This window comes from Eschrichtius robustus, chromosome 8, assembly GCF_028021215.1.
Source record: "Eschrichtius robustus isolate mEscRob2 chromosome 8, mEscRob2.pri, whole genome shotgun sequence".
NCBI lineage: Eukaryota > Metazoa > Chordata > Mammalia > Artiodactyla > Eschrichtiidae > Eschrichtius > Eschrichtius robustus.
This window is the reverse complement of record NC_090831.1, coordinates 15,344,848-15,633,205: the sequence shown is the minus strand read 5'-3', so window position 1 is coordinate 15,633,205 and position 288,358 is coordinate 15,344,848. Positions and strand designations below refer to the sequence as shown.

The 288,358-nt window shown below is 39.8% G+C and overlaps 5 protein-coding genes and 1 non-coding gene across 9 annotated transcripts; 4 read left to right on the top strand and 2 right to left on the bottom strand.

Annotated features, from left to right (window-relative positions):
• Window positions 1–91,831: 91,831 nt before the first annotated feature.
• On the bottom strand, window positions 91,832–231,759 carry PNPLA8 (patatin like phospholipase domain containing 8). Of its 4 annotated transcripts, none has more exons than XM_068550362.1 (10): window positions 231,385–231,759; window positions 144,400–145,551; window positions 144,098–144,247; window positions 133,060–133,211; window positions 123,564–123,658; window positions 120,525–120,696; window positions 109,868–109,925; window positions 107,555–107,749; window positions 98,559–98,754; window positions 91,832–92,911 (listed from the first exon to the last, which is right to left on the bottom strand). In XM_068550362.1, exons 2-10 carry the CDS (start codon window positions 145,459–145,461, stop codon window positions 92,637–92,639), a joined length of 2,355 nt encoding a protein of 784 aa, XP_068406463.1. In that variant the 5' UTR covers window positions 145,462–145,551; window positions 231,385–231,759; the 3' UTR covers window positions 91,832–92,636. The 4 variants fall into 4 exon arrangements, with proteins under 4 accessions (XP_068406463.1, XP_068406465.1, XP_068406464.1 ...); XM_068550364.1 differs by having other exon boundaries at window positions 144,400–145,414; window positions 231,385–231,757; XM_068550363.1 differs by lacking the exon at window positions 231,385–231,759 and adding an exon at window positions 153,376–153,524.
• On the top strand, window positions 119,694–119,823 carry LOC137768943 (small nucleolar RNA SNORA11). The gene has a single exon (XR_011074864.1). It is a non-coding gene; the product is annotated as a small nucleolar RNA SNORA11 (small nucleolar RNA).
• On the top strand, window positions 176,008–176,892 carry GPR141 (G protein-coupled receptor 141). The gene has a single exon (XM_068549798.1). The coding sequence runs from the start codon at window positions 176,008–176,010 to the stop codon at window positions 176,890–176,892; it is 885 nt and encodes a 294-aa protein (XP_068405899.1).
• Window positions 189,587–224,032, top strand: NME8 (NME/NM23 family member 8). The gene is made up of 15 exons (XM_068549797.1): window positions 189,587–189,619; window positions 189,699–189,756; window positions 189,955–190,061; window positions 192,668–192,739; window positions 196,322–196,438; window positions 202,575–202,641; window positions 203,744–203,817; window positions 205,297–205,389; window positions 206,479–206,666; window positions 210,191–210,363; window positions 217,942–218,086; window positions 218,768–218,875; window positions 222,199–222,350; window positions 222,898–223,042; window positions 223,795–224,032. The coding sequence occupies exons 1-15, from the start codon at window positions 189,587–189,589 to the stop codon at window positions 224,030–224,032; spliced, it is 1,770 nt and encodes a 589-aa protein (XP_068405898.1).
• A 2,420-nt stretch (window positions 231,760–234,179) lies between the features above and the next one.
• On the bottom strand, window positions 234,180–243,727 carry SFRP4 (secreted frizzled related protein 4). Its single transcript, XM_068550361.1, has 6 exons — window positions 242,926–243,727; window positions 241,535–241,615; window positions 241,372–241,437; window positions 239,166–239,364; window positions 236,677–236,740; window positions 234,180–234,722 (listed from the first exon to the last, which is right to left on the bottom strand). The coding sequence occupies exons 1-6, from the start codon at window positions 243,368–243,370 to the stop codon at window positions 234,537–234,539; spliced, it is 1,041 nt and encodes a 346-aa protein (XP_068406462.1). The 5' UTR covers window positions 243,371–243,727; the 3' UTR covers window positions 234,180–234,536.
• A 3,593-nt stretch (window positions 243,728–247,320) lies between these two features.
• EPDR1 (ependymin related 1) lies at window positions 247,321–279,730 on the top strand. The gene is made up of 3 exons (XM_068550360.1): window positions 247,321–247,908; window positions 276,692–276,900; window positions 278,044–279,730. The coding sequence occupies exons 1-3, from the start codon at window positions 247,610–247,612 to the stop codon at window positions 278,238–278,240; spliced, it is 705 nt and encodes a 234-aa protein (XP_068406461.1). The 5' UTR covers window positions 247,321–247,609; the 3' UTR covers window positions 278,241–279,730.
• Window positions 279,731–288,358: the final 8,628 nt, after the last annotated feature.

Genomic DNA, 288,358 nt, shown 5'->3' with positions numbered 1-288,358 from the left:
TCCACTCTTACCTTCAGAAGATCCAATGGGCCAGGAATCTCCTGAAAGTTTCCCTGATTTTGGAAGCTGTCCTTTTCCCAGGATGCCAATTCCTGACAGCAGCTTTGGTCAAAGTCTTCAGCACACAGGTGTGGAATATCACAAAGATTTCTGAAAAGGAAAAAAACAGAACAGTGTAAACTGTTTTGGGTTAGCTAATTCTATTAAGCTGAGATTTCGTTCAACTATCCTACTAAAACTGACAAGGGGAACTTAATACGTATTAAATTCCATGATGAATTTTAACCAAACCTTACTGTAGTTACAGACATCAATGTCTAAGAAACTTTAGGCAATTTCATTGCAACAGGTAATGAAAAAAGGTAACACAATTCCAGTTACATTTTGGTACAGGATAGTAGTCTGAATGACCCCTAAAGAGCAGGAAACAACTGCACACACAAATAAAAGAGGGAAAAAAGGCACTTGATCTTGTTTTACTCGAATACTTCATGGGAATACACGGTGCTTTACAATCACATCAACAAACAGGCCGCAGCTGGGAAGAATCTAATACAGATTGAAAAGAACAACAATGAAGAACGAAGTATTTGACGAAGGTTGATGATCTCAGTGAGGAACGCAGCTATGCAATTACATTTCAGAGGTGGCTTTGAAGGTGGTGAGAAGAGAAAGCATCTGAGAATGAAGGTTTCAGAACACACCATCGTAAGAAAACAAGCAAAAGGTTAAGGTAGAACAGCACAGAATGAAACTTTAATTAAACGGAAGCCAACTAATACAAGAGTTTGAATAGTGTGTTTATTTAATACCTCACTTTTATGAGAAAGAGTGAAAAAAAAAATCACAGAAAAAAATTGTTCAGAAAACCTCTTTTAAACCAGAACTTGGGGGCGGTATACAGGGAGAAACGAGGAAAGCAGGAAGTCTAGACCTGCATTCCCCATTCATAGTCTGACCTCGGGCTTGCTAAGTGCTTCTCAACCTTGTGGGCACCTTTGCACCACCAGGAGAGCTTCTTAAAAAATATCAGTGACTTGGCCCCATGCAGCTAAAGAAATCCCTGCCCAATTACCTCAGAAGATCAGGTAAGATGGAACCCAAGCACAGGCATTTTTTTCAAAGGAGAGAAAGTCAGAGACATTTTTTGATGACTCATCCAAAGCTAAGAGTTCTGTCTTCTCTACACAATTCGAACCTGATCACTCGATTTGTTTTTAAAACAAATACGGTTTAAATTAATAGTATCCAAAATTTTCAGACCCTATAAAATTAAATAGTTCTCCCTTTCGAATTATAGTTTTCTCCAGATATATGCCCAGGAGTGGGATTGCTGGATCATATGGTAACTCTATCTTTAGTTTTTTAAGGAACCTCCATACTGTTCTCCATAGTGGCTGTACCAATTTACGTTCCCACCAACAGTGTAGGAGGGTTCCCTTTTCTCCATACCCTCTCCAGCATTTATTTGCAGACTTTTTAATGATGGCCATGCTGACCAGTGTGAGGTGATACCTCATTGCAGTTTTGACTTGCATTTCTCTAATAATTCGCAACGTTGAGCATTTTTTCATGTGTCTGTTAATAGCTAAGATATGGAAGCAACCTAAGTGTCCACTGATAGATGAATGGATAAAGAAGATGTGGTACAGATAGATAGATACATAGATAGGTAGGTAGACACACGATGGAATATTGCTCAGCCATAAAAAAATGAAATAATGCTATTTGCAGCAACATGGATGGACCTAGAGATTATGATACTAAGTGAACTAAGCCAAAGACAAATATCATATATCGCTTATATGTGGAATCTAAAAAAGGGTACAAATGAACTTACCTACAAAACAGAAATAGAATTACAGATGTAGAAAACAAACTTATGGTTACCAGGGGGTAAGGGCGGGGAGGATAAATTGGGAGATTGGAATGGACATATACACACTACTATACATAAAATAGATAAGTAATAAAGACCTACTGTATAGCACAGGGAACTCTACTCAATACTCTGTAATGACCTATATGGGAAAAGAATCTAAAAAAGAGTGGATATATGTATATGTATAACTGATTCACTTTGCCGTACACCTGAAACTAACACGACATTGTAAATCAACTATACTCCAATAAAATTTTTTTTTTAAAGATAAATACATAAATAAATGAATAGTTCCCCAATTTTTGAGAGGAGGGAACTAGGGCTCTGAGAGATATACTGACTATGCGAGGTCCAAGTGAAGCAGCAACACCAGGATGGGATCAAGTCTCCCAGGGAGGATAAAGGCAGACCCTGAGCTGGGGCCGGACCCTATTTCGGGCTGGGCTGGGTAGGACAGGACCACGTGGAGCCACACTGTTGATGAGGGCCTGATGCTACTGACTTTCCAGGCACAGGAGAGCATAACCTTGGGGTTCCCACCCCTTACAGAGTGATGAAGATAAAAATAATCCTAGGAGCTAAATTATCGAGCACTTTGTACAAGCCCGACACGGTGCTAAGTGCTTTAATCCTCACAAGAACTCTCTGACCTAAGTACGATTATTATCCGCAATTTATAAATGAGGAAACTGAAGCTGAGAGTGCTTTGTCTTCTCTCCAAAATGGTGGAACTGGAATTGTAACAAAGCTGTTCTCTCCCCCAACCATGTATTGCCTCGAGGGAATGCAGTAAACAGGCAGCTGGAAGCAAGGCTACTGTGCCCTGTATCTGCCCTATCTTCTCTTTGTCACAAGGCATTCTCACACTGGAAAATGGAAACAGAAGGCACCCTGGAGTCTTCCCAGTGCTTTCAGATTTTCTCCGATTAAATAACTAGTTTCTGTTGTTTGGGAAAGGATGAACATTGTATGGAATGATTTTTCTTCTCCCTACACACACACACACACACACACACACTCTGTCTCTCTCTCTCTCTGTCTCTCTCTCTGTTCCAAATTAGTAGAAGCTGAATGGTGAGATTTAATGCCACTATTTTGGAGACTTCGGCTCAGACAACTGTCAGAAGAGTCACCACTGAAATCTGTCCTAAATGATTCAGTCCATCACGACATGTGAATTTAAAAGCTTAACTGAAATCTCTGGAACGTCATTTACAATTCCTTAGGACAAAAATGTATGAAACATTCTTATACTCACCTTCAAAATCTTAGAGAAGTATCTTTGTTGCAGTTTGCTGGCCCAGTACGTTTACATTATGTAAATGATTTCCTTTCTTTAAACAGCGCCGTTATTGGCTATAATAAAATCAAATTTACGAATATTCCACATATGAAGCATGTTTTATTTAAGAGGCTAATGCAAAAGCATTACTGCTTCTGACACCTTAGGCAGATCCTAATTACACTGTGGCAAGACCATCTTCATAGCTCAGTTAAAAAATAACGTGAAAAGTTGGTTTTCACTATACACTTCTGGGAAGAAACAAAAGAGTGACGATAAAAATGAAAACACAATTTTGAGAACTGGAAGGGGCCTGGAAGGTGTATCCAACCATCTATCTGCCTACGGCCTATTCCATTTTCAGGGAACTCGGCATGGAGTCGAACCTCTCTTCCTCTGTAGCTTTCACTCCTCGGTCCCAGTTCTGGCCCTTGGAGACAGACCCAGATTCACGTCCTAGTGTAAACCTCCCCAACCTCAGCCCGCTGTTCAGGAAAGCAGGAATCACCTGCTGTTTTAGCAGAGGTGGCCACTGATAGGACCCGGGGTAAGGACCTGACTCAAGGGCATCCACAGAGGCTGGTGGATGACCGATGAGGTCGCTTCGCACCAAGGTCTCTGCCCTAGAAAGGAGATGATAATCAAATTAACTCTCTCTGGGATCTGGAGTGGATATTGGGAGTCAGAAGAGAACCTATTGAATATGCACAGGTAAGCAGAGAGGCCAGCAGAGAGACGACAAGAGGTAAGACTCATTCCCTGAAGCAGCCTCCAACCCTGATAACTTCCCACTTCCCATATCCAGACAGATATCAGTCCCTCCTCCTAAAGGTGCCCTGTTCTCTGCAGCCCCAGATGCCCAATACTTATGGACTAATACTGGGGCACCTCATTTACCAGCCATACTTATAGCTGCATATCAGGTTGACAGTATCTCCATTATCTTTTTGTAGGTATTTTTGTTAGAACCAACAGAAGCCTTTACTTGCACCCCATTCATATTTCACCTTTTCTTCTTACACTGGAGGTTTTTTTGTTTGTTTGTTTGTTTTTACGTTTTTGGCCATGCCACGCGGGATGTGGGAACTTAGCTCACCAACCAGGGATTGAACCCGCACCCCCTGCATTGGGAGCACAGAGTCTTAACCACTGGATCACCAGGGAAGTCCCCTATGTCACCTTTTTAGAGTGGAGTTCATCATTACAGCTTGCCAAAAACATCTGACATCTCAATTCTGCCCTTCCAAAATATGTTACGGCTTTCACCTCCGTGTCATCCACAGATTGGACCAGCGTGCCATTTAGAATGATGTTCATGCTATGACACAATATGGAATTGGACACTATTTCACAGAGCCCACGGTGGTATAAAAAATAGTGAAAACCAAACTGTTAATAAATTAAAATGAATTTATTTTAGTCTCCAGGTCACTCTTTAAAATTAATAATTACCAATTCTCCAAATTGACTGCAAATCATCCTGAAGATATAAATAGTTACATAAACTGACATGACCAAGCAGTTCATTTTGCTGGATAAAGGTTTTAACATGTACTTGGTAGAGACTGCAAAACCCAGAAGAATTAGGCTTTAGCATCATTGGGGAAAATCAGGCCATAGTTGAGATAATTGGCAACATGAATTTTGTGGTTATAGAGTAATTACCCGTGCAGCAGACCAAGAAGTTATATTTGAGAAACATACTGTGAAAACAGAGCCAAGCTCGCCTCATCCTTCCCTGCGGCAATCATGAAAATCAGCAGAAGCTGTCATTTTAGTTATCTGGTATACCCCTGTCAAAGTGGAATTGTTCTCCAAAGATCTCAACTGCTTTGTCTAACTTTGCTTTCAGTAAGTCACATGGGACTTCTCTTTACAGTAAAAAAAAATCCCACACACATATGGGCACCTAATTTACGACAAAGGAGGCAAGAACATACAATGGAGAAAAGACAGCCTCTTCAATAAGTGGTGCTGGGAAAACTGGACAGCAACATGTAAAAGAATGAAATTAGAACAACTCCCTAACACCATACACAAAAATAAACTCCAAATGGATTAAAGACCTAAATGCAAGACCAGACACTATAAAACTCTTAGAGGAAAACATAGGCAGAACACTCTATGACATAAACCACAGAAAGATCTTTTTTGATCCACCTTCTAGAGTAATGGAAATAAAAACAAAAATAAACAAATGGGACTTAATTAAACTTAAAAGCTTTTGCACAGCAAAGGAAACCTTAAACAAGACACAAAGACAACCCTCAGAATGGGAGAAGATATTTTCAAATGAAACAACAGACAAAGGATTAATCTCTAAAATAAACAAACAGCTCATGGAGCTCAATACCAAAAAAAACAAGCAATCCAGTTAAAGAATGGGTGGAAGACCTAATTAGGCATTTCACCAAAGAAGACATACAGATGGCCAAGAGGCACATGAAAAGATGCTCAACATCACTAATTATTAGAGAAACACAAATCAAAAGTACAATGAAGTATCACCTTACACCAGTCAGAATGGCCATTATCAAAAAATCTAGAAACAATAAGTGCTGGAAAGGGTGTAGTGAAAAGGGAACCCTCCTGCACTGTTGGTGGGAATGTAAATTGATACAGCCATTATGGAGAACAGTAAGGAGGTTCTTTAAAAAACTAAAAATAGAACTACCATATGACCCAGCAATTCCACTACTGGGCATATACCTTGAGAAAACCATAATTCAAAAAGAGACATGTACCACAATGTTCACTGTAGCACTATTTACAATAGCCAGGACATGGAAGCAACCTAAGGGCCCATCGACAGATGAATGGATAAAGAAGATGTGGCACATATATACAATGGAATATTACTCAGCCATAAAAAGGAACGAAACTGAGTTATTTGTAGTGAGGTGGATGGACCTAGAGTCTGTCATACAGAGTGAAGTAAGTCAGAAAGAGAAAAACAAATACCGTATGCTAACACATATATATGGAATCCAAAAAAAGAAAAAAATGGTACTGATGAACCCAGTTGCAGGGCAGGAATAAAGATGCAGACATAGAGAATGGACTTGAGGACACGGGGTGGGAGGGGGAAGCTGGGGCGAAGTGAGAGTAGCATCGACATATATACACTACCGAATGTAAAATAGACAGCTAGTGGGAAGCAGCAGCATAGCACAGGGAGATCAGCTCGGCGCTTTGCAATCACCTAGAAGGGTTGGATAGGGAGGATGGGAGGGAGGCTCAAGAGGGAGGGGATATGGGGACATGTGTATGCATATGGCTGAGTCACTTTGTTGTACAACAGAAACTAACACAGTATTGTGAAGCAATTATACTCCAACAAAGAGATCCATTAAAAAAAAAAAATCTCACACTACAGGGCTTTTAAAGTTCTTGTGTCGGCTTTCCTTAGTTTTTTCTGTCTCCACCATGACTGTCAGGCCGTCAAGCTGTAGTTTCTCATGGTGGTCAGCATGCCTGCCTAGAGCAATCAAACCCATCCTCATGGCTCCAATTGGATACTTCTGGTCCTCCCAGGGCTGACTCTGCATAAAGAAACACTAGAAAGCTTCACGGGGAGGGCCTGATGAACCAGTCTTAAAGAAAGCATGAGTGTATGTGTACATTTCATGTCATTTCCGTTGACCATGCAGAGGCCCTCTTGGTGTGCTTCTTTTTTTCTCAGATGTGTTGAATTGTTAAACTGTTCATTTGACAATCACTGTCAAGGTCCACCAGGGGCAGGTACAGCCCTGGGAGCCACAAGAAACACAAAGGTGACTTCAGACTAGACAGCTTCTGCTCAAGGACAGAGATGAGAGATCATAATACCACCTTGGGTTGTATGGCACTTTGTGGTTTATTTTTCACAGAAGTAATCTCGCTTAATACAGAAAAATAAGTATTCTTCCTGACATTTTACAGATAAAAATAAACTAAGAGCAGGTGACTTCTCAGTGATTCATCCCAGCCAGTAAGTGGCAAAGCCAGGACTCCAGAAGTAAGCTGTGTGATTCTGAGTCACGTTATTTCCACCAACTCACAGGTGCAATCATGGCTTACGCGGATAAAATGACTACATAAGCAACATATATTGCATGCTTATTCCATACTGGGTACGTCTGTAACTGGCTGGCAGATATTTGATCTTCATAATAACTTTACGAGGTGGGCAATCTTATTCTCCCCAGAGGAGAAAACTAAGGCACAGAAAGTGGAGTAATGGCCCAAGTTTGTATGGCCAGTCGGTGGCAGAAAGTGATAAACACCAGAACAGTGCCACCCAGAAGAAGTGTGGAGAAAGTCATTGGATCTGTTGCTAGGAAGAATGCTAAGAAAGTTTTGGAACGTTTTCTACCATTTCCAGAACAGTGAGACTTTTCTTCTCTTGTAAATCCTGTGAGCAGACACTGGCATCAGAGATGAGAAAAAGATGGCAAATCCAAGAAAAGAAGGAAGTGTGATGCTTCCCCCTCCCTCCACCATGGCTATGGATGTGCGAGGGATCTGCCGGCACAGAGAGCTTCTAGCATATGAATACCATCTGCTTCTTGAATACTTGCTATGTATATTTTCTGTTATTTCAGATTCTTTGGACAGATCACACTGCTTGAGCAAAGCAGGAAGAAGAGACCCTCGGCGTTCGTGACCTTATGTTTGAGGTTGGTGATTTTACAGTGACTGCCTGGGAGGCTCGTGATCTGGCAGTTTGCTGGGACACCAGTTTGCATCCCACAAAGTTGCCAGTGGCTCGGCACTCACACCTCTGTGGGGTTTCTGGATTCTGAACCACTGTGCTCAGGTAGAAAAGGAGGGAGCCAGTAAGAAAGAAGTGCTTCAGCCTTCTTTTGACATGTGAGTGACTATCACGGGCCAGATGTGGGCTAAGGGCCTCCCAGACAATACTTCTCTTAATCCTATAAATAATTCTATAAGGTGGACGTTGTCATAGCAACTTTCTACATGGGCATATTGAGGCCCAGAGAAGACCAGTAATGCACCCCAAAGTCAGAGAGTTTGTCCATGTCAGAGATGGGATTGCACCCAGACTGTGTGACTCTGTGCAGTGGCATGCCTCTTCTATTTCTGCTGAAGTTATTAAACAAGCAAACAAATAAACAAAAGCTTTGTGAGGAGGGGAAGACACTAGGTGAGAGAGAAAACTAGTTAATGTTGGAGAGGTAGTTCACTTTAGATGTGAGATTTTTGCAAAAAAGAAACCACAGGGCACTTGGGGGAAATTCTTCCACGGAAAAAGCCAGGAGCCTCTACAAACATTTCTATACTGTTGAATTTATTTATTTTTTAAAATTTATTTATTTTTGGCTGCGTTGGGACTTCGTTGCTGCACACGGGCTTTCTCTAGTTGCGGTGAGCGGGGGCTACTCTTCATTGCGGTGCACGGGCATCTCATTGCGGTGGCTTCTCTTGTTGTGGAGCACAGGCTCCAGGCGCACGGGCTTCAGTAGTTGTGGCACGTGGGCTCAGTAGTTGTGGCTCGCAGGCTCTAAGCGCAGGCTCAGTAGTTCTGGCGCACGGGCTTAGTTGCTCTGCGGCATGTGGGATCTTCCCGGACCAGGGCTCGAACCCGTGTCCCCTACATTGGCAGGCGGATTCTTAACCATTGCACCACCAGGGAAGTCCCTTGAATTTATTTTTTAAAATTTATTTTATTGAAGTATAGTTGATTTACAGTGTTGTGTTAGTTTCTGGTGTACAGCAAAGTAATTCAGTTATACCTATACATATATATTCTTTTGCATTATGGTTTATCACAGGATATTGAATATAGTTCCCTGTGCTATACAGTAGGACCTTTTTGTCTATCCATTCTGTATATAATAGTTTGCATCTGCTAACACCAAACTCCCACTCCGTCCCTCCCCCACCTCCCCTCCCCCTTGGCAACCACAAGTCTGTTCTCTATGTCTGTGAATCTGTTTCTGTTTCATAGACAAGTTCATTTGCATCATATTTTAGATTCCACATATAAATGATATACCATGATATTTGTCTTTCTCCTTCTGACTCACTTCACTTAGTATGATCATCTCTAGGTTCATCCATGTTGCTGCAAATGGCATTATTTCATTCTTTTTTATGGCTGAGTGATAGTCCATTGTATGTATGTACCACATCTTCTTTATCCATTTACCTGTCGATGGACATTTAGGTCACTTCCATGTCTTAGATATTGTAAATACTGCAGCTATGAACACAGGGGTGCATGTATCTTTTTGAATTATAGTTTTGTCCAGTTCTGCCCAGGAGTGGGATTGCTGGATCATATGGCAACTCTGCTTTTACTTTTTTGAGGAACCTCCAAACTGTTTTCCACAGTGGCTGCACCAATTCACATTCCCACCAACAATGTAGGAAGGTTCCCTTTTCTCCACACCCGCTCCAGCATTTACTGTTTGTGAACATTTTAATGATGGCTATTCTGACCGGTGTGAGGTGGTACATCGTTGTAGTTTTGATTTGCATTTCTCTAATAATTAGTAATGTTGAGCATCTTTTCATGTGCCTATTGGCCATCTGTATGTCTTTTTTGGAGAAATGTCTATTTAGGTCTTCTGCCCATTTTTTGATTGAGTTGTTTGGTTTTTTGTTATTGAGTTGTATGAGCTGTTTGTCTATACTCTTTTTAAAAAAAATTTATTGAAGTATACTCTTGAATTTAGAGATGCCCAGACGTCTCAGAAAGCAGTCCCCATAGGGCCTGCTGTGTTCCTAGGAATTCAGAGGTACAGGGAGGACCGTGTCAAAGGCAGGAATATACCTGGTGCAGTGCTGGGGATGTGTGTGGCTGACAGGAATACTGTGAAGGGCAGGTCAAGTGCCTGGGGCGTCCAGAGGAAGGAAAAGGTTCTTCCGGCTGGGATCAGGCAGTAAATACTGACAACCTCATTGAGAAGCTGGCAGTGAAAGAGGGAGAAACAGAATGTACCTCTAGGGAGCAGCAGAGATGAGAAGTGGTTTTTGGCCAGAGGAGATTTGAGGTCATTTATAGGCTGAGGAGAAATGTAATAAGGAGAAACAGAGAGAAAATGAAGCTGCAAGTGGCAAAAGCAGTGGACAGAGCCAAGGCCAAGAGCAGCGGGCAGGGACACGCACTTGGAGGCAGGGACTTGCTATCACACTGCAGCCACTTTACCTCGATCTAAGGGGTGTGTGCACTCATTTCATGTCTCCTCCCTTGTTGGAGAGAACACTCCTCAGGCTGAAGCACCTCGGGAAACGAATTTTCTAGAACCAAGGCAACAAGCCCATATGCAAAAACCTGCTAATTTGCATACTGCCCCGCCCTCTTGCTAAACAATAGTTGGAGTGAGTGGAAACGAAAGGAAATGCCCACATGCCTCAACAGTAATACACATGCTTTGCAACCTTGAACTTGAATTTAACAGAACAAATCAAACAAATCTGCCTGGGTGACTCTGAGACGCAACTGAACTCGTTCCAACTTGACCAGGGCTTTATTTATTTTGCTTACGCCAGTCATTTATGCAAATCGCTTAACAAACATGGAGTGAGTGCCCGCCTACGTGACCACTTCCAAGCTGGAACGCTAATGGTGTTTATTTTTGCCCCTCATTCTGACTAGATTGTTTTAGACAGGGTTTTATTTTATTTGGGGAGAACTTCTGCAGGTGATTTTAATAACATGTTTTTCCTGATTAAAAACATCTTCTCATTTTCCAATATATGAAAAGTAAAGTTTTAAAAAATTAAAACCAAATGTTACCTTCCACCCCAGAAATAAAAAAGTGTCAATGTTTTGGTGTATGTCTTCCAAGTGTTTTATTTTTCCTGAATGCATGTGTGTGTGCATACACATTTTTCAAATTAGAAGTGGAATCATACAGGACGCACTGACTTAGTAACCTGCTGTTCTAACTTAATAATACAAAATGAACATATTCTACAAAATCATTTAATGTCTGCATGATATTCTAGCATATAAAGAAATCATTTTCATTTAACCGATTTCCAAATATTGGCCATTAATGCTCTTCCATTTGGTTGACTTTTTTATATCATTTTCTAAAGAGATACTATTTTACCAGCACTGGCTGAAAAACAATCAGTAAAACTCTTACCGTTGATACGTGGAGCATTATTAAAAGTTCCATTTCCTTCATCAGGATTTGTGATCAACTGAACTGAGAGGGTTTCAGGTTGGGTGCCAGCTCCAAGAAGCAGCAGCCCACGTTCCCACCCGGCTCCCACCGTCCCCATCACAGCCCTGCTCTGGCCAGATTTTCCATACATCTGCAGTTTGGCAGTGGGTGGTCTGCTCAATTACATATGATCAGAGGCACTGGCTGACTCTTAGATTATTGTTAAAAGCTTGACTTTTCCAATGAACATATCAGAGCAGGAAAGGTGGACACATCGGTCCCCAATCCCTGACTATGTGTGGAGACAGTCCTTCGTGGGATGGAAAGAAATTTTAGAGGAAACACTGTTAATCTGACATAAAAATGATAATGTTTCTTCTTGTCTTAACATGGTCAGATTAGGCCTCAAAAAGAGACATATTATGTCTCAAAAGAAACAAAGGGCTAGGTTGTGAACTTATAACTATTTTCATTGGTGTTACTATTATTAAATATCAGATGAGAACAGCTATAACAGCTCACGATTGTGGGTCTCATCTGTACTAGTTCTCCACGCCCCTGGCACTTAGGAATCCACAGATGATGTGTTCGCTACCTTGACTGTGGCTACGGTTTCACAGGTGCACACATATGTTAAAACTGATCAGATTGTTCATTGTAAATATGTGCAGTTTGTTGCATGTGAATTGGACCTCAATAAAGCTGTTAAAAAATTAAGACTCCAGGTGCCCCAAACTCACACCTAAGATGCTGATTTAACTGGTCTTGAGCAGTTCTCCTAATGTGAAGCCAAAAAATCACTGATCTAATATAAAACGAATCTTCCCAGAGCTAATAAGATCCTAAATTGATATAATTGACATGAAACGGTAAGAGAATATTTTTAAAGAAGTGATTCTATCATCTTCAAGTACAAGACTATATATCTGCTTTTTTCAAAGTGCTACCCAGCTAAGAAATTTAGTCTTGCTTTAAGACTTTGTAATAATTAATTAATCAAATTTTAAAGAGCCTACTGCGTACTAGGGACTATTCTAGGCAGATCACAGATCATGTAGAACCGATATTGTTAAGAGGCCAACCTTCTCTTAGGTGGATTTAAACTAGATTAAATCCACAAACTAGTTGAAACATTGATTTATCTAGGAAAAACTAAATACACAAAATGTCAAAATGAACCTGTTATGGCCCCAAAGGTCGATCACGGATTCTCTACGACAGCAGTTCAAATCCAGGAGGTTTTGCTCTATTTGCCAAGCCACTGAGCTGGGCACAGGCTTTTTAGCAAGAATGTGGGAAAAGCTGTCCCAGAAAATTGGAAGCTTCCTGCCAGAGGGCACCACCATCCCCTCCGGACAGCAGAGGCTCCATGCCATGTTCCATCTATAGATCCAAATATAGCTTCACATCCATAATAAAATAGCCAAACCCTCTTATTATAGAAAATTCATATTCAGTATTCAGTCACATATGTCTTTACTCTGTTATTAACGTGAAACTTTGAAGATAATTAGTGTTGGCTTTGAGCGCAGTTTGGAACTGCACCCAGCTGGAAAGGGGCCATGGAGCATAGGGTCTCACTCCTCACCGAGGCTGAGCACGCTCGGAAAGTGATTAGAAGAGAAAGGAATGGAACCAGCCCTCATTCAGAAAGAAACAATCTCCTTGAGCTAACCGGGCTGACTGCGGGTGGTGGTGAAGACAGAGCTGTGGTTGTCACAGGCATGGCCCTTCTCAGTTCCTTGTCACCTCCAGCCTCCATAAGACACAGCAAAATGAAATCAGATAAATGAAGCACCCTGGGTTGGGGAAGGAACGAGAGGCGTGGCACGTCCGGGGAGCTGCTTGTGATGAGGCAGGAACACCTGAGGAGCTGAAAAAGGCGGACGAGGGGCAGCAGACGGTCCCAAGGGAACACGACCCCTTTAGTCAGAGAATGAATGAATGAACGCCAGGCAGGAATTCAAGAACAAGGTTAGGGCTGAGGAGTGTGCAGAGTACTGACAGAAATGTAAACTGGGGAAAGGTATGATTGCCAGGCTGCTGACTACTATCACCACTTCAGCTGAAAAGAAGCAATACTGACGTTTTTTACTCAATAGAAATGGATGAAATATTTTATATCCCTTACAGGAAAAAAAGCAAGAGCAGCTTGTAAATTACCATCAATAACCAGTTCGATGCCTTTCACGGCTCCCTCCCTGCTTAACAGCCTGCTACACTCATACTAAAAACTGGGGTTCCTCTTGACACTTCCTCCCCCAAGGTCCCCATCTGTCTGACACCCCCTGTTGGCCTCTCTGCGGAGTCTCTTTAGATCCATGCCTACATCATTCTTCAATTCCCTTTTCACCCCTGACGTTTCTCAGATCACCCCAAACTCCTCCAGGTACCATGCCAGAGGACCAGGTCACCCCATCTTCATCCCAGTGCCCAGCGCAGGGGTCCAGGAACCCAGTGTTTTTTGGGGGGGGACACGAAGCCTTAGTCACACCCCCTTCCAATGCGCTGGGGGTTTGAACATCACATTATGAGGGACCTGTGATGGACCCTCATTACAGTGAGAAATTCAAATTTAACAAAACTTTGCCAGGCAAAAACAAGTCTCACACCCCATAGAAACTGTGAACACAAGGCCATGTTTACTTCAACTTCCTAGATAAATAATAGGCATCGACTTATGGAGGAAATCTAGATTCTAACACGATGCATATGAAAATTTCTAGTTCTCAGTACCAAACTTGAACCCCCCAAATTTATATTCTGCCTATTATGTCTTTCTTTTTAAAAAGCTATATTTGATTGATTGATTTCCCACTCAATCAAGATAGGTATGTGTCCCACCTTTGGCTTATTTCTGCCGCTATCCTTGGTTGGTTTTTAAATCATTACAAAACAGAGTCACAGATGTAGAAAACAAACTTACGGTTACCGTGGGGAAAGGAAGGAGGGAGGGATAAATTGGGAGATTAGGGCTGACATATACACACTACTGTATATAAAATAGATAACTAATAAGCACCTACTGTATAGCACAGGGAACTCTACTCAATACTCTGTAATGGCCTATATGGGAAAAGAATCTAAAAAAGAGTGGATATATGCATACGTATAACTGATTCACTTTGCTGTACACCTGAAACTAACATGACATTGTAAATGAATTTTACTCCAATAAAAATTTTTTTAAAAATCATTACAAAAAGCAGAACACTAAGCCATGAAAAAACAGGCAGACTGAAGAGAACCTGTTCAGCACACAGATTTCTGACTCACGAAATTCTCAAATCCGGATTCTTATGTTGCATTTTAGTCCCACTGCTGCAACTGAGCAGACCTTGAATTTCAAGTTAGCAAATGTCATTAAAGTATAGATACAAAAACATCAGCCCATGTGTATAAACTAAAGAGCCCAGAATCAAATTTTGGTCTGTTTCCTTGTAGTATGATTTTCATCATCACACATGTATTTCACCAGATTTCTTAAAAAGAGCAAGCCCGTAATAGTGATTTCAGTGTAACTTAATACTCATCATACAGACTCTTTAAAACATTACAAGCCATTTCACATGAAGCCTGGAGGATAATTTTGGAGATGAGACGAAGGTGAAACATGAGAGCGCTCTTTAGAAATATGATGGGTTTCCAGGAGTAGAGAGGTTGGCAATTCTCACTGCCCACGAAACTCCCAGGGGCACTTGCAAAAATGCACTGATGCTTGGCCCCATTCCCAGTGACTTAATTGGTCTAGGGTGGGGACTGGGCTTTGATCAATTTTTGAAGCTCATTCTAATGTATATTACAGTCAACCTTCCCTGGAGGTAGATGTTACTTCAATAGAAAACTAACAACTTTGTAACAAGCAGAGCTGGCCAAGGAAAGAACAGGTCACCTCATGGGGGGCGAGTCCCCCTGTGATAGCAAGTGTGGATGGAGGGATTACACGTCTGAGCCCCTTTCAGGGACAGTGGAGAAAGGGGGCCTAAAGTCTCTGAAACTGATTTTTTTCTTCTATACTAGTTCTTCTATACTACTACTAGTAGTATACTACTAGTTTATATACTAGTAGTATACTACTAGTTTCTTCTATACTAGATGCAATGCCATCTTTGGAACAAAAAACAGTTTGTCTTAAAATCTTTCACATTGTCCACATAAGACTTGTTAATCTGTACAATAATATCAATTGTATTCTGTTTTAGTATTATTTTAAGGAAATTTCCTTCCACACTGAATTATTATATTCTAATTTTTGATACTTTTTTTCCAACTTTCTACTACTTCAGCCTATAAAAGATCTCTTTTTAATAGCTGGCATTTGGTTTTCTTCAATTCATAAAAAAGGATTCCTCATCCTAAATGTTCTGTGAAACATCATCGGTACAGAACTATCTGTGGCTTCTTTACAAATATCTTTCCTTTTTTTTTTCCTTTTTCATTCTTAAGCATTAACATGAAAATTTCCTCTGACCCTTTCTGAGAGATGAACTTTGGTTCTTATTTGTTTATTTTTTAAAATTTTATTTTTGGCTGCATTGGGTCTTCGTTACTGCACGCGGGCTTTCTCTAGTTGCGGTGCACGGGCTTCTCATTGCGGTGGCTTCTCTTGTTGTGGAGCACCGGCTCTAGGTGCGCGGGCTTCAGTAGTCGCAGCTTGCAGGCTCTAGAGCGCAGGCTCAGCAGTTGTGGCACACGGGCTTAGCTGCCCCGCGGCATGTGGGATGTTCCCGAACCAGGATTGAACCCGTGTCCCCTGCGTTGGGAGGTGGATTCTTTTTTTTCTGGCTGCGTTGGGTCTTCATTGCTGCTCATGGGCTTTCTCTAGTTGTGGTGAGTGGGAGCTATTCTTTGTTGCAGTGTGTGGGCTTCTCTTCTCATTGCGGTGGCTTCTCTTGTTGTGGAGCATGCGCTCTAGGTGTGCGGGCTTCAGTTGTTGCAGCACGCGGGCTCAGTAGTTGCAGCACGCGGGCCCTAGGGCACACGGGCTTTAGTAGTTGTGGTGCACAGTCTCAGTAGTTGTGGCTCGAGGGCTCTAGAGCACAGGCTCAGAAGTTGCGGCGTGCGGGCTTAGTTGCTCCGCGGCACATGGGATCTTCCCAGGCCAGGGCTTGAACCCATGTCCCCTGCACTGGCAGGCAGATTCTTAACCACTGCGCCACCAGGGAAGTCCTGGCAGGTGGACTCTTAACCACTGCGCCACCAGGGAAGTCCCGGTTCTTATTTTAAAAGATGATACCTTTGGAGTTTCCCCCCTTAAATTTATTTATATATTTACTTTTTTTTTAGAGTGAAGCAGATTTACGTAGGGAGATACACACTCTACAGACAGTGTGGGCCATCTCAGAAGGCGAGAGGCCCAGAAATATGGGGTGGTTAGTTTTTATAGGCTGGGTAATTTCTTTTTTTAAATTTTTAATTTAATTTTTATTTTATCCTGGAGTATAGTTGATTTACAATGTTGTATCAGTTTCAGGTGTACAGTCCCCCCTTAAATTTAGACAAGGGAACACATGCAGAAGCAAACAGAATACAAAAAGGAAGTCCCTTCATGTCCCAATGCTTAGTTGGATTTTTTTTTTTCAGTTTTGCTCGTTATTGTTTCTTAAATCACTGGGATGACAATTATATATGCTCTTTTACAACTTACATTTTCAATGTCTTGAGATCCTTCCATACCAGTACACAAGGGTCCCATTTTTTAACAGCTACATAATACGATGTGCCTTAGTTTGTTTTCCATTTCACTGTTGATAGATGTTTCATTTGAAGCCATTTTCACTATTAGAAACAAAACTGCAATGAAGAAGCCTGTAAATATATTTATGTCTATATAAATTCCCCTCAAACTGGAATTTCTGGGTCAATAATTTATTTGCATTTCAAATTTTGATTAAAAAGTATCCCACAATGCTGTGATTATAAGAATGTATAAGAAAACTGTTTCGCCACCTCTTTGACAACACTAGATACCATCAACTTTAATTTTTCCAGTCTCAGAGGCAAAACTCCAAAGTTTGTAGTATAAGCCAAAGTATAAATAGCAATTTTCTAGATTGGTGTCATATTTTTCTTTTAATTATGAAGCTAAACTATCACAGCAGAAGTCTAAAATCTACCCCAAAACCTGGAATTGTGCTCAAGATTCTAAGACCCCAAAAGACCTTTGCAGACGTCTTCCTCTTTATCAATCCTTACCATTACAACCTTCAAAAGACAATTCAAAATTCACCTCCTCCAGGAAGCCTCCCTTGATTACTTCCCTGGATCTTACTTTTATTCTTCTTCTACTCTGATCCCTCAACACTTATGTGTTTAGTTTGTGTTGACTCTTAAATCTCCCTTTGTATCTCCCAATAATACCAGTAAAGTAGAAACATAGGAGGCAATTAACCAACAGAAGTGAATGAAGATTTATTAAATATTTAGTTATTCAGCCAATATCTATTTATGGGGTGCTGTATTGGACCCAACATATGTGCTTTTCCAGATTGGCCTGCCCCTCCCCACACTGTCCCTCTGGCTGCTTGCTCCATATACTGTCCATATACTGTCCCTGGCCATCTTGTCTCCCAACACCACCGGCTGTCTCTGTCTCCCTGGGACGGGGGCAGGGAGGGATGGCTCTGGCTCAGCCTCTGTCACGAGCACCGTGGCTGGTGCTACAGAAGCTCTGGCACCCTAGTCCACCCTAACTGGTAATGGACTACCAGCTGCCACCACTTCAGGATCCCCAGGAAGCACCATGCTGTGGGGTACAGGGTCTGTCTTCCCCACAGGCTGATCAGAGGGGCTGGGCCATACAACCTGGAAACAGGGACTTAAAACCCAATGGGGTGACCTTGGTCAGTGAGAGACAGGACACCAGAAGGAGCTGGAAGATCAATTCCTTGCCCTTCCTTCCCGTGACAGACTGTTGTGAGGTACAGTGGTTCCAAAGACCTGTCTGCAAGACAACGTAAGTCACAGAGCAGCCAGCTGTGCTTTCCTGAGAAGCTATGGGCAGCTTGGCAATAGGTTATTGTGTTTGTGTTTTGCTTCCCCTATCCCCTCACTCTTGCTTTTCTGGAATTGCAGCTCCTCACAAAGCCCTCCCACCTAAGTTTTGCCTCAGACTCTGTTTTCTAGAGAACTCAAGCTAAGCCAACCCTACTAGCTCCACAAACACTGCACCATACACTAGACTTGCCTGGGAAGGGGTACGAAAGACAGAAAGAAGAAACCAAACCTGCTTGGGGAAGCAAGACATCTCCAAAGGTAACAATAAGTGAAAAAGACAAAGTGAAGGAAGGGAATAACCAGAATGAATGAGATAAAGGGACAATTTGTGCAGAGGATTAGGAAATGGGAACTACTTGAATGCTACGCAGTATTCTTTGTACAGTAAGTCCCCTAAATATGAACCTTCAAGTTGCGAACTTTCAGAGATGAGAACGCATTATAAACCTATTACAGTACAGTTCTACATAGCTGGTTGTGTTAGCTGGGTACCTAGGCTAACTGTTGGACTTCCGAACACACTCTTGGAACAAAACTCATTCGTATGTAGGGAACTTACTGTAGAGTGCATACAATAAATACAGAAAGTATTCACAGAGAAAAGCAGAAGCATCAGCTCTCACCTACAGCCAACTGCTAGGGAGGAGGGGGAAGGGGAAGGTGGGAGGGTAATCCCTGGAGAAGATCCCTAGTGAGCTAGGATGGTACAGCTGCAGCAGTGGGTATATGCTGGCGAGAAAGAGGAGAGAATGCTAAGAAGTGTCTCCCTGAAGCCAAGAGCTTGGTGGGGAGGAGGAGGACCAGTCCCAGATCCAGAGCAGAGCGCTGTGGAACACGGGGCACCGGGAGGGGTTTTGGGGGTGAAGGGCATTCCGCACTCTGCATATTCCCATAGAAGCAATGAACTATCCACTCCCTTTGTCTGGAAGGTAAAGCATATGTAGAACCTCTCCAGCTCCTCCCTACTCCCTCCTTCACACCTGAGTCATCAGCATGCAGAGTTTGGGAGAAGAAACTGAGTCTTTCTGGCCACTCTTTGGATCTACCACTGTCAACGAGAGTGCCTTTTCTGCTCTACCTCTAGCGGGACCGGGAGGGTGAGAATGTCTAAAGGGGTACAAGTACCAGGAAGCCCTTTGGGGCCGCATGTCTAACCATTTCTCCAATCAGCTTTCAGTGTAATAAAGCTGGCATCACTCTGTCTCCACCTATCTGGTTTCTGTGTTGTGTTTCTCAACGGGTATGAACTTAGGCTGGGAGCAGAGGACAGGAATATCATGACCTCCTAAAACCTCAAAAGGAGACTCAGACCTGAGAAGCATGATGCACTCAGAAACCTGACAAAAGAGGTAATAAATGCTTCTCAAATTAAGTGGTTGTCCTGCATCCTAATTTCTGCCCACAGAAAGGAGATGAGAGAGCTCTGTGCCTTCCACGCAGTTTCTCTTATACGGCTCTGCTTACCCTCGAGGGTTTTTTTGCAGGGGACTGCTTAGGCTATATTTCTGCCATGGAGTTTCTTTTTCCTCTGAGAGACACCACAAACATTTCAGAAACATTTCATTTGTTTTCTCCACCCCAGAAGAATGACTCTTCCAGGACAGAACGGGGCCAGCAGCGCACGAGAGCCCATCCTCTATACCAGTGTGACCCAGATATTCATCCTCGTCTCACAAGGATGACTGCAGGAGATTTGAACACCGTATTTGCCTTAAACAAAACTGCAGATGCAATTCTAGGAGCAAGACAGAGACACAGAAAAGACATCATATTTCTTTGAGAGTACCATCGTGTCTATTTGAATCAGTCTTTTACAGATGTTTTGAGACATTCCAGTAAAACTGACATGGTTGACAACGCTAGATGGAATTGCCTCTGGGAGGAACAAAAGAAAAGATTAAACCTTAGGCATGTGGCAAAGCAACCTGCTTTATCAGATCTATGCCTTGTCGTCCTGTCTCTGATCAGAGAGATATTTCTATGGCAGCAGGTCACACGTTCTGGCCAGAAGGCAATCATGTAGGGATTTTTTTTTCTTTCATTTTATATCTAATTGCCTACCCCTTTGGGAAAAAAGCGAGTAATAACAAAAAAAAAAAAAAAAGAAAGTCTTTCTTTACTGGACAGATTAATAAGATTAATACCCCAAGGAAAAATCTTGGGTTTGTATAATGCGCTTTTCAAGATTTGAATTTCATATCCATGTAGTTGAGGGCCTGAGATCTCCTCCCACAAAGCAGAGGGAAACCAGTTAAAGAGAAAGGAAAATTGAATGATATTTCAGTCACCGCAGAGCAGTTCACACATCCTGTTAATTACTATCGCCATTCATAATTAAGGGAGTTTCCTTGTGGACCTTACTAGCTCTGCTATCAAACAGCACCACCTTTTATGAACTCTGAAAGAGGCTGCGTGTTATGACAGCCCCTCCCATTTCAGTACCATGCTGTTAATTTCTCGGCTCAATTAACTGACAACATCACAAACATACATCCTCCAAAGATGATTCCTAGTTTGGGGCCATCCCTTTTCAGGTGTCATTATTTGTTGTCATCGGCCATTTATTTCCATTTCCCATCTTCCCTTAAAGAGTAACTGACTGCTCAGCCATAGAGAGAATGAAATAACGCCACTTGCAGCAACACGGATGGACCTAGAGACGATCATACTAAGTGAAGCAACTCAGAAAGAGAAAGACAAATACCATATGATATCACTTATATGTGGAATCTAAAATATGACACAAATGAACTTATGTACAAAACAGATTCACAGACATAGAGAACAGATGTGTGGTTGCCAAGGTTGGGGGGAGGGAAGGACTGGGAGTTTGGGATTAGTAGATGCAAACTATTATATACAGAATGGATAAACAAGGTCCTACTGTATAGCACAGGGAACTATATTCAATATCCTGTGACAAACCATAACAGAAAAGAATATGAAAAAGAATATACATGTATAACTGACTTTGCTGTACAGCAGAAATTAACACATTGTAAATCAGCTATACTTCAATAAAATTTAAAAAAAAAAAAAAAGCATAACTGACTGAATGCCTCGTGATTCTCTGCTTTGGCCCACAACATGTTTCCCACAATTTGATCAAATAACACTGGGGGTATTTCTAGGGATACTTTAAGATAACACCCAACTGTAGCCTACTGTAAGTTCTAAGGAGAAAATAAATAATTTTCTGATAACTGGGGTAAATATGCTAGCAATTCAACTGAGAGTTCATAGCACAGTCACTTATAGAATTGTTTTTCTTTTTATTCAGACATCCAGACATCAACCCCCAAACCTGTGGGCACCAGACAGGTGACTTCTCTTCTTCTTTTACAAGTTGCAGAGGTGATACATCTGCATCTTTCTGGTTAAACACCACCAGCTGACAGTCACTCATTGCTCATCTTCCTGATATTATGGCAGCCTTGAGCCAAGAATGTGCACAGGAAGAGGGAAGCAACCATTAACGTCTCACACCGAACTACAACCACAGCCTTTTAGCACCAAAAGCTGCTGTCACTAATGCTGGGCCAGTGGGTTCATGTTGATATCAGGAGAGAAATAAAAGCATGACCCTCTGGAAGCCACATCCACAGAAACTGTGACGCACAGAACAAGAAATAACCTCCAGGTGGCTGGGAGAGGTGCAGTCACCTACTGCCTTGAGAGGGGTGGTACCAAAGATCTGCATTTCCTTGGTCTGCCCCAAAGTTCAAGGCCAGTGCAAGAGGACTTGCTGACATATTTCTGAACTAAAGCTTCTCTCACCAAACAAAAGATTTCTGTGCTTCCATAAAGCACCCACTTCCAAAGCATATTTTGAGAAGAAAGACAGGCCCGCTCAAAGAATAGATGCAGAAAGGCCTCTGCATTGGGGGCACCAATGGCTGGTGTGATCATAGGAATAGAGGTCTACTGAAGAGTATGGTAATAACTAGAACAAGTGATGACAGTCCATCTTGAAGTGTTCCACTCCACAGCCTAAGCGATAAAATTTGCACTGGTCCAATACATTGGCTGGGAGGGGAGATTTTTATCTAGTACATATCCAGTACATACATTCACCCTTGTGAAAACACTCACTAAACACCTAAGTACTTAAAAAGTACACCACCACCTGCATTTTCAAGTTATGGTCAAGGTCAATACTTAATCTGATTGGTTAAAACATTTAATATAGAGACTGGTTCAAGATGGGGGAGTAGAAGGACGTGCACTCATTCCCTCTCGCGAGAGCACCGGAATCACAACTAGCTGCTGAACAATCATTGGCAGGAAGACACTGGAACTCACCAAAAAAGATACCCCACGTCCAAAGACAAAGGAGAAGCCACAATGAGACGGTAGGAGGGGCACTATCACAGTAAAATCAAATCCCATAGCTGCTGGGTGGGTGACTCACAAACTGGAGAACAGTTATACCACAGAAGTCCACCCACTGGAGTGAAGGTTCTGAGCCCCAGGTCAGGCTTCCCAACCTGGGGGTCCGGCAATGGGAGGAAGAATTCCCAGAGAATCAGACTTTGAAGGCTAGTGGGATTTGATTGCAAGACTTCGACAAGACTGGGGGAAACAGAGACTCCACTCTTGGAAGGCACACACAAAGTAGTGTGCTTATCGGGACCCAGGGGAAGGAGCAGTGACCACAGGGGAGACTGAACCAGATCTACCTGCTAGTGTTGGAGGGTCTCATGCAGAGGCGGGGGGTGGCTGTGGCTCACCGTGTGGACAAGGACACAGGCAGCAGAAGTTCTGGGAAGTACTCCTTGGCGAGAGCCCGCCCAGAGTCTGCCATTAGCCCCACAAAAGAGCTCGGGTAGGCTCCAGTGTTGGGTTGCCTCAGGCCAAACAACCAACAGGGAGAGAACCCAGCCCCACCCATCAGCAGAAAAGTGGATTAAGGTTTTACTGAGCTCTGCCCACCAGACCAACAGTCAGCTCTACCCACCACCAGTCCCTCCCATCACGAAACTTGCACAAGCCTCTTAGATAGCCTCATCCAGCAGAGGGCAGACAGCGGAAGCAAGAAGAACTACAATCCTGCAGCCTGTAGAACAAAAACCACATTCACAGAAAGACAGACAAGATGAAAAGGCAGGGGGCTATGTACCAGATGAAGGAACAAGATAAAACCCCAGAAAAACAACTAACTGAAGTCGAGCTAGGAAATCTTCCAGAAAAAGAATTCAGAATAATGATAGTGAAGATGATCCAGGACCTCGGAAAAAGAAAGGAGGCAAAGATCGAGAAGATGCAAATGTTTAACAAAGACCTAGAAGAATTAAAGAACAAACAAACAGAGATGAGCAATGCAATAACTGAAATGAAAAATACACTAGAAGGAATCAATAGCAGAATAACTGAGGCAGAAGAACGGATAAGTGACCTGGAAGACACAATGGTGGAATTCACTGCCACAGAACAGAATAAAGAAAAAAGAATGAAAAGAAATGAAGGCAGCCTAAGAGACCTCTCGGACAACATTAAACACAACAACATGCACATTATAGCGGTCCCAGAAGGAGAAGAGGGAGAGAAAGGACCTGAGAAAATATTTGAAGAGATTACAGTTGCCAACTTCCCTAACATGGGAAAGGAAATAGCCACCCAAGTCCAGGAAGCACAGAGAGTCCCAGGCAGGATAAACCCAAGGAGAAACACGCCGAGACACATAGTAATAAAACTGACAAAAATTAAAGACAAAGAAAAATTATTGAAACCAACAAGGGAAAAATGACAAATAACATAAAAGGGAACTCCCGTAAGGTTAACAGCTGAGTTCTCAGCAGAAACTCTACAAGCCAGAAGGGAGTGGCATGATATATTTCAACTGATGAAAGGGAAGAACCTACAGCCAAGATTACTCTACCCGGCAAGAATCTCATTCACATTCGGCGGAGAAATTAAAACCTTTACAGACAAGCAAAAGCTAAGAGAATTCAGCACCACCAAACCAGCTCTACAACAAATGCTAAAGGAACTTCTCTAAGTGGGAAACACAAGAGAAGAAAAGGACCTCCAAAAACAAACCCATAACAGTTAAGAAAATGGTAACAGGAACATACATATCGATAATTACCTTAAACGAGAATGGATTAAATGCTCCAACCAAAAGACACAGGCTTGCTCAATAGATACAAAAACAAGACCCATCTATATGCTGTCTACAAGAGACCCACTTCAGACCCAGGGACACATACAGACTGAAACTGAGGGGATGGAAAAAGATATTCCACGCAAATGGAAATCAAAAGAAAGCTGGAGTAGCTATACTCATATCAGATAAAATAGACTTTAAAATAAAGAATGTTACAAGAGACAAGGAAGGACACTACATAATGATCAAGGGATCAATCCAAGAAGAAGATATAACAATTATAAATATATATGCACCCAACATAGGAGCACCTCAATACATAAGGCAAATGCTAACACCTATAAAAGAGGAAGTTGACAGTAACACAATAAGAGTGGGGGACTTTAACACCTCACTTACACCAATGGACAGATCATCCAAAAACAGCAGATTACACTTTCTTCTCAAGTGCACAGGGAACATTCTCCAGGACAGATCACATCTTGGGTCACAAATCAAGCCACAGTAAATTTAAGAAAATTGAAATCATATCAAGCATCTTTTCTGACCACAACGCTATGAGATTAGAAATGAATTACAGGGAAAAAAACGTAAAAAAAAAAAAAAAAAACACATGGAGGCTAAACAATATGCTACTAAATAACCAAGAGATCACTGAAGAAATCAAAGAGGAAATCAAAAAATACCTAGAGACAAATGGCAATGAAAACACGATAATCCAAAACCTATGGGATGCAGCAAAATCAGTTCTAAGAGGAAAGTTTATAGCTATACAAGCCTACCTCAAGAAACAAGAAGAATCTCAAATAAACAATCTAACCTTACACCTAAAGGAACTAGAGAAAAAAGAACAAACAAGACCCAAAGTTAGCAGAAGGAAAGAAATCATAAAGATCAGAGCAGAAACAAATGAAATAGAAACAAAGAAAACAATAGCAAGATCAATAAAACTAAAAGCTGGTTCTTTGAGAAGATAAACAAAATTGATAAACCATTAGCCAGACTCCTCAAGAAAAAGAGGGAGAGGACTCAAATCAATAAATTTAGAAATGAAAAAGGAGAAGTTACAACAGACACCACAGAAATACAAAGCATCCTAAGAGACTGCTACAAGCAACTCTATGCCAATACAATGGACAACCTGGAAGAAATGGACAAATTCTTAGAAAGGTATAACCTTCCAAGACTGAACCAGGAAGAAATAGAAAATATGAACAGACCAATCACAAGTAATGAAATTGAAACTGTGATTAAAAATCTTCCAACAAACAAAAGTCCAGGGCCAGATGGCTTCACAGGTGAATTCTATCAAACATTTAGAGAAGAGCTAATACCCATCCTTCTCAAACTCTTCCAAAATACTGCAGAGGAAGGAACACTCCCAAGCTCATTCTATGAAGCCACCATCACCCTGATACCAAAACCAGACAAAGATACTACAAAAAAAGAAAATTACAGACCAATATCACTATGAATATAGATGCAAAAATCCTCGAAAAAATACTAGCAAACAGAATCCAACAACACATTAAAAGGATTATACACCATGATCAAATGGGATTTATCCCAGGGATACAAAGATTCTTCAATATACGCAATTCAATCAATGTGATACACCATATTAACAAATTGAAGAAGGAAAACCATATGATCATCTCAATAGATGCAGAAAAAGCTTTTGACAAAATTCAACACTCATTTATGATAAAAACTCTCCAGAAAGTGGGCAGACAGGGAACCTACCTCAACATAATAAAGGCCATATACGACAAACCCACAGCAAACATCATTCTCAATGGTGAAAAACTGAAAGCATTTCCTCTAAGATCAGGAACGAGACAAGGACGTCCACTCTCACCACTATTATTCAACATAGTTTTGGAAGTCCTAGCCACGGCAATCAGAGAAGAAGAAGAAATAAAAGGAATACAAATTGGAAAAGAAGAAGTAAAACTGTCACTGTTTGCAGATGACATGATACTATACATAGAGAATCCTAAAAATGCCACCAGAAAACTACTAGAGCTAATCAATGAATTTGGTAAAGTTGCAGGATACAAAACTGATGCACAGAAATCTCTTGCATTCCTATACACTAATGATGAAAAATCTGAAAGAGAAATTAAGGAAACACCCCCATTTACCATTGCAACAAAAAGATTAAAACACCTAGGAATAAACCTACCTAGGGAGACAAAAACCTGTATGCAGAAAACTATAAGACACTGATGAAAGAAATTAAAGATGATACCAACAGATGGAGAGACATACCATGTTCTTGGATTGGAAGAAGCAACATTGTTGAGAATGACTATATTACCCAAAGCAATCTACAGATTCAATGCAATGCCTATCAAATTACCAATGGCACTTTTTACAGAACTAGAAGAAAAAATCTTAAAATTTGTATGGAGACACAAAAGACCCTGAATAGCCAAGCAGTCTTGAGGGAAAAAAACGGAGCTGGAGGAATCAGAGTCCCTGACTTCAGACTATACTACAAAGCTACAGTAATCAACACAATATGGTACTGGCACAAAAACAGAAACATAGATCAATGGAACAGGATAGAAAGCCCAGAGATAAACCCACGCACCTATGGTCAACTAATCTATGACAAAGGAGGCAAGGATATACAATGGAGAAAAGGCAGTCTCTTCAATAAGTGGTGCTGGGAAAACTGGACAGCTACATGTAAAAGAAAGAAATTAGAACACTCCCTAACACCATACACAAAAATAAACTCAAAATGGATTAGAGACCTAAATATAAGACCAGACACTACAAAACTCTTAGAGGAAAACATAGGAAGAAAACTCTTTGACATAAATCACAGCAAGATCTTTTTTGAGCCACCTCCTAGAGTAATGGAAATAAAAACAAACAAATGGGACCTAATGAAACTTCAAAGCTTTTGCATAGCAAAAGAAACCATAAACAAGACAAAAAGACAACCCTCAGAATGGGAGAAAATATTTGCAAATGAATCAACGGATAAAGGATTAATCTCCAAAATATATAAACAGCTCATGCAGCTCAATATTAAAAAAACAAACAACCCAATCTAAAAATGGGCAGAAGACCTAAACAGACATTTCTCCACAGAAGACATACAGATGGCCAAGAAACACATGAAAAGCTGCTCAACATCACTAATTATTAGAGAAATGCAAATCAAAGCTACAATGAGGTATCACCTCACACCAGTAAGAATGGGCATCATCAGAAAATCTACAAACAACAAATGCTGGAGAGGGTGTGGAGAAAAGGGAACCCTCTTGCACTGTTGGTGGGAATGTAAATTGATACAGCCACTATAGAGAACAGTATGGAGGTTCCTTAAAAAACTAAAAATAGAATTACCGTATGATCCAGCAATCCCACTACTGGACATATACCCAGAGAAAACCATAATGCAAAAAGACACATGCACCCCAATGTTCATTGCAGCACTATTTACAATAGCCAGGACATGGAAGCAACCTAAATGCCCATCGACAGACGAATGGATAAAGAAGATGTGGTACATATATACAATGGAATATTACTCAGCCATAAAAAGGAACGAAATTGGGTCATTTGTTGAGACGTGGATGGATCTAGAGACTGTCATACAAAGTGAAGCAAGTCAGAAAGAGAAAAACAAATATCGTATATTAACGTATATATGTGGAACCTAGAAAAGTGGTACAGATGAACCGGTTTGCAGGGCAGAAGTTGAGACACAGATGTAGAGAACAAACGTATGGACACCAAGGGGCGAAAGCGGCAGGGGGGTAGGGATGGTGGTGGGATGAATTGGGCGATTGGGATTGACATGTATACACTGATGTGTATAAAATTGATGACTAATAAGAACCTGCTGTATAAAAAAATAAATTAAATACAATTCAAAAATTAAAAAAGAAAATTAAGAAAGAATAAAAGAAAAAAAAGATGTAATTGTGACTGATGACATAATCAGATATCAGAAAGAGTTGAATCTCTCCTCAGAAGACTGGGTTGAGATGACATAGTGCTATAAACACATAAGATAGCAAATATAAAAGATACGATGTGATGGTCAGTGCAGGAAATAGATTGATGGACCTTCCTTTTGGTATATTTGACTTTTGTTTCGTTTAAATGACAGGAAGTGTTGGGTTTTATTATAACTTTGCTGTTTAACTGTGCACTCTATATGTTATAGAATAAAGCTCACTTCTCTGGAAAAATAAAAAAATAGAAAAAAATAAAAATTAAATTAAAAAAACAAATGTAACTAAAACCTATAAACCCCAGATCTTCTGAAGATGAACTGAGAAAGAATGTGGAAGCATTCTGTAAATGGAAAATCATTATCACTATTCTTGTTATTTTAGTTATAAAATCACTTGAAGAATAAAAAAAGCAGGACACAAAATTAACATACATTATGACTCCAATTCTTTTTTTTTTTTTTTTTTTTTAATAAAAGACTTAGGAGTCATTCCCTCCATACTGCAGATTGGGACCTGAAACTAATCAATTCACAACTCAAAGAAAATCAGTGGGGTAGTAACCACTGACAGAGTAAATCACTCTTTTCTGCAATCACCTTGCTTTCTGACCAGTCTGCACAGCTTATTATGAGAACTCCGTGGCTTTAGTTACTGTTAGCATCTTACGAGTTTACAGAGCCTTCTGACCTGCCCTTGGAGATTAATGACATTGAATCAATCACATTCCGTCCAACAGAAGGAAAAAAGACCTGATGAAATGACAGCAGCCCATCCACCGAAAACGGGAGGTATGTTCAAGACCTGCTGTATCACACAGAGTGGACCAGCAGCAAGAACAGGTCTATGAGAAGCGGGGGATCCAACCTCCTCGGCCATAAAGCGACCTTTTGTAGATAACGCCCCCTCCAGGGCCACTTCACGAGCTCATATGCCTGCAGGGTCAGAGACTGCTTCTCGCTTCTCTTTTCTGAGCTGCAACAGTACCAACACAGCCTTCAAACACTTCCTTCCATCCTAAAGTCAGTGCCTCAAATAAACTGTATCTCGACTGAATGTTCTAACGTCAAAGTCCTATGTCACTATAGTTAACATACATTTATTTAGTGCTATATGCCAGCTGCTGCAATGAGCACTTTACATGCACTGTCTCATTTCAAAGACAGCTTTGAGAGGCAGTACCATCATTATCCCCAGTGGTGCAGCCACTATGCAGAACAGAATTAAAGAACTTCCGTTCTTTAAAAAATAAAAACAGAGCTACCATATGATCCGGCAAACCCACTCCTGGGCATCTATCTGGAGAAAACTCTAATTCAAAAAGATACACACACCCCAATGTTCACTGCAGCACTATTTACAATAGCTAAGACATGGAAGCCACGTAAATGTCCATGGACAGAGGAATGGATAAAGAAGATGTGGTACATATATACAATGGAATATTGCTCAGCCATAAAAGGATTGAAATAGTACCATCTGCAGCAACATGGATGGACCTAGAGATTATTATACTAAGTGAAGTAAGCTAGAGAGAGAAAGACAAATATCACATGATATCACTTATATGTGGAATCTAAAAAAGAAAAGAAAAAAGATACAAATGAAGTTATTTACAAAACAGAAATAGACCCACAGACATAGAAAACAAACTTATGGTAACCAAAAGGGAAAGGGGGGAGGGATAAATTAGGAGTTTGGGATTGACATATACACACTACTATACATAAAATAGATAACCAACAAGGACCTACTGTATAGCACAGGAACTATACTCAATATTTTGTAATAACCTATAAGGGAAAAGCATCTGAAAAAGAATAGATATGTATATTTATGTACAACTGAATCACTTGGCTGTACACCTGAAACTCACCTGAAACTAACACAATATTGTAAATCAACTATAATTCAACTAAGAAAAAACCAAGGCTGAGGGAATCTAAGCTGAGCTGGGGTCTAGCCAGGTCTGTATGCCTCTGGCCCAAACTCTTTTGTGTACGTGAAATATTTCAAATGCACTGAGAAGCAGAGCGTATAATACACATTGCCCAGCTTGACACAAATATACTTAAATGATACAGATAATCCTTGACATAAACATACATTTTAAAGTATAATGGAGTTTCTCTATCCAAAAGAAAGGGGCAATAGGGAGATGAGGATGGAAGGGAATCTACAACCCCATAAACAAAAGTCCCGTAAGCACAGTGGCATCACTGAGAAGGCGCTTCCTAAAAGTACACTGGACACATAACAACGTTTTCTTATTCAAATATGACAAAGAGGTCAGGAAAGATCAACTGATTAAAACAGGACTCTCAGAGGGGGCGTTATTCGGCCACGCTCTGTAGTGAAAGAGCTACCATTCAGCCCCTCCCCCCCACCCCAGGGAGGTCCTCTCCGTTCGGCTCCCTTGTGCCCCACCCCCCAGGCTTCGCCTTCAGCATCCAAGAGAGGATGCTGTTGGAGAGACTGAGTACTGGGGACAGCATCCTTCCTCCTGCCCGGCAATCTGAATAGGACGCAAAATAGAATGTAAGACAGTAGTTAGCTACAGGCAGGAGTGTGGAGGATGGAGTTGGGAATAGGAATTCAACTAAATCAGTGATGCTCTGCTTCTTAAACTGGGCAGAGAGGATGGTGAGGCTCACTGTATCATCCCTTATCTTTTTATATGTATGAAATAATTATATACACGTAATACACAGGGCAGAGGTAGCGGAAAGGAGAAAAAAATGTAGGGCGAGTCAGAAAGGGGAGTAAATAATAGCATAAGAAAGATGAAAGTTAAGAAGGAAGAGACTATGAGGGAAAAAAATCGGGGTGGAGTGGGTAGACAGGGAGGCTGAGGCAAGGACACAGCCCTCAGTGGGGATCTTTTCACAGAACTAGGAGAAAATCACCAGAGTGAGACAGGAGAGAAGGACATAAAGACATACAAATGAGAAAATGATGAGCAAATAATGGGATCAAAATAAAAGGGAATTTCAAATGTGACTATATGCTTTGAGCTTGCTTTAAAAGGGAACTTTAGAAGTGCAAACATGAACATTTTGATTGATGAGGCTGCAGAATAAAATCAAAGGGAACCTCAGCCATCGCATGAGTCAATATTCCAGATGACACATTTAGCACTTTAAGCTCTGAACCTTATTTTTGGTGGAAGTCCTGCTAAGACATGCTGAGCTTCGCAGCCTTCTTAACAGAATGTAACCTTTTCTTTCTCACTCAGGGTCATCACCAAAGACATCAGTAATACACTCAGGGGCTACTGCTGTCTACAGCTGGACCCTTCTCTCACCAGGCAGGAGTGGGAAATACCAGAGAATAAATACACTTAGTTACAGGGAAGCCATATAACTGAGACATGTCAACATTGGAGTGTAGAAATCCCCCTTCTGGAAGTCAGTCTTCAAGTTTTCTCCTACTAAACAGAGTGACAAGTCTTACATCTAATTAACTGCTGTCACCACCTCTTCTCCACATGCTTTTCCCTCCTTTCCAAGCCACCACACATATCCCACATGTGCCCCCGGGGCAGTTGTTCTGATTATCAATCACATGCCTCTGAAAGCCCAGCTTGGATCCGTGCACTCATGTAAAAGACAAGAAGCATCACCCTTCACAGTCACAAATCTGAGGACCCCAATTTAGCCCAGTGTTGACTGACAGTGGTTAAGGGCATGTCACGTTTCCTACCAGGAACGGAACATCAAACAGAGTGTGGGAGAAGGGAATGAGCTAGAAATTGCCACTTCAGCCCTGCCTGGGCTTCTCTGCAAAGTAGCCAAGATGGCGGCCATTCTGTCCACTGAGAAAGATGAGGTATTGGGAAAACTGCCTGTTCTGTGGCTTCCTGGAAGCCCCAGAGAGAATGGAGTCAGTCGCATACACAGCTGGCATCTCAGACTGACAATTACAGCGTGTCTACTAATCATCTGAATAAAGGGAAGGGTAGCCTGTCAGGCAAGAAAACAAAGAAGTGTGGAAGCAGAAGGGGGCCCTTTACATAGTATGATGAAACACATCATTTTCAAACTTCTTAGCTTTCGTTGGTGGGGTTTACACCACGATTCCAGATTTTTAAAATTGAATGTAGGATAGTACTATCTATAGCAAGTGTGCAATGGTTCTCAAAGTAAACAGTCATTCCAGTGAAACTGATCATGATTTATTCTAACACGAAAATATCAGGGGAAAGGGACATACCGGAAATCGATTCTCCTTTGAGACATATAATCGTTAAATCTCAAACTCATATAACATTTTTAAGCAGTAGGATGACTACAAATTTAGCGTATGCACTATATTAGAGTTTTTGTTTTGTTTCACCCACAGCCTTCCTCAGTCAGGGTTCCACTTAATTCTGAGAGAATTAAGTTCTATAAAAAATGATTTGCATGATTATTTCCTCAGTCCTCTGGAGGACGGTACTTAGCTAGGGCATAGATAGTAAGATAATCCATTACATTCAAAGAGTGCCTTAAGACCTTAGGGTTTGACAAAGTCCACAAACTCCCCTCCCCCAAATTTCATGGAAATTTTTTGTAAGCATGTGTACAGGAGCAGTTTTCTGGGGTGAGGGGTCATAGCTTTCACTAGGTTCTAAAAATGATCATGACCCAAAAGGTTAAGAACCCCTATGCTAGAATATTAGCAAGATTATAAGAAAAGGTATGGTAGAAAATAACTCACCAATGTGAAACATTCAAAGATAAAGTTTTATTTTCCAAATGTATATTTCATATATCTTTCCAAATTCATTTCTGATTAGTTTTTCCCTATGCATATGGGGCTTGAGACCCCTGCACAACTCGAAAATCCTCTCCTACGACTCGGCAAAATGGGATTCTAACCCAGGAAGAGGTGACATGTGCGTGTTTTTTACATCAGGGGGTTTTACTTGTGGCGGTTCGGGAGGCTTCTGGGTTCAAACTCGTAGCGTGTTTATTATGCTCACAATTTATTAAGTGAGTCTGTCAAGATATGTAAACATATCACAGCCTCAAGTTATTGCCCCAGATTTTATAGTTTTTAGATATATTTAAAGCATACACCCTTCCCCTAATAATCACATCAAAATTCGAGGTTGTAAAATAAAATAGAAAATAGTAGCCACCCAAAGATGCAGAACTGTCACATCAGCCTGCCCGGCTCCACTGACCCTACTGGCAAAGCATGTGTCGTTCTCATTATCAAGACAAGTTAAATAAACTGTTGATACTGTACTTGTCCAGGCCTATCACGGGCAGAAACGGGTGGAGAGCAGACCAGGCCTCAGGGAGCAATGCAATTACCAAGGAATGCCTCAACTTCCCTGCAAAACGGAGCAAAGCAAAGCTCTGAGCTTTCCCAGTGTCACTCCTGCCCCTATTTTTCTTTAGGATCTAGATCAGGTGGTTTAACCTGTGGTCTTCTTTATTTACGATGAAAACTTTTAAGCTGTCTACTGCACAAGGATGGCACGACTGCATTAATTATTTTCAAGAGTGAAGTGAAATCTTCAAGGAGGTATGGTGGATGATTCCAATCACGGTGATGATTCTGTGTCTCTCTAGCAAAAAAGATATGTACATCTCTGTCATCAGGACTAAACATTAAGCAGAATGTGCACATTTCTAGTTGTATGTTCCCTTTATGAGCTGAAGCTACATGACTATTTCCCATTTTATATTCTCTTATATCTATGCACCCGTCTCCCCCGAGACTCAAGATGCCACCTGTGGACAAGGTAACATACTTCAGTCACAGTTACACCCCAGACAGAAGGTTTAAACAGAGTGAGCACTTGACACTTTTTCCTTTTCATTTTAATTGTATGAATATTTAACCAAATGCCCTTACAGTTGATAAAGCTTTCAAGTGCATGGTGCCCATATGGGAAGGCCATTTTACTCTGACCCAATGAAATCTGCACTGTTTTTCTTTCTCTGAGCAGAAGTCTCATTCAGGGTAGGGCTGAAGCCCTCTACCTACAAAACCAGAAAGCCCACGAAGCGGGCACAATACCAGCTACGTGTTGATCAAAGGAGGACCTGACTTTTTCCCCATCAGCAGATTAAGACCACCTGTCATCTCGTCTAAACAAAAGGCACACAAGCTTATCTCATTAAGCAATCAAAGGAGGAAATTACTGCCATAACCCAAAATAAATACTTTTGATTATTTGTTGTTTTAAAAACATCTGTAAAACCAGACTGGACTTCAAAACCCAGAAGTATTGATGGCGGGGGGTGCAAAGAATGTGCTAAACACTGTGGAATGTTCAAATTATACACAGATCCTGCTTACACACGGCAGTTTAATAAACTACACTTTTATCGCCTCAGTTATTTAATCAAAATCTCTTTCCTAGGCATATAATCTGGAGAAAACCATAATTAGAAAGGATACATGCACCCCAATGTTCATTGCAGCACTATTTACAATTGCCAGGACGTGGAAGCAACCTAAATGTCCGTGGACACAGGAATGGATAATGAAGATGTGGCACATATCTACAGTGGAATATTAGCCATAAAAACGAATGAAATTGGGTCATCTGAAGAGACGTGGATGGACCTAGAGACTATCATACAGAGTGAAGTAAGTCAGAAAGAGAAAAATATCGTATAATATTGCTTCTATGTGGAATCTAGAAAAATGGTAGAGATGAACTTATTTGCAAAGCAAAAATAGAGTCACAGATGTAGAGAACAAACTTATGGTTACCAAGTGGGGGAAGGGAGGGTGGGATGAATTGGGAGATTGGGACTGACATATACACACTACTATGTATAAAATAGATAACTAATGAGAACCTACTGTATAGCACAGGGAACTCTACTCAGTGCTCTGTGGTGACCTAAATGGGAAGGAAATCCAAAAAAGAGTGGATATATGTATATGTATAACTGATTCACTTTGCTGTACAGCAAGAAACTGACACAACACTGTAAAGCAACTATACTACAATAAAAATTAATTTTAAGAAATCTCTTACTGCTCCCCATTGCCTACTACTATACCAACTTTGAACCAACGAAGTTTATCACAATTCGGTCCCCCCTCCCCACCCCCCGACCCCCGACCTCCAATCTACTCATCCAATCTACTCTACATTCCCGGCACGCAAGCTCTCGTCTACTCAAGTTAACCTTCCTCACTGCTTCCCAAACTTACCCTTCTCCTGGAATTCCCACTCTCTAGCCTCCTCACTCGAAATCCTAGGGCACTTCGAGGCCCAACTTCATTTCTTTTTCTTCCAGGAAGCCTTCTGTAACCATCGCCACCTCCCGGGATTACTCCCTTCCCTGAAGACCTCCAGCATCTATAGCTCCGCCCCCACGACCTAGCACTTAATTAGTGAACAGTACAGGCACCTGTAATTGGCTCAGGTGAGCTGGTCCTCTCTCCTCAACTAGATGAGTTCCTAGAAGGCAAACAGTCCCTGTGCCTCCCACAAGGCAGCTCTAATGGATAAATCAGAGATTTATCCATTAAATGTGCCTCAGCCATATTTTTACTGACGAAGAAATATATTACTGAGGTCAGTGCTTCTCAAACTTGAGTGTATATCAGAATCACCGGGAGAGATTGTTTGAGCACAGATGGAGGGGCCCCGCCCCCACAGTTTCTGAGTTAGTAAACCTGGGGTGGGACCTGAGAATCTGCATGTCTAACAAGCTCCCAGGTGACGCTGATGGTGCCGTCCTCCAACCACACTTTGAGAACTACTGGTACGGGTCACTCAGTGGAGCAGAAGATTCTAAGTGGCAGGAAAAGAAATGCAGCATCAAATCATGGCAAAGGCCCAGGACCGGAAGCCAGAAACACTGGCTTCTTGGCTTGTTCTGTTACTAGCCACGTTCTGGCCTTGCCAAGTTCACGCTTTATACTCTCTCATCTATAAAGCTGGGATAATACGGTTGTTATGAGGATCAAATGTGATCAAATGAGAATGATGAGGAGCAAATACATGTGAAGCAAATTGTAAAGTAAGTTACTTTACAAATGCACATGGCATATAACAGGAATTCAGTAGATATGTGTTGCCTTTAGTTACTCTTTGGCCCAAGATTTCAATTCTAAATGGAGTTTCTTGAGGTATATTTTGATTTTGTTCTTGAGTACAATTTCACAGGTTGGAGAGAAATTTTTATGAGAATTACTCATTATAAGGACTACAAATTTTACCTTTGAGAGAGAGAAATTTATTTATGATTTTCATGCCCTCTTCACTCAAAATACCGAAACCCCTCTATATTTTCTGTATATACCTATGTGTATATATATATATATATACATACATAAATATATAAATATATATATATATATATATATATATATCCAAAAAAGAGATCAGAACAATGGGATCCTTTACTCAACAGCAAGAGATTGCCACTAGTACAGAAAGTTTGCCAATTCTCTGCCCAGAAAGAAAACATTAGCTAGCAATGAAAATGATTATTTTAAAAATAAACAAGCCTGAAAAATCCTATGAAACGTAGTTAATCTGATCTTGCTCGATTGATTGTTTTTAACCATTTTACTGCCATATCTCATTTTATCTGAGCAATTAATCATCGATCAAATTTTAAGATTCCCCTGTGGTCTCCCAACCTGCAAATTAGGAAAATGATATGCCTCCTTTACCCTTTTAAGATCCATGACCCTCTTAAGTACGTTTAATAAAAAGGGGTCATGGGTCATTAATGACAAATGGGCTTTGTGATGGGCGGCTGTAACCAGAGAAAGGACAAGATAAAGCCAAAAGAACGACATTCTAAAACTTCATAGAAATAAAGTATATAAAATCCATAGGTATCCTGCTAACATTAGTAATTGCTCCATGCTATTACACATATAAAAAAAACCATTCTACTTTTTCTACACAGAGTTGAGAAAAGGAAAAGGAAAATATACATATTTGAATATATTTTGGATAATATCACTAGAATTGCAAAAATTAGTTGATTAAATAGCCTGCATCCGTTCTGCCTAAATATATTAATAAAAGTATATACACACTTGTGCTTTTGATTACTTTATTTTCTCCATGGCACATGCCCTAATGTGTCCTAATAAAGAGGAAAAGCATCTGGACCAACCTGCTGTCCTAACAGGGTAGAGAACCAGGGCTTTGCACCTGTGACCTCTTAGCTCGGGAAAAGGCTACACATTCTTGCCAACAAATCTTAACAAAGGCTGCAAATAGAAAGATGCTGAGGTCTTTGGACCAAAGAAAGACAGAGGAGGAGAGAGGGTAAGAGAAATGAAAAAGGAAACAGAACTAAGTAACAAGATCCTTACGCACTGTGAGAGGCTCACCAGACAGCGGTCCCCACTCTGCTAGCAAACGTGCCGTACACCAGAAATAATCGCTTTTACAGAAATTGTCCTTGATATCAATGTAAATAATTTCATGTAGTCTTCCATAAGCACGTTTTTAAAATATATTTATTTATTTATTTAGGCTGTGCCAGGTCTTAGTTGCTGCACGCAGGATCTTTTTGGCTACGGCATGCATGCGGGATCCAGTTCTCCGACCAGGGATCAAACCCGGGTCCCCTGCACTGGGAGCGCGGAGCCTAACCCACTGGACCACCGGGGAAGTCCCTGTGAGCCTGTTTAAAATAGTATAGAACGCCTTACCTTTCAGACTTCGGAATTTTTCATCCTCTTTATTTCTCACCCATCTCACTTCATTTACACCTGTTGTTCAGTTCCTTTTTGGTTGGCGGAAGAGAAGAGTACAGAAGGGCAGAATACATGCTACCCTTTTTTTCCCTTTTACAATCACTCTTGACAAAGACCAAGAGTAAAAAGGAAAATTAGAATTTCGACATGCCATTCTGACCTAAAATTTTATTTTTCTCTCTCTCTCTTTTCTTTTGGAAAAGGGGTTCTCAGGATTATCAAGCAACTGAGTCCTCCAGACTAAAGAGGAAACTTGGTGGCTCCACGCCAGCTTTATTTTGTTCAGAGGGCCTACTGAAACAGTCACCATGTTACAGGTGCTCAACTAACAACATTTAATTTTTTCAACTTTGAACTGCAAAACAAGACCAGGGAGTCGACGTGAAGGAGGCATCTCTTTCACCCAATATTTATTTTTCTTCTTTTTTTTAATAAATTTATTTTATTTATTTATTTTTGGCTGCGTTGGGTTTCGTTGCTGCATGTGGGCTTTTCTCTAGTTGCGGCGAGCGGGGGCTACTCTTAGTTGGCGGTGCACGGGCTTCTCATTGCGGTGGCTTCTCTTATTGTGGGGCACAGGCTTTAGGCACGTGGGCTTCAGTAGTTGCAGCACCTGGGCTCAGTAGTTGTGGCTCGTGGGCTCTAGAGTGCAGGCTCAGTAGTTGTGGCGCACGGGCTTAGTTGCTCTGCGGCACGTGGGATCTTCCCGGACCAGGGCTCGAACCCATGTCCCTTGCATTGGCAGGAGGATTCTTAACCACTGCGCCACCAGGGAAGTCCTCATTATCTTTATTTTTAGGGGGCATTACTATCATTATTATCATTAAAATATTATTCTATAGCAAGGAGTGGCAAACTACTTCTCACAGGCCCAATCTGGCCCATGGCTTGTTTTTCACAGGCTATTCTGTAAAATGGTGGATTCTTAGCCACTGTGCCACCAGGGAAGCCCTTATTTTTCAAATACACATTGCTCACACAGAAGACCTGAATTCATTTTTACTTCCCCTCATTACAGACCTTTTATGATTCTCTCAACGTTGCAAACAATCCAAGAAGGTGCCCATCATGTTTCCTCACATAGAAACCTTCCTCCATGGCATACCCAGTTACTTTTTCATTTATTGTTTCAACCAATATTTACTAGGAACCTAATGTGTACTGGGTACTACGTGCTTGGGATATGAAATCTCTGGTCTTCTGAAGCTTACATTTCTTTTGGGGGGAATGCAGATTAAATAAGCAAATTATGTAGTATTTAGAAGGTGGTAAGTACTATGGAAAATGAAAAAAAATACAGCAAGTTAAGGGGAATCAGAAGTAGGGGGTGGGAAGTTACAGTTTCAATAGGGTAACTAGGTTAGACTCATTCAAAGAGGACACTTGAGCAAAGATGTTATAGAAATGAGAGGATGGACATGTAAACCCAGGGAAAGATGGTTCTGGACCTAGGACACAGCCACTGCAAAAGCCTAAGGCAGGAACAATACCTGGAGAATCTTGCGTTTACTCTGAGAGGGCTGCGTTTGCTATTAGAGATGACACAATCTGACTTTTATTTTACGACTTTTATTTTAAGAGGATACTATGTTTGCTATGTTGAGAATAAAACGTAGCAGGCAAGGATGGAAATACAGCAGGAGGAGGCGCTTACAGTAATCCAAACAATGGCTTGATCCCAGGTAGAACTGGCGGTGGTGGTGAGAAGTGGTTGGATTCTGGATATACTTAGAAGGTAGAACAGACAGGATTTCCTGACAGATGAGATGGGGCGTATGGAAGAAAGAAAGGACTCAAGTGTAACTTCAAGGATTTGGTTTAAGCAACTAGAAGGATCACCGGAGATGAAGCAAGCCTGGGGTGGGGAGAAGAGCAGGACATCAGCTTGGGATGTAGTGGGTTTGAATCACTTATTTTTTTAATCTATCTAGTACCTAGGACACAAGTGAATACAATTACTCCATCAGCCAAAACACTCATTTGTAAATCTCTGACAGCTCGAAGCTCATCTGCCTTACTCTAGTGCCAAATAGTGGAAAACTAAAAAAATATCTGCTGAATGAGTGTAGTAGGCTGAATAATGGTCCCCCAAAAGATGTTCCCAGCCTAATCCCTGCACCTGTGACTATGTGGCGTGACGTGGCAAAAGAGATTTTCTAGATGTGATTAAATTAATGTGATCTTGTAATACGGAGATTATCCTGGATTAGCCAGGTGGACCCAATGTAATCACCAGGGTCCTTATAAGAAGAAGGCAGAAGGGTCAGAGTCAGAGAGAGAGAGAGATTGGAGATGTTACACCGCTAGCTTTGAAGATGCGGGAAAGGCCATGGGCCAAGGAATGTAGGCAGCCTCTAGACATAGGAAAAGGCAAAACAATGATTCTTTGCCTTTGCAAAAAAATGGTTCTCCCCTAGAACCTCCAGAAGGAACACGGCCCTGCTAACACCTTGATTTTAGAACTTCTGATCTCCAGAACTGCAAGATAGTATATTTGTGCTGTTTTAAGCCATCAAGCTTGTGGTAATTTGTTACAGCAGCGATAGGAAACTAATACAATGAACAAATACCATTTTATTCATTTTTGTTTCCCCAGCTCTTAGCAGTCCTAGAGGAGGGCAGGTACTCAGTGAATACCTGTGGGTTAATTTTAATTTGATGATGCTTTATGTACAGTCACACGTCTATGCCTTCAACATGCCGGTCCTTCAGCCTAGAATGCCCTTTTGCCCCCTTTCAGTTGGGTAAACTGCTCATTTTCCAAGAGGTAGATCAAAACCCACCAGCTCTGGGATGAATTCACCAACCCCCCTTGGCAGAGTTAGCCGGGACCACCTCTGTCCCCTAATAGCATTCCGTAGCTGCTGAAGCTCTAACGCCCAACCACACAGCGTTGTAAGGATGCGCCGTTGGTCCATCTCTCCACTGCCCTGAGGACCCACAGGTCCAGCTCATGGGCCATTTAGGTGTCCTAATGGGGATAACCCGGGCCTGGCACATACAGTGTTTGTTGAATAAATAAAGTACTAATATTTGCCATCGTTTTTCACTTTCCCAAGCCACTCTGACTTATTATCTCATTTTATCTCAATAATAACCCTGAGAAGAGAGGGCAGCATTGTTTCTGTCAATGGAGAAAATGCATGACTCATCCAAAGTCACGTCATCCACGGCAGACTGAACTCCAGGCGAGCCTCCTGACTCTTCGCCCAGTGCTCTTTCCACCGGCTTGTGCTGCTTCCCCTGCCATGGGGTCTGACCGGACTACCAACATAGGCACCCCCCTTTGTGACATCCATATTGTGTTGGCAAAACTCAGACCTTGTGTGGCTTGGTGGCCAAAGGCTGCAGCTACTCCTCAACAATTGGCTACTGTCTTGAGTTTTGATCCTGACTCATAAGCCCTGTCAAAAGAACAGTGTACAAGAGTAACATGAAATTCACAGGATTAAAAAAAAAAAAAAAGAAAAGAAAGCCATCACCAAAATCTGGGCAAGGTAATACTGCCAAATGCTAGCCTTAAAAGCTCTCTTCAGGGCCATCCTAAGCCACGCCAAGAGGTGGAGGTTAAGGTAACTTAGCTTTAGTGAGTCAAGCTGTTTCATATACCTGGCGCTTCTTGGACTAAACTGGCAATTTGGAAGTTGGCTGCTGGCTGCAAGTTTTGGTAGATGGTTAGAAAGGGAGGGAAGGAGACAGGCAAGGGGAGGAGCTGCTAAGAAAGGTATTTAGAATCTTAGTGGATGCCCCTGGTCTCAATTGCTACATCTGTTGGGAACACTGTTTTGTGTGTGCTGTCTTTACAGAATGTTTACTGTCTCAAACATTATTGTTCGGTGGGGGGAGGGATAAATTAGGAGGCTGGGATTAACACATACACACTAGTATATACAAAATATATAACCACCAAGGACCTACTGTATAGCACAGGGAACTCTACCCAATATTTTTTAATAACCTGTAATGGAAAAGAATCTGAAAAAGGATAGATAAGATATGTACATAGATACAGAGATAGATATGTATAACTGAATCACTGTGCTGTACATCTGAAACTAACACATCATTGTAAATCAACTATACTTCAATAAAAATTTTTTTTAATTTAAAAAAATTTTTTAATTAAAAAAACTATTCTTTGTCTCATGTCTACTAAGTCAGCTTTTCTACAAATTTTAGAAAAGAATAAGAAACTTACCATACAATCTGGCAAACACACTCCTTGATATTTACCCAAAGGAGTTGAAAGCTTATGTCCACACAAAAGCCTACAGATAGCTGCTTTATGCTTAATTGCCAACACTTGGAAAGCAACCAAGATGTCCTTCAGTAGGCGAATGGATAAATAAACTGAATGGATACATCCGGACAATGGAATATTATTCAGCGCTGAAAGGAAACGAGCTATCAAGTCATGAAAAGACATGGGGGCACCTTAAATGCCTATTACTAAGTGAAAGAAACCAATCTGAAAAGGCTACATACTCTATGGTTCCACCTATATAACATTCTGAAAAGGCCCAAACTATGGAGACAATAAAAAGATCAGTGGTTGCTGCAGGTGGAAAGGGTGGGATGGAAAGGCAGAGCCCCAGGGGTGTTTAGGGCAGTGAAAATACTCTGTATGGTACCATAATGATGAATACATGTCATTAGACATTTGTCCAAACCCACAGAAAGTACAACACCAAGTGTGAACCCTAACGTAAATAATGGACTTGGGTGATTATGATGTGTCAAGGTAGGTCCATCCTTGGTAAAAAATATACCACTCTGATGAGTGTTGTTGATAAAAGGAGAGGCCATGCATGTATGGGAGCCAGAGGTAAACTGGAAATCTCTGTACCTCCCTCTCAATTTTGCTGTAAACCTAAAACCGCTCTTTAAAAAGTCTTAAAAAAAAAAAAAAAAAAAAAAAGGAGGAGGAATGAAGAAAAGGTCAATGGCATTGATCCTCTAATACGAATTGCCTCCAATGCACCTAATGGCAATCATTGGCTACTTCCACCCAATTTTCAGACAACATAAGAATCCATTAAGTTATGCCAAATGATATGCTGCTTCTTGTTCAAAGAACTGATACAACAAGACCATCAATTTCCACCAAACAGTGAGCATACGATAAGATACATCTTTGCACCGGCACTAAGTAGGCAGCTAGAAAAATAGTGGATTCTCAAAGTTGTCAAAAACACAATGAAAGAACCTGCTGAAAATTTGTTGACACACTTCCAGTATTCAGTGTGCACCACGAAAGGAAAATAAAAGTGTTCCCTCAGACTGCAATAACAACATGAAGAAAAAAAGAAAAGGAAAACGGAATCTGTCCATTTAGGTCCAGAGAGCAAATAATAAAAATTATAATAGTGAAATAGAATCATAATAAAAGGATTTTACCCCAATCTTTCCTGAGGTACCCACAAGCAGGCCTACTCCTAACTTGGAACAAGAGTACCAATGGGGTCTCCCTTTTCCTCCTACCCTATCTCAGTCCTGCAACATGCGGGGCCTTATATTCCTTTGTACAGCATCCCAGCCTGAAGGTGCAAGCTTTGTCTTCCAATCCCGTCCTCCCCGCCCCTCCATGAACATGCACACAGCTACCTCCTAGCTACCCCTTGGGCCCATGGGTGTGCACACCTAACCAGTCTGTTCTCAGCGACCCCTCCGGGTCTTGCATATGGCTTAGCTCTCTGGACAGGGAATCCTACGGTCCATGGTACCAGGAGAGAGGTCTAGGACATTGGTACCCAAAGTGTGGCTGGGGGACCAGCAGGGTTCTCATCATCTGGGAGCTTAGTAGAAATGCAGAATCTCAGGTCCCACCCTAGACCTACTGAATCTGAAGGATTTGAATAAGATCCCCAGGTGATTCAGGTACGCAATCAAGTTTGAGAAGCAAAGCAGACATCCACTTGGCCTTTGGATCTCTCATCCCTCAGGGGACAGCCAGACTCAGAGAACAGAAGAGCAGAGCCCGCTAACCACGGGCCAAGGGTAGGACTCCTGGCTGCCTGAGCCTAATGGCTGTAAAGCCTGCAGAGGATTTCCTTGGGATATGCACTAGTGGTCTATACATGCCATCTCTTAGGCTGAAGAAATAGAACAGACTGCTGAGAAAGTGGGAGGATGGGTAAATTCAATGTTATTTATTATCTGGGGGAGGGGAGACGGGTAGTACTTGATCCTTGACCTGCTGTTCTAATCCACACTCAATTCAATCCACATTCGAATCCCTTTATTGCGCTGGCATCGAAACAACCTCCGTCAGTCACATTTATTGACTGTCTAGTCAGTGTGTCTGAGGCGCTATAATTCTCTCCTAAATTAGACTATCCAGGGAACCAGACAGTCTATTTAGTTTTAATTATCTGAATCCTTTTTGTTCCAACCCAGAGACCCATTCTGGACTGGGAGAAATGCCCAAGGAATGAGAAGGAAGATGCGGGACCGGAGCCGCCTCTCACGGTGGTCAAGTCAGAGCACCGGCCGTGAGCACAGCAGTGGGCAAGGAGGTTCTAAGGAGACAAAGATGTAAAATAGTCCTCGTTACCAGCGTCCCTCCATCCTAGGTGAGCTAAAGACCTAACGGCAGAGATTTGTTACTGGTCTCTTTTCTTTGTGTAGGTTCTCTGTTTTTTTTCTAATCCAATGTTCATCTCATCAGCATTTCTCTACATTTCTTAATTCAGCATCCTTTAATAAGTTTGTCTCTCCCTGCTTTCTGTTCTTCTGGTGACTCAGTTCCAATTCCTTTAACCTTCTTCTGAGAGTCTAATATTCCAGCTGGTAAAAAATAGTTGCCAGACTCTCATTCTTTAAAAGAAAAAAAATCTATTCCATAAAATTCAGTGTTAATCACTTGCCAACTCTGTACAAGGGGAACTGGCTTTTACCTAAGTACTAACCCCTATCCTCAGTATTTTTAATTATCTCAATTAATCCTCACAACCACATTATAAGGTAGGTATTATAATCTCTACTTTACTAAAGGAGAAATTGAGGTTCCTAGGAGTTAAACAAGTTATATAAGTAGTAGAAAGCAGCTGAGATGGGCTTGAACCCATGTCTATCTACCTTTAAAGTCCTTTTCTCACTATTCCACATCTCCCATGCCTATAAAAGTGCATTTAGAAACAAATCTATCCTTTAAATAATGCAACCATATAAGTGTCTCCAAGTTACTCCGGGGTCCATTCATTCTGATGAAGGAGGCTACAAAGAACAAACAGACAAGCAGTAATGATGAGGACACTTAGGAGGTTGACAAATTCTCTCCCCCAAAAGCAACTATAAAACTGGACAAAACTGTCAAACAAACCACAACCATTTCAGTGCTCTGGAAACTGACCCAAGGCAGCCAATAATTGGAGCATTTATTCCCGACAACTTACTGAAGTCAGGGTCAGGAGAGTGAGTCTGTGGCAGTGTGATTGCCTGGATCTGCTTCCATCCCATGCCCCCCACTCTCCACACCAGCTCTGACATTGAGCTAGTTCATTTAACCAGGGCAGAAAAGACTGTGAAAACCAGCAGCTTCACTGAACCTTCCAGAGCGGACTCGAATGGAGCATTCACAGTCAAAGTGGACATTCTTACTGGAAAGTGAAAGGCATACGAACAGTTTGCACAGCCTGAGGTTGAAGTCCTGTTTGGGGCAAAGAACTGGGGGACCAATCATGGATTTAACAGGGACTTCAGTAGGTGAACCAGACATATGGGGGTTAGAAAAAGCCCTTCAGATATACTATGAAGTATATATATATACCTAGTAAATATATATGTGTGTATATATATATATATATATATATATATATATATACACACTAGGTTGGTGAAGGCTGTGCAAATGCAGGGCAGAGACCAGAGGGATCCAAGCCACCCACATACCCACGGCCATTGGAGCTTGCACACCCACGTGGTAGACATAAGGGGATACAGCAGAACGTAAAAGCTAGGGGAAGACTTGAAAGTGGCATGAAGTTTGAATGCATTCCCCAGGCACAGATAAATCCATCAGCAGAGAGTGGAAGCCTTATTGGCTGGAGGTGTTTGAGCACAACTTCCGAGCAATCATTGTTGACTACTAAGCTATACAGACACAAGAGCAAACACTAGGAAGCTGGGCTAAAAAAATGTTTTTAAATAGAGAGAAACTGAGTGGAGACATTAGCAGTTGCACATTGCAGGGGAGACATCCCACAAATTTAATACAAACAAGTTACTGAACAAATAAACAACAGCTACAAATTCCTCAAGGGGAAAAAAGGCAGAATCCCCCATGGCTACTACATATCTAAAATGTGAGTATTCAACACAAACATTATAAGACATGCAAAGAAAAAGAAAGTATGATCCATATACATGGGGGAAAACTATCAACAGAAAAATGTCCCTGCATTGTCCTAAAAGTTGGGCTCAGCAAACAAAGACTTCAAAGCAGCTAGTATAGACACGTTCAAAAACTAAAGAAAACCATGTTTAAAATATAAAGGAAAACATGATGACAATTAATCAACTGATAGAGAACCTCAATAAAATAAAAGAAATTATAAAAAAAGAACCAAAGAGGAATTTTGGAGTTGAAAAGTTCAATATCTGTAATGAAAATTTCACTAGAGGCACTCACAGCAAATTGAGAAGATGGAAGAATCAATGAACATTAAAACTAGTCAATAGAAATCATTCGATCTGAAGAACAGAAATAAAGATGAAGAAAAATAAGTAGAGTCTCAGAGACATGTGGGACATCAAGCATACCAACATAAGTACAGTGGTAAGTCCCAAAAGGAGAGGAAAGGGGAAAAAAAAGAAGAAAAAATATTTGAAGAAACAGTAGCCAAAAAGTTTCCAACTTTGATGAAACATATTAATGTACACAGCTAATAAGTTTAATGAACCGTAAATAGGATAAACACACAGAGATCTATATCTAAGAACATCATGGTCAAACTTTTGAAAATCAAAGGCAAAGAAAAGATCTTGAAAGCAGCAGGAGGGAAAAATGACTCATCGCCTGCAGTGAAACAGCAACTTAAATAATTTATGACTTCTTATCAGAAACAACAGAGGCCTGAAGGCAGCAGAATGACATAATCAAAGTACTGAAGGAAAAAAAATTGTCAACTGAGAATATCTCCCACAAAGTCGTTTTTCAAAAACAAAGCAAAGAAAAAAAGATATTTCTAGATAAACAAAGATTTTATGAAGCAATAATTATATCACTGAATGAAGGCTTTATAACATATATAAATGTAATCTAAATGATGAAAATAGCACAAAGGAAGGAGGAGGAAAAGGAGATATATTGAAGCAAAGTTATATATTTTACTAGAAGTGAGTTATCTTTATTCTGAAATAGGGCATAATATGATGCATGTATCTTATGCATTATGGAAATAATTCAAGAAAAAAGTAAAAGCTTCAATGGAGGAATTAAAATGATACTTTAAAAATTACTTAAAATAAAAAAATCAGTAAAGGAAAATCAGTGAAACAAATAGGAAATAAATAGAAAATAAAAAGAAAATAAATGTCATATATAAACCCCAAACAAATCAATAATATCAAAATTTAAGGAATGCAACTAAAGTGAAAAATGTATGGGCTGCAACTAAAGCAGAAAAAAAGTTGGAGGATTTATACTACCTAATTTCAAAAGTTACTATAAGCTACAAACATTAAAACAGGATGGCATTGGCATAAGGATAGATAGATCAATGGAACACAATTGAGAGTCCAGGAATAACTCCTTACATTTATGGTTAATTCATTTTTAACAAAGTTGCCAAGATACTTCAATGAGAAGAGGATAGTCTTTCAACAAATGATGCTAGGACAATTGGATACCCATATGCAAAATAAAGAACTTAGACCCTCAACTTATATACTATGTACAGAAATTAACACAAAATAGGTCATAAATGTAACGGCTAAAACAATAAAACTCTTAGAAGAAAACATAGGAATAAATCTTTGTGACTCTGGGTTAGGAAATGAATTCTTAGATATGACACCAAGAGTATAACCAACAAAAGAAAAAACAGATACACTGGACTTCATCAAAAATAAAAACTTTTGTGCTTCAAAGGACACCATCAACGAAGTGAAAAGTCAATCCACAAAATGGGAGAAAATATTTGTAAATCACATACTGATAAGGGACTTGTATCCAGAATATATATATTTTAAAACTCTTATAAATCAATAAGATAAATGACTCAGCTGAAAAAATTGGCAAAACACTTAAATAGACATTTCACCAAAGAAGACATATAAATGGCTAACAAACACATGAGAAGATCCTCAATATTATTAGTCATTAGGGAAACGCAAGTAAAACTACAATGAGATACCTCTACATACCCCCTAGAATGGCCATAATAAATATGTATTGACAGGTAAGGATGTCAAGAAACTGAAACCCTCATACTTTGCTGATGGGAAAGTAAAATGATACAGCCATTCTAGAAAAGAGCTTGGCAGTGTCATAAATAGTCAAACATAAATATACCATACAACACAGCAATTCCACTCCTAAGTACCTCAAAGAAATGAAAACATTGCTACAAAGACTTACATGCTAATGTTCACAGAAGCATTATTCATAATTGCCTCCAATTGGAAACAATCCAAATGTCCATCCACTGCTGAATATATAAACACAATGTGGTATCTCAATATAATGGAATTCCACTGATACATGCTACCGTATGAAGGAACCTCAAAACATTTATGCTAAATGAAAGAAGCCAGATGAAAAAGATTCTATATTGTATGATTCCATTAATATGAAAGGTCCAGAAAACGCAAAGCTGTAGAGTGAGAAAGCAGATCAGTGGTTGCCTTGGAGTGAGAGAAGACTTTGCAAATGGCTTCAAGGAAATTTTGGGGGAAGTGATAAAAATATGCAAAGTTGGATGGTGGTGACAGTTGCTGTATTAGTTTCCTATGCTACCTGACAAGTTACCACTAACTTAGAGGCTTAGAACAACACATATTTATTATCTCAGTTTCTCATAGGTCAGAAGTCCAGGCACAGCTTAGCTGAGTCTATCAAGGCGTGTATCAGGCTGCTTTCTCATCTGGAGTTTGGGGTCCCCTTTCAAACTCACTCAGGTTGTTACAGAACCCAGTTCCTTGTGGTTGAAGGACTGCAGTCACTCTTCTCCATAAGTAATTCACAATATGGATAGAAGCTCCTTCACGGACAGTGGGAGAGCTTCCCTTTCAGAGGCTTACACCTGATTACACCAGGCCAGCCAAGATCATCTCTCTTTCCATTAACTCATAACTGACTGACTTGGGACCTTGACTACGTCTGCAGAATCCCTTCACCTTAGCCATATACTGTAACCTAATTATGGGAGTGCCATCCCTCATATTCTCAGGTACCACCCACACTTTCAGGGAGGGTATTTTACAGGGGAAAGAATCTTCGAAGCCAGTTAGAAATCTGCTTACCATAGTTACACAAGTTATAAATTTATTTTAAAATTCACTGAATTGTATACTTACTATGGGTAGATTTTATGATATGTGAATTATACCTCAATACAAGTGTAAAAAAAAAAACCCATGAAAAACAAAAAGTTGTCCATAGTACCATAATTCCAAATTTTATTTGGCTCACTTTTTTTTTCATTAAATAAACTAAACCTTAGGATTATCTTCTCTAGGAAATGATGCAAGAGAAAAAAAATTTGCATTGATTTATCATGCCCTTTATAATTTGTTACACCAGTTAATTCATAGTAACCACTTCACAGGGACACTGCAGTCAACTTTTCCCCTAGTTGGGTTTTATTCCTCTGTCAGCTTTCTTAGTAATGAATGGAGACTCACTCAATTCAAAGACTTTAGATTTCCAAAGAGAATAGGGTTACCTCACCACAAGAGTTTCCACTCTCTGATTTCTCCACCAGGGAGTGGTTCCATTTTGAGCTTCCCTCAGACAAAGCAAAGGCAACAATGTTTGGTCACATGAAGCCTCCATTTTGCCAGCTGCATACTTCCTAAAGTTTCATTCACCCAGAGGTCAGGAACTGTGAGTTCTGGAACGCTTCCTGGTGTCCCAGGAACGTCTTTGAAGTTTGGCCGCTCATGGTATTGTGTGTGTGCTGAACCTGCTGCCTAAAATCAAATGTTTCTTAACTTCAGTCTATTCTGAGAACCTTCAGCGTCTAAATAAGAGCTTGCTCTACAAATCACAGAGCAAGCCGGTGTAATTCTACTTCAGGTGCTATCTAGAGCCCATGGAGCATTACAAACAAATTCCCCAAGGGATGCCCAACAATGTCACCTGGATGGTTATCTTGTAGGTGTGTTGTTCTTAAGTCCAAACTTAACTGTTACCATGGAAATAAAATACAAAAGGAGCTGTCCATCCTGGAAAACAAAAACTCCTGAGAACTCTCATTCAAGGGCTTTCTATTAAATGTGGAAGGAACTCTTCTACATAATTTGTTTTTTATAAAAATAAAAATCTTTCTTGGGAATGTGCCAGAGTTATCTGCCTATATGACACATGGACCACCAATGTTTAAGCAAATTTTTAAAAGCAATAATTTACATATTTTTAAAAACTAGGGCAATTTGCCATCTGCAATCCTATTGATGAAAATGACCACAACATCAGGTCATCTGGAGAATCTTAAAAGCTTTATTCAATTATTCGAATGCACAGTCCCATGACTTGAATATGCTATAGATCAGACTTTCTACATTTACCTAAATAGCATCTTCAGGACATGAACTGATACTCTTCCCTACACAAGGTTTCTAAGGGAAAAGAAGGTTTCTCATGGAAGTTTGGGTCATAATCTATAACTCACAATATGCAGAAACTAAAATTCCATTCCTTGTTGTTTCTCAAAGCAGGATAACATAGTGGTTCTTAGGAGGTAAAACTATGGGACAGGGGTCAGACTCCTTGGGTTAGAATCCCAGTTCCACAACATAACAGCTGTGCTATTTTGATTCATTACTTAAACTCCCTACGCCTCAGTTTCTTCATCTATAAAATGGGTATAATAACATAAAGCAGGGGGTGGCCCAATCTGGCCCACTGTCTATTTTTCTAAAAAAAAGTTTCATGGGAACATGAAAATGCCCACTCATTTACATATCATCTGTGACTGTTTGGGGGGAGACCTCCAAAGTCTAAAATATTTACTGGTAGAGACCTCCAAATTCTAAAATATTTATTATCTGGCCCTCTACAGAGAACATTTGCTGGTGTCTGACATAGAGTGCTACTGTGAAGATTAAATGAGATAATTCACATAAAGTGCTCCATACAGATGAGCAACCAATAAGTGTCAAGGATTACTGTTATTTATAAATGGTAAAAAGTTGTAAAATCATTGTGTTTTCATTTCCTACAATTCAGGGAGGCACCTTTGTACACACCACCTCAGGAGCAGGCTGCCCATGAAGCAATGCTTCGGGATGAGTAGGCTCAGCCCCCTTTACTGACGGAGGTGGCCGAGGTGGTGTGATGGCAGCACGTGAGCTGCAGCTGTCGGGCAGGGCAGGGAGCCTGTGGGCCACAGACAGCAGCTGCTGCGAGTCACCCGTTTCAAGTAACTGATACGCTGCCCTTCCCTGATGGAGGATCGCTTGGTCACAGGTGTGTGACACATGCATATTCATCACTGGCCCCACTCCCAACTGGAGAGGGGATTGGAGGAGTGGGGAGAGCTAAAATTGTGCTTAGATGATGATCAGAGACAGCCCTTTCCATTTTCCCTGGCAGTAACTGCTTTCCCAAGATGCACTGTGCTTGTCCAGAGTTGGAAATAAGGAGTGTAGTCCTGCACATAATATTTTAAAATGTGAGTTTAGTGTAACAAAACAATTCAGAATAATAAAATAGATCTAAGGCTGGTAATTGATCCTAGAACTGGCACTGCTAGCCCTGTATTAATACACTTGCAAATAAACTTTGGTCGACGTCAAACGTTACAATGGTTCCCATAAATCTTTCAAACCACCTTCACTAAATTGTCTTTCAGGGCAAATATTTAAAAGACCTAAGGAGTTTACACCGAGAGAGTGATTTTCAGAAACAAACCACCGCCTGCCCTCTGCTCCTTCTAGAGCCTTGGACATTTCACTCCATCAATTTGTGCCTCACTGCCCTGCATGGAAAAGAGAAGCTGTAAGAAACTGCAAGACTAAAAACAGCCATGATTCCAAATTATTTCCTGCTGGATGCTCATGGGTTTTCATTAGTCTCTCCTAACTCCAGGAGGCGACCACAAATTGGCAAATGGTTTACATATTAAAATGGAATTACTGAATCACACAAACGCAGACATCTTAAAGTTCTTGGTGCTCATCCCAAGAACCTTCCTACCAAATCATCTCATTGATATGATTTAAAACAGCTTGGCCCTTCTATGGATGAGGCAGCTCATTAAATGCCGTACACATGACACTAATAATTAGGGTCACTACCATGCGGGAACTCATCATCCAAGACAGACAAGGCTGGCATTGGTAGAAATGAAGAACTCACACCAAGCGGGCAGACGTCATTAAGGACCAGCTAAAATGGCTTCAGAGTTTCCAATTCATTCCAACTAATATTCAAGTTGATTAGAAGAGCTTGGCCATCCTGCTTCCTCAACTACACAGAAGGGCTGCCTGAGCACAGCTAGCTGCAGAATTCTCCACAGGGCCATCCTTCACCCTGTCCCACTGAAGCAGCATTCCCACTGAAGTAGGCTGGTGGCTCAGCCAAGCCTTCGCCTTCCTCAGCAGGAGGAAATATCAGCCACCATACTGTTTTTTTCAAGTCAAGAGACACCTCCCGATTGGCAAGGAGCAGCCAGGGCACCTGCAGAGACTTCAACAAAATACGCCCACGGAAGTTCCCAGGTGATGACAATTTACACGAGAAAGGCAGCCAAGTTGGAGTCAACTTGATTACAGCCAAAAAGAGTAATCGACTGATTAAACCACCAACTTCATACCTTTGTCCAGTTAATCATATGAACACTCCACCACCACCACTCCCAGTATTTCTGTGCTTTAATTCAAAGTACAGAGCCTTTCTAACTAACTGACTTCTATACACATACTCCTTGGTATACGAAGTAAACATTGACAGATATAGATACAGACATATGAACATAGAGATGTGAACGGGCTATATTTTCACCCTATCTTTTTTGTAAGGGATAGACTTAGAAACAGGTGACCTTACTATTGCATTCTGTATTGGTTTCCTAGGGCTGCCGTCACAAAGACACACACTGCGCGGCTTCAACGACAGACATTTATGGCCTCACAGTTCTGAAGGCTAGAAATTCAAGATCAAGGTGTCAGCAGGGTTGGTTCTTCCTGAGAGCTGTGAGGGAGAGTTTGTTCCACGCTCTCTCCTGGCTTCTGGTGCTTTGCTGGCAATCTCTGGCACTCCTTGGCTTGTAAGGTCTCTGCCTTCATCTCTACAAAGCCTTCTCCGACCATGCCTGCCTCCAAGTTTCCTCTCCTTAGAAAGCCACTACTCAGTGAACTAGGGCCCACTCTAATGACCTCATTTTAACCGTAAAGACCCCATCTCCAAATGAGGTCACATTCTGAGGTACCAAGCGTTAGGACTTCAGCATAAGAATCTGACAGGGGACACCCTTTGACCACCTTCTCATTCCTCAAGCTCTGTGTCTACACCCAGGTCAATGATGACTAGTATTTTTTCAGCTTTACTGAGGTATAATTGACAATAAAATTGTAAGATATTTAAGTGTGTATCGTGGTGATTTGATACATGTATACATTGTGAAAGGATTCCTCCCATCTTGTTAATTAACACACCTATCACCTCACATATTTCCTTTTTTGTGTGTGAGAACATTTAAGTTGTACTCTCTTAGATACAATGCCGTATTGCCAACTACAGTCAGCGTGTTATACATTAGATCCTCAGACATCTCTTAGCTGAAAGGCTGTTGCCTTTCACAACCTCTCCCTATTTCCCACACCCCCAGCCCCTGGCAACCACTGTTCTACTATGAGTTTGACTCCTTTTTTTTAAATTAAAGATTCTACCTGTAAGTCATATCATGCAGTATTTGTCTTTCTCTGTCTGGCTTATTTCACTTAGCATAATGCCCTCCAGGCTCATCCATGTTTTCACAAACGGCAGGATTTCCTTCTTCCTCATGGCTGAATAATATTCCATTGTGTATATATACCACATCTTCTTCATCCATTCATCTGCTGATGGAAAGTTAGATGGTTTCCATTTCTTGGCTATTGTGAATAACTCTGCAATGAACATGGGAGTGCATATATCTCTTCGAGATCCCGTTTTCACTTCCTTTGGAGAAATAGCCAGAAGTGGGATTGCTGGATCATATGGTTGTGCTAATTTTAATTTTTGAGAAACCTCCATATTGTTTTCCATAGTGGCTATGTGGCTATTATTTTTAAAGATCTATTTCTTGTCTGAGGTGCAAAGGCACAGAGTAAACACAATGATATACATACAAACCCGCTTACAAGCCTCACTGTATGTGTCTCTCTTTATATCAAACCTCTAAGCACATGCAGTTTGTGAGCTAGATGAATTTAATATATTAAAATGGTTTCATGCTTTATTGATCTGTGGTATTGCTAGTTAGTCATGGCTGACACAAAAAATTACTGACTGTCCTCTTGAAAAATATGAATAGAATATGGCTTGGGATAAAACACGATTAGATTTCAAAAGACTGTTACTGACATTGAATACAACTGGAAAAAATGTATTTGCTGAATTTACACCTTTTTAATCATATGGACTCAACCTGACTTTCACATATATATATATATTATCATTTGCTGAAAGTTAAGAATATAGTTTGTGTTTTGAAAACAGTCCCACCATGAAGTACCAAAAAGGGTACCCATCTCACAGACTGCAGCATGAGACCACTTCATTTATTCAAAATCAAGTAGACATGGTTGTTGCTAAGGATGTATGAAACATACATATCTCTGAAGCAAATCTGGCAAAGTATCATAGTGAACAAAATGGCTACTGCATTCTACCTAATAAGAACACAGATTGATGTTGTCTTTCAGCACTTTCCTTTTTATCATCATTGGTCCTAGTGACATATTCTCATGAGGTAGGGTTGACGATGAGAAAATTTATATGGTTTATCTTCATTCTCCAGCTAAAGGAAAAGAAGTACTTAAGCAACTTATCCAAAGCCACACAGTAAAGCAAAGCTTCCTAGTCTTTACAGAGTAGCCCAGTACTTCTCAAAATTTAATTAATTACAAATTTCAAGAAAAATTTTCACTCCGGTGTCTCTCAAACATGGACCCACTGCTTCAAACCCAATCACTCACTATAATCCACTAACCAGTTGGGAAGGGCCACGCTATAACTCAACTCACATCTTGCAATATAAAGAAAAGTACAGGTAGGAGTACTCAATAAACAACCAAAAAAGGGAGACAGTTCCATTTTTACAGCTGAAGACTGAGCTCTCCTGATCTGTTTCCCACACCAGCCTTTTTCCACTTTGCATGTCAGTCCTGCATGCCTCACTTCTGATTTCTTCCAATTCAGATGGTGGGAAGCAATCTCAGAAAGTGCTTCAACTCAATCAGTGTGCACCCACCCAGAGACCTCCGGAGGGAAATGAGCATCAGCTTCGGACTTGAAGGCAAGGAAAGCCTTGTGCAAACCTGGAATCATCAGCCGCCAGCAAAGGTAGAAAATTACAGAGGAGCTCTTTGGGGTCACAAGGATGCCGTTTAGGGCTCCACAGTGGCAATTTCAAAAACGGTACCCTTCTGGATGGAGTGATTTCACCTGCCCACTCAAGTGTCTAATTGAGAACCAGGAAGCAAATTATAATCATAGAGAATCCAGGCATGAAATTATGAATGTTGGATTTTCCACGGTCTAGACTTTGTCTGTGTCTTCAAACAGGGCTGGGGACAAAATTCCCCAATGTTATCCAACCAAAGATCCACTTGACATTTTGCAATATTCATGGATTCAGTCATTCATTCTTGCATTCATTCTTTCATCAAACATGGGGACTCGTGCATATACACCACCATGCATGAGAAATGCAGCTGAGGTTTCTAGTGGAACAGAGCAAGGGCTGGGTTTCCACACCTAGAAGCCTGGGGAAAGCTGACGGAAGTCTCTTATGAGCAAAGCCAAAAAATGCCTATCCTGGATGACTATTTTGTTAGTGGCTTTCCTTTATTGGCGTCTCAATGTTGTCTAGAGCCAGTATCAAATATTTTCATACAACTGAGGCACTTCTCCTCACCTACCACGTGTCCACCTCTTTACTGATTTTTATTTAGCCATATTTGCTTGAGTTGCACTTGGTATCTATCATGCTCTTTATTCGTCTACTTAGATATCCTTGAAAAATCATTCCTGAATTGAACTTTGATGCGTTATAGAAGCTCACGCATCACATCATCCTTGTGCAAAGTGAAGAATCCTGTATAACCTGAATAATCACCCCAAACGTGCTTGGCAAGTTCCCGTTTTCATATATCTAATTTTCTCTAGCCAGAGCCATCTGTATATAGAGGAACAAATAGCTGGAGAGAAGAGATGATCTCACTGAGAATTTTACTGTGTTATGCTGAAAGAACTTTACCTTTGACTCCTGGTAAATTCTTGTCAATGCCTTTCTTTTCAACATAAATAATGTACCATCATATTTTGTCTTTGCAGGGTGATTTATGAGTTATTTCTATTCTCTGATGTCAAGTTACTTCAATGACCTAATGTACCACAATAAAATCTTTTAAAAATATTTAGAGGTCGGGGGGGGATAAATTAGGAGTTTGGGGTTAAAATATAAGCACTACTATATATTAAATAGATAACCAACAAGGACCTACTACTGTATAACACTGGGAACCATACTGAGTATCTTGTAATAACCTATAATGGAAAAGAATGTAAAAAAAAGGAAAATATATGTATAACTGCATCACTTTGCTATACACCTTAAACTAACACAACATTGTAAATCAACTATATTTCAAAAAGTTTTTTTGAATATTTAGTATAGGATGATATGGAGACTAGTCTCCATTAGCTAAGCAATTGCCACAAACATTTTTATTCTCCACCCACTCTCTTCTTTCAGATTTTGTTATTACTTTTCCAGCACTCTGTTCTTTACTCTCTCCTCATTACTTAAAATGCCTCTCCCTCCTTCTGCCATGGGACACTTCTCCAGGATGTCACAATTCTCATTACCCACCTGAGCCTTCCTTCCATTTGAATCCTTCACTCTCTCTGATCTCGACTCTCCCAACGCCAGTCCAAGCAAATAAATCTGACTCCCTCCCTCCCTACTGTTTAATGAGTCCCCTCAGAGCCCTAGGACAGCAATAAACCCTTGATGTATTTTACCTTCCACTATGATTTTGCACCACAGTAACTGTAATTAGAAACATATACAGAGCCATGGAGTTTTTAAACCCTATTCCAAGTATGAAAATGCAAGTTACCTGAAAATCCATGAGACACAGAGAGTATCTATCATGATTTATGTAAAATACAACATGCGATGTAAGTTATATAATCAAATCCGAAGTAAAATCACTTCTGTTTTTATTACAGTATTAGTTATCTCTAAATTTTTACTTTATTGTTTTGTTCATATTATCGCCCTGTCAGTGTTACTGCCCTTACAGTAGAACTATTCATTTGACTGTATTAAATGTATATAAATAAGGCTTTTCACTACCATGCCACTAACCATCAGAACAAAAGACTATGTCATCAAGTCATTTTAATGGTCAAAGATATCAAAGCAAGATTTTTCTAATTGTAGTTTTATGAAGCACCAGGAAGTGTTTCAAATTACCCCAAATGAGAGTTTGGGATTGACATGTACACACTGCTATATTTAAAATAGATAACCAACAAGGACCTACCGTATAGCACAGGGAACTCTGCTCAATACCCTGTAATAACCTATATGGGAAAAGAATTTGAAAAAGAATAGATACATGTATATGTATAACTGAATCACTCTGCTGTACACCTGAAACTCACACAATGTGAATCAACTATAATCCAATATAAAATCAAAATTTTTTAAAACTCCCAAATTACCCCAAATTATTGCATTTCAATAACCCTGACTTCCCAGTAGCTATCTTATTATTCTAGCTATACACACAGCCAACTACTCCTTCGGAAATATTTTAAATCAGATGCTCCCAACCAAATTGAATGGGGAAACCATGTGCCGTGTTAAAAACTTCAGTAGGAAATATAACAGTGATGGTCTACCACGAGAAGCAGAAAGCTGAAATCACTCTGCATAAATACACTCATATAGGAAAAAGCACTGATTAGTCCATATTTAGGACAGATTGATCTTGTCATATACCAAAACAACCAATATCAAGACACTGCAATGACACTTTACAAGGGACGTTGATTGGGCATTTCTGTGTTTATTTCACTAGAGACTAGAGTGGGAAGCAGCAGAACAGTCAGAAGAGTATTTGCAATGCAATTAGGGGGGGACCAGCACGTCTGAGTGTATGCCAGACGCAGGGGCCTCCCCTAATTCACACAGTCCAGCGTCTTAATGGGGCGCACAGCATCGAACTGCACTTCCTACAGTTTGAAAACTTTTGTCAGTTAACTAGATGTTTACCGAGGGCCTCGCTTCGGCACTCAACCTCCCGGGTACGCCATCCAGCTCTCTGGACGCACTTCCAACACCATCTGTCACTTAAGCTTCCCCGGCTTCAAAAATTTCAATTCAAACTAATCTACTCGGCACTCAAACTGAAGCTATAATTCAAACTTCGACATGAAGCTTGAATTCCTTTTCAGTGTTCTTCAACTTTGACCCAGCTCCCCCCGCCCCGCCTTCGCTGAAAAGGGCCAAGACAACAGCCCAGCAAGTGGGGCAGGCAAAACAGACCTCCTTTGTTCACTTTTGTCCTTTCAGCTCCCTATTGAGGTGAGGGACTGAAAAGCCGCACAAGGCTTTGGAAGGCAGCAGTGCACCAGCTCCAGCCATCCTTCCTCAAAGACCACAAAACTCCAGGACGAAACTCTTGGACGAAACACAGTCCATTTTTACCTTAAGGCATAATGAATGGAAGATTAGTACATTTCCCTTCCCTTTCCCTTGAGAGAGAATCTGTTAAGGGTGTTTAACAGGAGTTTATAATGCTCGTCCAAAACGTACTGCTGCAAATCACACCATTCAAAATGCCAAGGGCATTGGAAAGTGGCATGAAATTAGCTTTAAAGTTGAAATTTGGAGAAAAGATCACTCCATGCTGAATGCATCTACTGAATTTTTTGAATGCTCTCAGCCCACTTGAGAAAGACAAATCAAATTCACTGCATATTACACAGTAGAAGACCTCCTACAGGATTCCCTCAGACGGCCTTGGGAATATATTTTCCTGGTTACGGAGGGTTTTGAACCAATACACCACGCACATCAGAAAAACTGAAATATACATATGAATATGGATGTATATTCAAAATATTCTCTCCAGCTCTTCCTATCATCATTTAATAAGAAGAATTTTTTGGACTTTTCTGGCGGTCCGGTGGTTGAGGCTCTTCGCTTCCACTGCAGGGGGGCTCGGGTTTGATCCCTAGTGAGGGAACTAGGATCCTGCATGCCGCGCGGCACGGCCAAAAAATTAAAAAAAAAAGAATTTTTGAAAGTATCATTTTCCTCTGACAGTAACTGTCATTTTCATTCTCATGTGAATTAAACAGTGCCTTAGCATGGGACAATATGGAACAAAATCAGGGAACACCTAAGACAAGATAAGGTTTATTTGTCGTTCCTGTTTTTAAACTGAATAAGCCACTTGGACAGTGTGTGCAGCAGATGAGTATTTGTAGATTTGTTCCCTTTATCACTGGCATTTCTTATATTCACTAGTTTTTCAGTCACTTGAGGGAAACCCTGTATCAGACTTTTAAAAATGACCTTTTTCTCGTTTGAAATTCCAAACTTGTAAGCCAGTAAAATAGGTCAATGAAGTTGACACCATATCTTTTTTATTAGCTCAGCTAAGCAATTATAATTGGGTGGTGAGAGTTTATGCTGTCATCTTTGAAGATTCCGTGGTGGGGAGCAATGTCTGATGCAGACCTGTAAATGACAACTCGGGCACATCCCTAAACAGTCAATGTACCATATTCCTATCTGTTTCCAGATATGAGGCAAATGTGCTCTTGGTCTGGGTTAAAATAACAATGTCAAATTTTCCAGTAAAATAAAAGCATACTAATATGTAATCTAATCTCCGAGCAAAATCACGTAGCACAAGAGAACTACAGACATATATACTCTAATTCCACATTTTTTTAAAAATCACATGAATGTGTGTCACCAAGGCTGGCTTCTCCCAGACTTTGCACAAAGTATGGGGTCAATTAACACTTGTTAGAAACCACACATTTCCTTATTAATAAAAATTAAACCAGTAAGTTAGAAAATATTGTGAATGGCTTATTCATAATATACACAGTATATTAATTTATACCTTTAAAACGTAACAGCTTCCCTGGTGGCACAGTGATTAAGAATCCGCCTGCCGATGCAGGGGACACGGGTTCGAGCCCTGGTCCAGGAAGATCCCGCATGCCGCGGAGCAACTAAGTCCGTGCGCCACAACTACTGAGCCTGCGCTCTAGAGGCCGCGAGCCACAACTACTGAAGCCCGCGCGCCTAGAGCCCGTGCTCCCAACAAGAGAAGCCACCGCAATGAGAAGCCCGTGCACCACAATGAAGAGTAGCCCCTGCTCGCGGCAACCAGAGAAACGCCCACGCGCAGCAACGAAGACCCAACGCAGCCAAAAATAAAATAAATAAATTTATTTTAAAAAAAGTAACAGCTATAGTTCTTTACACCCACGAGGATGGCTATTATCGAGAAAAGAGAAAACAAGTGCTGGCGAAGATGTGGAGAAGATACTGAACCCTTGTGCACTGCTACCGCGAATGTAAAACAGTGCAGCTGCCATGGAAAACAGGATGGTGGTTCTTCAAAAAATTAAAATGGAATTACTATACGATCCAGCAATCCTACTTCTGGGTATATACCTAAAAGAGTTGAAAGCAGTGATTCAAAACAGATATTTGTACACCCACATTCATAGCAGCAAAAAGTGGCAGGTGCCCAACTTGACAGATGAATGAATTATAAAAACATGGTGTGTCCATACAATGGAACATTCTGCAGCTTTAAAAAGGAAAAAAATTCTGACACAAGGATGAGCCTTGAAGACCTCACGCTAAGTGACTTAAGCCAGTCACAAGGACAGATACTGCATGATTCCATTCGTATGAGGTACTCAGGGTAGTCAAATTCATAGAGACAGAAAATAGAAAGGTACTCGGCAGGGGTTGAGGGACATGGGGAACAGGGAGTTACTGTTTTAATGGGCACAGAGTTTCAGTTTGGGAAGCTGAGAAAAGTTCTGGAGATGGACAGGGGTGATGGCTGCATAACAATGTGAAGTACTTGATGCCACTAAACTCTACAGCTAAACATGATTACAACAGTAAAGTTTATGTTATATTTCGTCACAGTAAAAACAGTAACAGCAAAAAAAAAAAAAATCACAATTTCTACAGATATATTGCATTTGCTTCCCCATTTAGAGACAACCTGATACTGAAGATGTCAGAGCTGCTATAAACCTGGAAGCAGAGCCATTCCCATGTTTTCCTCATGCAGCCCTCTCCTTCACATTTTAAGAGGGAAAATAAACATTCATCAGTTCCTTCTGGCACATTTTCTTGTTCTTAGAAACTTCAGCCTCTGATGCCAATAAAGACTCTTTCAAACTAAAGGGGCTTTTCATTTGCCTGGGTGGACAAAGGGTTAAATAAAATAAGCCACTGGATTCTTGCCCCTAGCATCCCTGGAGCCTAGGCGTGTCCTACCTGCTCCTCGGTCCTTACCTGGCAGAAAAATTCTGGGTTCCTTCGGGAGAAGCACGAACCATAAAAGGGAAAATACACCTAACTGTATTTAGTAATTTCCAATCATTTGCAAATCACTTCCTTTTCAGCAACCATCTCAGCATTTGAAGGCTGACCTAAAGCAGTCTTTGGATGCAAACAGACAAAACTTCCTACAGAAGAATACTTCAGGAGCTCTGTATTCTAGTTACATTTGTTATGGGTTACCACGCTTCTCAGATGGGAAACGTTCTTTGCAAATGGGGATGAGACTCCAAAGGCTGCTGGCAGAGGCAGCAAATCTGTACTGCTATGGACTGAACTGTTTCCCCCCAAATTCATATGCTGAAGCCCTAACGCTCGATGTGACTGTATTTGGAGATAGGGCTTTTAGGAGGTAATTAAGGTTAAATGAGGTCATAAGGGCAGGGTCCTAATCCAACAGCATCAGCGGCCTTCTAAGAAGAGGAAGAGAGGGAACTCCCCATAGATACAGGCTGAGGAAAGGGTATATGAGCACACAGGGAGAAGACGGCCATCAGCCAGCCAGGAAGAGAGCTCGCACCAGAACCCAGGCTGATACCCTGATCTCAGACTTCCAGACTCCAGAACTGTAAGAACATAAATGTCCCTTCTTTGAGCTACCCAGTCTATGTTATTTTGTTATGGCAGCCTGAGCTAACTAAGACAAAGACCTTCTGATTTCAAAGTGAGAATATCAGGGAAAAGACTGGCGTCTCAGTGGTTACCCTTAGGGGAGAGTAATGACGGGTCGGAGCCACAAGAGGGCTTTCTCGAACGTTCATAATGTTCTCGTTCTGGATTTGAGCACAGTTACATGGTGTATTCAGTCTGTGCAAGTTCATCAAGCTGTACATTTACATGTGGAACAAGAATCTGTGTGTGTCAGTCTGTAGCCATAAATGATAAAATTGGAATTGATCTCCCCGAGGGCAGGAACTCTGCTTTGCTCACCACTGCATCCCCAGTGCTTAGAACAGCAGGCCATGCACTCAGTAAATATTTATGAATAAATGAATAAATGAATAAAAGTATCTCTTTACCAGAAAAGCTTCCTGAGGGGTTCCATTAAATAGGTCCTTTGTACATACACTACATAATATCTGCAGATTCTAATTATATTCAATCAATTAGGCAAGGAAAACTATCCTACATGAAAGAATTATTTGAAATGCTTCTTAAGGAAATTTTCTACAGCCCAAGTGTACACATTCTCAGCACGCGCTCCCCCTTCTGAAGCACTCACAGCCAATGCGTTGTCACATCCGCCTCACCGGAAGTACCATTTCCAAAGATGACTTGCTTTTCATTTACTGTGGCTACTCCAATAACAAAAATGGTGTGTATTAAGGAGACTGGCCTACAGTCCAAGCACCTCATCACTACCCTGCATTAGACGGCTGGGTGACCTCTCTGAGCCCCACTGTATTCATTTTGAAACCCAAAGATTTAGGAACAATGTTTTCTTACAGCTGTAAAATTCCTGGATTATGCGAAATGTTTAGCACCTTTCCTGTAATGAAGTAGAAAACAAATTGAAAGAAGACCATGAGTCAGCAGGATTAAGAAAGCAAAATGAATTCATTTTTCCAACCGGTCAGTCAATTACAATCATTCCAAAAGCTATTCCAGGAAGAGCTGATTTCACTGTCGTTCATATTCTTGTTTCTTTTAGTTAACATCTTTATAAACGCGCCTCAGTCATATACTTAGGATAACTAATGCTTTCCTAAGATTTTATACTAGGGTCTTATTCAAATTCAACATCCAATTTGAGAAGTAAAGCTGCTGCCATCAAAAGAATCTACAAAGGAGATTCAGGGCTGGGAGAACCTGCAATAGAAATGTTTGCCAAATGGAAATATTTGCCTTTTCTTAAAAAATAAAAAAGAAGAAGTTCTCTCAAAAATTGTGATGTGCCAGGAACCTCTCAGCCTCTCTGGAATCGCAGGTGGCTCTAGTCACTAAGAAGAGCCCAGTGGCTGTAACTGGTTGGATTGTGGGTTAACAGCCAAGTACTTAAAAGCTAGCAGGGATAAAGGAACATGTAAAGGAACTGAAGGGCAATACAGGGCAATCAAAAGGCTATTCCACAATACAATTCGCTGAATTACAATACTGCCTGCTACTGTGAGGTCTGCAGGGGCCACAATTAAATGGGCTTACAGTATGTCCCTGATTTCTGAACACTGGGTGGTTTTAGGCTTCCTCTAAACTAATGATAAGCCTCCAAAAGGCCACATTTTCACAGTCTTGGATGGGTAAAAAGCTAATCCTTGCTTCCTCACTTCCTAGCTATATGGCCTTGGGAAAGTTCCTCGACCTAAGTCTCCGTCTCCTAATTTTTAACATGGGGTTGCTGTAGAAACTGATATGATAGATACATGTAACATGCACAGCGGCCCAGCACCTCTGAGGCGCTCAGAAAATGTTGACTGTCATTACCATTAAAGTAGAAAGTATCCAATTGCCTAAATCCACTTCAGTACTTCTGGAAGGTCTCATTTACTTGTGAGCTATTATTACAATATTTTAATAACAAGGCATGGTTAGCATAAAGCAGTGGCAACCAAAGCAGCCTAGCCTCCTTATGTATGTTTGTATTCAGTGGCTACCGTGTTCCTTCCCGGATAGCCCCAGGGGAACTCCTGGTGCAGGAGGGTTGCCTCCTGCCCATTACACTCTCCTCCGTCTCTGCTTGCTAAAGCCTCGGGCAGGGAAGGGCCCTGCCCCTGATACTCGCACCTCTGCGCCTTAACCACGCGGGACGGGGAGGAAGAGAACGCTTCGCTCCTAGGACAGAGTGCTCCGCGCCGGATGTAGCCTCTGGCTGGAACTGCTGGTGCGAAAACGACAGGAGAGAGGCGGGGTGGAAAAGACACGCCACCGCTCGGCGGCCCCCCTCCTCGCCGGCAGCTGCGCAGGGACGGCCCCCGAGCGTGCGGGAAACAGAAGATGCTGCCGCGGGCCGGGAGCCGGGCGGGAGGGAGGCGACCCGGAGAGGAGGGCAGTGGCCTGCTCACCAGCCCCTCCGGACCCACGGAACCCTCCGGCGGTGCTTGCTGCCCAGAGTACACGGCTCTGGGAGAAAGAGCGCTCCCTGGCTCCCAGGACCACGGCACCCCGGTTCCCCCTCTGCGCACGGGCAGATGCGGGCGGGCAACGGCTGGGCTGGCGAACCGCCGGGGACCCGCGCGCTGCGGCGCCCACCCGCACAGCGTGCACGGGGCCGAAGGCAGCGCGCGGCGCAGATGGCGCTCGCCGGGAGATGGATGCGCCAGAGCCGGCAGTGACGGGCGGCTCAACACAACATCCCCGGGCGAAGCTGTTGCCAGATCCCACCGTTGGGAGCCTGGGCAGGGAAGGGGCTCTTCTGAGTCAGCCCCAAGCCGACGCGTGCCAGTCCCAACAAGTCCCAGCCCCGCGAGGCCGGGCGGGGCGCCGGGACCCCGGGGACCCGCACCTGTAGGGCCGACAAAGACCCCGGAAAGCCCCCCACCTACTGCTTTCGGGGTCTCTCCCGTCCCTCATCCCTCGTTCCCCGAGTTCTCTCCAGGCCGGAGAGAGTGGAGGTCGGACCGCCCCTGAACTCCGGCGATCCGCGCAGGTGTGAGCGCATCCGAACAAAGCCCACGCCCAGATATGTCCTCGGGGACCGGAACGTGCACACGCCGGAGCGCGCCGGCCAGGCACCTGCGCTTCTCGCCCCGCCAGCCCTGCGGCTTGACAGCCCGCGCCCTCCGCCTCCCTGCCCGGGAAGCCGCAGTGCCGGGGCCCAGCAGCCTCTCCAGGCCCAGTTGGCCCCAAAGCCACCTCCAGGCAGGGCTTCCCGGAAAGCGGGGGGCACGGATGCACAAGTTGGCCAAGGGCTGGGGAGGTGAAGGGGGCCCGCCGGCGCCGCTGTATCTCAGCCTGGCCCGCACCGGGCTACGGTCCCCTCCTCCCGCCTGGAGCCGGAGGGGAAGAAGGGAGTTGGCTGCCGGGTTGGCCCTGCGGCAGGGAGATGTGGAGGGGCGCTGCGAAGCCAGGGTGTTCCGGTGTCCCGGCGACAACACAGCCGCCTCCCGCGCCCTCCTCCGCTCCAGCCGTCGCCCCCGAGCTGGACCCAGTGTCACCGCCAGCCGCGCGCGCGGAGCTACTCACGTTCTTACGCCGCGCCCACCGCTCGGCCCACGCGCGGCTGCCCGCGACCCCGAGCACCGGTGCAGTCCGTCCCCGACGAAGCTGTGGCCACCAGCAGCCCCGCGCCGTCCCCTGCGCCCGCGCGGCTCACGCTCCGACTGCGGCCCGCGTCAGCCGGCGACCCGAGCGAAGCAGGGCTGGCCCCGCGCCCGCGCGCGCCCCTGCCGCTGCGCCCTCCCCGCGCGCCGCTCTCCCTCCGCCCGCCCCGCCCCGCCCCGCCCCTTCCCCTCCGCGCCGCCCCTGCTGCTGCGCCGGCGGCGGCGAATGGGCTCCGAGCGCCCGCGCCTCCGGTGACTGGGTGGCCCCTCACCTGAGCGGCCGCGCCACCACCAACCCACGTCATCCAGCCGGCGCGTGAGGGACGGAGGGCGGGAGCGCGCAGGGAACGAGGGCGGCTGGGGTCTGGAATTTGGCTACAAGAGATGTTCCAGAAAATGGGTGGTTTTGAAATGTCACTCTCGTGGTGCTGGTTTCTGTGTGAGGTCTGTGGTCTCCCCCCGCTACACCTTCTTTTAAAGCATTTAATTTCTTCGAGACTCACCAGTTGGGATGGTTGAAATTGACGTCTTTTTGTTTTGCTTTTAATTTGCTGGCAACTCTTCTTTCCAGGCAGCCCCCAGAAAGGGAAGCTTCAGCGGTCTATTCGCGGTGGGAGTTGGATCTCTGGTTCCAGAGAACAGGATTAGTTCAGGTTTGCTTATTTTCAGATTTGGGAGCATTATGGAGAATTATCTGCAATGTAAAAAGAGAGTTAAGATTTTCTAAATGTGTAGTATTTTAGCAAACACACTGGGGCCGCAAGGTTCAGGCTCCGGAGTGAGGTCTGCGCTGTATCCTAGCTGATGTCCAAGATCGTTAGCCTGATACTCGAGATCCTCAGTCATCTACTCTGGTCTGCAGCCTGACCTTCCAGGGCTTCTTCCCAATCATCAGGCATCACCTGACATGATCATTTGACCATTTACTGCAGGCTCTAACTCTCCCTCCCCTCTGCTGGAGCCTTGTTTCCTTCCTTTCTCTAGTTTAATTCAGGTAGACTTCTGTGGAGCCCCGCATCCCCTCTCCTCATCCCCAGGCTCCAGGCCCTGTGTTACGGCGGGGTTCAGGAATAAAAAAGGCACAGGGTCATCCTTCAAGGCGCTGACGACTCCTCTGCTCTGACTTCAGTGTGAACTTGCCACTTCAACCCCCATCTGCATGCGTGCCAGTCAGCAGCCTTCTTTTCTGGCTCTTGCAGACGCCATCCTCCTCTCCTCCCAGCAGTTCCTGAAACAGTACTGTGATCTCTGGCTGCTGGGTCTTCGCACAAGTTGTTTCCTCAGTCCCATTACTCTTCTGATCCTGGTCCTTACCCCACCTCCTGGGTACCTCTCACCTCTCAGTTAATTTTCCAAATCCCCCTCTAAATTATTTTTATTAAAAAAAAAAAAAAAGAATGTGATCATGATACCTTTACTTAAAAGTCTGGTCTGGTTCTCTGTTGCCTATAAAATGAACTCCAGATCTTCTGGCACGTTCCCTCACAATCTGCCCCTAACTTACCTCTCCGTCCTCCAGTGAAAAGAATTTTCGTAACTCTGTAAGTCTCTGCATGTGAGATTTCTCCCATCTAGAATGTTCCTCCATCTTCTTTTCATCTGGCAAACTCTTGTTCGTCCCTCGGGGCCTCGCTCAGCTGATATCTCCTCTGTGAAGTCTTTGCCGAGTCCCTGTGTTTTACTGTAAGAGTACTTGCCACATTTGAATGATCTGTTTCCATGCCTGACTCCACAAAATTTCACTTCTTAATGAGGATCATCTTAGTTTTGGGTGACCTCATTTCCCACCAAAAGAAATGGAGCCACGGATAATCATAACAACTGAGTTCTCACTGCCTCATCATTCCCACCTGTATAAAGGGCTTCAGACCCTTCCAAGCCCTCCTTACCTCAGTAACAGCTAAGAGTCCTGGGCTGTCCTGCATGTCCTTCTGGCCGGTAATCGGGGGGATGGGGGTGGGTGTGGGGGGCAGTGCTCAAGGAATGCAGACATGAAGGAATCTCGGGCAAGGGACAACTTCCCCAGGGACAGTTTTCCTTATCTCTACAAGTGTAATAGCAGTACTTAATACTCAGGGTTATTGTTAGGGTCAGTTTAAAGCATTGCACAGTGTCTAGGACGTAATAGGTACTCAGCAAATTCTAGTTTGAAAAGCAATTGTGTGATCAGATGTCTGTCAACTGAATACGTACTTGAATAAAAAGAACAAAGACAGAAGAGGAAAAAAGTTCTGGAGGAAACGGGAACCACAGTGACAGCACCACAGATTAAAATTAAGTAATTTTGATACTGCAAAATACTTGTAACAATATAAAATGATTATATAGTTTTAACTTCCAGTTTATTCAACTGCATTGCAGCTCTGCAGGGAGAACCTAACAGCTGTTACACGAGGAGCTGAAATGAAGGGAGCAAGAGGGGAAAGAGGAATGATGTGGAAAAGGATGAGAAGGATGCCTGCGTGGGCAACAGGACTATCCATTTGATTTGCTTGGTGATGCATGAGGCATTCTGATTTGGCTGATACTCACAGAGATAACGCACAACACACCCCTTACCTTAACTGCCACCCTTTATTCCATTCCTAAGTCTCACCCTGTCCTGTACCCCAAGCTTCACTCCATCCTCAAACCCTGGTGAGGGCTGAGAATAACGTAGACTGTCTTCGCCATCACTTGCTGATACCAGAAGTCTCCTTGTGCCCTGCACTACTGTAAACACTTTGCATTTATTAACTTAACCAACTCCACGGCCATCCCATGCAGTGTGTACTATCAATCATCCCCGTTTTAGAAAGAGAGGTTAAAAGTAAATTGCAGAGGTCACACAGCTAGTGGCAGAGCTGGGATTCGAGTGTGGGCATTCTAGCTCCAGAGTCCACAGTCTAAACGACTGCACTCTGCTTCCTTTCAATGAAAGTTACGCTAAAGTTTTGTTTCGATGGACGCATCAGAACGTTTGTACGTTAGAGCAGCTACATGGGCATGTCATGGAGCCCCCCAGTGGTACCTGCCTGTGAATAAGCTTTGAGCCTTTCTCCTTCCCCCCTCTTTGGCTGTCCTGTTTCTCTTTCTCAGAATTCTCCCTCCCCTTTATTCCTCTTCCACTTTTTTTCTTCCCTCACCTTATTTTCCATCCTAGTTTTCTTAATCCCCATCCATGCCTCGGGTCTCCCAGAGGTGGCAATGCAATTGGCCCTGCCCGAAACCCAACAGTAAGTTCATCAAAACCGAGCGTGGACCCAACACCAGTCCTGAGCTGCGAGTCACCCAGCAGGTTATTTCCCCCTCAGTCTGTTTCCACACCTGAAATGAAGGAGTTGGGCTAGGTAAGAACAAAAAAAAATTTAACTGTGTCATTTGATGATTCTGGTGGTAACCAAGCGCATTTCTTAGACTCCTATAGGCTGAACTCTAGGTTAAAAAAGAGTGGAACTCTAAAAAAGTGTTCTATAGTAGTATAACAAGGTTGTTCGCTAAGAGTGGCTTATACCAATGTCATCATTGTCTTAATTTTCTTTGGTTGGGCAGCATGCATTAGGTTTCTGACGGGGAGGTGGTGAACTTTTAAAGCCCTTCTATTTGAAAGAGTATTATCATCGATTATGGTCAAAAAGCATAGTTGTCATGATGGGCAGCTTCTAAGATGGCTCCCAGTGACCCCTCCTTCTGGTGTGTATGTCCTAGTATAATCCCCTCTCCTTCAGGGTAGATGGGACCTAGTGACTCACTTCTAACGAATAATATGGCAAAAGTAGCAGGATGTCACTTTTGCTGTTAGGTTACAAAAAGACCCTGGCTGCTTCTTTCTTGCCATCTTTTTCTTTCCCTTGTTTGCTCAGAGGAAAGCCAGCTGCCATGTTGGGGGCTGCCCTACGAGAGGTCCACGTCCAGGGATCTGAGGGAGGCCGTCAGTCCAACACCTCAGGAAGACCAGAATCCTGCCTCAGCCATCTGAGTGAGCGTGGGAGCAGATCACCCCCCAGGAGAGCCTTGAGATGATCCCAGCCCAGGCTGAGCCGTGACTGCAGCCTTGTGAGAGAGCGGCCCAGTTCGTTCATCTGCCCCTGGCTTCTCAACCCGCAGCAGTTGGGAGATAATCAATGTTTCTAGCTTTAAGCTTCTAAATTCATCCTTGGTACAGTCAGTGAAGTGCATTTTAGAACTCTGACTTTGCACCTGACCACACACATCACATCTATTTTTGGGATAGGAAAGGGGCAAATGAACTAAACGGTAGCTGTCATAAGATGCGCACACGGTGCCAGGTAAAGAAGGAACTGTGGAAAACAGATGAGACATCTGTGTGACTTGTCTGAGGCTAATCTCAGCAGCTCCGATTTCCACACCCCGGAATCACACTTTGCTCCCACAGCCAAGCCTGAGTTGGCCATCCACGGTGCCCACCCAGACCTGCTCCTTTCTGCTCTGAGACACCAGCCACAGTCTCAGCTGGGCCACACCTCCTGTGCTTCAGAGTGGATGATGATTACCCACCATGAATAATAACAAGACGTACCTTTATAGATAATATATAAATAATAGGATGTGCCATTTCATCGATCACCTGACCAGTGAGCAGTGGTAAGTTTCCACGGCTGCAAACACACTGAGCGCTGTCATGGCTCTCCTCACCGTCTGCCACGTAACCACAGAACTCTGGGTGCCTGTCTGGTGCCGCTTGGGCATGTGTCAAACAGAACCCAGAAATTTGCAACCCATTCCTTGCGCGGTGCTTAGCAACACAGCATCCCTGCACCTACGTCACGAATGCAGTGCACGAGCAATGCGAGGAAAATGTGACCTCAGTGGTTGCTATATGTGGATTTCTTCCCTGGAAGCTTGTGAGTCACTAGGGTCCTCTGCTCGGCTCAATCCGCCCCCATTCTTGGGGCACCAAGTCGGGAGGAGGAGGAACATTTTCAGTGATAATAAGCATGTTTCGTGGCCAACTCCTCCATCTGTTCCTCCGGTTTCTGTCTACAAGAATGTACACAGGTTCTGCCGAATGGATAAGAGACTAGCCAAGGTCCGTGTGCGATCAGCCATTGCAGGTGGGGTCATCGGGGACTGGGAACTGTCACTCTGGAAACAGTGATGTTGAGGAGCACTCCTGATACGTGCCCTTCATTTCTGGCCTAAGAGGGAACAGATGACAAGTGACGAATTCACTGTGGAGGGAAGAAAGGAAATGGCTTCAGATACAATACTCGGGGGTCTCAATGAATGGTTGACTCAAAGCCTTTCTCATTTGGTGTTTCATGGGTTTTTTTTTTAGAAGAATAAAGGTGTTAGGTTAGTAAACACTGACGTTGTACTTCCGTTAATACTTTCTTTTAAGCCTCAATTTAGATTTTACTGTAAGGCCTTTCAATATTTTTAAATGTCAGATAGCCACAGGACGTGAGCAAGTCCGGTACCATCCTGCCCTGGGCCTTGTGCTTTAGGAAGCCCTGCTCTGGCCCCTGCAGGAGCCCATGCCACCATGTCCTCCTTCCTGACCTCCTCTGGGTACCCAAGATCCCAGGATCCCCACAGAACCTGCAAAGGCCTCCTTCTCAGGCTCCTAAAAGAAAACTGCTCTGCCAGTATGCAAAACTGGAGGCCTGAAGAGGGTAGATCTTAAAAGTTCTCATCACAAGAAAAAAAATCTGTAACTACGTGTGGTGATGGATGTTAACGAGACTTATTATAATGATCATTTCACAATATGTACAAACATCAAGTCGTTATGTTGTACACCTGAAACTAACATAATGTTAGATGTCAATTATACCTCAATGGAAAAAAAAAGTACCAATGGGAGGTGATGGATGTGTTAACTAATCTTGTAATCATTTTGCAATATATCAGATCATCTCATTGTACACCTTAAACTTACAGAGGGTTATATGCCAAATATATCTTAATAAAACTGGAAGACAACAACAAAAACAAACAGCTGGATGTGTGGTAAGTGGCTGATGCAGCACTGCGGACAGAACTTAGACATGTAGGTTGGGGGGTTCACCTAAGTATGCTTGAGCCCTTAAGGTTCACGGCTAAGCCAAGGGTGGGCCAAGGGCTGGGGTCTGGGGCTGTTCTCCCTATGCCACCGCATCCTGGCACAGAACTTCAAGAATTCTTCAAGTTCAAATGTGGATGTCAAGACTTTTATGAAGGTGTTTGTCAAGGTAGGAAGATAGCATATAGCTTATAACTTTTAAATATTTAGACGCATGGTATTTGGACGTCCAATTGTATTCTTTCCCCACACCACACACCCCTCATTAATCTATTTCTTAATGTAATGGATATACTGATGTATTAAAACATTGTTAGAATAATAAGGTTACTTCTGGATTTAAGTAATTTTGGTTTAGTAATAATTTATTTTGCACCTAATCTTAATTCTTTTTTTTTTTTTTTTTTCGAGGCAGGGGTTATTGGTACAATAAGATTTTTCTTGAAATCGACTAATGTTGCTATAGTACAGAAAGTGCCTTCCTACTATTCTTCCCTAGCTTGAAAAACTTACTGGGTTTTCAACCAAAGCCTACATTTAAAGGTAAATGTGTTTCTACCCTTCAATGTTTTGATTATTCAGTTTGCTTGATTGTCCAGGACTACTGTTTGTCCTGTTGTCTTTGTTGTTTTATTTGTTCTTGTTATTTACCAAGAGTTACTTTGAGACAGGAAGAGGAGGCAAAAATAAAATCACTTCACTTCCTGCTTGATTCTACGTGCTAAAATTAGAGGACCTCTGTATTAACAGTTTAACAACTTATGGTGTAACACATGAAAACATGCTAGAGTTTGAAATGATAATTAAGACTGAAAAATAAGGAAAATATTTATATGCTGTATTTTAAGTGAAAATAGTGCAGCACGAAGTGGTATGTGCACTATTATTGCAACTCTAAAATGCACACAAGAGAAAGATAATATGCAAATGAAAATAGTTCTAATAACTATTGATGAATGTTCATTGCAGCCCTGTTTACAATAGCCAAGACCTGGAAGTGACCTAAATTTCCACTGGCAGAGGTAATGGATAAAGATGTGGTATACATATACAGTGGAATACTACTCAGCCATAAAAAAGAATGAAATAATGCCATTTGCAGCAACATAGATGAACCTAGAGATTATCATACTAAGTGAAGTCAGAAAGAGAAAGACAAATACCATATGATATCACTTATATGTGGAATATAAAAAAAATGATACTAATGAACTTATAGACAAAACAGAAATACACCCACAGACACAGAAAACAAACTTACTGTTACCAAAATGGGGCGGGAGGGATAAATTAGGAGGTTGTGATTAACATATAAACACTACTTCATGTAAAATAGATAACCAACTAGGACCTACTGTATAGCACAGGCAACTATACTCAATATTTTGTAATAACCTATAAGGGAAAAGAATCTGAATAAGAATAGATATGTGTATGTATAACTGAATCACTTCGCTGTACACATGAAACTAACACAATATTGTAAATCAACTATATCTCAATTAAAACAAAAGCTCTGTTAAGATGACAATTATGGAGGATTTAAAAATCATTTGTCTAAAGTTTGACTAGACTTATGTTTTTCAATAAAACATTTATTTAAAATCTCGGGCTATTTTCTCATTATTTTTTCCTTGCCATCCCTTCTCTACTGTCATGCTCTAGACCAGAGTGGTACCTGGTGGGCTTCTGGATATTGCTTGGCCTTGGCACTGAAACTTGGAGCTAAGGCAGCTAATGTTCTTACTCCAGAGCCCAGGGATAGTGTGTCCCATGAATGCACAACTTGGGGCAGAGGGGCCTCTGCATTCTGGTGATCTTCAAAACGTGCTCCAGAAATAGAATATGCATACTAGTCATTCAACCTTACAAGAGAGGCACACGTCAATTAGGCAAAGACTCTGTACTTGCTTATTAAAGAACTCCTGGACTTTGGCCCTTTGGTGATTCTCTTTAGAACTGCATGGTATTTTGAAATAGAAAAACCTAAAGGCAGAAGTAAAAAGCAAAAATGCTGAACACTTTGATAGAATTCTGCTCATCACTGCATACTTCTATGTAAATGCATAAAAGGTCTATGCAATACAGAAGGTATTTCTGATTAAAAAACGATATGATTGACTCAATCTTTTTAAATGTCCAGAGAGATTTTTGTCAATGTCACTGACACCATTTTGGATTAATTTAATAATGATAAATAAATCTTCAAAACTGTATGATTTTTCCATTGTTTATCCAGCCTTACAGGTAAAAAGACTGAGCCTTGGAAAGGTTAAATAACTTCCTGAAAGATCATGTATTCAAACGCATTTGTTTTGTTCCAGAGTTTCAGTTATCTCAACAACAGTACTAGTAAAGAAGTTAATTATATAAAATTAAACATATACATATGAATAACAGAAGTTATATATTATGTTTATAACAGAAATCACATGGTTATATACATAAGAGAAATTTTATGTGTATGTGTGTGTGTATATATATATATATGTGAAGTTATTAAATATACACAGTATATATACAAACATACATGTACTGGCTCAGGAATAAAGTTCCAAAAGAGAGATGGGAAAATCACTAATAAAACTGTAAAGCGAGAGGGCAGACAGCAGAAGCAAGAAGAACTACAATCCTGCAGCCTGTGGAACAAAAACCACATTCACAGAAAGACAGACAAGATGAAAAGGCAGAGGGCTATGTACCAGATGAAGGAACAAGATAAAACCCCAGAAAAACAACTAAATGAAGTGGAGATAGGCAACCTTCCAGAAAAAGAATTCAGAATAATGATAGTGAAGATGATCCAGGACCTCGGAAAAAGAATGGAGGCAAAGATCGAGACGATGCAAGAAATGTCTAACAAAGACCTAGAAGAATTAAAGAACAAACAAACAGAGATGAACAATACAATAACTGAAATGAAAAATACACTAGAAGGAATCAATAGCAGAATAACTGAAGCAGAAGAATGGATAAGTGACCTGGAAGACAGAATGGTGGAATTCACTGCCGCAGAACAGAATAAAGAAAAAAGAATGAAAAGAAATGAAGAGGCCTAAGAGACCTCTGGGACAACATTAAACACAAAAACATTCACATTATAGGGGTCCCAGAAGGAGAAGAGAGAGAGAGAAAGGACCCGAGAAAATATTTGAAGAGATTATAGTCGACAACTTCCCTAACATGGGAAAGGAAATAGCCACCCAAGTCCAGGAAGCGCAGAGAGTCCCATACAGGATAAACCCAAGGAGAAACACGCCGAGATACATAGTAATCAAACTGGCAAAAATTAAAGACAATGAAAAACTATTGAAAGCAGCAAGGGAAAACCGACAAATAACATACAAGGGAACTCTCATAAGATTAACAGCTGATTTCTCAGCAGAAACTCTACAAGCCAGAAGAGAGTGGCATGATACACTTAAAGTGATCAAAGGGAAGAACCTACAACCAAGATTACTCTACCCGGCAAGAATCTCATTCAGATTCGATGGAGAAATCAAAAGCTTTACAGACAAGCAAAAGCTAAGAGAATTCAGCACCACCAAACCAGCTCTACAGCAAATGCTAAAGGAACTTCTCTAAGTGGGAAACACAAGAGAAGAAAAGGACCTACAAAAACAAACACAAAACAATTAAGAAAAAGGTAATAGGAACATACATATCGATAATTACCTTAAATGTGAATGGATTAAATGCTCCAACCAAAAGTCAGAGACTTGCTCAATGGATACAAAAACAAGACCCATCTATATGCTGTCTACAAGAGACCCACTTCAGACCTAGGGACACATACAGACTGAAAGTGAGGGGATGGAAAAAGATATTGCATGCAAATGGAAATCAAAAAAAGCTGGAGTAGCTATACTCATATCAGATAAAATAGACTTTAAAATAAAGAATGATACAAGAGACAAGGAAGGACACTACATAATGATCAAGGGATCAATCCAAGAAGAAGATATAACAATTACAAATATATATACACCCAACATATGAGCACCTCAATACATAAGGCAACTGCTAACAGCTATAAAAGAGGAAATCAACAGCAACACAGTAATAGTGGGGGACTTTAACACCTCACTTACACCAATGGACAGATCATCCAAAATGAAAATAAATAAGGAAAAAGAAGCTTTAAATGACACAATAGACCAGATAGATTTAATTGATATTTCTAGGACATTCCATCCAAAAACAGCAGAATACACTTTCTTCTCAAGTGTGCATGGAACATTCTCCAGGATAGATCACATCTCGGGTCACAAATCAAGCCACAGTAAATTTAAGAAATTTGAAATCATGTCAAGCATCTTTTCTGACCACAACGCTATGAGATTAGAAATGAATTACAGGGAAAAAAACGTAAAAAACACAAACACATGGAGGCTAAACAATACGTTGCTAAATAACCAAGAGATCACTGAAGAAATCAAAGAGGAAATCAAAATATACCTAGAGACAAGTGACAATGAAAACACGATGATCCAAAACCTATGAGATGCAGCAAAAGCAGTTCTAAGAGGGAAGTTTATAGCAATACAAGCCTACCTCAGCAAACAGGAAAAACCTCAAATAAACAATCTAACGTTACACCTAAAGGAACTAGAGAAAGAAGAACAAACAAAACCCAAAGTTAGCAGAAGGAAAGAAATCATAAAGATCAGAGCAGAAATAAATGAAATAGAAACAAAGAAAACAATAGCAAAGATCAATAAAACTAAAAGCTGGCTCTTTGAGAAGATAAACAAAACTGATAAACCATTAGCCAGACTCCTCAAGAAAAAGAGGGAGAGGACTCAAATCAACAAATTTAGAAATGAAAAAAGAGAAGTTACAACAGACACCGCAGAAATACAAAGCATCCTAAGAGACTTCTACAAGCAACTCTATGCCAATAAAATGGACAACCTGGAAGAGATGGACAAAATCTTAGAAAGGTATAACCTTCCAAGACTGAACTGAAAGGAAGAAATAGAAAATATGAACAGACCAATCACAAGTAATGAAATTGAAACTGCGATTAAAAATCTTCCAAAAAAACAAAAGTCCAGGACCAGACGGCTTCACAGGTGAATTCTATCAAACATTTAGAGAAGAGCTAACATCCATCCTTCTCAAACTTTTCCAAAATATTGCAGAGGAAGGAACACTCCCAAACTCATTCTATGAGGCCACCATCACCCTGATACCAAAACCAGACAAAGATACTACAAAAAAAGAAAATTACAGACCAATATCACTGATGAATAAAGATGCAAAAATCCTCAATAAAATACTAGCAAACAGAATCCAACAACACATTAAAAGGATCATACACCATGATCAAGTGGGATTTATCCCAGGGATGCAAGGATTCTTCAATATACGTAAATCAATCAATCTGATAAACCATATTAACAAACTGAAGAAGAAAAACCATATGATCATCTCAATAGATGCAGAAAATGCTTTTGACAAAATTCAACACCCAGTTATGATAAAAACTCTCCAGAAAGTGGGCATAGAGGGAACCTACCTCAACATAATAAAGGCCATATACAACAAACCCACAGCCAACATCATTCTCAATGGTGAAAAACTGAAAGCATTTCCTCTAAGATCAGGAACGAGACAAGGATGTCCACTCTCACCACTATTATTCAACATAGTTCTGGAAGTCCTAGCCACGGCAATCAGAGAAGAAAAAGAAATAAAAGGAATACAAATTGGAAAAGAAGAAGTAAAACTGTCACTGTTTGCGGATGACATGATACTATACATAGAGAACCCTAAAACTGCCACCAGAAAACTGCTAGAGCTAATTAATGAATATGGTAAAGTTGCAGGATACAAAATTAATGCACAGAAATCTCTTGCATTCCTATACACTAATGATGAAAAATCTGAAAGAGAAATTAAGGAAACACTCCCATTTACCACTGCAACAAAAAGAATAAAATACCTAGGAATAAACCTACCTAGGGAGACAAAAGACCTGTATGCAGAAAACTGTAAGACACTGCTGAAAGAAATTAAAGATGATACCAACAGATAGAGAGATATACCATGTTCTTGGATTGGAAGAATCAATATTGTGAAAATGACTATACTAGCCAAACCAATCTACAGATTCAATGCAATCCCTATCAAATTACCAATGGCATTTTTTACAGAACTAGAACAAAAAATCTTAAAATTTGTATGGAGACACAAAAGACCCCGAATAGCCAAAGCAGTCTTGAGGGAAGAAAATGGAGCTGGAGGAATCAGACTCCCTGACCTCAGACTATACTACAAAGCTACAGTAATCAAGACAGTATGGTACTGGCACAAAAACAGAAATATAGATCAATGGAACAGGATAGAAAGCCCAGAGATAAACCCACGCACCTATGGTCAATTAATCTATGACAAAGGAGGCAAGGATATACAATGGAGAAAAGACAGCCTCTTCAATAGTGGTGCTGGGAAAAGTGGACAGCTACATGTAAAAGACTGAAATTAGAATACTCCCTAACACCATACACAAAAATAAACTCAAAATGGATTACAGAGCTAAATGTAAGACCGGACACTATAAAACTCTTAGAGGAAAACATAGGAAGAACACTCTTTGACATAAATCACAGCAAGGTCTTTTTTGATCCACCTCCTAGAGTAATGGAAATAAAAACAAAAATAAACAAATGGGACCTAATGAAACTTAAAAGCTTTTGCAAAGCAAAGTAAACTACAAACAAGAGGAAAAGACAATCCTCAGAATGGGAGAAAACATTTGCAAATGAATCAATGGACAAAAGATTAATCTCCAAAATATATAAACAGCTCATGCAGCTCAATGTTAAAAAAATAAACAAGCCAATCAAAAAATGGGCAGAAGACCTAAATAGACATTTCTCCAAAGAAGACATACAGACGGCCATGAAGTACATGAAAAGATGCCCAACATCACTAATTATTAGAGAAATGCAAATCAAAACTACAACGAGGTGTCACCTCACACCAGTTAGAATGGGCATCATCAGAAAATGTACAAACAACAAATGATGGAGAGGGTGTGGAGGAAAGGGAACCCTCTTGCACTGTTAGTGGGAATGTAAATTGATACAACAACTATGGAGAACAGTATGGAGGTTCCTTAAAAAACTAAAAATAGAATTACCATATGACCCGGCAATCCCACGACTGGGCATATACCCAGAGAAAACCATAATTCATAAAGACACATGCACCCCAATGTTCATTGCAGCACTATTTACAATAGCCAGGTCATGGAAGCAACCTAAATGCCCATCGACAGACTAATGGATAAAGATGTGGTACATATATACAACGGAATATTACTCAGCCATAAAAATGAATGAAATTGGGTCATTTGTAGAGATGTGGATGGATCTAGAGAGTGTCATACAGAGTGAAGTAAGTCAGAAAGAGAAAAACAAATATCGTATAATAATGCATATATGTGGAACCTAGAAAAATGGTACAGAGGAACCGGTTTGCAGGGCAGAAATTGAGACACAGATGTAGAGAACAAACGTATGGACACCAAGGGGGGAAAACCACAGTGAGGTGGGGATGGTGGTGTGCTGAATTGGGGGATTGGGATTGACAAGTATACACTGATGTGTATAAAATGGATGACTAGTAAGGACCTGCTGTAAAAAATAAATAAATAAAAAATGCCCAAAAAAAAATTGTAAAGCTTCCCAGAGTGACAGCTTTGTTGTTGTTTTTTTAAAATTAATTAATTAATTTAGGCCCTTGACCAGGGATCGAACCCGTGTCCCCTGCAGTGGAAGTACGGAATCATAACCACTGGACTGCCAGGGATGTCCCCAGAGTGACTGCTTTAAAGGCCAAACAACTCTCTTTGGGATGCACAAGGTCTGGTACTTTGGTGTTTTCACCACTCTGCCTCACTCTTTTATCATAATTTCTTAAACATGTCTGGTGCATATTAGGCGTTTAACCAATATTCACTCAATGAATGAATGAAATGTCAGGATAGGGAACTCATAGGTCTCAGGAACCACGGTGTGTATATTAAGGGGAGGGGGACTGTATAGTGGGAGGCACCATGAGGATAGTCTATTGAATAACAGTGAGTTTAAAGACACTCTAAGCACAAAGCACAAAGAACACCGTTCCTCAGCTGCAGAGGAAGATTAAACCCCCAGATCCAGGACAACAGAAATCAATGTATTCTCTGGACACTGCTCCTCCCCTGCCTGCCAAAACTGCTGCCACGTAACCTGGACTAAACTGGACGTACCTCCCTCTTCTCATCTCTTGATGGAGTAGTCTCTGTGCGAAGGGAGTAGACTCTGCAGTCAGGGTTTGACGTGGTAACGACAGTCAGGCCCACGATACATTTCTTCACAGCTAACTGGTTTCATTTCTAATTGCATGACCTGTACAGTTAGTAGCTTCTGCAACATAAGGGAAATACAATTTGCTGCACATCTTAAAGTATCTCTTTTGGCATAAATAAAATATGTAAGGTCTACAGTTTCTAAGTTCATGCTTGTTTTATTTTTAAATCAATTTTAGAAACAAGGGCATTGAAAACTGTTGAAAATGATTTGGAAGCAAGTAACACGGGATGCAATAATTTTCGTGCAACAAGATCATTTGCCTCCAAGGTCAATAACATTACTTTTACATAAACAAGAGTGGGCATTATACATATCCTCAATTTATAAGCCCAAAGTATAATACTGTTAGTAGTGTTTTTAGCAATGCATCATATGGTACAACAGAGTAGAGTAATAAAAGATAATGCAGAAAAACAAAAAGAGGTCATATCAAATGATTGCATGATCCTTTCAAGGACTGGAGGGGAGGAATGTTGCACAACGTAATTCTGTGACATTGAGAAACAGAACGCTGTGATTTTAAAGCTATATAACTCAGTAAAAATTACTAACTTAATGTACTTTCCCTCAGAATCTTAATTTCCCAGAACACAAAAATAATTACTATTATTTAGTATATACCGGTGTAATATACATTCATAGTTAGTGTAATATACATTACAAACATGTAGCTATTGAGCACCTACATACTATATTCCAGGCACTTTAACCTACATTATTCTTAGGGCCCATAACAACTCTGCATTTTTCAGGTAGAGAAACTCTCAGGGAGGTGAACTTGCCTAGGGCCTCACTTTGAGCCGATTCAAGTTTCGACAAAGACCTTCATCTTAACACAAAACCTATTACCTCCCTGGGGCTATGATCAGGGACTTGAGAGAAACTAGACACAGAACTGGACAACACTGCATTGACCTTGTTCCATTTGCGCACTTCCAAAGTGTGTAGGATATCGCTCACTGTATTGTTTTATTTTTCTAACATCCAGATCTTCACAGAATCGTTCAAGGACACATTCCTTTAATATACTGAAATCTCAGAGTCAGGTTCACGATACAAATGGGCGTTTAACACATGTCATTTAGAAGATGAAGTATTCCCATTTTAGAAAAATAAAAGCAAATCCCCCAGAAGTGCAAATCTTGTGCAACACTGGGAAAGAATACAAATTCCCACTATGATCAGAACCTGTTTATTGCAGCCAATACTCCCACCCCCAGTGATTATTTGGAAAGTAGTGGAAAGAGTCCTGGGCTGGGAATTCACTGGCTCAAACCACCATATTAAACAGGGTGAAGTCAGACAAGCCTTTGGGTTTTTCAGTGCTATACTTCATACATTCCTTGTGGGATAACAATGCTGGCCTTGCCAAGCCGCGAGACAGCTGTTATAATAAAATGAAGAAATACACTTGAAGGTGTTTAGGAAAGTACATAAATGCTGTAAGCAATTGTAAATAAGTGCTGTATACAAATGTATGACTAAAGTTGTTGTTCACTGGAGGTACAAAGGTCCCCACCCACAGATTTACTAAAATAAGGTGTGTCTTTAAGGATCTAGGCAACAAGGCAGCCGTGGTTTTAGAATGAGCAGATACGACAGTAAGAGGTAGAAAAAAGCTCACATTTCAAACAGAAGAAACCTTTCTTCTGTGCCCAGAAGGGTTGTATTTGAGTCCCTGTCAAAATATAAGACATGCAAACAGTTTGAACAGTGTTTGCCTCGGGCACTAGGTGAGAGAAAACGACAGGCTTTGTAACCTGTGTTATTTTTATTGTCTGGAAAGGGTCCCACTCACACTGAGAAAAATGATCCCAGCCGTGATTCTACCCACCAGCACCGGCAACAAGCCTCATTTTCAGATTTTAAAAGTAAACTGTTTCAGAAAGTACCTTTTAAAGCATATTCATTTTCCCCATCTCCTCATAATGGTGTAAGGCAGATAGGTCATTTAATTAAGCCCAACTTAAAAACATTTATTAAGGGCCTATAATCTATCTAGCAGGATGCTAGAAGCTGTTGAGACAGTCGTGAGAAGCATATGACAAGTTGAACTGGGAATGCATAATATAATTAGATAAATAAAGCAAGCTACGTTATTGCAATTATTTGTTGCCCGAGAATTTTCCTTTCTCTCTCCTGCTTTATAAAGAAGCACATATCATACTTCTATCTACATGTTTTAAGCTTGTAATCATGATTTTTGAAGATGTTTTCGAATGACTGCAGTGCATATAAGAGACTTTTTTTTTTTTTAAAGTAGCTCTCTGGTTGTGAAAATTACTCTAAAGAAAGTTGGAGTTGAAATCTTATTCTGAGCTGATGATTATACTTGTGATGAGATGGATGTAGCAGTATTGGTCCACACACTATTGCAGACACCTGGGATACTATATCTGAAGATCAGGACATAGTCACTCACCTATGCTCAAAAAATGATAGTGGTATAAGCCTGTATCACAAAATTCTATCATCATATGCTTTGAAGCATGTATTTCTTTGTTATACACTATATACATATGTAAATATATGTGCGTTATATACTAAGTAAACAGTCTAAAGTTCCATCATTTCTACAGTTTCTGAGTGTTAGCATTGGGTACTTATCACATAATTCAACAAAGGAAACGGAATTCAACACAGGAATTCAACATGTTTAGATGTATATGGATTAATTGTATCCTGATACCAAACACGTTCATTCAAAATTAGCAAAATAACAGCACCTGTGATTTACAAGATGTGGCTTTAATGATTAAGACAGAAAAAATATTGTGAATTTTAAATGGCTCTTAATTCTATTAGTATTATTTTTTTAAAAACATGTTTTTAAGACCAAATCTGAAAGACAGAGAGAGGTGCAAGTTACACTGGTTTTACTTAACTTTTTTTAATTTGAGGGACTTTTAAGAATTCCTTAGATTATTCATACCACAAACACAAAAGCACGACTATGTTTTTGAAATGTGGAACATTTGTTTTTGAAAATGTGGTCCAACTGTACAAAACATAATGAAACGTAAGATTTTCTTTTGCGAGATTCCTAGAGTGAATCCTAAGGATTTTTATGCCAAGTGTATTTTGGCATAACACATTTGATGACTTTTTTTTTCTTTTTAATATTCTGTTCTATTTGGCCAAGGTATGTGTTATTTGTAATTGCACTCACAGTTCTTTTAAAATTATTTTGATATGTAATTTAATTAAAACATTACATTAAATACTATTTTAGAGCAAAGAGTGTTGGGAATACAATGTCATATAATTAATATAAGACGACATAGTTTTCCTTTCGTCTCAGGTAACTGGATGGACTTTTGGATTGCTGTTATCACTTTGTCTTTTACAAACACTGTCAGTAGTAGCACATGCTATAAGGAAGAGTGTTACCAAGTCATAATTGTTAACTTACTATTTTATTCTTCTATAAGATGGGTACATTTATCTTGGTGTGATCCTTGAAAACTGTCTAAAAATACAAATCAGGTGTCTAAAAATACAAATCAGGCATCTAAATGTGATGTAGATGAGAATAAAATGTGAAAGGATATTAAGGTATTTGTTATTTTAGATCTATAATTTAAGAAAGACAGCTATCCACCCATGTTCACATTATGATCTATAATTTCCCATTGATAATGAATATTTGCTTCTCTTTGGGAGAGGATACAGAGTCTGAATTTAATAGCAGGCAAGAAATACAAGACTTTTCTCACCATCATCATCAAATCAGTGCTAGTATAAAATAGGGATAATGATAGCACCTTGTTATGAAGATTAAATGGCAATATGTGTTAGCTACAACTATTACTGGAACTCAACCATTTTGGACCATGTAATCTGTTCATATTCAATCAGACTGAAATCTTTAAAATACAATTCAGAATATATATTGTCTAGAGGCAAGGAATGAATCTGTATTAAGTTAAGACTTTTCATCATGAACATGAGTCAACATTACAATCAATACTTTAACAGACTAAACTAATAATACATATCTGTGGAATGTGATGAATTTCAATTGACTTGTATTAGTTGAATAAAGGTTTATAATGAACAAGGCAATCAGTGTGACTCTTGAGAGACACACATTTATCAAACCCTTGGCCTAGCACATGCAAAGAGTTTAGTCCAGGGCCATCTGTACTCTACGAATCTTTTTTTGGATGGTGGATAGCTCTGCCAGGAACAGAACAAACTGTTTTTTAACGTGATCTCCTTCCTTCCTATTTCCTAGTCATGAAAGAATAACTGCCATAGATTTGGTCCAAAAAAGTAAGATTAAGTGAACAGTTCAGTTGTATTTAAACTTGGCCAAAAAAAAAAAAAAGATAAACAAGGGGCAACTAATGCAAAAAGAATTCCTCTTGAGATGCAATCAAAATGGAATTTTACAAATGGTTTATGCACCCTAACTCTGGGCAAAGTATACCCTCAATTTCTTGTGGAAGAAACTCATCATTTATATTGTGTGGATAGCAGCTCATGCTTCTGAAAGGGAGCAATGTTGGTATTTTGGGTGGGAGAGTTCATCACGAGAGGCTGCTCTGTGCCCTGTGCCTTGCCTAACATTTACTATCTCTGACTCCTGGGGTACTAAATGCCAGTAGTTTCCCCAGACAATCTCCCCTCACTCCCCCAGATTTTCAAATCCTTCCAGGGAGGGGGATAATACACTTCTAGTAGAGAACCACTGTGGTAGACAAGGACATAAGAAGTATTCATACAATTTGATGTTGGAATTATACTTCTTCACTGATTAAACCCAAGAGTTTACAGATTCAGTTTAGAAAGCTGGATCTGAAATCTCTTTACAGCATTTCAGGAAAGGACAGTCTAGGGAAGAGGTATAGAAAGAGTCGTGGTTTAGAAAATGGATTCATCTACCACATCCTAGCTGTGATACCTTGGGCAACTTTTTCGTTCTAAGAAAGGGGTAATTATGCTATTCACCTCATAGGCTTACTGGGAGGATTAAATGTGCTATAATACACGTAACCTGCTTAGCTCAGTTCCTGGTACTTAGCGAACACTCAAATGTCATGGCTGTTACGCATAAAGGTAGTAAAGTGGAAGCTTATACATTTAATGGCTGTCATTCACAAGGAGCATGAATCTGTCGGAATAACGTACATTGGAATGAACAAAGGTAAATTACGGCCGCCTCAGAAACAACTAAAAAATAAGACAAGCGGCCAATTTCTACTATTAGAAAGGTCTTATTTCTTGTTCTGCTAACTGGTAAAAGAAAAAGAAGAAAGTGTACACTTTCATAAATTCACAAAGCCTGAGATGAGCTTTCATGTTTATTGTTTTGTGCCATAGTTTAAATTCATCACTGACTCCTGTTTTAAATATATGCATTTCAGGAACTTCTACACTTGAGGGTTCACAATTGCTCAGCCTATGTCAAAATATTTTTTTTATTAGTTAATATTCAGCACAGGAATCTACAATGAAGAAATATGAAAATAAGGAAAGCAAGCGAATTCCTAAATTCTGAATCTAATGAATGTATTGAGCACCTACCATATTGATCTTCTCTAAACTACTAATCTATAATTCATGTTTTTACTGATTGAGGGACTTCCCTGGTGGTCCAGTGATTAGGATGCGGGCTTTCAGTGCTGTGGACCTGGGTTTGATCCCTGGCTGGGGAACTAAGATCCCACAAGCCACAAACCAAACATGTTTATATTTATTGAGACTAAATGCTAACCCAACTCAACATATTTAATCCGAAATAAATTAAAAACATTTTACGTACGAATAATGTAAGACAAAATGTTAAAATGTAGTTCAGTAACTCACCAGTTACTGAGCACCTACAACAATAAAATATCATCTAATCCAGAATATAGGACCTGATTTTTCTAAATCAATATTATTTCCGGAGATTTAAATACCTTTATGCCAAAATAACACAGTAACGTAAATGCAATATTTAATATATATACATATTGCTGCACAATTAGATTTGAACACTTAAAATAGGCGTTCACTGCCCAAAGATACAAACTACACAGAACTATCATAGTCACGAATTACCAGTGAGACCATTATACGCTGCAATCATTTTTCACAATCTGTAGCACCCCGTCCATACTTCATGGATTAGGTCACCGCGACATTACTAACTGGATAATTCATAAGATGGAAAATCATGCTATCACCAGAGTTGCAATCTCTGTACATACTGCTACATACTAGGAACAATCAGAAAATGAAACTTAAAAAAAATTCCATTCACGATTGCATCAAAATTAATAAAAATACTTAGAAATAAATTTTACAAAAGGAGTGTACACTGTGTACACTGAAAACTACAGAACACTGCTTAGAAAAAAATTTTTTTTACATCTAAATAAAATAGAGATAGTCCATGTTCATTGTATGCTTCAAAGGACAGACACAACTGAAATACTCAATATTGTTACTATGTCAGTTCTCTCAACTTTATACATTCAATGCATCCCTATAAGAATTCCAGCTGGCTGTGTGTGTGTGTGTGCGTGCGTGCACGCGTGCGCGTGCTGACAAGCTGATTCTAAAATTTATGTGGAAATGCAAAGGAACCAGAAAAGCCAAAATAAATCTGAAAAAGCACAAGCTGGAAGAATTATACTGTCTGATTTTAAAAGTTATTATATAGCTATAGTAACCAGGACAGTGTGGTACTGGTATAGGATTAATACATAGATCAATGGAACAGAAAACAGAGTCCAGAAATCAACTCACGAATATAAAGATAACAGATTTCTGACAAAAGTACAAAGACAATTCAGTGGTGAGAGGATTTTTTTTTAACAAATGATGCTGGGACAACTGGTTATCCTTATGCAAAAAGAGAGAGAGAGAGAGAAATTTGACCCTTATTCACACCATAAACAAAATTAACTCAAAAGAATAAACTGATAAACTGACCATCAAAATTAAAAACTCATATGCCTGCTTAAAAGACACTACTGAGAAAATGAAAAGACAATCCACAGACTGGGAGATATATACATAGCTGGCAAAAGACCTGCATCCAGAATATATAAAGAACTCTTGCAACTCGATAAAAAGACAAATAAACCAATTTAAAAATGGGCAAAAGAGTTGAATGGATATTTCACCGCGGAAGATATACAAATAACTAATAAGCACCTAAGAAGATGCTCAACATCAATAGTTATTGGGGGACTGCAAATCAAAACCACAATGTAATACCATTACATACCTCCTAGGATGGCTATAATCAAAAAGACAAACAATACCCAGGGCTGGAGAAGATGTATAGAAACTGGCACTCTCTGGAACTGCTGATGGGGATGTAAAATGGTACAGACACTCTGGAAAACTGGCTGTTTCTTGAAACTTCAACACACACCTACCATACAACTGTTGCAGTCACTCCACTTCCAGATATCTACTTGACAGAAATGAAAACATATGTCCTCACAAAGGCCTGTACATGAACCTCACTGCAGCATTATTCATCATAGGTAAATACTAAAAATTCAAACGATCATCAACTTGTGAAAAGATAAAATGTGGTCTATCCATACAGTGGACTATTACTCAGCAATAAAAAGGAGCCAACTACTGATACATGCTACAAGCTGGATGAATCTCAAAAACATGCTAAGTGAAAAAAGCCAGATGCTTTTTCACAGATTACATACTGTATGATCCCATTTTCAGAAATTTCCAGAAATGGTAAATCTATACAGACAAGAAAGCATGTCTGTGGTTGGAGCAGGGAATGGCTACAAATGAGCATAAGGGAACTTTTGCAGATGATGCAGTTACTCTAAAACTGGACTGCTGGATGGTTGCACAACTCTATAAATCTACTAAAAAGTACTGAATTGTACATTTACAATGGATGACTTTTTTGGTACGTAAATTACACTTTGATCAAGCTGTAAAAAAGAAAAAAAGGCACTTCCTGTGAAAGCAGAAACTGATGATCGAATATGGGTGATGCAGAGGGTGCAGGTGGTCCTGGAAGAAAGATGGCGGTCAGTAAACGTCTGCACAGTGAATAATGAACTTTTGAACCTGGCTAATTGGGAGAGACAAAAGGAAAAGTTTAAAATGTTTATGATTTTCCTCTTTACTTCATTATTATTTAACTTTCTATAGCCTTGGTATTCTTAGCTGATAACGAGGAATAATAATAGTACCTCTTTCACGGGGATATAAATAATATAATGAGATAATAAACATAGAGCTCTCAGTATAGTGCTTGGCCTATAGTGCTAGATATTAGCTATTAACAATCATAAAAATATTCATGTTTCCTCTATAGACGTGAAAGCACTTAAACACCTTTATGTTTCTCTACTTTCAGAGCTATGAGATTTCCCTTAAAGTAAAAATGGAACAATTTAATAACTTTACCAGTTAGTTGTAATAAAACTATTAACAGTGGATACATTTTGGTTTTTCAATCATTTTTCAAAATATAGCCACTTGCAAGGCACACACTGCTATATTTTTAAAAAATCAAAATTTAAAAAATGAGATATAACCATTAGCATGAATGAAAACTAGTTGATTTGAATGAATTTATCAAGAAGCATAAACTGTTTGCCAAAGACATCAGTTAAACCTTATAGAATAAGTGATATGAATGAACAAGGAAGACTACCCTAATTTCTTCTTTGACTGACAGACATTTCTTTTAACTCATTTGATCACTGTTTACTTTTATAAATTATCACAGAATTATTGTGTTGGAAATAACCTAATTAGGCCACTTATCTGTCTTTAAAACATTTTTCTCATAAAGAACTGATCCTACTTTAAAAACAGTCCAATGAAAAATCCATAACCTACTTGGTAGTGAGTCTTCATCTTTCAGAAGAGTATTCTTTTACTTCTCTTCTTTCCTGAAAAGAAATCCACTCTGCTTTTGGACAAAGGAAAGCACTGGCTTCCTTGTTAAGCGAAGGTTATCTCAGGTGAATTACACAGTTCTTCAGATAATCAGTTTCAAGTACAAACGGGGACAAGGATAATTGAAAATGGGTGCACCACCCAACTGGGTGTATCTTTTGTTAGACAGTGAAAAAAGCTAAAGAGACAGGGACAGGGACATGGGAACATACTTAGGTGCCATGCTGTGTGGTTTAAGAAAAAAGCTATGGCCAGAGTACACTTGTACCTTGTGCTGTTCAAGAGGGAAATAATCAGCCAAGCAACTGTAAAACAGATGAACTGCATCAGGTTTGGACAAGAATGCAATTTACATACTTGTAATACTTTACTGTACTTGAAATTTGCTTTACTACAATGAATACCCAGAAATATTCTAACTTCCAATTATTTGCATTTTTCTTACATGTTCTAGTTGTATATGAATATGCAGTATTTGAGGTCTGAAAGGACTATTTTACACTATCTTTAGGAATCACTGGTACTTTCATAGTTATTTACACTGTGTCTAAAAACTGTAATTTGGATGTTACAAATTGATGTTTTTAGTCACATTACTAGCACTGATACCTGTGAAATATTTAAAGCTGTAACTAGAATTTTTTCTGGAGTATAGCAGGTTAGGTAAAATTTTGAGCACGGAACTTTAGGGGTCCTAGCCCTTCAGTCATTAGCAACCTTACCCTAAGTGAAAAGGGGAGGCAGTTGTCAGCAACTGCTGGGGGGCACCCTATCCCCTCAGACTGCATGCTCACTTTTTGTGACTTCCTTCCCTCTCAGAAGATTCCTTTGACATCTACTTTCTCCTCGATAAAATGTGGTGTGGGAGAGGAAGAGGTACAGAGTGTAATTATAACCCAGGCCAGGCTCTCTCCACTCCCTAGGAGAAATCCCATCCAGCCCATATGCCTCTAGGGACAACTCTATCTGAGGTACTATTTTTCAAATTCTTTTTTTTTTTTTTTTTTGCCACGCCACATGGCATGCAGGATCTTAGTTCCCCAACCAGGGATCGAACCTGTGCCCCCTGCAGTGGAAGTGCAGTCTTAACCAATGGACCGCTGGGGAAGTCCCGAGGTGCTACTTTTTTCTCTTTTAAATAAATTTTATTTTATTTATTTTTAATTTTGGCTGTGTTGGGTCTTTGTTGCTGCGCGTGGGCTTTCTCTAGTTGTGGCGAGCGGGGGCTGCTCTTCGTCGCAGTGCGTGGGCTTCTCATCGCAGTGGCTTCTCTTGTTGCGGAGTACGGGCTCTAGGCGCGCGGGCTTCAGTAGCTGTGGTGCTCGGGCTCAGTAGTTGTGGCTCGTGGGCTCTAGAGCACAGGCTCAGTAGTTGTGGCTCACGGGCTTAGTTGCTCCACGGCATGTGGGATCTTCCGAGACCAGGGCTCGAACCCGTGTCCCCTGTGTTGGCAGGTGGATTCTTAACCACTGCGCCACCAGGGAAGTCCCGGTACTATTTTTAATAAAGAATAACATCAGCAGCAAGAACAGAACTGAAATATTACCAGCACAGCATTTATTACAGAAATAAGAACTGAAACACCCCAAAAGAACTGAGCTACAAAATAATTTTTATTTTCTATGTTTAAAATAACTGATAAGTTGGATAATTTATTACATTTTCTTTTTAAAATAGACAATTCTTTGCTTCTTTGAAAAGAGCAGATATTTTACCTGTGTAGGAATGAAAATTCATTTTCACACTTCTTCCTATCTTTTGCTTGTACATTTGCAGAATTTACTTTTCAGTTGCCGTAAGAGGAAATAAAATTTTAGAAGCAGCTCTTCTCATTTTACAAATAAAATATCTGAAGCCCAGAGAGGCTGTCCACCCTCCTCCAGGTCACAAAGAGAAGGGCTCTGCATCGGAGCCCGAGCTGCACCCAGACGCTCAGCTCCCCCAGCATCTGTGAACCACGCCTCGACGCCTCGCTGCCTCTTCGCATCAGCGTTGCAAAGACGCAGCATGACAATCCGGGTAACGGGTTTAGCTCTAGTTTACATGTACAAAGCAAAGGACACTAACCTTTTTTCATTTCTCTTCTTCACAAATCTAAACATGTTGAAAGATTTACATGGCAGATAGATAACACAACAAAGATGAATTTGGTTAGCATAAACAATGATTCGGGTTGGTGTATACGTTATTAACCTCTGCGAAGTCCAGATGGTTAAAGGAGTTAAGGTAAAACAAGCCTGACATTTTTTTAAAGCATACTGTTGACAGGTATATTCAAATGCTACAAAGAGACGAAGGGCTACATCATGAATAATAAATAATTTAAAAATGACATTAGCCTTTTAACATAGATTATTTCAATAGTTTATTTTTGTTAATGATGGGGCATTTTCTCAGTAAATTCAAATAATTACTTTCATAATAGTGAATGCTAAGCTAGAGCTAGAAAAGTTAACATACAGCATTATCTTGAAATTTCAGGGGGAAAAAGTGGTTGATTGGAACTTCAGCTATCTTTCCGAACCAAACAATGTTGACATAAACACATTTGGAATAGAGAACTGTATCTGGCTCTTTCATATTTCAAATGTAAAAAGTCCTTTGATAGAGAGAATCCCATTTTTTCTGCATCTGTTTAGATGATATGACAATAGTAGAAGGCAACATTTGGAACGCAGAATGTAGCTAGTGAAAACCTAAGTGATGTTTAAAGAGATGAATTATTTTAAGAACAAATTAGCTTTTCCACATGAAAGAAAATCAATGATCAAATAAATTTAACATGATTACAGTGACTGAAGTAAAAATACCAAGTATAATATGACAGCTTTCAGTCCTTGTTTGGCACATATATTAATAAATTTTCAAACATCAAACAATACAACACCAATATGTACTAAAACCAACTGGCACAGTAAGATTCCTAACGCGTGGTTAACTATTAACATCATGAAAACCTAATTCCCAGATGAACTCTGTAACCACACACACCCTCTCTGTACTGTGCAAGCTGGGCCGACCACTGTCTTTTCAGGATTCCCCAGAATTCTAAGCATCTCAAAGGCAGTCCTGCTGAACCCCGCAACCCCTTACTGAATTCTGTGGATCTTCTGAACTGGCATCCAGTTAGGAGGCTATACATGCACACACTCATCACAATTTTGAAAAGAATGGAAGGCCTTCATACATGTCAGTTTTTAGTTTTATCCAATCATTAATTTTCTGCAGAGTTGTTTTTTCTTGACTTAATATTTTTGCAAGTTTTTTCATTTTTTCTTCATTTCTTTCTATGTACTTCAACCCCTCCAACTGCAGCTGATCCAGCTTTTCATTTCGACTTTCATCTAGAGGTATGTTTTCACAAATAACAGGATTAAATCTAAAATAGGTGTCAGGAGGTAAGAGACCATCAAGCATTACATGGACTTCTGTTAAAACAAACACAGGATAGGGTGAATTAAAAAATCGAGTTATTCTTCAATGATCTAATTTTACGTTATTTACAATTATCCAATTTTAGGCAAATTACAAAGCCTTGCTTATTTCCACACTCCAGCTAAATAACAGGAGTAAAGAATCCATAATACTGAATATAACTATGAAATGAAATTCATCTCCCAAAATACGCCATATAATTCTGATAAATTAGGACCCCTGCTCCAGGACTCTCTTCTCTGTTTTCAGTCATACTGTTAGCCACTGCTGAAATGCCTTTACAACCTTCCTTTTTTGTTTTTTCTTTTTTTATAATTAATTTTTATAGGAGTACATGTTTTTTAATTTCTTGAGATCATCTTCATTGAGGTATAATTTACATACAATAGGATTCGCCGATTTTAAGTGTCTGAATTGATGGGTTTTGGCAAACGTATACACTGTGTTACCACCGCAACAATCATGACATAGAACATTTTCTGTCATCCCAAAAGCTTCTTCGTGCCTTTTTATGGTTGGTCCCCCCTTACCCTTTGCCTTTTCTAGAATTTTTCATATAAACAGAATCATAAATATATATAGCGCTTCTGGGTCTGGTTAGCTTCTTTTACCCAGCAAAATGCTTTTGAAATACATGTTGCAGCATGGATCAATAGTTCCTTCCTTTATATTGCTGAGTAGTAATCCACTGTACGGATATAACACAATTTGTTCTCTCTGGTCTGGTTCTCTTCAGTTTTTAGCTATTAGAAATAATCCTAAATCATTTTGTAGATATATGGTTCCATTTCTCTTGGGTAAATACTCAGGGATGAAATTGCTCATTCATATGGTAAAAGTTTATTTATCTTATTAAGAACCAAAACACTGTTTTCCAAATGGTTGCACCATTCTGCACACCAACCACTAGGATATCTGAGTTCCCACTGTTCCACATCTTTGCCAAGACTTGGTACTGTTGGTCTTAATTTTAATCATTTTAGAGGATGTGTACTGGGATCTTGTGGTTTTAATTTTCTTTTCCCTAAGGACTAATAATGTTGAAAAGTCTTTCATGTACTTATTAGTCATCTGTACATCTTCCTCAGTGAAGCGTCTGTTCAAACATCTTGGCCATTTTTTTTCCCACTGAATTTTTGTTTTCATCTCTGTATATTCCTTATATTATACAATGTAAGCATTTTCTATATATCTTGCATCTGATTATACATTTGGTTCTGATGATGGATCAAACACATATTTTACTAATATTTTATTTCAGTCTATAGCTTGTCTTTTCATTTTATTAAAAGTGTCTTTTGAAGAACAAAATTATAACTTGATGAAGTCTAATTTATCTGTTTTTCCTTTTATGTCCATGTTTATTGTGTCCTATCAAAGACTCTTTACCTAACCCAAGGTCATTAAGATTTTCTCCAGGGTATTCTAAAGGATTTGCAGTTTTAACTCTCGTATTTAGGTCTGTGATCCATTTCAAGTTAGGTTCTGTGTATGATGTGAAGGGTCAAGGTTCAATTTTTAAAATACAGTTATCTAATTGTCCCAGTACTATTTGTTGAAAAGATTATCCTTTCCTCATTGAATTACCTTTGTCAAAAATCTTTTGAGCATACATGTCTGGATCAATTTCTGTACTATTAGGTACCACTGATATGCAAATACCACCCTTGCTTACTGTAGTTTTATAGTCTTGAAATCAGAGGGTCTAAGTCTTCCAATTTTGTTTTTTTTTTCAAAATTGTTTTGGTTATTCTAGGTCCTTCCCATATTCATATAAATTTTATAGTCATCTTGTTAATCTCTACCCCAGAAAAGTCCATTTTCATTTATATAGCAGTTGCAATGAAGTCCACAGATCAATTTGTGGTCTGCCACCATAACAATACCGAGATTTTCAATTCATGAGCACGGTATTGATATATCGATTTATTTAGGCCTTCTTTAATTTCTCTCCGTAGTGTTTTGTAGTTTCTACTGTTCAGGTCTTGCGTATAATTTGTTAAATAGTTTCTTAAGTATTTAATATTTTGATGCTATTATAAATAATATCTTTGTATATATTTAATTTCAATTTCTAATTGTTCATTGCTAGTATGCAGAAATACAATTGATTTTTATTGACCTTATACTCTTCAACTTTGTTAAACTCACTTATTAGTTCTAGAAGCTTTTTTATAGATTCCTTAGGATTGTCAGCATAGACAACTGCGTTGTCTATAAATATTTACTTTTCATTTCTAATCTATATGCCTTTTATTTCCTTTTATTGCCTTACTGCACTGAAAAGGACCTCCAGTACAACACTAGCTGGAAGTGATGAGAGACATCTTACTCTGCTCCTCATCTTAAGTACAAAGGATTCAGTCTTTCACCACTAAACATGATGCCACCTCTAGTTTTTTCATAGAGGTCCTTTATCAGACTGAGGAAGTTCCCTCCTGTTCCTAATCTGCTGAAAGTTTTTATCATGAATAGTTGATGAACTTTACTAAATGCCTTTTCTGCATCTATTGAGATTATCATAAAATTTTCCTTTTTTTTGTCTGTTCATACAGTGAAATTATATTGATTTTTTTGAATGCTAAGCCAAACCCATATTCCTGAGATGTATCCTATTGGATTATGCTGTATTCTCCTTTTTATATATTGCTGAATTCAATTTATTAGTATACTGTAAGGACTTTTGCATACATATTAATAGGGAATACTGATTGGTATTTTAATGTTTTTTAATAATGTTTTTGCCAGGTTTAGGTGTCAGGGTAATGCTGGCTTTAGGAAATGAGCTGGTAAGTATTTATTCTTCTTCTATTTTCTCCATGTTTTTGTACAGAATTGTTGTTAATCTTATCAGCTGTATTTTTCAATTCAGACATCACATTTTTCACTTCTACAGATTTGATTTGGGTCCTTTCTATATCATCCATTTCTCTCTTCATCATGTTCAAATCTTCCTCTATCTCACTAAACATGGAGTATACTTAGAATAGCTATTGTAACATCCTTTGTCTGCCAATTCTCTCATATGTTTCATATCTTGGTCTGCTCTCATTGATCGGATTTTCTCCTGGTTAAATGTATCTTTTCATGCTTCTTTGTATGCCTGATAATTTTTTAATTGCATGCCAAACATTGTGAATCTTATATTTTTGTGTGCTGGAATTTGTTGCATTCCTTTAAATATTGCTGGATTTTATTCTAACAGTGGATGCTGTTAACTGGAGCTCAATTTGCTCTTTTTGAGAATTTCTTTGAAGCTGTGTTAGGGTGGATCCAGAGACAATACCCTTCTGAGGACTCTACTGCATATCCCACATAGTACAAGGTCTTTCTAATCTAGGTGATGGAAATCTGAGCTGCCCGGTCCCGTGTGAGCACCAAGGGTTGTTCTATTTAATCCTTTCTGGGGTAATCTGCCTTGGGTAGTTTCCTCACATGCTTGTACACAACACAGATCACTACTCAAGGGGACTCCTCTGCATAGCTCTAGAGCACTCTCTCTATGAAGCTGCCTTCTCTGTAGTATTTTGCCCACAAATTCTAGTTTCCTTGGCCTCTTTGAATCCCCAACTCTGTTTTCTGAGAGCCTGGGACTATCCTGCTTGAGTTCCCCACTCCTCATGCTATCACCTAGAAACACTTCCAGGTAGCAAGTTGGGCAATCATGTGATTACTTCATTTATTTTCCTTCTCTCAGGGATCAGTGACCTATGCCACCTGTCATCTAATGTCTGAAAACCATTGCTCTGTACAGTTTTCTAATGATTTAATAAGGTAGGAGGAAATATATGGCTCCTATTATTCCATCATGGCCAGAAGTTGAAGTCTGAACCCTCTTTTAAAACGTCCAAACCCTATCTATCTTTTAAGACCCATATCAAGTCTAATTTGCTTCTTGTAAATTGCCTACAGCAATCTAGTTTAGTTTTCTCATAGGCTTAATCGTCTACATCTATTCACCATTTATTTGGCAATTGATAATATATTAGATTGAACCAAATGAAACTGCTGTTTCTATACATCGATAACCATCTAGTATCAGCAGTTACATATGTTTCACTCTTAATTCTTCATTAACTAGAGTGTAAGTGAATGAAGGCAGCATTTCATATTTCTTGGAAATTTCAAACGAGCCCATCACATGGTTTGCACAAGGTATACATGTAAGTATTATGAAACTGGGTGATCAAAGCTATTTTTTTCTAGGAAGACTGCTTATGGTAAGAATATTTTATTGATTTGACAACAAAATTTCAGAGAGTGAAAAATCCAGAATGTCACCTTTTCTTGGGTTATCATTTAATAGATAAACATCCTTAGTGGGGAGCTTAAGAGCCTCATGTAGGCTAATGACTCAAGTCAGTAACATGACAATATAGAAAGAATGAGATTCAGAAGCAAGGGGCTGTTAACTGGGAACAATTCCTTTTACAAATTTAATAAAAGATTTCACATAGGACTTAAAAATAATATAGTAAAATAAGGATATCTAGACCTCAAGGCCCAAAGTAGAAAGTCAACAAGTACTGACTGCCTACTATGTGCCAGGCACTGCAGTCAACATAGTTAACAGGATAAGTTCCTGCTTACATTCTGGTGGGATATAGAGATCATAAGCAATTAAACAAGCAAATATGTAATATATTGGGTTGGCCAAAAAGTTTGTTCGGGTTTTTCGTCCCGCCTTACTGGAAAACCCGAATAAACTTTTTGGCTAAACCAATACGTCCATAATGAAATAAATGTTCTAAAAAGGAAAAAAAAAAAGAAAGAAAGAAAGAAAGGAGGATAAGGGGTTAGAGTGAGTGAGATGGTGAGGGGTTTAGAAAGTGATCAGAAAAGGGCTCTCTGGGGAAGTGACACCTGAACAGAGACCTGAATGAAGTGAGGGTGGGAATCAAGCATGTATCTGGGGTAAGGCCTTACAAAGAGAAGACAGCAATTCCCTGAGGCAGGAGCCTTCTTAGCAAGTCTGAGAAACAGCAAGAGTTACAGTGTAGCTGGACACACTTTATACAGGAGCCACGTCTTGAGAGAGGGGGAAGACATGCATTCAAAGGCCAGGTCCTTCCAGGGCCTGGTGAATTTCAGTGAATGAGGCTTTTGGATTTTGTTCTAAGTGTGATGGGAAGCCTAGATGGTTTTGACCCGGGTAAAGATATAATTTAATTTACACTTTAAGAGGACCACTTGGGCCTTTATATGAAGACTAGATTATAGAGGCAGCCAGAGTGGAAGTAAGGACTTATTCCAGTTTGCCGCCACATTACTAAATAATCGAATTCCGTAAGTACTCTGATTCTCTCCCTGTTACCATGTGTTTACCTGAACCAACCTGACACCTTTCCTTTTCCCTGTTTCTTAAGAGTCTCCAACCAAGCCTTTGTGCTATTCCTGCTTCAGCGACTTCTCCAGCTGTAAGGAGGCCAAGGCAGCTCTAGCTCCCACACGGAGAAGTCACTACCACAGGGTTACTGGGAAGAAATGAGTGAGGAGAAGGAGAAACGGCAAACACCTGCTCCCACGTGCTTCCTAAGCCTACAACACAGACATAACAACACTCTTTGCCGTGAGCATCAGCATATTCTATCAAAAACTGAACTCTAGAAGTACGTTAAGGCAGCAAATAAACAGACGAACCTTCTGTGTCTGTAGCACTGTTGATAACATTAGACAGTTTGGTTTTCAGGCTCGTGTGTGTCGCGGTGTTTCTCACGTCACTCTCGTAACGTCCAGTGCCCAAGGATACTATGCACTCTAATGGGACGTCTGGCCAAAGACATTTACACTCGTGTATTGCTAACGCTGAAGGGTTATTCAGGAGCAAACCTCCATCCTGCAAAACATAAGTCAAGCAAATACAGGACAGAACTCTTCAAAGTGAAATTCTCTTTTACAAATATGAAAACAAATTATATTTTCAACAGTCTGAAACTTACTCACCGGGAAAGCTGAATTATGTAATAAACTGAACAAATTATTTAAAAACAAGAGATTCCTTTCAAGTGAATTTATTTTATATACTACAGCTGCAAAAGAAGTCATGTGAAAACTCACTGGCCTCACTGGCTTTACTAAACTTTCTTTCCTGTTACAAAATTCTCTGAACTTCTTCTTGGATTGCTCTGTATATTTTGCTCAAAACTACTGAAATGAACTGAATTAGTTTTTAAAGATTTTTATCCTTGTTTAGTGGTTAATATAGATTCTATATAAAATCTAACAAAAGAATTGTGGTTCTACCAAACAAACAAGACCAGTTCTTTCACAAGTCTAATATAACCAAATTAATTAATTGAAGTTGAAATTTTATTAACAATACAATTTCAAAGTATCAAATTCATTTACTGCAGATATAACCTAAACAAAGTAGGCAACCTTATATTTCTAAGCATTTATCAATGCTTCAAAATAAGCATTGATTTCGAAGACTCCACAAGGCAAGAAGGGTAAAACATGCTGATAGAGTGCTGTAAAAATGTAGTAGAATAAAAGTATGTAACCAAAGACAGATATCATATGATATTGCTTATACGTGGAATCGTAAAAAAAAAAAAAAAAAGATACAGATGAACTTATTTACAAAACAGAAACAGACCCACAGACATAGAAAACAAACTTATGGTTACCAAAGAGGAAAGGGGAGGGGGGAAGAACAAATTAGGAGGTTGGAATGAACATATACACACCACTATATATAAAATAGATAAACAACAAGAACGTACTGTATAGCACAGGGAACCGGTACTCAGTATTTTGTAATAACCTATATGGGAAAATCATCTGAAAAAGAATAGATTTACATAAAAATGTATAACTGAATCACTTTGCTGTATACCTGAAACTAACAAGACATTGTAAATCAACTGTACTTCAATTAAAAAAAATTTCAAAAATAAGTATATTAACTAGTCTCACCTTCCTGGGATAAACCTCACTTGGTATTAGTATATCCATTCAATTTTGAAAAGCTATGAACTGTTAGAAATTATTCCTTCTAATAAGCCCAAATTTCCCTCCCTGTAACCTATACCTATTAATTCTAGATTTGTATTTTGAAGCTACACAAAATTCAACATCTTGTAATCCTACGGTCTGGCCATTCATGAATTACTTGCAGTTTTCAGGAGTCGTCACATTCTCTTGCCTTCAGGGCTCTGCACATGCTGTTAACTCAAAATGCTCCTTCCCCAACCCCCTTCTTTGCTCAGCTCCCACTTATTCTTCAAAACATGGTCCAAGAGTCATTATTCCGGCAAGAACCTAACTGAAATAATCCTAACATACTTAGTAGAAAACAATCCATTTCTACCGGAAGACAAGACAATGCTGAATTCTGTACCAGTACATTAAAAAAAGAATTTTGAAAAAACATGCTTTCCGCAAGAACGGGAAGAGAAATACAACCTTAAATTGTCATGCAGTAATGCAGTACATATTTTAAATGAAGGCACCTTTATTACAGTAATTGAAAGATTTTTGGGCAAAGATATATAATGAATTAAATTTTTTTTCTTGTGGAACACTTATTCTATCAAAATTCTTTAGCAATCTAGGATCTTTGCCAAGTGAACCGTTTTGCATAGCAGAATCCAACCCAATCTCTACCTTTCCGAGTTGCCAATCTCCACTGTTCTCTAACTACACCCCTTCAAAAGAATGCGTCTTATGTTTCCACATCTGTGATTTTCATGAGAAGAGACTACCTTTTAAAAGACATCTCCTGTCGACAGAGGCACATTTACTCATAGGCCCACCATATTTCAGGTCTTGGGCTCTTTTCATAAATGTCCCGTTGTGGCTGAGCTGTGCTTAAGTCAGGATTGTCTCTGAAACCTAAAGACTGAAGAAAGCCTGTTTGTGAATGGCCCCAGGACTGGGACAGAAAAAAGAAGGGAGGGCTGCATTCACCTTGCTTGCCACCTGACTGGCAGCAGGTGCCCTAAGCACAGTGAAGCCTCTCTCCCTTATCTAGGCTCAGGAAGAGGGAAATTTGCGCCAGAAACACAATGAGGAAACAGCAGCACACATGCTAGCATTACACTTGTCTTTATCATGGATTCAACAGACTTAATTTCCAGTGTACAACTTCGTGATATAGTTAAACGCTATTGTTATATAGTAAAATCATTCCTAAACTCAAAGTAGCATGGCAGAGAATATACGCAAAAGGTCAGAATCCTACACTAAACATATCAAAACACAAGTTAAGACTGTGAGAAGTTAAGCCTTCTCTGATACCAAGTAGATTGCTTTCATTCATTCATTCATTAAAAGCTTAGATGCCCATCCTCTACGCCAGGCCAAAAAGCATGCAGTGACTATAGTTTTGGGGACCACTATATTTGTGTGTGCCGAGATTGACAGCAGATGAACTGAGACTGTATCTCCTGGAACCGATCACCCACTTGCCTCAAAGAACAAGCAGGAACTAAATGCACATGTCATTTGAAACTCCACATGCCTTGTTACTGTAATGGCATTTAATTCTCTGAGCTTCCTGGCCACTGACACAGTCCAATTCTCCTCCCCCGCATCCTAAACCCTCCACTGTGCTCTACGGAATTGTTAGCACTCCCAACGTAATCTCACCTACTTCTGAAAGTGCTCTTTTCTTCTTTGACTGAGCAGAAATGTGGCTCTTCCCTGACATCATTTCCCGGGAGGTGCTGTTTCTTTCATATCTCAGTGGCTAGGAGGAGGGATGATGTCTTACCTGTTTTAGCCTCCCTTCCAGACCATTATTAGTCCTAATCCACTTGGGAAATTCATGCTCTTTAAAGGCTCTGCTGTTCAGCCAAGCCACCACTTCCTCGTCACTGTTGTCACCTAGCAACCTCCCCAGTCAACTAATTAAGTCAGCACCTGGCTCACAGACTTTCTATCTATCCCATGTAGAAAGGGGTGGAAATTCTTTTTACTACCCCATGTGACTTCACATCTTTATAACACCTTGGACTCTCAGTTCTCAATCTTACCTTCAAAAAATATTCTTTTATCTACTCTCCAAGATCACACATTAGCTCTTGTTATCAAAATAAATGGAATCATGCAGTATGTGGTTCTGGGGTCTGGGTTCTTTCACCTTGAATAATGCTTCTGAGATCCATGTCATTGTACATGTCAGTAATTAATTCCTTTTTACTGCTGAGGAATATTTCATTATTCGGATATATCACAGTTTGTTTATCCACTCAGCAGTTGAAAGGAACTATTTTTAAATTTAGCTAGCTATATATCTGTTGAAAGTCATGAATTGGCTAGGCATTTGTATTATTCAACTGCAAAAATCTACTTGGACTCATTAAATGTGGATAGTAATAAGTTATTTCCTAAAGGCTTTCCCAAGTACAAATTTTAATTTAACCCTTTCACCTATTTCCTTTGTTCTCAATTAATATGAATGATACCCACCCCATATTTCATTTCTAATTTAGCAAAAAAGTTATTTCTTTTATTAAATTACTTTTATCTTAAATTCTATAGTTATACTCTGTGTAACTTCTAATCATCTGGGTATTTTATTTTATATTATTTTATTTATTTATTTTTAACATCTTCATTGGAGTATAACTGCTTTACAATGGTGTGTTAGTTTCTGCTTTATAACAAAGTGAATCAGCTATACATATACATGTATCCCCATATCTCTTCCCTCTTGCGTCTCCCTCCCACCCTCCCTATCCCACCCCTCTAGGTGGTCACAAAGCACTGAGCTGATCTCCCTGTGCTATGCAGCTGCTTCCCACTAGCTATCTATTTTACGTTTGGTAGTGTATATATGTCCATGCCACTCTCTCACTTCGTCAAGCTTACCCTACCCCCTCCCCATGTCCCCAAGTCCATTCTCTACGTCTGCGTCATTATTCCTGTCCTGCCCCTAGATTCTTCATAACCCTTTTTTTTTTTTTTTTTAGATTCCATATATATGTATGTGTTAGCATACAGTATTTGTTTTTCTCTTATCTGGGTATTTTAGATGAAACACTTCTTCATTATTATAAAAGCTATAAAGAAGGATTAGAGAACACAAAAAGGGGAGAAAAGAAGGGACAAACAAGGTTTACCAAGAATTGATAATAGTAAAATTAATCCCACATCAAAAGTTGCCAAGTTTTGAATAGTTTTAATAGCCATGCTTCAAATTAAATTCCTGTTCTTCAAACTTTACTTGCTTTCCATCAAAAAAAGTGCAGAAGTTAACATTTTTGGTACTCACTTTAGTCCAGTGGTGAGGCGCACCATTCCTTAAGCTCTGTTTACAGTTAGCCTACTCTTGTCAGACGCCTCTGCTATCAGCAAGTCCTTAGGCTAATGTTATGTCTATGGGATCTCCTGAAGCCTTTCCATTCATTACAGTATTCATACTCACAGTTAGTTACTTGGTGTTTGTCAGCCACTGCTCATGCTAGGTGCTGAGGTAAAACAGACTTGAAAAATAAACTTATTAAATAAATTGCTACTTATCTTTTAGAAGTACACACATGATTGTGTTTTAACTGCAGTACATCATGCATGTACTTAATAGCCTAATATTTAGATACTTTTTATTGCTTTTAATGTATATTTAATCATTTCAAATCATAAATCAGAATTTATACCAGAAAATAACCACTGGGCAACACGAATGCCTCTTGATCATCTCATCTTATTTTTTAGGGTTTAATATTTTTATTTTATTTTGTTTTTTAAGAAACTTTTTTTTTTGGCCGCGCTGTGCAGCTTGCAGGATCTCAGTTCCCCAACCAGGGACTGAACCTGGGCCACGGCAATGAAAGCGCCAAATCTTAACCACTAAACCACCAGGGAACTCCCTATAGGGTTTTTAAAAAATTTGTTCTTTATTATGATAAAATATATATAATATAAAATTGGTCCTTTTAACCTTTTTTAAGGTTACAAGTCAGTGGCATTAATAACATTCAGAATGTTTTACAATTATCACCACTATCTATTTCCAAAACGTTTTTATCACCACAAACAGAATCTGCAACCATTAAGCAATGACTCCCCATCCTCCCCTCCCCATCCTATTTCTATCCTAATCAACTATTCATTGTTTATACATAAACTCAGAAGACTTCTTATTATTGAATTTATCATCTCATTCTGTAACTCTGTTTATATTCTCCTGGTTTGAGCTATTTGAGGGCAGGATCCAGGAAACACAAACAATATGCTAGCAATTATTAAAAACCTTTATATTTTTTATGGCTAACATAGGGCCTGGCACTGAGTAAGCACTCACTACATTTTTGTCCAGTTATAATGAAAATTATTAGTTGTGGCCTGGCACAGGCATAATTTAGCACAGAAAATGCTGGGCAGGCTCTTTCTGCTAAAAACACTCTTTATCTGGAAAGTTTATATGAAATATCATAATTCATTTTATGTTAATGTATGCTGAGTTCTGAACCTAACCTTTTAAAATATAAATAAAGCCTAAAAGAAATAATATATTAGAATCTGCCATCAAAACCTTCAGCGCAAGCTAATTTATCAGGATCTTTCTCCAAAGACAGTGAATAAATGATCTAATTTTGGAGGTGGAGATGGAAAAAGATAAGAGAGAAGGGATATGCATATGACCAAACCCATCAGATTGTATATATCAAATATGTGTAGTTTTTTATCAATTTTACTTCAATAAAGCTGTTAAAAACAGAGAAGGGATAATGTTGTGTAAAAAGTATTATTTGATAAATATGATGCTACTTGGATAGGGGTAGAGAAATAATACATTGGAAGCCACTCAAAAAGAATTCTTCCTACTTTATAATTTCCTAGGACATCTAATAAGCCTTGTAATACTGTAATAACATTCTTCTCTTTACAAAGACAAATGAAATCTACCCATCTACTGACTCATACCTCTTAATTACTTATAGCAGTGCTTTCAATAACTGTTCAAATAGAATATAAATGTATAATTTATACTTTACCTGATAAATGTGTAATTTATACTTTACCTGAAAAAGGATATGAACTTACATTAAAACATATGCCAGACATGACAGTTAAAAAGGATTTTAAAAATGAGACTGGAAATACTGAATACAATTATTCTAAGAACTAAGGATAAAAGGATTGTAATAAGTAGTGTATTTTAGTTTTAAAATTCTTGGCAACTTTTGAAGGGTTGGAAAGGAACTTTGCTTGAATGTTTTCTTTGTTTAAGCAATTAAGATCACTCACATCTTAGAATACTCTAATCAACCTTTCATGGTGTCTTTAGAGGAGAAAAATATCCCATTTCTTCCTCAAGTATCCTGAAAAGGATATGCAATAAGAAAAATATTTGCTTAAATAAGCTTTGCTTAGACTCCAGCTTCCATCTGAATATTCTTAAGTTAGATGTGCCAGTCTTTTTGGAATCAAGTCACTGATTTACATGAACGTATATTCTCTGTATATGTGGTAACATGCATTATTTTTTAATTTTTTACTTATTTTATTTTTATTTATTTTTTTTTAACTTTTGGCTGTACCACACAGCACGTGGGATCTTAGTTCCCTGACCAGGGATCGAACCTGCACCCGCTGCAGTAGAAGCATGGAGGCTTAACCACTGGATCACCAGGGGAGTCCACACTTTTTAATTTTTTTAAATGGAAGTATAGTTGATTTACAATATCATGTTAGTTTCAGGGATACAGTACAGCCATTCAGTTTTTTATATATATATATTCTTCTTCAGATTCTCTTCCCTTATAGGTTATTACAAAATACTGAGTATATTTCCGTGTGTAGTTATATGCTTTAAATAAAATTTATGTAAGTTACTTTAATCTGTAGATCAGCCTAAGTTCAAAGATTATAGTCATCAAAATAAAAATTGCTATGCATGGAAAGGAATATCATTAGCCTATCTGAAATGGAAAAAGAACCACTGAATTACTCTGGTTTGTTATTTGTATTCTACAGGACTGAATTAAACCTTAGAACTACTTCCTCTTAGATAAAGAATAAAGAGCAAATGAGATAACTTCTTTTGGAGTCTGGGAACATATGGTCCTGAAATGCAGTAACTTAATTGAGACTTTCACTAGTATCTGGCGTAACTGCAATTTTGTAGCATGACAACCATCTTAAAGTTGTAAGTTACAAACCTTAACTATTATATTTCCAAATACATTGTTATTTCTCCATTTATGACATGGTGAAAATACTATGGAATATGGAGAAATTGTTCTTACAAACAGCAAGATACATATTAAAATAAAATTTTAATTTTGACCAATAAGTCCTGAAATCCATGTCAGAAAGAAACTCTACAGCTAGCACTTTCTGCCCTGAGGGGGTGGGATAAAGCAGAGAAAGGCAAGAAGGGGAAGTGCCTTACATAACTCTGCAATGACTGATCTGACCAAGTGGGAAATAGTCTGCACTGACTCCAAAGATGAAAGGAACCCATTTTCATCTCCTAACTACAAAGATTATGACATTACTTCTGGTAAGACAGAAAGAAAATGGGATAGCTGAAAATGGGATAACATTTAAAAATATATCTAAGCTGTTACATAAAATTATAGGAGAAAATAAAATTGATAACCACGTTTTAGTTATTATAACACTGACACATGTAAATTAAAACTATATAGTTGATATGTAGTTTATATAGCAGATCTGTGAGCTTTTGAACATCTAAAAATCCTTGTCAAAATATGTTTTCTTCTCAACATATATCTGAATACCAAGTGAATACCAGTGAGTGGAGAGGAGAGTTAAGGTTACTGACTCCATCAAAGGAGACTACAGTGGGATAGCATATAAAAAATTAAGCATATGTTAAAAACATATATTTTGGAAGTATCAGCTCAAAAGCTCTGTTGACTGTTATGATTTAGTGTAAGTTATGAGTTCAGATTTCCAAAAATAGTGGAAAAACTTGACAGGGAAAAAATTTATGATAAATAAATGAGTCTATGTCACAGAAAAAGTATACATCATTCAACATCATAGAAATAATGTTCAACTTAACAGATCATTTAGCCATAAATTTTAAAATAGTGTAATCATAGATAGCATCCTAACTCTGTCACTTAACAGCTGCAACCCTAGTCCAGTTACTTAGCTTTTCTTAAGACTCCAATTTCTCATTTGTAAAATGGAAATCACTCTATCTGCCTCATAAGCAGTGAGGATTATATGAGGAAATGCACACAAAGGACTACATAGGTGTCTGGCACCTAGCTAACCTAATGAGTGTTTACTATTATTATTTTATTACATCATCTCCTTCCAACTACGTCCACCAGAACTGTCAAACAGACTGCATTCTGCATTTTCAGGGACTGTGTTTCACTTTTAATTTTTATTACATTTGGAAAGCCGAGCATACATACTACTTCATTTTCCTATCAAACTGAAATGATCATAACTGGCCATGCATCACATTACAGAAGATACAAACAAATCTTTCCTAAAATATGCTCTCAAGCCAGAAGGCTTGTTAATTTAAGAAAAACAAACAAGAAGTAAAACTATCTTGTACTGCATGCACATCTTTTGCCACATGGAGACACGAGGAAAGTCTCCTTGGTTGATCCCTCTGTAAGTTCAGTTGACATTTAATAAGCGCTGATTCGTTTTAATTATGTGAAGTTTTAGAAGATAAACCACATTAGTCAACTTACCTGATGAAGATCATTTCCCAACACATACTCTGCAAAGTAGCCGGGAGCAGCAGATGAGGCTCTGATGGCCTGCCACATTTTATACTGACAGCCTCCCAAATAGTGAGAGTTGACTCCAGGAAAATGTCCATAGTTTCTGAACACAAAGGCTTTTGGCGTTATCCCTCTGTTCACTATGGTACTTACTGCAGCTACCTAGTCAATTAAAAAGTGAACAATACGCATTGTAAGCAGCAATATTTGGGAACTGTAAAAATTAAATATTATTTAGTAGTATGAACAAACAATCTACAACTCCACCCATCAAGATAAATGCATAACATAACTATAATACTAATCAAAGGAAGCAGATCCTTTTAAATAGGTATTTCTTTACAGGAAAATAGATACAAGGGCTGAGACAATTTTGAGAAATGCATTATAAGAGAACAATAATAAAAGATACTTTTTGACTACATAATTTGATTAGTTATTTAAAAAGACATTCAAGAAAGCATAAATTTGCAGACCTTTATATAATAATTGATACTGCAGTAGTAGCAATGAAGAAAAACTACTTAAAGATGAATAAATACACTATTTTCATATCATTTATTAATTAGTCATTGTTTCTGTGCTCTTTGAAAGCATTATGACTTTAGTAACTGAAACTCTGACACTAAACAAACTCTCAAGGCTTTCTGATTGTAGTTAATAACTGGTAGCTGGACAATTTTTTAATTGAAAAACTGATGTTTATCACCCAGGGTCACAGATTTTCTCAGTGTCAGTTGAATTTATGTAAAATGTGATGTATCCTAATGATCTGCAATATAAACTTAAGAGGCTGAAAGGTAATGGTGAGGGCTAAATTGTTAGGGCTCCATGCCAAGCCCTGCCAGGGGCCTGTGTGCTTTGCTATTTTATAAACCAATCGTCACATTCCAAGTTCGTGTGAGTGACCCAAGTGTGTCTCTAGGCCACTGTGGATAAGAGCTGGCCATACACTAAAATCCAGAGGGTCATTCCATTAATTGGTATACAGGCAAGCTCGATTAAGAAACGTGTCGATGGCTGCCTCATTTATCAAGAGTGAATTATTTTTTGAGATGGCTGCAGTTCCCCCACACCCACTCTGTTCTTTTTTTTTTAAGTTGGCAATTCTCACAATTTAAGAACAAACAAACAAACAAGAAGCCCTGAAGATACAAGAGAATAAACAAGATGTGTAGTGTGCATCTTAGAGTCCTCTCCAACGAGCTAGTGCATTTCATTATCACAGCCTCACGTGGTCTGATGGAGCTACCCCTCCAGCCTCACTGCACATGCTGCCCTGGGATCCCTAGGCTCCAGGCTTCAAGAACTCTTTCAGGGCCTGCATTTCTCCATGGCTCCTTCTGTACACACTGTTCCCTTTGCCAGGAACACTCATCAGCCTTCACACTGAGACCTCAAAGCCCATTTCCTTACAGTAGCCTTCCCTCACGTCCCTGTAAATATATGCTTTCAGAGAACTGTTTTTGTGCTCCATAGCACTTATTTTGGGAAAACTGTATCTCATTTGTGTGATCATTTGATTAATGCTTACTTTGCCCTACTGGACCGTAAACTCCATGTCTGCGTTTACTCACTAACGTATCCAAAGTCCCTAGCATTATGCTGGCACATGGGGTAACATAATTAATACCTAAAGAATGAATAAAAATATGTGTAAGCAAGAGTGAAAGAGCAATAGAGGGAGCTGTATTTGATTTTTTATGGTTACAGCCTGTCATCCAAGAATGAACACAACCTGCGTGGGATTTCTGTGTACATAAACCCTTATTCCTTAATCAAATAACGAATTTTATTAAAGAACACAAAACTCAAGCAATACTCAGATCACTGGGTTTCAAACAAAGTAAATAAAAGGAGAAGCCAAACTGAGACTTATTCTATTGACATTAACATTTAAAAAATTGGGATTCCATTTGTATATTAATTTAATATTTTTCTAAGAGGCACATAAAGTTCCTTTAAAAAAATCTGGGAGGAAATGCCACAATTTTCCTTAAATCCCTAGATTTGATTAACCCTATAATAAAATAATTCTTTATCTTTAGTCCCAGTCTTTCATGTTCTTAAACTTTTGTTATACTTTTACTTGATATAGAAAAGGTCCAATGATCACATTCTGTACCTTCACAGAATGAGCCAATATATAAGGAATCAATATAATCTACTAAAAGAGGTTCCTAACAAATTTCTTCCCTTAATAAAGGGCCTTCAGAATAAATCCATTCACCTGACCTTCAATTCCAATTACGTGTTATATTTAAGAGACTCTAAACTTACCTTAGGACACATGGGGTTTCTTGCTGTTTCAATCATTAGTGAAGATCCCATTCTATCCCTGTATTAAAGAAGAATTAAAGTATATCAAAATTTTATTTCCCAACATCAGGGAACATACACTATGCAATTACTATTGGCTCACGGCTTGCCAAAACCATGCAGGACATAAAAGTAGTACAAGAATCTCCTCTAAGAAGCTTATAATCCAACTAATGCACATAAAACAATACATACTTATCCATTAACCTCTGATTCAAACTGCAAGCATCTACAATTCTGAGGGGGGCAATCAATACAGTCTGCAGTATCTGGAAAAGATGCATGGAGGTGTAGCTTAAGAAGGACACCAACGATGTCAAGAAAACACATTAAAAGCCAGGACATATCCAGAGTAAAGGCACGGAGGCAGAACAAATTTGATGTTTTCAGGGTCCTCCTGACAGGATAAAGGAGCTGTGTTGAGATAAGCCTGCAGAAGTATGGCAGACTAGTTACAGAACAGTCTAAAAACCAGATCAGGACACTCAGACTTCAAACCTGTTTTAGCAATATAGAGCCTATGTCACCCCCCAAAACTGCTTTTTAAAACATCTGAGTTGACATTTGAATTACTGCAACATAATAGAAATTGTCCGTGAGTAGCAATTTTCACAATTCCATTATAAGGTAATTTTATTTCAGTGCAGACTTTTTCCAGACTTAAAAATTATGTATTTTTCCCCTGTACTGAATACAAAGACTATGTTTTTTGACCAACCTGCCTCAGTAAGGAAAAACATTTTTCTAATGACATTTTTTCAAGTGACACTCATGTTTCTCAACTAGAATATTAGTGAATTTCACATATTTACAAATTAGGTAGTTACCTACCCTTTATTATCTTTTATAAATACAATGTAATATGCTTTCTAAAACGGACAAGATCTTTGTCTTTCCCAATCTGATCTGTGTGTTTCCTCAGCATGAAGATCAATGCAATTTTATTCTCCCAAGGGTCTTTTCACTTTATCTTTTCATAGAAATCTTGCTGTAAAATTGGGACAGAGATCCTAGGAGCATGCTGCTTTCACACTTTAAGCGAAGTTCACATTTATTTTTTGTTTAAACCTTGATTTTATAAAAAGCTAAAATGCTTTAGTGAATTGTTATGAATATAAATTTGAAGAGAAAATCAGAAACATTAATTGGTCATTTTAGAGAGATGTCAAAATAAAAAAAAAAGAATTCTCAACATTCCCAGATTCTACTGATGCTATAATTAAAAACAGCATCCCTACGCCCTCTTGCGAGAGCACCAGAATCACAACTAACTGTGGAACAATCGTCAGGAAGATGCTGGAACTCACCAAAAAAGATACCCCACATCCAAAGACAAAGGAGAAGCCACAATGAGACAGTAGGAGGGGCGCAATCATGATAAAATCAAATCCTATAACTGCTGGGTGGGTGACTCACAGACTGGAGAACACTTATACCACAGAAGTCCACCCACTGGAGTGAAGGCTCTGAGCCCCACGTCAGGCTTCCCAACCTGGGGGTCCGGCAAGGGGAGGAGGAATTCCTAGAGAATCAGACTTTGAAGGCTAGCGGGATTTGATTGCAAGACTTCGACAGGACTGGGGGAAACAGAGACTCCACTCTTGGAGGGCACACACAAAGTAGTGTGTGCATCGGGACCCAGGGGAAGGAGCAGTGACCACAGGGGAGACTGAACCAGACTTACCTGCTAGTGTTGGAGGGTCTCATGCAGAGGCGGGGGGCAGCTGTGTCTCACCATGGGGACAAGGACACTGGCAGCAGAAGTTCTGGGAAGTACTCCTTGGAGTGAGCCCTCCCAGAGTCTGCCATTAGCCCCACCAAAGAGCCCAGGTGGGCTCCAGTGTTGGGTTGCCTCGGGCCAAACAACCAAGAGGGAGAGAACCCAGCCCCACCCATCAGCAGACAAGCAGATTAAAGTTTTACTGAGCTCTGCCCACCAGAGCAACAGCCAGCTCTACCCACCACCAGTCCCTCCCATCAGGAAACTTGCACAAGCCTCTTAGATAGCCTCATCCAGCAGAGGGCAGACAGCAGAAGCAAGAAGAACTACAATCCTGCAGCCTGTAGAACAAAAACCACATTCACAGAAAGACAGACATGATGAAAAGGCAGAGGTCTATGTACCAGATGAAGGAACAAGATAAAACCCCAGAAAAACAACTAAATGAAGTGGAGATAGGCAACCTCCCAGAAAAAGAACTCAGAATAACAATAGCGAAGATGATCCAGGACCTCGGAAAAAGAATGGAGGCAAAGACTGAGAAGATGCAAGAAATGTTTAACAAAGACCTAGAAGAATTAATGAACAAACAAACAGAGATGAACAATACAATAACTGAAATGAAAACTACACTAGAAGGAATCGATAGCAGAATAACTGAGGCAGAAGAACGGATAAGTGACCTGGAAGACAGAATGGTGGAATTCACTGCTGCGGAACAGAATAAAGAAAAAAGAATGAAAAGAAATGAAGACAGCCTAAGAGACCTCTGGGACAACATTAAACGTAACAACATTCACATTATCAGGGTCCCAGAAGGAGAAGAGAGAGAGAAAGGACCCAAGAAAATATATGAAAAGATTATAGTCGAAAACTTCCCTAACATGGGAAAGAAAACAGCCACCCAAGTCCAGGAAGCACAGGGAGTACCATACAGGATAAACCCAAGGAGAAACACGCCGAGACACACAGTAACCAAACTGGCAAAAACTAAAGACAAAGAAAACTTACTGAAAGCAGCAAGGGAAAAATGACAAAGAACATACAAGGGAACTCCCATAAGGTTAACAGCTGATTTCTCAGCAGAACTCTACAAGCCAGAAGGGAGTGGCATGACGTATTTAAAGTGATGAAAGGGAAGAACCTACAACCAAGATTACTCTACCCAGCAAGGATCTCATTCAGATTCAACGGAGAAATCAAAACCTTTACAGACAAGCAAAGGTTAAGAGAATTCAGCACCACCAAACCAGCTCTACAACAAATGCTAAAGGAACTTCTCTAAGTGGGAAACACAAGAGAAGAAAAGGACCTACAAAAACAAACCCAAAACAATCAAGAAAATGGTCATAGGAACATACATATTGATAATTACCTTAAACGTAAATGGATTAAATGCTCCAACCAAAAGACACAGGCTGGCTGAATGGATACAAAAACAAGACCCATCTATATGCTGTCTACAAGAGACCCACTTCAGACCTAGGGACACATACAGAATGAAAGTGAGGATGGAAAAAGATATTCCATGCAAATGGAAATCAAAAGAAAGCTGGAGTAGCAATACTCATATCAGATAAAATAGACTTTAAAATAAAGAATGTTACAAGAGACAAGGAAGGACACTACATAATGATCAAGGGATCAATCCAAGAAGAAGATATAACAATTATAAATATATATGCACCCAACATAGGAGCACTTCAATACATAAGGCAACTGCTAACAGCTATAAAAGAGGAAATCAACAGCAACACAATAATAGTGGGGGACTTTAACACCTTACGTACACCAATGTTCAGATCATCCAAACAGAAAATTAATAAAGAAACACAAGCTTTAAATGACACAACAGACCAGGTAGATTTAATGGATATTTATAGGACATTCCATCCAAAAAAAGCAGATTACACTTTCTTCTCAAGTGCACATGGAACAATCTCCAGGACAGATCACATCTTGGGTCACAAACCAAGCCACAGTAAATTTAAGAAAACTGAAATCATATCAAGCATCTTTTCTGACCATAACACTGTGAGATTAGAAATCAATTACAGGGGAAAAAAAGTAAAAAACACAAACACATGGAGGCTAAACAATACGTTACTAAATAGCCAAGAGATCACTGAAGAAATCAAAGAATACCTAGAGACAAATTACAACGAAAACACGATGATCCAAAACCTATGGGATACAGCAAAAGCAGTTCTAACAGGGAAGTTTATAGCGATACAAGCCTACCTCAAGAAACAAGAAAAATCTCAAATAAACAATCTAACCTTACACCTAAAGGAACTAGAGAAAGAAGAACAAACAAAACCCAAAGTTAGCAGAAGGAAAGAAATCATAAAGATCAGAGCAGAAATAAATGAAATAGAAACAAAGAAAACAATAGCAAAGATCAATAAAACTAAAATAAAATAAGTGACCTGGAAGACAGAATGGTGGAATTTACTGCTGTGGAACAGAATAAAGAAAAAGCTGGTTCTTTGAGAAGATAAACAAAATTGATAAACCATTAGCCAGACTCATCAAGAAAAAGAGGAAGAGGACTCAAATCAATAAAATTAAAAACGAAAAAGAGGAAGTTACAACAGACACCACAGAAATACAAAGCATCCTAAGAGACTTCTACAAGCAACTCTATGCCAATAAAATGGACAACCTGGAAGAAATGGACAAATTCTTAGAAAGGTATAACCTTCCAAGACTGAACCAGGAAGAAATAGAAAATATGAACAGACCAATGACAAGTAATGAAATTGAAACTGTGATTAAAAATCTTCCAACAAACAAAAGTCCAGGACCAGATGGCTTCACAGGTGAATTCTATCAAACATTTACAGAAGAGCTAACACCCATCCTTCTCAAACTATTCTAAAAAATTGCAGGGGAGGGAACACTGCCAAACTCATTCTATGAGGCCACCATCACCCTGATAGCAAAACCAGAGAAAGATACTACAAAAAATGGAAATTACAGACCAATATCACTGATGAATATAGATGCAAAAATCCTCAAAAAAATACTAGCAAACAGAATCCAACAACACATTAAAAGGATCATACACCATGATCAACTGGGATTTATCCCAGGGATGCAGGGATCCCTTCAATATACGCAAATCAATCAATGTGATACACCATATTAACAAACTGAAGAAAAGAAACCACATGATCATCTCAATAGATGCAGAAAAAGCATCTGACAAAATTCAACACCCGTTTACGATAAAAAAACTCCAGAAAATGGGCACAGAGGGAACCTACCTCAACATAATAAAGGCCATATATGACAAACCTACAGCAAACATCATTCTCAATGGTGAAAAACTAAAAGCATTTCCTCTAAGATCAGGAACAAGACAAAGATGTCCACTCTCGCCACTATTATTCAACATAGTTTTGGAAGTCCTAGCCACGGCAATCAGAGAAGAAAAAGAAATAAAAGGAATACAAATTGGAAAAGAAGAAGTAAAACTGTCACTGTTTGCAGATGACATGATACTATACATAGAGAATCCTAAACATGCCACCAGAAAACTACTAGAGCTAATCAGTGAATTTGGTAAAGTTGCAGGATACAAAATTAATGCACAGAAATCTCTTGCATTCCTATACACTAATCAGAAAAAATCTGAAAGAGAAATTAAGGAAACACTCCCATGTACCACTGCAACAAAAAGAATAAAATACCTAGGAATAAACCTACCTAGGGAGATAAAAGACCTGTATGCAGAAAACTATAAGACACTGATGAAAGAAATTAAAGATGATACAAACAGATGGAGAGACATACCATGTTCTTGGATTGGAAGAACCAATACTGTGAAAATGACTATACTACCCAAAGCAATCTACAGATTCAATGCAATCCCTATCAAATTACCAATGGCATTTTTTTACAGAACTAGAACAAAAAATCTTAAAATTTGTATGGAGACACAAAAGACCCCGAATAGCCAAAGCAGTCTTGAGGGAAAAAAATGGAGCTGGAGGAATCAGACTCCCTGACTTCAGACTATAATACAAAGCTACAGTGATCAAGACAATATGGTTCTGGCACAAAAACAGAAATATAGATCACTGGAACCGGACAGAAAGCCCAGAGATAAGCCCATGCACCTATGGTCAACTAATATATGACAAAGGAGGCAAGGATATACAATGGAGAAAAGACAGTCTCTTTAATAAGTGGTGCTAGGAAAACTGGACAGCTACATGTAAAAGAATGAAATTAGAACAATCCCTAACACCATACACAAAAATAAACTCAAAATGGATTAGAGACCTAAATGTAAGACTGGATACTATAAAACTCTTAGAGGAAAACATAGGAAGACTGGACACTATAAAACTCTTAGAGGAAAACATAGGAAGAAACTCTCTGACATAAATCACAGCAAGATCTTTTTTGATCCACCTCCTAGAGTAATGGAAATAAAAACAAAAACAAACAAATGGGACCTAATGAAACTTCAAAGCTTTTGCACAGCAAAGGAAACTACAAACAAAATGAAAATACAACCCTCAGAATGGGAGAAAATATTTGCAAACGAATCAACGGACAAAGGATTAATCTCCAAAATATATAAACAGCTCATGCAGCTGAATATTAAAAAAAACAAACATCCCAATCCAAAAATGGGCAGAAGACCTAAATAGACATTTCTCCAAAGAAGACATACAGAGGGCCAAGAAGCACATGAAAAGCTGCTCAACATCACTAATTATTAGAGAAATGCAAATCAAAACTACAATGAGGTATCACCTCACACCAGTTAGAATGGGCATCATCAGAAAATCTACAAACAACAAATGCTGGAGAAGGTCTGGAGAAAAGCGAACCCTCTTGCACTGTTTTTGGGAATGTAAATTGATACAGCCACTATGGAGAACAGTATGGAGGTTCCTTGAAAAACTAAAAATAGAATTACCACATGACCCAGCAATCCCACTACTGGGCATATACGCAGAGAAAACCATAATTCAAAAAGGCACATGCACCCCAATGTTCATTGCAGCACTATTTACAATAGCCAGGACATGGAAGCAACCTAAATGCCCATCAACAGATGAATGGATAAAGAAGATGTGGTACATATATACAATGGAATATTAGCCATAATAAGGAACGAAATTGGGTCATTTGTTGAGACGTGGATGGATCTAGAGACTGTCATACAGAATGAAGTTAAGTCAGAAAGAGAAAAATAAATATCGTATACTAACGCCTATAGGTGGAACCTAGAAAAGTGGTACAGATGAACCGGTTTGCAGGGCAGAAACTGAGACACAGATGTAGAGAACAAACGTATGGACATCAAGGGGGGAAAGTGGTGGAGGTGGGCGTGGTGGTGTGATGAATTGGGTGATTGGGAATGACATGTATACACTGATGTTTATCAAATTGGTGACTAATAACCTGCTGTATAAAAAAATAAATAAAATAAAATTTAAAAAAAGTAATAAAGCTACTATAATCATCAAAAAAAATAGCATCCCTATAATAACACAAAATCATTATCACAGGAAAAAATATAAAAATGTTCTCAATAAACAATGAAAGTAAAAAAATGACAAAGAAGGCCAGGGAGTGGGCATGGTAAAGCATAACAACAAGGCCCCCACTGAATCACACTTGCTGATTTCCATACCCTTGTATACAGTCCCTTTCCACACAGACCCTGGGTTTGAGTGGCTTTGGTCAATGGGTCATCACCAAATATGCCACTAAACTGAGGCTTGGTAAGTCCTCATGCACTGGGGCTTGCCCTAACTGGAACTCTGAGACCACCATGGTGGGATGAAGCCCAGGACAAGAGAGACCAGCTGTCCCAGCCATCTCAGCTGAGATGCCTGCTGGCTGCCCAGTAACCATGAGTGAGTTTAGACAAGACCCGAAGAAATGTCCAGTCAAACCACAGAATCATGAGACTTAATCATGACCTAAAAAAAAAAACTTAATTAAACCTTAGGACTAGAAAATAATATAAAGATTTACCTGATTTCAAGGTAGAAAAGACTTTCTAAATATTAAGCAAAGTTCAAAATTAAAGGAAAAGATCTGACAAATGAAGACTTCAAACTCCTCCACATTAAAAAAATGTTTTTAACTAAAAAGCACGTTTTCAATATATCAACAAACGGTTAATACATTTATAATATAGTGAGCAATGCCCTGGTAGGAAAATGAGCAAATATCATGCTCTTGAAATTCACACACAAAAAAGAAATAAATAAACAAAAAGTGTTCAAACTCATCAATAACCAAAGTGATGCAAATTGTAAACACCAGTTTAAAAATCTCTCAAACTGACAAAGTTCTAAAAATTAAAATGTTTGGTGTTCATAAGTATTTCATGAAATGGAAACACAAACTGATGTTGGTGGGTAAGCTGGGACAACTGTGTGGAAGAACAGTTCAGGTATATACATCTATCAATCTATCTAAAAAATGATTTCTTAAAACATGTATACTTTCTGACCCAAAATTGCACTCAAGAAGTTTACGTTAAATATATAACCAGAGATTTAAGTAGAGATGTAAGATATCCACCTAAACTTTATTTTGAATGGGAAAAATATCTGAAATATACTCTTTTTCCACTAGGGGATTTGTTAAATAAAAAATAGTACATCCATAAAATGGATAGTGAACAACCATTAAAACACATCTCAAGGGACTTCCCTCGAGGTGCACTAGTTGAGACTCTGTGCTCCCAACGCAGGGGGCCCAGGTTTGATCCCTGGTCAGGGAACTAGATCCCACATGCATGCTGCAACTAAGAGTTTGAATGCCACAACTAAGGAGACTACCTACTGCAACTAAGGAGCCCATGTACCGTGAGTAAAGGAGCCAGAGAGCTGCAACTAAGGAGCCCGCCTGCCACAACTAAGACCCGGCGCAACCAAAGAAATTAAAAAAAAAATTATCTCAAAAAATATTTAACAACATAGGAAACCAATCACGATAAAATGCTAAGTAAAAATGCAAGATACAAAACTACACGTGCATTATCATCCCAATTTTGTGAAGGGGATGAATACAAATGTACATTCACAACCTCACACACACACATACTTATTTATCTCCAAGAAATTCCAGAACAATGTACATCACCATGTTAATAGTGCTTTTGTTCTTGGTAGGATTATAAGCTATTTTCACTGTTTTCTTTACATATTCTCTATTTCCTATAAAATGATTATTTTTAAAAGTCGTCAACATTGACCCAATAATTATGCTTCTTATAAACTGACCTACTGATACATTCTGAAGTGTGGGCAGAAATGTAAATTTTCCTACCATAGCATTGTTCAGGATCACAAAAAATCAGAAATAACATAAATGTCCCAAATATAAATGGTTAAGAAAATATGGCACTGCAGAATGCAGTGCAGTCTTTTAAAAATTTGTCAAGAAATTTTCATAAAGTTGAAAAAGGGGAAAAGATAGAAAATTATAACTACAATATAATTTCCACCATATGAAACATATATGAAAATGTACACAGTCTAGGAAAAAAAATTAGAAGAAAACATACTGCAAAGTCTACAGCTCTAAACAAGACTGTGGGTGATTTTAAGTTTCTATTTTATGCTTATATTTTTAGAAAGTGAGTATAACGGCTGTGTAATATTTTGGAAGAAAATGTTTAAAAATTATTAAATCTTTTAGAAGAATATTTGTTAATGACTTGAGAAAGACTAATACTACTACATCATTTTAAATAAGGCCCTTGAGCACCTGTGGATTTTGGTACTCTCAGAGGTCCTGGCACCAATCCCTCACGGATACCTAGGGGCAACTGTATGCTAAGGAAAAACAACAGGTGCAAACATGTCCTATATACAATATGGTCTCAATTTTTTTAAAGACAATTGCAGCTTTTACATGCAAACCTCAAACATGTGAACCCAGGAAAATAGTGAATAGAATACAATTCACCAAAATATTAACAGTGGTTATCTTTAATTAGTGAGATCAATAATTTAGTATTCTTCTTTATATTTTTCTGCATTGTTCAAATATAAATCAAGACATTTTTGAAAAGAATAAGTACATGGGGTGTGCTCAGAGCAGGGGGTGTGAAGAAATGGCTTGTTTGTTTACAACACACCCGACAGGAATCTGGGTTCATTGTGACAAGGGGCACAAAACTTGTGGCCTTCCTATGAACAAATACCCAACACGTGTCCCCCTGCACCTCCACGTGGCTGCTGGGCAGGACCAGTGGGACCGGGCTCAGTACTGGAAGGAAAGCTACAGTATTTAGTGGGGGAGTTTGCCACCTAGAGCCTGTCTGGTCCACATGTGGGTGAGCCATGAGTGCTCTTATAGGCATAAAGGCTTTGAACCCCTCTCTTCAAGGAAAAAAGAAAAACAGATTCCAACTATATGCCATTCTGGAAAAGGCAAAACAATGGAGACAATAAAAAGATCAATGGTTGCCAGGAGTTTGGGGGGAGAGGGGAGATGAATACATATGGTACAGAAGTCTTTATGAGCAGTGAAAATACTTTGTATGACATTATAATGATTTTACGTCATCATACTTTTGTCCAAAGCCATAGAACATGCAACACTATTCACTTTATAAAGTGAACCCTAAGATGAGCTAGGGACTTTGGTGATTATGATGTGTCAGTGCAGTTCAGCCTCGGTTAAAAAAAAAGTCTTAAAAAGAATTAACACTCAGGGTAGACATTTTTGGCAAAACTTTTGTTTCACTTTTATATATGTATACATATTATATATGTGTGTGTTGGTTGGATTGTGATGTAAAATGTACTTTTTAGATTAAAAAAATTTGCAGGCTACTGTAGCTACACTGGCAAGTAAAAGCACAAATTAATCTCAAAAAAATAAAAAATAAAAAGAGTAAGTACAACTTACTTAAGAATGTTTTCCCATGTTTCACTGTCATAAAATGCATGGCTCCAACTCATTTTGACTGTTCCAACAATGACATTTTGTGAAAACACATCTGATCCCAATTTTCGATAAAGTTCCTCACATTCATCCAGGGGCATATGAAACAATCCCAACATGAATGCTAATATAGCACCTGAAAGAAAGAATCCTTAGTTTTTATCAGCACTGCCATTATAGTACTTATAAGATCTCCTGAGTCATAGACTTGGTTAAAATTCTAGCTTTGATACTTTTTAACTGTGTCACCTGAGACAAACTACTTAACCTCCCAGAGTCCCAATTTTTTTCATCTATAAAATAAGGATAATAACAGTAACTAAAATTTACATGTTCTTATAACACTGGGATAACACACGTAATCAATGAGGATTCAATAAATACTAACCACTGATGATGATGATAATTTAAAAATATATAAAAATGTGTTGTTTTGCATTAAATTAAATAATATATAATTAAGATACCGTGGTAGATAATGTCCTTTCTAACCTTAATAAATTCCTTAGTTTTAGTCAGAGAATACAGTATATTTGACAACTTACCAATTCATTAAAATGATTACTCCTTCAGGTTGGTCCTGGGAACCAATGTAATAAATAAAGAAATTAGGTCTCTGGGATGTCTTTTGAAACAGCTGACTGCATACCCTAGCTGCACTTGATAGGACACACTGCCACCTAGTGTACCTAACTGGCGTAGCCCTGAACTAAGGAGGAAAAGGGGAGAAGAACGCTTTGAGTGAGAGGGTGGTAGGGGCGAAGACCTGTAGAGCATCACCGCTTACATTAAGATTACGAACAAAGTAAAAAACAGGAAATCACTATTATAAGGTATTTTAAATATTTTATGTATTTTATTATTCTTAGTCTTACTCTAGTACAAGATAAGTCAGCTTGTTTTAAAATACATTGTATGGCGTAACTATATGATAGAAATTGTTGCTTATCAATTTGCAGAAAATGTTTAATTAACACAAGAAATAACTTGCCACAGAAAAAAATTAAGTTGCTTTCAAGAAGAGCTACTATAAAGATGAACAGATATTAAAAAACTGAATTTTATTGAATGGTTAAGGACATTACCCTTAAACTAAATATATATTTTTAACTTTATAAAAACTAAATGTGCAGGGACTTCCCTGATGGTCTAGTGGTTAAGAATCCACCTTCCAACGTAGGGGACGTGTGTTTGATCCCTGGTCAGGGAACAAAGATTCCACATGTTGCGGGCCAACTAAGCCTGTGCGCTCTAGAGACCGTGCGCCACAACTAGAGAGCCTGCACACTGCAACTACTGAGCCTGCACGCCACAACTAGGGAGAAGCCCGCATGCCACAATGAAGAGCCTGCATGCTGCAACTAAGATCCCGTGTGTCGCAGCTAAGACCCAATACAGCCAAAACAAACAAACAAACACTGAATGTGCAAACAAAATTTCTACATTAGAATATACAAAATGGTTAAAAGAAAGGAAAATTATAAGCACTATATTGTAAGTTAAGGTTAAAGTAAGCTAGAAGACACAATGGAAAAGATATACTGTGATAAGTGCAGAAACGTACATATTACATAAACAAATACTCTACTCAATAGATGAATCTCTGGTTTAAATTTCTCTTCATTGAGCACCCACCTACTAACAATGGTGCCAAAGCAAGAAGTTAGCTTGTAGATATGTTTAAAGGTTTAAATTGCTAGGACCATTCCAAAATTTAACAGAAATGGCCAGGGTAACAGCTCCAGGAAAAAATACCAAGAACACTTGCACTGTGAAGGTCTCTTTAAGAAAAATTTCCATAGTTATATCAATTGGGGATATACATATTATTTTCCTATCCTGAGAGTCACAAGGCATTTTTAACATGCTAGAAGATCTCAGAAGTCTCTCTGTAAAGAAACCTGTTTTAACTTTCTTTAACCCAACCTTTTCCGTATCTGCTATCATCTTGAGGAATCACTGTTCAGTGGAACATCACAGGAATCACCGATTCCTTATACTTTTGAATTATCCCTACAACTGCTCTCATTTAGTTTTCACAGTGGAGCATCAATTAACATGCCCTTTGGGAATATCTGTCATACTTGACACAGATAATGTAGAGAAATCATTTGATTTTGTTGCTGGTAGTCCTTAGGTCTACTATTATAATTCCAAAGAATGAGAAAATATAGAAAAGTCTATGAAGATAAACTAAGGTAAAGTGAGAAATTATCAGGCCAAATAGTAAAATGTACAGCGGGGATCTGCAATGCTAACAGTCCTCGAGTGTTACCTGGGAGGTAAGCAATAGCTATAGGTACCCTGAGAGGCTTCATGTACACAGTGGGGGATGGGGGTGATGCATGGGTGAGAGAGTTGATGTAAGAAATAGAAAAACAGAACAAACAGAAAGCAAAACAAAAATTTATCTGTTGGTGAGTCAGTGAAAACTAGAAAATTATTCAGAAGCAATCATATTCTAAGCTGCCAATTTCTTCTACACAAGCATGAAACTAGAATTTTAAATGTACATCGACTAGCAATATTAAAAAGCTTTTAAAAAACATAGATTCTCACATTTATCTGTGTGGTTGCAAACAACCAGATAAAAAAGGATATAAGAAGCAATTTCCTCACAGAGGGATACCTTTCAAAAGAAAGTAAAATCTTATCCATCCTTAATGTTCTGTTTGTTCAAGCACAATTTGAGTACCTATCACTTTGCTACTTTCCTTCAGGTGACTATACCATAAGGTGATAATTCATAATTTATACTTGTCACTGTGGCTTATTTAAACCATATTAGAAAAGCACGCCAAAATCTACTTCTGAATATTAACTTATTCCCAATAAACATTTTTAAAAGTTCATTAAGCAAATCAAAGGTCTATTCATCATTAAAACACGAAACTAACATCCATCACTTCAGGAAATGACCAGGATCTTAAACAGGACTGCTTAATGTTACTTTTCTTAATGCACTGCGGGGATGCACCACTTCCACATGATAATAACAATCACCTGTGCTTACACCACAAATGTAATCAAAGAGTTGATGAACTGGCTTCTGAGTAAGTTCAACTAGTTTTCGTAGGGTCTGAAGAGCAACCACACCCCTGTAGGAAAAATAAAAGGCAAAAATGAGAATTCTTGTTTTAAGGAAAGTTAAACTATTGAATAAAACAATCTTTGGTTTCTTAGCTTATATGCTAACATGAAAACTAATAATATAAATTAGCATCAGTTAAAACTGACAAAGGTTTCGGGATCACTTTTGAAAATCTAGTATCTAAATAATGGTATTAAAACCTGTGTCATGGCACCACTTTTGAATTTACACTAGTATCTCTTTAAATAAGACAACAAATATATGGCAATGTAAAGTATTTTATCAAACACTCCAACTGTGGAAATTCCTTCAAACTTCCACTCGCCAGTTTTGGGGTGCCACGTACTGGGTTTCTCCACTTACCAATGTGGTTGGTTACCTGTGCTTCTATACATTTCATGTATTTTACTAGTCATACTTTTCAGCTTTCTTTTATTTATTCATTTTTAAAAACTTTCAACTACCTCAAAACGAGGCTTTGCACTAAGAATGTATTAATTTACGTGCTGACTTTGTTCATTTCTGGACCCTTGCCAAAGGCAGCAAGTAGCTTCATGATGGAATGTGAAAGATGAAACAGCCTAGGAGGTGCAGGCCAATTCAGGGTGTGTGTAACACTTGGAAAATCCTTAATACTGGGGGATATACACACATAATGAAAAGTTCTAATCCCAATACAAGGTGTGGAGCAGAGAACACAGTATTAGTCAGGCACCACAAAATAAAATTTAGAGTGTCAAATTGTGCTTTGATACTACGAGCACAAAGTTACTAGAAAACATCATTAAGACGTTTTCATAGAAAACGAAAGATACAGATTTTTTTTTAAATTGCCAGAAGTAATGTGGATTTGAAGAGCGGTCAGAGAAGAAAAGATGGCTTATGAGGGCGATACACTGTGAATTCAATGTATTTTTAATGTGAGACATGAAGAATGAAAGATCATGCTGGGTAAAACATATCTAACAGTGTGCCCTCCATTATCTTATGAAAAGGAAATAAAACATGCACATGTATATATTCAAACAGAAAACAATATTTGAAGAAATAAATCAAAATAGTAAAAATAACCTTGGAATTGTGAGCTATGATTGTTTCGTTTGGTTTGTTTTTCTTTATACTTTTTTTTTTCCCTCCCCAGTTTCACTTGTATAAGCCAGAAGGAAACTAGTTTAAAATGCAGTATTTATAAATTAATTCAGGACAAATTTAAAAATAAACATTATTGCTAGGTTGATTCTACACGCCTAACACTCTACCAGGTTCTCGTAGACAAAAGAAATGTTAAGACATGGGTTCTTTTCTCACGAGCCTTCTTACCTTACTCCTTTCAATACCAATTTCCCATTCTGGCTGCTTTCTCATAGTCCCCTAAACCGAGGTTTCCCAACAGCAACACCACTGACATTTTGGGCCAGGTAATCTTTTGTTGTAGGGACTGTCCTAGGCATTGGAGGATATTTAGCACAACTGTCCTCTCCTCACTGAATGTAAGTAGCAATCCCCCAACTGTCACTACTAAAATGTCTCCAGACACAGACAAATACTCTCTAGAGGGCAAAATCACCTCCAGTGGAGAATCACTGACCTAACCCCACCTTCATCCTAACCAGCCTCTAGATTTTCCCAAATATCTTCACTCTAATTTCCTCCCTGTATGACTAATAAAATTCCTATTCTATGAAATCAAGTATTACTTATTGATCACAATCTCTTTTCACTAATAGTTCCCTCACTCTAAACGTACATTTGAATGTTCTTCCATGTTCTTATTTCAGATCTCTTCTCAACTGTTATTTTTTCAAAAACTCATAGTCATGATCACTCTTTAGAGAGTAACAGCACTGTTACTCTCTATCCCTTTACTTTGCTTTACATTTCTTCATAGCACTGATTACTACTCAATAATACATTTTTGTTTTTCTACTTGTTGTCTCTTAAGGGAAGAGCAGAGATGGCAGGGAACTGGAACACAAGCTAGAAATTTTAGGGGGAAAGGTTCATGAAATGAAGTCAAAGCATCTAACGAACAAATAAGGAACTAGACAAACTAAGACCGAATAGGAAGCATGGATGGATTGCCATTAGTAAGAAGGGAGCCTGATGGTGAAATTATCTCCTTCTGAGCTTGGCATCTGTAAGAAGATGTAGAGAGTCAGGAAGTTACTGCCATAGGCTCCTTTCCTAACAATCACTTTATTACTAGTTGACTGACATATGGGTAAGATAAATACAATAAAAGACAGCTAATATTATAGAACACTGCCAAGATTTTAAGAGAATCACAGTTGATAAACTGTCCTAAACTACCAAAAACGTCTGAAAAGACCAAACTAAAATATAAATACTAGGTCACATTAAAATCAAAGGAAAGGGATTTGCTCATGGCTCCTCATGGTTATAGATCCAGAAATGTAATTCTCTTCTGATCCAGAAGAAACCCATGTTAGCTGGAGACATAACTGAGAGTCTGTTAGTTTTAGGACAACAGTATCCGTGTGGCTGACAGGGTCTTGGTGCTCTGGCCGGGTGTCAGGCCTGTGCCTCTGAGGTGGGAGAGCCGAGTTCAGGACATTGGTCTGCCTGAGACCTCGCGTAGTATCAAACGGCGAAAGCTCTCCCAGAGAGCTCCATCTCAACGCTAAGACCCACCTCCACGCAACAACCAGCAAGCTACAGTGCTGGACACCCTATGCCAAACAACTACAAGACAGGAATACAACCCCACCCATTACCAGAGAGGCTGCCTAAAATCATAATAAGGTCACAGACACCCCAAAACACACCACCGGACTCGGTCATGCCCAGCAGAAAGACAAGACCCAGACTCATCCACCAGAACACAGGCACCAGTACCCTCCACCAGGAAGGCTACACAACCCACTGAACCAACCTTAGCCACTTGGGGGCAGACACCAAAAATAACGGGAGCTATGAACCTGCAGCCTGCAAAAAGGGGACCACAAACACAGAAAGTTAAGCAAAATGAAAAGGCAGAGAAATACACAGCAGATGAAGGAGCAAGGTAAAAACAAACCAGACCAAACAAATGAAGAGGAAATAAGCAGTCTACCTGAAAAAGAATTCAGAGTAATGATAGTAAAGATGATCCAAAATCTTGGAAATAGACGCAGAAATTACAAGAAACGTTTAACAAGGACCTAGAAGAACTAAAGAGCAAACAAACAACAATGAACAACACAATAAATGAAACTAAAAACTCTCTAGAAGGAATCAATAGCAGAAAAACTGAGGCAGAAGAACGGATAAGTGACCTGGAAGATAAAATAGTGGAAATAACTACTGTAGAGCAGAATAAAGAAAAAAGAATGAAAAGAATTGAGGACAGTCTCAGAGACCTCTGGGATAACATCAAATGCACCAACATTCGAATTACAGGGGTCCCAGAGGAAGAAGAGAAAAAGAAAGGGACTGAGAAAATATCTGAAGAGATGATACTTGAAAACTTCCCTAATATGGGAAAGGAAATCGTCAATCAAGTCCAGGAAGTGCAGAGAGTCCCATACAGGATAAATCCAAGGAGAAACACGCCAAGACACATATTAATCAAACTAACAAAAATTAAATACAAAGAAAAAATATTAAAAGCAGCAAGCGAAAAACACCAAATAGCATACAAAGGAATCCCCATAAGGTTAACAGCTGACTTTCAGCAGAGACTCTGCAAGCCAGAAGGGAGTGGCAGGACATATTTAAAGCGATGAAAGGGAAAAACCTACACCAAGATTACTCTACCCAGCAAGGATCTCATTCAGATTCGACAGAGAAATTAAAACCTTTACAGACAAGCAAAAGCTAAGAGAATTCAGCACCACCAAACCAGCTTTACAACAAATGCTAAAGGAACTTCTCTAGGCAGGAAACACAAGAGAAGGAAGAGATCTACAGTAACAAACCCAAAACAATTAACAAAATGGTAATAGGAACATACATATCAATACTTACCTTAAATGTAAATGGATTAAATGCTCCAACCAAAAGACACAGGCTGGCTGAATGGATATAAAAACAAGACCCGTATATACACTGGCTACAAGAGACCCACTTCAGACCTAGGGACACATACAGACTGAAAGTGAGGGGATGGAGAAAGATGTTCCATGCAAATGGAAATCAAAAGAAAGCTGGAGCAGCAATTTTCATGTCAGACAAAATAGACTTTAAAATAAAAACTATAACAAGAGACAAAGAAGGACACTATATAATGATCAAGGGATCAAACCAAGAAGAAGATATAACAATTGTAAATATTTATGCACCCAACATAGGAGCACCTCAATACATATGGCAAATGCTAACAGCCATAAAAGGGGAAATCAACAGTAACACAATCATAGTAGGGGACTTTAACAACACACTTTCACCAATGGACAGATCGTCCAAAATGAAAATAAATAAGGAAACACAAGCTTTAAATGATACATTAAACAAGATGGACTTAATGGATATTTAAAGGACATTCCTTCCAAAAACAACAGAATACACTTTCTTCTCAAGTGCTCATGGAACATTCTCCAGGATACATCGTATCTTGAGTCACAAATCAAGCCTTGGTTAATTTAAGAAAATTGAAATCGTATCAAGTATCTTTTCCGACCACAATGCTATAAGACTAGATATCAATTACAGGAAAAAATCTGTAAAAAATACAAACACATGGAGGCTAAACAATACACTACTAAATAACCAAGAGATCACTGAAGAAATCAAAGAGGAAATCAAAAAATACCTAGAAACAAACGACAATGAAAACACAACAACCCAAAACCTATGGGATGCAGCAAAAGCAGTTCTAAGAGGGAAGTTTATAGCAATACAATCCCACCTCAAGAAACAAGAAACATCTCAAACAACCTAACCTTACACCTAAAGCAATTAGAGAAAGAAGAACAAAAAAACCCCAGATAGCAGAAGGAAAGAAATTATAAAGATCAGATCAGAAATAAATGAAAAAGAAATGAAGGAAACAATACCAAAGATCAACAAAACTAAAAGCTGGTTCTTTGAGAAGATGAACAAAATTGATAAACCATTAGCCAGACTCATCAAGAAAAAAAGGGAGAAGACTCAAATCAATAGAATTAGAAATGAAAAAGGAGAGTAACAATTGACACTACAGAAATACAAAGGATCATGAGAGATTACTACAAGCAACTACATGCCAATAAAATGGACAACCTGGAAGAAATGGACAAATTCTTAGAAAAGCACAACCTTCCAAGACTGAACCAGGAAGAAATAGAAAATATGAACAGGCACTGAAATTGAGACTGTGATTAAAAATCTTCCAACAAACAAAAGACCAGGACCAGATACCTTCACAGGCGAATTCTATCAAACATTTACAGAAGAGCTAACACCTATCCTTCTCAAACTCTTCCAAAATACAGCAGAGGGAGGAACACTCCCAAACTCATTCTACGAGGCCACCATCACCCTGATACCAAAACCAGACAAAGATGTCACAAAAAAAGAAAACTACAGGCCAATATCACTGATGAACATAGATGCAAAAATCCTCAACAAAATACTAGCAAACAGAATCCAACAGCACATTAAAAGGATCATACACCATGATCAAGTGGGATTTATCCCAGGGATGCAAGGATTCTTCAATATACGCAAATCAATCAATGTGATAAACCATATTAACAAACTGAAGGAGAAAAACCATATGATCATCTCAATAGATGCAGAAAAAGCTTTTGACAAAATTCAACACCCATTTATGATAAAAACCCTCCAGAAAGTAGGCATATAGGGAACTTACCTCAACATAATAAAGGCCATATATGACAAACCCACAGCCAACATCATTCTCAATGGTGAAAAACTGAAACCATTTCCCCTAAGATCAGGAACAAGACAAGGTTGTCCACTCTCACCACTATTATTCAACATAGTTTTGGAAGTTTTAGCCACAGCAATCAGGAAAGGAAAAGAAATAAAAGGAATACAAATTGGAAAAGATGAGGTAGACCTATCACTGTTTGCAGATGACATGATACTATACATAGAGAATCCTAAAGATGCTACCAGAAAACTACTAGAAATAATCAATGAATTTGGCAAAGTAGCAGGACACAAAATCAATGCACAGAAATCTCTTGCATTCCTATACACTAATGATGAAAAATCTGAAAGAGAAATTAAGGAAACACTCCCATTTGCCACTGCAACAGAAAGAATAAAATACCTAGGAATAAACCTACCTAAGGAGACAAAAGACCTGTATGCGGAAAACTATAAGACATTGATGAAAGAAATTAAAGATGATGCAAACAGATGGAGAGATATACCATGTTCTTGGATTGGAAGAATCAACATCATGAAAATGACTCTACTACCCAAAGCAATCTACAGATTCAATGCAATCCCTATCAAACTACCAATGGCATTTTTCACAGAACTAAAACAAGAAACATCACAGTTTGTATGGAAACAAAAAAGACCCCGAACTGCCAAAGCAATAATGAGAAAAAAAAAACGGAGCTGGAGGAATCAGGCTCCTGGACTTCAGACTATACTACAAAGCTACAGTAATCAAGACAGTATGGTACTCGCACAAAAACAGAAATATGGATCAACGGAACAGGCTAGAAAGCCCAGAGATAAACCCACAATAAAAATATGGTCACCTTATTTTTGATAAAGAAGCCAAGAATACATAATGGAGAAAAGACAGCCTCTTCAATAAGTGGTGCTGGGAAAACTGGACAGCTACATGTAAAAGAATGAAATTAGAACACTCCCTAACACCATACACAAAAATAAACTCAAAATGGATTAAAGACCTAAATGTAAGACCAGATACTATAAAACCCTTAGAGGAAAACACAGGAAGAACACTCTCTGACATAAACCGCAGCAAGATCTTCTTTGATTCACCTCCTAGAGTAATGGAAATAAAAACAAAAATAAACAAATGGGACCTAATGAAACTTAAAAGCTTTTGCACAGAAAAGGAAACCATAAACAAGACGAAAAGACAACCCTCAGTATGGAAGAAAATATTTGCAAATGAAGCAATTGACAAAGGATTAAAATTTACAAGCATCTCATGCAGCTCAATATCAAAAAAACAAACAACCCAATCCAAAAATGGGCAGAAGACCTAAATCGACATTTCTCCAAAGAAGATCTACAGATTGCCAACAAACACATGAAAGGATGCTCAACATCACTAATCATTAGAGAAGTGCAAATCAAACACATAATGAGGTATCACCGCACACCAGACAGAATGGCCATCATCAAAAAGTCTACAAACAGTAAATTCTGGAGAGGGTGTGGAGGAAAGGGAACCCTCTGGCACTGTTGGTGGGAATGTAAATTGATACAGCCACTATGGAGAACAGTATGGAGGTTCCTTAAAAACCTATAAATAGAACCACCATACAACCCAGCAATCCCACTACTGGGCATATACCCTGAGGTAACCATAATTCAAAGAGTCATGTACCACACGTTCACTGCAGCACTATTTACAATAGCCAGGACATGGAAGCAACCTAAGGGCCCATCGACAGATGAATGGATAAAGAAGATGTGGCACATATTTACAATGGAATATTACTCAGCCATAAAAAGAAATGAAATTGAGTTATTTGTAGTGAGGTGGATGGACCTAGAGTCTGTCATACAGAGTGAAATAAGTCAGAAAGAGAAAAACAAATACCATATGCTAACACATATATATGGAATCTAAAAAAAAAAAAAAAAAAAAGTTCTGAAGAACCTAGGGGCAGGACAGGAATAAAGACGCAGACGTAGAGAATGGACTTGAGGACACGGGGAGTGGGAAGGGTAAGCTGGGACGAAGTGAGAGAGTGGAATGGACATATATACACTACCAAATGTAAAATAGACAGCTAGTGGGAAGCAGCCGCATAGCACAGGGAGATCAGCTTGGTGCTTTGTGACCACCTAGAGGGGTGGGATAGGGAGGGTGGGAGGGAGACGCAAGAGGGTGGAGATATGCAGATATATGTATATGTATAGCTGATTCACTTTGTTATACAGCAGAAGCTAACACACCACCGTAAAGCAATTTTACTCCAATAAAGATGTTAAAAAAAAAATCAAAGGAAATTCAGGTATATGTTCAAAATAAGTTCTTAGATTTATAAATTAGTAAATTAAGAAAAACGATTTCATGTTTCATGTTTTATTTTAAAAATTTGACTTTACAATGATATAAATACACTGAATCAGCTTAAAAAATTCCTACAACTGAACTAGATGTATAGTTTTTTTTGAAGTGTAATTGCATATGACATTGTGTTAGTTTCATGTGTACAGCATAATTCAACATTTGTACGCACTGCAAAATGATCAGTCCAATAAGCCTATTAACCATCTATCACTATAAGTCATAAAATTTTTTTTCCTGTCATGACATGACAACATTCAAGATTTAGTTTTTTTAGCAACTTTCAAATTTGCAATACAATATTATTGACTATATACTATATATATATATATATATATACTATATTGTACATTACATCCCCATGACTTACTTATTTTATAACTGGAAATTTGTACCTTTTGATCCTCTTCTCCATTCCGCCAACCTCCAATCCCCCTTCCAACTGGAAACCACCAATCTCTGTTCTCTGTATCTTTGAGTTTTGTCTTGTTTTGTTTGCTTTGTTTCTTAGATTCCACATATAAGTGAAATTATGTGGTATCTGTCTTTCCCTGTCTGACTTATTTCACTTAGCACAATAACCTCAAGTTCCACCCATGCTGTCACAAATGGCAAGATTTCATTCTTTTTTATGGCTGAGTATTATTCGTGTGTGTGTAGTACCTATATGTGTGTGTGTGTATACTTATCCCTCACATATTCTTTATCCATCACATATTCTTTATCCATTCATCCATCAGTGGACACAGATTGTTTCTATATCTTGGTTATTGTAAATAATGCTGCAATAAACTAGAGGTACATATATCTTTTCAAATTAGTGTTTTGTTTTCTCTGGATAAATACCCAGAAGTGAAATTGTTGGATAATATGGTAGTTCTATTTTTAATATTTAGGATCTATAGTTTTAAAAAATCATTTTTTCTAACAGACTTACAAACATACAGAACAGTCTTGTAGTTGCCAAGGGGGAGGGGGTTGGGGGAGGATGGAGTGGGAGGCTGGGGTTAGCAGATGTAAGCTATTATATATAAAATGGATAAACAACAAGGTCCTACTGTATAGCACAGAGAACTATATTCAGTATCTTTGATAAACCATAATGGAAAAGAATATATAAAAAAATATGTGTATAACTGAATCACTTTGCTCTTCAACAAAAATTAACGCAACATTTCAAATCAACTATACTTCGATAAAAAAAAATTTTTTTTTAATCTTTTTTCTAGCCTTACCTTGTTCCTCCACCATCAATTGTGAGAATCCGGATTCCTCTTCCTTTCACTGGATCCACGTAGCCAATTAAGGCCAAAATTTCTCTAACTGCAGCCTGAAGAGTTTCATCCTTAATTTGTCTCAATCGTAGTAAATATGGAATAATTTTTTCCTATATTGAGAGAAAAGATATTTTGTTGCTTTTGTCAAATCAAGAGTGAAGATGTAAGATTATTTTTAACACATACAGATCATGACAAGATAAATATCTTTATGATCTTAGAACAGGCAAAGATTTCTTAAATAGGACACAAAGTGCTAACCATAAAGGAAAATATTTATAAACTGGACTATATTAAAATTAAGAATATCTACTCATCAGGACTTCCCTGGCGATCCAGTGGTTAAGACTCCACGCTTCCACTGCAGGGGGCATGGGTTCCATCACTAGTCAGGGAACCAAGATTCCGCATGCTGTGCAATGCGGCCAGGAAAAAAAAAAAAAAAGAATATCTACTTGTCAAAAACGATTATAAAGAGTGAAAAGGTAACCCACAGCCTGGGAGAATATATTTATCAGACATATATACGTGTATATATATATATATATATAATATATACATATGTTACAATACATATAAAAAGACTTACATCCATAATATATAAAGAAATCCAACAAATCAGTAAGAAAAAGCTGGTCAACCCAATGGAAAAACGAGCAAGACCTGGAATAGGCACTTCATGAGGGCAGTATACAAAAGGCCAGTAAACACTGGAAAGTTGCTAAACTTCATAGTTACCAGAGAAATACAAATTAAAGGCACAATTTAACATCACTAAACATCGAACAAAATGGCTAAAATAAAAAAATGATATAAAGCATTGGAGAGGAAATAACACAACCAGGAGGCTCATACAGTTCTGGTGAAAGTATCAACTGGTATAAGCACTTTGTAAAACCATTCGGCAGTATGCACTAAAGATGAGAACAGGCATACTCTATAACCAGTACTACTCCTCTTTGGTATATATCCCAAAGAAATGAAGACTTATGTTTTCCAAAAGATACATCTGAGAAGCACTATTCCTAAATATTCCCAAACTGGAAACTACCCAAATGTCCATCAGTAGTAAAATGGATAAATACATTGTACTATATTCATACAATAGAACACATAACAATGAGAATGAATGTTCCTTAACTACACCCATCAATATAGAAGGTTCTCACAAACATAATGTTGAGTGGGAGAAAAAAAAAAAAAAAAGACATAAAAGAGCACATGTTGTATCATTCCATTTATGTAACACACAGAAAGAGGTACAACTAATATACACTGCTAGAAAATTGGTCAATCTTTTTAAAGATAATGACTGGAAGGGGGCATAAAGGGGTTTTTGGAGTGCTTTGGGTAACATTCTGTTTCCCAGTTGGGTGGTTGTTATATAGATGTGTTCAATTTTTGAAAATTCATGGAGCTGTATACTTTTAGTATGTATATTTTCTTTTTTCTTTTTTTTCAAATTTTTATTTATTTTATTTATTTTATTTTTGGCTGTGCTTGGTCTTCGTTGCTGCGTGCGGGCTTTTCTCTGGTTGTGGCGAGCAGGGGCTACTCTTCATTGCGGTGCACGGGCTTCTCATTGCTATGGCTTCTCTTGTTGCGGAGCGCAGACTTTAGGCGCGCGGGCTTCAGCAGTTGTGGCACGCGGGCTCAGTAGTCGTGGCTCGCGGGCTCTAGAGCGCAGGCTCAATAGTTGTGGCGCACGGGCTTAGTTGCTCCGCAGCATGTGGGATCTTCCCGGACCAGGGCTCGAACCCGTGTCCCCTGCGTTGGCAGGCGATTCTTAACCACTGCACCACCAGGGAAGCCCTATATTTTCTACATATAATGTTTTTAAAAAAATTTTAAAAGAAAAGAAACATGAAACAGCTTGAAGGGACCCCTACTAGTCATATTTAAGACAAATTCAGCATTTAGAAAAAAGGGAGGAGGGGAAAGATTACAGAAACACAATTTATGAAAAACTATGAGGGCATAACGATAATAAAAAGAAAAAAAGAAAAAAATGCCAAAAATTCATCTCACCGTTGAGGCAGCTTTTAAACCAACTCTTGAAGATGGAGGTGTGGGGAGATGCAGAGTTTGCATCTCCCCACAACGAGAGCACCTGCCGGACACTGGTGGGGGACCCCAATGCCCAAGGAGATGGGAAGAACCCCCAAGCGAACAAGTAGGACGTGGGGGGACTGAGGCGGGAAGAGAAGTGGAGGCCAGACAGGAACAGCGCCCCTCAGGGGTGGCTGAGAGGGGGGAGGGGTTCCCACGCCTAGAGGGACCCTCAGGGCCTTGGATCAGGGTGGAGGAGGCCCAGTGTTTCTCCTGCCCAATTGGCTGGGGAATTCTGCCCTCAGAGGTCCTACGCCCTCAGTGGTCCCCTTCGGGCCGGGTTGGTCCTGGGGGCATAGGAGGGAGGCCGGGACAGAACAGGAGAGGCAGGCAGGAGGAGCCCTCCAGGACCAGAGGAGAGGGAAAGGAGCAGAGGGTGTTTGCCCCGTCCACTCGAGCCCAGGAAGCCTGCTGGGCTCCCAGGTGGGTCCTCCACCCTCTGAGACCACAGGCAGGAGGCACACCTAAGCCCCTTCTGTTCTGTTGAGCTTAAGCTCCCCCTACGTCCCCCCACCCTGGGCCTTTTCCAGCCCTGTGGGTCTTAAACATAGGTCCCACGCACCGCCCAAACCTCACCCTTGCTTAGGCCCCACCCTCCACGGCCAAGGCCTTTTCCACCTTTTTACCTCCTCCTCTTTTTTGTTTCACCTATATTTTTATTTTTATATTTTTTCTAACATAGCTGTTAGTTTCCTAGCCTAATATTATTTTTTACTTTTTTATTGTTCACCTTTTTTTTTTCTTTTTGCCGGCCCGTGCAGCTTGTGGGATCTTGGCTTCCGAGCCGGGGGTCAGGGCGAAGCTCCTGTGGTGGGAGCTCCGAGTCTGAACCACTGGACTAACAGAGAACCTCAGACCCCAGGGAATATTCATCAGAGTGAGGTCTCCCAGAGGTCCTCATCTGAGCACCAAGACACAGCTCTACCCTACAGCCTATACACTCCACTGTTGCAAGTCTAAGGCCAAACAACCAGTAAGACAGGAACACAATCCCACTCATGCAAAAAATGAAAAAAAAAATGAGACGGCAAAAAAATATGTTACAGATGAAGAAGCAAGGTAAAAACCTACAAGACCAAATAAATGAAGAGGAAATAGGCAATCTACCTGAAAAAGAATTCAGATAACGATAGTAAAGATGATCCAGAATCTCAGAAATAGAATGGAGGCACAGACTGAGAAAATAACAAGAAATGTTTAACAAAGATCTAGAAGAACTAAAGAACAAACAAACAGAGATGAACAGCACAATAACTGAAATGAAAAATACACTAGAGGAAATCAATACCAGAATAACGAAGGCAGAAAAACGAATAAGTGAGCTGGAAGACAAAATGGTGAAAATAACTGCCAAGGAGCAGAATAAAGAAAAAAGAATGAAAAGAATTGAAGACAATCTCAGAGACCTCTGGGACAACACTAAATGTACCAACATTCGAATTATAGGGGTCCTAGAAGAAGAACAGAAAAAGAAAGGGTCTGACACAATATTTAAAGAGATTATAGTGGAAAACTTCCCTCACGTGGGAAAGGAAATAGTCCAGGAAGCACAGAGAGTCCCATACAGGATAAACCCTAGGAGAAACACACCAAGACACATACTAATCAAACTAACAAAAATCAAATTCAAAGAAAAAATATTAAAAGCATCAAAGGAAAAACAAAAAACAACATACAAAGGAATCCCCATAACGTTATCAGCTGATTTTTCAGCAGAAACTCTGCAGGCCAGAAGAGAGTGGCAGGATATATTTAAAGTGATGAAGGAGAAAAACCTATAACCAAGATTATTCTACCCAGCAAGGATCTCATTCAGATTCGACGGGGAAATCAAAAGCTTTTCAGGAAAGCAAAAGCTAAGAGAATTCAGAATTCCACCAAACCAGCTTTACGACAAATGCTAAAGAAACTTCTCTAGGCAGGAAACACAAGAGAAGAAAAAGACCCACAAAAACAAACCCAAAACAATTAAGAAAATGGTAATAGGAACATATATATCGATAATAACCTTGAATGTACATAGATTAAATTCCCCAACCAAAAGACACAGACTGGCTGAATGGATAAAAAAACAAGACCCATATATAGACTGTCTACAAGAGACCCACTTCAGACCTAGGGACACATACAGACTGAGAGCGAAGGGATGGAAAAAGACATTTCATGCAAATGGAAATCAAAAGAAAGCTGGAGTAGCAATACTCGTATCAGGTAAAACAGACTTTAAAATAAAGACTGTTACAATAGATAACAAAGGACACTACATAATGATCAAGAGATCAATCCAAGAAGAAGATGTAACAATTATAAATGTTTATTCACCCAACATAGGAGCACCTCAATACATAAGGCAAATGCTAACAACCATGAAAGGGAAAATTGACAGTAACACAATAATAGTAGGGGACTTTAACATCCCACTAACACCAATGGACAGATCATCCACACAGAAAATAAGGAAACAGAAGCTTTAAATGACACAATAGACCAGATAAATTTAATTGATATTTATAGAACATTCCACCCAGAAGTGGCAGAATACACTTTCTTCTCAAGTGCACACAGAACATTCTCCAGGATAGATTACATCTTGGGTCACAAATCAAGCCTCGGAAAATTTAAGAAAATTGAAATCGTATCAAGCATTTTTTCTGACCACAACGCTATGAGACTGGAAATCAATTACAGGAAAAAAAACTGTAAAAAACACAAATACATGGAGGCTAAGCACTGCGCTACTAAATAACCAAGAGATCACTGAAGAAATCAAAGAAGACATAAAAAAATACATAGAAACAAATGACAATGAAAACACCACAACCCAAAACCTATGGGACGCAGCAAAACAGTTCTAAGAGGGAAGGTTATAGCAATGCAATCTCACCTCAAGAAACAAGAAACATCTCAAATAAACAATCTAACCCTACACCTAAAGCAAATAGAGAAAGAAGAACAAAGAAAACCCAAAGTCAGTAGAAGGAAAGAAATCATAAAGATCAGAGCAGAAATAAATGAAATAGAAACAAAGAAAACAATAGCAAAGATCAATATAACGAAGAGCTGTTTATCTTCTTTGAGAAGATAAACAAAATTGATAAACCTTTAGCAAGACTCATCAAGAAAAAAGGGAGAAGAAGCAAATCAATAAAATTAGACATGAAAAAGGAGAAATCACAACTGACACCGCAGAAATACAAAGGATTATAAGAGACTACTACAAACAACTATATGACAATAAAATGGACAACCACGAAGAAATGGATAAATTCTTGGAAAGGTACAATTTTCCAAGACTGAATCAGGAAGAATTAGAAAATATAAACAGACCTGTCACAAGTAATGAAACTGAAACTGTAATTAAAAATCTTCCAACAGGGACTTCCCTGGTAGCGCAGTGCTTAAGAATCCGCCTGCCAATGCAGGGGACACAGGTTCGAGCCCTGGTCCGGGAAGATCCCACATACTGTGGAGCAACTAAGCCCGCGTGCCACAAATACTGAAGCCTGCTTGCCTAGAGCCCGTGAGCCACAACTACTGAAGCCCGCGCCTAGAGCCTGTGCTCCACAACAAGAGAAGCCACTGCAATGAGAAGCCTGCACACTGCAAGAAAGAGTAGCCCCCGCTCGCTGCAACCAGAGAAAGCCCGAGCACAGCAACGAAGACCCAACAGAGCCAAAAATAAATAAATAAATAGATTAATTAATTAAAAAAAGAAATCTTCCAACAAACAAAAGTCCAGGACTAGATGACTTCACAGGCGAATTCGATAAAACATTTAGAGAAGAGCTAACACTCATCCTTCTCAAACTCTTCCAAAAAATTGCACAGGGGGGAACACTCCAAAATTCATTCTACAAAGCCACCATCACCCTGATACCAAAACCAGAAAAAGACACCACAAAAAAAGAAAATTATTGCCCAATTATCACTGATGAACATAGATGCAAAAATCCTCAACAAAATACTAGCAAACAGAATCCAACAACATATTAAAAGGATCACACACCATGATCAAGTGGGATTTATCCCAGGGATGCAAGGGTTCTTCAATATACACAAATCAATCAATGTGATACACATTAACAAAACTAAGGAATAGAAACCATATGATCATCTCAATAGGTGCAGAAAAAGCTTTTGACAAAATTCAACATCCATTTATGATAAAAACGCTCCAGAAAATGGGCACAGAGGGAACCTACCTCAACATAATAAAGGCCATATACGGCAAATCCACAGCAAACATCACACCCAATGGTGAAAAACTGAAACCATTTCCACTAAGACCAGGAACGAAACAAGAGTGTCCTCTCTGGCCACTCTTATTCAACATAATTTTGGAAGTCCTAGCCATGGAAATCAGAGAAGACAAAGAAATAAAAGGAATACAAACTGGAAAAGAAGAAGTAAAACTGTCACTGTTTGCAGATGACATGATACTATACCATAGAAAATCCTAAAGATGCCATCAGAAAACTACTAGAACTAACCAATGAATTTGGTAAGGAGGATACAAAATTAATGCACAGAAATCTCTGGCATTCCTATACACTAACAATGAAAAATCAGAAAGAGAAATTAAGGAAACAATCCCATTTACCACTGCAACCAAAAGAATAAAATACCTAGGAATAAACCTACCTAAGGAGACAAAAGACTTGTACTCAGAAAAGTATAAAACACTGATGAAAGAAATAAAAGATGACATAAACAGACGGAGAATTATACCAAGTTCCTGGATTAGAAGAATCAATATTGTGAAAATGACTATACTACACAAAGCAATCTACAGATTCAATGCAATCCCTATCAAACTTCCAATGGCATTCTTCACAGAATTAGAACAAAAATTTTACAACTCGTATGGAAACAAAAAAGACCCCGATTAACCAAAGCAATCTTGAGAAAGAAAAACAGAGCTGGAGGAATCAGGCTCCCCGACTTCAAACTATGCTACAAAGATACAGTAATCAAGACAGTATGGTACTCGCACAAAAAGAGAAATATAGATCAATGGTACAGGATAGAAAGCACAGAGATCAACCCATGCACCTATGGTCACCTAATTTACGACAAAGGAGGCAAGAACATACGAGGGAGAAAAGACAGCCTCTTCAATAAGTGGTGCTGGGAAAACTGGACAGCTACATGTAAAAGAATGAAATGAGAACACTCCCTAACACCATACACAAAAATAAACTCAAAATGGATTAAAGACCTAAATGTAAGACCAGATACTATAAAACCCTTAAGAGGAAAACATAGGAAGAGCACTCTTTGACATAAACCACAGCAAGATCTTTTTTGATCCACCTCCTAGAGTAATGGAAATAAAAACAAAAGTAAACAAATGGGACCTAATTAAACTTCAAAGCTTTTGCACAGCAAAGGAAACCATAAACAAGACAAAAAGAGAACCCTCAGAATGGAAGAATATATTTGCAAATGAAACAATAGACAAAGGATTAATCTCCAAAATATACAAACAGCTCATGGAGCTCAATATCAAAAAAACAAACAATTCAATTAAAAAATGGGTGGAAGACCTAAATAGACATTTCACCAAAGAAGACATACAGATGGCCAAGAGGCACATGAAAAGATGCTCAACATCACTAATCATTAGAGAAATGCAAATCAAAACTACAATGAGGGGCTTCCCTGGTGGCGCAGTGGTTGAGAATCTGCCTGCCAATGCAGGGGACACGGGTTTGAGCCCCGGTCTGGGAAGATCCCACATGCCGCGGAGCAGCTGGGCCCGTGAGCCACAATTACTGAGCCTGCGTGTCTGGAGCCTGTGCTCCGCAACAAGAGAGGCCGCGATAGTGAGAGGCCCGCGCACCGCGATGAAGAGTGGCCCCTGCTTGCCACAACTAGAGAAAGCCCTCGCACAGAAATGAAGACCCAACACAGCCATAAATAAATAAATAAATAAAAAAGAAAGGAGATTATTTGATTGGCTGTAGCTTAAAAAAAAAAAAAAAAAAAACTACAATGAGGTATCACATTGCACCGGTCAGAATGGCCATTATCAAAAAATCTAGAAACAATAAATGCTGGAAAGGGTGTGTTGAAAAGGGAACCCTCTTGCACTGTTGGTGGGAATGTAAATTGATACAACCACTATGGAGAACAGTATGGAGGTTTCTTAAAAAACTAAAAACAGAACTACCATATGACCCAGCAATCCCACTACTGGGCATATACCCTGAGAAAACCATAATTCAAAAAGAGTCATGTACCACAATGTTCACTGCAGCTCTATTTACAATAGCCAGGACATGGAACCAACCTAAATGTCCATCGACAGATGAATGGATAAAGAAGATGTGGCACATATATACAGTGGAATATCACTCAGCCATAAAAAGAAACGAGATTGAGTTATTTGTAGAGAGGTGGATGGACCTAGAGTTTGTCATACAGAGTGAAGTAAGTCAGAAAGAGAAAAATCACGTATGCCAACACATATATATGGAATCTTAAAAAAAAAAAAAAAAAAGTACTGATGAAAAGGTAGTGGCAGGGCAAGAATAAAGACACAGACATAGAGAATGGACATGAGGACACGGGGAGGGGAGGGAGAAGCTGGGGTGAAGTGAGAGTAGCATCGACATATATACACTACCGAATGTAAAATAGACAGCTAGTGGGAAGCAGCAGCATAGCACAGGGAGATCAGCTTTGCGATGACCTATAGGGGTGGGATAGGGAGGGTGGGAGTGAGGCTCAAGAGGGAGGGGGTATGGGGATATATGTATGCATATGGCTGATTCACTTTGCTGTACAACAGAAACTAACACAGTATTGTGAAGCAATTATATTCCAATAAAGATCTATTTTTTAAAAAAAAAAGCAACTCTTTACTTTGAAAACTGGTGACTAAGTAGAAAGAAATTAAGCATTTCTTCTGCTTTTCCTGCAACATTGATCTTTGAGAGTAACCAAATAGCTTTAGTTGGTGAAGAAAGCTCTACTTTTACAGGAGAATGTCAATTATAAAGCAGAAGGAATGACAGAATTAGAAATATATCATTCTGCAACCCTAATGAAATGACTAGTTCTAGAAACAATTAGGTTAATGGTTGATGGCTAATGGTTCTAGCCTAATTGTCCAATGAAAAGATCAGACTAATGAAAAGATCTCCCTAATCTAGTGGTCAACCTTAGCATTACTAACTGTTGTTGAACCAATTATGTGTGTTCTGACACAATGCAATATGAGGTGCATATCATCTACAATGCGCCCTAACAAGAAAATGCTTAACTCAATCAGGTCTTTATATTTAAATTCCAATGTGCAGGAAATAAAAAGGAAAGAGGAATACATCAACTATACCAATGAGGAGGAAGCCAGGTAAATCCAGAAGGTGAGCCATTCTACAGGAAAACACATATCACATTTCTCCTTGGTATTGAAGGGTCCCTAGATTTGGGATCAGTTATGTAAAATAAGACTTCTCAAAGTTTCTATTAGCAAAACTAGTCATAACAGACTAAAACTGAAAACTACCCAGAAATCCAACAACACTACAATGAATAAATAAGCTGTGATACATTCACACCACGGAATACAAGAGCAACAAGAATAAATTACCTCCAACTACCCACAACAATGTAAAAGATTCCTACCAGCATGTTGAGTGAAAGAAGCCAATCATAAGAGTTTACATAATGTACAAAAACAGGCAAAACTGATTTGTGATTATTTTTTTGGGAGATTGTGACTGAAAGGGGGCCCAAGGGAGGCTTCTGAAGTGCTGACAAATTCTGTTCTTCAGAACAGAATTCTGGGTGCTGGTTATGTGGATATACGTGAAAACTCACTGAACTTCACACTTAAAACTGCATGTGTATTACACTTCAATGAAACGTTTTTTAAAAGTTCTTTAAAGTATGCAATTCCATCTTAGAGCTCTGCTTTCAGTATATCACCAACATGTTAAATGACCTAAAAGCATATCTATATTTGGAAATTTTATCTTTTAGGTAAGAGATTACATATATATGAAAGATAATCCCAAATTCTATGAACATGAAATTCTAAAGTTTAGCTATTATAATGTATGTATTACACAATATAAAACTACAGAGGGTAAATGACTTAAAAACATAACTTTTGAGCAAGATGGTTATCAAAACATTGAATAAATACGAACTAAGTTAACATAACTTTCTGGGTGGCAGGTTAAAAATAAGCACTAACGGATCTCTAACAAAACATTAAAAACTGTCTATTCATTATATGATATTTCCAAATTGTTCATTATGTATTACAAATAACCTCAGTACGGGTGTAAAGACACTCAACCGCATCATTCACATTTTATATTATTTCTCTGAAAATGGTCTATTTAAATGGGTCTAAATTATCTCCACTGTTTTATATTTGAAAACACTGAGGCAAAGAAAAGCTAATCGTTTTAGTAATAGGATCACAAGTTCAATTACTGATAAGATCATGAAATTTTTTAGACTTTCAAGTACAGAAAGATCATGAAATAAAAATTAGCAATGTTTTTACTTATGAATTACGACTCCTGTCTTAAGAGTAGTTACACAGCATAAATACCTACACTGCATTTAAGAAAACCATGGCAGCTAATAGGCAATTCAACTAATATACTGAGATTTATCCTCTATTTTAAAATGTTTAATCTTAAAGTACAGGTATGAGTACTAAGAGCATAACATATCACAGAATAAAAGGGAGCATTTGGCATAATGCAAAGCACAGGGCAATTACTAAATATATAACACATCACATGTACGATAAAACCACAAAAAAATTTAAATAGAAAAATGAAACGCGTTGCCTTCTCCATTTTAGAAGGTTTATCAGTATTTTTATTCCAAAATAAAACCAGATTAAAGGTATCAGAATTACCTTGACAGCCACTCCTTTTCCTTCAGGAAATTCTAGAAGATGGAACGTCAGTTCTTCAACTCTATTAATGCAGAGCCTTGGGTCAGTTGTTCTTCTTAACGCTTGAACTAATGCCCGGGTTCTGTTATCAATACTCACTCTGGCAATTATCTGCAAAGACATGTTAAAATATGTATGATTTGAGTATGCAACTGCTCCAGTGATACCAACAGATGATTAAAGTGTCTTAGGTCCCATTAGGAAAGGCAACTTAGAAATTCGACAAAAATTAAAACTTAAAACCACGCTGAATAACGACTTGCCTTTTCTCGCTGAAGAGATAACCGCCTTTTCTCCTCTGCATTTTTGTCTTTGCTGATGGCCTGCTCAGCTTTCATCGCCTCTTCCTGCTCTTCTAACTGACTCTTTGAATCATACTTTAGTTTGGGGACAAGTCCACCAATATAACCACCTACTAAAGCTTGTACACCTTCAGTGGGACGAGAAAGAAAGTTAGCAATACTTTGTTTAGTAGAAATGGGAAGAACCTCAGGTGTCCCACTGGGACTTGCAGCATTGTCCTCAGAACATAAAGAAGCTTCTGAGCCCAGTTTCTTATCAGTCAGGACGCCAGGATCTGGAGAACTGGGTTTCTCATCCTCACTCTTTTTAAGTTCAAGTTCTGATTTGCCCTGGAAATCTTTATTTTCCTTTTGTTCAGACATTTTTTCCTCACGCTTGAAGTATGAATTAATATGACTTGATAAAAAGTAGAATGACTCTCCAAATTTTGTGGTTAGATTATTCGTGTAATGAAAAAGGCTTTGTTTACCTATATCTTCTTTCTCCATAACGTGGCTTTCCTTTGCTGCAAAAGAACCCTTTTCTGCTGATTTGTTGCTGTATTTTTTCAGAAATTTGATGGTTTGTTTAATGTTTTTCTGTTTTAACCAGCCACTATCTGACACTTTTCTTAATATTCGAGGACTTGGCTTAAGTTGAGCTAAACGAGAGATCATTTCATTCTGCTTGCCAAAAACAGCCTTCGAAACAGAGGTCAAAGTATTTTTAATACGGGACATACAAAGGCTCGCTTTTGTAAGTCCCTTGGGAGCAGAAGTGCTAAGTTTCAAAATTCCAAAATGTAAACCATGGTTGCTTGGAGAGTAACAGTGCTTACTGCAAGAATGAGCTTCACTTTTGGTCCATTTACATCTTATTTTGCTTGTATGAAAACCTCTTTGTAGACTGACGTGGCTTATCCTCCAGAAACGTTGAGGCGAGCACAAGAAAGGCAGCTGCTTGCTCCTCTGCTTCCCACAAAGACTTCTCGCATTACTAAGGAGGTAAATATAATATAGACTTATAGTCAAATTAACAGACATAACTTAAAAATCATTTATTTTCTATACGTTATGACTTTCACTTCATTCCTGAATGCTTCATTTAAGAAATGCCATAATTCATGGTCTTATCTGAAATGCAAGAAAAAAAAAATTAGGATTCAAGGTAAATTACTACTTGAACTAAACTCAGCAACTTGTCTCAAAAGAAGATAGGATAATATATTTTCATTATGGCAAAACAGATTTCACTTTTAAGCGAACAGAAAATCAGTCATCTTTTATTACGGAAGTCAATGAAAAAAGTTAGTAGTAGGATGTTTCATGAAAACTAATTTGAAAACTAATTTAGAGAAGCTACCCAATAGATAAGGTTTCCTACAGCACAAAACTGAACATGCAATTGTGAAATAAAATTCATATTTATGGCAAGACAAGAAAAATTTAAACAGAAAAATTCTTCTCTGCCCTTTGGCCTCCCCTCTCCCCACACTGTGCATGGTGCACCTGTATCATGACTTGACCAGACCTCCCCCATCAGCAGGAATACCTGCTGAATCATACAGCAACAGTCTCCTAGCATCAGGAAGACAGAGCATTCGTTCTTGATCTTGTAAAGGGTCACATGAACCACCACGATGGCACTTAAATCTGGATTACGTAAACTGTCAATATACATCATTTAATGTACAGCCCTCTGTCTCAAAAAACTTAAACTGTGTCTTGACTTCTAACTGGCGGAACAGTTCTCAGAGCTTTCTGAGATGCTCTTCCCAGGTTATAATCCTCAAATTTGGCTCAAATAAAATTCTCCAATTCTTTTTTAGATCTACTGATTAATTTTTCGGTGACACAATTTAGATATTATGCTGCTTTTCTTCCTTCCTATGCTATTTAAAGTCTTGACAGTTTATGTGACACTGGACTGTAAGTTCTTTGAAGACGAGAGTCAAGTCTTACACTCCTACTCATTGCAAACCGTTTGTAGAATATTTAATCTGAAACTGAGTCCCCCTAAAACCGAGGTCCTCTGCTGAGTTTATGATTAACCTCTCTATCCAAAATGTTATTTTCTTTTCCAACACCTGTTCCACTCAAGACTGACGCATATCAAAGAAAAGGGGGCCGAAACTGAGCAGGACCCTCCCAGGCACGAAAGCCTTTGTGTCCCCAGTTTCTTGTTTGTAGGAAAAAGGCTTTCAGCCTCCTAGACCTTCCCTGAGTTCCAAAGGGCAGAGTCAAACAGTCACTAATTAAGGGAATGCGGTGATGCAGAAAGAAACAACAGTGCAGAGATGGGGCAGGTCCTGGTTCCTCCTGGGGGAATGTACAGAACAATCTGGTACATATCTCTGGGTTCTTCTACAGGAACTCAGGCCCCCACCCCGGTGGAGGATGGTAACTTCAGGCTGAGCACAAGCACTAGGACCCCAGACTGGTTGGAACCAGAAGGCTGATGGCTGAGATTCCTGGAACACCACCCGGCTACCTCAACCAATCAGAGGAGGGGCACACACCCTGCAGACCTCCCCACAAATTGTGCCTATAAAAACTCTTTCCCGAAACCCATCAGAGTTCAGGTCTTTTGAGCAGGAGCCACCCGTTCTCCTTGCATGACCCTTGCAATAAACCTTTCTCCCACTCCAAACGTGGACATTTCAGTTTGCTTGGCCTCACTGTATGTTGGGCACGCGTTCGACCACAACTCTACACCAGACATAGCGCTAGATGCTAAGACCACAAACAGGATACCAAGAAACTTTCAGTCTAGAGCTCGAGATAGCCTTGTAAGGAAGATTTCACTGTCTAGTACAAAGTGCTTATTTAATCAAAGAAGTCAGACTAGAATAAGCTGTGTGCCACTTCTAACAGACAAGGGGTTCATAACCACAACATAAATGTCATTTAAAACAGATATTTTGTTCTTTCAATTGGTAAAATATAAATGATTGATAATACCCAGTACTGATAATACCTGGGGAAACGGGACACAGAGGGCTACCTGACAGTGTCTAATGAAATATCTGACAGTAGCTAATGAAATTTTAAATGCTATCTATCAAAATTTTAAAGGCACATATTCTTTTATTAGCAATTCCGCTATTAAGACTCTATCCTACAAAAATAACTGCATAGGAGTAAAGATATGTACACACATTCCCTGCCACACTGCTTGAAAAACAACTCTAAGTTTCTTCTAGCAAGGGGTGGTTAAATAAATTACGGTACATACATACAATAAACTGAGTTACAATGTAATGTTACACAGCAGTTAAGGAGAATAGGTGATCTGCCTATATATCCTTCATACACAGTACAGTGAGAAAGGCAAGCTGCAATATCATATATACCATACACACATGAGGATACAAAGATGTAGACACGAAGATATTATGTAATAAAAGAAAACAAAAACCTATATATGCAGTTTAAATCTGTGGCTACACACACACACACACACACACACACACACACACACACACACAGATTCTGAAAGGGTAAGTACCTGTTTGTTAATTCCTGTGAGCTGAGAAGTGGAATCAAAAGAGAATGAGAAGGGCTTTTACTTTTATTTTTGGACAGACTCAATTACTTACAAAGAGCAGGTATCACTTTTGTAGTTAAAAAAAAAAAAAAAGCAAACACTTTAATGCACTTTAACAGATGGTGCTATGTGAATGGAAGACACAAGGTGAGAGTAGATACCCAGGTAAGTCTGAAAAAAGATGCTGAAAACTGAGCAAAAAAGGAATTCATTACATTGTAAAAGATAAGAGGGGAAGGAGAGAATGCTAGATAATGGGAAAAACAAACACAAGCAAACACAAAAAAAGCATTTAAGAAAATATACACAATATAAACAAAAATTGCAAGTAGCTGTTTCATTCCAGGACCTGGAGAGAATGAGCGAGAGGTATAAGGGGATACTGCAAAGACACAGTGGACCAGGTTACCAAGGGTCTGATAATCTCGCCAAGGAGAGTAAAGATCGAACTGTCAATGAAGTATGATAAGCAAAGGAATGACATTAGATCTGCTTCCAGCAGATCGCTGACAGACGGAGTAACGGAACAAGACAGAAACCAAGAACCCATTGTGACTCTTCAGAAGGTGACAGTCCGAACTAAAATCTGTCTAAATCACATGTGAGCATATTATTTTAAAACACGCAATTTTATAGAGGGAAGGAGAGAAAAGAAGCAAACCTATCTGCTTTCCTGGCTCTTCTGAACCCCTCAGGACTTGCAGTAATGTAATAAGCCGAATTAATAAGCCTCACAATCTCCAAGACAGAAATAACATGATAAAATACAACTAAAGTACTCGTGGATAAAAAGCCATACTCAAAACCAATAATGGACTCCTACAACTCAACAACAAAAAATCAAATAACTCAATTAAAAAATGGGTAAAAGACTTGAACAGACATTTCTCCAAAGATGACATACAAACAGTGAACAAGCATATGTAAAGATGAATAACATCACTGATCATCAGAGAAATACAAATCAAAACCAAATGAGGTATCACCTCACACTCATCAGGATGGCTAGTATAAAAAACAAAACAAAGCAAAAGAAAAAAACAAACCAGAAAATACCTGAGAAATAAATTCTGTTGTTTAAGCCCCAAAAACAAAACAAAACACCAGAAAATACCAAGTGATGGCAAAGATGTGGAGAGGTTGGAACTCCTGAGCACTGTTACTGGGACTGTAAAACGGTGTGGCTGCTATGGAAAACAGTATAGCAGTTCCTCAAAATATTAAAACTAGAACTATCATATGATCCAGCAATCCTATTTCTACGTACATATTCAAAGGAATTGAAAGCAGGGCCTCAAAAAGATATTTGTATACCTACGTTCATAGCAACACTATTCATAATAGCAGAGGTGGGAACAACCCAAATGTCCACAGACAGTTAAATAAACAAAATGTGGTATATGCACACAATGGAATATTATGCAGCCTTAAAAAGGAAGGACATCCCGTCACAGTCTACAACATGCATGAACCTTGAGAACATGAGCTTAAGTGAAATAAGCCAGTCACAAAAGGACAAGTACTGTGTGATTCCACTTACATGAGGTACCTAGAGCAGTCAAATTCAGAGACAGAGAGTAGAATGATGGTTACAGGGGGCTGGAGGAATGGGGCAGAGGCGAGCTGTTGTTTAATGGTAGGGTTTCAGTTCTGCAAACTGAGAAAGTACTGGAGATTTGTTTTACAACATGAATGCACTGAATGCCACTGAACTATACACTTAAAAATGGTTAAGGTGGTAAATTTTATGATATATTTTTTACCACAAGAAAGTTAAAAAAACAAACCCAACAGTGGGAAATCCGCAGTTGAAGAGGAATCACATGCCTGGATCTGCAGTCACATTACCTTTATGGTGCAGAAACCCTAAGCAAATGAAAACTAGTCAGAGCTAGTAAACTCCATGGGGCCTCTGCTGAGTCCACTGAGTCCCACCACGGAAGGACACTTCCAAAGCTCACGGCAAGAGACTCCCACACTCAGCAACCACCACTGAAGATTAACTCACAGTCAAAGAAGAACCACTTCAAGGAAGTACCAGCAAGTATAGCTAACAGGAAAACGTGTAACCAAGATTAGAAATAATAGAAAAAAATTCAGTAGGTTTAAAACAGTCAATGATAGAGGGAACAAAAATAAGGAAACAAAAAAAGAACTGTACAAAGAGTGTACAGGAAGAGCAAAATTTTAGAAATGAAAACTCCAGCTACATACTAGTTACTAGACACTCCTGTGATAAAGAAAGGTTAAAAATAAAGGAATAGGGGAAAATATATGCCAGGCCTATATTACCAAAAGAAAGCAAAAAGCCCTTTAAGGCAAAAGCATGAAATGAGATTAAAAAGGGATACTATTTCATAGTAAAAGGAATAATCCACTTACTTATTAAACCTCAGGTAGTCTCCTAGGTCTTGGAGAAAAAGACAACTTATTAATAAACAAATAACTAATATAATGTATAGCAACAGGCCGAGAAGTGCCGTGAAGAAAAATAAAGCTGGGGGTTGGGGAGAAAGGGCACAGAAAGTGCTATTTTAGTTGATGTGGTCAGGAGAAGAATTGAGTTGACATGTTACTGGAGACCTGAATGAAGCGAGGAAGCAAATTATTAAAAGTTTCTGGGTAAAAAGCATTCAAGGAAGAGGAAGAAGCAACCAAGGCTTTGGAGACAGGAATAAGCTTTGTCTATTCAGGAATAGCAAGAATAAGGTAGTTAAAGGAAAGTAAGAAGTGGGAAAGATGGCAGACATGGGCCTAAGAGTCAAGCAGAGGACAGAGCTACATATCTTAGAGGTAAGGGATCTGCGTTGTTTCTTTCCATTAAGAGATAATCCTCATGACCAATTATGAATACACCTATCGACTTGGCATTGAAATACAGCATATAAAGCAAATTTGAAAAAGGGAACAATTAAAGGAAAACAAGACGATCTCATGATCATACTATTTTAATACACCTATTTTAATACAACTGTAGTCTAGAAACTATAGTTGTCAAGTAAAAATTACTCAACAGAGAGAGCTGGCAACAAAATCAAGAAGCTGAATTTAACTGCTCCCAAGTCACAACACTAGCAAATGCAGACAAGGGTTTGGAGAGCAAATTCAGCTGGGACAAAAGTTAGATTGCAAACAGATAAAGAAGGTAAACTGGGAAGTGCCATCATCAACTGAGAAAAGAGCAGGGAGGACCAGACTCCCTATTTACAGGGTAGTACAAATACAATGGAGGTATAAATAGAACAGTGAGGCTTAGACCCGCCCACTAGAGAACGGAATGACGTTGTAAGTAGAAGAAATAAGGGAACTCCGAGGTGGAGGCTCCGCTGACGATGGAAAGAATGAATGCATGGAGGACTTCACCGAGTTATTGCAATAATGCAGCCATGAAGTGACAAGGGTTTGAATTAAAGTAAAGGTACTATAATGGAAACGAGGGCTACTCTGAGCCACACTTTGAAAGTGGTTAAACAACAAAACACAGGGCTTGGTAACAGGAAAGAATGGGGTAAGGAGAGGTAGGTGTCAAGACAACTTAAGTGTTTTTAAACAGAGAAACAGGAAGAGTGCCATTTGTGAATACGAGATAACTGGGAAGGGGGCCAATTTAATAAAACTCTCTTGGATTTACAGGATGCAGTTAACAGTGGGATATTCAAATGGAGATGTACTACAGGAACACAGGTTGTGGAATAATGTTTGGAGTTATTACCACAGTGACAGCTAAAACCATAAGACTGAATTTACCGAACGAAGAAGGGTGTATAGTAACACTTCTTGAGAATTTGGGGATCCCAGAACTTGATAAAAGCTCCTCTTCTTTGAAAAATGCTTATTTGCATATATACACTATATTTTCCAAGACATTTCAGGATATTCATGGAACTACTAAAGTATTCCTTGGGTTTCAAATTTTAACACTCTGGTGTAGAGAGAACAAGGGTAGAGCCTTGACTGCCATGCAGAGTTAGGAAGAGGTAGTCTTCCAAGCAAACAAAAAAGGCACAGGACAAAAGATATCCCGAAAAACTCAGGGCAATGGCACTTCTAAAAAGCAAGGATAATGAATAAAGTAAAATACAAGACATGGGAAAGAAAGGTTAGAACTAAGACATGATAGGAAGATGTTGGGCTAAGAGTTCTAACTATGACCTTTACACAGATTTATGTTTCACAAGCAAGACAGTATGTACCCTTCGGCCCAAATCCTCTGTCATTATTAGTAAGCAAAAAAACAACTCAAGGTACATTGAAGCAAGTAAATATACAAGCTAGTGAAAGTCATCTTTTCAGCCAACATCACTTGTTAAAAGGACAATGCTTTCAAGGTTTTAATTTAGATCCGATACAGAAACAGAAAAATGAGCAACCCTGAGAAAAAGTTTAATAAAAATCCCGAAATAAGAGCACGTTCTTATGTTCAAAGTACAACTAATTTGCACAAGCCATTTAACAAAATAACTGAAATGGGTTTGAAACACCTGCCTCATAAGCGGCATTAAACTCTCGGTTCACACTTTTTTTAAACTCCCGGATTTCAAAATTCTTAATATTTCACTGTCTTAACAGCATTTTCTCGATACACTAATTTTTGAAAGCTCAAGAATTGGGACTGTAGATTGGGATGCAGACCAACCGGGATGTTACTGGAACTAAAAACATCACTTTAAATAGGATTATGTGATAGTTCCTCATGCCACGTCCAAGTTTTTCCTAGGTGTCACCACTTTTATCGAAAGTTATCATTGTATTGGGCGTAGAAACCAGGTTCCTCCCCACACGATGACAGACATGACAGCGAGGGGAAGCACTGCAACACAATGATCCACACAACTTCACCTTTCAAAAAGCACGCACCTGAATTCGCCTGAAGCAACAGCAGCCCGGAATAGAATTCAACGTGCGTGGGGTTACAAAGAAACTGCTGATAATTAAAAACACGGAGCAGCTGACAAACCAGGTGCGCCGACAGTGGAGAATGATGAAGAATAGGGACATCGCTTTAACAGGTTCCCGCGAACTGCTGGAGAACCTACTGCCCAGGGGAAGCCAGGCAGACTCGGGGAACCTAGGCTGGGAGGCTTGGGGGATGGGACAGGCAACGCGGGGCGGGACCAGGGAAACCAAAACAGTCTGCGCGTCTGGACCCGCAAAACCCACGGAGTCAGAGGAGGCAGAGAGCGTCGCGCACCCATCAGGCCCGGGACCCGAGGGCTCCTTCCGGCGCCCGGCCGCCTCCTGGAGCCTGGATTCGGGGACCTCCTCGGGGCCGGGCGTCTCCCCGCTCTCTCGCCCTGGAAGCGCCCTCCGGGGAGAGATAAGAAGACCTGGAATCCCAGACGAGTGCCCGGACCACCCGGCTGCCCTCTCCCGTAGCCTACCGTCCCGCCGGCCCCCCACGGGCAACTTACCGGGATGCAGGCCGCAACTACTTAGGCGGCAGTGGCGACGCGCCTCTTCCCGGCACGGGCGTCCCCTCGGCCGGCCAGCCGGCATCAGCTGAGCTTCCAGCACAAACAGCGGAGCGACAGCCGGGGCGCCACCCGCCCCCAGCTCCGTCCCTCCGCGGCGGAAGTGACGCAGGGCCGCCCCAGTGTACACGCCCACCGGCGAGGAGCTCCTCAGCCTCGCGGGAACCTCGGCCCACCCATGAGTCGCCGCTCCGCCCCCTCCCCAGACATGCGCTGTAGAGCCCGGTTGAGCGCGGGCCGGAAACTTGCCTGCGTGCACGCGCCTGCGGACACCCGGCGAGGCGGCCTGGACCGCGGTCCGTACCACTCTGCTGTCACCATTCCTGCGCTTGGCCACTTGGACTAAAAATCACTGGAAACTGCTTTCACATACGTTATAGTATTAGAAGTTAGCCTGTGAAGTCCCTCTACCGCACCGCCCCACGCCAGGTCCCACACTTAACACATAGTTTTTGAATCCTGACATTTTATGCCTACCAAGTCTGCAAACGACCTACAGCTCATAAGGCAAATGCAGCCCACCGCCTGATTTTGTACGCCTGTAAGCCAAGAATGGTTTTTACATTTTCAATGGTTAAAAAAATAAAAGTCTGTTTTGGGACACATGACAATGGCATGAAATTCAAATTTCAGTGTCCTTAAAAAAAAATTTTTTTTAGAGCATAGCCATGCCCATTCCTTTATTTATCAAGAAGCTTGCACGCTACAACAGCAAATTTGGATGGTTACAATAGCTTCCTTTAAATAAGTTGAGGTTAGAAACAGAAAAGTAGTCTTTACTAGACCTCAACCCCAAAGTGTTCCCAAGACTGTTAGTCTCTCTTTCCTCTAGGCTTGCCTTGTCTCACGGGAGTGTTGCTGCTTTAGCCCCCTGCAAGATGATTGTAAAGTGTTTAAGGAAGGAATTGTATGAGCTGCCACATAGTGGGTGTCAGACTGACACTTTTTTTTTTTCCTTTTTTTTAATTAAGGGGAGGAAGCCAGCTTGCTAGGTTCTTGGGGCATAAATGGCTGGATTGTGTACATCATAATGCCTGATAAACCCCTGCAGTGCAAGATCTAGGCATGTTATTTAGCCATACGCTAGTTAGAAGGTGTATGCACAAACTAAAGTTTAGAGGCATATGGAAGTAACTTTAGTTACAAAGAGATGATTCCCCCCATTGTTAAAGAAAAAATGATACTTGTTAAAACGATAAGGAAGACTTTACTCAAGACTTTTGCAATGGGGGAGAGAGATTGGGCTCAATTGCAAATACAACAAAGACAGCTGGAGATGTGTAGCCCAGGAGCAGAGTGAGAGGGGCCAGTGTATGGAAAATTACTAAGAGGGGACACCAAGGGTAGGGGTGATTCTTGCTAAACCATTTTCACAGGATTCCTGCTAAAAACTGATTACTGTGATTAGACACTGAGGGTGATCAGATATCAAGGGTGGGAGATTCTCTCTAAACTGACTCAGCAGAATTCTTGCTAAAACTGGACTTGGCAGACCAAAGACAGGGCCCGGGCAGGAAGCCTTGACAGAAGAGGGCTCAGAGAAACCAAATTAAACTTCTACCAATGAGAAAAAGTCTTTGTCACCCTTCAACCATCCATCCCCTGCCCTTGTTTTCCTTTATTCCCTAAGTTAGTCAGACTTTATCAAATATCCAGATTTTCCTCCCTTGCCAGAAATTTTTTAAAAACTCTCAAGTACTCCTTCTTTGCTCTTCCCTTCCCCCTACCCCCGTGTCAACCCATATACCTTTAACCCCCAGACCTTTAACCGCCCTGAAGTCTGACGATCTTACTGCAGAATCTCTCGCATCTTTCCTTTGCTCTACATCGTCGTTTCCACTGCTTTAGTTTAAATCTTGTCTAAACTGGTTTTCGAGGCTGTAACTGACCTCCGACCCAGAGTTATTCTCTCCTGTACAGCCAAGGCAATCTTTCTAAAGTGCAAATCCAATCACATGATGTCCCTGATTAAAAAGTTTATTCTGGCGCTTCATCTCCATGGAATAAAATGCATGGTGTGATAGGCTCTGAGCCTGCCAAGCTTCCAGCCTTAATTTCACCACTTGCCCCTTGCTCTTCACCCTCCAGCCATACCTATGGTTTCCCAAATACACTGTGCCTTTTCACGCTTCAGTGCCTTTGCTCATGCCTCCTTCAAAATGAGAAAAGCCTAGAAAACTAAATGTACTCTTACTATACAATCCAGTGATCATGCTTCTTGATATTTACCCAAAGGAACTGGAAACCTATGTGCACACAAAAACCTGCAAGCAGATATTTATAGCACCTTTATTCATAATTGCCAAAACTTGGAAGCAACCAAGATGTCCTTCAGTAGGTGAATGCTTAAATAAACTGTGGTACATCCAGATAATGGAATATTCTTCAGAGCTAAAAACAAACTTCCAGCCATGAAAAGATGTGGAAAAATCTTAAATGCTTATTACTAAATGAAAGAAGCCAAACTGAAAAGGTTACGTATTGTATGATTCCAACTATATGAAATTCTGAAAAAGGCAAAACTATGGAGATAGTCAAAAGATCAGTGGTTACTAGGGGTTGGGATTTGGGAGAGCCCAGAGGATGTTTAGGGCAGTGAAAATACTCTGTATGATACTATGATGATGGATGCATGTCATTATACATTTGTCCAAACCCATAGCATGTACAGCACCAAAATAAACCCTAAGGTAAACTATGGACTTCGGGTTATTATGATGTGTCAATGTAGGTTCATTGAGTGCAACCAATGTACCACTCTGGTGGGGGACGCTATGGATGTGTGAAGGCAGAGGTATACGGTAAATCACTGTACCTTCCTCTCAATTTTGCTGTGAACCTAAAACTGCTCTAAAAAAATTGTCATTGAAAAGAAATTTAAAAAAAACAACAACACGAAATCCTTATCTTACTTCTTCACTGAGTAAATCATTCCTTCCATTTGTGCTTGCTTCTCCTGGTTCCCTACCAGCACAGTATTGTGATTTATTTGTTTATATGCCTGTGAGTTTCCTGTAGGCAAGGAGTATAACATAACTATATTTGTATCCTCTGGATCTAGCATAATCCCCAGCAAATGGTAGACTCACTAAAATTCTATATTATTGCATTGATTTTTAATTTTATTCAGATTAGCAGTTAATAAGTTACAAATGGAAATTGAAACCCATTCATGGTTCTTTTGATGTTAGAAAAAGTTTTAAGAGAAAAGAGAATTTCAGTTCATTTCAAACAATATAAATTCAGTGGTGTGCAAAATAGGAAATTATCTTCTGTTTTTAACAGCAGGCTAATAATACTCAATAGCCTTCAGGAAAATATCACACTTGGAATAATGTTAAAGACAGTAATTGTTCAACCCTATATTCTTTGGCTGTTAGATAAAATAGATATCCACATTGCTCCTGTATCATTTACTTGCTGTTCTCATTCGATTTACAAGATTTACCAGTTAACTATTATAGATCTTTCCTTCTCTAAATCAATATTCAACCCCTCCTTCTATTGACTGTTAAAGTCTGGCTTATAATACCTCTTCAAAGAACTTCTAGCCTCTTTATTGTTCAAACAAAACTTAATGCTGTAGCCAAAATAAATTAAGCAATATTGCTGTAGGATATTTCTCCAAATCACCCAAGCGAAGGATATGCCAGAAAATAATTCTAGAAGAATAGTTACTGTGGAAGGTGGAATAATAACACCCCATAACACTAATTACCCGCTGGAAACCACCTAAGGATATTGGTGTTAACTTCCTACTCCTCCTTTGACATTACAGAAGTAATTTTAACTTTAAAATGTATTTGCTGTACAAATAGAAAGAGGAAGTAAAACCTGACTCCAATCTCCTTGAAAAATACTATTTCAAATATTTTCAAACTTATTAAACAATTTTGAAAGTTGCAAAAGGCACATTTTACACTATTTTCTATATTTTAAAAAATGGCTTCTTGACAAACAGGTGGCCAACAGGCACGTGAAAAGATGCTCAACATTGCTAATTAGAGAAATGCAAATCAAAACTACAATGAGGAATGACCTCACACCGATCAGAATGGCCATCATTAAAAAAGTCTACAAATAACAAACGCTGGAGAGGGTGTGGAGAAAAGGGAACCCTCCTACACTGTTGGTGGGAATGTAAGTTGGTGCAGCCACTATGGAAAACAGTATGGAGGTTCCTCAAAAAACTAAAAATAGAGTTGCCATATGATCCAGCAATCCCACTCCTGGGCATATATCCAGACAAAGCTGTAATTCAAAAAGATACATGCACCCCTATGCTCACAGCAGCACTATTCACAATAGCCATGATAGGGAAATAACCTAAATGTCCATCAACAGATGAATGGATAAAGAAGATGTGGTACATATATACAATGGAATACTACTCAGCCATAAAAAAGAAAATAATGCCATTTGCAGCAACATGGATGGACCTAGAGATTATCATACTAAGTGAAGTAAGTCGGACAGAGAAAGACAAATACCATATGAAACACTTACATATGGGATCTAAAATACGGCAAAAATGAACCTATCTATGAAACAGAAACAGACTCACAGACATAGAGAACAGACTTGTGGTTGCCAAGGGGGAGGGGGGTGGAGGAGGGCTGGAGTGGGAGGTTGAGATTAGCAGATGTAAGCTATTATATATAGAATGGATAAACAACAAGGTCCTACTGTATAGCACAGAGAACTATATTCATTATCCTATGATAAACCATAATGGAAAAGAACATAAAAAAGAATGTGTACATATATATATGTGTGTGTATACATATATATATATATATATATATATATATATATATGGCTGAATCTCTTTGCTGTACAGCAGAAACTAATACAACATTGTAAATCAACTATAGGTCAGTTAAAAAAAAATAGCTTCTCTAAATAACGAAAGAAAAGACTAGCTGCACTATATAGGTGTGACTATATAATCTATATAGGTCATTATATTTATAGATTTAAAAAAATCTACACCCAAATTTCTTGGCTTTGCTTTATGCCCAGTAGAGAATCGAGATGTATATATCCCATATAATGGATCTGAAATCTAAAGAACTCAAGATATTCTGACTAGAGTGATTTTGTTAGCTTTATGATACTTATATAGGTATCCTAAATCTCTTTTTAAGCATAATAATTTTAAAAATAACATTTATTACTGATAAATAAATACAGTAAAGACTGAATCATTTCTCAAAGGCCATCCAATCAATTAGAACTCCTTGGTATAGTTCTACTGTTTGATTAAAGAACAAAATTTAGGGGATATTGGGATTCTTCATAAACTCAACCAATTCCCACTAATTCCAAAACAATTTCTACAACTAGATGTAGAGCTGGGTTGTCTCTACACATCTCTTCCAACTGATAGTACTGTGGTGCACAAGAGTGCCAAATTGTTTCAGAGTGGGCTTCCTGAGGATGCAAAATACAGTCTTCAAATATGTGTATTTAAGAAACCAGTTTTATAGCTTCAGGTATGATCAGACTTTTAGAAAATGAATTAACTCTAATCAGATTCATAAGAGGTTTTTTTCCCCCCCAAGTAGCACATCTTAATTACATTTGTCCTTTAACACCTACTGGGCAGCATATCTGCTCACTGATAAAACATGTTCACAGAATAGAAAGTCAGTAGAACCCTTTATTACATGTGTTCTCCCACCCCAGTTTTATTGAGATATAATTGAAATACTACCTTGTATAAGTTTAAGTTGTAAAAACGTGTTGATTTGATACACTTACATATTGCAAAATGATGACCACCATAGTGTTAGCTGACATCTCCATCACTTCACATAATTATCATTTCTTTCTAATGATGAGAAGTTTGAAGATACAGCCTCTTAGCAACTTTTGAGTATAGAATACAGTATTATTAACTCTCATCACCATGTGGTATATTATATCCCCAGAACTTAATTCATCTGGAAGTTTGTACCGTTTGACCAAATCTTCCCATCCCTCCCCACCCCCTTCCTGGTAACCACCACCGTTCTACTCTTTGTAAGAGATTTTGATTCATGAGAATGCCAGTGTATTTTTTTTACAATTGGAGGTAGGTAGCTTTTTCTGGATATATGCTATCTAAAACATCCTCTTTCAAATGAAAAATCAAAGTACCCTAGGCAAAAGAAAAAAAAAAAAAATCAAAGTACCTGGCAAAGAGAGGCTGGCGTAGCAAAGTGAAGGGGAGAGAGTAGTTACAGAAAACTTGCAAATAGTAACAGTATGCTTTTCTACAAGAGGTCCCTCCGAGTTTTTCTTTATTTCTATGTCATTTTATGTTACTTAAGGCTTGTGAGTGAACTTAGTTACAGCTTCTATGTGTACTATAATGTCCTCCAGGAGGGGACATAGAGTGGCCAAAAGTAACAGTGGAAAACAGAATATGCTCGCCTGGCCTTGAGAAGAGGGAGTCTGGCAGCTTTAGGAACTTGACCTGGTTGCGTTTACCACAGATGTCGGCCCGGAGAGACAACACTGTCAGGAGAGAGGAGATGGACTAGGGGCGGGACATGCCAGAGCAGGACCCTCACCCTCTCCCCTCTTTCAGTGGTGCGTGTTCCGCTTGCAGCAGGACAATGGGACCCCAGTGGAAACTGACTAGCCCTCACCCCGCCCCCGCACCCAGGGGTACAAAGTAGCTCACCCATCTCAGCGGGACATCCTACCTTAACTTCCAATAGATAACGCCTCACCAAGGCGTGATGGGGCTTGGGGTTCCCAGCAGCATAGCTTGTTCATCCACAGCGAGAGTCCGGGCAATGGCTGTTGCTGGTGACTTCTGTACCTTTATGGTGTTGGATGTCTCAGTAGGGGTCCCCAGTCTGGCATATGGGGCAACAGGCCCTAGTGTTGGATCACTCAAATGTAATAAGCCTGGGACAGTACTTTAGTCCACCTGGCCAAAGTGGTTTTACCTATTAGTAATTGAATCTGCTGCTTTAAGAGTCCATTCTTTCTTTTTACCAACCCTGCGGTCTGCAGGTTACAGGGGAGACAGAACCTCCATTCAGTGTCACGGTCTTTTGCTCAGGCTTGCCTATCATGACCTTTGAAATGTGACCACTAATCACTGTCTATTCGATGAGGGCATCCACCCATGGTGCTCAGCTTCTCTAACCCCACAATGGAGATAGCCTGGCTGGCTTGGCGACAGGGAAAAGCTTGTGTTAAGCCACACAAGCTATCCACACAAACCAGGGCACATTTAGAACCCTCATTTAAGGGAGGGGCCCGATATAATCTATTTGCCAATCCCTTACCAGGTGCGATCTCCAGAAGATGCGCCCAAATTCCTTTGGCAGTTGCCTTGGGCATCGTTTAGAACACCCAGGACATCTTGTTACTGCTTTAACTAAGTCACTGTCTTTCAAGGGCAACCCAGCATCCTTAGGAGTATGGCATCCCACCAGGGCGCTCTGGTGGCCACTCTTTCTTTGCACTCAATCTGCTGTATTTACTGAAGGATCAGTTGCTAGGGCTCCTACCCAAGCTAGGGCATCCGTTTCCTGATTACCAAGGGGTGTCAGTGCTTTACGAGCTGGGACATGGGAGACAGTGAGGACTTAGGCTCTTGCAGGCAAACCCAAGTGTCTCTGCACATATCCTGACCCCACAAGGGGTTATTTATATCATCCACCCCTTGGCTTTCCATTGTCCAAGCCATAGGGTTAATCTCTTTAGAACAGCCCAATTGTCAGTTCAAAGGGTTAATGGCCAGGGCTCCTGGGTGATCACCAGCCAAACTGCTCTGAGTTCAGCCCACAGACTGCTGCTGTTCCTGTTTCTATCCAGATGGTGTCAGTGTTGGGCTTAAGAGCTACTGCAGACCCTGTGGACCAATTGCCTCCTTTAGATCCATTTGTACAGCAGGCATCTGGGGAATCTTATTTTTTCCCTTTCTACAGGCTGCAGGGACCACCATAAGTATAGGGGCGGAGCATTTATAAGATGTGCTCTCCCAGCTCCGGGAAGGCAAGTGGAGTGTGCATTCCAAGGACAGGGGAGGAAGGGAGGAGCCTTCAATTGCCTGGGTCCAGCTCACAGGGCAAACAGTGGTCCATCCTTTTTTTTTTTTTTTTTTTAATTTTTATTGGAGTATAGTTTCTTTACAATGTTGTGTTAGTTTCTGCTGTACAGCAAAGTGAATCAGTTTTATGTATACATATATCCACTCTTTTTTAGATTTCCTTCCCATTTAGGTCACCACAGATCACTGAGTAGGGGTCCCTGTGCTACTCAGGGTTCTCATTAGTTATCTATTTTATACATAGTCGTGTATATATGTCAATCCCAATCTCCTAATTCGTCCCATACCCCTCTTCCCGCCTTGGTAACCATAAGTTTGTTCTCTACATCTGTGACTCGATTTCTGCTTTCCCAATAAGTTCATCTGTACCATTCTTCTAGATTCCACATATAAGCGATATTATATATTTGTTTTTCTCTTCCTGACTTACTTCACTCTGTATGACAATCTCTAGGTCCATCCACATCTCTGCAAATGGCACTATTTTGTTCCTTTTTATGGCTAAGTAATATTCCATTGTATGTATGTACCACATCTTCTTTATCCATTCCTCTGTCGATGGACATTTAGGTTGCCCCCATGTCTTGGCTATTGTAAATAGTGCTGCAATGAACATTGGGGTGTATGCATCCTTTCGAATTATGGTTTTCTCCAGATATATGCCTAGCAGTGGGATTGCTGGGTCATATGGTAACTCTATCTTTAGTTTTTTAAGGAACCTCCATACTGTTCTCCATAGTGACTGCACCAATTTACATTCCCACCCACAGGTAGGAGGGTTCCCTTTTCTCCACACCCTCTCCAGCAGTAATTGTTTGTAGATTTTTTGATGATGGCCATTCTGACTGGTGTGAGGCGATACCTCAAAGTAGTTTTGATTTGCATTTCTCTAATAATTAGTCATGTTGAGCATCTTTTCATGTTTTTTGGACATCTGTATGTCTTTTTTGGAGAAATGTCTATTTAGATCTTCCCATTTTTTGATTGGGTTACTTGTTTTTTTGATATTGAGCTGCATGAGCTGTTTGTATATTTTGGAGGTTAATCCCTTGTCAGTTGCTTCCTTTGCAAATATTTTCTCCCATTCTGAGAGCTGTCTTTTTGTTTTCTTTATGGCTTCCTTTGCTGTGCAAAAGCTTTTAAGTTTAATTAGATCCCATTTGATTATTTTTGTTTTTATTTTCATTACTCTAGGAGGTGGATCAAAGAAGATCTTGCTGTGATTTATGTCAAAGAGTGTTCTGCCTATGTTTTCCTCTAAGAGTTTTATAGTGTCTGGTCTTACATTTAGGTCTCTAATCCATTTGGAGTTTATTTTTGTGTATGGTGTTAGGGAGTGTTCTAATTTCATTCTTCTACATGGAGCTGTCCAGTCTTCCCAGCACCACTTACTGAAGAGGCTGTCTTTTCTCCATTGTATATTCTGGCCTCCTTTGTCATGGATTAGGTGACCATGGGTGCGTGGGTTTATCTCTGGAATTTCTATCCTGTCCCATTGATCTATATTTCTGTTTGTGTGCCAGTACCATACTGTCTTGATCACTGTAGATCTTTTCTTCCAGCTCTTTACAAGATCTTTATAAGATCTCCTCTTCCAGCTCCGGGAAGGTAAGTGGAGTGTTCATTCCAAGGACAGGGGAGGGAGGGAGGAACCTTCTACTGCCTGGGTCCAGTTTGTGGGACAACCAGTGGTCACATCCTCTTGATTACCTCCTCCAACAGTTTAGATTGTCTTGATATTGAGATCATGTTTCATTTCTTTATTTTAATGTTGGGAAAGGAAAGGGAAAGAAGGAATACAAAAATCAACTACGACATTCTTACCGCATGTATTTATCTTCTTGAAATAGCTTTAAAGCACAAACTAGATGATAAAATTATGAATCATTACTGGAGTCAAGCAGGAAGTCTATGGGTTTCTAAGTTGCATGACTCACAGAACTTATCAGGCAAGACATTTTCATGAGCAGGCAGAAAAACACAACTTCATCTCATTTCAAAAACAGAACCCAGCCTACCTTCCTACAGCACTTTTGAAGAAATGTTTCTTCACTTTCCCTTGAAGGAGGAAGTACATTAGAGTTGCAATATCTGAGATGAGTTTGATTAAAGGGGGTTAGAAGAAGGAATCTTTGTTTTCAAAAATGGAAAGTGAGAAAATGCCCAAGTTAAGAAGTACAACTCTGTGCTTCTCAACACAAAGGTTGAGATGACGCTGAGAGAAGGCTCACAGGGTCCTGCACAGGAGGGTGTGTGCTGGGAATTTACGTTGTGTCCTAGAGGAGGATGAATGGAGGAAGGATTGGCAGTGCTCTGAGTTATGTGCAAAAGCTTAGTTCCTTAACATGAACTTTACTGGCATCATTTGATAACAGACAGACCATAAGGAGTTCATGCAGTAAACTCTACAGGGACATTTTCCCAGCATTTAGAATCCTTTAATCATGTTCCTGAGAGGAGTGATGAAGACACCACTGATTGCCTCCTGAGGAGATCTCCCTGCTCCCTCCCGGTACACTGCACCACAATACTTTCAGTAGTGGGGGACAGGGAAGGGAGCCCTTTTTCCGGCCACCGGATATAAACCATGGGGGTGTTAAGATGGGTGGAGGAGTCAACAAACAACCCTTTCTGGCCAACAAGGTGTAAAGATAGGTCTGCTGGAGGGCTTCCAGAAATGTTTTCTTTCCTGATAATGAGTGACTAAGGGGATACAGTTCTTTTTTCTTCCTCTCCACAAGGTTGTGTGAGGACCTGAAAACTGCAACAGCTGCCATTTTGTAGCCTTGAGAAGAAAGCCATGAGACTCATGGGGAAACCAGCCCAGAGTTCTGCCAGCTCTGGGTGCTCAAGAGAAACCTACCCTGGAGCCACCCAGCCTGGATCTCTTGTAACGTGAGAGAAGAAATTTCTCATCTTATTCAAGACACTTGTATTGGTATTGCTACTTGAAAGCAGAAATCACTTGGTTAGAAACACACAGTGAGGCTAATTTAGATGTGACGTATCCCCACATCCCAGACTTTGAATCCCCACATCCCAGACTTTGATCTGCCTGTAAGCCCTGCCTCTAAGGTCATAGCTCTCAGACCACAATCAGGACAGGAAATGGGGCAGGATGTTTTGCCAATGTGTATACAGTGAGCCTGGCCACCAAGTTAGTTATTTTCTACCTACCTGTCTGTTGCGTGCTCCATAAAGCTGTGACTCTGCCTCAGTTTCTTCTCTAGAACTTCAGCTTCCTTCTAGGGATATGGCCCCAAAGTAAACTCCAGCCCTTTCATGTGCTCCCCTGACACCTGGAAGGATGAGGCCCACTCTCACCCTTCTTGGAAGTGGTCCTCTGAAGGACAGCATCAGGATAAATCAGGATGACCTGGTGGCTTGTTGAAAGTATGGACACCTGGTCCCATCCACAGGTTCTCAGGAAGTGCTGTGTTAATAAGCTGCCCAGTTAACTCTGATGTAGGTGAAAGCTGAAAACTCTGCCTTACCCTCTGACTGTCCTTTCACTGGGCCCATGCGAGAATAAGCACAACACCAGGTTCATTGCCTCTATCTACCTGGATTTGGGTTACATCCACCGCCTGGATTTCCTCCCGCCTCTTCGTCCTTCACACGAGGTTGAACCTGCCAGAGTCTGTCACTTCCTCTGGATGGGTCATTGGACTGCCCACCTGCCCTCAGGGGCAAGCCCCTTGGGTGGAGTCAATTTCCTCGGTCCCATCTTTCCTGGCTCCATCTTTCTCCCCATGGCCCATCATTAAGCCAAAATTAATTAATCATGACAACACTAAGTCCCCACTGAGCCAATGTCCACGTGACTGAAATCCACTAATCATCAGAAACTCAGATTTTTTAAAATCCCTGAAAAGAAAAATCCCAGCCATAAACTTAGAGAATGGCTGCAGCATCAGCTAGGTCAGCACTGCAGAGCTATCCTATGAAATCAAGATGCTTTTGATGTATCTGTCAGTTTTGCATTTTGTTCCTTCAAAAACAGCCTCTTAGGACAGGGAAAAAAATTATATGTTGCCTATTTTATTGATTTTTTTAAAGAAAAGCCAAAAACTTTATTTATTTTTCGGCTCTGCCAGGTGGCTTGTGGGATCTTAGTTCCCCGACCAGTGATCGAACCCGGGCCCTCAGCAATGAAAGCCCGGAGTCCTAACCACTGGACCGCCAGGGAAATCCCAAGAAAAGCCAAAAACTTTAATTTTCAACATGAGCTACATGGTCATGAAGACAATGCAACGTGACCCGCTCCAACTCAGGGGCCCCAGAAACCCTCCCTCCCCCAAAGCCTGAGGGGCTCCTGCTCCCAGAAGGGGAAGGGGGGAAAGGCGAGTGAGTGAAGAGTGGGCCTGAGGCCCCGGGATTCAGATCTCCACTTTGCCCTCACAGAAGCTATGAGTCAAATGGGCACAGTCAATATGCTGCCTATTTTAAAAATAAAGGGATTCAAAGATTCTGTCTTGCCCAAAATGACATGGTGCCCATCTGAGTCCAAACTCCTGTGTCCCACAGGTCCCAGGAGTCCAATTCAAGTACCGGGTCAGCCCTTCTGTGCCACCAGGTAACTCAATGACACAGTGGTCTGTCAGCGATTTGGAGCAATCAGGAAGGCAATATTCTGAGAGTGTCAGAGGCTCAACACTGCTCCTGGAGAGTCAACCCCGTCCATCCTCAAGTGTAATGCATGCCATTCTCCTTGAAAGGGCTTTTCTGCTGCAGTAGCAGGAAAATGTAATCAGCTGCGCCCACCACCAAGTTCTATCAGCTTTTGTATTCTTTTTTTAAAATTTACTAATAATAGGGAAATGAATGTAATTTCTGAAAAGGAGGTTGGGCCGAGCGGCGGATTAAAACTGATCTTCACACTCTGAACAAGGTGTCAGATTTTGATTGGCAACATCCCTTAGGGCTTGGCCTTTCCTTGAAAAGAGAGTTTATTTTTAAGGGTCTGGTGAGATTTTGAGTAAAAGGTGATCGGTGAAATTGCTCCTCATCCTAACTGGAGCCCACAAAGAAAGCGAAGAGTTCTGTAATTACCGGTGTAATAAAGACAAAGTTATTATTTTTTTCTGCTTAGCCAGAAGGAAATCTGAGGTTTCTTTGAAGGCTTGAGATGTGCTCCTCGGAACTGGAGACTCTGAAATCTCTGATGGCTAATGGTATTTGAGTTCTCTGAATAGTCAAAGCATGAACTAGGTTACCATAGGGCCCATTTTGACTTGAAAATTCAAAACCAGTATATCCCCATGGCCAGTCTCTCCTTTGTGGTCCAAGACCAGCATTTAAAAATTTTACCACAGAAATAAGCAAAAAGCTTCCATCGTTAACAACCCTAGTTTAATCCTATATGCCATCAACTACTGCCTCTTCCTCTGCCCATGCTGCCACAGTCAATGGGCACTTTTCAAACCTTAGCTTATTTGTCCTCTTGGCCAAATTTGACCCTGTTGACCTCACCCCCCTTGAAATACCTTTATTCTTTGGATTCCTCAACAACTCTTCTCCCTGGTTCTCTTCTGCCCCATCTCCCCCAGCTTCAAACACACCTGCTTATCCAACCAATGCTTGTTATTCTCCCAATAAAAGCTGGCAGCCTACAGCTAGGAAAGAGAGGAGGCGAGATCATGGGGACTAGGAATTATTTAATACATTGTGTTTTCCTTAGTAAATCTGTTCAATAGAACTTTCGAGCTCTTGAAATGTGACTGAAGAAGTGAATTGTTTTAACTTAACTGAAATGTCCACAATGTGGAGAATGGCTACCATATTGGACAGTGTAGAGACTTGCGACACCAAGGATGGTCCATGGTGCATGGTCCATGGGACCAGCAGCTTGTGAAACACCTGGGTACCAGTGAGAAAGTCAGACTCTCAGGTCCTACCCCAGACCTAATGAATCAGAATCTGCATCTTAACAAGATCGCCAAGTGATTCATAAGCACAATCACATTTGAGAAACATTGCTTAGAATGTTTAATTTTAAAGCACTATAGTGATAGACACCTGTTTATATCCTAGTACAGCTTGTGGATATTATTATACCCTGAAGAAGGTTCCTTTGGTGAATTTTTGCCAAGTCCTTCTTGACACATCAATCAGATACTTTGTTAATCATATCTTGATTGAAGTCCCTCTGGATATCAAAATACTAAGGTAATTCTTTTATTTCAGAAAGCAGTTGAGTTTAATCTGTTGATCTGAACTACAGCTCATTCTTCCGTCTAGCGTGTAGCATGTGTTAGTAAAACCACTACTCCCTTTCCTTTGTTCTGAGGAAGTATTATCTTCCTTTCATAAAGGAGTAGAATACAGAAGAGAAAAAAAAATTAAACCACATTGTACGGTAACCTCCAAAGAGGTAAACAGCTTGACTGGGAAATCAGATCACTCCCCGAGGTACGTGAGAAGATTCATACAAAGCATGTAAAGATCTGAAGCTAAAAAGAAGATTAGAGGAAAAGTTTATGTTGAACAAATTGTTTCCTCATTCTTGATTGAATGTCTCCATGCTCTGGGATGCTTCCAAGTGTTATAAGACTCAGTCATCTAAAAAAGAGACAAGACTCTTTGGAATATGGTAAAGCTTCCAGATGTAGTGGCCTGGGAAATGGTCACTTTGGGCAACAGGGCAGGTCAAGAAAGGAGGGTGGGCCGGGAGTCGCAGATGCAGGGCATCTGTGTGGCCTCTACTCAGACTGCCTCTTTGGCCTCTGTTCCTTCTGTGAAATTTAGCACTTGGGTTTGTTAGACCCTCTTTTAGGTCAATTCCAGCTCTTACATTCAACCCTAGTCCCTGAGAGCTTATAAGAATGAAGTTAAAATGATTAAGTTGTTTTCTCCAAAAGAAGGATTATTCCACAGCCACTTTTAGAAAATCATGTACATTTACACATTCATTCAACAAACATTGAATTCATTCAACAAGTATGCGCTGCACACTGATCTGGGCACTGGGAAGTGACAGTGACAGTGCAGTTAGGGTCAGTGAAATCCATCTTAGGAAAGTGGTAAATAAATCGGTGACTGCTCATTCTCAAACCTGGTTTACATGCCCAAGCCACTGACTGAGACTTTGAAATGCCAGGCAGTGTTCTCTGTTTGATCTAAGGTCCAAAAGCTAAGTACACAGCATATCCTTAGATATGTTAGAGGGGGTATATCTCAGCGGAACAGAAGGCAGGCGATAGACCCATAATGAACAATTAAGAAATTAAAACATCTCATGGAAAATCACATGCAAAGACTTCAACCAGGGCAATGCGGTGGTCCCTGAGTAGTTGCCCAACCCTGTGGCAGTCAGAGAGGGCTTCTCAGAGGTGCTAACACCAACGCTGAGAACAGAATGACAAGAGGCAGCCTGACATGCAGAAGTGAGAAAAGCACTCTGGGCAGAGAGACCCACAGATGCAAAATACACAATGTACAAGGACCTGGGTGGGCTCGAGAAGCAAAAAGAAACCGGAGAGATGGAGCATAGCATAGTGTGAGCTGAGGTTAAGCACGTTAACAGAGGGCTTCATAGACCAGCATAAATCCCTCTCTGCCTTCATTAGAGTTTTTTCCTTAATGTCTAATCTTAATCTCTCTTGTTTTACTTCAAATCAGTTATCCTTTTATCAGATGTAGAGAACATTGTGTCAGGACAACATACACCATTTATACATGTTTAAAGACCAACATCTAGGGCTCTCAACCATCCAAGGCTTTTGGGTGCCAACTTTGGTTTCATTATTTGAGACCATATCTACACTAGAAAATAAATGCCAGAAAATATTTAATTTAGAAAAAACAGGTTTCTTACAACATGCTTGTTTGATATGCTTCAGTTTGTGTGGCGTCTAAAGATGCTCTGAGATGCTGCCCTGGGTCACCTTCCTCAGGGGGAGGAGTGGGAGGGATAGAATGGCCTCCTGGGTCTCCATCTCCCATCTGGGAAATAAGCAGAGGGCTGGAATGGGCTGTCTGGACTCCTCTCATTTGAAATCTCACTGTCTCCATGAAAGAAAGTTACACTGTATCTGAGAGAGACCAAGGGAGCTAGACATAATCACAAAGGGAGAGAACTGAAGAGAGGAACTAGAATGCAGGTCCTAGAGTGAGGAGAGGTCCAAGGCCCAGGTGTTGCCTTGAATATCTAGGTCAGCTGAGCCTCTGTGTGTTTTGGATCAGACAGGGCACCAAGCCTGGCATTTCAGTGTCTTGGCTAATGACTTAGGAGTGTAAACAGGTTTGAGAATTCGCAGTTGCAGATTTTATCACCACTTTCCTAAGGACATTTCACAGTAGCAATTTAACAACTCTAGAAAGACAAGCGACCCCCACCCCATTCTTTCAGGAGCAGACACTGCCCACCAAATGGCCATCTCAAATGGCACCTCCCATGAAGGGGGAGGATGGGGCAAGATGGTGACATCTCCAGCAGCATCTGCTTTGGACCTTCTCCTGCAGAGGACAGATGAACTTTTCCTTCTGAAAACCCACTTAGGCTTATCACCAATGCTAATGTCTTACTTTAATGGTTTGTCTGTGGGGCAAACAATATTTAAAGAAGAATTTTAATTCTCTAGGATTTTAAAATATACTTCTATTTAAAGATTAAGGTCCATTCCAAAAATAAGATTCCAGATATCACAGAGAAGTAGGTGGAAAATTAAGCTGTTGATTGCTAATGTGTCTGCAAGAGACAATCTCAAGTTCACCACGTGTGCATCATGCAGTGGACATGAAGGCTTGGAATGGGGTATGTATTTTTCATCCTTATCTGCTTTCTAAATAGGCCTGTGACCTTGTGGTAATTTTCTAAACCTCTGAATTGTGGTGGCTTCCTCTGTTAAATTAGAGGGTCATAAAGAAGACATACAGATGGCCAAGTGGCACATGAAAAGTTGCTCAACATCACTTGTTATTAGAGAAATGCAAATCAAAACTACAATGAGGTATCACCTCACAGTGGTCAGAATGGCCTACAAACAATAAATGCTGGAGAGGGTGTGGAGAAAAGGAACCCTCATGCACTGTTGGTGGGAATGTAAATTGGTACAGCCACTGTGGAAAACAGTATGGAGGTTCCTCAAAACACTAAAAATAGAGCTACCATATGATTCAGCAATCCCACTCCTGGGCATATATCCAAAGAAAACCATAATTTGAAAAAATACATGCACCCCAATGTTCACTGCAGCACTATTTACAATAGCCAAGACATGGAAGCAACCTAAATGTCCATCAACAGATGAATGGATAAAGAAGATGTGGTACACATAACAATGGACTATTACTCAGCCATAAAAAAGAATGAAATAATACCATTTGCAGCAACATGGAAGGACCTAGAGATTATCATACTAAGTGAAATAAGTCGTACAGAGAAAGACAAATATCATATGATATCACTTACATGTGGAATCTAAAAAAAGATACAAATGAACTTATTTACAAAACAGAAACAGACTCACAGACTTAGAAAACTAACTTATGGTTACCAAAGGGGAAATATGGAGGGGAAGGATAAATTAGAAATTTAGGATTAACATATACACACTATTATATATAACATAGATAATCAACAATGACCAACTGTATAGCACAGGGAACTCTACTCAGTATTCTGTATTAACCTATTTGGGCAAAGAATCTGAAAAAGAATAGTTATATGCATATGTATAACTGACTCACTGTGCTGTACACCTGAAACTAACACAACACTGTAAATCAACTCTACTGTAATAAATCATATTTTCTCTAAAAGAAAAAAAAAAAGGTTGTACTGTACTGAACTGGGTAATGTCTAAGGTCTCAAACTAAGGTTTTGTTATTTTCTTAAAAATCTTGGTACTCCTGAATGAAAAGAGCTGAATTCTGAGTGTAGTGAGAAAAAAATATTAAATACAAGCATTCTTCTAGATGTGTTTTAAATATAATATACACACATTTTAGTACTTTGAATTCCTTAACGTTGTCAGTGTGAATGCTATCAATTTGTGTGCTGGCTATAGTTCTGAATTATAGCCGACTTTTATTTTTAGGCTCCACTGTTGGTCACATCGATCTTGTTTCCCAGTTAGTCCTTCATCAGAGAAGCAACCTCTAAATATAGCATGGTTTCTATGGGAACATACTTTATCCCAAAGATTCCAGGAAACACATTTTATCTGAAAAATGAGACCTGCCAGATAATATGTCAAAATCCAGGCCTACAACCCAGATTTTGTATTTTTGAAACAATTTGATTTAAGACGAGATGTTTAAAATGGGTTGAAAAATTGGTTCCATGAGAAATTTTCCAGCTGAGTTGAATTGGTACAAATTTGCTTTTGACAGTAAGACTTGGAAATCCCATCTTCTATTGAGCGTTTTTCTTGAAATAGTTAAGCATATGGCTCTATTATGTTTAGATTCTGTTGTTTTGTATCTCTATGGCTACAAGCACTTTTGGGTGATCATCTAGCAGATGGTGTAGGTGGAGATGATATTCATTCTTTCCAAAGCAAATGAAAATTTTATCAAGTTGTTACCTATATGTGGTCCATAATGAGTTTGCTTTACAGTTGACAGAGTTTTGGTCCTTTTGAATTCCTGTAGCTGAACAGTAATATGATTTGGGGCTGAATTTGCCCGCAACTGTTGAAGGCATGTTGGTCTCTTTCATCTTTAGGTGTACTAAACCCAACTTCCTTAAAATTATGCTTTGAGGTCTTAGCACAGCTAAAGGTGACTATGAAGTTAGAACAGGAAGTGAGAAGACTGACGTAAGAAAATTTACTTTTGAGAAAAAACGTGCCCTCTTGTGGAAGTTACATCACCAGACGGTCGAGCTTCAAAAGGAACCATATCTCCAAATGGCAGTTATTGAGGGAAAGGAGTCTTGGAAAGTGAAAGCCAGAGATATAAATATGTTGAGTTTACTGTTGAGAATATAAAAATCTCACACAGAGTACTTCTCTCAGTCATTCTTATACTGAATATGAAACATTTTGGATACAAGTGTGATAAGAAAGAGCATTGGGGAAAAAATACTAAGTTTTTCATGTTAATGAGAAAAGTTACTGCAAATAAGTCATTGATAGTGAAAATGAAAGTCTTAGCTTAGAAGAATACTTTGAATCTGTCTCACCACTAGCTGTAGAGCTACACATCCGTTTGTGGCCCAGACGGTTTATCTGGGTCCTCCATCTTGACTGTTTAACTTTGAAAGACCTCAGTCTAAAGCTTGAGCTCTTTGCCAGTTCATTTTTCATCCCATGACCTCTCTTGACTGGAGACTTGATTCTAGCAAACCGTTCTTATTACCTGTTCTGATGTAGATCACCAGCAAATGACCAAAGTGCCTTGTGTCTTCCACCAGCAGCAGATCATAAGAGGAAAAGAACAAGTAAGTAGTTTGAATGTTCATTTAAATGTTTCTGCATAGGAAACAGATCTAGAAATTTCAGTACTTGCTTTTTTTTTTTTAATTTATTTTTATTGGAGTATAGTTGCTTTACAATGCTGTGTTAGTTTCTACTGTACAGCAAAGTGAATCAGCTATACGTATACATATATCCCCTCTTTTTTGGATTTCCTTCCCATTTAGGTCACCACAGAGCGCTGAGTAGAGTTCCCTGTGCTATACAGTAGGTTCTCATTAGTATCTATTTTATATATAGTATCAATAGTGTATACATGCCAATCCCAATCTCCCACTTCATTCCACCACCCCGCTTCCCTCTTGGTATCCATACGTTTGATCTCTACATCTGTGTCTCTTTTTCTGCTTTGCAAATAGGATCATCTATACCATTTTTCTAGATTCCATATATATGTGTTAATATACGATACTTGTTTTTCTCTTTCTGACTTATTTCACTCTGTATGACAGTTTCCAGGTGCATCCACGTCTCTACAAATGACCCAATTTCATTCCTTTTTATGGCTGAGTAATAGTCTCAGTACTTGGTTTTTTTAATTAATTAATTAATCTATTTATTTATTTTTTTGTTTGTTGAGTTTTTGAATTTTATTTTATTTTTTTATACAGCAGGTTCTTATTAGTTATCCATTTTATACATATTAGTGTATATATCTCAATCCCAATATCCCAATTCATCCCACCTCCCCTTCCCCCCTTGGTATCCATACGTTTGATCTCTACGTCTGTGTCTCTTTTTCTGCTTTGCAAATAGGATCATCTATACCATTTTTCTAGATTCCATATATATGTGTTAACATACGATATTTGTTTTTCTCTTTCTGACTTATTTCACTCTGTATGACAGTTTCCAGGTCCATCCACATCTCTACAAATGACCCGATTTCATTCCGTTTTATGGCTGAGTAATAGTCTCAGTACTTTGTTTTCATGAGCAAAAATTTCCAGGGGTTGGTGGTCGTAAGGGTAAGGTCCTGAGAGCAAGGAAAAGTGATGATCCAACTTCCTCCCTTCCCTATGAATTTATCTCAATGCATTTAAATATTTATAGCATGATTCTGAGAGGTAAAAAAGGATGGCATTGTATGTTTATGATATATCTTTGTGTACATTATAGAGGGAGAAGTGGCATTGACGCTTTGATGACCTAGTTCATGTCAGGGAATTTGTTGGGTCTTTAGACATGCAATTTAACTTATTTCTCATAACATCCTTACAAAATAGATCTCATTCCCATATTTGCGACTGAAGAGGCAACTTCAGTGTTAATTATTTGTCCCATTATTAGCCAGCTAATAACCTATTTCCAAACGTCACACAGCCTTGGCAGTTGTGTCCATTTAAACTGGTGGGACCTGATAAATTATTTAAGTTTTCCTTGCTTTAAAGTCATATCAAACTTAAATCTCGTCTGCTTAGACTTGAGGACTACCAAAATTTTAAAACTAAGTCAGTAGTATCGTATTTGTTGTTCATAAGTCACATAAAACTATTTTGTTTCACAGAAAAAGTGTACACGCATTATGCATTTTATATGTATATATAAGTGTGTATATATATGTATATATATATAGTTTGCTAAAATGCATATCTCAGCACATAAAGTTTAGATTGTTATGCAAATTATGTATCTAAGTTACAATAAAATCTCATTTGAGAGTAGTCAATGTGACAAGTCCAATATAATTTTTCATAAATGAAAATTTAGTTATTCTAAGAAGATTCCATAGTAGCAGAAGAAAAATTCTAAGATATTTAGACGTTCACTGTGGAATAACTTCTCCCTCAGATACAAACGCTCAGACACTGCTTCTGGCCAGGTGGGCAGCAGATAGGTGAGGAAAATGGACACAGATCCTTCCAAAGAGGAAGGTCTGACCTGTTGATGCCTGGGTCTCATACCATCTGATCAAAGGTCTGAAAAAGTTTGCTTTTAATTGTAGGATGTTTATTAAATGCTTAATAATGCAACAACAATTTTATGTGACATAACTGTGTATCTGCCCTATGTAGACTAAGGAGAAAGAGGTAAATAATGTCTTTTTGCTTTTGTTGTTTCACCTTAAGAATCATAACTTTATGTGGCTTTTTTTTCTTTTCAGTTATAAAGCTGTCTCAAATGCACTGACTCATTTCATTTTCCAGTGACATAGGCAGTGTGACTTTTGCATTTCATAGCCAGAGTTCCGTGAGGCCAGGAGACTTATACACACCCTAACAGCAACCAAATGGCCAAGTGACACTTAGATGCAGGAAAGCACACTGCCAAGCAGTCTGTCTCTCTGCTATATGATCACTATCTCTTATACATCCATACCTGAAAAACTTAAGTGAAAACTAAACAGAACCCACCCCCGAACCCCAACTTTTTACTAAAATGTAACATACCAGTCCAGGGAAAGTTTCAGAGTTTGCAAGAAGAGTGCAGGTAATATGCATATTATATGCTTCTCCTTCCCCCAAAGCTGTTCACAGGAAATATTTTAAAGTGTCTGATATACCTTCTTCCAATAATTACATGTGATTTACATGGTCTTCTCTGCGGTATCTCAAACTGGATTTTCTGACAATAGGATGGACGGCCTTTATAGATCTGATATGAACGAGTGTTGGGTGTATACAGACCCTGCCTTTGTTTAAAATTTATTTTGTTCATCATGAATTTTTTGCATTAATTTTGATTTTTAAAAACCATTGCATTAGACTATTATTTATTTTGATGACTGAGTCTCTAGCCCTTCCTTAAACTTTACGCCAGAGGCTAATATGTCTTACGCTCATCCCCGCCCTGGTATGTGACTTTAGACATATCTGTGAATAGAATGCCTGAGTGCACAGTTACAAGCTTTATATTCAGACAGTCTTATTTTTGTCATTTTGTTTCACTCTCTTTGTCTCTTCAATATCTTTGGGTAATTAAGACGAGTCTCTGACAATACTTATTGGGTACCCAGTTTTAGGCTTGTAAACAGTGGGCTGGGATGGCAAAACAAGACCATTCATGTGCAGTTGCTGCGCAGTTTCAATATATCCGTTCTAATTTTGTAAAACTTTTGGTTTAGGGGTTTATGGTCTTCTAAGCATTTTGTGGTGAAATATGGAGCTGATCAATACAACCACCCTGTCAAACGCTTCCAACACAGACCCGGGCCGCTGCGACAGGCACTGCAGGATGATTCTCATTACGCTCTACAGCGCGGTTTTGCTGGGAGGTGCTGCAGGAGCTATTACGATGTCTTGTAGGATGCTCAAAAGGAACAGCCAATCAATGATTGCCACCATCGTTCTCAATATCATAGTGCTACACTCCATCCTCCTGGTCAGCCTTCCCTTTCGCCTCAGCTATTATATATCAGTCACCTGGGAGTTTGGATTCTTCACCTGCCGATTGGTTAGCAGCATAATATATGGTCATATGTACTTCACCTTTGCTTTCTATGTGGCCATCATCATACTCCGATTGCTCATGTATTTTAAGAAACTCCAAATGCAGCAGTTCCAAAAGTACCATGCGGTGGTTTTAAGCATTATTATTTGGATGGTGGGTGGCGTCATGTTTCTGCCAATATTTTTTTTACAATATGGCACCCATCCAACATACTCAGAGCAACGATGCTTCGAGTTCTACAAAGACCTCAACCACAGGGAATGCATTATCTTGAACTACTCTATGATCATCATTATGATGACAACGGTTGTGACCCTCTTTCTGATACAGATGGGGGTTATCGTTCAACTGGTAAAGACTCTTTGGCCCGACATGTGGGCCCATCAAGAATGCAGAGCTCAAATCAAGAGCTTCTTCTTCCTCCTCGTAATAGTGGTCTGTTTTGTACCCCACCATGCCTTCCGGGTACATTTCATTCAACATTATTCAGAGATAGAAAATTCTGAGTTAGTTCTTTATAATGAAATTTTTGTTGCTTTAACTACTGCTTGTTGCCTGGATATGCTGTGTCTCGTAGGGGGTGTTATCCATTAAATACTATGTTACTTGCTTTGTAATCAGTTTTTCGCTATTGTGATAAAATAGTTTCGATTCAGTGGGTGCTTCCATGACTTCGAAATTTTTCAAATTCTTGCTCTTAATCATCATCAAAATTATTTTTCCATGAAAAGGTAATGAAGATTGATTGTTTCCCGCTTCTCGGAGAACTGTTATCAGTTCTTCATTAACAAAGAATATGTTTGATCACCTTAACTCTATACAAGTTGACCCCGACCATCCAGACTCAACCCCTACCTTTTCTTCCTTGCAATGTTTACTTCCGCTAAGCACAGCTATTGCCTTTCCCCATGCACTCTCCAGGCTGTTCTCCTCTTTGCATTTACTCTCACTGAGCTTTGATCATAGAATGTTCTTTCCCTCTATTTCTAAATTATTCTTCAAGGTCCAGAGAACCTGAAGATAAAGACTCTACAGAAGCCTTAACTTATTCAACTTATACTCAACTTCTTGAAAATTTCTGATAGCCAGGAAAGCTATGGCCACTGGCTGTGGTATTTGTAGGAAAGGATTACCTCAGATAGTCAAGAGACTTAGAGGAAATTCTTTCGGGACTGATGGGGTATTGATGTGGTTTGATTCTGATTAAGGTATAGTAGGTAGTCAGGAAGCCGAGGTTACGTCCCAGATCTACCTTCCCAGACATGGATCCATGAAGCAGGAAAAGAAACAGGAAAAAGTGGAAGCCAGCTGGACTTAGTTTAAGCGTGATGGCAGACTGTATTAGAGCCATGCCTTTCAGACTGTGGGACTGTCCTTAAGCTGGTTCAAGGCATCCTATATGACCAAGTAATTTTATAAATTAAAATCAACACTGGTATCAGTTAAAGTCATTAAAACAACCAAGACAACCAACTCAGAACTCAGATTCTACTTATCAAGTACAGACATTGATATGCCCTTATGCTTTGCTTTGCTTATAATTATGCTCCATAAAGAGGACTTACCACTTCTTCCAACTCATTCTGGATTTTGGAGAAAACTGAAAAAATCCACCAATAATTACAAATGTACATGTATCTTAAAATTGGCTTTTGAGTTTCCATTTCCACATGATTTTCTACTGGGTCTATCAGGCAGAAAGTCAAATAGATTACTTGAAAAGGAGGAAAAATGGTACCCCCTGCACCAGGGAGAAGTGATGCTGTATCTAAAGTTCACCATACTGTAAGGTCAACATCATAAACCTGTTATATGGGGACAATCTTTTTTTTTTTTCTTTTCTTTTTTGGCTACGTTGGGTCTTCGTTGCTGTGCACAGGCTTTCTTTAGTTGCGGCAAGCGGGGGCTACTCTTCATTGCGGTGCGCGGGCTTCTCATTGCGGTGTGCGGGCTTCTTATTGCGGTGGCTTCTCTTATTGTGGAGCATGGGCTCTAGGCGCGCGGGCTTCAGCAGTTGTGGAACACGGGCTCAGTAGTTGTGGCTCACGGGCTCTAGAGAGCAGGCTCAGCAGTTGTGGCACACGGGCTTAGTTGCTCCGCGGCATGTGGGATCTTCCCAGACCAGGGCTCGAACCCGTGTCCCCTGCATCAGCAGGCAGATTCTTAACCACTGCGCCACCAGGGAAGCCCGACAATCTTTTTTTTTTTTTTTTTAATGCATCTGCTTTTGAGCAGTAGTCTTCACAGTGGGAGTGGGAACAATAATAATTTAGTGGAATGCAAAAAGAGTAGTAGAAGAAATTTATTTCTATTTATTTTCTATTAAAATATAGTATGTTGTGCTGATATTCATAAAGGAACTACAGCAATGCATGGGTATAAACTATGAATATTACTTTATGGGGATGTGCACAAATTTTTTTTAATGATAAGGATGTAAGATGAAAATAACCTGAAATCCACTCTTCCTGAAGACTATTCAAGCAATGACAATATTCTCTCTCAAAAGGTTTTTCTCTTAGGGATAAGACTGCTCTTTGTTTAGTGAAGTATCTTGATGAAATGTAACGAAATGTAACTACCAAGATAATACAGAAAAACAACATATCAGGTATTACTATCAGATACCTGACGAATGTATTTGTACAGACCATCTATTATTGCCCTTGTCAAACTGCCTTATAATTATTTGTCTGTATGTAATCATCTCTTATACTCCCCACACTTCAGACCATGAGATACTTGAGAGCAAGGAATGGGTCTTATCTGACTGTATATATTTAATCCTACCCTGCAAATCAAACCACTCTTGAAGCTAGAAAAGGGTGGAATCAGACACTGGGGGCTGGATATTGTGAAATCTGGAATTGTGAATTCTGTCCTCAAGTAGTAATCATCTGTTCATGAGCCCTCTGCCTAGGGTGGAAGCTGCTCACACAACAGATAATAAACCAGTGACCTCATAAGTCTGGTCAGATGGAGGTTTGTGCAAGTGTCTCTCAATCTGGATGATGATAAACATTGATATTTCAGGGTGAAAATTATTGAGATGGAGAGTACTCTAGATTTCAGAGATCAACCAGATCAAGGATAGATCTTCTGATTAATTGATTCACTGATAATTTTCTTTTCCTCTCAACCAGTTATTTTGCCACTTGATTGCAATTAGATATTCAATAAAACTCTGTACATAAAAAGTTACTATTAAGTCCTCCATTTATAAGGAACTACAACAAAGATAAACTCTCTATCTACTTTACTAATACTAAATCCAGAATCTTCAGTGCTTCAGTCTTAGAAAGGGGCTATCAGCTGGATCAACTACTCTGAGCTGATCCGGTCAAGGTCCCATGAGGAAATCATGCTCCACACAAATCAGGATAATTCAAGGATAACTCAATGATGAGAACTAGTTATAAAGAAGTGGATACAATGCAGGGAAACCAAAAACAATGGTACTGCAGGGCTAGCAACCATAGTGCTGCCACTATCCCTATGCCCAAAATGGTAAACAGGGAGAGTGGTGACCAAAAGCTGGAAATAGGAGTAACATGGAGTGAGCTGCTTTGAAAGAAGCTATGACCTTAGGCTGACAAATCAATCATCTCAAGGCAAAGCTGCAGAAAATAAACCAGTGGAATAAATACCACCATCTTATTCTTCTCCATCCCTCCAATGTTTTGGATGTTCTCTGTTGGCTGAATTCACCAGAAGCCAGAAGGCAAGGGAGACTGTTGAGGTGGTTCATACAAGTTAGCTTCTCTGGGCAGACAGCAGGGTAGAGAATCATGGAGAAAAATGTTGACAAACCCCTGCTTTCAAAAATATTCCTTAATGAGGTCATTGCTCCTAAAACAGAAGCAAAAAGCAGAGATCAAACTTGGCAGTAAGATGTGATTTAAAAAAAAAAACAAAGATGATAAAATATAAGCTGGCACATTTCAAGGAATAAGCAACAGAAAAATTTCAGAAATGAAGGTTGTATTGAAAAACCTCATAAAAGAGAACTGAACTGTTTAAAACATAGTAAAGAACCTGGAGATCAGGATCAGTAAAAGCAAACATAATTATATGAAAAAATTTTTTTAAATTGAAAAGAATTAGCATGACAATGATGGTTGTGGAACACAGAAAGGGAGTTCTAATACACACATTGGTATCTTCTTATTAGTTGTTATTTCATCTTTTTTTACAAATACACTTTTGCTGGGTATAGAATTCTAGGTTGACAGTTCTTTTCCTCCATTATCTTCTCACTTAGAGCTTTGGTTTCAGGGTAATTCTGTCGTCATAAAATGAGTTTGGAAATAGTCCTCTTCTATTTTCTGGAAGAGTTTGAGAAGGACTGGCATTAAGTCTTCTCTAAATGTTTGCTGGAATTCACTTTTGAAGTCATCTGATCCTGGATTCTTCTTTCTTGCAATGTTTTTGATTACTGATTTCATTTCTTTACTTATAGATCTGTTGAGATTGTTCCTTTCATCTTGAATCATTTTATGTAATTTGTATGTTGGTGGGAATTTATACATTTCATCTAAGTTATCCAATTTATTAGTGAACAACTGTTCATAGTATTCTGTTAAAATCCTTTTTTATTTCTGTAAGCTTGGTAGTAATTCCCCCACTTTCATATCTGGTTTTGTGTATTTGTGTTTTCTCTCTTATTTTCTTTGTCAGCCTAGCTAAAGGTAAGTCAATTTTTGTTATCTTTTCTAAGAATCAACTTTCAGTTTTGTCGATTCTCTCTGCTCTTTATTTTATTTGTGTACACTGTAAATTTCATTATTTCCTGCCCTCTACTAGCATTCATTGTAATTTTACCTGGTTGGATGTTGGATACTTCCGTATTTTTATAAATATTCTTGAGCTTTCTTCTGGGTTGCAGTTTGATCCTTTAAGGTGTTGTTTTTAAGATCTATCAGGCAGGTCCAGAGCAGTATTCCATCTAGGGCTATTTATTTCACACTATTCAGGCAAGATCTTCTTGAGTACTATACCTAATGTCTCATAAATTATTAAATTCTTCAATCTGTCTGGTGGGAACATGTACTATTTCCAACCCTATGTGAGCAATGGGCACAATTCCCACTAATCCTCTTATATTCTTCCTTCCCTAGACAGATCAGTACTCAGCTGAATACTCAGGAAGGGATGGTTATATAAATGCCTGGAGTTCTCTCTCTGCTTTGCTCTCTCCTTTCTGTTACTCTGCTCTGAAAATTCTAGCTGCCTGGATTCTCAGCTCAGCCTCCTCAACCCAGGAATTCTGCCTGGTTCCACCTGGGTTCTCCCTCCCTATGTGGCAAGCTAGAAACTTACAAGGCAGTAAACTGAAGCCGTCATAGGGTTCATCTCCTTTATTTCCCATCTCTCACTGATCACTGCCCTTCTTTACCTGATGCCCATCCAAAGCCTTGAAAACCATTGTTACATGTATTTTTTCAGTTTTTTTTTATTGTTCCAGGTAGTATGTTAAATCTGGTCTCTATTATTCCATCTTGGCCAGAATCACAGGAATTTAATATATGACAACATGCCATAGCTATGCATGACCTTCTTTCTTATTCTGTGGGCTGAGCAATTTGTCTCAGATGATATCATGGTGCTAAGATGACCTACATATAGATGCTGTAATCAAATTTTGTTTCTTTCTTTTATTGATCAATCACTGAATCATCCGTGTAAAAGGATATCAGCATTGATCATCTGAAAACATTTCAGTCATGTAATTCTTTTCCCTTGCCCATGCCCCCCCTATCTCCCCTGCATTCTTTCTCCACCATCTCCACTCAATTCTTAACAGAGATAGGAATTTTTGTGAAAAGCTACTTTTGCAAGTTTTAGGTAGATTGGACTTCCACACAGGTTTGCTAATCAAAATATTTTAGAGTTATATCTTTGCGTGACAAAAGATAACAGTTACTGAATGTTCACCATAAGCTGGAGACTGCTCTAAGCATTTTATATCTTGTAAATCATTGAATCCACACAGCAGTCATTAAATAGGTTCTATTATTAGCTCCAGTAAAGACTACAGAGAGGTTAAGAAACTTGCCTAAGGTCACAAAGACTACCATATCTAATATTGTTTTATGGGGATTTCATAGAAAAGTGTGTGTGTGTTGGGCAGAGGGAGGAGCACAAATTAGCTAGAAAAAGCCTTAATGTAATAAGCTTTATTTATTCACAAATTACTGACCACACAGAGCAAGGGTAATTCTGATTGTGCTATTATTCAAACCTAACGCTATTGTGCACAAGGGCTTTTGCCCGATTACTTGTTTCCTGGGGATTCACCAATTCTGTGGATCACAATGCTGCTCCTGATTTACCTGTCAATAGAGGTAATGAGTCTTCTCTTTCCATCTCGCCATCCTAAAAGCTGAACTCATGATTTTCCCTCCAGGTCTGATCCTCCTTTCACATCCCTCATTCATGTGAAATGAATTCACATGAATTCACATTCATTCACTCACCCAAACTTGAAACTCAGGAGATTTCTATAATTTCTCCTACCTGCTCCCTACGAAGCATCCCTGAGTCCCATTCGTAACTTCACGAGTCTGTCTCTTTCACACTGTACTTCTGGTCTCTGCCTTCACTGAGGTCTTTAGCCCTCCTCTCCTGGGTTGCTCCAACAGTCCTCTGTCTATTACCTCCTGGTCCACCTCCCCAACCACATCTGCTTCAACTGCCAGGCTGATGTCACCATGGTTTTCCTAGTATTGAAAACTTTTTATGTCAATCATGGATTGTAAATCCTCCCACTTTAAACTTTGAGAAGCTTGACATTGTTTTCACATGGAGCCCATATGTACTATCTTGCTTATGGGACCTTCTGTGTTCCAGTCACAGTTGCCCTTTCCAGGCTCATCACGACCCCACGTGGATCCTTAATTTCAGGCAGAGCATCACATTCATAGTTCTCTCTCTGTGTCCGACTCTTTCATCTCTGTGACTCGGCACAGCCTGTTTTCTCCACCTTGAAGTCACCTTCCTCCCTCGTCCTCCCTTCATCCCAACAGCCTCACTCTATGGTCCATGCTCAGTGCTACCTTACCTTCTGTTCTCGCCTCCAGTCCTTTTTGGAGAGCAGAGGGAGTAATTAATTATTTTTATTTGTCTTTTGCAAAGGCTCACGGACCAGATCCCATGATGCCCCTTCCTTGTTTCCAGACTGAGTTATGAACCTTCTCATTAACTAATTCCCCTATTATCCTATGCAGACCTCTATCATATCAACTTTCCTCTGGCATGCTAAGACACGGTGCCAGAGACTGAGAGCAGAGAAGAAACTAAATGATATTTCTTTCTGTGTCTTGTGTCTTCATTATTCTCAGAGCCTTAATTTTGTATTTAGTGGGAAAAGAGAATATTATTATTCAGATGACATTTAAATTGGTATCAAAATCTGGAATTTTTTATCTAAAGGAGATAGGGAAAATTAACAAAAATATGCATATATTTCTCCTAGATAGACTAGTTTGTTTCTATCTCTAGCTCAAGTAATGAACTGAAAGCAAATCCCTAAACTATTTATTTTCTTTATAGTCTAATTACCTGCACCAGATCACTTGCATTTAAAAATAGGAGATCTGTGTACCCTCACTAAGGAGTTTATAAATGTGTCAAGAATACCTGCTATTTCCAAATGTACTAATTTGCCAACTAAGTTTTGAGTGTTTATGTGCAAGTGATGAGGCCAGGTGCCAGAGAGAACCACAAGAGGAAGAAAGTAAAGTGAAAATAATTCAGCAATTCAGCTACCCAGTTCCTCTCCTCTGGGTTTTCATGTATATTCAGAGATCCAGAGAACCTACAAGTAAAACAGTAAGGTGCTGATAAACTTATGACCCAAGAAAAAAACTGAATACTATAGATAGTGCTGCACGAGGACCAAAAAAAAAGGCAGGTGAGGGCAGGAAAGAGCACTTTGAATGTAACTTGAAAGATAATGTCAAATACATACAAGAAGCAAAACAAACTACTACTAGATCCTTCAGGAGTAACACTCTCAGGGGGTCTTTGGCATTTCTAACTTACACTCTTCTATAATCAAATATAAATATACTTTCTTTTAAATAACATTTTCAGAGTGCACTTGTCCTTGAAGTCTATACTAGGAAGACCCAAATCAAAAGCTCAACAAGTTTATGTTTCAAAGCCTCAACAGTCAAGCTTTTTGCAATTAGTAGGAATGATGTTTAAAAACTCAATTTCACCTATTGCCTTGCATGTCTTGAACACTGGTAAATGTCTGTGATCATTTGAGAATAGATTGAAGCTTCTTTTTGTAGCAGTGATGTTTTTCCTTAAATAGTAAAATCATTATGTGAAGACTTTGAAACAGGTGCATGAACAGTTGTGGCACCTACTAAACGCTTCCTGTAGGTGCTGCACAATAACATCTTTTTGGGTTAATACGAGAAATTTCATTAAAAAGAATTTCCAAGTGCTGCACATGGGTTGGAGTACAGGAAGCAACTATAGGATTAAGAGATGCAATTGACCTTTGTAGACAGGATCCTTATTCCCATAATGGACCAAGTAGATGAGCAGAATTACCTACAAGAGGATTTCTGAACAGGACCTTACGATCAAGGATATATATCAAGGGTACGTATTGTCTCTACACTTCACCTTCTGGTGTTATAGAAGGAGTGGTATATATTTTTGATAACTGCTATTTCACCAGGGTTAGGTTGTCAGTAAATTTACTCTTAGGTTCAACCCAATAGTTGGCATAGAGGAAGAGGCTCCTAAAGAGGAAAGTTCTGGCACCTGTGTTGCTGCCAACATGAGCCCAAAGGAAAACTTTGGTTCCCCAGAGGTTAATCAGATGGCTTTCTGGGGGAACGTATGAGAAGAACTGGGATAAAAAAAACTAAAGCTTGTGAAATGGGCTCCAGAAATTATGTGACTAACTGTTAGCCTAAAATCAAGAAATAGTTATGTATGTTAAAAAAAAACAAACTGCGAATGGAGCAGTGCATGGTGGGAGATGTGTTCCCAGGCTGCTCAGGATCAGGACAAACACGAGCAGGGAATGTTGGTAGTCAGAGTTGTATTTGTCTTTCTCCAGCAAATCAGAGAAATAAAAAGTTCGTGAGAAAGATGCCACCTTAGAAGAACAGAGTGACCCATGTGAAACTTGCTTAAAACAGGGAATTAAACTGGAAGCTACACACACAACTTGTACTCCAAGTATAGATATTACTAGTGAGTTCACCCCCATAAAAGTGGGTACAAAGTAATTCCCAGGCCAAGTCAGCCACTCACCCTGTCTATTACCCTCTGAGAAGGGATGATGAGAAAACACTCATCCTGGGGCGATGGGGAAAGGAAGTTAGACCACTGGAAAGGCAGTAGCTAAGGAAGCCTCAGAAGCACCATCTCTAAAAATTATCTGCTGCAGGAAATTAAAGAAAACTTGAGGAAAGTTTGATTTTTTAAGCAAAAAATCGAACTATGATTTTTAAGAATCATAAAGTTATAGGGAAGGCAATAATCACAGGGGAGGCTGTGACGAAAAATCAGCAGGTTAATATCCAGTCAACATGGTTGACTGAGCTGGCGCAGAAAGATGCCCAGTTTAGGTCTAAATAAAATACTGAATAAAATAACTCAATTTTTAAATTTCAACAACTTTTAATTTAGCTGAAAACGAAGGGAAAGAAAGACCTAGGACAGAGAAGCAAAAGAGGAAACTGAAGTCATAGGGGTGAGCTGACTGGAGCAGAAAGATTTCATTGGAGTATTAGAATGGAAAACAAGCCTTAACAGATGTGGCTGGGATTCTGATATCTACTTCCCTGTAGGTCCACATACTACGGGGTTGAGAGTCCATAATTCACAGTTAGCTGCAACTACTTGTATACTGCTGGAAATAAAGACGGGCTGTCCCATTTCTGAAATGGAACTATAAACATTTGCCCTCCAACTGGTTTAGTGGCAGGAGTGACGTGCTTGTCATCCATAGGAATTCTATGTGGATAAAAAGTCACTGATGAGAAATTCAAGTCCCAGAATTGTGCTAGTCATAGATATGGATTTGGATTTTCTGCTAAGGGAAATAGGAAATCTAAGCTGAGAAATTAACATACATATCGTCTGGTGGTCTAAATACTGATGGGCCAGGCAAAGGCACATGGGACATCATTGTGTAGCTATGCTTCCGCAGTCCTGTCACAGGGGCTCATACTAAAAGCAATCTCTGCTGGATGCAAACTGTTATATATAGACTGGATAAACAACAAGGTCCTGCTGTATAGCTCAGGGAACTATATTCAATATCCTGTGATAAACCATAATGGAAAAGAATATGAAAGACTTCTCTGGTGGCGCAATGGTTAAGAATCTGCCTGCCGATGCAGGGGACATGGGTTCGAGCCCTGGTCCGGGAAGATCCCACATGCCGCGGAGCAACTAAGCCCGTGCACCACGACTACTGAGCCTGAGCTCTAGAGCCCGCGAGCCACAACTACTGAGCCCGCGTGCTGCAACTACTGAAGCCCGCACCCTAGAGCCCGTGCTCTGCAACAAGAGAAGCCACTGCAATGAGAAGCCTGCGCACCGCAATGAAGAGTAGCCCCCGCTCGCCACTAGAGAAAGCCCACGCGGAGCAGAAAAGACCCAATACAGCCAAAAATAAATAAATAAAATAAATTTAAAAACAGAAAAGAATATGAAAAAGAATACATATATATATGATAACTGAATCACTTTGCTATACAGCAGAAATTAACAAAACATTGTAAATCAACTATACTTGAATAAAATTTTTAAAAAAGCAATCCTTGCTAAAAATTAACTCACAGGAAAAGTCACAAACACCAAAAAAAAAAAAAAAAAAAAATCACCATGAAGAACAGTCAGCTGACCCAGTGCATTGGGTAGACTTGTATCCTAAGAATAAGAGAAAACAAAGTAAGCTGAAAAATGTTAAGGTAAGTGTAAATGATAGAATTTACACGGCATGAAAAGGAGAGTATGTTTTTTTAAAGTTACTTTTGAAATTTCCTGATATAAATTCTGCAAATGACATAATGAAGTAAAACACACACAGACGCGCACACACACCAAGGTTTTACAAGACAAAGAAAGATGGTCCAGAAGAACTGTCCCAGGTTGGAGAAGTGCAAGGAGAGGACAACTAAATGTAATGTGGGACTCAGGATGGAATCCCGGACCAAGAAAAGTTCATTCTTAGGAAAACGGAAAAGATTTGTACGAGGTCTATAGTGCAGTTAACACTTTATCAACGTTAGTTTCCTGGTTTCAATAATTATACCATAATTATGAAAGATGCCAAGCTAAGGGGAGAGGATATGGTAGCTCGGAGTACTACTTTTGCAATTTTCTTGTAAGTCTAACTTGATTTCTAAATGATTTTTTTAAAAAGAAGAGCAGAGGTAGGCGCAGGAGAATTTGGAGAGACCGGCTGGGCTGGACCTTGGCGAGCCCTCCGCTCCAATCCGAGGCACGCAGGTTTCATCTTGTACGTGGTGAGCGGCCGTGGCAGAGACACGACGGATTCTGCGAGAGCGAGCGCACGCTGGAGGCGGAGGGGAGAGGCTGGGGGCGCCCAGACGCGAGGAGGCAGCAGGAAGGGGACGAACTTCGGGGGCAACTGCTCTGTAACCGCTGCCCAGGTCTGCGCGCTGGAGTCGCGGTCCTCGGGTCGGGGGACAGGGCTCGCGGGCAGCCGGATGGGTGGAAGGAAACGTTGGCGCCCTCCGCTTCCCGGCCCATCCTGGTATCCATCCTCTCTGCCTGGTCCTTCAGCGAGAGCAGCCGGGGCAGAGGCGGCCTGGGAGCCCGGCGCCCCCTCTCCTCTCCCCCCCTCCCCCAGCCCTGGTCCTGCGGGGCGCCCCAGGGACTTGGACTTGGCTGAACTCACCCCGCTGAGACTCAGGCCTCGGTAAGGGAGGTGATTTACATCCCCCTTTAGTTCGTGTTCTTGAAACACCCCCATCTAGCAACTAGAGGAGGAACCCACACCCGTTGCTGGATGTAGTCTTGTTTGTGGTCACTCCTTTGTTTCACACTAGTGTCCGCTGTCACACACGCAGTCAGACCCGCAGCTAAATGACCCTGACCCCCGTGAATAGGGCGTTTGGGCCTCACTGATTTAACAACTGCGGAAAGTTTACGTCTTGGCCCAGAGCACACTAGTGGCCTTGTTCTAAAAATTAGATCTCCTTGGCGTGGACCCAAGAAAGATCCGTGAGCGCGTTCATAGACAATTAACATGTGTGCACACAGAGAGAACACTCCAGTATACTGCAGGCAAACAAACAAAACTCTAAGAAACTGTGACTCCTAACGGTTCTTTTTTTTTTAGAAGCTAATGCTTTATTGCCGGTTCAGTCCCAGGAAATCTAGAGTGAAGGACAGTGGGTGCATTACTGAGCTGGCCATAGTTTCGCAAAACACGCAACTGGTTGCTCATCTTACAAACACCTTTTTTAAAAAATGTTCATTTTTGGGCTTCCCTGGTGGCGCAGTGGTTGAGAATCTGCCTGCCAATGCAGGGGACACGGGTTCGAGCCCTGGTCTGGGAAGATCCCACATGCCGCGGAGCAACTAGGCCCGTGAGCCACAACTACTGAGCCTGCGCGTCTGGAGCTTGTGCTCCGCAACAAGAGAGGCCGTGACAGTGAGGGGCCTGTGCACCGCGATGAAGAGTGGCCCCCACTTGCCGCAACTAGAGAAAGCCCTCGCACAGAAACGAAGACCCACCAGCACAGCCAAAAATAAATAAATAAATAAATTTTTAAAAAAACAAAAAAACACCAGCTTAAAAATAATGATAATAATAAAATAAATAAATTTTTAAAAAAATGTTCGTTTTTTATACAATTTTTAAAGGTTACTTTCTATTTACAGTTATTAAAAAATATTGGCTATATTCCCCGTATTATACAATACATCCTGGAGCCTGTCATACTCCCAGTAGTTTGTACCTCCTATTCTGGTAACCACTAGTTTGTTCTCGATATTTGTGAGTCTGCTTCTTTTGTGTCTTATTTTGCTTCACAATTACTGGGAGAGAAAGATACTACGGCTGCTGCAAGCATTTGGCACAGTGCCCAGCCTGAAGAGTTCTTCAGAGACCCTGGCTTCTCTCTCTCCAGAAGAGGGAAAGTGCATAATCCAATATTGCTGAAGGCAAACTTCTGCACTGCGTAAGATGCGGCTTGAATGAATAAAGAAATAAAGAACATTATTTAAATTTCCTTTTACATGTTTTCTATTTTTCTTTCCTCTTTCATGTGATAGTGGATACATGGCAAGCAAAAAGCGAGAAATCCAGTTACAGGTGGGCATGACACACCAACAGGTCTTTACTTGGTGCATCGGCCCTTGAAGACCTTTTGACAGCGCCTTCCTTTTTGCAGGCGGCCATCAATAATCAAAGCCTGTGGGAGGAGATGCTGCAGAACAAAGGCCTAACAGGTACTGGGGCTCCGCAGGTGTTCGCCATCCGGAGTTGGATCCAGGGCACCTCCAGGCACCCCAACATGGAGCGCTACTCCCCGCTTCCCAGAATAAAAAGCTGCTCTGTTTTTACCCTGCCCCTGCCCCAGAGAGTGGGATAAGCTGCTACTCTAGACTCTTTGACTCTGTTCTTTCACGAATCTTATCATCTTCTAGTGATCGATGTTTACCAAGCCTGGTGTGGACCTTGCAAAGCAATGCAAACCTTATTCAGAAAATTGAAAAATGAGCTGAACGAAGATGAAATTCTGCATTTTGCTGTAGTAAGGCTTTCATTTCCATTAAACTATTATTTTCTTGTTACTTTATAGTCTCTTTAAGGATTGTCTGAATTCAAACAATCTGTCAACTCTTCAAAATGGACAGTGTTTAGTTAGCAGTTTTACTCTATATTTAGTTCTACTGGATCTGAGAACGAATGTAATTTTTAGCCCATTCCTATAATCCTACGGTTATTTACCATGGTTGTGAACGTTAGAAAAACATAAAAATGGTTATCTGTCTATTGCCATACTTCTTTTCACTTGACCATGTGGTGTGTGTTCAGAATAAGGGCTGTAAATGCCTTTTACTGGAAAGCATTGGGTAGGACTCTGGTCATTTACCCAGTTAATTGTAAAATGGTAGCAATTTTACCCTCCCTTATTTGCCTCCCAAATGTGACAACGGATTAAAATATTACAGCCAAACTCATTAGACCCCAATGTATTGATTATTCAATTTATCCATGTCAGATTATCAACTGCTTAGAGCTTTGTTGTCTAATATGATAACCATTAGGCATAAATGGCTTTTGAGCACTCGAACTGTGGCTAGTGTAACTGATGAACTGAATTTTTAATTTTAATTAATTTAAATTTATATAAAAAAACAGATACTCCATTCGGTTATTGTAAAACTTTTAAAATTATTTGGGACAACTTGGATATGTGAATCTACCTCTTTTACTGTAAACTTTATGAACTCTAATTAGAGACCAATTATTTATGATTAAAATTTGGCCCACAAATTGAGATGTACTCTAAGTGTAAAATACACACTAGATTTTGAGGCCTTCATATGGAAAAAGAATGTGAAATATCTCAGTAATTTTTTACATCGATTACATGTTAAAATGATCATTTTGGGATATATTGGATGAAGTAAAGTATATTATTAGATTATTTTCACCTTTTTTTTTTTTTTAGTTCTTAAATGTGGCTACTAGAGAATTTAAAAGTATATATGTGACTCACATTCTAGTTCTATTGGACAGCAACATGTCCAGACCAGTTCATTTCGTCACTATGTCTATACCACTGGGAAGCGCTAGGAAAATCTTTCCAAAATATGTCCTATTCATAATGCTACCATCTGTTGAAATTAACAACAAAAAATTTTGTTCCTCTTCTGTTTGAGCACATCCAACTGTAGTACATTCACATAGATCGATACTATTTTTCTGCTATGACCAGCTCATCCACAGTGAAAAAAATTTTTTAAAGTCGCCAAACCTCTGTTGGGCGCAATGGAGGGGCGCCCTCTGCTGGATACTTTTTTTTCCTGCAGTTTATCAGGGAAAGGGATCCTTTCTGAACTTGTAAACTTAAGTCCAAAATTGAAACCTATGAGGTTCATTACCTATTGAAATCACCCTAAGCTGAATGGTCAGTACAAAATTTTTTCTATTATGCGCCCCTTTAAAAGACTTGAAGACTTGTCCTAACATTGTGCCTATACATATAAAAATTCAGTAAATGTTTTATATTATAGTTTTTAAGGAATATTATTACCAAATGCTTTAATTGTTAATACTTTATTATAATATAAAAATTGCAATGATGATGGCTAGACTACTTTTAAATGTAATCTTGGCTACTGTCTTTTAATATTATAGATTCGTTCCTTTCAACAATAGAGCCTACTTTTTTAAAAAGAAAGAGAGAGAGAGAAAGAAAAGAAAGAAAGAGAATGATGTAGAATTCAATATGCCAAAAAAAGATTACAACACAGCCCCTCTGGCTGGCTGACACAGGGCTGAGGGACCTTGGCTCGGCTCCGCCCTCACCATCCTTGGCCATGGTTGAGGAACCTCTAGAAATCCCTGTTTGAAAACAATCGCCTTAGGTTCCAAAAAACAACTCTTATGTAGAAGACCCTACAACACAACGTATCCTGACAGCTGGCCCAAGGGATGTTATGTTAATATGCAGGAACATACTATTATTTAATATACAGTTGTTGGTAATCAATTTAGGACAACTTGAAATTTGTGAGAAAACTTTAAAATCAAAGACTTTGAAATCTGACAACCAGTTTATTCAAGAAACATTTAGGAAGCTCCTTTTCATGCATGGCCCTCTGCCTGATAAGGTGGGGGGGGAAGACATGTGAGGGTGAGTATAAAATATCGTATCTCTGTGCATGCAGCTCTCCAAACAGAGATGAGCTAGGTCCATAAAACGGTAGTACAATACAGAAAGGAACTATAGGTGCCCGGAGAGAAGGGTAGCGAAGTGCTATGTGGAGGGGAGATGATTTGCAGCAGGAGGGTCAAGGCAGAGTTCTTGGAGGAACACTCAAGCTGGGTTGGAAAAGGAAGGGCAGGAGCAGGTAACAAGGGGGAAAGTGCAGGTGGTGTAACGCAGACCACAGGAGATGAGTTTAGCTGCAGGTTGGGTAAAGATGAACAGTGAGAAGTAAGGTTGAAGCCAAATGATGCAGGGTCTGAACTGCCAGAATGTGTAATTTGATTCTAAAAACAGCTATAACATACTCAGAAAATGTTGTAGTAAACATAAAAAAAAGGATCTCTGCATTTTTTGAATACAGTACATAAAATGACTTGAGTGTAGTGTCCTTTATTATTATATGAAATAATCTTTTTCAGGCGGAAGCTGACAGCGTTGTGACTTTGCAGCCATTTAGAGATAAATGTGAACCTGTTTTTCTCTTTTGTGTTGTAAGTATATTTATCATCTCAAGTTTATTATCAGATTCCAATTTACAGCTAAAGAGCAAGTAACATTGTACAATTACTGGAACTGTTTTCTGATGATAGTAACTGTAGACTTTTTTTTGCCTTAAATATGCTTGTCAATTAAAATATTTATAACTTGACCTGTAGGAGCTCATAACGGATTGCGAAGATTAGACTACCATTTAGTTGATCAGGGAAAAGAAAAATAAAATGGTATTTACCTTTCCTAGGGAAATATCAGAGACTTGTATGATGAATTATTACTTACAGGAGTGAAAAATTGGAAATGTCTTGGGTACCCAGTGGAAGAGAATTGGTTATAAATATTCATGTATACCAATACGAGGAAATATTTGTATGATCACTATCTTGTAAAGTATATTGCTTTTATCTCTGTATTTACAAATGCATAGAAAGAAGGGAGGCAGTGTATTCACCAAAATGTTAATAGTAGTTTTCTATGTATGGGGAAAGGATGCGTAATTTAAATTTTCTTCTTATACTTTTCAATATTTTCCAAATATTCCAAGATAAACACAACGTTAATAATCAGAAAAACCTTATAAGTGCTGTTTTCTAAAAGAAGAATATCTGGGTAAGTGCTAACTTGTGTGATACAGAGCATAGCTGCTACACAGCTAAAGAATTGGGATAGTAAGGAAACACCTCCCAGAGAGGGTTTGGACTGTTCTCTTGCTGTTGAAAAGGCATTTTTTTGATATTATAAATAATTATTAAAAAAACACTTCTCAGATATAAGTTTTGCTTTTGTTAAACAATAATCTTACAGCTACTTCTGGAAGGTGAATGACTGTGTTAATTGAATTTAAAAAATTACACTGTAGGTCTTGCTGTCAGTTGGCTAGGAATTGGCTAGGAAGGATTTGATGATTTACGTGAGGGGTCAGCCAGCTTATTTGTAACGGGCCAGATAGTAAGTATTTCAGCTTTGCAGAAATACTATCTCTGTATTGGGTCACAGTTTGCTGACCCCTGGCCTAGATGGAGTTTAGGTAACTGCACGAGGCAGAAATGGGCTTGGGGGGCTAATGGGACAATGAGGAGGCTTTAGTAGCAGCAGCAGTTGGGAGCCTGGCACTGAGGAGGAGAGGCTGGGCAGGTGGCCACCATGTAGAGTCTGCAGCTCTGGGGCGGCCATCACCTGCTGAGTGAGTCAGGTCTGAGCAGTAGACCCATGCCCACCCTGAAGACTTTGGCATGTGGCCCAAAATCCTCCTTTCAACCCCACGTGCTGCCATCACTCTGGGACTTCAACATCCTGGCCTCTTGATTCTTCACCTCCTAACTGTCAATGAAATTTCCAACGCACCTCCTCCAGTCACGCCTCAGACTTTGTTATCACCCGTTGCTCCATGTTCAATGTTCTAATTTAAGAATCTCCATGGGGAATTTAGTCAATATTTTATAATAACTGCAAATGGAGAGTAACCTTGAAACATTGTATAAAAATTAAAAATTAAAAAAAAAAAAAGAATCTCAATCTGTGACCACAAAACCACCTCTGCAGTGGGCAGCATTCTTAGCTGACAGCAAATTCATTCCAGCATCTCAGCAGGAAGGGCTTTTTCAATGGATATTAGAAAGCTCTTGGAGGTTCCTTTTAGTGGGAAATGGTAAACAGAGTGTCAGGTTTCATTCAAACCTTTCTCAACTGGAGCCTTCTTATTGGCCTTTGAATATGATTAAATCTTTCCAATGAAAAGAAATAATACCTCTTTTCGATACCATGTCCCTCTCCAGCTACCACTCACCTCTATGCTTTACCTCACAGCTAAACCGCTCAGAAGAGTTTCTATATTTATTTTCACTCCAGTTCTTCTCATCCCATTAATTCTTCAACCCATTCAATCTAACTTCTTTCTGATTATTCCACCAAATTGGCTGTTGCTAATGTATCCAGTGACCAGCCTGTTGCTAAATATAGTGAATGCTTTTAGGTCCTCATCGTTTTGTACCTCTCAAATGTAGTAAATGTGGTGACCATGCCCTCCTTTTCGGAACATTTTCTTCTTTTGGCTTTTGTGACTTGGTTTTCCTTTTGCTTCCTAGATGCTACTCCCCCTCCCCCTTTCTCCTTTGCAGGTTCACCTTTCTTCATGCAGCCATTACATATCGACTTTATCATGCTATATACTCTCCTTAGAAAACTTCTTCGACACACAGTTTCAATCATCACCTCATAGATCAATAACTCAAGTTCATGTCTTCAGCTGAATCCTATACTTTGAGCACCAGACCTGTGTATCCAACTGGGCCCTTGATCTCTCCTCTGGTGTCTCAAGGGCATCTCACAATGAACTGGTCCAACAGCGGACTCCTCGCCCTCCCCACCCCCACTGGAAACGTTATTTTCTAGTGTGGCCTCATTTGGTGAACAACATCTCAACTTACTCAGTTTCTCAAGTCAGAAACAGAAAAGTCATCATAGTGACTTCTCCTTACGTCACACCCCATCCACACCATCCACATCACACCTCATCCACACCAGACCTTGGTCCTGTTAATTTCACTACCCAAGTCTTTCTCACACTCGTCTGCTTCTTTCCATTCTTTCCATCTCCAACGGCACTGCCGTAGACTGAGCAACCAGCTCTCTCATCTTTACCTCTAGAATAGCTTCTGATTTGTATACAAACAGCTTCTCCCGCTCCACCTCTAAGCCTTTCTCCATATGATAGGTAAGATGATCTTTACACAGACCTTTAGCAGTTCTAATTGTGATCCCTGCCTGTGTTTAAACATTCCAAAGGCTTCCCACTGCACTTAGGATAAAGGCAGCATCCTCCCATGACCCATGAGGCTCTGCACGGTCTGGCTCCCCCTAGCGTTGGGCTTCGTCTCATACCAGGTATCCCCTCACCTTCTCCACTGGCCTTCTTGTTTGCCATATTCCCTTCTAGCCGTAGGACGCTTGTGGCTCTATTCCTTTTGCCTAGAATGCCCTTTCTTCTCCTTTTTATTTCTCAACCTATCCTTCACATTTTAAATTCCTGATATTGACAAAGTACCTTTGCTAATGTTCTTGATCAGAACAAATTCTTATAGATGCTCCCAGCTCTCTGTACCTCTCTTGGTGGTACCTCTCATGGCTGTTATCTCAAATGTGTTTGTGGGGTGGTTTTTTTTTTTTGGTAATTTAATTACATTAGGTACCAGGACTATTATTCCATACCATCATGCCTGATACAATGCTAGTAAACTGGTGTTTAGTAAATATGTGTTGAAAGACAGACAAAGGGAAATAGTATCAAAAATAATTAGGGGGAGTAGTGTTGGGAGGCCTGTACAGAACCATTAAAATTTAATGCCGCGATGGCCTGTCTTTGGTTGTAGGAGGACAGATAAATTAGAGGTAGAACTCAAAGAGCTGGATTTACCAAATGGACATACTTTTATATCACTAATACTTATTTTAAAATGACTAATTAGAGTAGCTAAAAAGGGATTGGTGGGTCAGGGTGGGGTGACTTAGTCCAGTTGAAGTGTTAATTCTTGACCTATCCTGAAAATGAGTTTCCTTCCTGCTTTTGTTTCCCCTTATAGAATGGCAAAATTGTTGCAAAAATCAAGGGTGCAAATGCACCACTTGTGAGTCAAAAAATTATTACCTTGATCCATGAGGAGAGGAAAATTGCAGCAGGTGAAATGGTTCGCCCTCAGGTAATACTTTGGATTACTGATAATTTTATTTTTAAAAATTAGTTTTAAAAAAAGATGCATTACGTCTTTTTTTTGTTGTTTTCCTAAAGCATTTTCCCTAGTTTTATAGCCATCTAGGTGTCTAAATGGTGCAACCTTTTTTGGGAAGTATTTTGGCAATATGAATCAAAGGCCTTAAAAAACACATGTATCCTTTGACCGAGCAATTACACTCCAATAATTTTCCTTAAGAAGATAATGAAACAAATATAGAAAATGCTGTTTATTTCAGTGTTGTCTATGTTATTAAAAATTTGGAATCAACCTAAATGCCTAGCAACAATGAACAGATGACATAAATGTCTGTAATTTATGTCATAAATTATACAAATTCATACAGTGGAATATTATTTAGTATCTTCTAGCTCTGTTTATTGATATGGAAAGAGGGCCAAGATAGACCGACAAATGAAAAATAGAGTATTATACTTTAATAGGATGCTTAGAATAAGATCCTATGTGTGTGAAATGTATTACCTAATAATAAAATATTTTAAAATTAAGAAAGGAACCATAAAGCATGTAGAGATATGAACATAATAGCATAAGAAAGTAAGCCATATAGGAAAGTGATCAGAAATATAGGGAGATAAATAGGAGTGATTGGTGTTATTTAAACACACACACATGCACACAAAACAACAAACAACAAAAACAAGAAAAAAAAAATTAGAGACTAGCTGAGAAATACTGAAAAATAGAAATAAAGAGAAGGTATAGGCTCAAGCTTGTATTAAGTATTTACTATAAAAAAGCGTCAGTTTAAATCAGGAAAGGATAAAAAACTCACAAAACAAACTTAGTAATATTGGGTTAACTATTTGTACAAGAAATCTGTATTATTTCCTCATATACATAAACAAATTTCAGACGAATTAAAGAGCTGAATGTTGAAACAAAGCATAAAAGTATTAGAAGAAAATATTGGAAAACATTTATCTTGTCATAGGTTGAGAAAGGCCTCGTAAGTATAGTATAAAGCAGAGATATCAAAAAAGAAAAAATTGATAGATTTGATTATTTAAAAGTTTGAATAAAATGTAAAAGGAAAGCAGCAAACTTGGAGAAAAGCTTGCGCTGTGTATCAACGTGCTAATATCCATAGTGTGTACAAAGTACTTTAAAAGCATTAAGGAAAAAAAATGAACATTTTGATGGAAAACTGACAAATGACAAATATGGGGAATTTACATTTACAATAGTGATTTTTCTCACCCAAGGACATTTTTCTTTACATTTTCAGGTTTTCTTGTTTTTCAGGGAATCTTCGCCCTTCCTTTCTCTCTGTCTCCCTTCCTCCCTCCCTCTTCCCACTCCCCCTACTTCTTTTTGAAAATTATAGTAACTAGGAATTATTGTGGACTTACTGTTTGCTAAGATTTTCAGAAAGATATCCTCATTTAATCTTTTACATCCCACTTTTATTGATATCATTGACAACTAACATTTTATTAGTTTAAGGTATACAACATAATGATTTGATATATGTGTATACTGGGAAATGATTACTACACTTAGTTAACATTTCATGTCACATAGTTAACTTCTTTCTGAAAAATTTTTTCATGATAAATTTTAAGATCTACTCTTTTAGCAACTTCCAAAATATACATGTTATTACCTATAGTCACCATGCTGTATATTACACCCCCAGAACTTATTTATCTTTTACCTGGAAGTTGTACCTTTTGACCTCCTTCACCCAATTCCCCTACTCACCACCCTCCATCTCTGGCAACTACCATTCTGTTCTCTGTGCCTATGAGTTCATTTTTTCCAGATTCCACATATAAGAGAGATTATACAGTATTTATCTTTCTCTGACTTATTTCACGTAACATTAATGCCCTCAAGCTCCATCCACGTTGCCACAAATGGCAAGATTTCCTCCTTTTTTATGGATGAATAGTATTTTCAATAGTATTTCATCAAGTATATATATATATCATATATTTATCCATTCATCCATGAATGGACACTTAGATTGTTTCCATATCTTGGCTACTGTAAATAGTGGTGCAATGAACATGGGAGGGCAGATAACTTTTTGAGAGAGTGATTTCATAGCTGGTCATAATAGTCTCTTAAGATCTTTTGTGTTTCTGTGGTATCAGTTATAATGTCTCCTCTTTCATTTCCAATTTTATTTATTTGAGTCTTCTCTCTCTCTTTTTTTTCTCTCACAGTCTAGCTAAAGGTCTGTTTTATTTTTTCAAAAACCAGCTCTTAGTTTCATTATTTTTTTTTTCTATTGTCTTTTTAGTCTCTATTTTATTTATTTCTGCTCTGACCTTTATTTCCTTCATCTGCTGACTTTTGCTTCATTTTTTGTTTGTTTTTGCTAGTGTCTTAAAGTGTAAAGTTAGGTTGTTTATTTGAGATCCTTCTCTTTTCTTAATATAGGCTATGAACTTCACTCTTAGAACACTTTTGTTACATCCCATAAGTTTAGGTATGCTGTAATTCCATTTTCATTCATCTCTAGATTTCTTTTTTTGGCTCTTTTGATTTCTAATTTGACCCATTGGTTGCTCAGTAGCATGTTATTTAATCTCCGCGTATTTGTGAATTTTCCAGTTGTCTTCTTTTAATTGATTTCTAGTTTCAGACCCTTGTGGTTAGAAAAGATGCTTGATATGATTTCAATCTACTTAAATGTTTTGTGGCCTAACATATGATCTGTCCTGGAGAACGTTCCATGTGTGCTTGAGAAGAATGTGTATTCTGCTGCTTTTGGATAGAATGTTCGGGATATATCTGTTTAATCCATCTAGTCTAACATGTCCAATGTTTCCTTACTGATTTTCTGTCTGGGTGGTTTATCCACTGCTGGTTCTACTGAATCCAGGGACACCAGCCCTGCTGGCTGCCAGAGCCGGACTATCAAGTGCTGTGTCCTTGGAGTAACAGCCACAAAAGCCAGGGTACCAGATGTGCACACAGGCTATCTTCACAAAGACACTAGTGACCTGGAGCGGGGCAGAGGGAGAGCATGAAGATGGCTCCTGCTGGCTTCCCTGGTCTCTGGAAAGGACTGCTGTGAGCCCCTAGACCTGTGTTAAATTAGAAGCCTGATCCTCAGGCTATAGCTTATCAGATTTCCAAATAGTCCCCTGCATTGAGCCCTGGGGGGACAGCCACAGGGAGTCCAGCACAAGCCAAGCCTGTTAGGAGCTCAGTTTACTATAGTCTGGATGCAAGCCCCAGGGCTTTTACAGCCAGGCATTTGGGGGGCCCCATCTCTCAGTTGGAAGTCTTAAAACTGGGGTCACTAGATGTTGGGTTCAAGCCCTTCAGTCCTCAGGGAGATGCTGGGAGTTGTGAGTTCCCTCCCAATTGTATGTTGCTGTGCCGGGGATGGAGTTTATGGCAAGATTGTGACTCAGCCTCTCCTACCTGATTCGGTATGTGTTCTTTTCTCATTTGTCTGATGCGTAGGAGTCACTCAGTTATTTTCTGGATTTCGTTCAGAGGGAACTGTTCCACAAGTAGCTGTAGGTTTGGTATGTCTGAGGGAAGAAGTGAGTTCAGGAGCCTCCTATGTTGTCATCTCGAATATGAACCTGGAGAAAGCTTATGAAGTATTTATGAACGATAAGACAGGCTTAAAAACATTATGTCCTTTCCTTAGAAACAGGCAACTAGTAGGAGGTAAAAGCAGAATTTGAAGTCAGGCAGAACGACTTTTAAACACATTCTTCTAATTGCTATACTGTACCCAGCTTTCTCTGTGTGTGCTCTGTACTGTGGCTTTATTGTTGTTATTCTCATTGTTCTTGCAGAATGACATCCTGTTTTAATGAATAATAATGGGTATGTAAGAAATTTATTAATATCTTATGTTTATTTTATATTACTCCATTTTGTGGACACTTCTATTATTTAGTTTTCTTATCAATTGCCTTGTCTAGTGCAGTAATAGTAATAAAATACAAGGCACGATGTGAGCCACATACATAATTTATAATATTCTACTAGTCAATTAAAAACAATAAAAAAGAAACGGGTGGAATTAATTTTTAAAACATCTTTTCTTACATCCAGTATATTAAAAAGATGGCCATTTAAAGATGTACTCAATATAACTTCTAAGCTTTTGCACGGCAAAGGAAACCATAAACAAAACGAAAAGACAACCTATGGACTGGGAGAAAATACTTGCAAATGATGTGACCAGCAAGGGCTTAATTTCCAAAATATACAAACAGCTCCTACAGTTTAATAACAAAAAAACAAACAACCCAGTCGAAAAATGGGCAGAAGACCTGAATAGACATTTCTCCAAATAAGACATATAGAGGGCTAACAGGCACATGAAAAGATGCTCATCTTTTAGATTACTAGAGAAATGCAAATCAAAACTACAATAAGATACCACCTCACACTGGTCAGAATGGTGATCATTAAAAAAATCTACAAACAATAAATGCTGGAGAGGGTGTGGAGAAAAGGGAACCCTCCTACACTGTTGGTGGGAATGTAAATTGGTGCAGCCACTGGGGAAAACAGTATGGACGTTCCTTAAAAAGAGCTACCATATGATCCAGCAATCCCACTCCTGGGCATATACCCAGACACAACTATAATTCACAAAGATACATGCACCACCCCTATGTTCACTGCAGCACTATTTACAATAGCCAAGACATGGAAACAACCTAAATGTCCATTGACAGATGAATGAATAAAGAAGATGTGGTACATATATACAATGGAATACTACTCAGCCATTAAAAAGAATGAATTAATGCCATTTGCAGCAACATGGATGCAACTAGAGATTTTCATACTAAGTGAAATAAGTCAGAAAGAGAAAGACAAATAGCATATCGTATCACTTATATGTATAACCTAAAATATGACACAAATGAACATATCTATGAAACAAAAACAGACTCACAGACATAGAGAACAGACTTGTGGTTGCCAAGGCGGGGGATGGGGGAGGGAAGGATTGGGAGTTTGGGACTAGCAGATGCAAAGTATTATATATAGAATGGACACACAACAAGGTCCCACTGAATAGCACAGAGATCTATACTCAGTATCCTATGATAAACCATAATGGAAAAGAATATGAAAAAATAATGTTATATATATGTATAACTGAGTCACTTTGATGTACAGCATAAATTAAACACAACATTGTATATCAACTATATGTCAATAAAATGTTTAAAAAAATATGTACTCAATGTAAAAACTAAGGTATTCCAGATTTTTTTTTTCAAACTAAATCTTTGGAATGTGCTGTGTATTTTTCATTTATGGCACATCTTAATTTGGACTAACCTCATTTCAGGTGCTCAAATATAGCATTATGTGGTTAGTGGCTGCCCTGTTTGTCAGGGCAGGTCCAACAAATACAAGGCAGGTCACTTTGAAGTTATAGCTGGCATAATTATCTTATTCCTGACTATAATAGGAGTGAATGCTTTCAGTGTAGTTATTTCCAAACATTTTTGGGTCTATATTCCATTGAGAATCTGAAATTCTGCAAATCTCTTGCCCCTGAAATGTATATATGTAAATATATAAACCTTTCAGGTTGTTTACAGAATCGCAGAAGCACTTTCAGGACTTCTCCAGAAATTAAGAATCCCCCATCCTTCCTAGTGTTTTACTCTATAGTAGGAAATTGGCTATTGTTTTGAGAAAGGCTTTTTTTTCCCCATAAGTTAAGGCAGTATCTTTCTGTTCCTAATTTACTAAGAGCAATGGTCAGGAATGGATCTTGAAGCTTACAAATGCCCTTTCAATCTTTAACATAATAATGATGTGTTTATTGCTTTCTTACTTGTTCATCTCTGCTTCTTTCTCATTTTATTCCTTGTGCTCTTAAGTTTTAAACATTTTGTTTTTAAGCATTTTCCATATAGCATATATGTGTTCTTTCTCATTGTCTCCCCACTCTGTTCATTCCTAATTTTATTTTAGTGGGAAGGTTCGGGAAAAGTAGTGTTAGATAAATGCAGGCACATTTCCACTTTACTTTCTATCCCTTGGATTATAAATATTGATTAAAAACAAAATTTCTAAAAACTCTTTCACTATCGTATTAAAATATAACTGTTTTATTTGCATTCCTTTTCCATAGTATCATGAAATTGTGTTTGCAGACTCAGATTCAGAAGATGCAGGGGAAGCAAGCTATGAAAGTGTTGGTAAATAAATTTACTTTAAAGTAATAGCGAGGGAAATTGTGTACTTGGATGCTCATTACAGCATCACTTGCAGCAAAAAGCTGGTAATGACACCAGTGTTAATTGATAAGGGAATGGTAGGATCAATGATGATTTGTGCGATACTGGATTCAGCTTAAAAAGCAATCTCTTCTGCTCCCCTTGCCTTGCCTTTGGTCTCTGTGCCTGGGGCCTTTCAGAGGTTACCCTCGATCAGGGGCTCCTGTGCCCTGTGAGTAATCTGGACAGCAGTTTCCTCTTATTTCATCCTTCATCATCTTCCAAAAACCTGTAAAAATAATTTCTTCCTTGATGGCCCACACTCCTGGTTTACTTTAAGATGAACAATTTCCTGCCTTCATTGGATTGTCGGAGTGGGCGTGTTAGTGTGTGTTCATACCCTGGAGGGAACAGAGGCAAACAGCTTGCTCAGTGAGCTATTCTGCACTAAAAGCTCATCAACAGAATGTGTAGATAAATGTGGATAAATTCATAGATGGTAAAGCCATCGGTTTGTAATGTTTGCTTGCACTGAAACTGTAGTCACTAGTGATATTGAGCTGGATGGATCATGGGTGCGATTCTAATGCACGTGAATTGTATTAAAATAACTAGTGCTGGGAATTCCCTGGCGGTCCAGTGGTTAGTAGGACTCTGTGCTCTCACTGCTGAGGGCCCGGGTTCAATCCCTGGTTGGGGAACTAAGATTCCACAAGCTGTGTGATGCGGCAATAGAAGAGAAAAAGTAGAGTAGAATAGAATAGAATAGAATAGAATAGAATAGAATAGAACAGAACAGAACAGAATAGAATAGAATAGAATAAAATAAAATAAAATAGTGCCCACCTACTCTTTCTTTTTTGGCCTATGACTACAAACTCTTGTGAATGTTTCTCCTGCATGCAAATATAGGAACTGTACTTTGATTCTAAGTAGAAACTCTTTGGTAGTTGCAATGCCATAATAACAAAGCTGTTGATGGACAAAAATTCACTGGACATTAGTAGTTTACATTTCTAATTGCCAAATCCTTCATTCTCTAGTTTGTGCCAAGAAAATGAAATTCTTCTATTTTTTTTCCTAGACCAACTATACAGCATTGCCATTATCAAACCCAATGCTGTGACTGCTAGAAAAGTTCAAGAAATTAAAGAAAAAGTAAGTGATATTTCCCAAAAATAGTTTAAATTAATTGTAAAATTAATTTTTAAATTAATTGCAAAAAAACAATACCTTAATTTTCAATTTGGAGACAAGCTTATCATTTAGAGTAACACAGAATATAATGAACTTCTGGTTCATTTGAATGAATGTTTTGTCTTCTTTGAATGTTTTGTCTTACAAAGGCTAGACCTACTCAACATCCTTATTTAAATAACTCTGCTCTACCAGCATCCAATATAAATGATAAAAATTACAGTTCTTGCATTGGATTGTAACAGATTTCTTTGTGTTTAGTTTTTAGCAGTGCAGACTTGTTTAAGCTCACATCAGCTTGCTTTATTCCCTGTGTGTTGTCACAAACGTATGGTCCTTTTTAGATACATGATAACATAAGGAAGCATTTAAGGTTTTGCTTTTAGAGCCCAAATAAAAAATATTTAGAGCAAAATTGCGTTCTAACCCAAAGGTCAGCAGACTTTCCCTATAAAGAGCCAGACAGTAACTATTTTCAGGTTTGTGGGGCATGTGATCTCTGTCACAGCAGTTTAACTCTGCCATCATATTGAGAGAGCAGCGTTAGACAGTAGATAAACAAATGGGCATGGCTGTGTTCCAGTCAACTTTGTTTCCAAAAACAGGTGGCGGGCCAGGTTTTGACTGTGGGCTGTGGTTTGCTGACCCCTGAGCAAAGATGTTGTGTTGAAACAACAAAATTGTATTGAAATTTGTAAGAATGTTGCATGTGGTACAGAGGAGGTCACATGGGGAACCATGTCAGGATGGGCTGGGTATCTCTTGATGAACTTCCCATCATGCATTCTTTCTTCAGCCAAAGCAGCAACAATTGAACTACTATAAAGCAGACGGTCCATTTTATACATTGTTATACTTAAGTGACACACACACTGAATTTGTCATCACACTGAATTTGTCATTAAATTTAAAAATTTTAAGACAAAGCATGGCTGCATCTTAAATTCTATCCTTCCCTGTAATTTGGATATTTTTGTTGCCATCAGAATAAGATATACTAGATTACGAGTTACAGACTTAACAAAGGAAAGCCTTAAAAGAAGAAACTGAAAACAATTTTGAAAATAGATGGTTAAGAAGTGCCTGTAAATGTATGTCTTTTTGAATGATTCAGAAAACTATGATATCTTTCTTGGAATTCAGTTAGATTTTTTTTTCTTTTTTCAGCTTTAGACAATTCACTTAAATCATAGAAATATTGTGGAGTCTCTGGTTCAAGCCGTGAAAACTTAAATACTAGGGGGCATGAAAAGGACCTTCTTTGTTTACATATTTTGGGGCCTCTTCCAACCTCGTGCCCGATGGATTGTGCTGAGGCACAACCATGAAGTGCATTCAAATCTGGGGGGTTCATTAAGCCTAGGAAACAAATGTCCTTGACTTGTTTTACCTGTGTGGTCCCACGACACATGTGGACCTGACCATGCTCTCTAATTGAAGATTATCGATGCAGAATTTGTCATAGAAGCAGAAGATAAGAAACTGCTCACTGAAGAACAAGTTAGGTACTTCTATAGCCGAAGAGCAGACCAGGTAAGAAAGTTAAAAAAGCCATTGTGTTGTCAAATACAGTGGATTCCTATAAGTTTAAGATCCTCATTATAGAAAAACGAATGAGTCTGACCAACCAAGTAAGCTCTAGGTGTCCCTGTTGGTGTCCATACCCTGGTTAATCCAAAGATGCGGACTATGGAGAAATCTCCAGTAGAAATAAAGGCAGCCAGGCAAAAGTGGATGCTCTGATTGTGTTTTGTTGGAGCGAAGATCTCCTTATGGTATGTCCTCTAAGACTCCCTGCATCAGCCCTCAGGAAGTGAATATCCAGGCCTTTCCTGTAGATTCTTATCCCAGGTTGAAGGCTGCCTGTGGTAAACTTCACAGGAAAGCTTTAATCCTTCCTTTACCTAAAGGTAAATCCTTTCCGTCAAGCTATTTTTTAGATTCCCTTTTGCCTGGGGGCAGTGCTTTGTGTTAGAAAATGCAATGGCTTGGGGGCGTCAGGAGCCGTAGCTTCTAGAAATGCGCTGTTCAACATGGTAGCCATTAGATACATGTGGCCATTTGAACTTAAATTCATTAAAATAAAGTTAAAAGTTCGGAGTCTCAGTGGCAGTAGCCACATTTCAGCGCTCAGCAGCTGCCTGTGGTTACATGTGCTGGAGAGCACAGAACATGTTGGTCGTCACAGAAAGTTCTACTGAACAGCACTTTATAATCTAGCCGCACCACTCAGACAATCTCTCTTGGCCCCGGGAAAGGGTTGGACCAGCTACATAAGCATCACCTGGGAACTTCTGAGAAAATCCAATTCCTGGGCACCCTAAACCTACTGAATCATAGAGTCTGGGACTGCACACCGGAAATCTGTGTTTTAGCAAGCCCTCCAGATGATTTGGAAGCATCCTGCAGTTTGAGAGTAGTTATGAGACTATCTTTAAGATCAGTCCCTGCCAGCTGTGAACTCTGTCCTTCACAGATGTGTTTGTTAACAGGAGGATTGTGTGTAACTTTCTCTTGCCCAGTGATCATGAAGGGGAAGATGTCCTTGACTTGGGTAGGGGCCACCATTGTACTCTATCCATTTTGGGAGCCTAATAATATTATTTTTATTTTATTTTGTAGCCTGACTTTGAAGATTTTGTTTCTTTTATGACAAGTGGCCTAAGCTATATTCTAGTTGTATCGCAAGGAAAGGAAAAACAGCCTTCCTGGGATGAAAGTGAATCTAATTCTGAGACGGAATCTAAAGAACCATGGGATGACCACCAGGAGACAGCCAAGTCCTTGGGGATGAAGCAGAAGAGGGAAAGGTAGCTCCAGACCAGGAAACGAATTGCTTACAATGTGTTAGTAGGTAATGGAGTGTAATGTCCAAATATCACAAATCTAAAGACAAACATCTTTAGGGACTTCCTTGGTGGTCCATCTGGTTAAGATTCCGTGCTTCCACTGCAGGGGTCACGGGTTTGATCCCTGGTCAGGGAACTAGGATCCCCACATGCTGTACCGCATGGCCAAAAAGAAAAAAAAAAGGACAAACATCTTTATGTCGAAGCCACAACTATTCCTTCCAGTCTAAAATTTTATATATTCAGCAAAGCTGGAGTTGCCCTCAAAGTTTATGTCAAGAGGATTAGAAAGGGAAGAATTTCCCATTTGTCTCTCTAATGCTGGGCACACCAGTCTGGCCTCATGGGGCAGAACGGGAACAGGCCTAGTCCCTCCCAAACCAGCCTCCTCTCCTGTCTCCACATGCCAGTTCTACCTCTCCATGTCCTATAGAGACAGCAAAGTACTCTGCCCTTTTACTCAAGGCAGTGAGTGAGTGGTGAGAAATTGCTAACAACTAAACAGTTGTATATTTTTGTTAACGGTTTGTAAATATACAAAAGTGAACATAAGTCATTTACAGACTGTTGGTTTTATGCACTTGCCATTTGTGCCTTTTATTCCTCTGAAGATGCAGAAACTCCAGTGCTCACCCCATGAATTAACAGAGCCATGTCTGAAAGAAAGGTGGGTAAGCAGGACCAGGTTCAGAGTAGCTGAGTCCTGAGGCTTCGCGATGTGTGTCTCCCCCTTCTGGGTAGCCCATCTCCATTGCATGTTTGGGCTGAGCATCTCTGGAACTTTCCTTGCTGTCTTATTAATAAGTTATAGTGGCTTTTCTTGAGTAGGTCCATCTGCTGGTCCCTAGCGATGTCATAATTTTTAGGTAGCAGGGAGACCCTAATATCATTAATTCCCAGTTTTATTAAGTGGGATAGAAGAACTCATAGGGTAAATCAACTGCTGACAAAGCGCTTTGTAAACAGTAGTAGTTACTCTGTGAGTTTTAAGGGAAAATGATACTTAGTGGTTAGAGAGCAGGTTTGGGTGGGAAGTGTTGGGCTCAAAAAGATACCAGATTTCATACCAGAATTTTTGAGCCATGTTTTAAAAAAAGTGTTCTGTGAAACACTATTAACACAGCTGGCATAAGAGGAGTCAGTGTTCCATTGGTGCTGTTATTCAGCTAGGTGTCTACTGCATCCAGCTTTTAGAAGCAGTTGTCTCCAGTTGTTCAATATGCACATAATAAGATGAACAATTTAAGCACTTGGCGGGATTGGGGTGGAATGAGATGTGTTGATGTTATTTTGCAAAGTCTGCAGTATTTTCCTTTTAATAGACATCCTCTTTTCCTCTGGCCTGTGTTTATCCCGATCATCGGCCCAAGCAGGCAGCACCAAGTGGTGGGGAGCATGTTTTCCTGGGAATCATTTTCACAGCTCTTTTTCTGCAGACATGGCCTAACAGGTGCTGGAAACTTCCACCTGCCATTTTTTAAAGTAGATCCAGACCTAAAGGATCAAGGACATAAACTCTCATGCAGAATAAAGAGTAGATATAAAGTAAGATGGAAGGAATATAGTCAGGTATATGGCTGTTATACTAAATACGAGAAGGTTAACTATCCTGTCAAATATAGAGATTACCAGATTAAGATCAAAAACAAACTAAATTAAAAACCATATAATAATAATTGATGCAGACAAAAATCATCCGTGGGTGCTAAATCCATTGTATGAATAATATATGCATTTTCAAATAGTGTCCTTTCAGATTTCTTATTATTTACAAAGTGGAAATTGTAGCTTTTCAGTGGAGAAAACTGGGGGATACCACTCTGACCATGTTAATATCACCAATAATGGGAAAAACTGACGTTGTGTACCTCCTATTGTGATGTATGCTGGTGTGGTATTCCCAAAGTATCATACCCAGAATGTAATAGGAAACTATGGGGCCATTCCATAGTTTGAAACCATCCAAAATGAGGAGTCTACTGTACAAAGCAACTGGCCTGGAGTCTTCAAAATATCAGTATCATAAAAGACAAGACGCAAGAGGGAGGAGATGTGGGGATACATGTATATGTATAGCTGACTCACTTTGTTATACAGCAGAAACTAACACACCATTGTAAAGCAATTATACTCCAATAAAGATGTTAAAAAAAAAAAAAGAAATTAAAAAGAAAAAACAAGAAAAGCTGAGTCATTGTTAGAGGTTGAAGAAGACTAGGCATTTCGGGCAACTGCATGCAACGTATGATCCAGGATTAGGAAAAATTACTGTCGATAGGAGAGTATTATAAAACTGCTGAAATTTGAATATGGACTGTTCATGAGATAATAGTCTTATATCAGTGTAAACTTTCCTGAGGTATTTAGGAGGGTGAATGGTGAAAATATCTGCAGTCTATTCTTAAATGGTTAAGCCAAAATACACACACAGACACACACACCCATAGACACACACACTCTCATTGGGGGATGAGAGAGAAAGAGAAAGAACAAATGTGACAAAATGCTGACAGTTGTTGAATCTAAAGTTCATTATCCTGATCTTGCAATTTTTCTGCCAATTTATATTTTTTCAAAATAAAAAGTTTTAAAAACTGTACTCATCTATATTCTACTTAGAAGAGACAAAGAAAAATTTTAAAAATAAAGGAATGGTAAAAAAATTAGCCAGGAAAAATAAAGTATTAGAATTGAACATTAAAAGTGTTAAACTTGATAAAGAAGGACATGATGTATAAGAAAACATTTATGAAGAAGATAGTCAAAAAATGTATGCCCCAAACAACATAGATAACATATATAAAGATACAAGTACCAGAAAAACAAGGAGAACTGGATAAAAATAACTTTATGGTCAGAGATCTCAATACACACCAGACAAAAAAGCAAGGATATATAGGGATGGCAAATACATATTCCATAATTGTGTATAATAAATGATCTATGATATATGAAATATGAATATATAACCTCAAATCCCACAAATAAATTTGCTTTGTTTACAAAGAAAACCTTAACAAATTTTTAAAAATTGAGATCTCACCACATGCATTTGCTGATTATAATCCAATAAAGTTGGAAATAATAAAATGATCCAAATGTCTTATCTATTTGAAAACATGAAATGCATTCCTACATAAGCCTTGATTCACAGACAAAATTAAAAGGAAAAATAGAAACTATCTGGAAAGCTTTACATAGAGGAAAGAAAAAAATTTTTAAACATATTTTATTTTGGTCTCCGTAAAATCCTCTCATGAAATCAAACATACATGATTTCATGTAATTGATTTTTAGATTGGTTCAATAAAGGTGGAACTAAATACATATTCTTTGATGTGATAGAGAGATATCTTACCTTTATGTGAAATTCAATTTTTATTTGTTTTACTAAACTCTAATTTACTTGTGAACATATTATCAATTTTAATTTTCTGGCATGATTATTAAACTTCACTTTATAATTATATTTTGGATTTCAACAGTTTCCAAGAATACCTGGAAAGACAACAAATATCTCAGTTTTGTGATGTTGAAGAGAATATAAGTAATACTAAGTTTATTGATGTCTTCATCCCTCATTTTAAAAAAATTAAAGGCATAAAATTAGAAAAGATACTGGCATTACTTCGACCAGCCCTCTTTAATGAAAGGAAAGGTAAGGAATAAAGTATAAATTGTTTAACTACTTTGTACATGGGATTTGAATAAGCTCTAGTATAATTATATTAAAAGATACTAGTTTGAAATTTAACATTTAAGAAAAAGCACTTGAAGTAAGAAATTTAGTTAACACTAATTTACTAATTTCTCAATAAAAAGAATAAAACATTTTTGTAATTACAATATTCAGAAAGTGTTTTCTAACCTAGGAATTTGTCAGGGTAGATTTTAACAGGGCAAGAATTATTACATAATAAAGATTAGAAGCATTCGTGTCTGAAATGCCTTAGTTCAAAGCTTGGGTAAAACCCTCATTAATAGTGTGATTTGAAAAAGGATACTTTACCAAGTCTATTTCTTCATGCTTAAATTCAGAAGATTAAAGTGAGAAAACATAAATAAAGTGCCTGGCACTTAAAAAGTGCTAGTTATTTTTAACTTCATCCCATATTCACAGAGTAGAGTGAATATTGGCAGAGCAAGAACAAAAACCATAAATTCACACTATTAATTCTTTTATATATCTAGTGTATGGAAATACAATTGATATTTGTATGTTGACCTTGTATTCTCTGACTCGCTAAACTACTTAGTTCTAGGAGCTTTGACATAGTTTCCTTGGGAATTTCTATGTAGACCACGGTTTCTGAACCTCAGACCTACTTACACTTTGGGCTAGGAAATGCTTTGTTGAGGGGCTGTGTCATGTGCATTGGAAGATGTTCAGCAACATCCCTGGCCTCTACTCACTACATGTCAGTAGCATCTCCTCACCTCCTAGTTGTGAAAACCAAACAATATCTCCAGATGTTGTTAAATGCACCCTTGAAGGATTGAGAACCATCGATGTAGACAATAATATCATCTACAAATTGAGACAGTTTTACCTCTTCCTTTCTAATATGGACACCTTTTATTTCTTTTGTTTGCCTCATTGGACTGGCTGGAACTTCCTGTATGATGTTGAATAAGAGAGATGAGAGTATACAAGTTACCTTGCTCCTGATCTTACAGTAAAAGCGTTCAGTCTTTTACCATTAAGTACAATGTTAGCTGTATATGCCCTTTATTAAATTAAGGAAATTCCTACCTATCCCTAGTTTTGGGAGCGTGTTGGTTTTTTTTTTTTAATATCATGAATGGATGTTGTATTTTCTCAAAATTTTTTCTTGAGTTTAATAATATGGCAATTACTTTGATTTTGGAATATTGAACCAGCCTTGCATTCTCCAGATAAATCACACTTGGTGGTTGTATATTGTCCTTTTTTACATACTGCGGGGTTTGAATTTTCAATATTTTGTTGAGGACTTTTCTTGTAATGTCTTTATCTGGTTTTGGTGTTAGGGTAATGGGTAATGCAGGCCTCCCTCATCAAATGAGATGAAAAGCAGTCACTCCTGTTTTCTAGAAGAGATGGTGTAGAATTGATATTACATCTTTCTTAAATATTTACTGGAATTTACCAGTGAAGCTATCTGGGCCTAGAGTTCTCTTCTTTGGAAATTTCTGTTTGCCTTTTAAACCTTGAACAATATGTACATATTTTTTTGAATGAAGAGACTTTATATTTTAGAATAGCTGTTGATTTACAGAAAAATTAAGAAAGATAGTACAGTGTTCCCATATGCCTGCCCCTGCAACAGTTTCTTCTATTAGTATCTTATGATACATTTTTACAACTAATGAACCAATAACAATACATTGTTATTAACTAAAGTTCATAGTTGACATTAAGGTTTGCTCTTTGTTTTGTACATTCTATGGGTTTTGACAAAATCATAATGTCATGTATCCCTTTTACAGTATCATACATGGTAGAATCACTGCCTAAAAATCCCTCGTGCTTCTCCTATTCATCCTTCCATTCCTCCCTCCCAACCCCCAGCAATCTCTGATCTTTCTTCTGTCTCTATAATTTTGCAAGTTCCAGAATGTCACACACTTGGAATCATACAGCGATGAATTTCTTTTACTTAACAATATACACTTAAGGTTCCTTTGTTTCTTTTTTGTGGCTCATTTCTTTTTATAGCTGAATAACATTACATTGTATGAATATACCAAAGTTTGTCTAGTTACCTATTAGAGGACATCTTAGTTGCTTCCAGTTTTTGGCTATTATAAATAAAGCTGCTATAGGCATCTTTATTATAAACATGTAACATTGGTGATAAGTATATCTCTGATGTGTTGAGCCACTAGGGTTTTAGGTTTAATTTTCTACACAGCATAATCTTTATCCCGACTAGTACAACGATCTGCTGCAAAATACATCTAAGTAATTGGTAATAACAGCTGAGTATGGAAAGTGCTAAGATAAGAGATGCCTCACTGGGTATCAAATAGGTGGGACACACAGCCCATATTTGAGTGGAAGGATAAGTATGGCTTAGCCAAGCAGGGACGGTTACATGAAGCTTCTTGGAGGAAGCATTGTTTACGCAGAGACTAAACAAGTCAAGTTTGAATTAGCCAGGAAAAGGGGAATCTTGAGTAGTTTCAGGGGAGTGCCTGCAGCAAAAGTTAGTCTCAAAATTGGGGTGGGAGATTATACACAATGAAACCAGAACAAGCCAGAGTTAAAGAAGTAATATTTGACAGATTTTTAACTGTTATTTTATTTTGAGGTTGGAAAACTCTGATTGTAGATAAAGGCTCACGGGAAGGAACCAACCAGTAGAGAAGGAACAGCTGAAGATACAAGAAAGAGAGAGAAGATTAGGACAGGCCAAGGTCACTGAGAGTTGGAAGGAAATAATTTCTGTAGCAGATGCATAGGACTGGGCTTAGAAGAGATTTCTCTTCTATATAGCAAGAGGGAAAGAGGGCTGGATAGACACAGATCCAGTTGATGCGCTGGTGGCAGGAAGTTGACGGGTGTGTCTTCTGCTACCTGGTTCCTCTGTAAATAAGAAGCAGTGTTGCTGGCTGGGAGGAGGGGAGGCAACCCTGTTGTGTACATGATCCATCAAAGGCCAGCCCTTGGGACTTCCCTGGCGGTCCAGTGGTTAGGACTCTGCGCTTCCACTGCAGGCGGCTGGGGTTTGATCCCTGGTCAGGGAACTAAGATCCCGCAAGCCGTGCAGCGTGGCCCAAAAAAAAAAAAAAAAAAAAAAAAATGGCCAGCCCTTTTCTTGGTCCATGTATGCCATTTCTACCCATTTTCTCAAGGAATTCACATCTGCAAATGCCCCTTCTTTTCTTGCAACATCACTTCCTCCCTTGCTACTGAGCTTTCCCTATTAGCACAGAAACATGCTCCAACATAATAATAAACATAACAGTGAAATAAAAACAAAACCAGAAAAACTTCATTGGATCCCACACCCCCTCAGCTGATACCCCGTTTCTCTGCTCCTCGGCAATGGGCAACTTCTCAGGGAGTTGTCTGGCTCAGCGAATCGTCTTCTTGACCCTCACCCACTCCTGAACCCCCTCCAATTGAGCTTCTGGCCAGAACTATACTAGTCAAGTTCACCAACGACTTCCAAATTGCCAAACTTTCAAATGGCCTGTCCTCTGTTCAACAGTTCTTGGTAGTATCTAGCACTTTTCTGCTTCCATATTGGTACCTTTCATATTGATTTGGATTGCCACCGAAACCCTGACTCCTGTTCCTGGGAAGCAAATATAATTTTTTCAATTTTTCTAAGCAAAGCAAATCCACCTTCAACCAAGTTGCAAAGATCTCACCTTCTACTCTTAATAATTTGTTGAAATAATTTTTCCCAAGCAAATACAATTTTCTCCTATGAAGAATTTTGGTGGTAGCTGTTAGTATAATAACATATTACTACTGTGATGTGCAAACCGTACTGATACTTGAGGATGGCATAAAGGTGTTATTTAAAAAGGGGGAAAACAAAATTTGAAGTTGGTTATTCTATATCACTCTCCCACTGGCCCACTGCTTGACTTTAACCTCAGTTTCTGATCATTTCAGGTTACTATGTTTGCCATTTGGTAGTTACGTGGTAACTCATCACTCTTCTTTTTCAGTAAATGTTGACGATTACTGACATTTAATTATTCTGGGTCACTTCAAGAAATTCTAAAACAAAGTCTGTGTGGATTATTTAACTTGAAGAAAATTGACATCTTTACCATATTCTCATTTATTTTCAAGAAATATAGTGTACCTCTATTCCTCTATTACATCTTTTATTCAAATATAAGTTTTCTTTATTATAGCCCTTGTTATCTTATTTTTCAGTTAAATATGGTAATATATGTAATGTTCTTTGCTCTGAAGTATTCACTCAATAAAAGGTCAGCTGTTCATAGTTGTTGTTGCTGTTTTAGTGCTAGCTATTTCTTTTCAGGATTATTCCTAGTTTTTTTCCCCATAGTGAATGACATCTTTTTCCCCCTAAATTTATTTTCTGTATAAGAAATACAGTGGCTTCTGTATATTTTTACTTACTGAATTATGTTTTTTAATACTATTTACCTTTTAAAAATAGACTCTTGAATTTTCCAAACAGCTTACATGCAAACGTAATGTTACCCATTTTGTTCAATTTTGTTATCCTTCTACTTTATCTGCTTGTAGGATTATTATAAAAATCAAGTTGACTAATATGTAAAATCATTTTTAAAAATGTAGTAGAGTCTACCAAAATAATTATTTTATGATAAAATATCAATGTATTTGAATACTTGGATAATTATCTATCAATTAATTATTGTGTAGGACAATGACCATATGATACTTTGAATAAAGTAGCATATTACAGCATTAAAAAAAAAGTCTACAAATAACAAATGCTGGGGAGGGTGTGGAGAAAAGGGAACCCTTCTACATTGTTGGTGGGAATATAAGTTGGTGGAGCCACTGTGGAAAACAGTAAGGAGGTTCCTCAGAAAACTAAAAATAGAATTACCATATGATCCAGCAATCCCATTCCTGGGCATATATCCGGACATAACTCTAATTCAAAAAGATACATGCACCCCTATGTTCATAGCAGCACTATTCACAATAGCCAAAACATGAAAACAACCTAAATGTCCATCGACAGATGAATGGATAAAGAAGATGTGGTACATATATAAAATGGGATACTACTCAGCCATAAAAAGAACGAAAGAATGCCATTTGCAAGCAACATGGATGCAACTAGAGATTCTCATACTAAGTAAGTCAGAAAGAGAAAGACAAATAGCATATGATATCACTTATATGTGGAATCTAAAATATGACACAAATGAACCTATCTATGAAACAGAAACAGAATCACGGACACTGAGAACAGACTGGTGGTTGCCAAGGGGGAGGAAAGGATTGGGAGTTTGGGATTAGTAGATGCAAACTATTATATATAGAATGGATAAACAACAAGGTCCTACTGTATAGCACAGAGAACTATATTCATTATCCCATTATAATCCATAATAGAAAACAATATTAAAAAATGAATGTATATATGTATAACTGAATCACTTTGCTGTATAGCATAAATTAACACAACAGTTTAAATCAACTATACTTCAATAAAAAATATTGATAAAAAAGAAAAAAAAAATTTGTTATCTTTATGGATTGCTTAGTACTTCCAGAAAAATATTAAATAATTAAAGGCCATTAGGATAACATCTTGCTTTTGTTTTACCCCTGACTGATATTAATGCCTCCAGTGTTTTCAATTATGATGTTGGCTTTAGAGTTTAGGCAAAAATCTCTATATTCCAAAATCTTTCTATCTGCCACATGATACAAAACGATTTTGAATGTAATCCAATGCTTTTTCATTATTTACTGAGATGAACATGAAATATTTTTTCTCCTTTGACCTGCTGACCTATTGATACAATTATAACAGATTTTCAAATGTTCATCCTCCCCTGGGTTCTGTGAATAAACTTTCATAGCTCATGTGTATACCATGCTATTGGAGTTGGTTTGATAATATTTATTTTCGTTAAAATATTGTTCTTTAATCTTTCCCAGGTATTGTGTCAGGATTATTCTAACTTTTCTTTATGTTAAGCACACTGGGGGAGTTTTAAGTGTCAGATGAACTGTACATAACTTAAAATTTATTAATTAAGCGACCTAAGCTGATCCCTCATTTGGGAGGACAAGTAGGCTTTTAGACAAGTTTTAAAATTTCTTCCAGTTACCTATCTTCCAGTTTTTAAAACTTCTTGGATCATTGAATGGCAATTTATACTTCCTTTGAAATTCATTTCTTTACCTTCAAATGTACTAGCCTAGGACACCCACCAAAAACTGTTTTAATATCATGGTGGGTAATTGCACCTATTTCTCATTCATAATGTGCTTTGTCTGTTCTTAGTTTTTGCTGGATTAGATTTATTAGAAGCTCACTTTCTTAAAAAAAAAAAAGCATTACAATTTTTTTCAAAAAACAATGCAATAGGATTTCTTTCATAATTTCTTAACTTTTGTTTTTATCTATAATAATTCATTTGCATTCATTCTGATGCCTTGGGTGTCTATTCTTGTTCCCTTCTTAACTTCTGGATTTGAATTTTCCTCCATTTATTATAATTCCTTATTGCTCAGTAATTAAGAATTTCCTGCTTTTAGCTTGGACTCATAATTTTTAGTATTCAGTGTTCTGAATTTGGAAATGGGTTGGCCTTAATTTGAGACTCTTTCTATCAGTAGAGGACCTTAATTCATACAATTTTATAATTACAACTGTGTTTATTTCTGTTTTCTATGCTTCCTTGCTGTAATCTTTGGTTTAGGTATTTTGCTATAAGGACTAAGCACCTCTTGCAATTACTTTTTCCAGGATTTTGGGAGATGACTATCTTTTTAATCAGTTATACTTATGTTGTTTTTACACGTTTGAAGTATGTTTAAACTCATATTTTATTATTTTGCAAAATCAAGAGTAAATATTTGTTTCAAGTTTAGCAGAGTTTTATTCCTCTCCCCATTCTCAGCCCCACCCCACTTCCAATTTCTTCTATTATCTTAGCTTTTGTTAATGTTCTTTGAAGTTTTAGTACGCAGATGGTGGTTAAGTTATTTTTACATGACATGTCTTTTGATGGTATTTTGCAATTTATATTTTGTTTATAATCAGGTAGGTATACAGCAGATGTATATAGAGTTTTTCTTATATAAACCAGTTTTCATGCTTCCCACAGTCCTTAGGTCCATTAATTTCACACTTTTTAATCACTTAATTATATTTCATCTCTCAGTTATCTAGAGCTTATATTTAAGCACATTAAAAAAAGATATGTACTTAGTTATTTTGTTTTCTGAGCCCTAGCACATCTGAGAATGTCATTATATTAACTTTATGTGTGAAATAAAACTTATCTGACTATACAATTTTTTAAAAAAATAAATCCCCCATCCCCAAACCTATAGATTTTGGTCCACTGAAAAATTGGAAATGGCATCATAAATTTGATATGTTAAGAATATTATTCACCTTAAATTAAAATCTAATAAGCTATTTTTATAAACTTAAATTTCATATATGAGAATGAAATGCATTCTATGTCCTCATGATAATACAGTCTGTATTGTGTGTATAACCAATAATCTAGCACTTTAAAACTTATTATATGACTTTTTATTTAGAGGATGTTTTGAATATTATTCAAGATGAAGGCTTTAAAATATTGATGCAGAGACAAATAGTGTTATCAGAAGAAGAAGCAAAAACACTGTGCATGGAATATGAAAATAAAGATTATTTTGGAAATCTTATAGAAAATATGACCAGGTAAAACAGATTGCAGGTTGAGAAAGCACAGTCTGATTTATGTTTGAATCATTTAAACCTCTTAACCCTGCTTTCTGTACAAGTTGCCAAATCTCTCAATTCTGTGAAGACGTGCTGAGTCTACTTCTTTGCCAATCTCCCTCCCATTTTGATTCCCTGCTCAACTGTGTGTCTTCTCTGGTCCTCCTGGAATGTTATTAGAGCAATGCAAGGCTCTGGGTGAAGCCCCTGGAGTCCAGTTGAGTTGAATGCCAGAAGCCAGAGTGTGCAGCCTCATGAAGTCCAAGTAAGAGAGCTGTGACTGACTCTCAAGGACTTTGGTAATCCTAAAGATCACTAGTCCTAGGAGACGAATGGGATGCTAGAAATCTGTCAGGTTTCTAGAAGAGTAAATGAAACAGTAGCTGGGGCAGAAAGCCAGCAAGGGTATACAAATCAGCAGGAGCATGGGGACAATATAGGGACCACTCTCTCAGAACCAAGCCCTTTCTCTTCCCTTCCTTTCTCTGCTTCCATTCTTTTATGAATATGCTGTTGAGAGTACACCAACAGAAATTAATTTCGTACTCTTGATAAAAAGGGTTATTTTACTTTTTTCGTCTAACAAACACACTTGTATTATCTACCTATAATTAGCTACAAGCCATCCTTTCATTAACTTTGTTTTTTCTTTTCTAACAGCGGTCCATCTCTAGCCCTTGTTTTAGTAAGAGAAAATGGTTTAGGACACTGGAAACAGTTAATTGGACCAAGCACTGTGGAAGAAGCCAAAGAATACCTTCCAGACAGGTATGATTCACGTCATGGGTCTCAAACTTTTTTCGTGGGAGCCATTGTGATTTTTGGGGGGATACGGGGGTATAGGAACCAGAGCTCTAGGCCAAGGTTCTCTTCTCAGGCTTTGCAAGAGAAGGTTGTGGGCTGCTTGGTTTGAGACTGGTAAGTGGTAGCTACCCAGCCAAAAGGCCATATCTTGGCAGAAATATCTGCCCCATGCACTATTTAGGAGAAATTATTTTGAGAAGGGTGTGATAGTTGCTTCAGATTCTTTAATTGATCATAACCGTTTCAAGACAAAAAGGGAACCCTCTTGCACTGTTGGTGGGAGTGTAAATTGATACAACCACTATGGAGAACAGTATGGAGGTTCCTTAAAAAACTAAAAATAGAACTACCATATGATCCAGCAATCCCACTACTGGGCATATACCCAGAGAAAACCATAATTCAAAAAGACACATGCACCCCAATGTTCATTGCAGCACTATTTACAATAGCCAGGACATGGAAGCAACCTAAGTGTCCATCAACAGATGAATGGATAAAGAAGATGTGGCACATATATACAATGGAATATTACTCAGCCATAAAAAGAAACGAAATTGAGTTATTTGTAGTGAGGTAGATGGACCTAGAGTCTGTCATACAGAGTGAAGTAAGCCAGAAAGAGAAAAACAAATACCATATGCTAACGCATATATATATGGAATCTAAAAAAAAAAAAAAAAATGGTTCTGAAGAACCTAGGGGCAGGACAGGAATAAAGACGCAGCCATAGAGAATGGACTTGAGGACACGGGGAGTGGGAAGGGTAAGCTGGGACGAAGTGAGAGAGTGGCACTGACATATATACACTACCGAATGTAAAACAGATAGCTAGTGGGAAGCAACCGCATAGCAGGGAGATCAGCTCGGTGCTTTGTGACCACCTAGATGGGTGGGATAGGGAGGGTGGGAGGGAGGGGATATGGGGATATATGTATACGTATAGCTGATTCAGTTTGTTATACAGCAGAAACTAACCCAACAATGTAAAGCAATTATACTCCAATAAAGATGTTAAAAAAAAAAAAAGTTTCAAGACAATGATGACTAACAATATGTAGCCTACAATTTGGTAGGAACATTTACTATGTTAATGTACTGATGAATCTTAGAACTTTGTAATCAGCTCAACCCTGGCATGTTACCTGTTACCTAGGCAGCATTTTAAAAGTATTTTTTGATCTTAGATGTTGGACTTGGTCTCAGTTAGAGGAGGGAGGTAGTATCTCATGCATTTCCATTCTTGGCATGTAGCTGATGGAAACAAACTGAATTGTAATTCGCTTGAATTCTTTGTGCTGATTTCAGAGTAGGACTGAAGTCGGGAAGAAAAGCCCTCCTTTAAGTGAGCAAGAATAAAGATGCTTTATCAGGCACAGCAAACTTGCATACCCACTGACACAATAAATAACAGGACTAATGAAACATCACATATATGAAAGTTGTAATGTTTTCTTTTGGGTAGGAGATGATGAATCAGACTTGTCCTGAATGGATACATTTCACCCCTCCTTTTGGCCCTACTCACTTACGTCTTTGCTCCTGTGCCAGACAATTACTGTAAAGGATAATATGTGTTGGACACTCTTTATGTGGAATGAGCAGGGTGCCACAGAACCTCTTAAATGAAATGTAGCAGAGAATGCGATACATGGCCTCAGAGAGAGGAATTCCTATCAGTACCTGGCCTATGCGTGTAGGCACACTCTTCTAGAAATTATGGTTCCAAGTGTGGAGGCTACGTACCAGCATAGAGACATTTTCTCCAGGTGAAGGAACTCAGTAATTGCCCCTCTCCTCCCCACTATTATAGTGAGAGTTCCCATCCTAAGCCCTTACGATCCCTAATGTTGCCACAAGTTCACAATTACTCTTAACCATTATTTTTGATTGGTCCCCCTTTTCCAGGTTGCTTTAGAAACAACTCCTTCAGCAGAGCTCTGCCCTTTCCTGTCCTTGGGCGTCATAGTCTACACTCCCCATTGCTTAATCTGAAATACGATCACTTGCATGCAAGAGAAACACAGCAACCCTTCTCTCCCATCCTTACACACACACACACACACACACACACACACACTCTTACTTTTTCCAATAACCACATCTAACAGCCTAACAGAGGGGCCGCTTGTAGTTCTCTGCATTGAATGGAGTCAGTGCTGACGATGGCTTAGGCTGTTTTTATCATTCACTGTGCAAATCCCCCATCCCTGGCAATCACAGGCTCCACGGGTCTTAGTCTGCTAATGTCTTCAAACCAGAGGTGTGAGAACAGCCAAGGGCTGAGTGGAGGGTCAAGTTGGATAACGAAAAAAGGAAATCTGAAATGGTCACTGAAACCAGAGAGGCAAGAAGAGGGTCTTTAAGTTGAGGACAGAAAGCCAAGTTTCCAGTGATGTCAGCCTATTAACAAGAAGGCAGGTTATTCACTGTGGCTGGATTTTGTGGGTCGCTTGCTTAGGACTGTGTGCAAAGGGCAGAAAATGTAATGAGCAATAAGTATCTCCTCTACTGAAATATAAAGAGATGGAGAGACAGAAAGAAAAAGGGGCAACTGAAAAACACTGAGGAACGACAACTGATTTCAGAGCTATGTATGCACCTATCATACAGAAACGGAACCAGAATAAACTGTCTACCCCAGCATGGATTGTCCATTACCATCAGTGTCACTCCTGCCTCTCTCCACAAAGCCATCCTGTACGCTCCTCTTGTATTGCTGCTTTACTCACCTGGAGGGTTCCACTGCAGTGTCTCCTGGATTCAACATTTATAATTTGGTATCTTTGGTATAGGGTCAAATGCCATCTCTAGTGCTTGATATTATTTAGTGATGAAGAAGGGGAAGGAATATTTATTGACAGCTTAATATGTACCATATATTTCAAATATTATCATCTGATTGCATCCTCAAAATCTCCTTCCAAAACAGGGTTTATTATCATATTTATGTTTGAGACAACTAAAGCACAGAGAAGGGAACTAATTGCCCAGTATCACACAGCTAACAAGTGATGCCACCAGGGTTCTATAGTCTGTGTTTTTTCACTGCTCCAGGGTGTTCATTCCATCTTTCACAGCTGTCAGTCTCCATTATGATGATTATTGAAATGTTCATGTCCTTTCTTCCTAACGACTGTTCCTCCCTGGAAGGAAGTAGCGTGCCCCAAGCCACTCTGCAGTTACTTCCGTTTGCACAATGCAAATATGAATAGTTTTACATTGTGTTATGTTGTGTTATATTACATGTCATGTTATAAGCTTATGACTTGACTTCTTTTTCAAAGTTTATGCGCACAATTTGCAATGGAGAGTTTGCCTATCAACCAGTTGTATGGAAGTGATTCATTAGAAGCTGCTGAAAGGGACATACGATATTTCTTTCCTCCTCAACACACTGCAGCACTGATTAAACCTCATGTAACACAAGAGCAAAGAGGTAAATATATAAAAATAGAGCTGATGTATACATTTCTCTTCAAATTTTATGAAATTTTGCAAACTACAGGAAAGTTGAAAGAATAAAGGAATGAGCAACTTCATTGTCACGAGGTAGCGCTCCAAGTTTAGGCTGTGGGTGGGATTTTGACCAGACTGACTTCATTTAATTCCCTTAGTGGTGCCCTGCTGGTTCAGGGAAAAGGGTTCAGAGTGGCTGGTCCTTTCAATCCACGTGCAGCAGGAAGTTCCTTGGCATTTGCAGCATGGGGATGAAAACACGTGTTCACTTTTAGCCCAGGAGCAGATTTCCTCCCAGGTGGATTCTGGAAAGATGGATCTCAGAGACTGAACATCCGCGTTAACATACTGAAGTTCTTCTGAACATCCATCTGGTGCTTTTTCAGTTTAGTGCAGCATAGTTTTGGTTTTTTAAAACCACTGGATGCAAGTAACACTGTGACCTTCCTTAGTTATTTCAATCCACTTGAATATGGAGCAAAAGTAGAGGCAGTCTGCCAAGACTACCAAATATCTGTTTTCCCTAGAGGATATCCTGACGCTTATCAAAGAGGCTGGATTTGATATAACACAGATGAAGGAGAGGCTCCTAACTGAAGAGGAAGCGGACAAAGTTTATTTTAAAATAAAAGGAAAAGACTTTTATAAAGATGTATTGGAAGTTTTATCAGAGTAAGTTTCTGATATATAGGTCTTTGCATTATAAAAGTGGTAACTGTTCGTTGTAGAAACTTTGAAAAATACAAAAATTCATTAAAATATTGCATTTAATACAATTCATGAAAAGACACCCTGGTAGTATTTGGAGTTCTTTTTTTTTTTTTTGTCTAATTCCTTCTTTCTTTCTCTGTTTTCCTCTCTCTCCTTCCTTCCTTTCTCTGTTTTTTTAGGTTTTCACATTAGATATAGAGGCTATCTGGTTTGAAATCCCTGTTTTGCCAACATATTTAATCTTTGCCTTAGTTTTCTTATCCATAAAATGGGGATGATAATAGTACCTACCTCACAGGTACTATTGTGAGGGCTAACTACTTCATATACGGGAAGTAATTTACATTGAAAGTAATTGGAATAGTGCCTGGCATGTATCCCTACAATTAAACTACAACACTCTTCTAGCACAAAAGCCTGTTGCAAGGGAATTCTCAGGTGGTCCAGTGGTTAGGACTCACAGCTTCCACTGCAGGGGGCACAGGTTCGATCCCTGGTCGGGGAACTAAGATCCTGCAAAACGCACGGTGCAGTCAAAAAAAAAATTTTTTTTAAAAAACAAAGAGGAAAAAGAAAGCACAAAATCACACTGACGAGGACAAAGAATAAAGATGAGCTCTCTGGATGAAGTTGTGGCATTCTGTCTTTAGCTGTGTATGCAGTCTCTACAGTTGTCAATAGCCCAAGTCTTCTGAAAGCATTGTTGTTTGCAGGGGTCCATCTTTGGTCATGATCCTGACCAAGTGGAATGCTATTTCCGACTGGAGACGATTGATGGGTCCCGTAGACCCAGAGGAAGCAAGACTTCTGTCCCCAGACTCTATCCGAGCCCAGTTTGGAAGAAGTATTTTGAAAAATGCTGTCCATGGAGCTTCTAATATGCAGGAGGCAGTGGAGACTATTAATAGAGTGTTTGAAGATTTTGTTGCTGAGAACCCTGAGAAAAATTAAAGTACAGTACCTCTTTAATTATTATTCTATCTTCTTTTCTTATTACAGTGGCTGGGCCTAAGATAAGGCCATTGTGGAAAGACCAGACCTTTTCCCATATTCCTGTATTAAACCTCATTTCCTGCCAGACACACTCTGCGGTTCCACAGCAGCCTGGGAGCCTCAAAGCCAAGCCTTGTACATGCCAGGGACCTGGGAGACAGTGGGGCAAGTGAGACACCCGTGGGTTTGCAAGCCTTGGTCTCGAGCTGTCTGTGCCATCTGCCATGACTCAGGCTCATCAGTCTCTGTCCTTGATTTCCCTCCACTTCTTCACTCTGAATGGCCAAAGTCTCATTCAGCAGCCTCAACTCTATTCTCTAAGTATCTGGAAACCTGGAGCCTATTAACTACCTGTGGGTGCTATATGATAATGGAATAGAATAGAATATTAGAAAGTACAGAGTGAAAGGCAATCATTTCTATTCCTTGACAAAGAGGTGCTTACTGGGGAGAGGTAGCAACATAATATGTATGTGGATTGAGTCTGCTCAGTTGGTGATCAAAAACTTAAAAACTTTCCTATCCTGGGCAATGTGGGAGATAGAGTGTAAGACAGATGATTTTTCCCATCAAACCTGCTTTCCTTCTTTATTTTCAAAGAGCAGGCTCACGAATGTACACCTATATGGCGCCGGCTGCTGACTCGAATATGACTCTACAGCTTCTTCACAAGTGGAGTGTAGTCCCCACCTGGACGAGCCAAATGGAGACGCAGCCTCCAGAGCGCAATGAGGAAGCTAAGTGAAATGGAGCAACCCCTCCACACCCAACCAGCTTCCTCAGGGAGAGACGAGCAAGCACATTGTTTCCTCATATTGTCATTTAGGCCATGATTTCTCCAGGTATAAGAAGATTGTATCAAAATATTAGATGCATAAAATAAATTCTGGCATAGTGCAGCTCATTCCATTAGTCTGACTCAATTATAAACCAAAGCATGATGGCACAACCCTTGAACACTGATGTTGGGAAAATATGTATTGTATGTCTGCTTGAACTGTGGGTTCTTGGTTAATACAAAACTATGGGTTCTTGGTTAATACATAATCATGAAGGCTGTTACCGTCAGGGAAATGCAAATATAATGGGGAGACAAAACTCACAGAAACAATATCTAATTATAACTATCATCAGACAGTACGTTATTAAGCATGTCAATGATGAATGACTGGGGGGTGGTAGTGAGTAGAACTACATTCTTTTTATTGCATCTATTAGAAATATGGTGTAGATCTAACGTCGACATATCCCTCCCTTTTGTGATAAGCGGAACATTATGAATAATACAGGGGATTTTGAATTAGTGTATATTTCAGTGCTGAATTGATGGGTGTATGTCTGATGGGTAGGAGCTGGAGAAGGTAAGGGATGAAATAGATCTTGAAAAATGGGTAGGATTTTCAAAATCAGACACAGACGTAGAGAACAAATGTATGGATACCAAGGGGGAAGGTGGGGGGAGGAACTGGGAGATTGGGAGTGACACATATACACTATTGATACTACATATAATATTTATACTATATATAAAACTAATGACAACATGCTGTATAGCATGGGGAACTCTACTTAATGCACTGTGGTGACCTAAATGGGAAGGAAATCCAAAAAAAGAGGGGATATATGTATATGTATAGTTGATTCATTTTGCTGCACAGCAGAAACTAACACAGCATTGTAAAGCAACTATACTCCAATAAAAATTAATTTAAAAAAAACAATTCAATTTACTACAGCATCAGAAGAGTAAAATACTTAGGAGTAAACTTAATCTGTGTACGAGTGCAAGACTTTTACACTGAAACTTATAAAACAATGATGAAAGAAACTAAAGAAGACACAAATAAGTAGAAAGACATCCTGTGTTCATGGACTGGAAAACTTAATACTGTTAAGATGACAATGCTACCCAAATTAATATAGAGATTCAATGCAATCTCTATAAAAATCCCAACAGTATTTTTTGCAGAAATGGAAAAACCCATACTAAAATTCATATCAAATTTCAAGGGACTCAGAATAGCTAAAATAATCTTGAAAAAGAACAAAGTTGGAGTACTCTCACTTCTTGATTTCAAAACTTATTACAAAGTGACACTGGTCAAAACAGTGTGGTAGTGGCATAAGGAAAGACACATAAACAAATGGAATAGAACTGAGAACCTATAAATAAACTTTTACATCCATGGTCAGTTGGTGTTTGACAAAGGTGCCAAGGTCATTCAGTGAGAAGAGAAGAGTCTCTTCAGTAAACAGTACTGGGAAAACTAGCTATCCTTTAAAATAATGAACTTGGACCACTGACCTTACACTATATACAAAAAAATAATTCAGAATGGATTAAACGCCTACATTTAAGAGCTAAAACAATAAAACTCTTAAAAGAAAAAAACGGGAAAATCTGCAAGACCTTGGATTAGGCAATAGTTTCTTAAATATGACCCCAAAAGCACAGGCAACAAAGGAAAAAGATAAACTGGTCTTCATAAAAATTAAAACCTTCAGGGAAACAGGTTCCTTTCTTTTCGAGTGAGCTGACCTTGGCAGAGCGGTATGGCCCCTAGGTACCCATGCCTGTGACCCTGCCTCTGCCTACACAGTCCAGACACAGGGGTGGGGATCTGGGCTCCTTGGATGCTGAGAGTTGCACGGTGTGGGCAGTGCAGTTTGCAAGCCGGTACCTGGCCGCAGGCATCCATGCCCTCTAGGCCTGTGTGGCCAGGTCCTACCGCCACCCGCCTAGGCAACTGCCTGGACAAGCAGGTCCTCACACTGTGCCTCTGATGGGGAGGCTGCAGAGGTCATTAGAGCCAGACCCCATGTGGCCCTCCTGCCCATGTGGGATGCGGGGCCTCTCTCCAGACCTCTGCTTTTTCATCTGCTCTCTCTGCACTGGGCAGAAGAGGGACCTCTGATGTTTGACATCCTAAGCTGCCATCTCTCTTCTCCCCAGGTTGTTAGGCTGCAGTGGGTCCATCCAACTCCAAGGCTGACAAGACAGAAGTTAATCCTCTGGGATCCCTCTCAGGAAAACTGGAGCACCGGACACGTGAACCAACTCCTTCCCTCCCCTGGAGTTAGGGGGTCTCTTTCTGGTTGTGTGGCACTCCTAAGGGTGCCTTAAGCCTGAGGTGGGAGGGTCTGGTTTCATGATCACCTACAGTGCAGGGGCTTTTCACTTAGTTTCTGGATTTCTCACAAGGGAATCTGTCCATGAATATCTGCTGACCTGGTGAGTTTGGGGGAAGGATGGTCTAGGGCTTCCTACTCTGCCATCTTGCTGACATCACCTCTTGATCATTTGGTATTAATAATATATTACTCACTCCCAAACTCTAGTATTCCAGCACGGTTTGAAAAGCAGACCTGTGAATACCCATCTGTATTGGTAAATTATACAAAATCTAATTACATGTGAATTATCCGTAAGTATATTTCTCATTTTTTCCTTTAGAATACATTTGTTTTCAAACTAGGGTAAATTAATTATTGGGTTTCTTTGGATTGTGCAGAGAAATAAATATAGTAAAAACCTTCACCTTCCTCACTCCTTCAAATTGAATACCCTTATCTGATGCTTGACACGCCTGGTAGTATTGGGGCATTCGTAATATGACTGTGTTAAGTGACACACTGTTATTGCCTCTGGAGTGGTCCAGGACTTCAAAAGCATTAAAGCCAAAAACTCTTAATAACCAGCAGATGGCATGATTCACTCAGTTGTCTATGTGTACGTAGCTGTACGGAGATTTTAAAAGCAAGACATAGGGAAAAGCTATTTCTTTCAGATTGTAGAATTAGCTTTCAGTAGTCAGAAAACTAACAATCAATGTCCAAAGAGATATTCAATTAAACTTTAGTCTATGTCAGTGTTGGTCTTGAGGGGATTAAATTTGGTGAGTGGGATGCAGCAGCATGCGGCAGGCATTTGGGGAGCTGGGGTTGGTGGTATCTGGGAATATCGTCTTGCCCCAGAGGAAGAAAGGTTAGAAAAGACTAGAAAGTTATCAGGGCTCCAGCTCAGTGGTGTGATCTTGAATCTTAGCTGGACTTCAGGCAGAAGACACATATCCTTGGCCACTGTGGCTGAGGCAGCTGAGGACTGCAGAACTGGTGGGCGTGCCTTGGAGCACTGGGCTGAGATTTGTAACCATGATGAGAAGCGCATGACGGTGGGGATATGGGTCCAAATACACGGACTGGCTCAGAAGGCAGGCAATGGTGTGCCTGTGAGGGAAGGAAGCACCTCTATCCCAACAGCCAGACAGAGCTGGGGGTGAGTCTGCTCTTCGTGAACTGCACCGTCCACAACAGTCTCCATCCTTCAGCACTGGCTCAGTCATGCACCTTGACCCTGAAGCCAGAGCTTCTCTGATTGCTCTGCTTAGCCCCTCTAGCCCCCTTCCAAGACAGGAGACCTGAAGCATTCTGGATTAGAGCCTAATACTTTCCAGGATCCCCTCCCTGGATCCTGTTCCCTGTAAGCAGATGCTCTGCAGAAAATGGACAGATTTCCTAAAATATGCTACGCTCTATTTTATGGCCCTCTTCCTGGAGTCTCTTGGCGCCCTTTCTTTTCACTGGAGTTAACCTGCTGCTATTGGGGTCTTCCCTGGTGGCGCAATGGTTAAGAATCCAAATGCCAATGCAGGGGACACGGGTTCGATCCCTGGTCCGGGGAGATCCCACATGCCGCGGAGCAACTAAGCCCATGCGCCACAACTACTGAGCCCGCACGCTGCAACTACTGAAGCCTGCGCACTCTAGGGCCAGTGCTCCGCAACGAGAAGCCAGCGCAATGAGAAGCCTGTGCACCGCAACGAAGAGTGGCCTCCGCTCGCGGCAACTAGAGAAAGCCCACGCGCAGCAACGAAGACCCAATGCAGCCAAAAAACAAAATCTGCTGCTACTGATGCTTGCCTGTACGGTCTGAACTTGTTCACCTCTTGGAAGCTACTTTGGATGACCTCCAAAGCCAGTTTTTTAAAATGCTTTTCAGAAAGGAAGAAAGTTTACTAAGCAATGGTTCACGTGATTTTCAGCTGCTGAAATATTTCAATGACAATAAATACTTGAAGCCATTAGATGACTAAAAATGTTAATAAATTTTAAAAACCCATCTGTTTGATTCAACAACAGCATCTTAGATATCCCTTGATACCACGATGGAACTCTATTCATAATACAATTTTTTGCTTAACTTCAGTTTTTTAGACCTCATCCTATTATTCATGTTATTACAACTTTTTGAGATTTGGTATAGAGCCCTCTGGTTCTGAGTCTTCCCTCTTATCTAAATTTAATTGCTAATCAAGTATGTTCTTTTTCCCTCTAAAATATATCACTAAAATTACACACCATAGAGTTTCTTTCAAAACTTTCCTTTCCTTACATTCTAGTAGAAAGAGACCTCTCTTAGGTAGAATAGTAAATATTGTAAGATCTGTAGGATAGGAAGGCAGAGCTGTCCCTGGAGACTAGGGACTCCCTGATGGCTGGCTTGGGTCCAAGTTCCCCAGTAGCCTTGCCAAACCTTCCTTAGACATTGAGGCAGTCTGGAGGGCTTCCTCCCCAGCTTTCCGTCCCTCTTCCCTCTCTCTCACGGCTCTCCCAGCCCTGTTCACCTCCTGCCTCACTCTCTCTCTCACAGGTGTTTCCTCTAATAGGGTCCACATTTCATTTAATTCCATTTTGGTGCCTGCTTCTGTGAGCACCCAGACTAACACACATGTAAGCAATAAAATAGTTTTCATGTCTGCATGTCCACCTGGCTTAAATCCATACTATTGGTACATTCAATCTCTCTCTCTCTCTCTCTCTCTCTCTCTCTCTTTCATAGTATGTTTGTAGTATCTTCTAATTATAAAAGCAACACATGTTCATTAGACAAAATACAAGAAAGCATTTATGGCTTGTATTCTTTTGTGCCTCATTTTTTTTCCTGGTCCTGAGAAATCAATAACAGTGGAAAATTATTTGGGTCATAAAAATCTGTCCTCCCCTGGCATGCCTTGGGAACCACATTCGAAAAGTCCATTCTCACAAGTTATTGACAAAATAAACTAGTCATTCATTCCCCAGCTGCCGGGAGTGTGGAGAATGTTGCCAGCAGAGGGCTCACAGATGAAGAGAGACATCTAGTTCCCAGCTAAAATTTATAAAAGTTACGAGAAGGAGAAGATAATTTTAGTAAGGAGCTGGAAAATCAGCACTTTGATACACCTATGGGCCAAGCATTCTGGAGGATTACTGACAATAGGTTCAAGAACTTTCCTTGCTGGGCATACTCCTTGGCCCAGCAATGCCACTTAAATGAACTTATCCCCCAGAACTAATTAAGGATGTGCATAGATATTAGCTATCAAGCTGTTTATTCAGTTATTCAGTACATTCAGTTAAGAAACAACCTAAATCCCTAGTTACATGAGGGTCTGTTGAGTAATGCTCACCACGGAATACCTCGTGGCCATTATAATAAAGAAGCTGGCCTGGGCTTTATTGACATGAGAGCTACTTCATATAAAGGGCCGACTGAAGGTTATGAAAGAGTATGTATAATAGGCTCCTAATTTTTTTTTTTTTTTATCATTATATAAACGCATAGAGGGAGATGAGGACTGCGAGAGAAGTGACTGTCAAGAAGAGGGAAATTTGGACACAGATACCCGGAGGAACGCCATGTGACTGCTGAGGCACAGATGGGAGTTATCCTGCCTGAAGCCAAGGAATGCCTGGCATTGCTGGCAACCAGCAGAAGCCAGGGGAAAAGTATTTGGTAACCAGACTGATGGAATTTGAAGGAATTGGGAGTTTTCTGAAGAAAGTGGCTTCATCAAGAGGACAAGGTGGTGGAATCGAGGGACCCTGGGCTCGCCCCCTCTCACGAGCCACCCGAATCGCAACTAACTGCCGAACAATCATTGATAACAAAGACTGGAACCTACCAAAAATGATATTCTACATCCAAAGACACAAAGAAGAAACGCAACGAGATGGCAGGAGGGGCGCACTCACGATATAATCAAATCCCATACCCCCAGGTGGGCGACCCACAAACTGGAGAACAATTATATCGCAGAAGTTCTCCCACAGGAGTGAGAGCTCTGAGCCCCATGCCAGGCTCCCCAGCCTGGGGGTCTGGCCTCGGGAGGAGGAGCCCCCAGAGCATTTGGCTTTGAAGGCCGGCGGGGCTTGAGCGCAGGAGCCACGCAGGACTGGGGGGAACAGAGACTCCGCCGCTCACGGAGGGCGCACACAAGGTTTCACGTGCACCGGGACCCAGGGCAAAGCAAAGCCTGGGCCAGACCTACCTGCGGGTCCTGGAGGGTCTCCGGGGGAGGCGGGGGCCGGCTGTGGCTCACTGTGGGAGCAAGGACACTGGAGGCGCAGGTCCTGGGGGAATAGTCCTCCGCGTGAGCGCTCCTGGAGGCGGCCATTTTGGGTTTTGTTTTTGTTTTTTTAAACATGCTGCATGTGGGATCTTAGTTCCCTGACCAGGACCCGCACCTCCTGCGTTGGAAGTGCAGAGTCTGAATCACTGGACCACCAGGGAAGTCCCTGGAGGCTGCCACGTGGGCACCAAGAGCCGGCCCTGCCCAACCGCCTGCAGGCTCCCGTGCGGGGACGCCTCAGGCCAAACGAACAACAGGGCGGCAACGCAGCCCCACCCATCGGCGGACAGGCTGAGCCCACACCCACCTCTGGGCATGGCCCTGCCCACCAGAGGGCCAAGACCCACCGGTGGGCAGGCACCGCCCCACCCACCAGCGGGCAGGCACCGCCCCACCCACTAAGTCTCCGCCAGCCACTTAGACAAGCAGGCGGCAGACAAGAGAAGCGAAGAAGCCACGATCCAGCAGCCTGCGGAATCGAGTCTGAAAACGCACATCAGAACCTACCCTGGGACCAGCTGGTCCCTGAACCTTGGGCGACAAGAGGGGAGTGTACTTGCTGGGATACGTAGGATGTCCCCGACAGAGGGCCACTTCTCCAAGGTCAAGAAACATAACTAACCTTCCACATACATAAAAATATAAATAGAAATTTAGACAAAATGAGGGGAATATGTTCCAAAGGAACAAGATAAAACCCCAGAAGAACAACTAAGTGACGTGGAGATAGGCAATCTACCCGAGAAAGGGTTCAGAGTAACAATCGTAAAGATGATACAAGAACTTGGGAAAAGAATGGATGTACAGAGCGAGTATTTATATAAATGCAGAGGAAACACCTGGAAAATTATATACCAAAATACTAACAGTGATTATCTCTGCAGAGTGGTGAGTGGGATTAGGTAGGATTTTAATTCCATTATTTTTATTTTATGCATTTATTGAATGCTTTATAGAAAATACATAGGTACTGTATTATTGAAAGGCCAGCAAAAGTATTTTTAAAAATAAATGCCTCTAGTTGTCCTCAATTATGAAATTTGTTGATGAACACATTGCAAAATTGTTATTTTTTTCTGATTAAAGTAACCCAACTCTCGAATAATACCTATTTCAGAGATGGTACCACAGCCTTCCTCTCCATATATTTATATTTACCTCTCATATGTATCTAGGTGGAGAAAATATTTTAAGGGAGAAAAATAAATTCGTGGCTCTCACACAAAAGCCACTTCCACACTTGTTATGTTACTCTCAGTGTGGGCTGCTGTTCATTTTCAACTCTTTTATAATAAATAACCAAACAGTGGCCTCGTTGATCTTTTATCAATTAATCAAACTAATAAATGTGCCTAATTACGTTTTTGTGTGATATGCAGTATATGATTTCAGTTAAATATTCAAAGGAAACAGTGTTTAAGTTTGTAAAGTCATCTCCAAACTCTTATGTCGTTTTGCACTTTAAAAAAAAAGTTTTACAGAAGCGTTTTTTCTTCATTTCCATTGAGAGTTGTAACTCGCCTCCCCGCGCCCCCCTCCCCAGATTCCTACTATGCTAAGGAGGTAAACTAGGGTACCAATGCCTTTTCATGGCCTTTCCTAGGTTTCTTTAGATGCTACACTAAACACCTGTCTGGCTTTCCTTAAGGGCCAAAGCGGTTTGGCTTTTATAAAGAAACACACACGGAGTATTTTATTGATACCCCTGTGTGGGTGGATCTATTGGATTCCTTCAACTCTGCTGCCCTGGGGTAGCGATGCAGGTGAAGTTACACTTTCAGGAGGAGATGGGTGCCCTTGCCAGCATCCTCATTAACCCTATTTCTCCATTTTCCCCTGGCTTACCCACACACCTCACTTCTGTGTCCTAATGGCTACAGAGATGAAATTAAAAAATCGTTTGTGAATGCAACATGTAACTTACCCCTTCTCTGAGAAGCAGGGACAATGGTACATCTAAAGGAGATTTTACTCTTAACCTTTCAGATTGTTCCTCTACGTTCTTGAATGCTGGATGAACAAGTGATTACAGTTGCTTTTTCCAAGTGCAGAGCTGGTGTGTGGCAAGGGTGCCATAGCAGGCTGAGGACCCGGGGCTTTGGATCCTGACCCTCCCACCTCAGACCCAAGGCACCCTTGGGAGCACCGGCAATTAGCAGAGAGACTGGGCATCAAGATACCTGGGATGTCCTGGGAAGTGAGATGAGCACCACACCCACGTGTGTAAGATGCTTGGGGTTGACTAACTGGTACCTAAATCATAAGAGGAGAAACAAACTGTTTCTGGTGCTACTTAAAGGGAACTGATAAACATTGTGCATATAAAATCAGAGCATCTCCACCATGGCATGGTAACTAGTAAACAAGGATCCAGACTTTGTCTGTCTGCCTTTCCCTTTTATTTATTTAACAATACTATTGTTTTCGTTTTTAGAGCTTCTAGCTAAAAACAGAGCAGAAAGGCTTCTTTGTAAAAACCAAAAACCAAAAACCAAACTCATTACAATTTTCCACATCCTACTTTTCTAGATTGTTCAAAAATCCCCTTTCATCACAAAAATTCTTCTGCAAACAGTAAACACATAAGATCTTTTAGACATTCATTCCTCTTGATTTCCTCCTGAGAAGCATCACATTTTCAATCACATTTTAAAAAATCACTAACATCCTAACAACCAACTGAAATAAAACATATCGTTAAAAAAAATTGGGTGTTTTGTTTGTAATATGGCATTTATTTTACAATGCACATATTAGGTCAAATCGTAAGAACAAAAGCATCTTTCCCCACGTGGAGCTCCCACGGAGTATGCACACGGTTTATTCTCAACTCAATAAGCTCTTTCGACCAGCTTTCATATACCTTCCATACCAAAACGCATACCTACCACTATGGCTTGTAGTGACTTAAAAAGAAAAATTGAAGCATATCATTAAGAAAAATGCTGCAAGATGTGTCTATGAGAAGGACTGCAGTTGTTAAGGCAAGGGGTGTATGGCCTTCTACAGGCTGCCTGGGTAATGCCTGGCCTCACCCTGAGAGGAAGTCCCCGTTTTGGAAAGCAGCTAGCTCACACTTGTTTGGGGTTTGTTCTCTTTGGAGCACTCCTAGCTTTAATGTTCTTCTTGGGGCTGGCTGGCTTGGGAGCAGGCGGCTTCCCCTTGGGTTTCGGGGCGTTGCTGCGACTGGTGCGCCCCGCTGTACGCTTCTTGTCCTGGATTGTCCTCTGCTGTTCCTGCAGCCGCTCTTCCCACTGCTGGGAGGCAACGTGTACACATGACTGTCAAGTACATCTCACCCCTTTATGCTCTTAAACTAATAACCAAAATAATGCAGATTTTCACTGTAATATATTCATCAAGACATCCAAGATTATAATAGCTACCCTACCCTACGATGGTGAGCATGTATCCTGTACCAGATGCTTTGGAAAGTGCTGAGTATATGGTGACATCTTGACAAGCAATCGTTTCGTTGAAACAACAGCCCTTCTAGGTGGACACCACTGTCGTGACCCGGAAACAAGCACAGTGATGTTATTCGCAGAAAGTCACACAGCCGACAAATGTCAGAGCTGGAATTCAAATCCACCAGTCTGACTCCAGAGCCCAAGGCCCTAGCTCATGCAATTTTTCCCATAGGCCCTCTAATGCAACTTTCCTATACAGCAAAGCCTTCTAAAAATGCTTTACCAAGGCTAAAAGCAGAAATTTTTCCAGCTTCACTAGAAAGTCAGAGTTTCTTATCACACTTATGGGTTCACCTAACTCTCTTACATCCAAAGGAAGGTAGAAGTTCCACCCACATCCAGTAATCCACTCAAGTGTTAGCTACCCAGAGCCAATGAGAAATGAGTCATTCTAGATATTCAAGTCTCCGTGATAGAAAAGGATTTACTCTTTAAATATGAAAATGTGTAAGAAAAAAATGAAAAAGTGAGTCCACTTGAATAGACATTACTTTTCATTATAACACATAAGTCCCTACTTTGTTAGAGTATATTTCAATTAGCAAAATATTTGAACATGACCATAGGCCAGGCAGTGGAAATACAGTGAAATGAATGAAAAACACTGTCCCCCCCCTCCTAGGGCACAACTCTAGTCTGTTCTAAAATAATAAATTCATTACTGTATGTTGTTATTACATGACTATATTTTCATATTCTTAAACTGGAGTATTTGCTGTCAATGTGAATGACCCAAACAGCTATGATTCTTGAAAGCTTTCTTTCCTCTCAACAATGTCAGGTTTTTATGGTAGCCTTGCCTTCTAGATTGAGTCATCGAATCTACTGCAGTTTTGGGAACCAGATAAACAATCTTGCTAGAATTTTCTGTCCAGTAAGACCAAGCGTGCTCCTGAACAGCTCATGAATGTTTAGCTCAGATGCAAGAGCAGGGTTTGGGTCTGTTATTCAGAAATGCACTCAGTAGGAGAGGCTGTGTTGAAACTACCTTCTCCAAAACTCAGTATTAATATACACTCTCCCCTTGCCCAGGAATTTTTATACCTGCAAACTAAGAGAACACAGGCAGCAGCCGTATCTTTTGTGAACGTGGAAACACAAATTCTCCTGCATATATCTAAACATATTTTCAGGAGAAGGGATGCTTTAAAAATTCCACACCAATGACCTGATTTATTTAGTTCTGCAATGATTTCACATCTCTGGGCAAAAAATTATTCTAACTCCTCTGAGTTGCCAATATTTCTATGATGTTACTACTAAAATTATGGGTTTGGCCACAAAAGTATTACTTTGTGTACATGATTTATTTTGACAAAAGTCTTAAAATTATTTTAAATACAGGGAAAGATTCTGCTTTATAGAGTGATAGGGTGATTTTTAAAACTAGGTATTCACACCCCTACATGTGTACGTCTGTATTAATCCCACTGGATATTAATTCTGTTAGAATACTTGACTGTTTGCTGAAACAATCAAAAAACGAATTTAGTCTGGACATAACCGGTAGATCAGTATTGAATGCAACCAAATCACCTTTGAAGCTAAAGAGAAATTTATGATAGAAACTCCAAGTGAGAAAAATTATTCTCTTAACTGCCTATTCAAAAGACAAATACTGCTGCTATTGTTGGCTCCTATGATAGCCTGGAGATGAAAGAATGTGAAGAATTCCCAAATTCTATAGAATTTCTTTACATGCATTCAAATCCATATTCCTATTATTGCTAATTATACTTACTATGGATCTTTTACTAAGTTGATCTCTCCATTTTTCAACTAAACAATTTTCAAGAAGCATCATCCTGAAAAAAAGTAATTTATCTTAATAAGCAATACTTATTATGAAAGTAAGAAGTTCAAAAATACAAAAAATTGTAAAAAACAAAATTCTTCACTAACTGTTAACCCCATAATTCCCCGTTTATATTTTATTGATATTTCATTTCATTCTTCCTTGTACCTATATGTATTTTTAGATCACACTGTATATTTAGATCACACTGTATATTTCCTTTTAGCATTATATGCATTTTCTGATATAACTGAATAATTCAAAAAATATAACTTTCATAACCATATAAATTATAACTATGGATAACCATAATATATTTAACTATTTCTCTACTGTCGAACCTCTTCTTTTGCTTAGCTATTATTATTAGCATTGCATTGAATATCGCTAGTGTGCACTGGCTAGTTATATCCTTAAGGTAGATTTCCAAAAGTAGAAATCTGGGTCAGAGTACGTATTTTCTTCTTAAGGTTTTCAATGCATAGTGCTAAATTATTTTCAAAACGGCTGAACTTTCATTTAATTCACCAACACTAAGACTAGGTAAAAATGGAATCTTGTTTTTATTTGGGTTGCAGAATTAGGAGATAAATATTTTAATGCTTATTTACTATTTGTACTTCTTCTGCAACTTTGTATAGATTTACAGATGTATGCGTATTTCTATATTGTAGCCTTAATGTTTTAAATATTAATTTATATGAACTTTTTATAGAGTAAGATTACTATTCTTTTGTCAGACCTGTTGCAAGTACTTTTTGTCTTTCTCTTTTTATTTTTGATTTTTATGTACACAATAGTGTCATCAAATATGTGCATTGACATTTTCCCTCGTAATTTCTTACATTACTTTTATGTTTACAAACCACTTTGCTTTTCAGATAGCACACATTTATTTACTGAACTTTATCCTTTTTGATTAGGTTTTTAAAGTATTTACCTCTTTAACCCATTTGAAATTTATTTTAGAGGACAAAGTGAAAATGCATACTATTTTTCCAAGTAAAGCTATCTGCAACATTTAGTAAATAAGAGTTTCATTTCTATTGATTTGCCATATTTCCTTCATGATACAAGTTCTTGTATGAATTATAATCTGTTGCAAGACTTTTTCCTCTGCTTTATTTATCTACACATCTACTGTTGCTCCGCATGGTTTGAACTAGCTTTATACTAGTCTTGCTTGTCTCATAAGGCACATTTCCTCTCATCACTCTTATATTCAGAACCTCCTTTACATGCCCCTACCAGTTTATTCTTCCAAATGATCATTAGCATTATTTGTGAAGACATAAATATCTCAATCATCCATAAAATTTTTTTTTAAAAACTAGGATTTTGATCAGAATTACACTGTCTATAAATTAAAGGGAAAATGACACAAAGGCTGCTATTTAACTCATGTATAACCCATTCACCTGTGCAGCGACCCAGCACATCCCCAGAACTGCTTCTAGTACTGGAGCGGATGCAAAAGCCAGATAAGAGACCAGCCCAGAAATATTCATTCAACATTCATTCACTCAATGTCTTTAGAAAGACAAGATACAAGCAGCAAAACAGCTTTAAAATCAAGAACGCAAGGAATTTTGAAGATGGTACTAAGTACTGATAGACTCCAGAACAAGAAAGTATTCAAGTGAAGTCAGTTTCAAAAGGTTTTTTTTTTGTTTTTGTTTTTTTGAGAAATAGAATCTTGAGCTGTATCCAAAAGAAACAGGTGAGCATTATTAATGGCAGAGAATCAAAGGGAAGACTTTTTATATAAAAATGAGCAGTTCTGCTGGAGAAATAGATTGCAGCAAGTTATGGGACTCAGTCTGGAACCTGCACTGAAGTGTTTGATTTTTATATTGTAAGGACTTTTTATATTATAAGGATAAATAAAAAGATGCTAAGGAAAGATGTGTGGGGAGACACACCTTCAGCTAGAGATACGCGTGTAATAGATGTGTATGAGTGTGCACGGGTGTGTACATGTGTGTGTATGTAACACTCCAACCAACAAATGTAGTAAATTCAGTGTAAAGAAAATGTGTGGAAGTATAGTCTCAAATGGCCATTTTTCTTTGATTTGTAAGTTATTAAAGAGACCTTAAAAAAATTCAGTATTTGCCACACTAAGATTGATTTGAAAAGAATTGGTTTTACTCCAAGTAATATATCTGTCTATAAGTTTTTGAAATCAGGTAATGAATTCTGAAATTGATTTTTAAAGAGTCCATTCAAATACTCATATTTCCATTTTTCCTTAATTCTATGAAGAATTAATCGATATTTAGGAGATACGATATCCTAACCAAGGCATCTATTAAAACTGATTTTTCAAAAAGATAGCGCCGTTTTTTTTTTTTTTTCTTTTTAAACCATGATTAAGTGGAATTTTATGTTTTTCCTAGGCAGTGTGTAATTTTTTTCTGCCCCTCTGTGCCTACCGTGAGCGCCACTCATAACACATGATGAGAACGTCTTGGTGGGGCAGGATGTGAGGACACTGGCAGGAAGAATTCGTAATGAGTGGGACTTGAGTTCGAGGGATGGGTGATGAGGACTTGAAGATCTCTTTCACATCCACCACTGTAGTTACTTCATTACAGCCACTCCTCTGCACAGCTTTTATTTTGGCATGAATGACTGCAATTGAAAAATCGATATGTGTTATTGAAGCTTTGGAGAAAAATATGGATGGTTTATTCCTGCCAACTCCTGAGTCTCTCTTAAAGAATCACTCCTGTAATTATGGTCATGTCCAAGCTGCCCGAATGCAGGCAAAAAAGCCCACACAATCATGTGCTAAATGTAAGGCCTCGCATATTGTCAACAATGTCTTAGAAGTTCTGAATCATGCTGCAAGATGGAAAAGTAAATTCACAAGCAGGCTTAGTCTGGGATCTGTCTTTGGGTCAGTGACTGCTCCACATTGGGCCACAGAGAGGGTTTGAATAGAGAATCCCATGGATCCTTCTCAGCCCTAAATTTCTATAATTCTATGATTAGGGGTTTTTTGGGGGCCAGAAACATAGGAGGAAATTTAGTTACATAGAATGTGGATAAAATTTTATAGAAACCATACTTGCTTCTACTCGGTCTTGTAATGATTTTAAGTGAGAATCATATATTCTCAGATTCAGAAGCCACCTGAAAGTTTGTATGGTTCCATCACGCATCTGCTGCTTGAACTCGCTCTGCTGCAGAGGAAGTTATTACAGTCATACCATTTTTGCACCGGAAGGAGTCTCTGAAGACTACTGTTCTCAATCCTTTAATTTCCCAAACTGCCCAAGCAGGGTCCATGGTGGGTAGAGGTAGAACTGTTATTACAGATGGCTGGTAATATCACTGTCTCTGATCCTGCTTTCAATTCTGACTCTTTTGGTCCCTTGCTATTACTGCCTCTAGTGGAGTTGTAATCAGCCGAGGGTGGCTCTGTCTTGGATTCCATCCTAGGAAGCTGGTTTATGAAGGAGCTAAGGAATGTAAATAGAAAATGGTTTCATCATCAAAGTGGTTCTGAGGCAATGATGCCCCAGAGAACAGCATGACAGTGAAACTGAGACAGGACAACTAAGTAACTAAGGCTGGATGATGTCAGATGAGGGACTTTGTGGATCAGATTAAGATGATACCTACATAGAACAGGTTTAAAATAACAACAACAAAAAGCTACTAGAAAAGATAGTGTACTTTTTTTTTTTTGGTTGAATTATGCACTTCGGCTATGTGTGATTCTAAAATCCGACAACCTAAATAAGAGGTTATTTTTTCAGACTTTTATAGTGCCATGAGCTTCCTGCTTTTACATGGGTTGTATAATATAAAGGTTCTTATGATATAAAATTTCAGTTTGAAATATGGAAAGCTAAGTTAGCAAATAAAATGAACAGTTTTCCCCAAACAGTTTCTGTTATTTCAATAGAAATAATTTAAGAAATGCAAAAAAAAACCCCAGAAAATAGCCCAAAAAGATATTTTAAAGGAACACATTTTTAATTAAATTTACTTTCAAATGATGATAGCAGAATTAAATTTGCTGAAAACATTCAAAGTAGCATGATTGACTTATTCTCTGAAGAAAGTGCTGTCTGGGTCTTTCAAATAAGAGAAGAGGGCATTTAAGCTATGCCAATACTTACAGCCATAGGGTCTTGTGATTAACGTATTCCCACAATTTCTTTAAGGTGTTTAATATTTGTAGCTATTTATAGGTAAAAAGATACACGTGCAGATCTTAATTCCTGGGTCTCTGGGCCTCAGGTCAAATCCATGGATTCTCACCCATCCTTCCTGCAGCAGTGAGATCTTGAGGAAAGTGAGGTGCTATCCCGGCTGACAGCACTTCTCACCAGGAAGTGGGATCAGGAGTCACACTGATCCACACCACTCTTCTCACCCGGGTAATTTACTTGGTTTTTACTTGGTTTACCCAGAAAAGCAAGACGTTTTTACAGTTGTTATTGTGCCACCTAGAACCCACATGATTAACTAGAAAAATCCCTTTTCTTCACTTCATGACTAGCAGACCTGGCTTTGTCATGTGCCAATGATTAACTAGAAAAATCCCTCTTCTTCACTTCATGACTAGCAGACCTGGCTTTGTCACGTGCCAAGTCCCCAACCCAATGGTTTCAGCAGATGATTTACCGTAACTGTAGTTTTTGCTCAGATACGTCGCCAGGGTCGGCTTCACCTTTTTGCACTTGCACCGGTCTAAAGAAGACAAAAGAGAGACCAAAAATTGAAAAAAAGATTCAGAAATCGCTCTGGGGAGAAGAAAGAGAGGGAGCCTTGAGGATAAAGAACTCACCAGGGCTTAGGCGTTTACAGTCAATGTCAAGAGGCCTTTCCTGTACCATCATGTCTGGAGTGATGTCTATCCACTTAACATCTGAAACACACACAGGGCCACATGGGTGTGGTCAGTGATTTGGTCTGTTCACCCAGCTGGAATAAGGAATCATCTGCAGACACTAACACAGCAGCGCACACACACACACACACACACACACACACACACACAAATCCTGAATGGTAAAAATTGTACATGATTGTCAACTACTTCTTTCACATAGACTCTCTGGGCTTAGGAAAGAAGACTTTTGGCTGGGACTGCTTATCCAGAACAAATTGATGTGAAGGCACATCCATTTAAACTGGCTGATACATACAGTCAACCTGGATAAATTACATCATTCCATCCCAAATCTATTTTAAAATGTTGATTTTTCAAGTTGACAGTTTACACTAATCAGAATAACCCAAATATTTCCAAATCCCCACCTCACATTTTGCAGAAACAGTCCATAGGTACCCCAAACAAGCATAGCCCTGTATCATTTCTATAATTTAAGCAACGAATATGTTTTTTCTAAAACTCTGAATTAGAGAGGAGTTTCGATTTTTCCTCTTCACTTTACTTCTTCTCCTCCACGTTTTGGGCAATGCTCTGAGATATAACTTCAGAAACTACACTAAAGCAACACCGTAGTTTCTTTAAATGTGCAGCCACCTGGGTCAGGCATAAAAGGAGGCAAAAATATACTTAGGTTTTATTTCAAGAAGTGGATTTAAACCTGCTCCTTCTTCCTAGAAAAGCAGGAAAAAAGACCAAAGAGAAAAGAAGGAAGTGGTGGTTGAGCTCGAGTTGACTAAGATGCCACAGAGGTTGGCTCTGGGTCAAAGACTAAGAAACAGACGTCACAGTTTTCCAGGGCAACTAAATTTACAAACTGCACTCCTGGTGGGGAGTGAGAACTAGTACCGTTTTTTCAGAAGAGCTTTCAAGAGCTAACATTAAATAAAGAATCCTGGTGGGAATATTTTAATAATTAAATGATACACGTGAAGTACCTAAAGCTGGCTCAGATCCACCTTAAACCCTATATACTTGTTTACTACTGCTACTATTTTATTTTATTACTATAAACGAAAATGTCCCCAGTGGTCCCCTATCTAAGCAAAATCGCCCACCCCTCCTTATGGGACATGGTGCTCCTTAGCTGCCAAAACTCCAGTAGAGAAAGCAGACTTCTCCCGAAGTCAAGTCACAGCCCTTCCCACCTCCTCCAGCTCTCCTAAGTGGAATGCGGGGCTGCTCGACCACCCGCTGGCAGCTGTAGGTGTGGCCGTCGGGTTCTCACGTGGCAGCGACAGCCCAGGGTGCCTCCTCACCCCCCTCGGTCCTTCCCCGGGCCTCACCCTCCGGGAGGTCAGTGACGATGGCCTCGGGCGAGATGCACACGCCCCGGTCGTAGACAGGCAGCTCGTCGCAGGCCAGGCTCTCGGGCCAGCTGTGGTTGTACATCTTCATGAGGGGCTCGCAGTCGTCACGCGCGCGCTGGCACACCGACTTGCACGGCTTGATGGGGTCGTGCAGGAACTCCAGGGTGCAGATGGGCGCGTACATGGCGCAGAGGAAGAAGCGCAGCACGGCGCTGCAGTTCACGTCCACCAGCTCCTCGTACTGCTCGATGGCCAGGATGGCGTTCTCCTGCGTGCTGTGGTGCAGGTGGTTGGGCATCCGCGTGATGTTCCAGGGCATGTGCCTGCACATGGGGATGCGCACCGCCTCGCACGGCGCGCCGCGCACGCCCAGCGCCAGGCGCAGCCACAGGCAGAGCGCGGTCAGGATGGAGAGGAGCATGGCACTGCTCTCCCGCGCCGCCACCCCGACAGGCAGAATGGGCCCTTCTCTCCCCGTCCCCCTAGTCTTTTTCTCTCCCTTCCCGAAGGAGGAAGTCCTTTAGGGCACAGGGGATGTGCTCGTCCCAAACTCCCGTGGGCAGCAACGCTGGGCCGCGGGGGCCGGCTGGGAGTATCCGCCGTCCGGCGCGCGCAGCACAGCAGCACCAGCCCTCAGCCTCCGGGGCGTGAACCCGCCCTGGTAGCTCCAGTCCCCGGCCCGGCAGCTCCGAGCGCAGCCAGCCCCGGCCATTGCGGGACCTATTTATCCCGCCACCTCCCCTGACGTGGGCTCGAGAACGCTCCCTTGGCAGCTGCAGGCGCGGCGCGGGCTCCCCCTCGGCCGCCCCACCCTCGGCCCTCTCCTGCAGAAGTGGTGACATCATCTCCTCCGGGCCGCAGCCCAGGGCTGGAATCCTGCATTCCCCCAAAGTCTGTCCTTTTTAGTCTAGCCAGTCCTTTTTCTCCAGACCAAGAAAAAGAGCCTCTGGCAGTCGTTTTGGACACCGGATCCAAGAAGGTGCAAGAGAGGATTTCAAGAAAGGGAGGGACCGCCTTTCGAGTCAAAGCTGAACTTTGCGCCCTCTGCCTTATGGGTTCCCCAACTGTAGAGTTGGAGGGAAATGGGAACTTCGCTGCTCTTTAACTCTGAAACATACCTGCTTTCTCCAGTAGGGGGCATGAGAATTGCTGAGCGGTGAGACTATTGTGTGGGGGGGAGAGTGCAGTTGGAAAGGAAAGGACACATTATATAAACAAACCACCCCGTCCCAGCCACGAGTTGTATGGAATTTGTTTTTGTTGTTATTATTGTGGCTAGTAGACGTTACTTTTGGCTCAAGTTTTTCCAGAATGGCCTCTGATCTGTACCTGCTCCAGAAACAGAACTGCCAGAAGGTGCAATAGCATCTTCCAGTTTGAGAATGTCTTCCATCCACCAACATCCCCTTTTCCTTCTCCTGACTCCCTATTCTTCTCTCCAACGTGAATGAAAGCAGAAAACAAAGAAGACTTTGGATACCACAATTTGAAAGATTTTTTTTTCCTCCTTCATGCCAAGTGATTTCCAACCCAGCAGTCTAACATCTTGATTTTTGATTTGCTTGGAAACTGTTACTTAAATGAAGAAAGAAGCTGTGTACCATGGAGAACAATGATGTATGTTTTGTTTTCTCTTTTATTTTTATTAGAAAGAGCTGAGCTGCTGGCTCAGCTATCCACAGAAAAGGGAGGCTTTATTGTTCCAAGTGTACATCAATCTTCAGGCAGTAAGATTTCTGGTGTATGATATTTTCTTAGGGCATTAGAATATGAAAACATGTTATCTGAATGTTAATCTTTAAGAACATGGTTTAATTGGAAATCTGAACTTGAGGCAGACAGATTTTTTTGTCTCTAAAGCTTAGATCCACAAAGTTAGTTTAGTTTCGACCCTGATCAGGACTGGGGATTAAAATAGCCCAAGAAAGGAAAAGCACAACTGACATTTACTGAGCATGTACAATGAGCTCGGGGTAGTGCTTTAAATGCATGATCTTATTTTTTTTTCCCCCAGGAACATGAATCAAACACAGTAGGTTGAAAGGCTAAATGAGATAAATACATTTCAGGATTCACCCAAGGAGTCCAATTCTATTTTGTGGGAAGGCCGGGGTGACCAAATACAAGCAGGCCAATCTAGAGAGGTATTCCAGTTTTCTGTAGAACAGATCTCAAGCTTCAAAAATGCCAACGCAGGCTAGTGAAACATCAAGCGAGGGGGATAGCCCAGATGAGATCTCAAGCCATTTTCAGCAGTAAACTCCAATAGGTATAAATGCCTGGCTTAGTGAAAAAGATTTTCAGCCCAAGTTCCTACCAGGGAAGAAGATACAGTTTTGAGAAAGAGCTGGACTCCGTGTCCTTTTCCTGGAGTTAGTTGAGGAGGGCAAACCTGGGGAGGACTCAAACTTCTGCAGCCAGTTTGAACCTGCTGCATTAGTTTAGCTATGCAAGTACCAAATCGCGACATTTCAGGTGCTTCCCTGATGTTCGCAGATGGCATGTCCTTTAAGAAAGGGAGAGGAGAAGTTAAGAACCCTTCTCCATAAAGCTCTTTGCTTATCCCGTTAGGTCTGTTGGTAGTCTGGCCTTAGCGTTTCTAGGAGAGGGTGGCAGTGTTGAGGGATGCATCCGGAGAGTCTGTCAACCAGCCTCCATCTTCTTGCCCGGCTTTAGCACTCAATCCATTACCTCATACTTGACATTGATTTGCCAAAAGTTCAAGTAACTGGGGAAGTTCCCCTGGTCAGTGGCTTCTCTCTGGTAGCTCCTTTTCAGTCTCCTCCAGGGCCTGTTTCTCTGCCCATCCTTTCAATGTCTGGGGTTCTCTAGGGCTCCATCCTCAGCCACCTTCTCACTCTCTACACTCCCTGCTGCTCCAGGTTGGCTCAACCTCGGCACTGTTGACGGTGGGGCTGGATAATTCTTTACTGGGTGAGTGGTGGTGGTGCTGGGGGCTGTCCTGCACATTGTGGGAAGTTTAGTAGTATCTCTGGTCTCCTCCCACTAGATGCCAGGGGCAGCTTACCCCCTACCCCACTGTGATAATCAACAAGGTCTCTAGATATTGCCAACTGCCCCCTGGGGGACAAAGTTGCCCTGGGTGGAAAACCACTGTTCTACTCTCCTCTCTGGCTTCAGGGACCACCTAGATGTCAATGGCTTCCGCATCCAGACCTCTAGGCCTGCTGGTCTCTGGAAGTGTTTATCCAACTGTCCCCTGGGAATTTCCACCTGTATATCCCACAGTCATCTCAAAATCAGCCAACCCTAAACTGAATTTATCTGCTCTCACTCAGGGCTGAACTCCCAGTGGTCCAAACCAGAAACCTCTTCCTCTGAGTCTAAATCCTTCTCTCTTGTTCCCAACCCTTCCACCCTACCCTCTGCATTTCTACAACCATGGCCGTAGCTCGGACACTAGCTCTTGTCTGGATTGCAACAGTATCTTCCTTCTTCTCCCTGCCCTCTGCCTTGCCCTGCCATTCTCCACACTGACCTGGGGGAGCTTCCTAAGGCATATCCCTGATGATGCGCTCCCTAGCTCTACATTTATGGATGGCGCCAACAACCCGCGTATTAATAACTAACCCTTAAAATGGTTTTCAAGGCCTTGAGTGATCTGGCTCCGGACTACCCTCTGCTTCATACTTGAGCCCAAACATCACACTCATTTCCTCTTGTTGCCACATCTGTCTCTCACACAGGAACGCTCTCTCCCACTTTCACCTGCCTCATGCTTCTTCAACCCTGAAAGGCAGATCTAGCGAAAAGACTCTATAAACTTGGAAAGCAAGGCTTTGTTTTTTGTTTTTAAACAGTTGCTTTCTTTTTTCTTGATTCCATACTATAGATCCTAACATTACACCGACATAAACCCAATTAATTTTCTTCTTGATGATCCTAAACTCCCAGACACACAAACCTCTAGGCTTGTGGTATTGTCAAGTGGTGAGTGAGGGGAGCAGTCTCACTGCAAATGGGGCCTCCAGGCATGTCCCTGAGTCCTCAGCCCAAGAGCAAGGGCCTATTTTCTAGTCCCGCAGGCTCTATACAGGGAGTGGGGGGCTGCCAAACGGCCACGATAAACGACTGGTGTCATTTCTTCAGGAAGGAACCCTTTTTTCCATTTTTAATTTGGAATTAGCAGGTGGCAATTTTGATAAAGGGACAGGGTACCTGCGGCACAGCAAGTGCTGAGGCCCTGCTTTCCCGACCTTGACCTCGAGTTCGTCCCCCAGAGTTGGTTACCCCGTTGAATACTCAAGTTAGCAGAGAAACATTTCCCTTCTCATCGCTCCCCGCCGCCCCCCTTTAAAACACGGATGCCCGTCAGGATGCTAGTGGCACCACTGCCACTGCATTTCCTGTTGGCAGCAGAGAGCAAGTGAAAACAGAAGCTGCAGCGGGCAGCGGCCCAGGCACAGATAGCTCCCGCACGATTCACCGGAGCTTCCACAGGGCCCAGGGCCCGGCTCCCAGGCCTTGCGCGTCCTCATCCCCAGAGCTGTAGGGGCCGCCGCCGGGACCCGCAGCAACTTGGCCCAGACCGCACTCGGGCACACGGCGAGAGAGCTCCGCGCCGCGCTTCTCTCGGGCTGCTCAGCGCCCCCTCGGGCTCGGGCTGGGGCTCGGGGGGCGGCGGGCGCGGCGGACGGCGATGCCGGGACGCGCTCTCCTCCGCGTGGCCCGGGGGGCCCTGGGCGCCTGGCTGCTGGGCGGCCTCTGGGTCTGGGCGCTGGGCGGCCTCTGCGGCCTGGGGGCGGCGGCGCCGGGGCCCGCGGCCGGGGGCTCCCCGGGGGCTCAGCGCCCGTGCCAGGCGCCGCAGCAGTGGGAGGGGCGCCAGGTGCTGTACCGGCAGAGCACCGGGCGCTACAGCCGCGCCCTGCTCTCCTACGACGGGCTCAACCAACGCGTGAGGGTGCTGGACGAGAGGAAGGCGCTGATCCCCTGCAAGAGGTACGCGGGGCACCGGGGCGCAGGGCCCGGGGAGGGCGAGGTCGGGGGGTTTCCAGCCGCTCGCGGCGCTTCCCTCCCCTCCAGAACAAACTTCGCCGAGAGGATCGCTTGGGGACAACACAGTCGGGGGCTGGGTGGCGGCTGGGCCCACCGGGGGCGGCCTGCTAGCTGGCACTCAGTGAGACCCCGCGGGGCGGTGGCCGGTGAAGAAATGACCGGCCGGGCGCTCCAGGCCCAGGTTCGCCCACGCTCAAAGGCTGCTGAGTCAGCCTCCTGGCTTCTGGTGCCCCCTTCAGTCTAGGCCGTGTCTTCTGCACTATCTCAGCTCTTCTAGGAGCCATCTGCGAGAATGACAGGCAGATTTTTTTTTTTTTTTTTTTTTTTTTTACATTTTAAGGGAATGTGACAACACTGCAAAAGGTGTGTGGAATCAGTTAAAAAAAAATAAACTCATCACTGTGTCATAACCATTAACATTTCGGTCTACTCCCTTAAATTTTCTTTTAAGCAAGTTTTACATTCTGTAATCAAAAATCCTATGTCTATCTTTTTTTATATAACACGATCTCTTATGTGTTCTTATTTACCATTTTATTAGTTGGCCCCTACCTATTTTTAATGGCTGCACAATATTCCACAGAGGGGTTATGCTACAATGTTTTTTAACCACTGGTCTGATCATTCACCTTTCTGAATCTCATGTGACAAAGGACACTCTCTTTCTGAGACCTCAGCTTGCTTCTGACCTCTTTAAGACCTGATTTCTATTTTGGGATCACCACCTGTCAATTGCCCCCCGTTGCTGTTTCTCTGTGTGTGTTCTTCCCAGGGTTATGCTGGCCTCTTCGTATGGCATTTGCATCATTAGGAGGTGCTATGTGAATGTCCATAGTTTAAGGCTCCAGTGGGCAGTAAGATGTGGGGCAAATTTGATATCATTTTACCTAAAAGCACTTGTCCAAGTATTAGGCATCTTGAAGACAGTATGGAAGGGCCAGAACCCTTCAAAGGAGTATATTCGAGAATGCAAAATAGTGCATGATGACTGTAAACCGTGAATGCTGAGGAGGCCTGGGGCAGCCGAGTCATCGTGGTGGACTGGGAGTATCTGTTCTTTTTCAAGAACATGAATGTTTTCTGTCAAGTGTCGAAGGTCCTTGTAATAATAATAGCAACAACCAACATTTGGGTACTTGTTATGTACCAGGCACGGTGCTGAAGACGTTCCACATGCCATATGATTTAGTTTAAATCTCACAACAACTTGACAATGCAGGTTTTATGATCTCCAGTTTACGGACAGAGAATCTGGGGCTGAGGGAGATTAGACAGCTTTCTCAAGATCAAGAGCTGGGACTTGAGGAAACTGAGTGGATTCTGACATCTATGATGTAACAGGCTCTTGTCCGTTCATTCATTCTTTCAACGTGCATTTTTTCGTGTCAGGCATTTTGTATAATCAGAGTGAGTCCTGGGCTTCAGGGAGGTCATGGTCTGGGGGTAGAGTCACGTAAGTAAGAACTCCCATACAGTGGGGTGAAGGATGAGCTGGGCACGAGACCACCTCAGACAGGCACCTAACCCAGGTTTCCTGGAGGAGGTGGGACAGGAGCGAGTCCCAAAACCCCCGGACGAGCTGACCATTACAGGGAACGAGGCATGGAGGGAAGACTGGTCCAGGGGGATGCCGGTGTATTCCAGGACATCCTGCCACAGGCAGGGCTGAGAATATTCCAAGAACTGCAGGCCAATCACTATTAGACTGAAGCATGGAGTATGGCGGGAGGTTGGGGACCCAGGGAAGGATATTTAAGCAGTGGAATGCCGTGATTGGATTTTATAAAGAAAACTGGTTGTATGGTTGAGAATAAAGAAAAACAAGAGAAGAAGCCGAAACATGACCTAGGAGATGTCTGTAGAGAGAGCCAGGTGAAAGACGGGGAGTGGCAACGGTGATGGTGCGAAGTGGACGCATTAGGGAAGTATTGAGGCTATTGAAGAGGCTTATTGAAGGAGGTGCAAATGACTAGACGCTATGCTGCAGGGTGGTGAGGGGGAGGGAACAGTCATTTTTGGCTTCTGAAGCTTACAGTACTGATGGCATGATTAGATGGGGATGCTGTTCGCTGAGATGAGGTTTGGCTTTCTGCACTTGTGATAAAGGGTCAAGTGCTACTCTTTGTGTTCGTTGTTGTGAAGCCTTGTACGGTAGTGGCGTATTGATGAGTAGTCATGTCGAAGGTGGACTGAGATGGCCCAGAGCACACCGCTGACACAGAGGAGTTTGGCCAGGACAAGGATAGGGTTCATGGCCGCCCCCCCTCCCCCGCCCCAAGGTAGTATTTTCACAACGTAAGGGATTAGGCTTTAGAGTCAGATAAATCTGCCTCTGAATTCAGATTCCTAGTGTGGGTCTTTGGGTAAGTTACTAGATGGGAATACTACTAATGCCTAATGTATTGCTTTGTTGTGGGGATGAAATGAGTTCAAGTATGAATAGCACATGGTGCAGTGGTCTGACACATAGTACAAAAGGTGCTCAGCATGGGGCCGCAGCTATCCCCATGGCCACCGCCGTCATCGCCATCCTGGTGAATGTACCATGGCCCAGAGACTCCCTGCCAGCCCTGTGGGCTCAGACAGTTGATCTGGCAGCACACTCAAGGGCCCTTCCTTTGGGAGCAGGCTAGGAGCAAACAAGCTCAAATGTTACACTGTATATTTCAGTGAGTGCTGCAGCTGGCATGGGGGCCAGAATTCTCAAATCTGACTAGGTCATTCTCTCCCTGTAGGCAGAACTATGTGGAGAGCCAAATTCTAATCAGGAAGTTGTAAGCGAAGAGTTGGAGCAAATTCATGGAGCCTAATGATTGCCTGCTCTAGGTTAGGCCGTGTGCTCAATGTTGAGCTTTCCATCATGCATAAGACAGGCCAGCCCAGCGTAACGCATCATTTTCACCAGAGTGGCGCCTTGTCGCTGATTCTATGCTACCCCAATGCTGCTGGTCCAGACTCCCTCCCCTCTGCACGGGGCCTTGGAGGGTACTGCTCAGGTTGTCTTAGCAATCCTTCTTCTATGACTCCATGATCAATTAACATAGTCTTCAGATATGTGTATTATATCTTTAGTGGGGTCACAGCCAAATCTTGCTGGCCTAGAAGCTTTTTTGTCCCCATGTGGTGATTTGTTTCTTTCTTTCTTTAACTCAAGTATAGTTGATTTACAATGTTGTGTTAGTTTCTGGTGTACAGCAAAGTGATTCCGTTATACATACATACATCCATGTTCTTTTTCATATTCTTTCCCATTATGGTTTATTACCGGATACTGAATATAGTTCCCTCTGTCCATGTGGTGATTTCTCATTTCTTTGCCCTGATCCATTAAGTGTTGATTTCACAGTTTAACTTTTAGAAGGCCATTTTACTCCCCATCTTTCCAATTTCTTGGCAAGGTTCTGTCTCACAGTCCCATCTCTGGCCCTAAGTCAGATGTAGAAAAGAATGTTTAGTGCATAAATGCGTTTTTAAGCTCTTTAAATGTAGATTTGTTGGAACAAACTCAGAAACTTCTTCAGGTATTAGCAGTCTGGCCAAGAAACCAGATGTTATATGAAGAAAATATGGATGGGTTGTCTCTTCATATTTATTTATAAGTTGAGAAGTAGTTTTAGAATTGGATCAACTTCTTAAGATTTTTATTTTGCATCCAGTTAGTTATGGAAAGTCCCACTGATAGTTACTGTGGAATGACTAGGATTTTCCAGGCTTTCTTCTCCCTGAGATGATGGAAAAGATTAAATAACCTTACAAGCTTCAGATAAGACAAGCTTTAGCAGAGAATGGGAAATATTAGTAACTGATACTATTTTGTTTTCTGGTTCCAACTGTCTTTCCTATAAACTCACAAATATTACATTTGGAAGACTGAAGGAAAAGCAAGATTACTTTGTATTTCAGTAACACAGTGAACTTTATGGGAGAAGCAATGTGGATACCGAATGAATTTTTTTAGGTTACCAGTAACTTATTCCTCCCATTTACAAGATGGTAGATTGGGAGTTGGAATTAATGAAGCAGAGTGAGCAGAGGGGCATTAAGAGGACATGCATTGGTAAATTAGGAATATATCTTAGAAGACTATTCAACTACCCATCCTACATGTTTGGGGATTTTTTTTTTTTGGTAAAAGATTAAGAAAATATGTCTTAAATAGAGTGACAAGTGGATTCTTAGTCAAATTCTGATTAGTTCATCTCTGTCTCAATTTTTCCAGACCATTCTGTTTGTTGGAGAACAGAATATAATTTCTCTATTCTTACAGAAAACCACCTAGTGTAGTGGAGAGAGCATGGACATCCATTTAGACAGTCGTGGGATGCCAAACATGGCTTCTAATCCTGGCTTCACCTCCACAAGGTCCTTTGCTTCTCAGAACGTCAGTGTTTTTCATCTTTTAATTTGATTTTAATGATATCTACAATGTTTATACTAAATAATATTTAGGACTTCTTCCTTAAAAGCTAGGTACAGATAAGATTAAATGGTACCATGAGAGCACTACTTGTACTTTTATTATATTAGGCTGATTCCTGTTTCTACCAAGATGCAATGAACTTGACATAAATTCTAAATGTTTTCTCAACTTGTCCCTTTGTGTAGACAATTCAGAGTTCTTTTTCTTCTTTCTTTTCACCTAAGCTTGTGTTCATGGGTAGAGAAGAGCAAGGCTGCTTCTAAATGCTTTGGCTCCAAACTCAGAAGGCTGTCCTCTCCATGGAGCCTCCCTGTATACTAAGGGGTTGAATAGGACTGCTTACAGAAGTGCCCCTCCAAGGATCTGCTGTGGAAGGTTAATTCCAAGGGGTGTTATCACACCAGGCAACTTCGACAATCATATGTGTTTGAGAATCAGGATTACGTTTTTTTTCCTCCAAATATACAATTTTATTTTGAAACTATCTCACGCTTACAGAAAAGTTGCAATTATAGTCCATAGCCATTTTTTCCCCTGAATCATTTGAGAGTGAGTTGCCAGCTTGATATCCCCATTACCCCCAGTACTTCAGTGTATATTTCTTACAAACAGGGCCATTGACCTGCATAACTGCAACACAACCATACAAATCAGGAAATTAACATGCATTCATTTCTACCATCTGAAATTCAGGTCTCATTCAAATTTTTCCACTTGTGCTTTTTATGTTCTTATAGCAGAAGGACCCAGTTTATATTCAAGCATTGCATTTAAATGTGTCTTTTTAGTCTCTTTCTGTCTGGAACAGTTCCTCATTCTTTCTTGCACTTGAATATAGGCCAGTTATTTGGTAGAATGTTCCTTGATTTGGGTTTGTCTGATGTTTCCTCATAATTAGATTCAAGTTATTCACTTACGGTAAGAACGGTAGGACTGTCACATCTGGATGTTTACTTTGATAACTTGATTACTGATGTCTGCATGGTTTCTTCAGTGTGAAGTGACACTTTTATACTTTGTAATTCATAGGTATTTTATAGGGAGAGATTTTAAGACCATGTACATATCCCATTCTTCATTGAAGTTTCAAGTTATTCATTTGTTTATATCAGCATGGCCGCTAGGATTATCATTGAATTGCATTTGCTCTCATTGTTTATTTGATGTTCAAATTGTCCCAGAGTTGGCCAGTGGGAACCTCTTCAAGTTGGCTTCTATGTTCTTTTGACAGGTCTCCCTTATTCTTTGAGCACTTCCTTGCTTTCTGGCAAGATATTCCAAGATCATCTGTACTTTCCCTGCCAGAGTCTTGGAATAAGCCATTTCTCAAGAAGCTCTGGTTACTTTTACTGGAGAATAATATTTGGAAGCCTAGGTCCCTGGTCTAGTTGTGCTCATGGCTCTTGGGTGGCACTGTTTCCAGGCCCCTTCACTGGACAAAGCAAGATGATGTAGGTTTGAATACATACATACATATGCACATACACACACAGAGTCACTAACACATATATACAAACATTTATATCTACATTTATTTCTAAGCTTCCAATTCTAATACATAGAGATATTTATACCGATATCTCTAATTCTGATCCACCACCACATGGATCATTCTAGTTTACTCCTGTTCATGCTTCGTACCTCCCTTTTTAGGGCGTGAGAAAACTAGATGCCTTTATTCAACTGCAGTAGGTAACCAGTCAGGCATTGCTATGGTACCCCACTCCCTACGTGGAATGCCTTCCTCTTGGGCTCTGCACCCCAGGCCAGGCCATGCAGACACCTACCTTGCTTGGCCTTGTCTAATGGCTTTAGACTAAATTGTTTAATAAGGGGAAGGGAAGGTCAGGTTACATTTTTTATATGTTTTTCTTTTGGATTTCTCTGGGTAACATCATCGTAAATCCTCAGGGAGATGAATTAGTATGAAATGTTCAACACATTTATTTGATCCCGAGCCCTGTTTTGCATGGATTGGGCTCTCATTTGAAGAAATCCTGACTTTCAGAATTTCAGAAAAATTACTCCTTTGCCCTTACTCCCTCCTCTTGGTCTCTGATAACTGGAGCCAGTGTTTTCTTTTATTGGCTCAGGAAGTCTGACTGCTTGTGGCATTTTGATCCTCGAAAAATAAACCAAGCTGATTTGCAATACTGAGTTTTTCTTCAAGAAAGAGATTTTATTGGAAGCACATAAAGTTTGCTTTAAGAGTCTTCATTCTGTGGGTCTACTGACCCTGGATTTCAGAGGGTTGATGCTGGGATGTGGAAAAAGTGGGCAGTGAGGAAAAAGAAGTTCCAAGGAAGATAAGCCCAGGAGAGTCAAGGGACTGGTGGGATAGGAGACTAACTTATAAAAAGAAGCCAGAGGTGGTCACCATACTGCCTTGAAAACATCTTTATTTCTCTCCATTAACCTTGAATTGTTTCTTCCTGATTCTGACCTCAAAGATGGTGGTCAGGGGCAAAGTGCCCAAAGATCTGAAAATATTCCACCAATTAGTGGTTTGTTTTTCCTGGAATAAATGTGATAGGCTTATATTTCCCCAATTCCAGTAAAAATCTTCTATTTTCCCCCTTTATAATTTATTTCATTTTACCCAGCTTTCAAGAAAAAAAAAATCTTCTCTTCATCTTACTAACTGAAACCCCATTCTCCCCTTCTATTTAAAGCAAATCTCATGCTAACTCCAATTTCTGTCCTCCCATGCTCTCTTGGACCCCCTCCAATCAAACTTTGATCATCACAGCTCTACTGAAGCGGTTCTGGTCAAGGGCAGTACACTCCACATTACTAATCAAGTCATCTTTTATCTGGTCTCATTTTACTGTTGGTCATTTCCTCCATCTTGAAGTATTTTCTTCATGTAGCTTTCAGGACACTATGCTTTTCTAGTTCCTCTCCTTCCACCTCATTTTCTTACCTTCTCAGCCTCCATTGCTCTTTCTCCTCTTCTCTTGGATCATTAATGGTGGAATGTTCCAGGGCGCAGGCTTCCCATCCCTTTGCTTTTCTGTCTCTCCCCCTTTTTTGGTGATCTCATCTAGATCATGGAGTCAAATGCCATCCTTACCTGAAGGATTCGCACATGTGCATGTCCAGCCTAGAGCTCTCTCCTGAACTCTGCGTTCATATATCCGGCTGCTTGGTTGAGTTCTTCTTTTGGATCTCTAATAGCTGTCTCAAACTCAGCATGTCCAAAATTAATGCCTCCCCTGCAAACAAACAAATAAACAAACAAACGTTATTCCCCTTGCAGTTTTCTTTACCTCAGCTAGTAACAACTCCAGTTGCTCAGGATCAACCCTTAGAGTCATCCTTGATTTCTTTTTCTCCCACTTGCCACAAGTAATCCAGAAGCAAACTCTATTGACTCTAATTCTGATATAGACCCAGACTTGTAGACCAGAATCTGACCACACCTTTGCTGTCATCCTGGTCCAAACCTTCATCATTCTTGCAATAGCCTCCTAACGGGTCCCTACTTCTGCCCTTGCTCCCTCTGGTCTGTTCTCAACATAGCAGCCCGAGTGATTCTGCTAAAAATTGTTGTATCATGTCTCATGCCTGCTCAAAAACCCTCCTGTGCCTTTCTGTGTCTCAGAGTAAATGTTTTTGCAAGGACTTGACCACCCTGTGGGATCTGCTCCCCGACCCCCTCCACACCTTGTCTTTGACCTCTTCACTCCATCGTCCATCCATCATCACCTCATTGCCAGCTCACTCACTCCAGCCCATGGCCTCAGCATTCTCACTCCTTTGGCACTTGTGTTGTTGACTCCTCTGCCTAGAAAGCCTTTTCCCTAAAAAGCTGTATGGCCCACCCCCAAATTAGACTGTCCCTTCTCTCCACATTTTCATACCTCCCACCTCACTGCCTTTTATGTTCAAGATATTTACCTACTATTTAATATTTTTATTAATATTTTATTAACATACTATTTAATTTAGTTAAAAATTTTAAAGTCTGTTCCCTCATATCCAAAGTAAAGCTCCATAAAGAGTCCGGGATTTTTCTCTGGTTGTTGCTGTATTTCCAGCACCATAGAACAGGCCTTACTAAATTTTTTTGAATGAGGGAATGAGTAACAATGATACATAGTCATTGTAAACGGATATCTAAAATACAGATATGCAAAGAGAAAAAAGTAAAAATTACCCATAACTGCCAAAGTGATAATGACTACTGGTAACATCTTCTAAATATCCTAAGAAATTTTTAGATGCAAAATGTACATACTGTAGCCCATACTGTTTTATAATAGGCTGTTTTTCATTTAATAATATTGTGCAAGCTCATCCATACTGACTAGTCTGCTTGTATCACCTTTGAACTCCTAGCTTCTCCTCATTCAGGTCTTAGCCCATCACCTTCTCAGAGGGGCCTTCTGTGACTGTCCAACAACGCCCTCCCCACCAGCCACTCTCCATCACATCTCGTTCTGTTTCCCTTAGGACACTATCACTGAGTGACATTGTCTTGTGTCTCTCTTCCCTGGAGTGAGAGGAGAACTTGATCTGTCTGGTTTACTACCAAAAGCCCAGCACCTAGAAGTGCTTGGCACATAGTAAGTCTCAGTAAATGTGTGTTGAATGAATAAATATCATTTGTATGACTTTTGGATTTCTAGCATGATACATGTTCATGGTGGAAAATCTAGATAACAGAGAAGAGCAAAATAGAGTAAAGAGAGTCCTGTTGTCCAGGATTAACAACCCTTATATGTGTGCTTCTGGATTTTTTATTTCTATTTCTGTATATACAATTCTAAAATTAAAGTGGAAACATGCTATGTGATTTTTAAAATTTAACAAAACATTGTACATATTTCTCATGCCACTAGATAACTTTTAACGGAATCATTTTTAATGACTGCATGGTATTCTGGCTAATGGATGGAACAGAGTTTCTGTGAACAGTCCCTTATAGGGGACAGTTATATTTCTTTTTCTCTTTATTTATTTGGTTGCACCGGGTCTTAGTTGTGGCAGGCAGGCTCCTTAGTTGTGGCAGGTGGGCTCCTTATTTGTGGCTCACCAGCTCCTTAGTTGTGGCATGAAAACTCTTAGTTGCGTCACGCATGCGGGATCTAATTCCCTGACCAGGGATTGAACCCGGGCGCCCTGCATTGGGAGCGTGGAATCTTAACCATTGTGCCACCAGGGAAGTCCCCAGTTATGTTTCTTTCCCCTCTATTTTTCACTAGTGTAAACGACTACATGTATGACCTTGTATTTGTGTGCAATTATATGTGTACCACTTTAAAAATATTTTGGATAGATTCTTCGATAGGAAAATGATTGAAAAGGGATTGCACATTTATAAATTTTTGACAACTTTCCTCTTCAGGAAGGTTGTTCCAGCTGATATTTCAACTGGCAGAATGTGAATGTTCATGTTTCCCACACTCACACCTATAAGGAGCCTAATTATTTTTAGTGATTTCAAATACGATAAACAAGAAACTGAAGGGCAAAATGACATACCTGCAGTGATGTCACACTCCCTTGTCATGAGTCTCACTCTAAAGTGAATGCCTCTAATTTGTCACACTTAAGTCTCCTACTGGCTGCTGGTTTAACAAAGATACACCATCATGTTCAGTAAATATTTTTCTGACCTATATTATAAAGAATTTATTCTAATCAGAATGAATCTTAAACTTCCCCAACCTAGTGACTTGTACTAATAGGTTGCCTGACATTAAACCATCTTTGCATTCCTGAAATAAATTCCAATTTATTATTATGCATTATTCTTTCAATAGTCTGCTTGATTTGATTTGCTAATATTTAATATTTGTTTTTAATCTATAGCCATAATTTAGCTTGATCTATAGTTTATATTTTTGTGTTTTCTATATTTAATGTCAGGGTTTTCATAGCTTTGTAAAAGAATTGGCAAGCTTTCTATATTTCTCTATACTCTATAGTCTTGAGGTTGGAAAAAACTGATTCATGAAACCATGTGGACCCAACTCCTTTTGAAGAAGTAACTCTTTGATCTCTTTTTAAGACTGAACATCTAAAATGTCACTAGGCTATTGTAAGGATTTTTTTTCTGGTTATTGACCTGCTTACCTTTCTGCCTAAGTCTTAGTCAGTTTTGGTTGTTTATATTTTCCTAGAAAATCTTTTATTTCATCAAGATTCTATTTATCATCATAACACATTTGTACATAATATTTCTTTTTTTTAATGTCTTTGTTGGAGTATAATTGCTTTATAATGGTGTGTTAGTTTCTGCTTTATAACAAAGTGAATCAGCTATACATATACATATATCCCCATATCCCCTCCCTCTTGCGTCTCCCTCCCACCCTCCCTATCTCACCCCTCTAGGTAGACACAAAGCACCGAGATGATCTCCCTGTGCCATGCGGCTGCTTCCCACTAGCTATCTATTTTACATTTGGTAGTGTATATATGTCCATGCCACTCTCTCACTTCGTAACAGCTCACCCTTCCCACTCCCCTTGTCCTCAAGTCCATTCATAATATTCTCTTAACTCTTAAAAAACTTCACCTTATCTATCAATATCCCCTTTTCTTCCCAATATTCTATATTTGTATTTTCTATCTTTTTCCTCAGAATTACATTTTAACAATAAGCTAATGGATTCGTGTGATGGTTTCATGGTTTATTATTCCCTTATATTTTACATCTTATATCTTCTTTGTTAAGAATAATTTTTGAGCATTAAATTACAGTGCCTACCCATATTTTGAAGGGTTTTAAAGCAGGGTTATAGTGGAGCATACACTCCACTACAGGTAGGAGGGCATGCCATGACCAATGGATCACCCAGGTTCCTTTCATCCATGAGCTACTCCCAGCTCTTCTCTCATCAAACACTGTCTTCAGTGTTTCTCCTGCACCTCAGTCTCAGGTTTGGAGAATTTCCCCCAATATGGGCATTGGAAGTTTCCCCAGCACCAGTGGTTTTCTTCAGAAGCAGTGCATCTTGAACTGAGAGGCCATCTGAAGAATCAGACCCTAGCAGGGTGACTACGTTGCCCTCAGACCTTCCAAAGAAAGGAGAAACTCTTGGGATAGATGGCCCCCAAACAGAAGAAGCAGCTGCTCCTGGACAAAAAGGCTGCAGTGCCTTGGATGACCCCTGACCCTTCACAGAAGGCTGCTTTTATTGTGGCTTAAAGTTAGGTCTACTGGGAAAGGTCCAGAGTGTGAGTTCTGCCAGTGAGTGAGGACCGTCTTCTGGGTTTCAGACTTCTCATTGTATCTTCACATGGTGGAAGGGGCCAGCTAGCTCTCTGGGGACTCTTTTATAAGGGCACTAATCCCATTCATGTAGGCTCCACCTCATGACCTAATCACCTCCCAAAAGTCTCACTCCTAATAGTCATCTTGGGCTTTAGGTTTTCAACATGAATTTTGGGGGAGATAGAAACATTCAGATCATGGAACCCAGAGAATCTGCTGCTCTGGAGCATCTCAGAAGTTGCCAAGGAAGATGCTGGCAGATGGAAAGATGGTGGCACAGGGCCAAGGGGCATATCAGTTCCTAGGTCTGATGTAGCCTTGTCAGCTACAGGTGAGGTATAACTTATGAGGACTATATCTGATGTCATGAACCACCAGACTAGTTGGTGCGGCATCCAGGAGCAGCCATGATGAATGCAAGGGCTCTGAGGTTGCTTGAAAATACTTTCAGGGAAGACTGTGGTGAGCAGAACCATCTGCATCGACTCCAAAGCTACTAAAACATTGCCCCCAAGTCCCTTACTGAGATACCTCTTCTATCCTCTGGAATTGTAAGGCCTACTGCCCAGAATGTCTCACCGAGAAGCTGATGACCCAGGATTCCAGGCTGGGAATGGCAGACGTTCCTCTGAGGAAGATGCTTGGGCCACCATGGAGCTATCTGAGCTGGCTGAAGTCAAGCGGAGACAGCACCTGCTTCAGAATCCCCAGGGCAACTCTTGGCAGAGGGGCCCTGGTGTAACTGGGGAGGCAGAGGCAGTAAAGTAGAGAAAGCCTGGGGAACAGAAGCTCTCACTTCAGGAGAAACAGGCAGCGGACCAGTGGAAATTCTACCAGCCTACACTCTTGGGAGCAAAGGACCCTGGGGAGAGAATCCACCTCCTATTTAATATCCATTGAGATGCCACGTCACGTGCTGTGTTCTGGTGTGGCTTATGTGTTTCCTCTGGATGTGGGAGTCCTCTCTCTTATACGAGCCCTTTGTTGCGGACTCTGTATTTTGGACAGTGATTCTTCTTGTAGCCCAGCACCAGGTATTGTCTGGCTCACCCCTGGGACCCCAGAGGAGCCACCCTCCTGAGGACTTGGTCCTCCTTGGGATTCACTTTTCAGGTGGCAGAACAGTTTCTTTTGTAAAGGATGAGTATTTATTTAGGTCCCAGTCGGTATGTGGAAAAGAATTTAAAGTGTTTGGATGGTTTCTCGTCTTTCCTTCCTTCACCACGCTGAGTCAAGCCTTTAAAAGGTCAACTTCTTCACTTGTTAAAACACAGAGGAATTTTTATAGTGTGTGTTTGTACAAACTGCTAAGTAGCTTTGCTACAAGGCCTCTGTTAAAAGAGAAACGTAAATTATTTTACTCCTTTTATTATTCACTGCAATTTCTTTTATATTTATATTCACATTCACCTGACTCCTTGACTTTGATTCATGTTTCAGTCAGCTAGAGAATATACTCAATTAATTTTCTTCAGACAGGGTACTGCTGTGGTGGTGTAATTTCAGAGATTTTGAATGTCGGAGAAATTTCACTTATTTTTTTTACATAATGATAATTTGGGGGTGTATACAATTCATTGGGTAATAATAGTATTTTTGCTTAAATTTTTTATGGCATTTAGACCTCTGTAAGAGAAGTCTGATACCAAAGTAATTTTGGTTTAGTTTTAACAATTTTTTTTTCCGCCCAAGTCTTTGTAGGTTGTTTTCATTATCCTTGAACATTTTAAATTAAAAAAAAAATTTTTTTTTTATGGAAGTATAGTTGATTTACAATGATTTCGGGTATACAGCAAAGTGGCTCAGCTATACATACTCTGTTATATATATATATATATATATATATATAAAATACACACATACATAAACATATATTCTTTTTCAGATTCTTTTCCATTATAGGTTATTATAAAATATTCTATATAGTTCCCTGTGGCATACAATAGGTCTTTTCATTTATCTATTTTATATATAGTAGTGTGAATATATTAATCTTTGAATTTTATTAACATCTCCTGGTTAATGCCCAGCTCTAGGGAAATTTCTGGAGGCTTGATATTCTGTCTTCTCTCTTTGTTCCTTGTAGAATATCTCTCTACTTAACATGTACTGGTTCTCTTACACCTGCCCCCCCCACATTTCTTATCTTTTCATCACTTTTTATGTGTTTTTACTTGAGTTCTGAAATAATACCTTTTCATTCACTGCTTCTGTTTTTTGGTTTTTGGTCTTTTTCCCCCATATCCAGTCTGCTCCATGCTGCCTTCACTGCATTTTCTATTTTGATAATCATGTTTTTCATTGGAAAGCTATTCTTGTAGCCACACATTATTCCTTTTTTTCTTAAATGCATTATCATCCCAAATCCCAGTGAAAGTGAAAAATAAGATATATATTTTTGTTCTGTTAACTGTTAGCTGGAAAGGTCTGTGTGTGTTTATAGTTCAACATGGTGAGAACTGATATTTTTCTGCTGAAAAGCATAGTGCTGACTGTATGAACCTGACTATCCTTTTACCCTCCCAACCTCCTTAATACCCCTGATACGAAGTTCTAGAAGTCACTGTGTACCATGGCAACATGGGTATCTCAGTACTAAAGAGGCTGTTTCTTTTAGTGGTGGTGAAAAAAAAAGCCAGCTTGAACTATTGCCTCATGAGAAGGTTTTTTTATTATCTTCCATCAGATGAAAGACTGTATGCCTACACTTTGCCAGTATTCATCCAGATACATTTTTGGAACATAAAGCTCTTCAATTTCTTGAGCACCCTTTTCTTCTTTTGAACTAGAATCCAAGCAGTGGAGGCCCATCACCTTACAGCCTCTTAAATTGCACACGTAATTATTCTTTGACTTTACTTTTCCTAGGGCTGCATTCTCAAGTAATTTAATTTTCCTTTTGTTATATGTGGTTGGCATCAGCCTGCACGATGAGTTGGTGTCTAACACGACAATTTTGAAATAGTGTTTTTCTTTTATGTCTCATGATTACTGTAGGGTGTAACTCGATCTTGGTATACACCAGAATGTCAAGTGGCCGCAGCTCAATTCTTCCTGTGGAGAGTCAGAAAGCCAGCATGCATTACTAATCTATTATATTGCATATTAAACAAATCCAAAATTTGTCCAGTTTCTTCCATAAAAGCCAAAGTACTTTTGTAATCACAATATAATATTTGTCCACTCCCTTCTCTGTAATTTAGTATATCTTGGATGGCCAAGTACTTCTACGTGGATGGGAAGAATCACTCCTTTCCCCTGTGAAAGGAGGCAAAGAATGTGGTATCAGTGAATTAGAATGAGTCTGGTTGGAGATCACATCTTGGGTTTGAATCTGGCACCATTATTTACTACTAAATTATGCTCTGAGCCTTATATTTTCTCATCTGTTTTTTTAAAAAAAGAAAAAAGCTAATAACATGTCAGCCAGCTGAATTTGCCAGTCTGTAACGTCTGCCTTAGACTTTTTTTTTTTCCTGACTACCCCAATTCAGGACAGAAAAACAGTTGCTTCTTGGCTGTGAAGGCAGTAGCTATTTGGGTTCATTTATGCCCAGGCCAGGATCTGGTATTTTGCGTTCTAGGATTAACCAAATCCTTGGGCCCTGCTCATTCTGGAAGGGAAGGCTTTCACAGACTTGTTAAAAGGAATCCAATAGGTAATACCTATAAAGTATTGGTTTTTACTTATTTCATGTAAGTAAGGTGCTTTCGGCTGCAGAAAATTTCACTGTCAGAGGCTTAAATTATAAGGATGTTTTTTGTTTACCTCAGAATTCTGGTGATACGTGTCTGTAGGTTTGACTCAACAGTTTCACCAGGGCCACTTGTTGGTTCTTCTCCATGCATCCACTCTGCCATTCTTAGAATGTTGGCCCGTAGTTGCAAGAGGGCACACTGACTTGTTGCCTCATGGCTTCAAGATGGCTGCCTCCACTCCAAGCATTAAGTTCTCACCCAACTACGTTCAGAGACAGAAAATGAAGGAAGTGGAGTGGAACAGAGACTCTCCTCTTCTTTTTTTGTGAGAAAAGAAATTTCCAGAGGATTCCCTCTCCCCGTAGACTTCCCTTTAGGTCTCCAAGGCCAGAACCAGTAATACTCCTAGCTTCAAGGAAGACTAAGAAAACGAGTATATGAGTATACTTTCTTAGCCTCTATAGTGAGAAGCAGGTCAGGGAGAATGGGTGAGAATGCCTGCTAGGTCTTCCACAAAGGGGTCTATTATGCCCTCAGGAATGTTCTCTCCTTCATCTCTCCATCTCATCTGAATGAATTAACCCTTCTTTGTTACATAGCAGATCACATCTTAATGTGTACAAGTTAAATGAGCAGTTTACTTGTTAAACATTAATTGATTATAGTAAACACAACTGTAATCAGACTTTCCTACAAAACTCTATATATCCTTTCATTTATATAACAATTTCACATCCACTATCTCAAATCATCTTCATAATAATGCTGTGAGATCAAAATTTTAGTTTCTCTTTATATATGGGAAACATGGAGATTAAAATTATGATCATACAGCCCACCAATGGTAGACGGGGAGCCTTAATTCCTTGACCAAAGCTTCTTTACAGCGCTTTTCATGCTGTTTGTAAACCATATCCTGAGGTAGGAAAATTAGACAGAAAGGATATCTCCTGTTTTCTCATAGTAGGGTAAACTTCTGGTACCTTTTCTAATGGGAAGAAAATAATGAAGCTCTACATCCAGTTAAAAATTCCACTGTTCCTTTTTGGGAAACAGTAGTACCTCATAAAATATAAAATGGGAATTTCCCTTGATCCAACAATCCCAGGCTATAAATTTTAAATAGGGATATAGAAACAGAAAGGCAAAAGGGCTTATCTCCAATTTGTATTTAGCATTGTTAATACTAATGAACTGTGGAAATAATCTAAGTGGTCATGAGTAGGGAACTACTGAAGCAAATTATAGTATATATATACAAGAGAACTATGCATCTGTTAAATTATTGTAAAGCAATGTCATTTATGAAAATCGATGCAATCATTGATTAAAAATTCCCAAATAGCAGACCGAACCCAATAGCACATTAAAAAAAAAGAATACATTATGATCAAATGAGGTTTATTCCAGGAATGTAAGGATGATTCAATTTTAGGGAATCTGTAAACATCTGGGATGATAAAATTCAATAAACATTCTTGATACAAAGCATTCAGAAGAACTGATTGATCCTTCCTTAATATGATGAAATCTGTAGCGTTCTTTATCTGCTTAATATTGAAACCATAGCCCCTTTCCCACTAAACTCAGGAAGAAGGCAAAGATGGCCATTTTCTCCATTTTATTTAATATTATGTTGGATTTACTGGCCAATATAATCGTAGAGATAAAATATTTAAAGACACGAGAATTAGAAAAGAAGAGATAAAAGCTATCTCTGCCAGTGATATGGGTGCAGTATACCTGGAAAACATAAAAGGCCTAAAAAATAAAACTAATTGAAACTGATTCAAACTAAGAGAATTCAGTAAGGTATCTGTATATAAAATTAGCCTGAAAAGTCAATAGCTTTAATATATACAAACAATAATCTGCTAGAAATAACAATGGAAGATCTCATCAAAACATCAAAAACAACAAAAGACAAACTACTTAGGAATAAACTCAAAGGAAATCTGCAAAATCTGTACAGGAAAAATTTCAAACACTCCTGAAAGATACAAAAACACAAAATGAGATTTGAAAAAATGTAAAGACTTTTTTTTTTTTTTGGCAGGGGAATAGGATGACAACATCATACAGATATCCATTCTTCCCCCTCCGAATGCCAAAAGGGTGGTTTTTGTTGGAGCTAAATAAGTTAATTCTAAATTTCATATGGAAAAATTAAAAAGCCCAAATATCTAGGAAAATCCTGAAAAAGGAGGACACAGTAGGAGGTCTAGTAAATTCTACGAGATTATGAAACAACACATTATTAGGTCTCTGTAATTAAAGCAGTGTGACACAGGTGCATGAATAGATAGACAACCCAATGGAATAGAGGCCTGAAGCAGACTGACATAGATCTGCAGTTGGTGTATGATAAGGGTGGCATCTCAAATAACTGGGAAAAAGATAGACTTTTAAATCGATGATGTTAGAACAATTGGGAAAAGATAAAATTGTACCCATACTTTACACCATACACAAGAATAAATTCCAAATGAGATAAAGATCTAAATGTTAACAAAATAAAACCATACAGAGATAATAGAAATCATGGGTGAGTTTTTTAATAACCTGAAAGTAGGGAAAGGTTTTCTAAATATGACACAATCCAACAGCAATAAAAGGAATTTGACTTCAAAAATGTACAATCTTTTGCATTGTAGAAAAAAATGTAAATAATGTCAACAGACAAATGGCAGAGAAAAATTATCTGCAACTTATATCAGACACAAAAGGCTGAATCACTAGCTATAGAAAATTCAGAAAGTATATGGTGCTTAAACATATGGAAAGATGTTCAACCAACTATAATGAGTGAAGGCAAATTAAAACTACCCTATTGAAGGAAGCTGAAAAGAGCAGGAATGAAAAAGACACTGAAGGAGACCTTCAAGATGGTGGAGGAGTAAGATGTGGAGATCACCTTCCTCCCCACAAATACATCAGAAATACATCTACATGTGGAACAACTCCTACAGAACACCTACTGAACGCTGGCAGAAGACCTCAGACCTCCCAAAAGCCTCAGGAGCAGCAGATTAAATCTCCACAATCAACTTGATGTACCCTGCATCTGTGGAATGCCTGAATAGACAATGAATCATCCCCAAATTGAGGCAGTGGACTTTGGGAGCAACTGTAGACTTGGGCCGTGTGGCTCACAGGGTCTTGGTGCTCTGGCTGGGTGTCAGACCTGTGCCTCTGAGGTGCGAGAGCCGAGTTCAGGACTTGGCCCACCCGAGACCTCATGGCTCCATGTAATATCAAACGGCGAAAGCTCTCCCAGAGAGCTCCGTCTCAATGCTAAGACCCAGCTCCACTCAAAGACCAGCAAGTGACACTGCTGGACACCTTATGCCAAACAACTAGCAAGACAGGAACGTGACGCCACCCATTAGCAGACAGGCTGCCTAAAATCATAATAAGGTCACAGACACCCTAAAACACACCACCAGACGCGGTCCTGCCCACCAGAAAGACAAGATCCAGCCTCGTCCACCAGAACACAGGCACTAGTACCCTCCACCAGGAAGCCTACACAGCCCACTGCATCAACCGTAGCCACTGGGGGCAGACAACGAAAACAACAGGAACTACGAACCTGCAGCCTGCGAAAAGGAGAACCCAGACACAGTAAGTTAAGCAAAATGAGAAGACAGAGAAATATGCAGCAGATGAAGGAGCAAGGTAAAAACCCACCAGACCAAACAAATGAAGAGGAAATAAGCAGTCTACCTGAAAAAGAATTCAGAGTAATGATAGTAAACATGATCCAAAATCTTGGAAATAGATGCAGAAAATACAAGAAATATTTAAGAAGGACCTAGAAGAACTAAAGAGCAAACAAACAATGATGAACAACACAATAAATGAAATTTAAAATTCTCTAGAAGGAATCAATAGCAGAATAACTGAGGCAGAAGAACGGATAAGTGACCTGGAAGATAGAATAGTGGAAATAACTACTGCAGAGCAGAATAAAGAAAAAAGAATGAAAAGAATTGAGGACAGTCTTAGAGACCTCTGGGACAACATTAAACGCACCAACATTCGAATTATAGGGATCCCAGAAGAAAAAGAGGAAAAGAAAGGGACTGAGAACATATTTGAAGAGATTATAGTTGAAAACTTCCCTAATATGGGAAAGGAACTAGTCAATCAAGTCCAGGAAGCGCAAAGAGTCCCATACAGGATAAATCCAAGGAGAAATACGCCAAGACACATATTAATCAAACTATCAAAACTTAAATACAAAGAAAAAATATTAAAAGCAGCAAGGGAAAAACAACAAATAACATACGAGGGAATCCCCATAAGGTTAACAGCTGATATTTCAGCAGAAGCCCTGCAAGCCAGAAGGGAGTGACAAGACATATTTAAAGTGATGAAAGGGAAAAAGTAGAGCTAACACCTATCCTTCTCAAACTCTTCCAAAGTATAGCAGAGGGGGGAATACTCCCAAACTCATTCTATGAGGCCACCATCACCCTGATACCAAAACCAGACGAAGACGTCACAAAGAAAGAAAACTACAGGCCAATATCACTGATGAACATAGATGCAAAAATCCTCAGCAAAACACTAGCTAACAGAATCCAACAACACATTAAAAGGATCATACACCATGATCAAGTGGGGTTTATCCCAAGAGTGCAAGGATTCTTCAATATACACAAATCAATCAATGTGATAAACCATATTAACAAATTAAAGGAGAAAAACCATATGATAATCTCAAAAGATGCAGAAAAAGCTTTCGACAAAATTCAACACCCATTTATGATAAAAACCCTCCAGAAAGTAGGCATAGAGGGAACTTACCTCAACATAATAAAGGCCATATATGACAAACCCACAGGCAACATCATTCTCAATGGTGGAAAACTGAAACCATTTCCTCTAAGATCAGGAACAAGACAGGTTGTCCACTCTCACCACTATTATTCAACATAGTTTTGGAAGTTTTAGCCACAGCAATCAGAGAAGAAAAAGAAATAAAAGGAATCCAAATTGGAAAAGAAGAAGTAAAACTGTCACTGTTTGCAGATGACATGATACTATACATAGAGAATCCTAAAGATGCTACCAGAGAACTACTAGGGCTAATCAATGAATTTGGCAAAGTAGGAGGATATAAAATTAATGCACAGAAATCTCTTGCATTCCTATACTCTAATGATGAAAAATCTGAAAGAGAAATTAAGGAAACACTCCTATTTCCCATTGCAACAAGAAGAATAAAATACCTAGGAATAAACCTACCTAAGGAGACAAAAGACCTGTATGCAGAAAACTATAAGACACTGATGAAAGAAATTAAAGATGATACAAACAGATGGAGAGATATACCATGTTCTTGGATTGGAGAATCAACATTATGAAAATAACTATACTACCCAAAGCAATCTACAGATTCAATGCAATCCCTATCAAACTACCACTGGCATTTTTCACAGAACTAGAACAAAAAATTTCACAATTTGTATGGAAACACAAAAGACCCCGAATAGCCAAAGCAATCTTGAGAAAGAAAAACGGAGCTGGAGGAATCAGGCTCCTGGACTTCAGACTATACTACAAAGCTACAGTAATCAAGACAGTATGGTACTGGCACAAAAACAGAAATACACATCAATGGAACAGGATAGAAAGCCCAGAGATAAACTCAGACGCATATGGTCACCTTATTTTTGATAAAGGAGTCAAGTATATACAATGGAGAAAAGACAGCCTCTTCAAAAGTGGTACTGGGAACACTGGACAGCTACATGTAAAAGAAAGAAATTAGAACACTGCCTAACACCATACACAAAAGTAAACTCAAAATGGATTAAAGACCTAAACATAAGGCCAGACACAGTAAAACTCTTAGAGGAAAACATAGGCAGAACACTCTTTGACATACATCACAGCAAGATCTTTTTTGATCCACCTCCTAGAGAAATGGAAATAAAAAGAAAAATAAACAAATGGGACCTAATGAAACTTAAAACCTTTTGCATAGCAAAGGAAACCATAAACAAGATGAAAGTACAACCCTCAGAATGGGAGAAAATACTTGGCAAATGAAACAACTGACAAAGGATTAATCTACAAAATTTACAAGCAGCTCAATATCAAATAAACGAACAACCCAATCCAAAAATGGGAAGAAGAACTTAATAGACATTTCTCCAAAGAAGATATACAGATTGCCAACAAACACATGAAAGGATGCTCAACAACACTAATCATTAGAGAAATGCAAATCAAAACTACAGTGAGTTAAAAAAAAAAAAAAAAACTACAGTGAGGTATCACCTCACACCAGTCAGAATGGCCGTCATCAAAAAATCTACAAACAATAAATGCTGGAGAGGTCGTGGAGAAAAGGGAACCCTCTTGCACTGTTGGTGGGAATGTAAATTGATACAGCCACTATGGAGAACTGTACGGAGGTTCCTTAGAAAACCAAAAATAGAACTACCATCTGACCCAGCAATCCCACTACTGGGCATATACCCTGAGAAAACCATAATTCAAAAAGAGTCATGTACCACAGTATTCATTGCAGCTCTATTTACAATAGCCAGGACATGGAAGCAAACTAAGTGTCCATCGACAGATGAATGAATAAAGAAGATGTGGCACATATATACAATGGAACGTTACTCAGCCATAAAAAGAAACGAAATTGAGTTATTTGTAATGAGGTGGATGGACCTAGAGTCTGTCATACAGAGTGAAGTTAAGTCAGAATGCGAAAAATAAATACCATATGCTAACACATATATATGGAATCTAAAAAAAAAATGGTTCTGATGAACCTAGGGGCAGGACAGAAATAAAGATGCAGACGTAGAGCATGGACTTGAGGACACGGGGAGTGGGAAGGGTAAGCTGGGACGACGTGAGAGACTGGCATGTACTTATATACGCTATCAAATGTAAAATAGAAGCAGTCGCATAGCACAGGGAGATCAGCTCGGTGCTTTGTGACCACCTAGAGGGGTGGGATAGGGAGGGTGGAAGGGAGAGGCAAGAGGTAGGAGATATGGGGATATATGTATATGTATAGCTGACTCACTTTGTTATAAAGCAGAAACTAACACACCATTGTAAAGCAATTTTACTCCAAGAAAGATGTAAAAAAAAAACCAGACAAAAAAAAACTACACTATCCCTTGTGGAAGGGAAGTGGCTGGGAGGGGCTGGGGAAGGCTTCTGCTGTGCCATAACTGGATCTGGGTGGGGGCTTCCTAATTCTTCACTTTGTAAAATTTCTCAGGCTCTACACTTTAGATTTATGCAGTCCATTGTATGTTCATTATGCTTACCAAAAAATGAAAAAGTTCTTTAAAAAAAAACCCTGACAGATAACATTTCTTACTTATCAGATGGGCACAAATCCAAGTTTGACAACACGATCTGTTGGCAAGACTATAAAGGAAACAGGTGCTCTCATATATTACTGATAGGAGTGCAAAACTGCACAACTCTTTGAAAAGAAATCTGATAATATTAACAAAATACCCTTTGCCCTAGTAGTTTCATATCAGTAATTTATCCTAAATATATACCTCCAAAATAGCACAAGGTTATTCAGTGTTTTGTTTTGGGCAATATAATAAGAATGGAAACAAGCCAATGTTCATTAGTAGGAGACTGACTAAATAACCAATGGTACTTACACACAATAAACTATTATATGGCCATAGAAAAGAATAATGACAACCTCTATGTATTAATAGAGACAGGAAAAAGCAAGGTGCAGAAGAGTGTATATAGAATTCTACCCTTTCTGGAAAGAAGAGAGAGAAATAAGAGTGCACACATGCGTTTGCTTATATTTTGTCAAAAGAAATGAAGGAAAGTAACATGGAAGCCAATGAAAGGTGCTATCCATTGGGAGAATGAGGGATGGGGCAAGGATTGGGATGGGAGTGAGACTTCTCTTTTTAAATTTTTTTTTTTTTTATTTTTTGGCTGCGCCACATGGCATGCAGGATCTTAGTTCCCCAACCAGGGATCGAACCCATGCTCCCTGCAGTGGAAGCGCGGAGCCCTAACCGCTGGACCGCCAGGGAATTCCTAAACAAGTTTCTAAAATTTTTTTTAAAAATTTTGAGTGAGACTTCTCTGAATGTGGTTTTTTATATTGTTCTGAGTTCTGAAACATGAAAAACTTTACATATTTAAATAATAAAATTAAATCAAAGGGGAAGAGTGTGAAGTCCCCGAATTGAGAACAAACAAATGAACCTAATGATATATCAATCTGGAAACACAGCCACCCAGGGAACAGGGTTAATCCAAGTGAATTTTTAATGCAGTATTGAGTTATATTCTAAGGACAAAAAGAAGTGCAATAAAATATTAAACTTCACCAGGCAGTTGTATTTTTTGATAACACCTTTAAAAGTATTATTTCAAAGCTATTGTAGGATAAAGCAAATAAGTAAATTTGCTAATGTTTTTGGGAAGCATGACTTTTATTTGAAGAGAAAATATATACAAACATAAAAACAAAAATGATAGGGGAGAACTTATAATGTAAAATTTAGATTGGAAATATCAGTATGAATTCATGTTTTTTTTTTTTTCAACGTAAGAAGTTCTGACCACTGAAAGGTCCTTAAAACAATGATATCCCAATGACAATGAGCACATCTAGGGCCCAGATGTTGGTTTCTAAGTTGTTTCCCAATAAGTTCCAGGTTTCCTTAGAGGAATGACTGATTTTAGATTTGGTGCAAGGAAAGTCTAAGATGAGCCTGGGACACTTGTGTCACAGAAAGCCAGGAATCACTCAAAGACTGATGGAATCATGTTATAAGTCACAAATAGCAGGTGGAAGGAGTTCCCACTGACTGAACTTGGGACGATTTGAACATCAAATGGAATAATGACTTTAATTATTTGCCATATGTTGAATAAATAAAAACCCGAGTGCAGAGTGATACTAGATAGACAGATGGATAGGTACCATTTGCTGTACCATTGGTAGCATCATACCAACCTCCAGTGAAATAATTGATTCAAGAAATTGTTTTACCTAAAATGATTAGGTGACAGTTATGGGGTAACAGGATATTCTCAGCATCACAAAGTATTACCCACCGATTACTTGGTAATTGCAAAAGGAAATGCCTTTATGATGGAGACATCTAGAGTAACCACGTGGCTTGGTGATCAAAGTTGGTAGCATTACTAGTGGAATGGGACATCACCTGTCTTCTGATGTGATGGGACATGAAGTACAGAGCCTTGTTTGTAAGAGATATTTAGGAAATAGGTAAAGCAAATATGGCAAAATGTAACAACTGTTGAATCTAAATGGTAGATACAAAGGTGATCATTGTATTAGACCTTCAACTCTTCTGCATTTTAAAAATTTTCATAATAAATTAGGGAAAAATGATACCATTGATATGTACTTTTTGGAAATACTTGGGAGACTACCAAGGACAAATTGTTGAATTTAAAATGCAGGTTAGAAAATATATAAATCATTATTTATTTTTGTAAAATGTGTATAGTACACTAAATTAATATATTTGCACACCTATGTTCATAGCAGCACTATTTAAAATAGCCAAAAGGTGGAAACAACCCAAGTGTCCATCCTTGAATGAATGAATAAACAAAATGTGATATATACATTCAATGGAATATTAGTTAGCCTTACAAAGGAAATTCTGATACATGCTACACTATGGATGAACCTTGAGGACATTATGCTAAGTGAAACAGCCCAGTCACAAAAAGAGAAATACTGTATGATGCCACTTATGCGAAGTACCTAGAGTAGTCAAGTTCATAAAGACAGAAAGTAGGATGGTGGTGGCCAGGAGCTGGGGGAGGGAGAAATGTGGAGCTGTTTAATGGGTACAGAGTTTCAGTTTTGCAAGGTGAAAAGAGTTGTGGAGGTTGGTTCCACAACAATGTGAACATACTTAACACTCCTGAACTGTACACTTAAAAATGGTCAAGGTGGTAGATTTTATGTGATGTGTATTTTACCACAATTAAAATTAAAATTAAAAAATCAGTAGACACATATGCACAGAGTTGTTATTTCTCTAAATTAGTTTCAATTTTTAGGAAAATGGATTTTCAGGAAACAATAGAAATTGTCCACGCAGCCTGAGAATTTTGTCAGAAGCCACAAAAATCCTTTGTCCCACGAGGTGAGAGGCAAAGTGGCCCACCGGGCACCTCCTCTGCATTCAGGTTGCCATGGAAAGCTTGGCCTGCTGAACCCTTGGCTGGGCGGGGAGAACCTGAGACCCAGCGGCAGGGCCCTTCCAGGAACAATGCTTTGCTTGGTGTCTGGCCAGCGAGGAGGCGAAGTTTGCAGACTGTTGTTGACCCAGTGCTGGCCCGCCTGCCTCGTCCTTCACACATTCCAGCCCCTCACCTTGCCTGACTGCACCCTGGGGTGACTCCTGCCCTCACAGCTTCCTCCACTTCAGAGCCAGGCTTTGATCTCACCTCCCAGGATCCAGTTTCTGTTGAAGTCCGTCACTGCTTCAGATCTACGGGTTATTACCCACACAGCATCCCAGGCAGATGATTCATTTCAACCCTGGCTGATCTCTGCATTTTGACCTTCTGGCTCTATCGGGTTCCAGGCCCTTTATCCTAGTTGTGATGGAGAACCTACATCTTGACTATGAATACGTTCATATAAACATACAAGCCATGAAAATCTTCTTTTCCAACACTTTCAATGGAGTAGTACTAGCATTTATATCCACATGGGATTTTGAAAAAAATGACTTATACAGTTCTATTTTGTTTCCCATTAAATTAATATTTTCTGTTTTACTTAAGGCACTGTCAACGTAACCTCAATATCATACTGTGCCCTCTTTTTTTCAAATTAAATATTTTGAAAACTTAGAAAAGTACAGAGAACATCATAACAAACACCTGTGTTCAGACTACCCAGGATTAACCAATGTTAACATTTTGTAGCAATTGTTTCAAGTCTAGAATTTTCATTTTACTTCTGTATATGGACAGAGCTGGCCTCGGGAAAACAGTGAAGTTAGCAGAGTTCCTTTCCTGCTGCCCCCTTCCCTTCCCCGGCAGGTGACTGACCAGGCATCCATGGCCCTTGGTTCTTCAGTGGCCCGTGTGGTGCCTCTCCCAGAACAGCTGTGCTGGCGGCTGTTCCAGGGCTCTAGATGGAACAGTGGAGTCCTCAACTGTATTAGAAACGAGTCCTGGTTATGAGTCACACAAAAAGTTCCAAGCAGAAAAAGGAAAGTTATTAGAACAAAGGAAACTTATTATCAGAACTCTGCAGGTGGATCTGTAGGCAGTAGGCCTCAGAGAGGAAATGCATCCAGGAAATGAACTGCTGTTGGAATCCCAGCTTGCAGCTGCTTCTCTGTGCTTCATTCTTTACTCTTATTGGAAATTAGCCTCCATGGCTCCTGTGTTTACATACGACATGACCAGCCACACGAAGAGACTGACTAGCAGACCTTCAGTGGCAATTCCACATGTCCGAGCAAGAGAATCTGATTGTCCCACCCTGGGTCAGATGCCCCCCTCTGAGGAGGGTGGCCAGGTCATGTACACAAACATGGCCACCAGGCTCCCACTTGTGTGCTTCTGTGGATTCGGGGGCTGAGTTTCAAGAAGGAAACCCCCCTCTCCTGCACATGGGTGCAAAGCTTTCAGGGGACAATCACTGCACACAACTGGAGTATCAGCCAAAGCTAGGAATGACTCTCTAGCCTAAACACCGTGAACTTGGGAAAGCACAAGAAGATAATGCTGATGGTAAGGAGGAGGAGGCTGAAGATAACCAGTCCTGACGGCATACAGAGTGGGTGCTTCGTGGGCGGCCGCTCTCACTGAAAGGATCATGGAGCAGGATTTGTGTGTGGACAAAGAATCCCATGTTATGACTGGAGTACGCTCTGTAGTTGATGCTAATGTTTCTGTATTCCTTCATGCATGTTTAGACTCTGATGCGCCAGGGACTTAACCGGGAGTGAGGAAGCAGTGACAGTCCAACTCCAGACTCCTCCAAAGGGCTTGTACTTCGATGTGAACCCTGCATGTATAGTATAAGAGGTTGGCTCCATTTTTGAGCAATAGCGCATAAAGTGAACACTTCCTTTTCTTTCTCCATTCACTCCCACTTCTCAAGGTCTGTGCTTGGGTTTTACCCTTGTAAGTCATTTCAAACATTTTCTGGGATAAGCAGGGTCGATATTTCTAAATACATAAAATGAGGTTATGTTTCTATTTTTATGCTAGCTCACAGATAATGAAATATAATCCTAATAATGGTACTGTTTTGACCATACGGACAGTTATCATTTATAATATTTTTTCTGAAGAAAAGAAATCTCAAACCCTGACTTGGGATGGAGAACAGGCATCCTCGGAGGGGGCTGTGGAGTGGAGTGAGACTTACATATCACCGATAGTCTGTTGGCTATTATTTGCTCACGAAAAGCTACTTCTCTGGACTCTTCTGCCCTCAGGTGTTGCACATTTCACTTTTGAATCAGGGCTGCAACCTCATTCCACTCGATCAACAGCAGTGCCCTGAGTTTTAGATTGACAGTTGAATGCATGGCAACTCACCGAGCTTCACCCAATACCAAGATGGCTTAGCTTTAGGAAAGACACAGGGCTGGTGACCACACAGCGTGCAAGGTGATGGCGGGCGGTCTGTGGGCTCGGGCACAGACTGGGAATACTTCTGGCTTGCTCCGCACCTAGGGTGTGCACTGGATACGAGGGACGAGGCTGAGAACACGCAGACAAATTCAGTTCAGCGAAGCCGTTCGCTTGGGGTCCCCTCAGCTTTTGTCCTTGCCTGTCTCAGCCCATTCCCAGCACAGCTGCACCTCACCAAAGCCCATTCCTATGATGACAGTTGAGACAGTGGGGCACAGGAGCCTGGTGCATCCTCAGCAGGCTCTTGGCATCCTGCATTCAGCATATCCCTGTGGTCCCTTGACTCAGTGCTACAAGGACTCAACAAGTAAGGCAAGAGTCAAATCCTCCTGTGTCTCTGAGGCTAAAAGGTCACAAACCAGCTGCTAACCCAGGGCCTCACCTTCCTCATGTTTGTGTCTCCAGCACAGGGTCTGTCATACAATAGGTACTTGATAAGGTAACAGTTAATTGATAGGTATGATAGGTAACTGTCTTGTGAATATTCAATTTTGACCCCTGAACTTTAATTATTTTATATTCAAGTTGTTCATACGCCTAGTGTTTATAAGTAAGTAAATGATTGCCTAGCAGCAAAACTATTTTTTTTCTATTTTTTCTATTTTAAGAATAACATATCAAAGGCCTTTGGCTTTTATGCTGATAAAAGACATGGTGATTGTAACATAAAGTCCTGAACTGTTCTCTTTCAATCTGTCTTCCAGATTATTTGAATATATTTTGCTCTATAAGGATGGAGTGATGTTTCAGATTGAACAAGCCACCAAGCAGTGCTCCAAGATCACCCTGACATACCCCTGGGACCCTCTAGACATTCCTCAGAACTCCACCTTTGAGGACCAGTACTCCATTGGGGGGCCCCAGGAGCAGATCACCGTCCAGGAGTGGTCGGACAGAAAGGCAGCCAGATCGTGTAAGGGTTCAAAAAAGTATTCGAGTATTGCATCTCAGGAAGCAGGATGGGAGATAACGTTTAAGTCCATTAAGGAAGGTAGTTGTTAAGGAAATTTAGAAGCTTAATCAAATTGTTTAACTCCATTTGCAGTCCCCAAATGTACTCTGCTAGTTGTGTAGTGCTGGGACCTAAGCAAGGCATTTGAACAAACACCTCAGCCTTCTAAGGCCCCCTGTAACTTTCTGCCACTTTGACTGTTATGGGCTTAGCCTTGGCTCTGATGTTTCATGACACCCTGGAGGTCTGTGACATGGAAGGTGTTTGTCTAAGTCACATGTTAGATTTGGGTGCCTCCTTTTCCTTTCCCCCAAACACTAACTAAAGTTGCAGCAACCAGATCTACTGCCATTATTGTATCTGCTTTTATACATAGATGTGAAGCTCTTCTCTGCAATGCTGCCAACACACCTCCCCCAAGACTGTTTCAAAAACACAGGCCTTTGTGCTGTGGAAAACAGTATGATGGTTCCCTCCAAAGTGAAGCACAGAATTACCGGATGACCCAGCAATATAGGGCATATACCCTAAAGAACTGAAAGCAAGGACTCAAACAGATATTTGTACATCCATGTTCATAGCAGGATTATTCATCAAGGCCAGAGGTGCAAACAACCCAAGTGTCCATCAGCAGACAAATGGGTACACAAAGCTGGTGTATACATACAGTGGAAAATCACTGAAGCTTAAAAAGGAAGGAAATTCTGACACGTGGTACAACATGGATGAACCTTGAGGACATTATGCTAAGTGAAAGAAGCCAGTCACTAAGGGACAAATACTGTATAATTTCACTTATATGAGGTACCTAGAATAGTCAAAATCATAGAGACAGAAAGTAGAATGGTGGTTTCCAGGGACTGGGGGGAGGGAGGGAGGAATGGGGAGTTAGTGTTTAATGGACAGTTTCAACTGGGGGATATGGGAGATTTCTGGAGATGGATGGTGGTGACGCTTTCATAACAATGTGAATGTACTTAGTGCCACCAAACTGTACTTAAAAATGGTTAAAATGGTCTATTTTATGTATATTTTGCATAATTAAAAATACACACATTTTGCCTGTCTTGTGCATTAAAAACTCAACTTGCCTTCCTCCTATAGATGAAACCTGGATTGGCATTTATACAGTCAAGGATTGTTATCCTGTCCAGGAAACCTTCACCAAAAATTACAGTGTGATATTGTCCACACGGTTTTTCGACATACAGCTGGGCATTAAAGACCCCTCGGTGTTTACCCCGCCAAGCACGTGCCAGACAGCCCAGCCGGAGAGGATGAGCGAGGACTGCTCCTCATAAGCCTGTGAATGCGGAAGGGACAGCATCAGACATCAGATGCCAGCCGCCCCAGCTCGAACCGGATTTGAGACTTGAGAGATGAGACTCTTCATTAGAGATAAATATCATAATTCTAGGAAGATAAACTTCGATGTGTTGTTTTTTTTTTTTCTATGTGTGGCTGTGACTACTTGGGCTAGGTTTACAAAAAGGAATGGAATGGAGAGTATGTGGTAATATGTGAAAAGATGGCTAACATGGGGACCTCAGATGTTTCCGAAGCCTGTCTGGGAGCTGCGCTTTCTGTGTGCAGGTGTATGGGAAGTGCGGTGGCATACACGGGGCGAGGGGAGGGTCAGCAGGGGCAAATGTGTTGTTATCGACCTTACTGGGAATTGCTAGATGGCTGGCACATGGTGATAAAAAGAGCGGAACGACTTTGGTCAGTTTTGGTGTTAATGTTTAAGCTCGCTACAGACAATGACCCGCTTATTGCCTGCGCCAGGGTAGTGACGCTCCCATGCTCCATGCCTCCAGAACCTCCTTCTCCCCCACCCTGTGCTCCCCTGGCTGCTGACAGTGTGATCCCTTAAAATCCCTTCCGGCCTTAAGAGCTTTATGGCATGACCCAATGGATGTAAACATTTGGGGAGGAAATGAAAGGCTATAATGCAAAATAATGATTCCTCTAAAGATATATTTTAAACAGGAGGGTTTGGAAAATCTTAATGTCCATTTCTGGGTAAGCATGAGCCATATATGCTTCCTTTTTTTCTATGCAAGAGTATTGATATATGTGCTGAATCACCACATACTTGTCAAGAGACCTGTAGAGACAGGTAGCATCCTAACAATAGCACTGAACTGCGAGTCAGGGGACTATTGTTTCTGAAATCCAGGACAAGAATTCCCTTGTACTGCAACTCCTTCGATTCACTAGACATACTGTGCTTCCCCTCACCTCTGCATCCCTGGGGCAGCGTTTCACAACCTCTTTGTCTATCTGACTTCTGCTCATCCTTCCCAGGTCAGCTCATGCATGGCCTTTGGAGGCTGTTCCCAAGCCTGGATTGGGTACACCTCGCAGCTTGAACATGCTATTCTGACAATGCTTACTAGGCTGTGTCTAAATTTCCTGCTTCCTGGATGCTGTCACTCACTAGCCTGGCTGTGAGTGCCGTGAGTACGGGTACCGTGTTCTGTTTACTTTTATATGCCCAGCACCAAGTGCCTGGCACGTGGTCAGTGCCCTAAACATATGTAGAGTGGAGAATGCTAGCCTCTCTGGTCCTTACTTCCTCATCTGTTAAATGGGATTGGGTTTGCTGACCTCTAGGGAGATATCTAGTAATAAAATTTATCATTCTAGATTCCTTCTACTATTGTGTTTTATCTGGCCATCTATCCATCATCTGTTACCAGGAGAAATGTGTGATGCCTATATTATGCTGAAAACAATCTGTATTACTCACAGCTTATCTATATTGTTTCAATAAACAAATTTAATTGCATTTCTAAGTGTTTTTTGATATATTTGTTTTTGGAATAAATATGGGTTATCTTGGCTATAAGGGAGTTAAAACGCTTCTCTAATGAATAAAGTGCTTCCTGTGATCTACACCAAATTCATTTTCCTTTCTCAAAAGCCTGCTCTTCCTCTTAAAGTCCAGTTGCCTGGGTCAGAAGCCTCAGAGTCACTCTTGACCTCTATGTTCTCCTTCAGTCCTCAGAGGCAGTCAGTGTCCCGAGTCCCATCAGAATAGCTCTTAAAGCTACTGCCTCTTGTCCATCCCCTCAGCCATCATCGAGGTCCAGGCTCTTAGCATTGCTGGCCTTTGCAAGATCTCTATACACTCTGTCCTTGTCCTTGTTCTAGAAGCCAACCTCTGTTCATTCGTTTGTTCATTCATTCATTCATAAGCCAGTCCTGAAGCCCTCTTGTCTCCAGTGCCCATGCGGGTTCCTAAGTCACAGGGTAGCGTGCAGCCCAGTCAAGGCCGGCACCTGGAATGCCACCTGGGGAAACTTTCACAGCTGCCTTCGAGGAGGTCCAGCCTGGTCAAGCCTTTGTGACAGTATTTGCCCCACTTTCTCTCTCTCCACCCGAAAGACAGCCCCGCTCCATTCCAAACCGCACACCCCTCTTAGTTAGCCTCGGATCTTCGCATCTGCCCACCCCGGTCCACAGCCCCACTCAAAGCAGAAAGGAAGGGAACTCATTCTATTCAGGACGCGTGAAGCGGGTGCCTTTCATTCTTCAGTTTGTCCATTTTGGTCGTTAAACCCCTTCGCAGTTAAGCCAAGTCTTCCTTCCGGAAGGATTTTATGTCTGCCAGGACCTCAATATACACCTGATGGTGCCCTGCCCCTGTGGTTCTCCACTGCCTACAGGTAAAGCTGAGGCTCTATAGCCTGGTGTCCAAGGCCCTTTTGATCAGGCCCTGACTCCCTCTCCAGCCTCGGTCCTTGGCACTGTTCTCTCTTTCCCAACGGCCACAAGAGCCTGAGAAGTGAAGCTTGGGTTACCTCTGAGTATAGGGGGTTTTCTCAGTCACCAATCTTGTGTAAAACTCGCTAGTGGCCATCACAGTAAAAAATAAGAGTGCTCTTGAATAGGGCAGGGACTGGTCTGTATTAATGAAGAGGAGCATCTGATGCCTCACTTATCTGCAGACAGGGATGCCATTCCTGACATGGGCCTGGACCAGGCTTGGGTCCCACTTTGCGGACCCCCTGCCTCATGTGTTGTTCATCCTTTATGCTACATCGGAGCAACTTCCTTGCACCCCTCCCAAGGCAAACTGCCAGGATCCATGCAAGCCCCGGGGTCTTCTCTACCTTCTGCCTTCAACTCTAAAGGCCCAGCCCTGGGATAGAGCCATCCCTCCCTCTCCCACTGGCCCATGTGGAGTGAAATGGGCCTGGCCTTTCTGGCTCCAACTGTTCTAATTATCAGGGTGACTTTCTTACAACAAGCTTTGCTCTTATCAGGGTGACTTTCTTACAAGAAGCTTTGCTAATTAAGACAATGCTCCAAATCTTTCCTAAGATTAGGACACAGTATTCAAAATATGAAAGCAATTAAATATTTTTAAAAGGCCAGAAAGTTTAGATCTCTGCGGAAATTTCCTGTGAAGTACTAAATTTCCCACCAAGCTAAATTCCACACCATTTGAAAACTCAATACTCACCCCTTGCTGGATTTTCTTTACTAACTCCACCCTCTCAGTTTTCCCTCTGTTTTAAACTGGTGTATTCACCTGTGCCACACGGTGGTGTTTTTCAGTTTTTCCAAGCATGTAGATTGTGTTTTCCTCCATCTACTGAAGGCACCTCAAATGCAGGAACAGCGTCCTTGCTGTTTTGTTGACTTCAGTTGGAGGAGAGAATGAGCCTCCTCAGCCAAAGTCCTGTGAGTAATTTATGAGATTTAAAGGCCTTGTGGGTGGCCATCTCTTTAAAAAGATAAAATTAACTTTATATATGGATATTCTAGCATCAATAATCTTTTAAGAACTCTGCTAGGATAATAACAACTGAAATGTACTTTTATTTGTTTTAAAGCAGAATTATTATTTCAGCAACGTGCAGAAAAAACACTGAGCTATAATTTATTGTATATTTTATTCAGGGAGAATGGCACTTTTGTATCCCTACTTTAAAATTCATATTGTTTTCGTTAGGGCAAATATTAACACATAGTTATCATATCTATTTCCTAATTAAGATGGAAAGGGTAATGTAGCTTCAGCAATCAGGAAGTGGGATGTGGTTATCCTATAATTTAGGAATAATTTGCAGTGGATACAACATTCATAGTATCCGGGTAATCTGAGTATACATGTGTGTGTTCTGTGCTGCAGTTGCACCTATAACATTCCCAGTGGTGTACTGTATATTTATTTTAAAGTACATTTGTTCAAATTGGATAACTAAGTGTTCTTTTCCTTCATCAGTGTACTTTTTGATGACAAAATAAGTACTCTTCTTATTAAAATATGTCTGCTATCATTGTAATTTCACTTGAGCTCTATAATATCAATAAAGAAAACTATCAAAAAAACACAATAAATTAAAGGTTATCTTGTGAAATGGTTTTTCAAACCTAAAGTACATTTTTTAGTAACCTCTCAGCCTAGTTGATTAGTTCTCTCAGCCTGGAGAAAGGTTGGGAAAACACTGGTGTTAGTTTCCCAAACAGGAGGTACCAACCTAAACTTTTGAAAAATTCCCAGTTAACTAAATACACGAACTTGTTTGATTAACAGTATAGTCTTGGGCTAGAGTGGGTGGTTATATGAAATAGATATTTAAGGTCTCTTGATTTTGTTTCACTCCTCGTGGCAGAAGTGGTACTTTTGTTGTAGAGTCATGGTAGAGCTGTCCTATCTTATGGAATAAGAACATCTTAGCAAAGCCAAGTTTTCCATAAATTCTATTGGATTGGCCCAAACCCCAAATGAAGTTTTTGGACAACCCAATACTATAAAATGCAGAATTCTCTTCCAGGAAAAACAAAGTTGTATAAAAGCTAAATTGAAAACTATTTTTTTCTTTTTTAAATTTTCTTTTATTTTTTTTAACATCTTTATTGGAGTATTACTGCTTTACAATGGTGTGTTAGTTTATGCTTTATAACAAAGTGAATCAGCTATACATACACGTATATCCCCATATCTCCACCCTCTTGCGTCTCCCTCCCACCCTCCCTATCCCACCCCTCTAGGTGTTCACAAAGCACCAAGCTGATCTCCCTGCGCTATGCGGCTGCTTCCCACTAGCTGTCTATTTTACCTTTAGTAGTGTATATATGTCCATGCTACTCTCTCACTTCATCCCATCTTACCATTCCCCCTCCCCGTGTCCTCAAATCCATTCTCTACGTCTGCGTCTTTATTCCTGTCCTGCCCCTAGGTTCTTCAGAACCATTTTTATTTTTAGATTCCATATATATGTGTTAGCATACGGTATTTGTTTTTCTCTTTCTGACTTACTTCACTCTGTATGATAGACTCTAGGTCCATCCACCTCACTACGAATAACTCAATTTTGTTTCTTTTTATGGCTGAGTAATGTTCCATTGTGTATATGTGCCACATCTTCTTTATCCATCCATCTGTCGATGGACATTTAGGTTGCTTCCATGTCCTGGCTATTGTAAATAGAGCTGCAATGAACATTGTGGTACATGACTCTTTTTGAATTATGGTTTTCTCAGGGTATATGCCCAGTAGTGGGATTGCTGGGTTGGATGGTAGTTCTATTTTTAGGAACCTCCATACTGTTCTCCATAGTGGCTGTATCAATTTACATTCCCACCAACAGTGCAAGAGGGTTCCCTTTTCTCCACACCCTCTCCAGCATTTACTGTTTGTACACTTTTTGATGATGGCCATTCTGACTGGTGTGAGGTGATACCTCATTGTAGTTTTGATTTGCATTTCTCTAATGATTAGTGTTGTTGAGCATCCTTTCATGTGTTTGTTGGCAATCTGTATATCTTCTTTGGAGAAATGTCTATAGGTCTTCTGCCCATTTTTGGATTGGGTTGTTCGTTTTTTTGATATTGAGCTGCATGAGCTCCTTGTAAATTTTGGAGATTAATCCTTTGTCAGTTGCTTCATTTGCAAATATTTTCTCCCATTCTGAGGGTTGTCTTTTCGTCTTGTTTATGGTTTCCTTTGCTGTACAAAAGCTTTTAAGTTTCATTAGGTCCCATTTGTTTATTTTTGTTTTCATTTCTATTTCTCCAGGAGGTGGGTCAAAAAGGATGTTGCTGTGATGTATGTCACAGAGTGTTCTGCCTATGTTTTCCTCTAAGAGTTTTCTAGTGTCTGGCCTTACATTTAGGTCTTTAATCCATTTTGAGTTTATTTTTGTGTATGGTGTTAGGGAGTGTTCTAATTTCATTCTTTTACATGTAGCTGTCCAGTTTTCCCAGCACCACTTATTGAAGAGGCAGTCTTTTCTCCATTGTATAGTCTCGCCTACTTTATCAAAAATAAGGTGACCATATGTGCATGGGTTTATCTCTGGGCTTTCTATCCTGTTCCATTGATGTATATTTCCGTTTTTGTGCCAGTACCATACTGTCTTGAATACTGTAGCTTTGTAGTACAGTCTGAAGTCCAGGAGCCTGATTCCTCCAGCTCCGTTTTTCTTTCTCAGATTGCTGTGGCTACTTGGGGTCTTTTGTGTTTCCATACAAATTGTGAAATTTCTTGTTCTAGTTCTGTGAAAAATGCCATTGGTAGTTTGATAGGGATTGCATTGAATCCGTAAATTGCTTTGGGTAGTATAGTCATTTTCACAATGTTGATTCTTCCAATCCAAGAACATAGTATATCTGTCCATCTGTTTGTATCATCTTTAATTTCTTTCATCAGTGTCTTATAGTTTTCTGCATACAGGTCTTTTGACTCCTTAGGTAGGTTTATTCCTAGGTATTTTATTCTTTTTGTTGCAATGGTAAATGGGAGTGTTTCCTTAATTTCTCTTTCAGATTTTTCATCATTAGTGTATAGGAATGCAAGAGATTTCTGTGCATTAATTTTGTATCCTGCTACTTTACCAAATTCATTGATTAGCTCTAGTAGTTTTCTGGTAGCATCTTTAGGATTCTCTATGTATAGTATCGTCATCTGCAAACAGTGACAGTTTTGCTTCTTCTTTTCTGATTTGGATTCCTTTTATTTCTTTTTCTTCTCTGATTGCTGTGGCAAAAACTTCCAAAATGATGTTGAATAATAGTGGTGAGTGTGGGTAACCTTGCCTTGTTCCTGATCTTAGAGGAAATAATTTCAGTTTTTCACCATTGAAGACGATGTTGGCTGTGGGTTTGTCATATATGGCCTTTATTATGTTGAGGTAAGTTCCCTCTATGCCTACTTTCTGGAGGGTTTTTTTTATCATAGATGGGTGTTGAATTTTGTCAAAAGCTTTTTCTGCATCTATTGAGATGATCATATGGTTTTTCTCCTTCAATTGGTTAATATGGTATATCACATTGATTGATTTGCGTATATTGAAGAATCCTTGCATTTCTTGGATAAACCCCACTTGATCATGGTGTATGATCCTTTTAATGTGCTATTGGATTCTGTTTGCTAGTGTTTTGTTGAGGATTTTTGCATCTATGTTCATCAGCGATATTGGCCTGTAGTTTTCTTTTTTTGTGACATCTTTGTCTGGTTTTGGTATCAGGGTAATGGTGGCCACGTAGAATGAGTTTGGGAATGTTCCTCCCTCTGCTATATTTTGGAAGAGTTTGAGAAGGATAGGTGTTAGCTCTTCTCTAAATGTTTGATAGAATTTGCCTGTGAAGCCATATGGTCCTGGGCTTTTGTTTGTTGGAAGAGTTTTAATCACAGTCTCAATTTCAGTGCTTGTAATTGGTCTGTTTATATATTCTGTTTCTTCCTGGTTCAGTCTCGGAAGGTTATGCATTTCTAAGAATTTCTCCATTTCTTCCAGGTTGTCCATTTTATTGGCATAGAGTTGCTTGTAGTAATCTCTCATTATCCTTTGTATTTCTACAGTGTCAGTTGTTACTTCCCCTTTTTCATTTCTAATTCTATTGATTTGAGTCTTCTACATTTCTTTCCTGATGAGTCTGGCTAATGGTTTATCAATTTTGTTTATCTTCTCAAAGAATCTGCTGTTAGTTTTATTGATCTGTGCTATTGTTTACTTCATTTCTTTTTCATTTATTTCTGATCTGATCTTTATGATTTCTTTCCTCCTGCTAACTTTGGGGTTTTTTTGTTCTTCTTTCTCTAATTGCTTTAGGTGTAAGGTTTGTTCTTCTTTCTCTAATTGCTTTAGGTGTAAGGTTAGAACTGCTTTTGCTGCATCCCATAGGTTTTGGGTCGTCGTGTATTCATTGTCATTTGTTTCTAGGTATTTTTTGATTTCCTCTTTGATTTCTTCAGTGAGCTCTTGGGTATTTAGCAGCATATTGTTTAGCCTCCATGTGCTTGTATTTTTTACAGTTTTTTTCCTGTAATTGATATCTAGTCTCATAGCATTGTGGTCGGAAAAGATACTTGATACAATTTCAGTTTTCTTAAATTTACCAAGGGTTTTCTGTGACCCAAGATATGATCTATCCTGGAGAATGTCTCAGGGGCACTTGAGAAGAAAGTGCATCCTGCTGTTTTTGGATGGAATGTCCTATAAATATCAATTAGGTCCATCTTGTCTAATGTGTCATTTAAAGCTTGTGTTTCCTTATTTATTTTCATTTTGGCTGATCTGTCCATTGGTGAAAGTGGCGGGTTAAATTCCCCTACTATGACAGTGTTACTGTTGATTTCCCCTTTTATGGCTGTTAGCATTTGCCTTATGCATTGAGGTGCTCCTATGCTGGGTGCATAAATATTTCCAATTGTTATATCTTCTTCTTGGATTGATCCCTTGATCATTATGTAGTATCCTTCTTTGTCTCTTATAATAGTCTTTATTCTAAAGTTTATTTTGTCTGATATGAGAATTGCTACTCCAGCTTTCTTTTGATTTCCATTTGCATGGATTATCTTTTTCCATCCTCTCACTTTTAGTCTGTATGTGTTCCTAGGTCTGAAGTGGGTCTCTTGTAGACAGCATATATATGGGTCTTGTTTTTGTATCCATTCAGCCAGTCTACGTCTTTTGGTTGGACCATTTAATCCATTTACATTTAAGGTAATTATCGATATGTATGTTCCTATTACCATTTTCTTAATTGTTTTGGGTTTGTTTTTGTAGGTCTTTTCCCTCTCTTGTGTTTCCTGCCTAGAGAAGTTCCTTTAGCATTTGTTGTAAAGCTGGTTTGGTAGTGCTGGATTCTCTTAGCTTTTGCTTGTCTGTAAATGTTTTAACTTCTCCGTCGAATCTGAATGAGATCCTTGCTAGGTAGAGTAATCTTGGTTGTAGGTTTTTCCGTTTCATCACTTCAAATATATCTTGCCACTCTCTTCTGGCTTGCAGCGTTTCTGCTGAAAGATCAGCTGTTCACCTTATGGGAATTCCCTTGTATTTATTTGTTGTTTTCCCCTTGCTGCTTTTAATATTTTTTCTTTGTATTTAATTTTTGATAGTTCGATTAATATGTGTCTTTTCATGTTTCTCCTTGGATTTATCCTGTGTGGGACTCTCTGCACTTCCTGGACTTGATTGACTATTTCCTTTCCCTTGTTGGCGAAGTTTTTAACTATAATCTCTTCAAAATTTTCTCAGACCCTTTCTTTTTTTCTTCTTCTTCTGGGACCCCTATAATTCGAATGTTGGTGCATTTAATGTTGTCCCAGGGGTCTCTAAGAGTGTCCTCAATTCTTTTCATTCTTTTTTCTTTATTCTGCTCTGCAGTAGTTATTTCCACTCTTTTATCTTCCAGGTCACTTATCCGTTCTTCTGCCTCAGTTATTCTGCTATTGATTCCTTCTAGAGAATTTTAAATTTAATTTATTGTGTTGTTCATCATTGTTTGTTTGCTCTTTAGTTCTTCTACATCCTTCTTAAATGTTTCTTGTATTTTTTGCATCTATTTCTAAGATTTTGGATCATCTTTACTATCATTACTCTGAATTCTTTTTCAGGTAGACTGCCTATTTCCTCTTCATTTGTTTGGTCTGGTTTGTTTTTACGTTGCTCCTTCACCTGCTGCATATTCCTCTGTCTTCTCATTTTGTTTAACTAACTGTGTTTGAGGTCTCCTTTTCGCAGGCTGCAGGTTCATAGTTCCCATTGTTTTTGGTGTCTGCCCCCAGTGGGTGAGGTTGGTTCAGTGTCTTGTGTAGGTTTCCTGGTAGAGGGGACTGGTGCCTGTGTTCTGTTGTGTGGGGCTGGATCTTGTCTTTCTGGTGGGCAGGGCCACATCAGGTGATGTGTTTGCTGTGTCTTTGGTCTTAGCATGATTTTAGGCAGCCTCTCTGCTAATAGGTGTGGTTGTGTTCTTGTCTTGCCAGTTGTTTGACATGGGGCATCCAGCACTGGAGCTTGCTGGCCATTGGGTGGAGCCGGGTCTTAGTGTTGAAATGGAAATCTCTGGGAGAGTTCTCACCGATTGATATTATGTGGGACCGGGAGGTTTCTGGTGGTCCAATATCCTCAACTTGGCTCTCCCACCTCAGAGGCTCAGGCCTGACACCAGGCCAGAGCAC

Excerpts from the sequence above, each read along its gene's own strand:
- PNPLA8 (XM_068550362.1), bottom strand. The coding sequence starts at position 145,461 with ATGTCTGTTAATTTGACTATAAGTCTATATTATATTTACCTCCTTAGT. Across the intron at positions 107,750-109,867 it reads GAAACCCCATGTGTCCTAAG|GTAGCTGCAGTAAGTACCAT; the intron begins GTAAGTTTAGAG and ends TTAATTGACTAG. Across the intron at positions 98,755-107,554 it reads TGGGAAATGATCTTCATCAG|GATGGAGGTTTGCTCCTGAA; the intron begins GTAAGTTGACTA and ends TATGTTTTGCAG.
- GPR141 (XM_068549798.1), top strand. The coding sequence starts at position 176,008 with ATGGAGCTGATCAATACAACCACCCTGTCAAACGCTTCCAACACAGAC.
- NME8 (XM_068549797.1), top strand. The coding sequence starts at position 189,587 with ATGGCAAGCAAAAAGCGAGAAATCCAGTTACAG. Across the intron at positions 203,818-205,296 it reads TTCAAGAAATTAAAGAAAAA|ATTATCGATGCAGAATTTGT; the intron begins GTAAGTGATATT and ends CTCTAATTGAAG. Across the intron at positions 222,351-222,897 it reads TGTAACACAAGAGCAAAGAG|AGGATATCCTGACGCTTATC; the intron begins GTAAATATATAA and ends TGTTTTCCCTAG.
- SFRP4 (XM_068550361.1), bottom strand. The coding sequence starts at position 243,370 with ATGCTCCTCTCCATCCTGACCGCGCTCTGCCTGTGGCTGCGCCTGGCG. Across the intron at positions 236,741-239,165 it reads TGTTATGAGTGGCGCTCACG|GATGATGCTTCTTGAAAATT; the intron begins GTAGGCACAGAG and ends ACTTTTTTTCAG. Across the intron at positions 234,723-236,676 it reads AACTTAGTAAAAGATCCATA|CAGTGGGAAGAGCGGCTGCA; the intron begins GTAAGTATAATT and ends GTTGCCTCCCAG.
- EPDR1 (XM_068550360.1), top strand. The coding sequence starts at position 247,610 with ATGCCGGGACGCGCTCTCCTCCGCGTGGCCCGGGGGGCCCTGGGCGCC. Across the intron at positions 247,909-276,691 it reads GCGCTGATCCCCTGCAAGAG|ATTATTTGAATATATTTTGC; the intron begins GTACGCGGGGCA and ends TCTGTCTTCCAG. Across the intron at positions 276,901-278,043 it reads CAGAAAGGCAGCCAGATCGT|ATGAAACCTGGATTGGCATT; the intron begins GTAAGGGTTCAA and ends TTCCTCCTATAG.